At 34.7% G+C, this 285132-nt stretch overlaps 1 protein-coding gene and 1 long non-coding RNA gene across 2 annotated transcripts; one reads left to right on the top strand and one right to left on the bottom strand.

Annotated features, from left to right (window-relative positions):
• Positions 1–104909: 104909 nt before the first annotated feature.
• LOC131077903 (probable LRR receptor-like serine/threonine-protein kinase At1g56140) lies at positions 104910–232612 on the top strand. Its single transcript, XM_058015496.2, has 19 exons — positions 104910–105563; positions 105650–105809; positions 107530–107601; positions 107856–107927; positions 108122–108193; positions 128761–128832; positions 146291–146362; positions 146476–146547; positions 147539–147610; positions 147746–147817; positions 147910–147981; positions 181511–181582; positions 181735–181800; positions 229005–229070; positions 229333–229377; positions 229667–229731; positions 231042–231418; positions 231704–231899; positions 232109–232612. The coding sequence occupies exons 1-19, from the start codon at positions 105452–105454 to the stop codon at positions 232330–232332; spliced, it is 2031 nt and encodes a 676-aa protein (XP_057871479.2). The 5' UTR covers positions 104910–105451; the 3' UTR covers positions 232333–232612.
• On the bottom strand, positions 187916–232201 carry LOC131077904 (uncharacterized). The gene is made up of 3 exons (XR_009113671.2): positions 232073–232201; positions 230173–230292; positions 187916–188163 (listed from the first exon to the last, which is right to left on the bottom strand). It is a non-coding gene; the product is annotated as an uncharacterized LOC131077904 (long non-coding RNA).
• Positions 232613–285132: the final 52520 nt, after the last annotated feature.

Raw genomic sequence — 285132 nt, 5'->3', positions numbered from 1 at the left:
TAGTACCAAACCGGTACTGAGAGGGGGGGGTGAATCAGTACAAACAAAAACACAGTCCTAAACTAGTTTGACAATAGACACTTCAAATGACTGGCAAATAGTGATACCGGTTTGAAATAGAGTGCAACCAATAAAGCTAAGAATGACTGAGACAAGCACTAACCGGTTACTCACTTAGCTATCCACTTGACTCAGTACTACACTTCCATTTCACCCTTATGCATGAACAGGTAATCTATCATCAAAACATAATAGCAGCTAGTTCATCATGATTTATTGACAGATATAAGACACTGAATCATCATATGCTTGATAGAAAATAACAAAGCATCACAAGAAAGAAGCATCACACATGACACACATATTTTTCATGTGGAAACCCAACTGGGAAAAACCACGGTGGGGATGAATACCCACAAGCTATTTTTGAACTCTTTAGAAGTCCGCTCTATTAGGAGCCTTGTCCGGTTAGAGACATTACAATAGGTTCTGCTAGGAACTGATCCTGTTATAGATCACCTGGTTAGGGGATGGATAGAATACCCAATTAAGGGTTAAACCAGGTTAAAGGTTGCCTTGTTAAAGGATTTCAAGAACTCAATAGCTAAAGGATTTCAATAACTCAATAGCTTTGAGTTACCATGTTAAAGGATTTACAGCAAGCTGGTTAAGGCTACCCTATTAAGGGATTTCACAACTGTTGAAGTGGTTAAACATCAACAGGTATAACAATGATATGATGATAGCACTCAATGCCAATGCAAATCTACTTTAGCTCCTCTTCACCCTCTGCACTTACACTCTGCAGATATCACTTCTGTCCTCTAGTTTGGCATGAATAACGTATCACTTTACTTGGATACATACACACAACTTTTTCCAACAACTTCAGATAGAAACACAACATCGACCTTATAGGAAACAGATAGGTCGGTAGCATAAACCCTAAACCCTAAACTTGTTAGGTTAAGCAATTCAAACAGTTCAATCCTGACCATTGAGCACATTGCATTAAATGCAATGGTCTCGATCTGATCTCAAGACATCCTCCATCATTCATTTTCCACCAATTTCATGGCATCTGATAACCCATCACGCGTTATCACCATTTATAGACTTTGCACATTCCCGAGGTAGATAGGGACAATCCTTCATGCAAGATCCTTCACGCGCACAAGGTTGACATGGCAACACGATTTGTTCTTCGTTACACTGCTAACTCATCACACAAAGTCACCGATTGAGTCACACAGGCTTGAGGTACTCCAACCGAAAACCCTGAGACTACCAACTGGTAGTCATACAAAGGTTCCATGTACCGGTTCCCATATTAACATGTCGGTTCACCTTGAACAAACATGTCACTTCACTTTGGCACATATACCGGTTCTCACATCTACCGGTTCATACATATACCAGTTCTCTCTTCTCACATATTGATATCAATGACAACATACAATGTCATTATGTCCTCATTCTGGTTCACATAATGCCAACATTGACCTTATAGGAGCAGTTAGCAGACAAGGTATATGGAAGAGTAGGAAAATAGAGTAGTGTAGTAGAATAGAGTAGCAAAATAAAGTAGTGTAGTAGAATAGAGATAATCGAGTATTTTGAGCTTAACCAAAATTGAATTTGGCATTTGTAGATGCTATTCATCAATTTAGATATTTCAATTCCTCTATGCAATCATTTGTAGGACAATGTATCCTCCAGGGTTGTATCCCTTTTCTTTTGTAATTGAGATGTAAGATCTAGGCAGTGTGCTTGAATGCATGTCCATTCCTTATGTAACATTACTATACTTCTAATCAAAGAATATTATTATTGTGAATCTTAAATACCACTATGGTTTTTCCCTTTCTGGGTTTCCACATAAAAATCCTAGTGTTATGGTGTTGTTGTTATTTGCTTTGTGTTTCTACACTTCATTATTGTTGATTTGCATTAAGTGGTTCAAAGGATAGTTAAAGGAAATTAAAAATTGAAAAATGCTAATTCAATCCCCCCTCTTAGTGCTCCTTGATTCCAACAGACATGTTCCCCAATGACATACAAGGGTAGGTAGGATAAATAATTGATGTAGAAGCACCAAAGTAGTTCATCTAGTTGGAGCAGTTAATAGTGGAATTGTTTGGAGATTGTTGTGTTTCTTCATGGTTGAGAATTTAAAGTTACATATCATTGAGAGAAGTTGTTTTGGGGCCGACCAATGTCTTGGAGGTTCGCATGAATTCCTAAGCATTATTGGAGATATTGTTGGTGATTTGGGACACCATATTATTATTTGCATATTTCATCATATACCCGTTGATCTTTGGTCGACTTGATTTAGTTGTTGAGGCTTACATATGGTATAAAGGGAAAGTTTGGAGAATCATTTAGGGAGACAGAGGTCAAAGGAAGAATAGATCCAAAGAAGATGTAATTTTCAAAGAGATTTTGGTCTGGGGGGACTGAAGTCTTGAAGGATTGACGTCTGGATCATTGCAGAATAATGCAGATTGTTACCGGAGACTGAATTGTTGAACAGATGGTCTACGGATCATAGTTTTGAGTTGTGAGGATTGTTTTGAAATCTTGGGCTGCAGTCTAGCATGTGTAATGCCTGAGGACATATATAATTCATTAAACTAATATAAGGATATCTCTTTCTATTTTCCTGGTTAAATCTTGTGTTGTGTGATCTAGTTATCGATATCTTGCATGTTGTTTTTTGTTATAAGATGCAAGTTGGGGATGTCCTGCATTGGATCTCCCTACCTTGACTACATCAAGTGGTATCAAAGCTAGTTATGAACTTTTCTTGTTAAGGGATGAAGGGCTAGTTGCAAATGAGTTGGTTGAAAAGAACTTGAGGCAATTTGAAGACTTGTTTAGATCACCGAGCATTGAGGCAGTACACGGATTGCTAGAAGACCGCCAAACCTGGGAGATTGAGCTTGAGGAAGTTGGAAAGTGGAGACTTGAACAAATTACCAAACTGAGATAGGTGGTAGGGTGGTCTAGTAGATTTGCTAAGGAGAGGAAATCAAAACCTATAGTCAGACCGTCGAACCCCTGAGGAAGTTGAAAGTATCTACTGACAGATCATTGATTCAGATCAAGTGATGGGACTCACTTTTCAATTAACCCCAAGAGTCTAATGCATGAGCACCCTGAGTATTTCATCCGGTTGGAGTAGTTAATAGTGGAATTGCTTCAAGTTTGTTTTGTTTCTTCATGTTTGAGAATTTAGAGTTGCAGATTTAGAATTAGCACCTGGAGATCATTGTCTTAAACATATTCGAGATTCATGGCATTTGGATTTGGTTCTATGTCCTGCATTGGATCTCCCTACCTTGACTGCATCAAGTGGTATCAAAGCTGGTTATGAACTTTTCTTCTTAAGGGATGGAGGGCTAGTTGTGAACGAGTTGGTTGAAAAGAACTTGAGGCAACTTGAAGACTTGTTTAGATCGTCGAGCATTGAGGCAGTACACGGATTGCTAGAAGACCGCCAAACCTGGGAGATTGAGCTTGAGGAAGTTGGAAAGTGGAGACTTGAACAAATCACCAAACTAAGACAGGTGGTAGGGTGGTCTGGTAGATTCGCTAAGGAGAGGAAATCAAAACCTATAGTCAGACCGTCGAACCCCTAAGGAAGTTGAAAGTATCTACTGACAGATCACTGATTCAGATCAAGTGATGGGACTCATCTGGTTGGAGTAGTTAATAGTGGAATTGCTTCAAGTTTGTTTTGTTTCTTCATGTTTGAGAATTTAGAGTTGTAGATTTAGAATTAGCACCTGGAGATCATTGTCTTAAACATATTCAAGATTCATGGCATTTGGATTTGGTTCTGTTGAGATATCAATTCTGGTATTGGTCTGGTGTTGGTGTGTTCTTATTGGTTGGTCTTACAATGTGTGCAACGAAGCTTAATTGGGTTACAGATGGTTTCCGTAACTTGTGGATCATTAAGAGATGTTTGGTCCTAACCGATGTTCTTGGAGGTCTGCACAAAGTCCTAAGCATTATTGGAGATGTTCTTGGTGATTTGGGCCGACATATTATTGTTGCATGTTTCATCATGAACTGGCTGATCTTTGGCTGACTTGATTTAGTTGTTGAGGCTTGCAGATGGTATAAAGGGAAAGTTTGGAGAATCATTTAGGGAGATAGAGGTTGGAGGAATAAGAGATCTAGAGAAAATGTAGTTTCCAGAGGGATTCTAGTTTGGGGGGATTGGAGTCTAACAGGACAGAGGTCTAGATCAGTGTAGACTATTACCAGAGGTTGAATTGCTGAGAAAATGATCTATGGATCATATTTTTGAGTTGTGATGATTATTTTACAATCTTGGGCCATGGTCCAACATGTGTAACACCTAAGGGAATATGTAATTCATTAAACAAATATAAGGATTTCTCTTTCTATTTTCTCGGTTAAATCTTGTGTTGTGTGAACTGGTTACTAGTACCTTGCATTGTGTTTTGTGTTATAGGCTATAAGGCAGGATGTCCTTTATTGGATCTACCTACCTTTACTACATCAATAATAAAGTTTTCCACAATAGGTGGATCATCCACCGAAGGTGGAATGTAACAATAAGATAAGACCACAAAAGGTGTAATTATTCGTATAAGCAAGTTACCTATGTGCACACTTCCTTATGTGTCTGATATCAAAACTACTATGAAATACATCACCCTAAGTCAACTTAAGTAAAGTGTAATTATGAGACATAATTTACACCAACAACCTCCCTTAAGTGAAACTTAGGGGAATGTAGACTTAAGATAAAAATCCAAGATGGGTCTCGTTTATGAGGCCATGTTAGGTTCCCTTGTACAAATGTAATGCAATCTATCACAAATGGGGTAAGGAAGAAAACCACATGGGAAATAATCCCTCCCAAAAAGAGAGATAAAAATACAAAAGAACTCTCAAAGAAGGACAAAACCCTATGTGAGGAAAAAGTCCCCCCATAAGAGAGACCAAGTAGCCCTTGCTCAATGTAAAATATATACCAATGGTATAATCTTGAAACTAAATGAATAAACTACTCCATGATCATCGAACAATGTTCCTCACATTAAGAAGAAATGAAACCAAAGGTGTATCCATGAAGCCTCTTTGATCATGAAGGGAAGATGTAGGGAAAAAAACTCAAGATGTATGGAGTCTTTGAAAGGTGCTCAAGTGTCCCCATGTCGATGCTAAAAGTTTCCCATTCCAAATTAGGTATGCTAGTCCACAATTCTAAAAAGGACAATCAAATATCTACTTAAGATGAATGTAGAACATGATCCAAAGACTCAAATGTCAACTCTAAGGATAAGGAGACCTCCACCAAGTGTTGTACTTAAGAATCCACATGTCAACCTTGAAAGAATGATCATTTAGAGAATGAAAAAGAGGCTTAGAGTGTTCCCTCACAAAAACTAAAGAATAATAATCTTCATAAAAGAAAAAATGAATATCAGAAATGATGTCTCCCAAATCTACAATGTAGGACTTTACAAACAAACCTGTAATGTCTGTCATGTAGTCATTCCAAGGAAATGCATCTATAAGACAAGGAATATCCTATTGTATTGACTCACAAGAAGCCAAAACTATAGAAACATCTATATCATTAAGTAAAATAGTAGATCTGATATCAAGAGAAGGAGATAAAATGCAAGGCTCAAGAACCGGGTCACATGTGATAACACCCAAGTTCAAGTAGCCAAATTTCTCCTTGATATTTGAATTCACACAAGAAGTATGATCATCAACCCTTTTAGTAGGACCAACATGTGTAAAGGAGTACAATCAAGATGCATGATCCACCACCCCAGTTGCAATGATAGCTCTACTCTCCAAGTCTCTAATGATAATTGAATCAGGTGTGAACTCCACAATATTCCTTGTTTCCCCATGAGTGATTTGATAGATGGAAAGAATATTATTTGTCAAATGAGGTACATGCTATACATCATTGAAGGAGTTATCACCAATGGCAATAGATCATTTCCCAATCACATTCATACATGTATGATCGCCCATGAAAATCACTAGCATGCTACAAGGCTTAAATTAATAGAACATAGACTATGAATATTCCATATGATTGGAAGATCCTAAATCTAGATTACATCTCCCTGAATCATGACCTATAGTATAGCACAAAGAGATTGTCCTTTACTTCTCCCAAAAGTGTGATCTTTCCCTTTATCCTTTTCTTTGGAAGAAGAAGCTAAAGTAGACATTCTAGAAGGAAAACTAATTCTATTCTTCTCAAGAATATGTTTTAATTTATCAATATCATTCTAGTAACAATGGTTTTCATCTTGTTCTAACTTCTTGCAATATGCACAAAAAATATTCTCCTCATATGATTTCCCCTTAGGTGAGGATGTAAAATCACCTTGTTTTAGAGAGGTTGATTGTCCTTTATCTTGTTGAGGATTTGGCTTAGACTGCTAGTGGTTCTTGTCCTTAATTTCTTTAATTTACTTTATTAGCCACCAAAGCCTGTGAATTTGAATACTTGAGAATCCCCATCTTGTTCAATTTTGATTGCTCATGTATCAACATCTTTGTGAATGCACCAAATGATGGTCGAGTGTACGAGGCACGTTGAGTCAACCGATGGGTGTGAAAACTAGAAATAAAGGTTGCATACTCTGATTGAGGCTTGTCCAACAAATTGTAAACCAATTTGTGCATCCTTCTTGTCAAAGCCACAATCCTTAATCTTTTCTCTTAGCTCATTTTCTTCCCTAACATAATCCTGGATTTATCAAAATCCTTGGGATTCAACAATCTGAGTTCATTGCCAAGATTGTAGCCCTTAATCTCATCAAATTAACCATAATTTTGGCATAGGTATCCCAAGCATCTTTGACTGCAGTACATTTCATGATGTGAAAAATGAGTTCACCTATTCAAACTTTCTCAAAGTTCCAAATACCATATAATTTTTACCAAGTCATTCCAATTGAGCAATAAGATTAGCTTTAGGATCAACTGGTATTGTCATTGTTCCATTTAAGTAACGAATGAGTCATTTTTTTATTATGTGGAGTTAGAAGTGGAAATTTAGGAGAAAACATGAATAAAATGAAAGAGCATGGGATAGAGAGAGTAACAATCACTCAAGATACCCCCAAATTCACTCAATCAAAGAACCCCCCTAAATAAGAAAAAAGTAACGATCTGGCACTTTATACTTAGTGTTATATAATGGGCCACTTACAAACAAGGGAAAAGTCGACTTTTGATTCCAAAATACACCTGCATCAAATAGGCTATACAAGACTCAAACCAATACTAAAAGATAGATCCAAGGAAATTACAAGTAACAAATGGGCCAAAAAAGGCAAAATCCTAAAATTACATTTCTACTCAAAATGGTGAAAATCTAATAGAACCATGTGAAAGTAATCAAAAAGTATACACTTAAAAAAAATAGCACCTAAAAAAAAGGTCATATGATCCTAAACGGTACCTGAGAAATTGTAGACTTTAGGATTTGATAGGTACAGTCGTGAGAAACTAAAAAAATTGAAAAATATGTCAAACAAAATTAAAAAAAACCAGCACCATTGCATAGAACACAAAAATTAGCTAAAACAAAAAAAATTGCACTCAAAAAGGCCTCAAAATGACCAAGTTATGAGCCTATGAAGTTGGACTGCAGATCAAAAAGCTCATTAGAGACCAAGGTTAATTTTTTTTCAAAAAATGGCCTAACATAGTGTTGATCTCAATATTTTATTAGATCAAATATGACACCCATCTAGCCATTATGGCTAAAAAACCCCTGCTACATGGTTGTCTCTACTAAACAAATGAATGACATGACCCAATGATGATGCAACACATGATGTATGGATGACTATATGACACCGTACATATTTGATGTGGTGCTGACATGACAAGCTAATTGTGTATGTATTCTACATAGTGATGTGACAGCCAAGTAGGCGTTTGGATTTTATGTGTCAGGTACAGATGGTTGATGTGTCAAATGTAGATGGACGATGTGTCAACCTACATGGTAGGTGATTGTGTGGCTAATTGGACATATGGATGCCTATGTGGCCAGTGACATGGTATAAATCTATTCAATGTTTGTCTTCCATCTGTCGGTACTTGTAAAAAATCTACCTCATGTTGTTGGCCCAAGGAAATAAAAAAATATCTCATGGTGGCATTGGTGGGGTTCTCAGTCATAGATAGAGGTGAACGGGCAACGCAAGGGCCAGGATAGTGGCAAACAAAAAATGGCAGTAGTGTAGGATGGCCATAAGGGTAGGGTTGAATAGAAGCCCCAGACAGTGAGTGGGGAACATATAAAAGTTACTAGGAAGAAGAATGGATGCACACAGACCAAAAGGAAAATGGAGAGCTTTGGTAGTCTTGAATAGGGTGATGCAAGGTACCAATGGGGAGTAGAAGGATCCAGTGGAGGACGAAGTAGGTGGCCAAGGAGGTGGTTGTGGTTGGTACGATGGTAGGGCCAATACAGTATAGGGACTTACAAAAAAATGAATGTTGTAGAGTACAGTGTTGGGGGTGTAAACCCCCAACTAAAAATAATTATTTTTTTAATAAATAAAACTTTTACAATGAATAAAAAAATACTAATATATATATATATATATTTATTTTTTTAAATATAGAAATTTGTTGGTGTAAATAACTATTCATCTTGGATATTATTACACCTTACTTAAGTTTACTTAGGAAATGCATTTCATAGTATTTTGGGTATGAGACACTTGGGTGTTTGTGCCACATTGGGATAGTGTGTGTAGGAGAATTTCCAGCTTTTATGTTGTGATCTTGTTGTTACACTCCACATTTAGTGGGTGATCTACCTCATGTAGACTATTATATTGTTTCTCCTACCTACCCACACCTATTTCATACGTACCCTTGTTTATTATTGAGCCATATGTCATGTTTGTGTGCTCACATATCCATATAGCCTTGCCTATATAAGCAGACTCATATTCATTATATGTGATGCTTGATGATCTAGTTGATAAGTATTTTCATCTTGATAGGATATAGTTTATTCCTATCATCTATTTTGTTCTCTCTTATTTGTGCTTTCCATTGCCTCTAGATCTTGGAAAAATCTCACATGGTATCAGAGCCATTAGAGTGTCATTGGTTTGTCAATTGAGAGGAATTTGATGCTATTTGAGATTGTGTATTTTGGAGCTTTCTATTGCAGGTTATTATTGAAGATTGATGGGTCAAACCTGAGGTCACCATTGGATTGAGGAGGTCCCAGAAAGTTAGTTTTGCCTTTTGTTTCATCCAAATCAGACTTTGGAGGTCAAATCTAGACACATTTGAAGTTTGAAGCTATGGCGGAAATTTTCCAGAAATTATAATTTTGCAGGCAATTTTCAAATAGCGATATCTCATTCATCCAGACTCGCTTTTTCGAGCAATGTTTTTTGTTTTGGGGTAGAATTTCGTGATCTGTACAGTGGTGCAGGATTTTTCTGATTTTCGGATATAGGTTTTTCAGAAATCGTGAAATCCTAATTTTTACAACCTTGGAGGCTTCATTTGGGCTCATATGGACTCCTTTTCAAGTGCCATTTTTTTTTAAGTGCATATTTTTTCATCTACTTTCATAATCTTCCATTTGTTTGCAGTGATTTTGAGTAGAAAATATACTTTCAGTATTTGGCCATTCTTGGCATATTTGGTACTTACATTTTGCTTGGATCTTAGTTTAGATCACTCGCAGTATTTGTTGAAGTCTCTTAGATCTCATTTTGAGAAGTTGTAAATTAAAATCAGAAGTCCACTTTGCCTTGTTTTGCAAGTGGCCCATTGTATATGCATTCAGTATAAAGTGCCAAATCACCTTTTTGGAGGGGGTTTCTTGATTGAGTATTTTGGGGGGGTCTCTTGTGTGATTGTGGCTCTCTCTATCTTGTGCTTTTTCATTTTGGTGATATGGGTTCTCCTAAATTTCCACTTTTAACTCCTCATAATTATGCATCATGGAAGAATAAGGCATGGAGTAAACTAATGGAAAAAGGACTCATTCATTATGTAAATGAAACTATTACAACACCACCTAATCCTAAGGCTGATCCTAATGCTCAAATTGAATTGATTGCAAAAATGATATGGAAATTGGAACTCTTAGAAAGTATGTATCAGATGACCTCATTTTTCACATTGATAAGTGTACTACAATAAAAGAGGCTTGGGATATTTTTCAGAAATTGTATGGTCAAGTTGATGAGATTAAGGGCTACAAGCTTGATAGTGAACTCACAAATTTGGATCCTAAGTATTTTGATACAATCTAAGATTATGTCACAAAAGAAAATGAGCTAAGAGAAAAGCTAAAGGATTATGGAATTGACAAAAAGGATGCTCAATTGGTTTATAACTTGTTGGACAAGCTTCCTTCATAGTATGTAGCCTTTGTATCTAGCTTTCACACCCATAGGTTAGCTCAAGGTTCCTCATACACTTCTCCCTCATTTGATTCATTCACAAAGATGTTGATACTTGAGAAATCTAAGTTGACCATGATGGGGATTCTCAAATCTTCAAAGTCACAAGCTTTGGTAGCTAACAAAGGGAATTAAAGCAATCAAGGAAAAGGCAAGAATTGAAAGCAACCTAAGTCAAAACTACATCAAGATGGAGCACAATATTCCTCTCCACAACAAGGTGATTCACCATTCTCACCTAAGAGGAAATCATATAAGCACAATTTTTTTGGTGGATATTGCAATAAGTCAGGACATGATGAACATCATTGTTATAAGAAGGATATTGATGAGTTGAAGAATCTTCTTGAGAAGAATAGAATCAACCTACCTTCTAGAATGTCTACATCAGCTTCTTCTTCCAAGGATAAAGGAAAGGATCACTCTTTTGGGATAGATAAAGGAAAGGGACAAGCTCTTTGTGCTACTACAAGTCCTGATTCAGGGAGATGGCTTCTAGATTCAGGGGCTTCTCATCATATGGCATCTTTGCAGTCTATGTTTTCTACATTTGAGCCTTGCCACATGCCGCATAATTTGATGGGAAATAATACATACATGGATGTGATTGGGAAAGGATCTATTGTCATTGGGGATAACTCCTTCAATGATGTGTTGTGTGTACCCCACTTGACAAATAATTTTCTTTCCATCTATCAAATCAAACATGGGGCAACTACGAAAATTGTGGAGTTTACACCTGATTCAGTTATCATTAGAGACTTGGAGAGTGGAGCTATCATTGTGAATGGGGTGGTTGATCATTCATCTTGGTTGTACTCTTTTTCAGATTTTGGTCCTATTGATGAGGTTGATTCTTCCTATGTTGATGATTCATATTTTGAGGAGAACTTTGGGCATTTGAACTTGGGGATTCTCACTTGTGATCCCATTCTTGAGCCTTGCATTTCATCTATATCACACCACCTATTGTACTTGATGATGTAGCTAATGCGACAGTTTTGCCTTCTTATGATTCAGTGCAATAGGATTTTCCATGTCTTCCAGCTTTCGTTGATTGGGATGCCTACTTGATAGACATTGCAGGTTTGTTTGTGGAGTCCTACATTGCAGATTTGGGAGACACCATTTATGCCATTCATCTTCTTTTTGATGAAGATGATCCTTCTTCGATTGTTATGACGGATCACTTTGACCCTCTTGCGCATTCTCTACATGATCAATCTTTAGAGGTTGACATGATTGTGGATACTTTTGTACAACACTTGGAGGAGGTCTCTTTATCTTTTGAGGAGACATGTGAGTCTTTGGATATCATTCTACATTCATCTCCACTAGATCTTGGAGTGCCTTTTTCAGCAGTGTGGCGTAGTTTACCACCTTTGTAAGGGGTAACTTTTAGTATCGACATGGGGACACTTGCATAGTTTTCAAAGATTCCTTTCATCATGAGTATTTTTGCTTCATCTTCCCTTCATGATTGGGAAGACTTCATGGATACACCTTTGGTTTTATTTCTTCCTAAGGGGAGGAATGTGGTTCGATGATCATGGAGAAATTTATTCATTCATCTTTGAGCTTCTATCATTGGTGCAGATTCCACATTGGGGGGGCTTCCTAGTCTCTCTTCTTCTTCTCTCATATGGGGGGGACTTTTTCCTCACATGGGGTTTTGTTCTTCACATACTTCTATGAGAGTTCTTTGTATCTAGTTTTCATCTCTCTTTTGGGGGAGGGTTTTTTCTCATTGGGTTTTTCTCTCTTTCCCCGCTTTGTGAGAGATTTCATTGCATTGGTTTGCATGCATTTTCATTTGTACATGGGTATCTAACATGGCCTCATAGCCAGGACCCATCTTGCATTGCTTAGTTGCATTGTAGACTTAAGTGTATTCCCCTAAGTTGCACTTAAAGGGGGGTTTTGGTGTAAATAGTTATTCATCTTGGATATTATTACACCTTACTTAAGTTTACTTAGGAAATGCATTTCATAGTAGTTTGGGTATGAGACACTTGGGTGTTTGTGCCACATTGGGATAGTGTGTGTAGGAGAATTTCCACCTTTTATGGTGTGATCTTGTTGTTACACTCCACATTCAGCCAGTGATCCACCTCATGTGGACTATTATATTATTTCTTCTACCTACCCACACCTATTTTCTACCTACCCTTGTTTCTTATTGAGCCACATGTCATGTTTGTGTGCTCACATATCTGTATAGCCTTCCCTATATAAGCAGGCTCATATTCATTGTATGTGACACTTGATGATCCAATTGATCAATATTTTCATCTTGATAGGATACAGTTTATTCATATCATCTATTTTGTTCTCTCTTATTTGTGCTTTCCATTGCCTCTAGATCTTGGCAAAATCTCACAAAATTGAAAAATGAATTTCACGGAAAAAATATTTATTTAAACAAAATTGTATTGTATCATTCAAATAAGGGAAATCATTTCTCCAAGGCCTCAAAATGATTTTTACCAGGCAAATTTATACTCAAAATTCATAGAAATAGCCTCTAAGACTCAATGGTGAGGTCAAACTTGATGTAGGACACCCACAGAATGTGCAACTCCTCAGATTCAAAAACAAAATGCCCCAAAATCTCTCAACAAAGACTACTCAATAAAGCCTCAATATCTTTGATACCATGTAAGAATTTGTCAAAAACAACCAAGATCAAGAGCTCAATGAATAGAACAATATGAGATATAAAATATTAATAAGAATAAATTATACTCTAATCAGGATGCAAAATATATCAACTAGATTATTAACTAATACAATGAAGACGAGCTTGCTTATAAAGGAAAGACCATATGAATATGTGAGCACACAATCATGAAATGTGGCCCAATGAGATACAAGGGTAGGTAATGGTAGGTAGGAGAAATAATAAAGTATTCCACAAGAGGTGGATCGCCCAATGAGGGTGGAATATAACAATAAGATCGACCATATAAGTTGGAATTTATCCTACAAGCAACTTCCCTATGTGCACACTTCCCTAAGTGTTTATATGAAAACTACAATGAGATGCATTATCATAAGTCAACTTAAGTATAATTATGATATAATTCACAACAACATTATGTCTAACATAATCATAATTATCATTACACATAGAGGTGACTATTGAATTAGTTCATTGATCTAGGGTTTAGTCGTTTCACCTTTAGGATTTACAAATAGGTTCAAATTCTACGTAAATAGATGGTATTGACTAATTCTGAAACCCCAATAACCTTAGTTTTTAATTTATATTGTTTTTGTCTTTTGATAATTTCATTGGTAGTTAACATTTTTAGTATAGAATAGATGGTATATCTTACGTCTAGTCCTTAATGGTCCTTATACTTAGACATATCAACAAGATTGCACCATCAAATAAATTTTTTATAACCAATCTTTGGAGATAGAATAGATGATTGATTTGAATTCTCATTTTTGAGTTTTTTTTTTGTAATGTATTTATTTCTTTTAGGCATTGACCATTGAAGTTCCCTTTTACCATCTCACTTTTTAGATGATGGAAAACTATATTATTGTTACTCATTGGGTTCTAGTTTCTATGACTTGTTTGAGTGATCAAGGTTCGCTTCAATGGTTTACTATTTTTGGTATTGATCATGTGGTCATCCCTGTAAAGAAGTTATGGTAGCAGGAAAAAATTCTTTCACTAATATTGTGTGGAGGGTAATACAAAAAAGGTTTAAAATATTTATAACAATTATAGAAAATTAATATAAATATAATTAAATAGCATGCATGCCACAACATATGACTTATATGGGAAAATCCCTTTTGGGAGAAAAACTCCACAATCCAAAAGTTTCCCATTATATTATTCATAAGTCAACTACATAACACAATATACTTGCAAAGAAAGCTTCACATAATCTAGTATCACCATCTAGAGATCCAAAGGTGACTCAATATCTATTTGTTTCATATATCAACTACATATTACAATATACCTACAAAGAAAGATTCTCATAGTCTAGTATCATCATCTAGAGATCCAAAGATAGCTCAATAGCTATAAGAATCTTACATACAACCTTTATGTCACACACCAAATATATATGAGATACAATACATGAAATCATCAAATAGCATTACAAAACCATGAGCTAAAACCACCCCAAAAAGTGGTGACTAACTTATTGCCAACCGAAGATGTGTTATGATGTGTAAAAAAACACATCAACATATTTAACTCCCTTTTATAGCTTATTTATGTATCCAAAATATTTTTTATTTCCCATGTAAGGATAGCCAATTTTTAAGGCCATAACTTTTGATCTAATAGTCAGATTGACAAATAGTTTGAAGTATTAGAAATCTTCTGAAGTTCTCTAATAAGATAAATTGATATGTCAATTACAACCACTTTTGGGCAAAAAAATGCCTCTAAGGCCTTCAAAATTATCTTTTAAACTTTTAAATAAAACTTTTAAAAATGAAAACTTAATATCTTCAAATCTAGGCATTGATGGTGTGATAAAAGAATAAGAATCCAGTCAACTACTGAGAGAGGGGGGTGAATCAGTAGATAGAAAAACTGATACAAACTTCACCAATGTCAAAATCAATCTCTCAAAGTAAACTTAGAACTATCAATGCAATATCACTTGTCAAGATAAAAACTCTTCAAATAAACTGGTTGACTATTACAACAAATTAACAGTAAACAACTTCAAACTTATAAGCATCCAAATGCTTTTACTTATGCAGTAAAACTTCATTTCACAATGTTTCCGGTTATCATGACTTATCAAAGTGAATTAAGTAGTTAAGAAAATCAATGATAAGAACATAACCACAAAACATTCACCACTTGACACAATATTTTTGACGTAGAAACCCAAATGGGAAAAACCATAGTGAGATGAAACTCACAAGATAACTATTTGAACTCTTTTGAAGTTCACCTTGTTAGGAGACAAACATGTTAAAGCTTTACAAAAGTCCTGTTAAGAATAGATCCTATTAGGGAGCACCATGTTAAGTGATTGACTATAATGCCTTGTTAGAAGCAATACCCTATGAGGAGTAACCTCGATAGAGGATTTGAAAATCCAAGCTAATAGATCACCTTGTTAGAGGATTTGAATAGCACCAAGCTTGTTAGAGCTTACCCAGTTAGGGGATTTTAATTTTGTTGTAATTGTTAAAAAACAACAGGAGTTTGTTGATCTCTTTGAATAGAACTACACTTTCTTATTCAGATCCTTTTCATTCTCCTATCTACATTTACTCAAACTGCAGTTACATCATCCAGTTCGGCAATCACACACACAACTAAAACTTTGCCAACTCTGAAACTAAAAAATTCATCGACCTTATAAACAAATCAATTAGGTCGGTAACACAACAAAAACCTAATCCTCTCATAGAGATTACAAACAAGTCGGTTCAAGTATGACCATTGGATTACATAGCAATATCTTCACATCAATCAAGAAAACCTCAACCGCTCCTTGATCACTGCTTCATCAAACTTAGTAACTCATCACGCGCTTTACATTATATGCAATATACCTACTCATTCCCTAGACAAAAATTGTTTCATCAACATGCCAAAATCACTTGAGATTCTCTTCATACAATAATCATACATGTCATAATCATTACTTCTTATCATCAGATCATAAACCAATATAACCAATTCACAAAAATTAATTGGTTAGGGTTTATCAAAAACAACAGGTAGGGTTTACTAGTTCAACTCTCCAATACATAGCAATACTGGTTCACTCCACAAACTTACCTACCGGTTACAGTTTCCTTCACTTAGCTCTTCCTACCAGTTACAAAACAATATTACAACAATATCAACAACATTACCGGTTAATTGACATCAATGACAACATAACATATCATTAATACAATCTTCATGCAAATGCCAACAAACATGATCTTGCAAAAAATAATTATCGACATTCTTATTTAGCCAATTTATAGTTTTCAAATTTTTATTTGGATCAAAGAGCTAAAATATTAAGTTACTATAAATAGTAACCTTATGTAAATGAAAGGTTGAGACACCATTTCCCTAACAATCTCTCTATCATATCTTTGACACTGTACACTATAACCTATATGTCCAGTATTAGGATATCAAAGATTTTTATAATAGTATTTCTAATTAATATAAAGAATGCAACATTATGAACACCTAATTTCTAGCATTAATACTATTCACCTTACATGATGTTGGGCCATCAAACTATTTTAAGTTTTTATACTTCTAAATAAGTGTAAGGAAATTGTTTCAGTTATTGAAACCTAGAAATTAGATTTTATGATGGGTACTAATTTGGTTACTCTTTGATACTTGGTATAAGATATGAGTGATTCCTTAAAGCCAATGAATTAAGTACTATTGAAAATGTGGCTAATTGTTAATGTTACATAATTATTACAAACATTATCTTTTCTTAGAAATTGTATGATGTTATTTGATTGTAATGTCCATATGAATTGTCTATAATTATGCAAAGAGAGCTAGCCAAGATTAAGTATGAATCCAAGGGGTACACCCCCTTTCCAAAATATTCATTTTACAGTTAGATTGGTGACACATAGTTTTGACATGTGGATGTTGTATATTTCCTACAAATATTTTATAGAGAATGAGATAGAAATAACATGACACAATGTCTAGCAATCTCTGATTGGTTGAAGGGACTACTATTCCAATCTTATTACAATCTCTTGAGTTTCTATTGACTTGTGATTAGGGAAAAAGAAATATATTCATCCCATTAGATAATTTTTTATTGGAAATTTGTTAAGAGATGATAGGAAGAATGTTTGATCTTCATGTACATGCATAATATGATCTTATAGACATGAAGAAATCCATTACCTTTTATGAAAACCAAAGTAGAATATCCATTATTTTCATCAATAATCACCTCCTCCTTGTATCCATGAAAGTTTCACATAAGATGAAAAAAGTACAATATAGGAGTTAGATTAGAGAAGATGCAAAGGATCTCATCGAATTTACCATTAGGGTTTACCCCATGTTAAAAAATTCCACCTATAGTTGTGCTATATCACTAGATAAAGATAGTGGATAAAAAGAAGATTGACTTAGGAACCATCCTTAGTGATAGTTTACATGACCAATTGATTGATGAGCTAGAAAGTTTTAAATTCTACATGACCTCACATCTAGTATATTTGTTGGCTTATAAAGAAAATTTTACAAGGTTAAGAATATTAGGCTCACTTGGATTGGGATACACACAAATTATACCATCATTATCCCCAAATATAATTGAAAGAGCTAGAAGAATTATTATTTACTCAATGGTACCTTCATTTTTTGCAATTATAAAAAGGCTTGGATGCTGAAAAGCTATTGTTGTTTCCTAGATGCTAATGTTGTTGCATATGCACTCGCAAAGAGATCTGGATTGTTTCCTTGTAAAGTTGAAAAAGAGGTCTCTCATATTTGTAAATGTCATGGGAAGAGAAGGTTCACATATTCTTGAGTTGTTAAAAAGAAATATTCCTCCTTCTCTTTGCAGCTTGTTGTTTGTTTGATATAGAAGAGATGAATATATCTCTCATTTGATGATTAGGGTGACATGGGTATGTCTACCTCATTTGATAATTAGTATGATCTTGGTGTTGCTGATTCAAATATGATATAGCCATTATAATCCAATTTAGTACATATTTGCATGGTATTTTTGTTTTATCTTGATATGCAAACAAATTCATTTATCAAAACATCCAATAAATATAGGGAAAAAAAAAGGTATAAGAAGCAATATTCTAAGAACATGTCAATTTGGAACACCAAAAGAAACCAATTGCATCAAAACTTTCATATAATCCATTTGTGTGGATGAGAATATTGTCAATGAACACACCCAAGGCCACAAAGGAGTTGATTAAGGAGACAAACCAATCACCCATCCACCCTCTTTTTAGGTGAATTATCTTTATTGCTACCAAGTGAATCCAATTCCCCATCTATCTTTGTCTTCAATCTTTATTGGGACTCGAACAGTATTACCCAAACCAAACTATATGTGAAATCATCGAGCAATTTAACCACACATTCTTTGTCCTTTGGATCAGCCTGTGCTATTACTTTCAAGGTTATAGATTCTAACTTATAACCATATTTGGTCCTGGTTATCCTTTTGCCTCTATTCCCTGTTTTCCTTTTGCATTTTATTGTTCTATAAATGGGTATTGTGTAAATGATATAGACAATATCTCTTCACTTTGGACTTATTTCTCGCTGCCCATAAACAAGAATTGGCTATGTGACAACTCCAAAAAATTTCCTACTAGAGGACCACCAAATCTTTCCATCCAACACACTATATTTTTCAGTTAGTTAAAGCAATCTTTACCATTGTAAAGTAAATAAAATTTCTTGTTTTCTAGAATTCAATATCAAATCCAAGGTGATTTGATCTAAGATTTGGTTGGTTATACATATACTTTTGAATATGATCTCCTAGATCTATACCCCTAAGCTATGCAAGTGAAAGGTTCCAAAAATAGAATGTCCATGTTCTTTTGTTGATGGATTCTATTGAATTCCCATCAATATTGTGTTCCTGAAGTTCTTTCATGCAAACAAAAGATTATGGATTCTATTGAGTTCTTGAAGTTCTTTCATGCAAACAAAAGTAATTCATAAAAGTAAGGGTGTATGGCTCAATAATATTAAAAAGGAAATTTACATATTTCATTAAACAAGATATAGGTGGAGAATGTTGGACTTCTATGACATGTAAAGATAGTTTAAACTTTATGTTAAATTATTAAATTGATTTCAAGTTGAAAGGTTGTAATGCGGGATCTTAAATGTAGCCATCCAGTCTCTATTAAATGTAGGTTGCAATGGTTGTCAAGGTAGTCATCCTATTTCTATTAGCACTTTATCACATGCTTATGTGGGTGTGTCAAGTACATGTATGCAAGTAATTTAAAATAATTTATCTAGTAGATATATGTACATTCATGAATATGTTTTCATTTGATGAATTATAATATTTGAACAAAAATATTTGTGTCTATATTAAAAATCAAGTACAAATCATTGAATAGGAAAATAATAGCATTTTTTTCCCATGTCCATATATTAGCAAGTGCCTTATAACTCGTTACATACAGAAGTTCATTTCTTGAATTTTAACTTGGACTTAAGCTCCCCTAAAAAATGCATTTGTGAGAAAAATATACACACATAATTTTTTTTTATATATGTTATATGGATAACTGGATAGATAGTGCTATTATTGTGTATCTAAATAGGCTTAAGAGAAAATGAAATAAAACATGAAAAAACATGTCCTCCTAGCCTACTAGCTAGGACCATGAAATGGTGTCCGTTGTGGTGGTCTATTTTATTTTATTTTATTTTTTGGACAAAAGAACAAAGCTTATAATATAATATATATAATATAAAACGAAGGATATATACAATAATGTAGTGACAAAAAAAGGGGAAAGAACCACCCTCAAACACAGAAAAGACATTCGCAAACCAAAATTCTACTAAAGCCATCAACCAAACCTCATATTATTATAAGCTACATACAAAAAACAAAACAAAACCATATTGACAACCCCCAAAGACATATTATTTTCACTTCAAACTTTTCTTTGAAGAAGCAAGATCAACTAGAGAAGGAAATGAGGTTGCAAAGCCATGAGAATCGACTGCATGATTCATGAGCACCAAAATTTATTCAAACCTCAGTAATGTTGATGAAAAAAAGGGCTCACCAATAATAGATTTGTATGAAAACATCCAAGAATGGAAAGGGGTAGGTGATTGAAACTTAAAACCATTTATGATGGATAAGAATACTAATCATGGGACTAAATCTACAAACACCTCATCTCTATTATTGAAGCCACTGATCCGCCTAATTCATTAGGAAAAATCATACTCCTTCAATGCCACAGATAGCTCCTCCCAATTATAAAAGGCAAGATGAACAAAAGATCCTATAAGTAGCTTGGTGGTGGCATAAGAGAAGCTCAAATCCATAACAATTGTCGTGAACCAAGAAGCAACATTTGAAGGAGATGTGGATTAACTTGCAACCAATTCTCCCAATACAATAGAAATAGCTATGTGGATACTGAAAGAAGACACTACAAAATTTGATGAGATGGAAAAATGGGAGATATTTCCCATAAATAACACATCCAAAAACTTTTCTCTAATATAGACTCTAAACACCATGGCAAGACAAAGATGTCTAGAAGCTGCTTCATAGTAACAAACTAAGTGAAATGCTTATTTATCAAATTTCCATACATACAAAATGTATTGAAAGCAATGCAATCCTGAAGGAATAAAAAACAAGTAAGGAAGCACGAGCCACTGCATATGAATCTAACATCAAAAGAGAATGGAGAATGCCAACTATCTCAAGTTTTAAGTAATAAATGTAGATGAAGGACAAAGAACAACTTTTTAATGCCTATGAATGTAGAAACACATGTAGGAAAGGTATGTAGGATGATCTCGAAGTAATTGCCATTCACGATCAGAGGCCAAGTGCAAAAGGAATCCTATCATACAATAATTAATATGATATCACCAAAAAAACACAAGCACAAAATTAGCAAAGAACATGAGCATGCCCAAGAAAGAACATAATAAAACATGTGCCACAAACCACCCATTTTTTAAAAAGATGCAAGAAAAACACACAATTGGGAAAAACATTGGTGATCAATTTATTAGTTCATCCTTTACTCTCTTCATAAGATCTTAACTCTAAAGAATATCATTTTTAGAAAGAATTACTTCCCCCTCCTACATAAGGCAGCCTTGATTTGCCAAATAATTAACCACTTGGTTAGCCTCCTTGTAGAAATGCATCACATTGAAGATTTGAATTTTATGAATGATTTCTTTGAATTCATGAATGATGTAATTTATTTTCCAATTCGGTGCTTTAAAACCTTCAAAAGCCAAAATTATAATCACAGAATCCCATTCAATGACTAGATTATCAATTTGTTCAAAAATTGCAAGCTTGATACCAAACAAAAGACCTTGAGCTTCAACAATATTGTTCAATCCATCTAGGATCCTTGGCAATTACCAAATTTAATAAAATTTCCTATATGATCTCTGATAACACATCCCATACTTGAAACTCCCATATTCCCTTTGGAAGCTCGATCAAAATTAAGCTTACAAATATTCATATAAGGTATTATCCATCTAATATCCTTTCTATTCGCTCTAATAACTATGTAATGCATGAGACTACCTTTGAAAGGAAGCTTCACAAAGTTTCATTCCTTAATAATATCATTATCCCAAGAATTAAACTGAGATTCAAGCCTCTTATGTCTAGTTGTATATGCATTCATAGCCTCAGAGATTGCAATATCAATTTTAGTGGTAACCACCTCTAAGATATTCTTCTACTTCCTAAAGATGTTCTTATTACTTTACCACGAAATATTCCAAACTATGATAGTTGGTGCAACATACGATTGGAAAGAAAGACTCTCCAAACAATCTAGGCCATGAATCAAATGCATCTCCCAATTTTGAATAGAGTGGATATTCCCAATGAAGTTTCCTTAGCAGCCACTTCTAGCAATCCTGAGAAAAACTATAGTTAAGAATTAAATGACCCATTATCTCAGCACTTCCTTCACATTTTTATGCAATTGAAAGGTTGGGCTATACCTAGATTAGACAATGTATCAATAGATGAAATTCTACTCTTCAAAGACAACCATGCAAATGTACCATCTTTTTGGAGACCTACCCCTATACAACAAAAAATAAAAACCTCTAGAATGATCATCGACAACTAAACTTGTGAGAACGTTATAACCTTGTTTGACTATGTAAGAACCAAATTTTGATGGTAATCAAATGATTTAATCTTTTCAGTCTTTGAAATAGATCATTCTCTTCTTGAGTTCTTGAGAAAGAGATTTCTTTTGATTAAGAGGTGGAGTTACAAAAGACATATATTTATACTTGAATAACCAAATACCCTCTATACAAGAAGTCTGAAAAAATCTTAAACTTTGCAGCCCCAAGAAGATTTTAGAATCACATTAGTGTTCTCTAAACCCTGTAGCTGATCTAAAGGAGGAAAACCATTCCAAGAGTCTTCCCAAAATCTGATTAAATTTCCATCATGTACTAGCCATGTTAGAATAGGCATAAAAACATTCATACATTTTAGTAAAAAAATTAACATTTGAGACCCAAAGAGGGAATCAGGGATGGTGAATATTCTTTTTAGATCCTTTGAATCAAGAAAATTTTATCTAATAGTGGATGCCCAAATAGACTTATCATTTGTATAGATAAAGGGGAAAATTGATTTAGGGTTTTCACCATAGAAAGGAGAAACTGCTAAATATCTTTACTTAAGATCATTACATTAAAAAGAGGGAAGAGAATCCACTATATTCAGTCACAAATTAGATAAGAACTACATACTAAATGAATTGGATTAATTTTTGTTCCTCTTTTGTGAGTTGAATTGCTGAATTAAGATAAAGTGCTAAAAAATTAAGGTAAAACTGAGAAAATAATGAGCTATAGATGCAAGATTTCCGCGTGCACTTGGATCTGAGTAGTATAAGTTGAGTCAAATATGATCTTCGAAAATGCTCCTAAAAGTTCAGGAGCATGATGACTGTCGCCATGGTTCTCCTACTTTTTTACACATCGAAAAGGGTTGATTCATCTCTGCAAATAAAGCATATCCCGAAGATTGCAGCTCCTTACCTATTTCCTACACACAGAAAAAAGGAGAAATAGGTTGGGAATAGGGGTTTTCCTAAGTCAAACCCTGGTTTGGAATCAACCTTGAATAAAATATTAAGAATATTGAAATTAAATGATGGAAGGATATAGCTTAGATCTGCAATGACTGATAGTGATGCTTTGCTTCTTGAATGTAATCACATATGTTGTATGAAATGGCATGAACATGGAAAGACCCTGAATAACACATGCTTGCAAATGAAATGATGTAATTTTGCTTCACAATGGATAGATGGAAAATATGTAGCCTTGAATACCTCTAGAAATGCATGATGATAAAAACATAAATATTGTATTGCTTGAATGTATGTCACCCTCTTTCACCATATTTTTTACCTATATCAAAATGGGAGGGGAAGACCTCCTTATATACTTGTCCATTAGGAAAAATATTAATTTTTTGACATAGGCCAATAGGAAGAAAGATTTCCCACTAAAATCTGAGATTGGGAAAAGGGTTTGAAAGGGTCCCCTATTTGGGAGGACCATGGCGTGTCGTAATGGTCCCAGTGAGGACCATGGTGCCATGCCCTAGTCCTACCCCATATTTGGGCCAAGGTTAAGGGTCCCAACAAGGTAAGATGTGAAAATATGGTCATTATTGCATGGTAGAGGCATAAATAGGTCCTGATCAAATAGGGATGAGAACACTAAGGCAAGGGCCCCAAATGTAGTGAAAATTGCAAAAGGTTGAATTTTAGGATGCTACATTTAGCCCCTACTTTAGGAGTATGAGCTTACACAAGTACTCATGGTAAAGTAAAAAATAAATAGGAATGAAGAATGTGAGGAATGTAGAGAAAAATCACAAGGAGTATAAGATATTGCTAATTTCAAGGAACCAAGCCCTCAATCTTAGGATCTTAACTCACTCAAACATATGCAAGGGCACACAAAACAAGACAAAAAAAAGGAAAACCAAGATAACAGGACAAACAAAGGAAAAAGACACAAAAAGACACACAACAAAAGATAAGAAACAAAAAAAAAAACTCAAGTCAACTAGTCGAAGAGACCTCAATATCAAAATGTCTTAATGGCTAATATCATTATTGAAAATTGTCATCTCATGAATACAAGCAATCATATAAAAGAGAAAACCAAGAATCATCCATGAACTATCAATAGAAAACTATGAGTTCATGAGAGGAAGAAGAGAGAGCATGAATACATGCTAGATGTTCTTATCCTGGTGATCCATGAGAAGAATGATGTAAAAGAGAACATAGATACCTCTCCCCTAGATTTTTGCATCTAGGTGATCCTGTTGGGGAGGAGAGTAGGGATAGTTTATCCTTATTCCACTAGTTCCACTCATCCTCGTGTGTGTGTGTGCAAGTGATGTGTCGTTTCAAGTATATAGCACCCCATATAAGAGTTTATTTCCTCTCATTTGAGTGTGCTTCAACCTATTTAAGACATTTAAGGTAAATGCAAATGTCAAGATGTGATCGTGTGTGCAAATGCTAAGGGGCGAATGTCTAACCTCATGAACATCTTGTGTAAGAGTTTTTTCTCTAGTTTTGAGAATGTGTAACATCCTCGATTAAAACAAATACATGTGTAGTTTCAAGGACATCCCATGTAAGAGTTTTTCTTTGGTTTTGATGATGTATAACCTTATCTAATACATATATCAAATTATACATTTGGTTTTGAGTGTGAAGAATCTCATGTAAGAGTTTGATTTCTTTGGTTTCTAGAATGAACACCTTGTTTAAGACATGCAAAAATAATATGCAAAAGTATAGTATAATATGGTACAATGGGAAAAATATGAGTGCCCCCCCCCCCCGCAAGATGTCAACATAACCCATGTTCATGTCTTAAGGAAGATTAGAGACAAGGATACCTTACCTTCAACACCATGGAGATATTCTTCAAGCAACAATATCATAAATCCAAGCTAGAGAGTGAATACTCTTCAAGTGATGATAAGATAGTTGACAAAGAGATATCTTGAAACAAGTGTAAATGAGATCCTTGGAGGAGAAGATATCTTTTCTCAAAAGACATCTACCTCCAAGGGGAGATATCTTGAACAAACATAACATGTCCTAATAAAAGAAAGGAAGGAGAATAAGAATCCATAACTATTGTTGTGTGTGTTTTTCTTTCATTGAAGATTTCTTGGACTTATGATTGGAATTTTTAGCTAAAAAAATATTTTGTTGAAATTGATTCATTGTCAGCTAATATCTTCTAGTTGTCCATATTGGATTGCATCAAAATTTCATTTATTCATCAATCTGCTTCAACTTACTTTCTCTCTATAGGACCTGAGGTAGGATTTAAAATCTATATGCAATTATCTTTCGATATTTCTTGGTTGTGTGTGTGGAAATTGTTTATTTATTGGTTTTGAATTGTAATTAAAGGTATTATGACATTCTAGTTTGATTGTTGAGTATGAACCTTATAGTACTCTCTTTTCCTATGTATGTAATGTGATTTTTGAAGGGGTTCTCAATAATTTTGCAAGGGTTTTTTTTTTTTAAGTGTTCAAATGGAAACTATGATGTATGTGAAGCTTTCCTTTGTTGTCCATAAATATTCTTTTGTTTTGATTAGGAATTTGTAGTTTCATGTTCAAAACCCCTCTCTAAATAGAATTTTAAGGGGCTAATTTTTGAATTCTAAGTCTTGTAACTTCAATTTTGAGTCTTTAGGGTCAATTATTTATTTTTTTGAAACAAAAACAAGCCCTTCTCAAATGGTTCTTGTCCTATTTTTTAGTTTCAAGTCTTGAAAATATGCCAATTTCACTCTTCTTCTGACCCCTTCCCACTTTACAAAACTAGGCTTCAACTGCACAATAGAAGACCTTAGCTACATAGTATTAAGATCCAACTACATAGATTAAGGTCTCAAGTACACATCTTGTCAAGACAACTATGCAACAATAATTTTTTACCATGTTTTGACTCAATTTGTCTTATGGGGTGTTCAAGTGGTTACCAGAGGATTGAGGTGGGTTAGTTAGATGATGTGTCTATGTTTAGGGGTTTGTTAGGCTTGAATTGAGTTGTTTTATGTAAACATGTTTTGAATCCTTGATTGGTTGTATGTACTTTCAATTGGTTCTACATTTTGAATCCCCCCATTGATGTATCATGTTGGATAAGGATAGAAAATATTGATGTAAAAATCTGATTTCATTTTTAGACCTTGATTCATGTATGATTAATCAGAGAAGTTCTTTTTATTTATACTTGTCTTATCTTGAAATTAACCTTATGGGTTAGGATGACCATATACATTTAGGGAGAGTGGCTCCCAATAGGGGTCAAGGCCCTAAAGTGGTTGTTAGGGTTACTCATTGGAGAGTTTCCTTAACAAGTGATAACTTAACTAATAAATTGGGGTAAACACATTAACAAGAAAACTTATATTTTACACCTATGGCCTTTTGTTCTTGTGTAGATAAAGGATGGGATTTGGAAGGCATGGCCACCTGGAGTGGTATTGATATGGCATGATTGACTTCCGTGTCTTCATGAAAGGAATGTTTAATTTTACATGAGTTGTCAAATGGGGGTCAGGGTCAAGAGATACTACTAGGGTAACCCATTTTAAGGCTATATGATGTCACTCTTCCCTTCTTGTGTTATAGTATCATACCTTGATAGCTTGTGAGTTAGAGTCTCTAGTGGATCATAGAGTGTTTTAGTACTTACACTTATTTGGTGTCTTGCTCTTGTTGTGGAGTTTTTTCTTGGTTGTGTTAAATCAATGAGGATCTAATTAATACTGAGAGGGGGGGTAAATCAGTACATTAACATAATTAATAACTTAAATTCAAAAACAAATTTATACTAGATATGAAATTGTTTAATCAAATAACTTAGCTTCTTTTATCAAATCTAACAATCTCTTTATCAGGTTTGCAAATACACAAATCAATCAACTTATAATTAGATATTTTACCACTTCATTATCTGATCAAAGCATCTCTTTTACCAACTTAATAATCACTAATACCAATACCGATAACCTTCAATAAATCACTAATAAAACTCTGATAAACAATTGATATTCTATTATAATCGGTAATCAGAAATAATGCATGAAATGAAATATGAATAAAAACATCACATAAAAATTATTCCACACATGAAAACCATCATTTTTGACGTGGAAACCCAAATGGGAAAAACCATGGTGGGAGTTGGTACCCATGAAGATTTGTACTCTTTTGAAGTATGCCCTTTTAGGCCTTGATAGGAGCAGACCTTGTTAGGAGTCACCTGATTAAGGGATTTACCTATCACTCCAACTAGGAGCTTACTAATCTGTTATGATCAATTTTGTGAGAATATTTACCACTCTTTTTTAGAGATTCCCTATCAGGGGACTTAAATGATTAAGGCCTGTTAGGACCTACCTGGTTAAGGGATTTAACCAGTTGTAACTATTTGACAACAACAATAAAAGAATGATCTGTTACTTGTACTTCTCCTCTTGCTAAATCAGATCCAGTTATGCTCAACACTTCTGCAACTTTCTGGTAGAACTTTCTCTTCTCTTGGATGGCTTAAAACATTCTTCTAAGACCACCGACACACTAAACATTAACTATGTCATCCTAAACAACCATCTCAACTAGGTCGGCCACTAAACCCTAATTACATCATGAAACTACAATATAGATCATATCAAATCATTATTTATATAATTACAACAATTTACAATGCAATATCAACCATTGGTTGATCCAAACTCATCACAAAAATCCGATCTGTACCAAAGTAAAAACTTCAAAACACTTTACTAAGCATTTCGTTGTTTCCCAAAAAATTCTTCCACAAATCGTGCCAAAACAACATCCAAAATTTTCATCTAGGTTGTGCCATGTTACCACCTTCATGAAGACTTTCCACCAATCACCGTCAAATCAAAAATCTTTATCAGTTTGATGATTTCTTCACCAGTCCTTAAACCCTACTAAAACCCTAGCAAAACTTCATCAAAAATTCAAAACATGCCTTCTGGTTATCATGACAAGTTGTGGTTCCAATCAGATACTCAATTCCATCATACAAGATTATGTTCCAAACCGCAAATCACCATTCATCACCGATCATCTGATTCAATCAAAACATCTTAACTTTATCAGTTAAAGTTCTATTTTATAGTCTTTTGTTCTTTGCCGATAAACTGTATCTTCGGTGGACCAAATCACTTAGATGACAAACCAAAACATCAAAAATCATCAATAAACATCATCAAGCATCATTTCACATCAATATACATTAGTTTCCATTGGTTGCCATCAATGACAACACAAATAACTGATCATGTCATCTTAACCACAAAATCTCAGTCTTCTATCTTCTATCGGTCATCATCATCACCTCATCTGCATCAGTTATGCAAAATTCCAACATTCTCCCCCTTTGGCATTGATGGCAACACCAATCAGATATACCACCAGAGCAACACCATCAGAGCTTAACAACAACTTGCTTGTCCATAACATAGCATTTGTTGGTTCTCCTCCTTATGTCTTCTCCCCCTTAACCAATTCTTTACTCAATCTGTTTTGTTTTCTTCTCTGCCAATCTGATTTTATTTCTCCCCCTTTGACAACAATGCCAAAGGTGTAAATACATCTATTGTCTTCAATTCTGTTGCTACCTCTTCCATCATCTCTACTAGAAAAAATCAGAAAATTATATTAGAGCATAAAAATCGCAATATCATATCAGACTTGCTCCCCTTATGGAGTAGCCTACACTTCATCAATCCTTAGTGAAAAATAGACATTAGAACCATAGGATTGACGCTTCTCCAGAATCTTAGTTCTTTTGGTGTATGGGTCTAACCCCTAATGTTCCTCTAAGAAACTCAAAGGTAGCCTTCAGTAAGGGTTTAGTAAAGATATCAACAATCTGATCTTTACTCTTCATATATACCATCTTCACCTATTTCTCCTGAACTATTTCCCTTAGAAAATGATATTTTAACTCAATGTACTTGGTTCTAGCATGAAGTACAAGATTCTTAGAAATATTTATTGCACTTGTATTATTACAATAGATAGTCACCGACTCAGACATATCTATCTTGAATCATTCTAGCACATGTCTCATCCATATGGCCTGTGTGCAATTCATGGATGCAGCTACATAGTCAACTTTAGTTATAGGTTGAGAAACACAAGTCTGTTTCTTGAACCCATTCTTGAGCCTTGCATTTCATCTCCTCCTATTGATATCACATCACCTATTACACCTAACGATGCAGATATTGCAACAGTTTTGCCTTCTTGTGATTGAGTACAATAGGATATTCCTTGTCTTCCAGCTTCAATTCCTTGGGATGACTACTTGATATACATTGCAAGTTTGTTTATGGAGTCCTATATTATAGATTTGGGAGACATCATTGATGGTATTCATCTTCTCTTTGATGAAGATGATCCTTCTTTGATTATTGCGAGGGAACACTCTAATCTTTTTGTTCGTTTTCTACATGATCAGTCTTTTGAGGTTGATATGATTGTGGATACTAATGTACAATTGGGAGGGGGTCTCTTTCTCCTTATAGAAAAAAATTGAGTCTTTAAATCATGTTCTACATTCATCTCCACTAGATCTTGGAGTGTATTTTTGAACAGTGTGGATTAGTAGAACTAATTTGAAGGGGGCAACTTTCAAGATTGACATGGGGACACTTGAGAAGTTTTCAGAGGCTCCATACATCATGAGTTTTTTTCGTTCATCTTCCCTTCATTATTGGGGAGACTTCATGGATACACCTTTGGTTTTGTTTCTTGCCAAGGGGAGGAATGTTTTTCGACGATCTTGGAGAAGTTTCTCCATTGAGTTTCGAGCTTCTACAATTGGTGCAAATTCTAAATTGAAGGGGGGGGGGGGGCGCTACATGGTCTCTCCTCTTCTCTCTTATGGAGGGGAATTTTTCCTCACATGGGGTTTTGTCCTTCTTAAACTTATTTGAGAGTTCTTTTGTATAGTTTTCATCTCTTTTGAGGGGGAGTTTTTTCCCATTGGGTTTTTCTCTCTTACTCCATTTGTGAGAGATTGCATTTCTTTGTGTACATTTGCAGTTGTACATTGGTACCTAACATGACATAGTATCCAGGACCCATCTTGCATTACATTGAATTAAGTCTACATTCCCCTACGTTGCACATAAGGGGGGGTATTGGTCAAAATTATCTCATAATTACACTTCACTTAAGTTGACTTAGGGTAACACATTTCATAGTAGTTTGGATATGAGGCACTTAGGGAAGTGTGAACATAGGGATAATGTATGTAGGATAAATTCCACCTTTTGTGATCTTATCTTGTTGTTACATTTCACCTCCGGTGGGTGATCCACCTCTTGTAAAATATTTTTCTATTTCTCCTACCTACCCTACCTACCCTTGTTTCTCATTGAGCCACATATCATGATTGTGTGCTCACTTATCCATATGGCCTTGCCTTTATAAGAAGGTTCATCTACATTGTATGTAATCTCTTTGGATGATCCAGTTGATCAATATTTGCATCTTGATTAGAATACAATTTATTCTTATCAAATCTATTGTCTCTCTTATTGTACTATTCATTGTGCTCTAGATCATGGCTATATTTGACAAATTCTTACACTTTTATCTATATATTTATAGATATTATTTGATAGATTACCTACATTATCATTATTGCATTAAATAAATGAAAAGACATACCATGTTAAACTAACAATCAACAATATATACAACTACTCACTATTCATTATTTTTTCTTACCATAGAAAATCTATTTTGAAAAGTATCTAAATGCATATTTATCATATGAGTTTTTTTTAATCAAATATAATGCTAATGCTATATTAAGTATCCATTGTTATAATTTGATATATTTATACTAATAAAATTAATATTCAATTGTTCTATTCCATAAAAATATAAAGTTTTATTTGAAATGGACCAAATCTACAAATATTTTAACATTATTTTAAATATTTCTTATTTTGTTTGTGATTTGTAAACTCTTAAGTTTGAATCCAAGAATCACAAAGTGATTGAACTCCTTGAAATGAAAATGTCAAAGTTTTCTTTGAAGAGAAAATTGATGCATGTAAAACATAAATTGCACTTATAACAATTAACACAATTCTTATTTCTATCCTAAAAACCTCTAATGTGGTGGAAAAACTAGTTTTGTGGTAGTGGCAATGGCTTTGCCACCTTAATGTTTATTATTTTGGGTTACATTGAATGTTCATTTATTTTTTTCTCTAATTATTGTTATTTAAATAGTATAATGAACAACAAAACTTTATAATATTTCTCATATTCTCTCAAAAATCTAGATCTGGTTTACAACCATATGCAATACCCTTTATATAGATTTATCATAGCATAGGTCTCACAAGCCTTAGATGAAGTTTTGTAAAAATAAGAAAAAATTATTATTATATTATTCACTTTACAAATTTTGAATTATTCATTATTAATAGATATATGCAATCATGGTTATCTCTACATGTGAACTTGGTCATAATCCCATCTCGATACCTTATACATAGGAAGACTAATAAACTATGGTTTCTCTCAAGAAATAAAGATTCACTAAACCTAATTCCACATATCTTTTCATTTGTTTCTTAATCTTAAGTTGAATTTATTAAAAAAAAAAGATTTTTTTATGCTTTAATCACCTCATTATATTTTATTACTTGTTCATCTTTCTTATCAAAAACTACACATCAAGTGGACTATAAGGTAGATACCCTACATTCCTCAAATTGTGACTTATTAGTATAAGATTACAAAAGATTATTATAATAATGTTGAATGTAGGGAAGTGATCAATCTTATTATTTGGCTCACTTATATTATACCCCAATTGTAATATGTATGTTGAGGTCTTATTGAGAATTTTTATCTGGTCATCTATTCATGGGTGAAAGATTATTATTGTAGGTGAAAGTCAAACGATGTTTAGAATAGACAATTGAAAAATGTTAGATTTAATTTTTTTTGCATTTGAGAGGGAAACAACAATGCATTGAGTTTATTAACAAAAGAAGATGGCACTAATAAAAAGAACCACATATTTCAGTTTAAAGTGGTTGTTTGCGTAGTAGAAATGCCAATTATTGTTGAAGACATATAATATACACAATGATGTTTTGGAACTTCAAAATAAGAATAGGTGTAAAATGTAAAAATAGAGGCTAAAAATTGAAAAATGGGTACTTGTTCTTGTGTTTATGTTACTTTTTAAAACTAGGTAACTTGGTGCATTTGATAGGGCAAGAACAATGGAATTGAGTTTATTCACGAAGGAAGATGACAATGAGAACAAGTACCACATTTTTTAGTTTTATGTGGTTGTTTGTATAGTAGAAATGTCAATTGTTGTTGAAGATTTATAATATACACAATGATGGTATGAAACTTCAAAATAAGAACATATGTAAAATGTATAAACAAAGGCTAAAAACTAAAAAATGGGTACTTGTTCTTGTGTTTGTTAAACTTTTACAAATTAGGAGATCTGGTGGGAACATAGAAGAGAACAACAACTAAAAGAAAAATCATATAGGAAAATGATATAAAGAGGAGATAAATTGCACAAGGATCAAAACTAATTAGGAATCATAAGGAAAATCAACTAGAGTATCATTATTTAAATAAACTGAATTAAGTGTAGTGTTGATGCAAGGAAATAGAAAAAAAGGGTGCCAACAATAATAAATCATGTAATTTTAAAAGCAATTAAGGAAAATTACCTTGAGGTGTAGTTACCTAGATTGTGCAAGTGCAATCATGTAGCGATAGATAAGAAAATTACAACTTTACTTCTAAACTATGCATGATTGCAATTAGAAGAGATATTACAATAGCAGTTTCAATTGTATTTTTTTTAGATGTGAAAAATTTAAGATTATTTAAGATTATTTTCTGTTGTTTACTACTTAATTTGAGAATGAAGAATGGAAAGGCATGAATAACTATGTATATATATGTGAAAGAGATCAAAAAATTTTTGTAGACAATATATACAGGAATAATATATAATTTGAAAAGATAAATATACCTAAGTGGATATCATATCGATCAGAAGTTGTTTATGTCTATTATGTCTTCCAGAGAAATAATTGAAGTAACAAATGAAGAAAGAATACAAAGAGAAATACATTAAAATTTTGATAATGAATTTAAATATTTTACCAATGCAAGCATATTTCAAAAGTGTTAGTTGACTGTTCAATCAGAGAGTATCTGCAATCTGTATTCACTTTTTTTTCTTATAGTGTTATAAGCATTGTTTCCCAATTTTGAATACCTTTCAAAAGGAAAAGGAGGTTCAATTCATAAACCTTCAAGTGATGTGGCTTTTGAAATGGCTGTAAATGTGAGTCCCTATTTTTTAGTTTTTTCCAATATCTACTGTTTCTCAATTAAAAGAGTCCTTGAGATTTGTGAACGGTGATAGCCCAAGCCATTTTCAGCGGGAGTTGTGTGCGACTTCCTCAAGTTATTGGAGCAATAAGAATATGTTTTGGATTTGGAATATCCCAAGGCAGGCTAGTGTAATTTTGAAATTCAACAACAACATATTTTGGCAAATTTGGAGGCTTTGAATTGGTTTCAAAGACAATTGTTTTGATTTGTCCTAACAAGTCATTTACAAGACCAACTTCAATCCATAAATTAGCAATTAAAATTTACTTATTCATTTATGCATAGGAGTACCTCAGATGGAAGTTGTTCATCATTATTGTACTCAACATTAGTTTGCTTTGCAATTTGACCCACACTTCTAGTAATTGATAAGTTTAATTATTTTTACTATTGTGTAGTCTACTTGATGCATTTGTTGCAAACAAATGTATTGATTTGTCAAACTCTTTATTTTGTTCAACACTTAATATTGTGCTTGATTGAGTCATAAGAGTCTCCCAATCACTTTATAATGGCAAGGCATTTCTTATGTTCTAGAAGACAACACAAAATCTTTGATGTGTTTGAGATGCACCTTGTTGGCACAAAGTTGTATCCAATGTGATGACTATTGTAAAAGAGTGCCATAGACTAAAATCCTTAGAGTGCAAAGCATATAGAGTTTGTCCATTACTGAGGGGAGCTATTCAAGATCACCAACAAGAATTACTGAGATACCTCCAAATAGTTCATATTGTTTATGAGGAAATGCTTGATGTAATATATTGTCTATTTTTAAAAGCAATTTTGGACCCAAAAAACTCATTTCATCAATTAGAATGTATTGTAAATGTTTATATTATTCTAGGAAAAAATATCAAATATTTCCATGTTAAAGGTCGCATGTCTTTAATATGAATTTGAAGGCCTACATGGATCGTAGTTGCTTGTATATTATATGCAGCAACACCAGTTGGAGCTAGCCCAAGTAATGGATTGTTGTTGTCATTTGTAGCAATGTTTTTCTTTTTCCTAATGCAATCTATTAGAAAGGATTTGTCAATGCTTGTCATTCCCTGTATAATCATTCACAAAGGCACTATGATATCACGAGCTACATGATGGTGAACAATGATGTCACGTGGAAGTTGTTGTTTGGCTACCAATTGAAATGTAGCATTTTATAAAGATGATGTTTGGCGAAGAGTAGGTTGGTATTGTAGTTTTTTTGTAGCTATGAAGTCAACAACAAGACTATCAAGTTGCTCATTTAGATCAGTGTTGTTTCAATCGTAGTAAATATCATAACCATGCCTACCCAACATTTGGAGGTCATTTTTGATAATAATAATAATAATATTATATTATTTTTTATTTATTTGATTATAATAGTATATAATAACATAAGAAAATATAAAAATTTATTATAATAGAATAATGCTAGTTTAAAATATTATATTAATAATTAAGTGATTTTTTTTTTTGGTATTTTTATATATGAAATTTATTCATTCTAAGAGAGGGTGTTAGATAGGGGACTGAAATTAAAAACCTATTTTAAGTTAATGTATTTTGATTCAAATTTTTTGTTAAATTTTTATTTTGAATACATATGATGTCACACTTTATTTAGTAAGTCAAAAAATCATTTATACTTATTTTTATTTAATTATTTTTCTTTAAATTTTAAATATAATAAAACTAGTATACCTATTTATTATTAAGATATTAGTATGTTGAAAGATATCATATTTATTTATTATTCCACTTAAAAAATAACTAGATTATTATATTGTAGTTAATATTAATTAATTATTATATTATGATATTGTAATCAATATTATATTATTATTAAGATATTAGTATATTTTTTTATATTTTATATTTCTATTAAACTCTTCACCAAAACAAAATAATCTATTAAGACTAATTATTATTATTATATTATCATATCTTTATATTATTATAATAATATTATTCTGAAGACGTTAACTATTAGTACGGATGGAGATAAATGGAATTGAGTAATAGTTAAACTCAGACTGAGTGGTAGTTGAGAGGAGAAAATGAATAAAATATTTTTTAGTTTTTTATGCATTTATTTTAATATAGAAAGTTATTTAAATTATTTTTATTTAAGTAATAGTAAAACTAATTGTAATTATGATAGGTAAGATGGGTGTCAATTTTAATCATGCCTTTCGATATAATATTAGAAACTTAAATAAAATTTATATTATATATTTATAAATCAAATATTATTAATTTTTATAAAATTTATAACTCAAATTTAATCTGAAATAATTTCGTATTAATGAATTATCGATCTATGAAGGGAAGAGCAAAAATTAGTAATGCAGAAACTAAGTTTATATTATAAGTAATATTTATAAATTGAAATAAATCCTTTACATCTTAATTTATTCTTACTTTCTAAGCTATCGATATTATAAAGTCAAGTTTAATAAAGAAAAGCATGGCTTAGAAAGTCCACGCAAATAATTATTAGTAATTTCTGAAAAAGTTAAAAGAAGAGCACTTCCTTATTTCACTTGATAGATTTGAGTCATGGATCAGCGCCACTCAAACTCCGGTTTAGCACGAGTTCACCATCCCATCGCTACATAGAACTACAGTTTGTGGTGCCCCATTTATTCTCTTTTTTACAGTCTAGGGTTCCCACCATGCCAATCCTATTTTTATAATGAACTTCCATGCACGTGATAACATCTGTGAGAAGAATGTTCTTTCAAGTTTTGGTTTTTTTGCAATACAGCGATAAATGATGATGATTTCATCTTGTGTCAAACTTATGTAATTCAACATCCTCTGGTTCCAAAGGTCACGAACAGCCATGCTAAACTGCCCTTCCCATTCTTTGCAGCCAACTGAAATTTTCATTTTCATAAACCGGTGCATGTCAATCTCACTTTGGGAAATTAAACTCGGCCAATCCTTTTGAAATGTCGTCAATTCCTCATTGTCAACAATTAACTCAGCACTTTGATCTTTGAGATACAATCTCTGTAAATTAAAATCACAGTCACAGAATTTCTCGCATAAGTTTTAATTACTCGGTGCATGGCATTCAATTCTCCAATGTTGGCATTGTAGTCATCTTTGAACACCACCAACATACGCTCAGGCCAACGGCTTTGCCTCAGCCTCATAGGCCTCGTGGGGGGATTGTTGTTCCTGAACGGAGTATGAGTTGAGTACAAGTATCTCTCTTATAAAGATATCGGTCCTTCGTTTCTTTCTCATATATCTCTACATATTTGGGAGGAAGTTCACCATTTGGCAGTGGTGATGGAGGTGGAGATGGAGGGCTTATCTTCTCCCATTCCCCCTCTTCATTTGATACAAACCTGTGCCTCCAATGAGACAGGTTCCTTGGATCGTGTGAACCACTTTGATAAGCCCAGATAGAGGTAACACTTGAGCTTCCATCTGAAAAAAAAAGAAAAAAAAGGTAAAGTTTAATCTGTTGAAACAGTCTAAAATTAGGATGCGTCTATTCTGGCTTCAAAACAGCAGTACGGATTGACTAACAAGCGATTCACAGCGACTAATGTTAGTCGTGCGTTTTACACCGTCGATTTTGCAATAAACGACTATGATTGACTAACACGTCGCTATCACATTGTACAAAAGATCCGTTTTGAAACCAGAATAACCACAACCCTAAAATTGTATTTGCAATAATAAGAATAAGCTGCGAATGGAAAATAATGTCCTTACCTTGGCTAGTGAGAGTTGAAGAACAAACCGAGCATTCCTCTGGGATTTGCATTGTGGCCACACTTTCCCAGTGAAAGCAAAGGCTTCCCCTGCACAAATCAAGTACACTCACCCAATGACGGTCATCAAAGGCAGGATCATCAAGAGAATCAAAGGTAGGAACAAGAGAATATATTCGATTGTCTGCAATAACAAATCTTAGAGATTTACGAAAATCCATCTCCATCTGTTCGAGGAGTGGTAGATTTGTAAGAACGCCGCCTTGATAAATACTGAGAGATTGTCCGACGGGACAAGCATCATATGGAAAATGGCTCAGGGTGTAAGTATGTACAAGAATTGAGTTGGGGTTGGGTAGAGGTCGAGGATTTAATCGACGACTGTAATCTGCATAAAATTTGGCTAGGGCAGGATCAGGATTCATCAGGGCCTTCTCCCAGTCTCTGTTCAATTTGGCCAGTCTAAGTTTTGTATGGATAGCCATCCGACCAATGATGGGTCGCAATGTAATATCATTTAAAATTCGTGGAATCAACTCTGGCATATAAAGTTAATTAGTGCATATTTATAACAAATACAGTCTTAGAACAACCCTGCTTCTTATATAAGAATAAGAATATGCAGATAAATGAAACTTGAAAGAGTTTGTTGGGAATAAATAATTACCTCCTGAGCAGGATGAATGAAGCAACTCTGGGTCCTCTTCATCCATTTCCACGTTGATGATTTCAATTCAGCAATTAAACCAGTTGTGAGTGGAGGAATAAATGTATTGGCATGTGAATATATATACAAACGAGTTTTGTGTTTCTAAACATAGTATAACTAAAGCTATGAGATTTTCACAATCCATTTTGCATTTCTAGTGTATTTTTTTCTGGATTTGATTGTGTGTATATTTTTCCCATCAACGCTTCGAATCACACTCCGTGATTCATCATCATGTCTTGGGAATTCTTTTCATCCTGATGATGAATCACGGAGTGTGATTCGAAACGTTGATGGGAAAAATATACACACAATCAAATCCAGAAAAAAATACACTAGAAATAGTATAACTATTCAAAAGAAAAACAAAATGGCTATGTTTAGGTTCGGTGACTGAGAGTATAGATACATTTTTTTTTAATACATTCTATTAATAATAATATAATACTATTTTATTAAAAAAATATAGAATAATATAATATTAATATTCCTTACACTGTAATAACTATAATGAAATGGGGTTGGTGGTCTAGTTTGATTGGGGAGAGCTTCAGTGTGTTTGTCACATTAAATACATGATAAATAAAAAATATTTTATTATTATTTTTAAATTTGTTTGTCACATTAAATACATGATAAATAAAAAATATTTTATTATTATTTTTAAATTTGTTTGTCACATTAAATACTTGATAAATAAAAATAATTATATCATGACTCTATTTCGTATGTTACAAAATATTATATATTTAATTATTTTTCTTTTAATTCCAAATACAATTTTATTTATATTAAATATATATTTTATTAAACTTTTATTTACCAATTTTTTTATTAAAAGCTTAAATAAAATCTATATTATATATATACTTTTAATTAAACGTTATTTTAATATAAGATTTATAAATCAAAATTAATATGAAACACTTTCATATTATAAACTATTGATTTATTAAAGGAAGAGCCAAAGTTAGTAATGAAAAAACCTAAGATTATAAAAAGACAAAAAGGTTCATATATTATAAATAATTTTTTTTTTTAATTTGAAGTATATTCTTACTTTCTAAGCTATTGATTTTGTAAGGGGAAGTTAAATAAAGGAAAGTATGTCTTACAAAGTTCATGCAAATAATTAGTAATTCCTTAAAAAACTATAAAGAAGAGCTCTTCTTTATTTCTATGTAGTGGAGACATTAAGATAGGACAAAAACATAACTCTCACATTGTCAGCTACGAAAGTAATTATGCCAAAGGCGTCTCCTATGTGAAATGGACAAGCTAATCCAAGCAATCCATGGTTGAAAATACACCTTAAAACCTGCAAGATGATTGAAGTAAGCATGGTCATGCAATTTTTTCCTTCAAAGCATGCTAAAGATGCTTGAAACACGTGTTGGAAGGCTCGGTTAAAGAAGTTTTCTTTTCTTGGTGACTTTGATAGCAAACCACCTGAAAGCTTCATTTCATCCAACTCTTAGTGGTTGGACCTTGCCCTTCCTTGTGCCCTTCGCTAACTTGTGTTCCATGACATCATGCCCCTGACCTCACGCCGACCTTGTGGAATTTTTTGAAGTCCCCAATACATGTTGCTTCTCTACACCATTTGCTTTTGGTTCAATTACACATACACCTCCATGTGGAGCTACAGTGAGGTTTTCATCTAAACTTATCTCAGGCTAGTATACTATGTTTTTTCAATGGTATACTACTCTTTTTTTAGGTCGGTACATAGTTTTCAGTTTGCACAATGTTGTCCTTTCATGCTAGTATACACTTTAAAGATTTAAGATTTGTTTTTAGCTAATATGCCACTTATTGTGTGAGGATTCAACCGAAACCTATCTCACACCTTGAAACCTCTCTCTTTTGTTCGGTAAACTACACCCCAAAACAAGATGGGAAATACGTTGCATTAAAGATGAAATCTACCATATCTTTACAACGAATGCCTATCAATATGCTTGATCTAATTCATTTCTTCTGGCTTAATAATTGTTTTTGCAGTAAATCAATTGAAATCTATACTTTGTGTTAGATTTTGACTAGGAACAAATCTCATGCTAGAAAACCAGTAAAATCTACATTTTGTTGCCGATTTTGATTGGGAACAAATCTCATGTTGGAAAACATGCCTCAAAACATCGCTAGAAAAAAAAATACATTAGAAAATAAAGATAAAATTTAAATATCTCTATTGCAGTAAATGCATATCGAAGGATAAATCCTACGACATCTTTCCTATTATAAATGCATATCAATTTACAATATCTTTGATGTAAGAAATGCAGATCAATCTACTCAATCAAATTCATTACTCACTAGTCATTTGCATTCACTGCCCTTCAACACCGCCTAGACTATCCATAAATAGATTTCAATACTCCGAGTTTCTCAACAACCAAACTCTTCTTGCTCTTTTCTGTTTTCCATCAACCATTCAGGCACATTGTCTTGCATATTCAAGATGACTATATCAAGATAGGAAGTGCTTGGGCTATTGTCGAGGTAACTTCTACTCGACCCCACGACCCTCGCAATGATGACATTCAAACAAAAGACCCACTAAACCAAATGGTATTTCCAACTATACTTGTAATGTGTTGTTTTCCTCTACAACTCATCCACAATGATTGAAATAATCCAATTTGGGCCTCCTTCATTGTGATGAAAATAATCCAATATGGGCCTCATCCGCTATGATGCAAATATTCCAATTTGTGCCAAAGAAAAACTGAGAAGCTTTGTATGGGAAAAAGCATGAAGTTGTGTTACAGTTGGGGCTAACTGGGGGTCTTGACTCAGTCTAGTCGGACTACCAACCTGCGTCATACTCTTGGCACAATTTAGGCACCTTTTGTGAGTGCTTGAGCTTAGAATATTTCAAAAAAATTCAAAATAGTTCAGCCAAACTCAGTCAATCAACACTGAAACTTGATCCGAATCAACTAGAGATACTTATCTAGAAATCCTTTTAATCTGCAACAATTGATCATCAACAAGATGACCACACCAACTCACTGAACTACACTACAACATTCGAATAGACAAAGGAATATGCTGATGGCAATGACAACACATCTCTGACAACTCTCAAGCACATATTTTCACACTATCCCAACAATCTCCCCCTTTGGTATTGGTGGAAACACATGATGTGAAAAATAATCAATGACAAAGAAATCAATCAGCTCACAACAATCTCCCCCTGAGATCATGTGCATACAACTCTATAGAATTTTTCACATGACTTCTCTCTCCTCCTTTGACATCAATGCTAAAGGCACATATTTGCAATGCATAACTCTTCTTCCTTTAGCTAGTCTGAATCATAAAAACATGCCCTCTCCCCAAATCACAACATTGACTACTCCCCCTGAGAAGCAACCACCAAACACCAATCCGAATCACAAAATATCTCTGTGAAATCCACTAGACTGATGAAAATTAATGCATCTTAGTTCTCACTAGGAGGTGCAATCACCCCTAACTTCTCTCTAAGATACTCAAAGGTATCTTTAGGAAAAGTATTTGTAAAGATGTTTGTAATCTATTCTTTTGTAGATACATACTCAAATCTGACTTCCTTCTCATTTACCTTCTCTCCAAGAAAATGAAGCTTTATTGATATATGCTTATTCTTAGAATGCAACACCAAATTCTTAGAAATATTACTATCACTTGAATTATCACAATATATAGCAGTAGGCTCATCATATACAACTTGGATACCCTTCAACGTCTGCTTCATCCATGTCACTTGAGTACAATTTCTTGCAGCAATAATGTATTCTGCCTTCATAGTAGATAAAGAAATGGCATTTTGTTTCTTACTCATCGATGAAACCAATCTTTTCCCAAGAAAAATGTACCACCACTAGTACTCTTTTTGTCATCCACATCTCCCACCCAATCAACAGTAGTAAAAACTCAAAATAAAGTCATCATCTTTAGGATACCATAGGCCAAAATCAACCATCCCTTTCAAATATCTAAAGATTATTTTAACAACAACAACATGAGATTCATTAGGATCAGCTTGAAATCTAGCAACAAGACAAACTAAATTCATGATATCTTGTCTAGTCTGAGTCAAATATAGCAATCCTCCACTCATATATCTATATCTAGTCTGATTTGTCTCTGGATAATCATCATCGTTAGTCAACTTACATCTGGTTACCATAGGAGTACCAAATGGTTTTGAATTTTCCAAACCAAACTTCTTCAATAAATCTCTCACATATTTGGACTGAGATACGAAAATGCCTTTATCTGTCTAAGTAATTTCCAATCCCAAAAATAATTTCATCTATCCAATCATAGACATCTCAAACTCAATCTACATTTCATTAGCAAACTTCTTGCACAAACTATCATTTCCACCAAAAACCATGTCATCAACAAATACTTCAACAATAAAAATGCTATCATTATTAATCTTGAAGTATAAATTACAATTAACAATACCTTTATTGAATCCTAACTTCAACAAATACTCATCCAATCTTGCATACCAAGATCTTGGGGCTTGCTTCAGTCCATACAATGCTTTCTTCAATCTGCAAACTATATCTCCTTGATCTGTCAACTGAAATCCATCTTATTGCTCAATATATACCTATTCTTCTAATTCTCCATTAACGAATGTTGACATCCATCTAATAGACTTTGTTATCTTTGTAAGCAGCATAAGAAAGAAATAATGTTACAACTTCAATTCTTGCCACAAGGGCAGAAGTCTCTTCAAAATCAATTCCTTCCATCTGAGAAAATCCCTTACAAACAATTCTTTTTTTATTCCTAACGACTTCACCTTGCTCATTCAGTTTGTTTTGGAAGACCCATTTAGTTCCATTTACATTTTTATCCTTAGGTCTGGGAAGAAGAATTCATGTATTATTATTCTCAATCTGGTTCAATTCTTCTTCCATTGATTTCACCCAATGTTCATCTTTACATGCTTCATTAACATCCTTAGGTTCAATATTTGAAATCAAGTGGTACTCTTCAACAACTCTTCTTCTAGTCTGCACACCTTTATTCTTGTCACCTATGACTTGATTTTCTAAGTGATTTAATCTTACATACCTAGGAGTCTTAGGATTTTCTTGAATTTCAAACTCTTGTGTTCTATCTTTAGCACTTGCACTAGTTCCTTCTCCTTGATTCTTTGGCTTCTCCAAATAATTTGCACTAGGTTATGGGTCTGCACTTGCTTTCCTCTATCTAAGCTATCATTCTGATCATCTAAATCATATCCTCAAGATCTGATCTGTCTCTCATTTCATCAACCTTCACATTGGCATTCTCAACTATTTTTCTCAATCTCTTATTATAACACTGATGTGTTGCTTTTAGTAGAATAGCCAAGAAAGATTCCTCCATCACATCCAGCAACAAAATTCATCCCTTTTGATATATAACAGTTAGAGCATGACCAAACCATAACTCATAAGGAGTCCTATCGGTATCACCTTTGATATGCACCTAGCAATTAAGAGTGTATACAACAATACTCAGCTTCTCTCTAGTAGACATGTAGAACATTTCCTTCTAACATCATGGTTCTAGAAGTTTCTTGAATTGTTCTACTCTTTCTCTTCACAAGTCCATTCTGCTGAGGAGTTATAAGTGTGGATAACTATCTCTTTACTCCCTGCTCGTCAAAAAATGCATTGGGGTAAGTGCACAAAGATGGTGGTAAAAAAGGGGGTATAAGTGGACACTTTTTTTTTTTTGAAATCAGGTGAACCTAAACTTGGAGGCAAAATTTAAAAGTCATCCACTTAAGATATGAAGATAATCAAAGAATAAATATTGTAGTAATCTGAATCTAGTTTCCAAACTACTAAACTTTTTCAAAATTGGATAAGATTAAGGGGGTCAAATCCTTTGTGCACGAAAAACTGAACCTGATTTGTTCTGAAAAACATAACATAGCGTCTGACGTGCGCATCAAAAAAGATATTTTTTGTACTAAAAGTGATAGTTATATTTAATTATTATAACATAGTGTCTGAACCAGAATAGCCACAACCCTAAAATTGTATTTGCAATGATAAGAGTAAGCTGTGAATGGAAAATAATGTCCTTACCTTGGCTAGTGAGAGTTGAAGAGCAAACCAAGCATTCCTCTAGGATTTACATTGTGGCCACACTTTCCCAGTGAAAGCAAAGGCTTCCCTTGCACAAATCAAGTACAGTCACCTCATGACAGTCATCAAAGGCAGGATCATCAAGAGAATCAAAGGTAGGAACAAGAGAATATATTCGATTGTCTACAACAACAAATCTTAGAGATTTATGAAAATCCATCTGAATCTGTTCGAGGAGTGGTAGATTTGTAAGAACGCCGCCTTGATAAATACTGAGAGATTGTCCGACGAGACAACCATGATATGGAAAATGGCTCAGGGTGTAAGTATGTACAAGAATTGAGTTGGGGTTGGGTAGAGGTCGAGGATTTAATCGATGATTGTAATGGGTCCCAATGTAATATCATTTAAAATTCGTGGAATCAACTCTGGCATATAAAGTTAATTAGTGCATATTTATAACAAATATAGTCTTAGAACAACCCTACTTCTTATATAAGAATAAGAATATGTAGATAAATGAAACTTGAAAGAGTTTGTTGGGAATAAATAATTACCTCCTAAGCAAGATGAATGAAGCAACTCTGGGTCCTCTTCATCCATTTCCACATTGATGATTTCAATTCAGTGATTAAACCAGTCGAGAGTGGAGGAATAAATGTATCGACATGTGAATATATATATATATATATATACACGCTCATTTGTGTTTCTAATAGATACATCTTTTTCAATACATTCTATTAATAATACAGTATTTAGGTTTGGTGACTGAGAGTATACATAGATCTTTTTTAATACATTCTATTAATAATAATATAATACTATTTTATTATAAAAATCTAGAATAATATTAAAAAATATAAAAATAATAATACACTTTTATAATATAATATTAATATTCATTATAGGGTTGGCAGTCTAGCTTATTTGTCACATTAAATATATGATAAATAAAAAATATTTAATTATTATTTTTAAATTTGTTTGTCACATTAAATATATGATAAATAAAAATAATATTATTATTATTTTTAAATTTGTTTGTCACATTAAATACCTGATAAATAAAAAATATTTTATTATTTTTTAAATTTTATATTATTTTATTACAAGATTAGTGTGTAGAAATATAAATTTATTTTAAAGTACCACATCATAATAACTTATTTACTAAAGGTTTTTAATTAATTAGCATAGTATAAATTCTTGCTTATGAATTTTTTATAAGCATAGATATTGAGATTTTACCAATTAAAAAATATGTCACATATGAGACTTATAACTTAAAGTAAATCCTCTTTTAGATTAAAGATCTTGCCATGTTTGAGAAAATCATAGTGAAGTGGAGTTTTTTTTTCTTCAGTTTTTTAGTTTTTTGAAGGCATCTCCTATATGAAATGGACAAGCTGATATGAGCAATCCACATGGAGCCAGAGTGAGGTTTTCATCTAAACTTGTCTCATGTTGGTATACTGCCTTTTTTCAATGGTATACTACCTTTTTTTTAAGTCGGTACATAGTTTTCAATTTGCACAATATTGTCCTTTCATGCTAGTATATAGTTTAAAGATTTAAGATTTGTTTCTAGTTGATATGCCACTTATTGTGTGAGAATTCAACCAAAACCTATCTCACACCTTCGAACCTCTCTCTTTTGTTCGGTAAACTACACCCACAAAGAGGATGGGAAATGCATTGCATTAAAGATGAAATCTATCATATCTTTACAATGAATGCATATCAATCTTCTTGATCTAATTTATTTCCCCGGCTTAATAATTGTTTTTGCAATAAATCAATTGAAATCTATATTTTGTATTAGATTTTGACTAGGAACAAATCTCACACTGGAAAACCTGTAAAATCTATATTTTGTTGTAGATTTTGACTAGGAACAAATCTCATGCTAGAAAACATGCCTCAAAACATCGATAGAAAAAAAAATACATTAGAAAATAAAGATAAAATTTAAATATCTCTACTGTAGTAAATGCATATGTTAGGATAAATCTTACAACATCTTTGCTACAATAAATGCATATCAATTTACAATAACTTTTCTCTAGTAAATGCAGATTAATCTACTTAATCAAACTCATTACTCACCAGTCATTTGCATAAACTGCCCTTCAACACCGCCTAGACTATCCATAAATAGATTTCAATACTCTGAGTTTCTCAACAACCAAGCTCTACTTGCACTTTTCTATTTTCCACCAACCATTCAAGCATGTTGTCTTGCATATTGAAGATGACTGTATTAAGATAGGAAGTTCTTGGGCTTGTTGTCAAGCCAGGTTATGCTCGACCCCATGACCCTCACAATGATGGCATTCAAACAACAGACACACTTAACTAAATGGGATTTCCAACTGCACTTGTAGTGTGTTGTTTTCCTCTACAACTCCTCCACTGCGATTGATTAAATAATCCAATTTGGGTATCCTTCACTGTGATGGAAATAATCCAATATGGGCTTCCTCCGCTATGATGCAAATATTCCAATCTATGCCAAGGGCAAACTAAGAATCTTTGTATTGGAAAAAGCATGAAGTTGTGTTGCACTTGGGGATAACTAGGGGTCTAGACTCAATCCAATTGGACTACCACCCTGCGTCGAACTCTTGGCACCATTTAGGAACTTTTTGTGAGTGTTTGAGCTTAGAATATTTTTAAAAAAATCAAAATAGTTCCATCATACTCAGTTTGGCTAGACTGAGTTTGTCCAGACTCACATATGTGGTAGGTGATGTGGTAGCCAAATCACCTATTTTGTCTGTATTAAAAAAAAAATCACTTTTCCTCAATTTGTCTTCAGGCATAATATTTTCTTAAAAAAAAAAAAAAATACCCTTTTGTAGAGCTTGAAGTCTCGAATCTAGACATATAATTTTTTTAGTATTTTGATTAATTTTAATATTTTTTATTAACTAAACATTGTGAGCAGGTTTTTTAAAGTTAAAAAAGAAGTTGATTAGAAATTAAAAAAATATTAAATGATATTAAAAATATTTAAAAATAGTTTTTTCACTAGATGAGAAAATCTTCTTCAAAAGGGTATAAGTTTTTTTTTTATAATCGTAAATTTAGTAGACAAAAGGTGATGTTGAATGAAAAATACCCAATTTAGCTATGTTGGACTTTAAAATATTATTACAAAAAAAATATACATCAAGATTTCATTTATTTATTTTTTAAAACTTCATATATATGTCCTTTATTTTGAAAATAAAATAAAAAAAAAATAATTTCTAGCTTGTGATTTAGACAAATGAATAGATTTTTTATTTTCAGAACTCTTTCTCTACAAACCATTTTGTGACATCTGTCACAACCCTCCTTTATCACCTTCTTGATTTAAATACAAAACTCTATTATATTTCCTTGGATAAACTATTGAATGAATATTGTAAGGGAATAAAAATAATAAACCACACACACATGGAAAATACATATATATTTTTAATTTGTTATTTAATTTCCCTCACCCAAATTAAGGCACATGTTGTAGGAGGAATAAGAAGCTTCTAGAGGCTTCTCCACCTCCTTGCATGTAACTCCTCCCACTAAGCCTAATCAATTTGCATGGAGGCCAAATTGGGAGAGAATCTCTTTTTTTTCAATTAAAAAAATTAGTTAGTGGGAATTTGAAATTTCTTTTATAAAATAGGTACAAGTTTCAAAATGAGTGTTGGCTATTCCATATGAAATTCTGCAAGTTAAATTCTCCTTTGTAGTCCATTTTTATTGGCAGCCAAGATTTTGTTGGGAGGATTTCTCTTCAATTTGGAGGATCAAGGAAGACTCTACACCATTTTGCAAGCACCCAGGTTCCTTCAAGCTTAGTTTTGTGCATCTTATTCTTGTTGTAGATTAGATTAGATTAAATTATTTTATGAAAATGAAATTCATTTGTGTTTTGATAAGAAATTAGTTTTCAGATTTTGATAAGAATTAGATTAAAATGTTTGATAAAAAGTAGATTAAATTGTTTGATTCATTGTTTAAATTCTTGATAAGAAATTAGTTTCAGATTTTGTAGAGAATGAAATTCATTGTTGATAAGAAATTAGTTTCAGATTTTGTAGAGAATGAGATTCATTGTTTAGAATGGGATTCGTTATTTAAATTCTTGATAGGAAATTAGTTTCAGATTTTGTAGAGAATGAGATTCATTGTTTAGAATGGGATTCATTATTTAAATTCTTGATAGGAAATTAGTTTCAGATTTTGTAGAGAATGAGATTCATTGTTTAGAATGGGATTCATTATTTAAATTCTTGATAGGAAATTAGTTTCAGATTTTGTAGAGAATGAGATTCATTGTTTAGAATGGGATTCATTATTTAAATTCTTGATAGGAAATTAGTTTGAGATTTTGTAGAGAATGAGATTCATTGTTTAAAATCTTAACAAGAAATTAGTTTCAGTTTTGAAAGGAGTAGATTAAATGGTTTAGGAGAATAGAGTCACTTGATGAAAATTAGATTCATTGTCTTCAGTTTATTTTTGATAAAAATTAGATCTCCCTGTGTGTACAAACAATTTTCTCTTTTCTCTGTGAACAAATCTCCCTATGTGTATAAATAAATCATCTCCCTTCTCTGTGAACAGATCTCCCTGTGTGTACAAACAAATTTACTTCTTTATCTGTGAATGAATTTCCCTGTGCAGGAAACAAAAGAAATGAAAGAAAAAGATATAAACTATTCCTTTCTCTGTGAAAGAATTTCCCTGTGTGAAAAACAAAAGGAATGAAAAAGAAATAAACTATCTCTTTATCTGTGAATGAATCTACCTGTGTAGAAAACAAAAGAAATGGAAAAATCCCTCTGGTTACTGCTTCATTTTGTCCCTGAAATTAATCTGCAACATTGTTAATTACCTATTATTACCCTGCTCTGAGAAATCTTCAATAATTTAAATTTTTTTTTATAATACTCCTGTATAAGAAAAATGATAATAATAATATTATAACATATATATATATATATATATAAATAAATAACCAAAAAGAAAGAAATCATATCGAACGTTAGAAAAATCTCCCAACACCCCCTAACGCATGGCGTTTTCGCACTAATTGGACATTGGCAAAGGTGCATGGATGGTTACGTAGTAACCGTCGCAGAGTACGAGGGGCCTGCGGGTCCCCTCACCTCTGCGGACCTGCGCATGCAGGGCCGCAGGGGTGATGGGACCCGTGGTCCCCACCCCGCACCCTATCACTACCAAGTAATATATGTATTTAATTTAAAAGTTTTCTCTTCCCTTTTTAAATTTGTAAATTGACATTTTAAATTGGAAATTTTTTTATATATGTAAATTAATATCCCTTGTTATTTAATTAAAAAATTTTTAATTTATTTTAGTTGATAGAAATGGCATTTAAGAATAATGAATTCTTTTTTTTGTGTAAGCTATAAGATATTGTATTTCGACTTAGAAAAATTGGGCTAATATGTAGCAAGCTCATAATTAAATTGCCTTAGTAAGTTTTAAAATCATAGACTATATTCTTTTAAAATTAAGTTACTCAACCCATTAAGAATCGTTGGGATACTTGATTTGGTCTTTAATACAAATGCTTAAATTTAATCGTTATTTTGGATTCATAGCATGCGAATTATTTATAGAATAATTATATCTTTCATGCAATTACTATTATGCAAGTTTCATTTGTTATGCAAATTACACTTCAAGTAGTTACTTCAATTAATTACGCTTTCATTTTGTTATTCGTAGTTAGAAAACTAAACAAAGGAAGTTGGAAAACCAAACCTAGCAGTGTTCGGTATATATGGTGCCTCTGGGTCACGCTTACGGGTAATGTCATCGTGTTGAACTACTGCACTTAACGCCTAATAAAGCTGCATTAACGACGTCTATGGCATCGTCCCTATAAATCGTCGGGGAGTAATAAGGGACATTTGGAGGTTAAAAATCCAAGGGGCGGGTAATCCCTCTTGGATCGATAATTTAATAAGATAACTTTTAAATGAATTTCACATCCGTTGAGATACACCATAGTAAACCCCCTTTTTTTAGGATGGTCAAGTTAAATACCCTCATGAAATTCACTTTCTTTATTTATTTAATCCATCTTGAAGGGATATTGGTGTTTTGCAATTGGGTGATGCTCATGATAAGTATTAGGATCTAGTTATTTTGTTTAGGCCACAAGCAATAGGCCATCTTGAGCCTTCGCTTAAGTGCTACCATCATGGGTAGCAACCACAGAGAAACTGTCTGGGACACTGACCCTAGAAAGGGTTGCGTACCCACAAATCAGTTTACATCAAACCATAGATTAGAAAATAGAACTACATACTTTACGCCTTGATCCCGTGCCGAAGCGGGTATGTAGGCAGTCTTGGGACGGAGTTGTCCCTCGTACTCAGGCGTTCGTGGGTGGGGTCTAGGTTTGGTTGAGTAAGAATCCTAAATGAAAAATAAGATAATCAATTTAATTCAATGCATACTCGGAAGGAATCCCGTATGGATTCGCTTGACTTCCCGAGGCTTTAAGCCAAATTCCGAGGTGGAATTCAAGCTTGTGTTATTTTTAAATTACTCCTAAGGATGGCGACCTTGGTACATTCTTGCTAGAAGAATGTAGTACTTAGTGAGTGGCTCAGGACCCGAATGGTCCCGATGAGTCTAAGTCTCTGGCCAGAGCATCTCCTATCCCGTTTGGATGGATGCCTACCCCGTATGGGTAGATGCCTATCCCGTATTGGATAGATGGAATTTACGTCCCGTATGGACAATTACCTAACCCGTATGGTTAGAAGCTCATCCCGAATGGATGAATGCCTAATCCTAATTGGATGGATGCCCAGAGTATGCAATTGAATAAAACATAATAAAGGAAAAAAAAAAATATACTTAATTTTTGTTGGATGAATTTTGGTGGGTTATTACATGTGGTATCAGAGCAAAGGTTGAAATCTAGGCCTTGTGCTCACTTCAATTTATTCAACTAAGGGAATGTTTTACAATAATAGAAATTAAATTTTATTCTACAAAAAAACTAACTACATAATTTAACTTTCAGGTAAAACCTAGAATGGCAAGAGGAAGAGGAAGAGGAAGAGGAAGAGGAAGAGGAAGAGGAAGGAGTAATGGAAGACGTACTAGGAGTCAAAGGGAGGTAAACCATGAAGAAAACCATGAAGAAAACCATGAAGGAAACCATGAGGAAGATCATGAAGAGGTTCGACACAACCTAGGGAATAACGGAGATGGGGTCCAAGCTACAATCGACCTTCTAACTGAACAAAGAGATAAAATCAACTTCCTGGAACAATCGCCGCAGGACCTTAGGGAAAGGCAGAATGACTATGAGAATAGAAGTGGTACTGAGAATGGAAACCCTGGTAGCAATCAAGGAAATGTGGTGGGTAATGGGAAGGAAAATAACATATTGGAACTCTCCAAGGATTTGAAGAAAATCACCCCTCCTAAGTTCGATGGGAGGCAGATTGGTGAAGGGGCTGAGAATTGGCTAAATGAAATGGAAAAATATTTTGAGCTAAGAGATTTTAGCGAAACAACCAAGGCTTTCTGGGGCTCCTATCAACTCACAGGGGAGGCGGCTAGTTGGTGGACCAACATCAAGGAACAAAATGGGTATAACAGGGATACGATCACATGGGATCAATTTGTTCACCATTTTTGAGATAGGTGGCTCCCTCAATTGTTCTTTGATGAGAAAGTGACAGAATTCCATAATCTACGTCAAGGGTCCCTATCCGTTCAACAATATTGGGATAAGTTCGCCAAGTTTCTTAAATATGTGCCTATGTACCAAAAGGATGAAGAAGGCCAAGCAAGGAAATTCATTTTGGGGCTGAATACCAACATAGGGGCAGAGGTTGATATGCATGGACCCAGAAATATGAATGAAGTACTTGAAAAGTCCCTAAGGCAAGAGAGGAAGATTCAAACACTAGCAGGACGGAACTATAATGGGAACCACTCATTTAAAAGGAAGCAAGAATTCAATGGAAACACTAATTTCAACAAGGGTCAAAGGAATAACTCTTCCGAAAGGAGACCACCGCCTAACCAATATCAGAGGAATGGAAATGATGATAACAGGGGCAATAATAACAGGGGCAATAACAACAGGGGCAATAATAACAGGGGCAATGATAACAGGGGCAATTATAACAGAAATGACTAGCAGAACAGGATAACTTATCCACCCAGGGGAAATGAAACAAGGAATGATCCCCCTAGAAATCAAGGTAGGAGAGGTCCTCCAAGCGGATGCTTTATGTGCGAGGAAAATCATTTTGCTAGAGATTGCCCCAGGATGCAAGGACAAATTAGAGCCAATCAACCCCAACAAGGGCCCCAACAGAGGATTCATGCAGCAGTTAGGAACCAAAGAAGAAGATACCAAAATGTTCCCGTGGAAACTACAAGTACACTATTTGAACAACCAATATCAATTCTAATTGACACTGGATCATCTGAATGTTTCATCTCACCTGAATTAGTGAACAAATATGCATTAAAAGTTAATCAAATGGAGTCATCATGGATGGTTCAATATGGGGATAAGGCAACTAGAGAAGTAACTAAGTGTTTACCAAGGGCAAGGGTACAATTCCCTGAGTTCGAAACAAGGGTAGATCTCTATGTGGCACCCTTAGGATTATATGATGTGATTATGGGAATGAGTTGGTTAGCAGACCATCAAGCTAATGTAGATTGTTATAGCAAGGTTGTTGAATGTTTGGATGATGGGGGGAAAAGGGTCAAAATCCAAGGAAAGTTTAAACCCATTAATATAGAAACTATCTCAGCAATGCAATTAAAGAAGGAAAGGAGAAGAGGAGGACAAATCTTTATGGTTGAAATTGATGAAGGAAAGGAGGAAAATACCCCAACATTTGAAAATACCCCTTTCTTAAAGGAGTTTAAGGATGTTTTTCCAGAAGAACTACCCGGTTTACCCCCTAAGAGAAAGTTTGAATTTTCTATCGAAGTACTCCCAGGAGCTGAACCAGTATCAAAGGCACCTTACCGGATGAACACAACCGAATTACAAGAGCTCAAAATGCAATTAGAGGAACTCTTAGCTAAGGGATTAATAAGGCCAAGTGTATCACCATGGGGAGCGCCAGTTTTATTTGTTAAGAAGAAGGATGGAACCTTAAGGCTATGCATCGACTATAGGATGTTGAACAAAGTCACCATAAAGAATAGGTATCCCTTACCTCACATAGAGGACCTTTTTGACCAAATGAAAGGAGCGGCAGTTTTCTCAAAGATAGATCTTCGGTCAGGGTATCATCAACTCAGAATTAAGGAAGAAGACATTCCGAAGACAGCTTTTAGGACGAGATATGGACATTATGAATTCACAGTAGTTCCTTTTGGAGTAACTAATGCCCCAGCTGCATTCATGAACCTGATGAATAGTGTATTCCATGACTACTTGGATAAGTTTGTTTTGGTATTTTTGGATGACATATTGATTTATTCTAGAAATGAAGAGGAACATTTAGCGCACCTACAAATTGTTTTGCAAAGATTGAGAGAACATAAGTTATATGGAAAATTTTCCAAATGTGCCTTCTTCGAGGAAAAGATTCACTATCTTGGGCATATAATATCAAAGGAAGGAATAGCAGTCGACCCAAATAAAATAAAGGCGATAGTAGAATGGCCAATCCCTAAGAATGTTTCAGAGGTAAGAAGCTTTATGGGGCTAGCAGGTTACTATAGGAGGTTTGTGGAAGGATTCTCTAAGATAGCAAACCCCATCACCTCGTTGCAAAGGAAGGGAAAAAGGTTTGTATGGACCGAGCAAAGTGATAAGGCATTTCAAATCTTGAAGGGAAAACTAACTTCAGCACCCATCCTAAAGGTACCAGACCCAAATGGACACTTCACAGTTGTAACAGATGCTTCTATTGAAGGGTTAGGAGGAGTACTTGTCCAAGATGAAGGGGTAGTGGCTTACAAATCTAGGAAGCTAAAGACTCATGAAGTCAATTATGCACCCCACGACTTAGAGTTGGCAGCAATTGTGCATGCCCTGCAAAAGTGGAGACACTTCTTACTAGGGAAGCCCTTTGAGCTTAAGTCGGACAACCAAGGACTAAAATACATCTTTACTCAGCCTCACTTAAATGCCAGACAAAGAAGGTGGTTAGAGTTTCTAAGTGAATATGACTTTGAGATTGAATATATTAAGGGAAAAGAAAATAGGGTGGCAGATGCCTTAAGTAGGAGGAGACACTTGATGACTATAGCAACCTTCAAAACCTCTTTCAAAAGGCAAGTAATGGATGAACAAGGACATGACCCATGGTATGAGCAAGTCAGATTAACTATAAGACACAACCCGACCGACCCTAAGGTCGAAGGGTATACATTTGATGAAGATGGGTTGCTTAGATATAATAATAGAATCTATATTCCTAATTCAGGGAATTTAAGGGAAGTAGTCCTTTCGGAGGCTCATGATGCCCCTTATTCAGGCCACCCAGGAGTTAACAAACTTTATGCAGATCTAAAGAAGCTATACTTTTGGCAAGGGTTGGAAAGCGATATTGTCAAGTATGTAGCTAAATGTTTGGAGTGTCAAAGAGTAAAGGCAGAACATAGACACCCAGCTGGATTGTTACAATTGCACGATGTACCTCAACACAAGTGGCAAGTTATTAGCATGGATTTTGTACAAGGGTTACCCATGTCACCTTCTAGGCATGATGCAATAATGGTGGTAATTGACAAACTCACTAAGGTGGCACACTTTATACCAGGAAATCTGACGGATGATGCACCCACCTTGGCTAGACGCTTCGTTAAGGAGATAGTTAGGTTGCATGGAATACCAGAGAAAATCATATCAGACAGAGATGCAAGATTCACTTCCAGGTTTTGGACCACTCTTCAATCAGCTCTAGGAACTCAACTAAATTTTAGCACCGCATACCATCCGGAAACCGACGGTCAGACAGAAAGGACAAATCAGATTATGGAAGACCTGCTTCGCATGTACTGCATGGACCAACAGAGGAAATGGGAAGAGTACCTACCTTTGGTAGAGTTTGCCTACAATAATACATATCAAACATCTTTGGGAATGGCACCTTTTGAAGCTTTGTATGGTAGACCGTGTCGAACACCTTTGAGTTGGGATAGTCTTGAAGATAGAGTGATTATTGGGCTAGATATGTTGAAAGAAATGGAAAGGAAAAATAAGGAAATTAGGCAAAGATTGAAGGAAGCCTCAGATAGGCAGAAAAGTTATGCAGATAAAAACAGAACACCAAGGGAGTTTGAGGTAGGAGAGAAAGTCTTCCTAAGGGTTAGGCCACACAAGAGTTCCATAAGATTTGGGAGAAAGACTAAGCTTGTGCCTCGTTATGTCGGACCTTTTGAAATATTGGGAAGAATTAATCCAGTTGCTTATCGGTTGGCCTTACCTCCCCAATTGAGCCGAATCCATGATATCTTCCATGTATCTCTTCTTAAGAAGTATGTACCTGATGAGAAACACATTTTGAATTGGGATGCTTTGCAGGTCCAAGAAATGGGGGGAATAATGATAGAGCCATTCAGAATCTTGGAGAGGCGCCAGTGCCAGTTGCGCAACAGAGAGGATGATCAGTGCAAAGTGCAATGGGACCAGTATGACGAAAAGAATGCCACATGGGAGGATACTAAGGAGATGCAGCAGCTGTTTCCTTTTTTGTTTTGAACATGAACTATAAACTCTTTTGAATGCATTTAATAAGTGCATCGGGACGATGCACAGATTTAGGGGGGGAGGATGTCACAACCCTCCTTTATCACCTTCTTGATTTAAATACAAAACTCTATTATATTTCCTTGGATAAACTATTGAATGAATATTCTAAGGGAATAAAAATAATAAACCACACACACATGGAAAATACATATATATTTTTAATTTGTTATTTAATTTCCCTCACCCAAATTAAGGCACATGTTGTAGGAGGAATAAGAAGCTTCTAGAGGCTTCTCCACCTCCTTGCATGTAACTCTTCCCACTAAGCCTAATCAATTTGCATGGAGGCCAAATTGGGAGAGAATCTCTTTTTTTTCAATTAAAAAATTAGTTAGTGGGAATTTGAAATTTCTTTTATAAAATAGGTACAAGTTTCAAAATGAGTGTTGGCTATTCCATAAGAAATTCTGCAAGTTAAATTCTCCTTTGTAGTCCATTTTTATTGGCAGCCAAGATTTTGTTGGGAGGATTTCTCTTCAATTTGGAGGATCAAGGAAGACTCTACACCATTTTGCAAGCACCCAGGTTCCTTCAAGCTTAGTTTTGTGCATCTTATTCTTGTTGTAGATTAGATTAGATTAAATTATTTTATGAAAATGAAATTCATTTGTGTTTTGATAAGAAATTAGTTTTCAGATTTTGATAAGAATTAGATTAAAATGTTTGATAAAAAGTAGATTAAATTGTTTGATTCATTGTTTAAATTCTTGATAAGAAATTAGTTTCAGATTTTGTAGAGAATGAAATTCATTGTTGATAAGAAATTAGTTTCAGATTTTGTAGAGAATGAGATTCATTGTTTAGAATGGGATTCGTTATTTAAATTCTTGATAGGAAATTAGTTTCAGATTTTGTAGAGAATGAGATTCATTGTTTAGAATGGGATTCATTATTTAAATTCTTGATAGGAAATTAGTTTCAGATTTTGTAGAGAATGAGATTCATTGTTTAGAATGGGATTCATTATTTAAATTCTTGATAGGAAATTAGTTTCAGATTTTGTAGAGAATGAGATTCATTGTTTAAAATCTTAACAAGAAATTAGTTTCAGTTTTGAAAGGAGTAGATTAAATGGTTTAGGAGAATAGAGTCACTTGATGAAAATTAGATTCATTGTCTTCAGTTTATTTTTGATAAAAATTAGATCTCCCTGTGTGTACAAACAATTTTCTCTTTTCTCTGTGAACAAATCTCCCTGTGTGTATAAATAAATCATCTCCCTTCTCTGTGAATAGATCTCCCTGTGTGTACAAACAAATTTACTTCTTTATCTGTGAATGAATTTCCCTGTGCAGGAAACAAAAGAAATGAAAGAAAAAGATATAAACTATTCCTTTCTCTGTGAAAGAATTTCCCTGTGTGAAAAACAAAAGGAATGAAAAAGAAATAAACTATCTCTTTATCTGTGAATGAATCTCCCTATGTAGAAAACAAAAGAAATGGAAAAATCCCTCTGGTTACTGCTTCATTTTGTCCTTGAAATTAATCTGCAACATTGTTAATTACCTATTATTACCCTGCTCTGAGAAATCTTCAATAATTTAAAAAAAAATTTATAATACTCCTGTATAAGAAAAATGATAATAATAATATTATAACATATATATATATATATTTATATATATATATATATATATAAATAAATAACCAAAAAGAAAGAAATCATATCGAATGTTAGAAAAATCTCCCAACACCCCCTAACGCATGGCGTTTTCGCACTAATTGGACATTGGCAAAGGTGCATGGATGGTTACGTAGTAACCGTCGCAGAGTACGGGGGGCCCGCGGGTCCCCTCACCTCTGCGGACCTGCGCATGCAGGGCCGCAGGGGTGATGGGACCCGTGGTCCCCACCCCGCACCCTATCACTACCAAGTAATATATGTATTTAATTTAAAAGTTTTCTCTTCCCTTTTTAAATTTGTAAATTGACATTTTAAATTGGAAATTTTTTTATATATGTAAATTAATATCCCTTGTTATTTAATTAAAATTTTTTTAATTTATTTTAGTTGATAGAAATGGCATTTAAGAATAATGAATTCTTTTTTTTGTGTAAGCTATAAGATATTGTATTTCGACTTAGAAAAATTGGGCTAATATGTAGCAAGCTCATAATTAAATTGCCTTAGTAAGTTTTAAAATCATAGACTATATTCTTTTAAAATTAAGTTACTCAACCCATTAAGAATCGTTGGGATACTTGATTTGGTCTTTAATACAAATGCTTAAATTTAATCGTTATTTTGGATTCATAGCATGTGAATTATTTATAGAATAATTATATCTTTCATGCAATTACTATTATGCAAGTTTCATTTGTTATGCAAATTACACTTCAACTAGTTACTTCAATTAATTACGCTTTCATTTTGTTATTCGTAGTTAGAAAACTAAACAAAGGAAGTTGGAAAACCAAACCTAGCAGCGTTCGGTATATATGGTGCCTCTGGGTCACGCTTACGGGTAATGCCGTCATGTTGAACTACTGCACTTAACGCCTAATAAAGCTGCATTAACGACGTTTGTGGCATCGTCCCTATAAATCGTCGGGGAGTAATAAGGGACATTTGGAGGTTAAAAATCCAAGGGGCGGGTAATCCCTCTTGGATCGATAATTTAATAAGATAACTTTTAAATGAATTTCACATCCGTTGAGATACACCATAGTAAACCCCCTTTTTTTAGGATGGTCAAGTTAAATACCCTCATGAAATTCACTTTCTTTATTTATTTAATCCATCTCGAAGGGATATTGGCATTTTACAATTGGGTGACGCTCATGATAAGTATTAGGATCTAGTTATTTTGTTTAGGCCACAAGCAATAGGCCATCTTGAGCCTTCGCTTAAGTGCTACCATCATGGGTAGCAACCGCAGAGAAACTGTCTGGGACACTGACCCTAGAAAGGGTTGCGTACCCACAAATCAGTTTACATCAAACCATAGATTAGAAAATAGAACTACATACTTTACGCCTTGATCCCGTGCCGAAGCGGGTATGTAGGCAGTCTTGGGACCGAGTTGTCCCTCGTACTCAGGCATTCGTGGGTGGGGTCTAGGTTTGGTTGAGTAAGAATCCTAAATGAAAAATAAGATAATCAATTTAATTCAATGCATACTCGGAAGGAATCCCGTATGGATTCGCTTGACTTCCCGAGGCTTTAAGCCAAATTCCGAGGTGGAATTCAAGCTTGTGTTATTTTTAAATTACTCCTAAGGACGGCGACCTCGGTACATTCTTGCTAGAAGAATGTAGTACTTAGTGAGTGGCTCAGGACCCGAATGGTCCCAATGAGTGTAAGTCTCTGGCCAGAGCATCTCCTATCCCATTTGGATGGATGCCTACCCCGTATGGGTAGATGCCTATCCCGTATTGGATAGATGGAATTTACGTCCCATATGGACAATTGCCTAACCCGTATGGTTAGAAGCTCATCCCGAATGGATGAATGCCTAATCCTAATTGGATGGATGCCCAGAGTATGCAATTGAATAAAACATAATAAAGGAAAAAAAAAAATATACTCAATTTTTGTTGGATGAATTTTGGTGGGTTATTACAACATCGAAATGGAAATTGGCCACAATGATGGAACAATAGTAGAAAAATGAGATAATTTCAAATATAATCAATGGCACTTACAGAGAATAAATGATTCAAAAAATATCAAAGAGGACACAAATTCAGAATCTAAAGATACCAATAGTGCCCAAGGTAGTACTATAGAGAACAAAGGGGAAATTATATCAGCACTTCATCATCAACAAATATTGCATGTATCAGAAATAGACATGTTGTGTCGAAGAGATATTGTTCGATAGACAAATTGGTCTTCTAAATTCCAAGGTGAATAATTCACAAATATAGCATCAAGATTCATTAAGAGGATGAAAGAATGTGGTAGATGGATGTATGATGACATACTAGAAAATGTCAACTATGGAAACCTTAGTGACAAACAAAGAAAGGCAGTAAACATCATAATGACGCACTATCAAAGTTCTCAAAGTGCACCATCACTACATATGATAATCCAAGGCACAACAGAAAAAAGTAAGTCATATTTAATTGGTGACATCAAACAATCCTTGGAAAATGCATCCTCTCCAAAACACTCAACCCTACTTCTACTTGCACCAAGTGGTGTTGCTGTATTCAACATGGGAGCATCGACAATTCATTATAAGCTACAATTACCAATAAAGGATTTCATAGAGCTACAAGACACAGGACATGAATTTCTAAGAAGAAATGTCTCATATTAAATACATATTAATAAACAAAATGAGTTGATTGGGCTAGAAGTTACTTGAAAATATAGACTCTAGACTTTGGCAAGCATTTCCTAAGAAAAACCATAAAAAATTTTGGAGGTAATTTACATATTTAAAATGCACTACTCTTAATATGAAATCTACCTTGTAATAGACTCATTATATTACAAGAGAAATTTAACAATACACTTAGTTCACTAAATTCATTAAAATATTTATTCAGGTATTTCTATGATATTGGTTGTAGATTTGACACAATTACCTCCAATAAATGACAAACTAGCATATGCAGATGGAAGACGTGCAAAAATATTGTGGCAAGAATTTGAAACAATAGTTACATTAGAGCGTGTTTTTAGACAAGATAGACACATTATTGAGCAAGAAATATTTCATCTTCTCCTATCAAATATACGAGATGCAAATTCAACAAGAGATGACTAAATGTTATGCATGTCAAGGACAAATACCAAATTGACTATTGAAATAAATGAAGAGTTCGAAAATAGTGTTCAATTATTCTAAAAAATGAGAATGTCCACAACCATAACAAGAAAAAACTCCATTCATTATCAAATCCTATTGCACAAAGCATTGCAATGAAAACAACGCCAAGCTCAATAAAAGGGTATGAAAATGATGAGTTCAATATGGAATTACTATTGAGAAACAATGCAAGGGTAATGTTAACTTCAAACCTATGGATCGAAGTAGGTCTTGTCAATGGAGCACTTGTTTATGTTCAAAGTATTGTATACAAACCTGGGGCGATGCCACTATAACAAAACCATTACCATTAAAATTGGCTTGGGTTTTAACAATACACAAGTCACAAGGTCTCACACTTCAAAAAGAAACAATTGACATAGGTCCCATCGAAAGAAGTGGTCTTACATTTGTTGGTATCTCACGTGTCAAATCCTTGGGAGGGATACAAATAATTCCACCCTTCCAATATGACAGATACGGAAAAATGAAAAAGGGAAAGCAAGTAGTGAGAGGGAAAACAGAAGACAACAGCCTAAATTCTTTAGAAATCATTTGACATAATAAATGTTGTTACATCACTATTCCAATTTTTATTCCAAAGTTGTCTTTTTATATTGATGTATTGCATTTAATGTATTAATATATTCATTTTTATGTATTAAATATACATTTCAGGATTATTGAGGACATAATTTCCTATCATAAATATACATGATCTTTGTTTAGAAAAATATTTCAAAAATTATGACACATTTTATCCATTAATTAATTCAAAAATAAATTTCTATTTCTTTTTAAAATGACGCTTATTTATATTGATATATTTCACTTCATGTATTAATATATTCATTTTCATGTATAGAGCATGGATTTCAAATTTTTTGAACATAATTTCAATATAATACATGTTGAAAGTAAAGATATATATATTGATATTGATGTTTAATACCTTCAATAAAAAAATTGGGGTCACACTAATATATATATATATATATATATATATATATATATATATATATATATATATCGAGGCATTTAATTTTATATTCAACTCTACTATGAATATTAATTTGAAATATTAAATAAAGATATAGTGTATAGATATTAAACTAACATACATATCTTTAATAACTATATCATTATTGTGACTTTTATTTTATTTTCTCACTATTCTACTTAAATAATATATACACAAATTAAATAAAGATGTGTCTCCACATAATTTATATATATTTATTTAATACATATATTAATTTCTATAAATTAATTCTCAGATATATTATTAAATGTAATTCCAAATCTTAAGATTTTATATTTTTAATTAAATAATTTAACCTCAAATATTTTATGAGAAATGTTATTTTCCTTGTCGTATCGCTCCCTTTGTTAATGAATCAATTGAACTTATTAAATAGTAATTATTATTGAATAGTCAGCAATCCTTCAAACAATGAAGACATGAACTAAAAATATAAGAATTCAGTCCATATATTAATGTCAAAGATTAATGTCTTAGCTTCATCAGTTTGGTTTCTCTGTAATGTTTATAGCATTGGATTTTTGTTACAGCCAGCTCAAGTAACAGCAGACACAGATCCTATTGAAGGCAAGTTCAGTTTATGCAAAATTTTGTTTTGTTTTGTTTGGTAGCATGTTGTGAAATTGAATATCCCATGTTTTATAGGGATCATTCATGGACCTAGTTATCTAAGTAAAATATGGATTCATTCATTCGGAATATTGTGATGTTTATTTGATTCATTAATATGGTCTATGCTATTGGAATATTGTGATGTTTATTTGTTGAACATATGATTATTGTTATACTTTAAATTTTGATGTATATATTGATGTTAGTAATGGTTTATTATGACTTAAATTATATATTGATGATTCATGATGATTCTTATGAAATGTTAGTCTATGATCAGATGTTGTTATTTAGATTTGGTGATATTGATGCTTATGTATTTATTTGCGTAGAATAGATCTTTATCTAGGGTTAGGGTGAAAGGAATGATTTCGTGCAAGCTCCAAACGACATCAAGATTTCCTTTATATATATAGATATAGATATATACCTAGCCCTAGCCATTGTCCTAAATTGGGGACAATTATTTGATCTTTACATTTTATCCCATGCTCATGTGGACAATATTTGATTACCTAAATGTTAGTGACAAGTCATTATTGATGATGATATTATTTTATGATTTATTTAAGTATGTAGATTTTATGTTATTTAAATGGTTGATATTCATTACTATTTGATTATTATAAATTAATTAATTTAATTATTGTTATGTGGCTTTAATTGTAATTCTCATTTATTGAATATGTTTTATTAGATATTAATTAGCCAATAGGCTTTTGTTATAAGTGGACTTGCCACACTACTTTTTCCTGGAAAAGTAGTGTCATGTGTCATGCCTGAAAGAAACAAATAGATAGCCGATAGAAAATTAAAGGTAAAATTTAAATGTATTCTAATATTAAATTAGATGAAGTAATATATTGCAAATATTAAAAAAACATAAATGTATATTAAGTGAATTATTATATGACAATTTTCGACCATACAAAACAGTTATATAAAATAATTATAAGAATAAAAGACTGGGAAATAAAAAATATGACTATAAAAATTAATAGTAAAATGATCATAATATACAATATTATAAACTAATACTACACACAATTATATTTCTCAAAATTAAATTATTTTATCTTAGGGTGGAAATCTTAATTGTAACCTTAATCGTAACCCTAACTTCAATTTAAAAAGTTTATAATATTTAAGTTTTATATGTTATTTTAATATTTACATTAGATTGACTATGGTAATTCAATTCATAATGATAAATATTGAAATAAAATAATTTTATAAATTTTCTAGTGAATTTTTATTATAAAATAATTTAGATTTTCAAAAAATTGAAAAATCTTCAATTTTTTTTTAATTGTATGATATGATTAAATATAACAAATAAATATGTAATAATTATTAAAAAAATAAATAAGTAATTAAAAATAAGTGTTCCTTAACCCTTATACAAAACTAGCAATCGCACCTTAGTGTGCAATGGGTATGCCGAGGATATCTTTGATATTGTATTTAAGTTAGTTTTGGACCTTGAACAATATATGCAATTAACACAGTAATGTTCCTTTTTTTGTACAAATTATTTTTGCAAACTCTTTTGAATTGGAAGTAACTAATAATACAATGGTGTTACGAATAGGGAAATTATCGTATTGTAAAATTTGTACCTATAGAGTATGAAAACGAGATATAATTAGAAAGTCAAAAATTGTACAACTTTTGTTACATGCTTAATTGTTTAATATTGATTATTGGATATTTGTAGATTTAGTAATTAATATGTTTTTAAAGGAACTATTTGTTGAATTGTTTGTAAGTTGAAAAAGTCTAGATTTAATGTATACATTATAAAGATACAAAAACAAGTGATTTATTGAACAAACTTGGAGATCTTTTCACTTGTAGTAATAAAATAGTATTATGAATAAGTGTTCAATTATCCTTTTGTAGAATTTGTACCTATAGAGTATGGAAAAGAGATAATTAGAATTTGAATATTGTCGAACTTTTGTTACATGCTTGTTTGTTTAACATTGATTATCAAATATTTGTAGATTTAGTAATTCAAACAAAATTAAAGGAAGTATTTGTTGAATAGTTTGGAAGTTTAAAAAGTATGGTTTTAATGTATACATTTTAAAGTTACAAAAACAAGTGCTTGAGTGAACAAACCTGGAGATCTTTTACCTTGTGTTTGTAGAACTAGTATTTGATAATGCTAGAAATCTCTCCTCCTCTTCTTTTCGACGAGCAACATATGGGTTGGTTTGCATGTGTGAATATCTTTCGAATGTGAAGGTGGGGTGTATGCGGAGACTTGTGAGTTCACGAACTCTTGAGATAGTTGTGAATGTCAATCCTTGACGATCAATGTTGTTGATGTCAATTGTTGCTCATTGGAGTGTGAGCCCCTATGATTTGTGTATAGTTAATGCTCATGCCATTTTTAGTGGTATTTGATGGCGAACACCACAACTCACAGGGGTTACAGGAACATTTTTTGGTTTATTGTGACCCCACATTGGTCTTTTGTAATTTTTGAAGTGAAAAACAACAAATAATGGAAGTTGAGGTGGTCTTTCTCCATCTCTATATACAATTGCTTTGACTTTTCCAAGTGCACCATTTACAAGCCATGTTTCCACCCACAAATTTGAACATAGCACAACCTTTTAGAAAATACATAGGAGTATGTTAGATTCAAGTTCTTCTTCTTCTGGATTTGAGCATGTTGATCCCCTAAGTTGCTCTGCTATGGATAATGCTACTGGCATTGTTGAAGATAACAACATACGTTTATTATTTGAAGACACCATTTCATTCATTGCAAATAGATGTATGGAGGATGAGCAATGAGATTGCTCTTCAGTTGTGAGTGATGAGCTTGATCGTGACATTGGAAGTTTCCAATCTGCAATTGTAGGCTCTACATTTCGTAAATTTGAGAGGACACGAAAACTAAATTGTGTTGGATCATCTCCAATTTGACGAAATATTTTGTTCAAAGCTATAACTGTTGTGAAAGAACCCCACAATATTCCCTCATAAGAAGTTGAAGCATACATAGGGATATCTTTGACTGGTGGTAGCTTCCCTAAGTCATCAAATATCATGATTGATCATCCTCCAAATGGGATATGATTTTGGCTTGGGAATGCTTCATGCAATCTGTTGTCAATTTGTTATATTAGCTTTGGGCCAATGAAACTCATTTCATCTATTAGAATGTATCGAATGAAGTACATGCTCTCTTGGAATGTTGCTAGCGTTTGTCCTTGTAAGGGGGCCATTTCTTTTATTGGTATTCTCAAGGCAAAATAAATTGTTGGTGCTTGTATGTTGAATGTTGTGAAACCTATTGGTGCATATATGACTGTAGTTCGACATGTACTGATTTAAATGCAATCAAGATAAAGCAACTTAACAGTTGTAATAATGATGCTTTGTGTTTCGTGCCCACCAAATGGGATCATTTTGATTTTGAGATCAAGTAGAAACTGACAATTGATTACATTGTCTAAGGTTTGTTTAGCACCATCAGGCTCTACTAGTAGAAGTTGAAAATCTTTTGCGCCAACACCCAACAAAGTATTTGTTGGTCCTTTAAATGCAATAACTTTAATGAGTTCACCTGTTTCATCTTTCAAGTCGATTTTTAGCATATAGCTAAAATCACATTCAGAGAGATCAATAGAACACTTCGGGCATCAGAATGTATTCGGTGAAGTTTGGATTACTTTTTTCTTGCTTTTTTTATTGTCCACAATATGAGGACAAGAAAGGTAGTAAAAGTTATCCCCATAGAGTTTTGAGATAGTGGCCTTTACACACATTCTCCTCCTCAGAAATGCTTCTATTTTTCATAGAGGAAATAGCTTGTAGATTATTAAAGTTGTGGGAATAAAGGTGGCTCTTTGACAATGAAAGGGAAGGATGGTCAATGAGGAAAAAAGAATGTTGAGTGACGAGGAAAATAGGTTTAATTAAAATTTGTGAATTCAATATCCATCCACTAGTAAAACTTTTATTTATTTATTTATTTATTTTTAAATTCTCTCACAAAATTATAATATTATTTTAAAAATGGATACTCTGCTTTGCTTAAAAAAAATCTTTCTCAATCCCAACTAGCCAATGAGGAAAAAATAATGTTGAGTGACAAGGATAATAGGAATAATTAAAATTTGTGAATTATGGTCATGGCATGTTTAATCTTGTTTTATAAAATGATAAATTGTGAGGGAAAAAAAATGGAATGAAAGCAGTCAAAATCGAATTATTATAATTTACTATGATTTATTTCTATTTTTCACTTAAACCTCTATCCACTACTAAAACTTTAATTTATTTATTTATTTATTTTTGATAAAATACTCTCACAAAATTATAATAATAACTGGACAATGAGGAAAAAAGAATGTTGAGTGATGAAGAAAATAAGAATAATTAAAATTTGTGAATTCAATATCTATCCACTACTAAAACTTTTATTTATTTATTTCATAAAATACTCTCACAAAATTATAATATTATTTTAAGAATGGATACTCTACTTTGCTTACAACAAAATCTTTCTCAATCCCAACTAGCCAATGAGGAAAAACTTTTATTTATTTATTTATTTATTTATTTTTATTTTCATAAAATAATCTCACAAAATTATAATATTATTTTAAGAATGGATACTCTACTTTGCTTACAAGAAAAATCTTTCTCAATCCCAACTGGTCAATGAGGAAAAAAGAATGTAATTTGTGAATTCAATATCGATCAAGTAGTAAAACTTTTATTTATTTATTTATTTATTTATTTATTTATTTATTGATAAAATACTCTCACAAAATTATAATATTATTTAAAAAATGGATACTCTGCTTTGCTTACAAAATAAATCTTTCTCAATCCCAACTAGCTAATGAGGGAAAAAGACTCTACTTTGCTTACAAATAAAATCTTTCTCAATCCTAACTAGCCAATGAGGAAAAAAGAATGTTGAGGGACGAGGAAAATAAGATTAATTTAAATTTGTGAATTCAATATCGATGGTCATGACAAGTTCAGTCGTCTTGCATCAATTTTTATAAGATGTAAACCGTTGATCTTCAAAGTTAACTCAATTACTTGAAATAGGGTACACCTTCGGCGTAATAAAATGCCAAGAAAATAACAAATTTCACTTTAAATGAATATTAAACAAATATAGGGGAATTATGCTTGCTCTGATGGTGGTCATTTGCTAGGCTCTAAAATAGTAAAATTTGTTTGACCAAAAGTCCCACTCAGGAGCTACTTGAATTTTTGAATATAGTAGGCACGTAAATTGATTAACCATCTATTCTTGTGGGTCATCCAATCTTTTACTCATTTGTATGGGAGTGCATCAAATGTGGCTTTCGTTTCGCTAACTTCTGAATTTGTCGACTGGGAGAGAACCATTTGTGTGGGAAGGACAAGAAGATGGGAGGGCCGTTTTTTTTACCATCATAAATCAAATGGGAAAAAATAATAAAATAAAATAATGAATAAAAAATAAAATCAAAATTTTAAACATATAATTTATTATTTATACATTATATTTATTATCTGTTATGTTATAATATTTATGAAAATTTTAAAAATTAAAAATAATATTTAAATTTTTAAATAAATAAAAAAAATTCATTAAAGTTCAAAATATAAAAATTATTAAGATTTTAATTACAGATATACTAATATGGACTTATTGGGCACGTGGTGATAATTTGCAAAATATTTTTTTTAAATAAAATTATTGATAGGAGTAGTGTGGCAAGTCCACTTATAACAAAAGCCTATTGGCTAATGATTATTAGGGGGATTGAAATGTTTCTTGAATTGTGTTTAATGTCTGAATTTTGTTCCTAATTCCTAATTTGAAAGAATTATGTTTTGCTTGAAATTGGGTATGGGAATTTGATGTTTTTGTTTACCTATTTATCTGCATTCTTGTTTGTGAACCCTAAATGAACCCTTGCATGTGAGTTTTTTGAATTTTTGAAATGTTATCAAACACTTCTCAAATGGGTTTTTAGCATAATTTGATTTTAAGTTATTTGTTTGCCTTTTCTTTGTTTCTAACCACCCACGCAACTCTAGGCACGACCACGCGACTTCCATGACCAACTGCATGACATCCATGACCATCTTACCAGCTTTTTTTTGGTTTTATCAGTTTTCAAATTTGACTTAATTTGACTTTCCAGAGGCTTAGATTGGCCCTATACTCTGTCAATTTTGAAAATTTATACTCAATTTGGCTCAATTTGATCAAATTGGTGTTCATATGCCCTTTTCTAATTTGTCTTGTGAGGACAAATAGTTTTTTGTGATTGTGATTCAATTTTTAGGACTCGACCTTGTACTTGGTCTACGTTTTAAAGTCCTATTTGTAGGAAGTGCATTTCTAAAGTGTGTAAGTGGATTCTTGTTATTCCTATTGATGATTATATGAACCGTAGGAAATAGGATGTCTAGATGCATTAAGGTGAGGTGGCTCTCTATAGGGGTTGGGACCCAAAGTGGTCGACAGGCTATCCCATAGGTGAGTTGTTTAATTAAGATAAGATTAATAAAACTTTGGGTTTGGGTTTCATACACACACACTAATAAGATAATGTTTTGTGCCCCATTCATGGCCTCACATGCTCGTATATATATATTATGAGACTAGGAAGTCCTTTCCACCTCTAGAGGTGTCAATTTGGTTGCATGTCCACTTGTGGAGGTGTTGAGTTGGTAGCTTGTCTATCCTTAGTGATGTTGTTCTAGGCCTATCCATCTAGAGAGGCGTTGAGCTAGCATCTATCCATCCTGAGAGATGTTGATTTGGCATAATCATGCAATACCTTATCTCCACAAAAGGCTTGCATTGTTTTGCATGACTCTAGAGACTATGTGATGACACTCTCTCCTTCATGTGTTTTAGTACATCTATCATGTCTCTTTTGTATGGAAGCCTCTGGGAATATTTTGATTTTCATATAATTGAGTATTTTTGGATTGGTATATTTTGCATTATAATTATCTTATTTATCCCTAGCCCTTGTTTGTTGTTGCTTGGGACCTTGTGTCTATCTCCAGCACGAGGGGTGGACCTTCAGGATCCACATGGTCAGGAGGTAGTGTTTTACCATCCATTAGGTTTTCTTTGGAGTCCTTATATGTGACTGGCTTGATGGATTTTACATTGTACTCAGATACATATTATTCTACCTATAATTTATTGTTGTGTATTTTCTATAGTGAAGTAAACATGTATTTGTATCATGGTATTTGTACTGTTAAAAGGATATTTGTATTGGATATTCCTAGTGAAAATATTGTAATAGAACTTGATGATAGCTTGTATGTAAGTTAATGGATCTATCCTTTAATGATTATTATTATATGGTTGTATGGATGCTTCTTATTCTTGTTGAGGTTATCATAGGAATCTTTCCTTTGGTGTTTTAATAAGAACTTAGATTATATTTTTGTGTGATGCATTTAGTGATCCATGATTAGGATTAATTGGTTAAGTTTTAATGTATTATATGTATGATGTTCAAGAGCTTCGTCATAAGGTTATGGATTTAATTTGAGTTTAATACATGCTTTGTGAGTGTTTCTTATGTAGCAACGTTAGGGAACCCTAGAGTAGAGTTACAGTGATTAAGCTATTTGTTTAATTAGGTTATGATTCATTCATGTTTTGTATGTGTTCTTTAAGTGTTGCATTGAGCTATGAGATGAATGATGTTTCCTTGTTTTAAAAAATATATTTTCTACGTGTTTGGCTCATTTGTTTTTGTACTCTTGGGTTCCCTAGCGAAGTGTTACAACTTGATATCAGAGCCCATGTTCATACAATGGGTACTCTGGTTTCAATATGGAGTCGTTATGTTGTGTTGTAGATTTGTGCCTAGATTGTGTTATTGGGATTCAACATCTCTTTGTTCTTTTGCATAGTTGATTTCTTGAACCTTGCCTTATGCGCATGTCATGTTGATTGTTAAGGAAGATGCATGCTCAAGGTAGAGGTCAAGGGTGACATAACCATCATAGTGCTCAATTAAACCCTCATCGTGAAGAATCTCCCAAGGTGCATTAGAAGCAGCAACATGACCATAAAAATGACCACAAAGATGAGAATCAACAAGAGAATTAGCAGGGTCGACAAGGGGGTCCTTAGTTGGTCAATATGTTACAAAATCTTCTTGCTCATTTGGAACCTTATCCAGAGAATCCACAATAAGCGAACTCTCACCAGTCCTAGCATCAGGAGAGGGAGAGGCCACACACTCCTCCCTAAAATATAGTTGTAGGAGATTGGGATGCTATTTGGGTTAGACACATGAGGGACCTTCTTAGATCTCAACCATTGACTTTTGATGGCAAAGGGAAAGGATTGGAGGTGGAGACTTGGCTTATTGATTTGGATAGGTATTTCCCACCAAGGCCAAATGCACTATTATGAACATTAGAGGTTTTTCATCTACATGGTGGCATATAGAGGAATAAAAGCTTCCTCTTGATCTTGTTTCAGTATTTTGGGAGTATATTTTTGGAGAGGTTTTGAGCTTGTTTCCTATTTGACCATTGGAGACAAAGGAGAGAAGATGAGTTCCATAATTTGTGGTAGATGTCTATGACTGTGGAGAAATATGAGTGTCACTTTAATGAGCTTAAGCAGTATGCAAACATTCCAGATGATGAGGCTATGTTAGTACAACATTTTATTTGAGGCCTCAATTTCCGCATTAGTGGTGGAGTATGTATTTTTGAACTTAAGACTATGGAGGTTGTGGTAGAGAAGGCACAGCTGACAAAGGAGAAATTTGCCTTCACTCTTGGAGGTCAATTAGGTGTTTAGGGAGGCAACACCCTGCCATTGGGGTTAGGTGCAAGAGGTAACCAGTCTTAGGCATCAGGATCTAATAGAAGTTTCTCAACACCTTCAAAGGGAGGACAATTTCAAAAGAATCAAAGGAACGATAAATACATTCAACATTTTTGTGGCAGAGGCTTTCACTCATTGAAGGATCTAAATGAAAATTGCAACAAACATAGTCAGTCCAATCAACCTAAACACCCTATTCAAAGTGCACCATAGTTCTCTAATAGAGGTAGTGCCCAGTAGTTTAGTGCACCTCCTAGGTGTAGAGGTTTTGGTAGAGGATGAGGATGTTATTCATGTGGTCAAAAAGGGTACATTGCAGTGTATTGTCCATAGAAGCACACTTTGGTACCTAGTTAGAGACTAGCCATTTTTGACCCCACAGTTAGGGATGCTACTAAATCTCATTTTGAGTATTTGCAATGGTTGATAACCTCCAAGCTAAGAATTAAGGGACAATAATTAATACATCAAATACATGTTCTATGGGGGTAAGTGCACAAATATGGTGGTCAAAAAGGGGGGTATAAGTGGACACTTTTTTTCTGAAATCAGGTGAACCTGAGCTTGGAGGCAAAATTTGAAAGTCATCCACTCAAGATATGAAGATAATAAAATAAAAAATATTGTATTACTCTAAATCTAGTTTCCAAAATACTAAACTTTTTCAAAATTGGATAAGACTAAGGGGATCAAATCCTTCACGCACAAAAAATAGACCCTGATTTTTTCTGAAAAACATAACATAGTGTCTCACATGCGCATCAAACAAGTCATAGTTAGATTTAGTATTTTGACAAATCCTTTGGTAGAAAGATATTTACAAGTCGGTACTAGAAGATGTGTATTTTTTGTAATTTTTTGTTGAGTATTTTTTTTTTAATGATTTTTCCAATCGAGCACATCTTGAAAATTAGGTACCTGTTCATGTGCGAAGCATAACTTGCACTTAAAAAATCAAAAAATACAATTTATCTTCTTAAATTGTAAAGAATCAAGTTCACTACACTAATATATAAAAAATTTTAAATTTGGATCAATAGATCAAAAGTTATTTAAAAAATGGTACACGTATATCTGTGAGAACTATGGAGACACTGGTAAAAGGAATTCAATAATAATATGTTATTGTTGTTCAAATTTTAAAAAAATTATATGGTTACAAATCTCAGAAGATGGGTGAAAATATGGTGGCAATTTTAGAAATACCCACTTGATGAAGTGTAAACCTGATGATGAAAAAGTCGAGAAACCAAGTTGATAAAATAAAACACATCAAAAAGGAGGGAAGTGGAGGGAAATCAAACTTCAACCCGTAGCTTTGTCATCCAGGCCTATTTCCAAGCCTAAATAGTCAAAAGCACGTACAGGGTACCTATGGTATAAGAAGCGCGTATGAGGTACCTATGGTGTACGAAGTGTGTATGCTCTATCTTTACTATAAACAAGGCATACATGCTACTTTTTTTAAAAATTTGGGAGTCTGTATAATATGATATATTATATATAATATATAAATATATAATTTATATATAATATATAATATATATATGTATATATTAATATATAATATATTAAGTATATATATACACACATATGCATGTATGTATGTGTATTGTCTCCCTCTCTCCCTCTCTCTCCTTCTCCCTTCCTCCATACCCCATCTCTCTCTCTCTCTCTCTCTCTCTCTCTCTCTCTCTCTCTCTCTCTCTCTCTCTCTCTCTCTCTCTCTCTCTCTCTCTCTCTCTCTCTCTCCCTCCCTTTTCTTTCACATTTTATTTACTATAAATAGCGCATACGGGGTACTAAGCCTATTAGTTCGCTGCCCTATCATAACATTTTAAAGGCGTAGGAACGTGTACACGCTAATTATGAGTTATAAGCATGTATAGGGTGAAAAAAAATAGCTTTGGGCTTGCCAACATTTTAGGGACTAATAGCGCGCACACGGTTATTAATATATCACGTGCGTGGTACTTAGACATAGTTTTATTTGCCCAAGAGCCTCAACGGCCTCAAAATTTTTTTTTGAGGTCTTTAAGGCCCCACTGCAACTATGTCTACACTTCTATCACTGTTTTATACATAGAAGTAAGTGAATTTTTTATTTTTACATGATTTCAAATGATTGAATTATTGTTCTTATTAATTTTGTCAATATTATTGTGATTGTTTAATAGTTTTGATTCAAAAAAATAATAATAAGATGCATATTTATGGTTATTTGTTTGTTTATGAACTTTTGTTTACATATATATGTAATATGGTTCTATTTAGGACAATCGATATCAACCATGGGAAAGAACAAGTAAGGAACGATGGAACAACGAGATGCTGAAAAGGAAAGACAAAGGCAACATATGAAGAAATTATGTGACATAAGAACAATTGGAGAAGAATTTATGTCATCCTCAATATCTCAATTCGATTTACCAAATGAACATAATGCACCTAATGCAATTGAAGAAGAGACATTTGATTTACCGTATGAACCTAATGCAATTGAAGAAGATACCATATTGAATAATCAATTAAATGATCAACATACACCTGCTCTATTTGATGAATTGATTGTGCACAATGCACCGATGTTAACACCTCCTAGAATCATTCATAGGAAACCAAAGTATCTAATTGACATTGATGAGAATATATTGAAGCTAATGCCCGATAAAATGAATGAATGAGCTTGTAAGAGAATGGTTAAAACAATACAGCAAAACTATTTTGAAAACTTAAATCAAACCACAAGATGTCAATTAATTGTTCAAATGATTAAAAATTTGAATTTTAGAGAGATAATGAAAATCCTAATCTGAAAGTAACAACAAATGAACTATTGTGAGAAATCTATTTGATGCATATCAAGGTATTGGTTCAAAATCACGTACTAAAGATTCTAATGCTACTTGACGTGTCATTACATCAACCATAATGAGCAAGAAAATTAAAAAAGATTGTTTGATAAGCAAAACAAGTAAGTCATTAAACGTTAGTAGAACAACATTAAGTAAAGCATTACAAAGGCAAGAAAAAATAGAGGAACCTAACAATAATTCTTTTGGGGCATTCTCGGGTAGACTACCACGCAAAGACAAGGTTGTTGTTGATGCACTAAGAACATTAATTGAAAATTTTTGGCATGACAACACAAGAGTTTCGCCCAACCAAAGAGATGTTGTTAGAAGGCGAATCGGTTCTACAAATCGTGAGCCACATGCCAAACACTATTTGGATATAACTCAAATAAAATTTTATGAAAGATTCCTTAAAAAGTTTCCTCCAATAAGAATTTCTCAAAGATTTTTTGAAATGTCAAAACCTTTTTATATTAAGATTAATCATGTACGTACGACATGTTGTTGTAGGACACATATTGAATTTTCCATGCACTATGATATTTTTCATCATATTTGTTCTACTTTGCACACTAACGATGTTTTGCAGGAATGTAATATACAAGCACCTCCTAAGTCGGTAAGAGAATTTATTTCAAGTGTGTTATGTAATGGACATGATGGTTACATTTATTATAAGAGGCCTTGTATGGAAGGTTCATGTTCTATATGTGGTGGTTTGCAACATTTACCAAGATGTGTACATTTGGAGAGCACACATGAAATTGGTAGGAAACTAATTTCTTTTGGAAAATACAAGACAGTCGCATATGGAGTTTCTTTTGGAAAATACAAGAAAGCATGCCTAGCGTAAACCTTCCCACTTAGACGTTCTCATGACATCGGTTTGTGTAGACGACGAACCGAATCAATTCTAGCCTATCTTGAAACTTTGCATTGCATGCAACTGATGATTTTTGCAATAGGAAAAAAAATGCTACCAATTGAAAATGGCTTCGAGTCGTAAAAAACTGAGATAGGCCATTATAGAGGAGCCTCATGTGACCCCACAGGTTTAAATAGATCTATCATATGTGTCTTGGATTGGAAGAAATAGCTCGTCAAAGTTTGACAATTTTTTGGACTCGGGGCACTTCAGAGATTGTGTCGGTAGGGTATGATTCTCGACGTTCTGACACTTTGGGATGCACGAGAGGAGCATGCCTAGTGTAAACCTTCCCACCCAGACATGCTCGTGATGTCGTTTTGTTTACACGAGAACCAAAATTTGACCATTGCGAGCATGAGGGTGCTCTTGCACCACACACATATTGTCGATTGCATAGGCAAATAATCATTTAAATTTATAAAAGGGCAGCCACCAAATACAACGAATACACAATAATGAACTGAATACAAGGAGTTTTGTAGGGTTAATTCGACATTTTAGAAATTTAATCAAATCATATTCCACGATTGTAATGTTTTATGTCATAGATTTTTGTTGTTTATATTCATATTGTTGATTACATTATAGGCAAATGATCAATTAACTTTATAAAAGGACATCCACGAAATACAAAAAATACACAATAATGAACTCAGTACACATTTATTGGATTGAATACCAATATTTATATATATATCAAAAAAGGCATGTCTGCCAAGTCAATACAGGTATTACAAAAATGTGGCATATGCCATGTCCAAATCGATATACAATAAAAATGTAGAATATATCTACATGTATTGGTCATTCTGTGACCATAACTAACACTATATGATCCTAAAATTGTGGTGGATCATCAAAATCGAGCCTCTTTGATGCAGTATGTAGCTCTGTAGATGGCTGCAAAACCACAATTCAAAAGCCAAGTTAGAATTCTTTTGTAGAAAATAGTTCACAATTAACAACATAACTATGCATTTAACTATAATTCCTTTGCAATTGAAATATATATTACCTCATCGACTCATCTCGGAGCTAATGTCTTCGCTCTCCTCTCCTTGTCACTCTTAGGAGTTTTCTTGAAGACAAACTTAAAAGGATCCACATTATGGCCGAACCGTGAAGGGGGATTTTGTAGATTAAATGTACAATTAATATAATGTACTAACATAAATACATCAAAAACACTTAAAAGCTATAATATAGAGAACAATGACATATCAGTACCTAAGATGCTTCTCCAATCAACTAAGGATGGCTCACCATCGATGGATAAACTATCGCTATTACCTATACAAAAAATGATCAAAGATTAAATACAATTGATGTAATGATAAGTATTGTAGATTAAAAATAATTAATGTAATATATCAAACAAAAGTGTATCGGATCTTGAGATGTTTCTCCAGTGCACGAAGGAGGCCTCATCATTGATGAAGTAGCTATGGATATTTCCTGTATGAAAAAATTATAAGATTATAATTTATCACAAGTTCACATGTACACGTGCATTTAATCATGAAATCAAGAAAAGAAAGTAGAGATACATACCTCTTCCCTCTCTCAATCCACAAGTGAATCAAGTGCATTCAACAAATTTGCATAGCTCAATGGTCGTTGTACATGTAAAATAGACAAAAAAACACTAATCAATCTACAAACCCCAACTAAGACTTGATTTCAACATTTTGAAACAATTGTACAACTAAAAATGTGTTAATTACCTTCTTCCCACATTTTTGTGTCTTCGAGGAATTGTTTTGCTTAGGACGAGGCCTAGATGTGTAGGGGGTACCCTAAAAAAACAAAATTAACATGAGATATTAGTACAGATAATATATTAAACATAATTTTAAAAATATAAAATGAAATGACTTGCATATTCCATCAAAACAATACATAAAAAAGGTTACACAAAATATGATACTGTATAGCCTTGTAGGCCAAAATCGATCTCTGAGAATGTGATGTCATGAATCTAGGACATTTGGTCCCCTGTCAACACCTACAAACCAAAAATTGGACCAAGCATTAAATATAGTTAGTATATATTTTAATTTTTTTGAATTCAAAGTGTACTATTCTATTTTAACATGTTACAAAATTTATACCTTAGGCATCAAAGTTGCAGCTGTAGTAACTATGGGAGTATGGGATACCACTACTGCATCCTGAAATGCATATTATTTGTATCAATTTAAATTGATGTATAAATAAAAATTCATTTATGTAATCACAAATTTAAAGTGGCTGATAAATAAAATGCTATGAATTCAAATCAACATACTTATGTCGATCGTTGATGGGGAAACAACATCTGCAACAACTCCTTTGTCAGAGTCACATCCTTAGTCATGTGGGCCTAACATCTACTCCCACAAATCATGCATGAATAAGATGTGAATCCATCTACAACAACCTCGTCATCCATACCTGAGCATATCCTCAAGCAATTGACACACACATGCTAAATGGGCTCTCTGTCACCACCTAGAGCAACTAATGGCTCATCATCTAGTACAAGAGGGTGTGCTAACTGTGTCCCATGCTGGATGATGGCATGAGTCAATGTTGTGGCCTCCTAAAGATTCTATAGCTCCATCTACTATTTCATCTCTACTAGGACAACCAAATGCACCTTGGGTTTGGGTGCTAGGGGGCGACGACTCTCCGGGGCTACTTACCTATGGGCTCCAGGTCTATTTTGGGCAAAGCCACCACCTCTTCCATGGAACTCTCTCATGTCAAAATATTTTGGCCACACATTGAGGACAAAATCACAATATACTTTACTCAAAAAATACAATGGCACCTCATAATTATTACAAGGTGGATCATCAAAGACCATCCACCACCTCTGCCAAAAAAGATTCTTCATTTGCACATTGGTACACCAATGTATGAGAAACCTCTTTGCATTAAGAGGTAATGACCAAGCAGTTTTAGGATCAACAAAAAGGGCACATATTTGTTGTTTACTAATATTTTTATTTTTCACTCCCTCGTATGATAACCCACCAGCATAGTATTGACAACACATATCCCTAAAGTTTCCCCATTTTGTAATTTGTGTGGAAACGACTGTGGCACCACTAGATAATGTTTCTAGGCTAGTGGTGAGGGATTTATGATGCTCAAACTCAGATGTTTTCAATTTATTAATCAGTCTATTTATTTTAGATGTGTTTTTCCCTAACTGATTAATCAATTGCTCCTATGTTTCAGGTGTACATTCAAAAAGAGGAACTAGAGGTGTATCTTGTGGGTTTTGTTCGAGGTTTTCAGGAGGAAAAAGTAAAAAAACCTAATCAAAATAAACAAAATTAAATTCAAAATGTAAATCAAATTGAATAAACGAGAAAGAAAGACAAAAATTAAGAAAAACTAACCTTGATCCATAGCATTTGGTGGAGAAATGAGGTAGACCATTCATAGTTTCGTGGAGGAAATGGAGGAAAAAATGTCGTGGTCATGGGAAAATAAGACCCAGTTCTTTTTTAAAAAATGTTTTTTGACAGGTACCGCGTACGCGGTTCTTTAGGGCTTATGAGCGCATACATGCTCACTTTCCTAAAGAAAGCGCGTATGCGATATCTTTTTTAGGCTTGAGAACAATGAACCTAAGTGCATATGGGGGGGTGATTTTAAATTTTAGAACCACATACATGCTGCTTGTTTTTCATGTTTTTTTTGGTGGTGTCCACTTTTATGACCACCATCTTTATGCACATACACATGGTATTCCCATTTCTATCTTGTTTAATTTTGGTGCTTATGATTCTTCTATTTACCCTTCCCTAGTTGAGAGATGTGGGTTAGAGGCATCAAGGCAAGAGGATAAGTGGCAAGTAGAATTGGCTATTGGGTTGAAGGTGGTTGTAGATCCCTTTGTTTGTGCATTGACTACTAGTAGTTGAAAAAGGTGATGGTAAAGAACTGATATCCTTTGCCAAGGATAGATGATCTTTTTTATCAGATCAAGGGAGCTAAGGTGTTCTCAAAGATTGACCTTAAGTTGGAATATTATTAGCTACGCATTCATGATGATGATATTCATCGTACAACATTTCATATCTGATATGGACACTATGAGTTCACATTTGTTCCATTTGGTCTGACCAATGCTCCATTAGTTTTCATGAGTTTTATGAACAAGGTATTCCACAAATACCCTAATCACTTTGTTCTAGTGTTCCTTGATGATATTATGATCTATTCAAAAAGTATGGAGGAACATGAGGAGCACTTGTGGAAAGTGTTGTAGTGTCTTTGAGAAAATCAATTGTATGGAAATTTGGCTAAGTGTGAATTTTTCTAGGCATAAGTGAATTATCTAGGTCATGTTATCTTTGGTGAGGGCATTGCAATGAATCCCTCTAAGATTCAAGTTGTTGTGGAGTGGCCAACACCATCTAATGTGTTAGAGGTTCGTAGTTTCATGGGATTGGGTGGACATTATAGGTATCTTGTGAAAGATTTTTTAAGGATAGATCATCCTATTACTTCTCTTCGGAGAAAAGGGAAGAAGTTTGAGTGGATAGAGAAGTGTGAGAAGGCATTCTATACTCTCAAGGAACATCTGACCAGTGCACCTATTTTGGTAGTTCTATACCCAGCAAGTGATTTTGTGGTTTGCACTGATGCTTCCTTGGATGGTATAGGAGTAGTTCTTATGTAGGATGGATATGTAATAGTCTATGAGTCTTGCAAGATTAAGGATCATGAGTTTAATTACCCTACCCATGATTTGGAGTTAGTAACAGTCATCCATTCTCTTATGCATTGCAAACATTTTCTTCTAGGCCATAAGTTTGAGTTGCACACCAATCATCATAGTTTGCAGTACATCTTTACTCGACCAAACCTAAATGCTAGGTAGTGACGTTGCGTGAAGTTCTTGTATGAGTATGATTGTGATGTTCATTATATCCATGGAAAGGATAATGTGGTAGTGGATTCCTTGAGTAGAAGGAGACATGATAAATCTATTTTCACTCTTGGTGTTCATTTGAGGAGTAAGATTCTTGAAGCACTTCCTTTGGATCCTTGGTATCGGGAAGTGAAAGTAGAGGCAGATTTAGAGAAACCTTTAGAGGGAAGATATGTAGGCTATTCATTTGAGGTAAATGATCTTATGCGACATCTAGGACATATTTATGTCCCGCCCATAGAGGGCCTTCGCACTTTGATCATGATGGAGACTCATCATGCACCCTATTCTACACACCCTAGTGTGAAGAAGATGCATACAGATCTCAAACAGTTGTACCATTGGTCTAGTATCAAGTGAGATATTATTTATTTTGTAGGTATATTTTTGGAGTGTCAAAGGGTGAAAGTGGAGCATTAGCATCCTGTAAAACTTTTGCAGTCGAATATTGTTCTAGATTGGAAATGAGATATTATATCCATGTATTTCATTGTTGGATTACCGATCTCTTCATGTAGACATGATGCCATTATGGCCGCAATGGATGGGTTGACTAAGGTGGCACATTTTTCTCCTATGGGATCATCTTATACAACAACTTTTGTAGCACAAGTGTTCATGAGAGACATTGTGCAATTGCATGGGATTTCATGCAAGATCATTTCAAATCGAGATCTAATGTTTACCTCGGTATTGTAGACATATTTAGAAAGCCTTGGGAGCTCAGTTGAATTTCAGTTCGACATACCACCCTAAGACTGATAGATAGACAAAGCAAGTGAATCAAGTGTTAGAAGATATACTTCAGATGTATGTGATGGATAAGCAGTCTTGTTGGGAGGACTATCTTTATCTTGTGAAATTTGCATATAACAATGGGTATCCTATTTTGATTAGTATGTCTCCCTTTCAAGCCTTGTATGGTTGTCTATGTTGTACACTACTGAGTTGGGATTGTTTAGAGGATCTAGTTGTTCTATGCCCCAAGTCACTTAAGGACATGGATTATCAGGTAAACCGTATTTGAGAGAATTTGATAGAAGCTTAGAATTGTTAGAAGAAGTATGAAGATGCTTGTAGTTTGATCCATTATGGAAAGGCTTCTAAGTTGGCACCTCATTTTGTAGGCCTTTTGAGATTCTTTAGAGGATTGTTCTTGTTGCCTACTACCTAGTTTTTTTGTCAATCTTATCCCACATTCATGATGTGTTTCATGTTTTAGTGCTTAGACAATATGTTCCAGATGTGACACATGTTCTTGATTGTAATACCTTGTTGGTAGAGGATGGGTAACTTTATTTGGAGCCTATGAGAATTCTTCAACACCAAAGGTTGACCCTGAGGGGTTAGGACATAGAGTAAGGGTCTAATGGGACCCGAATGAGGATACTTCAGCTACCTAGGAGGATGTAGAGAAAATGAGAGACTTGTATCCCTTCTTGTTTGTAGGCTTCTAGGAACTTAAGCCCAGTTCTAGTGGGGACGATGTAGTACCCCTCTATGCTTTACATCAGATATTTGAGACTTTGATTATATTTGACTTATTTATATGTGTGGTTTATTTTTGTTTCTATATGTGCATACATTCACATGGTCTATGTTGCTGGAATATTGTGATGCTTATTTGAACATGAGATGATTACTATTATACTTTAATTTCGATGGATATATTGATGTTAGTAATGATTTATTATGAATTGAAATATATATTGATGATTCATGATGATTCTTATGGAATGTTAGTCTATGATCAAGTTTTATTATTTAGATTTGATGATATTGATGCTCATGGATTTCTTTGTGTATAGTAGATCTTTATTGTTTTGTTTGTCTAGGGTTAGGGTGAAAGGAATGATTTTGTATTACTCATTGTGAGCTCCATATGACATCATGATTTCCTTTCACTAGATGGGAGTATATATATGTATGTATGTACATATATATACATATATATGCATAGATATATGCATATTATATCCATATATCTATATATACATATTATATACATATACATATACATATACATCTACATATATATATATATATATATATATATATATATATATTTGTGTGCATGCATGCATGTATGTATGTATGTATGTATATAGCAACTAGGGAAATTACTTGGAGCTTCATATCATTCAACCCCAGACCTCCTATCCTCTTGTCCAAATATCACAAACTCCACTTAACATAATGTCTTTTCTTGTTCCCTCTACCATCCGACCACATTAAATTCCTAATGGCTTTCTAAATTTCATTAATTTGATAATTGTTGAACATTCAAATTGAAGCATAATACAAACTATAGGAAGAGAGGATCTTCTGGAAAACCTATACTCTACTGGCAAGAGACAAATATTATTTGTCCCATTTCTTAATCTTGGAGTCCAATTTGTCCTTGATCCAAAGCCACATCTCCTTCAGACAAGGATAGACAGAAAAGGGAATGCCCAAGTATCAAACTTTTTTGGAGGACCCTCCCCATTGGTAGTCACATTTAAGTAACCAATTTGGAGGGTCATCAAACCATCCCAATGGTTTAGACTTAGAAGAGGAGATTTTGGCTCCAGAGGCTTCGTAAAATAAATTGAGCTTAAACATAAGAGAATCCATATTATCCTTGTTTAGTTCAAGAAATAAGGCCATATCATTTGCTAATTGTATATTAATTAGATCAATCTTATTTGGGAGAGAAATACCTCTGATTTTAGGAGAAAGAGATAAGTCTCTCAAAAGATAGTAAATTTCTTTTGGGGCAATAACAAATAGGGTGGTTGCTAGGGGACATCACTATCTATAGACCTTTCCAATTTGAAAGTTTGAGTCTAAGACCCATTTATCTCCACCTAGGCAAAGGCATCCTTAAGTAGAACCTTGACCATTTGACATAATTCTATGAGGGACCTGAATGCTTCCAGCACCATAATGAGAAAACCCCATTCCACACAATCATATGCTTTCTCAAAGTAAAGAAGAAACGTGGCCACATTTTAATTTATATATTTTTGCCCAACTCATGTCTTCCCACCTTGTTATAAGATTCTCAAGGATATAACTTCCTTTAATGAATCCATTCTGAGTAGAACTAATGAGGTTAGGTAGAATTCCCACAAGTTTGAGGTCCATAATCTTGGTAAGAATTTTGTAGGAGACATTTAAAAGAGTAAATGGTCTCCAATTTCTTATCAAGGACTTATCACCCTCCTTGGGGAGAAGTTTAATAACCCCTTGTTTGTATCAGGGCCAAGAGAACCCTTGGTAACTGCTTCCTCATAAACTTGTAAGAGATATTTACTAATCCAATCAATATTAGCCTTATAAACTCAAAAGGTAGACCATTTGGGCTTGGGGCCTTATAATTATTCAATGTGTTAATAGCTTTTCTAACCTGCTCAAGGGAAATGGGCTTCTTGAGGGAGGTTGACTCTTCAACAAAAATCTTATTCGGAATCAGCTCTTTACATATTTCCTTGGCTAAGACATGGGAACTTGAGCTGTCCTCAGAAGAAAAAAGTTTTTGATAATAATGTAAAAAGGAAGATTTAAATTCTTCATCATCAACAAGGTCTTTTCCATCATCCCAAACTCTATCAATAGTTTCCTTAAATTCCTTCTGCTTCAACATGTTGAAGAAAAATCTATTAGCTTTATCCCCTTGTTGTAGCCAATTTAATCTAGCCCCAATCTTAGCTCCTTGAACCTTGTTCTGTTGAATATTCCTCAGAAGGTTCTTAGCGTGTGCCATAGATTGAGAACATCTTAGGTTGGAAGGGTCCTTTTGCACCTAGGGCTCCAACTCCTCTAGATTATCAACCAAATCTTTTTCAAGCTTTCTGCCATTTTTGGCTTTCTTTTTCCCCATTGTTTGTAGCAACAACTTCCAACTATCCACATTTTGACTCCATTTATCAATGCCAGAGATGGTATGGTTGTTCCACTTATTGAACTATCTAATTATATATATGGCAGTTAAAACATCTTGTTCCTCAAGTAGTTTAGAATTTAAACTAAATTTCTCCTCTCTAACTATATTAATCATGGCATTGTTTCTCAGGTAAATTTGAGAAAGCATCAGGTGGTGGTTAGATAATGTAAATGGGCACACTTTGACAGAGACTCCCATATCATCTTGCAAGAAGAAAAAGGCATCCTTATTAGTATAGAATCTATCAAGCCTACAATATATCCTCTTGAAGCCTTGTTGAAAGTTACACCAAGTGAACCATATACCCCTATATTCTATTTTCAATCCTTCCAAGGGGTCAAAAAGTCTCAATTTGTTTTTCATCCTAACCTAGTGCAAATTTTCCCCACCCTTCCATTCCATGTTAATGCCCCCCATCTTATCTTCAAAATGTTCCACCATATTAAAGTCCCCTCCAAGGATCCAGGGGATGTTGGGGAGAGAGAAAATCTACCTCCATAACTCTGTTATTTTCTTATAATCATTGGAAGCATAGATTGAATATATCCCAATCCTTGTGTTGTTCATATTGATAATAGCCCAAACAACCCTATTACATGGAGAGGTTCCTCTATCCACCACTAACTATTTCTACTTACCACTAATCAATAGGACAACACCACCTTTCCCTTTTTCTTGATTGGTGGAGAATTGTAAGGAATCCTTCCAAATAAAATTCAGGTTAACCTCTAAGGTAAACTAAACTTCTTTTACTTCTTGAAGCATCACTATATTTGCATGTTCATGCTGGTTAAGAAACCTTTTAACTACAATTTCTTGTCAAGGGATTCAAGGCCCTAAATATTCCAAGAGATGAATTTCATCGTCATGAACTACACTTAGGTTTTGGTGTTATTGGCAACCATAAAGTTGCTAAAGCACTTGGGAAGTTCCTTCTTAGCATATAGCTTCTTGGGAAAGGGAAACTATTTTCCTAGAGGTCTACCTCTTTTCCTCCTAACCTTGATGAATTTTCCATTACCATCAACCACAAGAATTTAAACATTATCTAGATTACACTACATAGCACTATCCTAAACAATATTTTTCTCCCCATTAATGATCGAGTCACTAGAAAATGATCCTTCATCCATATTCAATTCTAGCTCTTGGACATCAAGGACATCCTCCCTGGTGTTCATGTTTTTACCATCATAAGGAACTATGGAAAGGATATTAGTATTATTGGGGGATGTATCTCTATTAGCAGGATCAACAGTAATGATGTCAAAGAAGGCACTATCACTGTGGGGTTTTGGATTCAAGGATAGAGCAACAACCTGAGGGGTCAAAGACTCCTGATCCTTCACACAGAGAGGTAGATCCTTCATAGCATTAACAATATTAGGCCTCTCAAAGTGGGAATCTGAGAGGATATAAAATTTAGTAGATAAATTCAGAGGGTTTGATCTCTATATGGGGGAGATCCTACCATCTAAACAAGTCACGCTCTTACTAGCCTGCTCTTTCTCCTCAAAACTCTTAATGATAGACTTGACAAAAGAATTTCTACAAGTGATCAATCATCCTAGTCTCAGGTGGGGTGGCACAAATATAATCCTCCATAGGAACAAACATAGTGCTATTAATAAGGGTTTCTTGACAGGTAATGCACAAATCCTTACTAGAGGCCACAACAACTATAATCTTATCTAGACCCAATTGTTGGGCATTATTCCTCCTATTCTTATGCAACTTGGGAAGCACAAATTTCTCACATTAACCTGTATGTGAATCACCAATTTGAGAAAGGGTCACAGTAACAGCCGAGTGAGGTCCACGGTTATCTATTGTGAAGGCCCCAAACTTGGAATCGGGATTAAAAATTGGTAGGTAGACCTCTAGGACCGCAACTACATCCTTAATAGCCTTGTTGAGAGAATCAATTTTCTACATCACAAGGACTTAAGAGGTTTCAATATTCAGAGAGGGAGGTTGTGTGGCATCCCCATTACCTTTTAAAGAATGAAAATTAACAAATTTCTTAGAATAATCAAGAGGCTTGAGGGTGGTTAAGATAGGGAAATTCTTTTGAATATGCCCTTCCCTCTTGCATAAAAAACAAGCATTTATACCGCCTAGGGTTTCAATCAATCAATTCATATTAGAATCATCAATAGTATTTCTTCAAAGAATCTGAGTATATCTTGGCCTAGACTAACTAAGACAAGAACTCGAGCATCAAAATGGGGAATTAGTGATTGAGAATTATCAACCCTAATAACCCTCCCAATAGGTTCAAGCAATTGCGGATTAAAATTCCATAAAATCAGAGGTAGACTCTTAATAACTATCCATCTAAGGAAAGATAGAGGAAGGATTTCATCATTAACTGCACCATGAGACCAATTAAGAGCCCTAAATGTACAATTTCCTATGGACTATTTTTGGATAACCGCCACCTAAGATTTGGCATCCTTGAAAAAAATAACAAATACAACTTTTTGAATCATTCTACAAAATGAGAAATGAAACCCTAATTTTTTTACCCAAATATTTTTAAACCATTCGATTAAAAAAATTTCGAGTCAGGCACTTCTAAGTATCCACGACAACCAAAAAAATTATGCACAATATCCCTTAACCTAGCCTTTTCATTATCTATTGCCTTCATCATTAGGAACACTTGATAAAGTAGGTAGGGGAAGGTTAGAACACTCACCTCTTCTTCCTCTGTTGCCATTATCTTTAGACCCAGAGGAGCCCAGAATCTTGAATTTTGCTTCATAGGGAATTGAGAATAGGGATTCAACAAGTGCTACCTTAAAAGATTTTTCTTTGTTTGTAGTGGTTGCATTAAGGAAAGATGTGAGCCCTCACCATTAAGAGCCTTGTCAGCTGAAGAGCCAACCATCAACATGCATTAACTCTTCACACACGAACCTGGATAGAATACAAACCACAAAGACACAAGCATTAATTATTGAGAAATAACAAGGCAAGATTAAGTGTTACCCTTGTGGAGGAGTTCATAATGCCTCCCCCACAACCTAGATCGACCCCTCCCCGCACGCACACATCCACAGTTGCAAAGCCCTTTTCCTATGTCATTATTATTTGATTATTATAAATTAATAAATTAATTATTATTATGTGGCTTTAATTGTAATTCTGATTTATTGAATATATTTTATTAGATATTAATCAATAAATGATTTTTTGCATGTGTTGTTTTATTTAGCGTGGAACTAATTGTGTTATCTTGGTGGAACTAGTTGTCCTATTTTTATTCACAATTATATTTATTTGGAATTAGTTATTCATTGTGAGAAAAAAAAATTAATTGTGGAAATGAATTATTATTATTTTTTATTTTTTAAATAATTCATTATTTGTGGTTATTATTTTTGAATGCTTTATTATTTATTTATTTCTTATAATTTTAATATCTAGTGAAGTGGGTGTAACCACTAGTTCTATTTTTAGTTGATTGTTATATTTTAATTGGAATTAATTATTTATTATTTCTTGGTTGTCAAGAAAGAGATATTTATTTTTAGGGGATTTGTAATAGGTGATTTAATATTTTATTATTATTTATATATTTGTTTAATTACTTTTATGGGGATTTTATTATCAATTTTTGTTATTGATTTATTAATTTAATATTATTGATATTTTTAGTATTAGGGTTTTTTATTTTAATGAGAGATTAATTAGGAGATTGATTATTATTTATGAGTTTTATGAGAATTGATTTAGAGTTCTTTTTCGTTTATGAAGTTTGGAGAGAAAATTTTGTTGCAATTTTGTGAAGAAGGTTTGGAGAGTGAATTTGATGACATGATTTAAAGATTTCAATTGTTTTCAAGTTGCTTCAAAGTAAGATTTCAATTTCTCAAGCTTGTTTGGGTGCTATTTCGAAGGTCTTTTGTGTTAAAAAATTGTCATCAACTCTCTCTCTCTCTCTCTCTCTCTCTCTCTCTCTCTCTCTCTCTCTCTCACACACACACACACACACACACACACACACACACACACACACACACACACATGGTTTCAAGTAGGTATTCAATTCCCTTGTTTTCTTCCAATTAAATTTGGTAAATGGGTCAGTGCAAGAAGGTGAGTCCACTTTTTGGCCAAAAAGTGGAAGTGTTTTCCCTAATTTTTTAGGTTTTGTCTCATTTGAGCTTAAATTTGGAAACACTTGGAGATTGAATCTTGGAAAAATTCAGTAATATAAAAGATAGCCCTCTGAGTCTACTTTCCAAATATGTAATTTATTTTAATACCCACATAATAAAAAATAATTTTTTGAATGGAGTTATAAAAACTATGTTTGTAAAAATGGTTGTTTCGGGACCATACCATGCATGTGTACGACCCACACTTTTTGACACAATTAAAATTAGTTTCTCAAACCATTTTGGGAAATGATTTGTAACACACTGAAGATTGATGAGCATATTTTTTTGTATTTTTTTTAAATATTTCTTTTTTAATTAATTATTTAATGACCGTAATTATCTTTTGAAACATTTGACGTGTACAACCCACATAATTTGACGTAAACTTAACATTTTTTATTTTTATTTTTTAAATAGAAAAGAATTTTGTGTAGATTGATGACATATAATTTTTTTTTCAAAATTCATTAAAATAAAAAAATTATTAAATTAACAAAATTAGTTAATATTTCAAGTTTATGGACCCGATTTAGTATAAATTAAATGAAAAATAGTTAAAATAATCAATTTTTAAAAAAAATTATATATTTAGAATATAGGAAGTATAATTTGAAATGGGTTTTAATTTCGTATAAAAATTCTCTAATTAGAGGCACATAAACTATTTCAACAGTTCATATTTGTGCTTTCGCTCATGGAGATTTGAATTTGCAGGTCCATGTCTCAGGTGTGCCTATCCTGGACCTAATCCCAAGGCAAGTGGCGGGTTGTGGAATCAACTTCCACAAAATGGGGGCCCATTCCTAAAATTACCATTATTGTCCAAAAATGACAAAATGCGACTGAAAAAATTGGGTAAACAAGGATTTAAAAACAGGGGCCCATTTTTTAAAAATGGGGGCCCATTCCTAAAATTACCATTATTGTCCAAAAATGACAAAATGCGGCTGAAAAAATTGGGTAAACAAGGATTTAAAAACAGGGGCCCATTTTTTAAAAATGGGATCCCGTTTCATTTTCAAGTGGGCCCCTGTTTGAGAATAAAATGGGGGCCCATTTAGTTTCACCTCGGGCCCCCGTTTCTTTTTGCCTCGGGGGCCCAAAGCAAAAACGAGCCCCCGTTTCTAAGAGCACATTTTCCAACGCATGGACTTTCACCAATTTGTGACCCATTACCTTGCACTTACCCAAATATAAATAAATATGATTATTACAGGGATTGGGATGTTTATGTTTTACTCGAAATCGGGTATGGGAATTTGATGTTTTAGTTTACCTATTTATCTGCATTTTTGTTTGTGAACCCTAAATGAACTCTTTCATGTGATTATTCTGAGTTTTTGAAATTTTATTAGACCCTTCTCAAATGGGTTTTTGTCAGAATTTGTTTTTTAGTTGTTTAGTATGCCTTTTCTTTGTTTTTGACCACATGCACAGCTTTGGGCACCACCTATGCAACTTTAGGCACCACTTGCGTAGCTTCCATGACCACCTGTTTGACTTCCATGATCACCTGCATGACTTCCATGACCACCTACACAACTTCCTTGACCACCTACCCAACTTTTTCTAGATTTGATCAGTTTTAAAATTTGACCAAATTTTAACCTAATTTGACTTTCTAGAGGCTTAGATTGAACTTGTAATCTGTCAATTTTGGAAATTTGTTCTTAGTTTGGCTCAATTTGATTGGATTGGTGTTCATATGCCCTTTCCTAATTTGTCTTGTGAATACAAGCACTATTTTGTGATTGTGATTTAGTTTTCAAGACTTAGCCTTGTGCTTGGTCTATGTTTTGAAGTCCTATTTGCAGGAAGTGCATTTATTTTGTGTAAGTGTATTCTTGTTATCCCTATTGATAATTATATGAGCCCTAGGAGATATAATTTCTAGATGCATTAATGGGGAGTGACTCTCTATGGGGGCCGAGACCCAAAGTGGTCACCAAGTTAGCCCATAGGTGAGTTGTTTAATTAAGATAAGATTACTAAAAATTTGGGTTTGGGTTTCATTCACATACACATACTAACAAGATAGTTTTTTGGGCCTCATTCATGGCCTCATATTCTCGTATAGGTAGAGGATGAGATTGGGAAGGCATGTCCACCTATAGAGGTGTTGATATGGTTGCTTGTCCACCTATGGAGGTGTTGACCTTGCAACTTGTTTGTCCTTAGTGATGTTGATTTGGGCCCATCCGTTTAGAGAGGCATTGAGCTAGCATATGTCTATCCTAAGAGATGTTGATCTGGCATAATCATGTGCAATACCTTGTATCCATGAAATAATTGCATGGTTCTACATGAGTCTGGAGACAATGTGATGACACTCTCTCCTTCATGTGTTTGAGTACATCTATCATGTCTCTTTTGTACAAAAGCCTCTAATAATATTTTGATTGTCATGTGATTGAGTATTTGTAGATTGGTATATTTTGTGTTATGATTATCTTTATCCCTAGACCTTGTTTTTCGTTGTTTGGGACCTTGTATCTATCTCCAACATGGGGCTTGGACCTTCGAGATCCACATGGTCAGGCAGTAGTGTTTTTACCATCCACTGGGTTTTCTTTGGAGTGCTTGTACGTGAGAAGCTAGATAAATTTCACATCGTACTCAGATGAAAAATATTCTACTTGTAATGTATTATTGTGTATTTTCTACAATGATGCAAAGAACATGTATTTGTATCATGGTACTTGTATTGTAAAAACGATATTTGTATTGGACATTCCTAGTGGAAAGATTGTAATAGGTTTTGATGATATCTTGTATATAAGTTAATGGATATCCTATAATGACTTTGATTATATGGTTTTATGGATGCTTCTTATTCTTTTTGAGGTTATCATAGGAATCTTTCCTTTGGTGTTTTTTAGTAAGAACTTAGATTATATTTTTTTGTGATGCATTTAGTGATCCATGATTAAGATTAACTGGTTAAGTTAATTTATTATGTGTATGATGCTCATGAGATTTGTTATAAGGTTATGGATTTAAGTTGAGTTTAATACATGCTTTGTGACTGTTGCCTATTTAGGGACATTCGAGAACCCTAGAGTAGAGTTATAGTAATTAAGATATTTGTTTAATTTTATGTTATGATTCATTCATTTTTTGTATGTGTTCTTTAAGTGTCACATTGAGTTAGGAGATGAATTATGTTTCCTTTAAAAACAAAATATTTGTTGTGTTTGGTGTATATGTTTCTGTACTCTCAGCTTCCCTGATGGGGTGTTACACTAAACTTAAGTGCATACTAATCGTAATTGAACTCTTCCATGTTCAATTACATTTAAGGTTCAACTAGGATTAATTATAAGGTTCAATAATGGTTTCCCTATGATTTGAGTAGGGTTCAAGTTCAATTAGAATTACTCTTAGAGCTACAATTTAATTAAGGTTAGGATTAGGATTCAAGGATAAAAATTGGACTTAGGATTAGGGTTGAATTATATTTAGGGTGATGGTTGAGATTAAGGTTCATTTAAGGTTCAATTGGGATGATGGTTAGGGTTAGGATTACAACTAGAGTTTATTTAGAGTTAAGGTTAGGGTTGGGGATAAACTAGGGTCTAATTATGGTAATGGTGTAATTAGGGTTATAATTATGATTCACTTAGAGTTATAATTCAATTAGAGTAGAGTTCAATTATGATTAGGGTTCAACTAAGGTTAATGCAAGGGTTCAATTATAATTCACCTACAATTCAATTGGGGTTAGAATTTAAGTACGATTATTATTGTTATAATTTAGTTAGGATTACACTTAGGGTTTTGGAATAAATTCAAAGTTGAATATTGAATTGGAGTTAATACAAGCAATAAAATTATGGTTTATCTAAACCCTAATTAAACATAATCCTTAATTAAACCATAACCCTATATCTATTCCTATGTGAAACCCAATTGAATCCTAACCCTATTTGAACTAGAATTGTAACTCTCACCCCTAATAAAAATATAATCCTATTTGAATCCTAACCCTAATACTATCCATAGCCCAACCCTATACCTAAATCTAAACCTAACTCTAACCCTCTTTCTAAAATTGGTATTAAGAGTAATTATAACCCTAACCCTAAAATCAAACAATAAACACAATACATCGTACGCTTCCGTGGAAAAAAAAAATGGCTCTGTGAATTCTTGATAGAGCGAATGTCCAAAATAGAGACAACAAAGCATGCGATAGTGCAGTTCCATCGACTTCTGGAAGGGCTCCCCCTTTGTAGGATCAACCATGGCGAGTGGTTCGAAGCAGGAGAACCATTAATGCAAAAAGAAGAATGGATAGGGCCACACTGAACATAGCCCATATTTGGGCAGTCCCCATTACCACACAAATCCCCTCCTTCGCTACCAAAGCAAACAGGGTTCCATTAGGCTCAAAGGGAGAATATGATTGGTCCCAACTCAGACCTCGAAGATGCCAGGCAGAGGGTTCACTAAAACGGTCCAAAATCGGAGAACCCGCACCTCATAGCAACATCAACACTCATGCAATGCAAAAAGCATGGAAGGGGCTGAAAAACCCTATTAAAAAATAGATATCCACAAAACCCAAAAACCCTAGGCTAGAGCCCATCAAAATCTTGGCTCCAGATGCCACTACGGAGTTAAGAAATTATTGTACTAAGCACGAACTATTTGCAAAATGGGAAGGCAGTGGGCAATCCTCTTCCGAAATAGCCAATTGGTGGAGAGAAATGTTTCGTGGCCAGGTAAGTATAATATCCTTAACCAATCAATTCATCTTTGTTGAATGCTTTAAGGAATCGTTAAAATCTAGATTGCTAGAGGGAGAACACGTATTTTACAAAGGAACAAATTTTAAATTTCTAGATTGGAAACCTAAATTCGACTCGAATAGACATGAATTTAACACAGAATCTAGATGGATAATCATTCATAACCTCCCTGTAGAGCTAATGCATGTCAAGATTCTTATTGACATTGGCAACAGTTTAGGTAAATTTGTCGCCCTAGAAAAAAACTAGTCGGACAAATCTGACATTAAAATACTAATAGATGTAGAAAGAAGCACTAAAAATTTAAGAAATATATCCATTAACATGATGGATGGGAATTATAATTTAATTCCTGAATGGTTTAATGGTGAGATTTCGGAGGAAATATACGGTCTAAACCCTAATGTTAGAAAAGCCCAAGATAAAAAAAATAAGGAAACTGAGGAAACTTGATAACAAGGTTAACATCCAATTCAACAATGACATTGGCGGTTTTATCATTACGGAATCACAGATTGGGGATAAACAGGGGACACCATCTAATACCCAATTTAGAAATAATCCAATCAAACCTGCCAACAACAACGAGGCGCCTGCAACGCCTGATGAGGACAAAATTCAAAAAGAATTGAGAGATGTCATTGACAACCTAATGGGAAAATTTGCAAAAGAAATAGTTGACGAAGCCATGATAGCAAAAAATAATATCCCCTCGGAAGATTATGATCACATCCCAGACATTTCTTAGGAAATAAATAATATGAATGAACGAGAAGAAGTGGTTCCTAAAACTCAGAATATGGATAACCCTTCTCCTATGGTCAATGGGATGAATGAAGAAGACAAAAGAAACTTCATAATCAAAGAATTAATTAACATACAGGAAGAGGAAAGGAACTGGGAATCAAATGTTAATCTCGAGGACTCACCCAAAATGGGTATAATGTTGATAGAAGGAAACAAAGAGAACCCAAACTATGGCAAAACCGGTAACAATAAGAGAGGTCGAAATTCTTTTTTAGACAAAATGAAATTGAATGGGCAGGCAGAGGGGCAAACCAAAATAACAACCCTATTTGGTCCAAGAAAGAGCCCGCCAGCCCCCAGGCTGGTATAAAAATATTGACTTGGAATGTAAGGGGACTAGGCGCCCCTAGTAAGCAGCACTTGATTAAGCGTAGCTTAAAAAGATCTGATATGGATATAGTCATGTTACAAGAAACTAAATTAAACAAGGAAGATATGTCCAAATTCTGTAGGAACCTCTACCAATGGCAGATGGAGGCAACAAAATCCATTGGTGCATCAGGAGGACTGGCATTATTGTGGAAGAAAAACAAAATAACATTTTCAGGATATGTCAAGATGCAACATTGAATGGCAGGAAAAATAAAAGCACCTGATAGAGATACATAATTTATCATCATAAATGTCTATGGCCCGATAACTACGAAGAAGAAAAGGTCAGTATGGCTAGAAATTGATCATTTTTTAACAAATCAAAAGGCACCACACTACATTATAGGTGGAGACTTCAACACCATTCTCCACCAATTTGAGAAACGTGGAGGATCAAAAATCATGAGGCAACCTCAAAAAGATTTTTTTGGAATGGATAAATAATAACTACCTTTTAGAAATAAAAACTGACAGGGGATCACACACATGGAATAATAGGAGATCCAATTTCTCCAACATCTCCGAAATACTGGACAGGTTCTTCTTTAAAGGGGATCTAACTTCCTTCCAAACTGAGATGAAAGCCTCTGTGCTGCCATGGTCAAGATCCGATCACTTTCCAGTGATGCTAGAACTAATGGGAGAACTGAAAACCTTTGGGAGACCATTTAAGTTCGAATTCATGTGGTTTAAGCATGAGGATTTTTTTCCTAACATACAAAAATGGTGGACAAAAAGTAATTTTCAAGGTTCCAAAATGTTTCATTTAACTTTGAAATTAAAAGATATTAAACATGAATTACTAGATTAGAACAAAGAAAGATTTAAGAACATCTTTGAAGAAAAATTAAGAATTGAAAAAGAACTAGAGAGTGTAAATACAGAAGTAATTTGATATGGAATGGATCAATTCTTATACAAAATAGAGAAAAGAGTCCTGGGTGAATATGAAGACATTTTAGCCAAGGAAGAAATTTTCTGGAAACAAAAATCGAGAGAAGTATGGTTGAGTGATGGAGATAAAAATACTAAATTTTTTCATAATAGTGTCAAGTTGAGGAGAGCTAAGAATAGAATCTCACAGATTACTAATGAGGAAAACCTGATTATCATAGATCAAAAGATGATTGCGGAGGATGCAATCCAATACTTTAGAAACATGTTGAATAATTGGGAATACTCAGACCTCTCACACAATCGAGATTTAATTAAAAACATTCCTAAACTACTATCAAAAGAGGACAATAAGATGCTAAATGCCAAAATCACTAAGGAAGAAGTAAAATAGGCTCTGTCACAATTTTCAGGGGACAAGGCCCCTAGGCCAGATGGATACCCTGCTGGCTTCTACCAGAAATGTTGGCATATTATAGGTGATGAAGTGTCAAATGCCTTAGAAGTTGCTAGAAACACAGGCAATTTTCCGAAGGAGATAAACAACACATTCTTAGCACTTCTACCTAAAAAAGAAAAACCTTCAAAATGGGAAGAATTTAGACCCATATCTTTATGTAACATGACATATAAATTGCTAACTAAAGTCATGGCCAATAGATTAAAAAAGCTCCTACCAATTATCATTTCTAAAGAACAAATAGGGTTTGTTCCTAACAGATCAATCTTGGATGGGATAATTATTGTCCAAGAGGCTATTCATTCCATACAAAATCAAAGACAACCAAATATGCTAATAAAACTTGATATCAAGAAAGCATATGATAAAGTAGATTGGTACTTCCTATGTAGCTACATGAAAGCCTTTGGCTTTAATAGTCAATGGATTAATTGGGTATATAGATGTATCTCAAGTCCTAGTTACTCAGTATTTATAAACAAAAAACTAGAAGGATATTTCGAAGCAACAAGGGGATCCGCTCTCCCCCTTCTTATTTATTATAATGTCTGAAGCCTTAGGAAGAGCTTTTAATGCCTCAAGATTAGGAGGTAGGCTGCAAGGTATACAGATAACCACAGGGGTAGAACCCTGTACACATTAGCAATTTGCAGATGATACAATGATATTAGGGAAGGGCAGACTCAACAAGGCCAAGGAAATCAAGAGAATCCTACTCGCATATGGAAAAGCGTCGGGTGAACTAGTAAATAATCAAAAATTGGAATTTTTTTGCTTTAATATGTCCATACAAGAGGAAACTAAAATAGCTAGCTGGCTCGGGTATAGAATTGGACAATTACCATGCACATATTTAGGAATACCAATAGACAAAGGAACAAGATCCAGCAAGCTTTGGGACCATCTCATTGAACGTATCAAGAAAAGACTCTCGTCTTGGAAAGGCCTTTGGTTGACAGGGGCAGGCCGATTAACATTGATTAAATCAGTCTTATTGGCAATACCCATTTACCTTCTATCTTGCATCCCTATATCAATAGGAGTACATAAGAACATATCCCAAATTATCATAAATTTTTATTGGTAGGGCACAGAAGACAAAAACAAAATAAAATTGATATCCTAGGATAAAATTTGCAGAGTCAAAAGTGATGGGGGCACGGATATAAGGAACCTAATATGGTAGAACAAGGCCTTAGGGGCAAAATTAATCTAGAGGACATATGTCTCATTCGATGCCAAATGGGCTAGAATCCTAAGAAATAAGTATCTAGCAAACAACCATAAGGAGACAATATTTAGGGAAAAACACTTGCAGAAGGGTTCCAGAATCTGGAATTTTATAAAAGATTGTCGCCCCATCATAATAAACCATCTGGCTTGGGACATCCACAATGGCAAATCGGCATTGTTTTGGGAAGATTCTTGGGGGACCAACCTCCAATAGATGTATTGATGGATACATCCAACATCAAGCATCAAATAAAGAACCTTTGGGGGAATTATGTAAAGGATTACATAATTCCTAAACCAAAATTAGTATTTGGATGGAAATGGAAAAACATGCATCCATTTATGCCTGAAATCAAATTCCAAGAATTGCAAAAGATACTTAATCACAGACTGATTTCCTTTAGAGAAGGGGATGATAATTTAGTATGGTCAAAATCCAAGGATGGGCAATATAATTGCAGAGATGGATTCAGGAGCATATATAATAAGGCAAAAGTTAGCAAAGATCACATCCCTATCAAACTCTGCTGGAATAAATTGTGTCTTCCAAAGGCAGGCTTCTTTGCTTGGGCGGCAATTCAAAGGAAAGTACTTACAACCAATCACTTCAGGCGTAGGGGATATGAAGGACCATCAATCTATCTATTATGTAGGGAAGATGAGGAAACAAGTGACCATATTTTCATGACATGCAAACACACCCAGAAATGCTGGTATTGGTTAATGGCACAACTAGGATGGTTGGGAGCTATTAGCTCCTCCTTGATAGAATGGTGTTCATACTGGCTAATTATCATGAAAAATAGTCTATTTCATAATTTATGGATCTGCAACCCATCCATAGTAATATGGGAGATATGGAAAGAAAGAAATAGGAGAATATTTCAAGAAAAGGAAATGCAAATAGAAAAACTCATAATAAAGACAGAAGTGACTATAACTGAAACCTCCAATAATAGGAATATGAACATTCCATTATATGGAAAGTCATTCACAGAATGGGACAACTTTATTAGAAAGCAATGGAGTGGAATAAAAATCCCTCCTTTTACTGGAAAAATGGGAACAAACAAAGAAGAGATAAGAAGAACATGCAAATGGCAACCTCCAAAGCCTGGATGGTTTAAATTAAATTTTGATGGAGCATCCAGAGGAAACCCTGGAATTGCAGGGGCAAGATGCATTATCCATTCAGATAAGGGAAAGTGTATTGGATCTAAATCCATTCATTTAGGACAGACCACCAACAATACCGCTGAACTACTAAGCCTCATAGAAGGACTAAATATGTGTAGAGAACTAAGGATACATAAATTAGAAATTGAAGGTGACTCAGCAATAATAATCAATGCAATCAGGACCAAAGGAATGTCTAATTGGAAATTTACAGGTATTCTTGATGAAGCATTGGAATTACTCAATAATTTCATAGATTTCACCATCAACCACATATACAGAGAGGCAAACTCGGTAGCTAATGCTCTAGCCAATTTAGGGGCAGATGGGATAACTAAGACAACGGTTAATATTTCAGACTCCACTGATAAGAAGCAGGTTGGATAAACAAATATTTGAAAATATATCTATAAGCTTATGGATAAGGCATAGACATATATGCATATAGATATGTTTCCATATTTACTCAGACTTATTCAATCTATAGATATACAGAGATACCCATGGATATATATATAAATGCATATATATATGAATATATTTTTATATAAATTGGACAGATATTGATATATAGTTACAGATACGCACACACACACACACACACACACACACACACACACACACACACACACACACACACACACACACACACATATACAAATTTATACATATATGTATATATTTATAGATATATACATATGTACTTATATATATCCAAATATATATATATATATAGACAAATTTATATATATACATATAGATATTTATATCCTATCTATATATATATATATATATTCATAGATACACATATGTAATATATATATATATATATATATATATATATATATATATATATATATATATATATATATATATATATATATATATATATATATATATATATCTTTGTCTTCTTATATATCATTATATATAATCATATATATCTAGATATATATATATTTGTATATACCTATATATACACACAAATATATATATATATATATATATATATATAGAGAGAGAGAGAGAGAGAGAGAGAGAGAGAGAGATTTATATACATATGGAATACATATATTGATATATACTTGCATATCCATATATATGCATTTATATATATACGGTCTTATGCCCTTATAACCTAGCTCACTCTCTTGTAGAATTTATTAATTCTGAAGCATTGATCTTATTATTTACAATTTCCATTAAAGGAGAAAACGACATCAAGTGACTTTTTCAAATATGAATTAGATCTTAATAATTAACAAAAAAGCCAACTTGGATTATCAATAATTAAATGACACGAGATACATGGTGTCATTTCGAATAATGATTGGGATCGGGATTTAGCCTGTCTTGCATTTATATTAAAACTCAGACTGGAAATAAATGTCCAGAGGCTTATATGTCCTTAAAGCTTAAAATAGTGGCCGATCACTAACTTACCGGGTGGTGGTGCTCATATCTAAAACAAAGCAATTATAGATTAATAAACCTACAGATAGAAGCACTTCATCATAGCTGGCATGATCCCCACGAAATCCTGATAATTATGATATGTCAGGGCTTTGGTGTGAGGCGTACTCCCTTGATCATCTGCCAAAATCAATTACGGCTCCTCAACATAATTTTAACACTGATGGCGCATCATTCAAGGTCATGCGCCATTTTGTATCCAATAAGACCCATCCAAAGTGGGTTAAGGCAGGCATGTTTTTTAGAAAGAATAAACAAATTTAGCTCTTTCACATCATTAACTCAATGGGATATTAATTAAGCTCTAGAATTAATAGAAGAAGTTCTATAATTATTCATCGCTCTGGAATTGAGGATAAATAGAGGATGGATACCCCGATTAAACTTTGCAGCACTAAAAGGCAAATGGCCTTTGAAGGGACCATCGCCAGAGAACGCCTCAAGTGCATCATTCGACTTCCCCACACCTTAGTGATTGATGCAGTTGAGAATATCCTGGGTCCGAATTTTCTCTCAAACTCAGATAGAACCAGGGCTAACACGGATGTGGCTGCCATGTTTCTTGCTGTGGCTATTAGCTCTACCAAAAATCGTGAAGATACAAGTGCTCTGTGTAGAGAGGTCTTCATGGCCTCTATCTTGGGTGATCTAGAGTGGGTCTTAGTCAATATTGACAATGAATGGACTATACCTCGGCCGCGGAATTATGATATTCTCATTCGAAATAACAGATCGGTTCCTCATTTCCCTATCATATCCACAAATGGTGTGCCTTTCTCCGAAGATAGGCTTGAGGTAATAAACAAAAATGTCAACTTTCTGCTCTACTTATTTCAGGTGCGACACCCTCCAAAACCCACTTGGTTTGAGGACTTCCTCAAAGTAGAGGGCCTGGTTCTGGAAGATGAGAATGCCTCCTCCTCGTCCTCTGGGTCAGAATGATTTAGCTCGGTTCTCTGGGTGTGCTTGTGAGCTTTTTTGAAAAGTAAATTAGAAAGAATTTTTGCATGTGATAATGTTGTAACTAAAAACTTGGTAAAAATTGGAACATAGTAGATAACTATCTCTAAGTAGAACTAGGTTAATCTTTAGTTTACAGAAACCAGAGTATAGATAGCCAAGTATTATGAATCTTAAAAGACATACAGGACACTAAATTAGTTGGATATTAATCGTAAAAAGCACTACGACCTAATGAGTATGAAGGAATATCTATTTATATAGAAATATACTAGCATTTTGGTTTGAATACCTAGCAATCCGAATAGATACTCTAGATATTTGCAGACATCCGGATGCATGCATTTATTGGTATTCATTCATACTGGTGGTGATCATTTCATAATGGGTAATTTTGATTTATTAAGAATAATAGATAATGGTTGTGGCACTCTTGTGCCATTTGTTGAAATTTTTCTATATTGGGACATCCCCCTGTCATGTCTTGAGACGGAGGACTTTATGTGGCTAACATGCAAATTTGAATAACCATTCATTTAGCCATCCTCTCTGCTATAAATTTACAAGAAATGGGGAGGCTGGTATGGCTGGATCTCATCTACTTACTCTTGTTATTGTAGCCTGGATCTTATCCGTTATTAAGGACAACATCCAGGAGCATAAACAAGAGTTGGTAAATTGGAGATGCTTTGGTCATTAGACAATCATGCTCGGTCTAAACATAATTGGACATTAGATACTCAATTTTGTTGTTTAAATGATAAGTTTCACAGGAAATGGTATTGTGATAATTGTCTAGCTTTATAGATAAATTTTTACTTGCTATAATAGATTGGATGATACTAACAAATCTACCAAGTGTTTGAGAGATTAACAATGCAGGCCAAATGGGCACATCTCGGGCAATTTAGGGGACACTATTGACAACCAAAAATCATCTTCAGCACCAAATTGCTAGAAGTTGTGGAAAGTAATTATCTGATTATTAAAATCTGTACTTTTTGGGCTTGTAAGGGTAGGGAAAATAAAAACACCCTCCCAACTGACCACCCTGGCCCAGGGTGATGAAGTATTAAATCTGAAATTGTTATTTGCTGGACTATGGTCCCGGGCAAGGCCGGAGGTTTTCTTGCCTCCACTCTTTCCTACCGGCGCTCGCACGAGTGGAGAATTGTAAATTTCAAATTGATTAATAAAATTTCTTGGCCTCAGCCTTTTATCAAAAATAAAAATAAAAATTATAACCCTAACCCTAACCTTAACTAACACTAACAATGACAAGAAGGTATGGAATGTAATTTCATCGATGTGTCAACAAAAACTCTTCCTTTTTAACTTAAATTTGATATCTATTTACACTCAAAATTATTAATATTTAATAATAAACATAATATTTCCAACTAAGCAACACCATCATTAATAATATCCATGGAAAATCAAACTTTTTTTTTTATATATTAAATGAAGAGAATAATGTACAGAATGATTTGTATTTAAAAATAATTAATAATATAATAATAATAAAAAATTAAGAAAATATTTTGATTTGTTATTTGATGTTGCCAACAAGGTTCAAATAAAAAATCCCCAATTCACCAATAAAAACCCACAAATTAAGAAGAAACACAAATAGAATATAATGTATAGATAAATGTATAAATAATATTTATTATTTAAAAATTAAATAATTAATTAATTAAAATAATATTTAAAAAAAAATAATGTACAATTTCATAATTCAAATTTGTTAACAAATATATATATATATATATATATATATATATATATATATATATATATATATATATATATATATATATATATATATATATATATATATATATATATATATATAAATTATTAGTAAAAATTAAGAAAATCAATCCCCTTTAAAATATGCATTTAATAATTTTTTTATTTTTCAAAAATTTAAAAGTGTAAAGAAAAAATTAGATGTAAGTAAATTATTTTTTAAATGTAGAATTATGAAAAAAATAAATAAAGTAAATAATCTAGATACAATTTAATATTTTTGGTGTCACGTAGTAAATAAAATAATTCTATATGTATGTGTGTGTGTGTGTGTGCATGTGCATGTGCGTGTGCATGTGTGTGTGTGTGTGCGTGTGCATGTGCATGTGCATGTGCGTGTGTGTGTGCGTGTGCATGTGCACATGTGTGTGGTATCAGTAATGTATGATTTTATTATTATTTTTGAAAATAAAGGATTACATAGAACTGCAAAATGTATGTATATTTGTCTAGCATCTCCTAAGACTATATTAGAGACCCCACAATATACCCATCCACTTCCTAACCCCTTATACCATATACCTTGTTCAAAACAGTGACAAATTGTAAACTACTACTCCTAGTGGCCGAGGCCATGAAATAAAATGGCCACTAGCTATAATACACTGACAGAAAACTACTATCAAATGCTCAAATATAAAATTTATAACAAATTTACAAACATACAAAATTTGAGCGAAGGACAAACAAAACACGACTCCATCCTACACTAGCGTTGATCACCTAGATCATTGTTGTCATGGATTCCCTTGGCCATTTTTTTTTGTAATCTTCGGTCTCATAGCACAACCCTTGGCCACCTTGCTTCTTATACTCCTCCTGGAGCCTTTGCCTCTTTATCTCCTTCTCTCACACAAAATCCTTAAGCCCTTCTCACCTAATTAATGCTTCCACTTGGGCTAGTCCATTAATGAAGGGCCCGAACTCTCTAGTCTCTTCTTTGGTGCAAATGCCCTTGCTCAGACTCCTTCACAATCCCTTCCTAGGGATCGCCCTTGCCAATAGAGACTTCAACCTAAAAAGGCATCCCTCTGAAACACATGCACACACCCACTCTATTTCTTCCTTGGAACCCAAGTTCAAACCCCAAGCAGCTAGTGTTATAGACACCACATCCACATTGGTGCGAAATTTAAATTTTGAATTCATATAATCTTCATCAAGTAATAAGTCTAGGATTTGAATGAAAACGTGCTCCTGGAATTTGAAAATACAACCCAAACATTTCTTTAAAACCTCACCCAGGAAGGTGAGCTATTGTTTTGTCAACTAGAGAGTGAGATTCACCTTCACGATCTCATGCTTGCACCGGTTCTCCAACTTCTCAATTCCCTCACTTTCACTCTTTACCACCTTGCTTAAAAACAACACACAATGTCCTCTTCTTTGGACAATGTGTGCACTACATAATTAATGATGCCTCTTCTTTGGACAATGTGTGCACTAAATAATTACCTTCTTGCAAGGTATGGGAAATTTGAAAACATTCAAATTCATTTAATAATAATTTAATAAAATTATCCAACCTCCATGGGGGCGCCTCTCCTTTGATAATGGCACTAACAATAATCAATGAATCTCCTTCAATGTGCAATTTAGAAACATCCAATCTCTTTACCATCCTTACACCCCACAATACCGCTAGGGCCTCTACTTCATTGTTTGTTGCTTTCAAAAGCCATCTCACCCCAAGGGCAAGAATATCACCCTTCCAATCTCAAACAACATATCCAACTCTTAAGGGCCCGAGTTACCCTTCAATGCTCCATCAAAATTGATTTTTCCATCCTTGATCTGATTTCTTCCATTCTACTTTAGACCTATGTTGACGTTTCAAATCAACTCGAGAAGGCTCATTAATGGGCAAAAAATATATATTTTTAATTAAATAAAAAAAATTCAAATTATTGTCTCTTGACAATTTAAAATGGACTTTATTCAAAAAATCTATATTAATAATTTACTTATTTATATTTTTAGAATTGAAAAATAATTATCATTATTTTATTTTTTTATAAATTAATTAATCTAAAAATATGTTTTGAATATTAATTATAAAATTATAATTTTAAGAAGAAAGAGGTGGCAAAGAAGCACGACCTTTTCTAATGTACATAGATTAAACTAGCGAGATATCTTTATTAAATATATATCAGTTATTGATGTGACATCTATTTAATTTTCTTACTCGTCCACTTAAATAACATATATGTATATTATATAGATATACACATACACACATGCTCACGATGCACACACACACACATAACTAGCATACATGTCTTCAATAAATATATAAATTATTATTGTGATGTCTATTTAATTTTCTAACTAATTCACTTAAATAATATATATACAAATTAACTCATATATATACAAACGTAAACACACAAATTAAATAAAGATATAATGTATAAAATTAGACTAACATACATATCTTTAATAAATATATATAAATCATTATTGTGACTTTTATTTAATTTTCTCACTATTCTACTTAAATAATATATACACAAATTAAATAAAGATGTCTCTCCACATAATATATATATATATATATATATATATATATATATATATATATATATATATTATATATTAATTTCTATAAATTAATTTTTAGATTTATTATTAAACGTAATTCTAAATCTTAAGATTCTATATTTTTAGTTAAATAATTTAACCTCAAATATTATATGAGAAATGTTATTTTCCTTGTCGTATCGCTCCCTTTATTAATGAATCAATTGAACTTATTAAATAATAATTATTATTGAATAGTCAGCAATCCTTTAAACAATGAAGACATGAACTAAAATTATAAGAATTAATGGAACCTTCACACTAAATGATAAATGCAGAATTCCAAATTAGCCGCCGGTAAGAGAAGACCAATTCCCACCATTTCATGGAAAAGATGCCATGAGCGCAAGTGTTTGATCAGATAACGCAGCACAGTCCTCACGACATGTGAACTTGTCATGGTCCCAGAAACATAACCAATTCAATAAAACTATGTTTTTTGAAAGAGTTGTTGAATAAAAGAAATATTACAGACCAATAACCAAAAATGTAAGCAGAATGGGAGTAAGTTTCTCAGTCAATGGAGTGGGTCAAGCTTAAAAAAACAAGAAGAAGATTATAATTTGGACTAGTTTTCATTCTGTCTCCATCCCGAATTTTCTTCCTCAGAAGTCAATTTTTTAAAGAGGATAGATTTGGAGTTACTTTTCCATCAAATTTTGTCACAAACTGAAGCATCAAACTATGTGATAAACCATGCTTACAAATCTGAATTATTTTTTTATCTCAATAGGGTGCATTAGATTCCCTTCATGAATTCAGTCCATATAATTCAAGTACCGGGGAGTTCATACAAGCTCTGATATCTTGGGAAGCACTAAAATCCAAGCTTAATTTTGCCGCCACCATGTCAAAGATTAATGTCTCAGCTGCATCAGTTTGGTTTCTCTGTATTTTTTATAGCATGGGATGTTTGTTACAGGCAGCTCAAGTAATAGCAGACACAGATCCTGTTGAAGGCAAGTTCACTTTATGCAAAATTTTGTTTTGTTTAGTAGCATGTTGTGAATTGACTATTCCATGTTGTGTTGTTTGAATTTAACAGTTTCTGCAATAAGGTCACTTTCTGAGAGGTGGAATATTCGTTCATCTGCAACATGGAACCTCACAGATCCATGCTCTGGCCAGGCCAGTTCTACTGCAGAGATAGGAAATCCTGGCATCAAGTGTGCCTGCTCAGGAACTGTCTGCCATGTTACACAAATGTAATGCCTACAGTAACCTTGTTGCTCAATGGATTGTGTTATTAATTATGTACTTGGATATTTTCTGTGAACCAATTAAAACTTAAAATTAGGACCTCCTGTTAGTAAGATGAGGCCCTATTGCTCCCTTTGCAGTCCCAACTGTGGATTGCTTTTCCAACAAAGAAAGTGTCTTCCCAACTTTTGAAGCAACATAGATCATATGAATCTAATATTTTATTTGGGATATCGTAGTTAAGGTTGTCAAAAGAACAGGTGAAGACGAGCTTTTAGGTGGCACTCGCTGCCAATATTTTGATTCGGTGTCTGAGGCTTCCTTTGTGGATTTAAAAAAAATGTTTTCCATGTTTTATAAGTTATTCAAGTTTTATACCCATGTTTCTAACTTCATGACTAGTCCCAGTTATACTTGAAATTAATATTTTACTAGTTTCTTAACAATTCGTCCAACAAAATTTTGATAAACTTGAACTTGGCAATCCACTTACATTGTCCGGAGTGAATTTCAATGAACAACCCAAATACAGTGTGACAGGAGGCTCAGGTCTCATTTTGAAAGTTACACGAGAATCTCACAACATGGTTACAACTTAAAAGGAGGTTAGGGGACTGAAGTCAAGTAAAGCTCTTAAGAAAACTCCTGATGCAGAGCCCTTTCCTGTCTCCAATATTATACTTACAAACTAATGCAACCAACATACGAAAACAGAATAAATTGACCATTTTTCTCGATTAACATTTATTCCCAAGTATGGTTTTCTAGTTATTTAACTTAAGATCAAAAGCAAAAAGGGCAGTTAATATTTTAACTGTTGACTGAATTAGTTTGTAAATTTAAGATTGGAGAGCTTTGGAGTTTTCTCAAAGAATCAGAATAGTTTAATCTATCTGGGAATTTCTGGATATCATCTCAATGATGGATCTTGAAAGAGAACAGAAACATCAATTTTATTTTTTCATACACGGTTATCTACAAAGGATCTTTTTCTGAACATGATGGACTGTGGAAGCTTAAAATCTTTTTAACTATTTATCTAGCTAGAAGGCGTAGGGCTGTGTAAAAGAAGCCTAGGGCAATATTTCAGTGTCAGTCCGTCATATAAACCGAGTTACATTTAGTTAGTGTTTGACATTTTTATTGCACCTTGAACTGCAATATCCTAACAATTTTGTGAAAACTTGACTAAATCCTGCTACATCGGTATTATAAAAAATTAACTTTCAAGTCTCCAAACAGATGTTGATGGTAAGCAATTAGATTTTTTTGTATCTAACAAGAATTAAGTTAATCTTCGGTTAGCTGATACATTTAAGTAAGAAGATTTAAATATCTTCCCACACTATAAAGCATGGTAAGTTATCTCAATTCTCCTAGATTGAATCCTGAGACAGATTAAGAACTGGTGAAATATCTGTTCAACTTGATCAACATCCTCTTACATCAGCTCGGTTGTGTTGAATTTATTTCAATCTTGAAAATTCCTCAAATTTCAATCCAGTTTTGTTGTATTAATTCGACTTGATATTTTTTTTGATTTGTTGAATTTACTTACACTTGAAAATTTTTATCAACATTATGCAGTTAAAAGATGAAGATAAATGTTTAGTTAGTACTTATTTGCCCTGATTTTCTAGAGTGAGATTGAGAACATTTTCACAAAGTGAAATAATTTTTTTTGTGTGCTCAATACTAAGCCATCGGGGACCTTTCTTCTTTTAGGAAGGTCTATGCGTTGGACAAAACAGGAGAGCTTCCAGAAGAACTGGCTAATCTGACTTACCTCTTCGATCTGTAAGTTTACAGCTAGTTTGTTAGTAATTTCATCTTCCATTTGTTTGGATAATAAAAATAATATCTCCCATGTGGAAATATTTACTGAAGTACACTGAAATCCCATATCAGAAAAAATAAGTTACATAAATTGGTTATATTGTCTTAGAAAGATTACCTTGTTTCCTTCTATGCCTCTTCGAAGAGTAATAGTTTGATAGATTTTGTATTCTCTCTCTTATCCTGTGAGATTAATCTGTGGATTTTGTTTGTAGGAACCTGAACCAGAATTATTTTAATGGTCGCATTCCTGCTTTCTTGGGGAACCTCACCAAGATGAAATACTTGTGAGGCTCTTCCTCTTCCTCCAGTGTTATACTTGTGTTAGTTTAATTCATGAAATCATAACCAAAACAATCTTGATTAGTTAATTTCTTTGGTTCAAACATGTCATATGGGTCAGCCCATTCAAATTTATTTACTAGAATCGCATCTCAAGATATCTTGCACCATGCAATGTTAAATAAAATTCATTTTTCAGGGCCTTTGGCATTAATAACTTTTCTGGTCCTGTACCAAAGGAGCTTGGAAATCTTCAGAATCTGATAGTATTGTAAGCCCCTCTGTCTTTCTGTGTCTCTATATAATATATATCATACTGCATATTAACTTGAGGAGATTGCAAGATGCTCTGTAATCATACAAAATAGAATACCAAGCAGGAAAAGTATAGCAATTTTTTAACCATTCTTTTCATTCATACCTTTGTATATTATAGATAATTGGTCCAGTTAGACTAATGTCTGATTCCTTTACACAAATCTTAGTCTAATATGTAATTATGTGCATATTTTAGTGCTAAGATTTTTCATAAATTTCCATAGTGGCCATATGCATGAATTACATTAACTGAAAAATGGACTAGTAAACATGAAAAAGAATTTGTACAACACACATATAAGAGTAACAACACAAGATTTACGCTGGAGAAACCAATTGTGGGAAAAATTTAGGAAGTGGGATTACCCATCAAATTCACTATCACAAGTGAATGCAAGGTTACAAGCTTACAAGACTGACTTACAATCAACAACATATCTTTCTTGTTTTGCATTCTTCAATGCCCTTATTACTATATGCTCTGCAATACTGAACTCAAACCTTAAATGACTACTCAGTTTTCCTCTAAAATTCTTTCTAGCCAAAGCATATTGAAAACTAACACAGGACTATTATCATGTTGTGTTCTCACTAATAAATCGTCTTTTTGTAGCTGACTTGGTTTGTTGTAAATAAATTGTCAGCTTGACTAGTGTAATTCAAATTGTAGTTATGAGGGATTGTGTCTTAACCAACAAGTGTTGGTCCTATTAACAGCATGTCCAATGTCAAGGTAGGTTTTCTATTGTGACAAGTCCTTGTATCAAATAGAGGCATTGTATTGAACATAGTTCATGCAACGGAGCCATTGTTTCCTTATCCTTTTATACTCTATTCATTGGTTAGGTTATGTAAATGTGATTTTGTTCTATAAGAAATATTCTTGGTACAATTTACAGCAAGAAAAATCCTCCAAACAAAATATCAAACCACTAGATGACATACAAGTCAGTCTATCTTCCCAGCTGGAGGAACCCCTTGCTAGTGTCCTCATGATGAGTTTGGTACTACATATACTCTTTCATGGGCACAAATTTTCTAGGTGTGGTTCTGGTATGACCAAATCCATCATGTGTTAATCACGAAAGGTATGGTCTATCTCAATCGCATTTTTGAGGCTTTCTTATGAAAAAAAGTTCTGAAAGCTTTCTTAGGCCTCCCCACTCCTTTCTAGGTACTTTGCATCCCATTTCAGCACATTCCATATACGTGCAATTCTGCCTTAGTATGTTATATGCCTTGGAGTGGTCAAATTACATAAGAATAGTTCTTTAAAGTTTAGACAATACTACAAGTTCTTACAACAAGTTCTTACAACAACATAGATGTATCATGTAACAATGTGATACAAGCTACATTACAAGTGGATTTGGATCACACCTAAATTAAGAGGCTTACGATATCCAAAGTTCAATTTCATATGAGATGAGGTTAAAAATACATGATTCCTTTCTTTGAGTACCATTTGGCATTTCTCGTCAGCTAAGCCTTATGTTCACTCTACCAATATTCCTACTCTTATATCCTTGTCTTCTTCACCTTCTTTTGCAGCACCATATCATCTCGCAACTCTTTGTATGCACATGATGTCAATTCTTCAATTTTAGGTGGCAAATGGATGCAAGTCTAATATGAAAGAATTTTCACTCACTTGTGAGTCTCAAAGAACATACCATAACATGTTAAGCTTTCTTACTTGTCCTTGGAGTTTATCTTTACTCAAACACAACCATAGCTTGTCCGCACCTTGTGTAATGCCCTACCCCGTTTTCTATAATTGTTTTTTTCTCTCTTCCTTCACTTTGGGTGTTCAAGCTTTATGTCAGATACTTTGATTGTATGCTGAACACTGAGTTTTCTGTTTAGTTTTAATTTGCAGATTGTTTTCAAAATGTATTTGCAAGTGTTTATTTTTGCTAAGTTTCATAGAACATTCTTATTCACGCATGAACTGAGATACTAACAAGAACTCATAAGGAACATTAAATATCAGAAATAAACTCCCAATCCTAACCTTAATTGCAACAATACTCAGTCCGAAATGAACAGCAATCTGAAAATATGTTATAGCAGTCCACAATATTCTTAAAATTCTGCTACTTGAAGGTGCTGAACAGCAGAGATAAGGATATTATGCCACAGAGCAGAAGCAGCTATCTAAAAATAAGAAGTATGCTAATTGGAGCACAACAAATGTGAAAGAAATATATTTCAAAAGACACACAGAAAATAGAGTTGAAAAGAAATCTGCAGACTGTTTCAAAGAAAACAAAATATGTTCATAGCTGAACAGATTAATCAGAATTCTAAGGATATATCAATATTGAAAAACTCAGCCATTACAATAATCATCTCATGGTTTTATATAGAGAGCTGAAGATCTACAACGATGAGAATAAAACAAAAGACAAGCCTAAAAACAAATAAAACAAACTAAAACAAGATAACTGAATGCTTGCCTTACTGCGTAGTCAGCAGTTTTAAAAAGCATAAAACTAAAAAACAGTTTTAACAAGACTTAACACTTTAGAAAACTAAATAAATCTACCGTAGTAGTTCGGATCCTTCTAAAGCACAAAAGCAAAACAAAAAAACTGACAGTTGGATTCAATGCCATGTCATCGATCATATCTTCAATCTCCCCCAGAATGATGAATGGAGGTGAGCCCCAACTGATTTCTAAAAGTAACAAAAGTCGATACTGGAAGAGCTTTGGTGAAGATATCAGCAACTTGTTCAGATGAAGGACAAAATTGCAACTCCACTAGTCCATCTTGAACCAAATCACGAATGTAATGATGACAGATCTCTATGTGCTTCGTTCTAGTATGAAACACTGGATTTTTGGTCATGGTAATAGTACTATTGTTATCACAATAGATGGTGGTTGGATGCTCCGGAACCAAATATAGATCTGTCAATATCCTTCTTATCCATACCACTTGAGAACTTGCCGATGAAGCTGCCATGTATTCTGCTTCTGCTGAAGAAAGAGCTACTGTCGCCTGTTTCTTACTACTCCAGGATACAACTCCAGAGCCAAATGAAAAAACATAACCAGATGTAGATTTCCTATCATCCATTGAACCGGCCCAATCTGAATCTATGTAACCAACTAGTTCAAACTTGTCAGTGGGAGAATACTGAATGCCAAAATTTTGTGTACCACTCACATACCTCAAAATTCTTTTAGCAGCCCGCCAATGTGACTCATGTGGATCCTGCATGAACCGAGAGATGAGGCTCACAGCATACATAATATCAGGCCTACTAGTTGTGAGGTACATGAGGCTACCAACCAAACTCCTATACCGAGTTGCATCAACCTTGGGACTAGCATCTTCCTTGGTTAGTTTTTCACCAAGGGCTACAGGGGTTGCAAATGCTTTGTATGCCACCATGTTAAACTTCTTCAATAAACCAGCTAAATACTTGGATTGAGAAATAAATTACCTTCTAATGTTTGTTGTACTTCCACACCAAGAAAATAGTGCATAAGTCCCAGATCTAACATTTCAAATTTTTGTTTCATTTCTGCTTGAAACTTCTCCATGAGAGCTTTGCTATTACCTGTATAAATCAAATCATCAACATAGAGGCAAACTATAAGAATATCATTACCAATACGTTGGACATACAAGGTAGGCTCTGAGTGGCTTCTATTGAATCCTTTCTTCATGAAATAACTGTCAATTCTAGCATACCAGGCATGAGGAGCTTGCTTCAACCCATAAAGGGCTTTCTTCAACTTTTAGACTAAGTGTTCTTTTTCTGGAACTTCATAACCCATAGGTTGTTCTACATAAACTTCCTCATTTATGTAACCATTAAGGAATGCTGATTTCACATCCATCTGAAATATTGGCCACTTGTATTGTGCTGCAATAGCCAATATAATCTTGACTGTATCAAGACGAGCCACTGGAGCAAAAGTTTCTTCATAATCCACTCCAGGAGTTTGTGCAAACCCCTTGGCAATTAGTCTTGCTTTATGGCTTTCTACTGAACCATCTGCATGATATTTGACTTTGAAAATCCATTTCACACCAATCACCTGCTTACCTTTGGGAAGTGGAACTAATTCCCAAGTATTATTCTTATGAATGGAATTCATTTCATCATTCATAGCATTAACCCACACGGGTTCTTTCACTGCTTCTTCATACACAGAGGGTTCAACTTTAATTGTACTAAACAAAGCAAAATTAGCAACTGGATTTATATTGGTACTCCTCTCATAAACATCAACTAAACTTTGTACCTTTCGAGGAACGGACATTGGAGGTGATGGTGGAGGTGAATCTTCACCTGAGTTTGTGCTACTTGAAGAACTAGGTGAGCTTGGAGGACTAGAACTGGAGCTAGAACTTCCACTTGAGCTTGTGGGGAGAGGAGGAGGAACATTGCTATCTTCCATGTTTAAGGTTATTGATGAATTTTTCTGCACATCATCTTTCCATTCCCATACTCCCCCTTCATCAAAAATCACATCCCGGCTAACTATCCATTGCTTTGTCTTGGGATTATAGAATTTGTAGCCTTTAGTTGCAGTACAGTAGTCCACAAAGATACAAAGTTGAGATTTGGCATCCAACTTCTTCCGCTTTTGAACTGGAATATGCACATATGCTAAGCATCCAAAGATGCAAAGATGAGCCACTGAAGACTTGTGACCACTCCAAGCTTCCTTCGGAGTCAGATTTTGAACTGCTTTTGTGAGACTATGGTTGAGAATATACACTGTAGTGGCAACTGCTTCTCCCCAAAAACTATTTGGAAGATTTTTTGTCTGCAACATGCTTCGTGCCATTTCCATAATGGTACGGTTCTTTCTTTCAGCAATACCATTTTGTTGAGGTGTATATGTGGCAGTAAGTTGTCTCCGGATGCCATTCTTAGCACAAAAATCAGCAAACTCATTAGAAGTAAACTCTCCCCCTCTATCTGTTCTGAGTATCTTGTCAGGATACCCGCTTTGTTTTTCAGCTAGTGCTTTAAAATTCTTGAAGCATGCAAAGGCTTCAGATTTTTGCTTCAAAAAATAAACCCAAGTGTGGTGAGAGTAATCATCAATGAATGTCAAAAAATAAAAGTTCTTACCCAATGATGGCTCTTGCATATCACCACAGATGTCAACATGCACAAGCTCTAGAGGAGATTTGGCTCTCCAAGATTTTCCCACCGGAAAATTGTCTCAGTGATGCTTGCCAAGTGCACACCATGACCAAACTTCTTCTTTTGCCTTGATTGGAGGAAGACCTCGCACCATATTCTTCTTATTCAACAATGTTAGCCCTTGAAAATTCAGATGACCATATCGTTGATGCCATAACCATGAATCATCTATGGTTGATTTTAGTGCATGCAACTTACTAGAAAGAAATTTGAGAGGAAACAATCTATTCTCTGTCATATAAGTCTTTGCTACAAGATGATGGTTATTAGATTTATCAAAAATTTTGCAGCAGCTATCTTCAAATACAACTTTATAGTTCTTTTCTAGAAGTTGTCCTATACTCAAAAGACTATGCTGTAATTCTGGCACAAAGAAAGTATTATGGATATTTGTAGTGTCTCCTTGATTAGTCTTGACTACAAGGGTACCTTTTCCCATTACATCAACTTCCTTATCATCTCCAAATTTAACTTTACTCCTCATTGAATCATCTAATTTGACAAAGAAATCACATTTACCTGTCATGTGATTTGAACAACCACTGTCCAAGAACCAGACATCCTCTTGGGGTTCTTTTGCCAAATTGCATGCAAAGAATGTAGAATTCTTTGCATCAGAAGAGTCTTCTGCATAACTAGCTCTTGACTTATTCAAGTCAGATTTCTTCTTCCTGCACTCAGATTCATAGTGCCCATATCTTCCACAATATCTGCACTGAATACTCCTATCAACAGAACTTCGTCCTCTTCCTCTATTATTTCCTCTTCCTCTTCCTCTTCCTCTTTCTTTATTATTTCCAGAAGATTCACCTTGAAATTTAGCAGTATGAGAGGGAGGAGATTTGAATTTTTCCTCAATATTCATAGAAGATTGGAAAGCTTGCACAAAACTTTCCATAGAATGCTGCATGCGCTCTTCATGAGACTGCAAAGAACCAATTAATTCTGCAACTTTGAAAGTAGTTAGATCTTTACTTTCTTCAATAGCAATTACTACTGGATCAAATTTAAGAGGAAGAGACCTCAAAAATTTTTCTACAATTTTCTGATCTGATATAGTTTCACCTTGAATCCTAAGCTGATTTACAATACCTTGAGTCCTAGTAATAAATTCATGAATAGACTCAGATTCTTTCATCCTCAAATTTTCAAATTCTCTTCGAAAAGTTTGAAGTCTTACCAATTTGATTTTATCTGTACCTTGGTATGCAGTTTGTAGAGTCTCCCATGCATCCTTTGATTTTGTCAGACTGGCAATTCGAGGAAAAATTGAGACATCCAAGGCAGATTGAATGGTGAAAAGAGCTTTGTTATCCTTCTTTCTATCTTCTTTCAACTGATTTTTCTGTTGTGGTGTCCATGTAATGAATGTATTTTGATCAACAGGTTTTGTGTATCCACCTTCCACAAATTCCCAGAGATCTTGGGATAAAAGTAGGGTCTTCATCTTGATACTGTAGTACCCCTACCGTAATCTACTTCTAACCTTGGTTTAATCTGGATTAGTTAATCGTAATGTTATGTTATAGTCGGATGTTGATTTTACGCATAGCTATCGATGTGGTTCTCACACTAGTTGTATGTAGGTTATTCAGTGTACCTATTTCATGATTTTAGTATTGGACTAACGCTTTCAGTAAATTTTATAAATGTATGCATGTATGATCTTTTGTTGCAGGAGATTTCAGGTACGAAGTCGCATGAGTGTGAGGTTCGTCGTCACCTGGTTTTGCAGGTTTGAGTGTACCCCTTTTAACCCCTAGAGTCGGATCAGGTGGTCGTAAGACCTTAGTCGGCCTTAGTCGTGCTCAAGTGAGCATCGCCAGTCGTCGTCGGTAATCCCTTCTTGTTTGGGTTTGCGAGTCGTCTATTTGGTTGACTTTCTCGATTTGCGTGCTTGGTTAATTGGGTTAATTAGTCCTTAGTAATTATCTTGTTTATTTATGCGTTTGTGCATTGAAGATTAATGGATTAGATTAATCAGGTATTCGTTATGCGATCTTCGTTGTTAATGAATTGCCTATTTAGATTGGAAGTAAATTTGAATTTAATGGCTGATTTCGATTATTAAATGCATTATCTATATATGCCGTTGAAAAGGAAGTTTTATATGTTATCGCCATAGAGTTAATTGTATTTCGTTAGATTATTAATTTGAAAGGTTAAATTGATCTGATATGAGAAATCGATTTTTAAATTGATTAAGCAAGTTATTTTGTTGATAGTTAAAAAAGAAATAATTTTTGAGAGTTATTTTGTAAATAAAAGATTTTATTCCAAAATAGAAATGGGGAGTCAACTCTTCCATATAACCCAATTTGGGAAAAATGGAGGAGGGACAAAGATGGAAAAAAAATTTGGAGAAGATTTGGTTGGGAAGAAAATTTTGGAGGTTTTGGGAAGGAATGATGCTGGATCTGGGCTCTCCTTCAGCTACTCCAGGAATGCGTATGAAGGTAGGCGTTACCGCATTTGTTCTTCCTCGTTCTTATGAAGATGGTTGCTTGTTGCAAAAATCCAATCTTTTGATTGTTTTCAAGTTTTAATTTTCGGATATGAATCGAAAAATGGCTGTTCTTGATGAATTTTTGGTGAAAATCTCCCTTGGGTGCTTTCGATTTGAAACTCTTTTTGGGCGTTTTTGTTTTGACGTTCGAACTGTGTTTCCCTTTTAATCATAGCGCTGTGTTTTCTAAGGAAAAAGAGAATATATTATTTTTATGTTCGAACTATATTATTGTTTGTTCGAACTGTGTGCGTGTGTGTTGTGAAACCGTGCGTTTTGGTTGTTTGAACCATCGGTTGGGGGTTTGGAGGCGGGGAGCGGAGCTCCACCCGCTCCTCCCCCCTTTTTCTTTCCCCCCCCGCGCACGCGTCTTCTGTTTGCTTCCCCGCACACTCCCTTCCCCTTCGCTTGCAAACCCCATGGCCGCGGCTCACGGTGGTGGCCGAGGGGCCACGGTGGCACCTGCGGGCACCACCGTGGCGCCGCCCACGAAGTGCCTCCCAGGCGCGGCGGCTAGGGCACGGCCCGCCCCCGCCTGTGTGTGTCTAAACATGTTCTTTTTGTTTTTAAAAAAAAAAATAAGATCATAGTTTATGTTAATGCGTTTTTGTTTGTTTAAAACAAAGTTATTAAATGCGTTGTTTGTAAAAAAGAACATAGTTTTGTTAAATGCATTTTGTATAACGTAGATTATTGAATCGTTTTTCTTTATTAATGTATTTTGTTTGGTAGTCAAAAAAAAAAAAAAAAAAAAGGAAAACTTATGATACTTTATATCATTTTAGTGAAAGTTATTTAATGATTAGCGTTATTTAAATTTTTAATTATGAATGAGGTAGCATTAACCTGATAAGAGTGGATTGGATATTGATTAACCTTATAAGGGAGTTTTAGGCTAATTGTTACTTAACGTCATTTTGTGACGTATGCCCTCTTTCTAATTAAGTTTTACAACTGTTATTTCGCAATTGAATATTGTGTTTTTATTCTTATCATTTGAGTAATTGAAAAGTGGTGAAACCTTTATCGTGGGTGTTTGAATTGAACGATGTGCCTTTGGGAATGATTAGCTTCTTTAGTTTCTCCTTCTACATTTTTATTTCCGTTATTCGCATAATGCATCTGGAAGTGAAATTATGAATCTGTAGAGATTGATTTTTAGTCCAGTATGTTTATGACGTTTTGGGATGGAGATTAAATATCTTATTTTAATCGTTTAAACGGTTGTCTGAATTTTAATAATATGAATTGGTTAAAACTCTTCATGGCTTAAATTGCCTGTTCGATGCTTGAACCTTAGGAGTTAGAAAACCAAGAACAAATTATGCCTTGATGAGGTAGATAACTGTAACCTGTTTTTAGATCTTGTAGAAAACTTGATCGTCTGTAATGATTAAATCAATTTAAGGAATATTGTCTTTTCTGATTATTGCCTTGCGAGTTTAATTACTGTATTCGCTTTAATTATGAAATGGCATGTTTTGCTTTGTTTAAATAGGACCCTGTCGTATGGATGATTTGGTGTTCCTGTATCAGCCCTCGAATTTTGAGTTGACTTTGGATTGTGATGTTGACTTAGTTGGTTATACCCTCTTTGTGTGAGTCGAATGATGATTCATGGTTGACCTTAGTTGTCAAGTCTCTAGTTAGAGCACCGTCAGTAAGTGATTACCCTTGAGTCGTGTTTGACCTGATGATTGTATCTTCTTGAACTCCGTTCATCTGACCATGTGTATTCCATGGTTTGAGTTCGTCTGAGTTAGTCTAGTGTCGTATGGGAAAGTGGCTTTCGATTGGGGGCCGCGCCCAAAGTGGCTGCTGGATAACCCGTCGAAAGTGAGTCTAATAAGTGATAACCTAAGTAGATTAGAAAATAAAGTATATAATAAGATAATGTGCCTCACACATGGGACGAATGCTATCATAGATTCGGCATGCTGTGAGAAGGCCTGAAATGGCAAACTACCTTTCTTGTCTTCACGAGAGGATGTGTGGGTCCACATGAGGCTTGGATGGGCCGGAAGTTCGGATTAGGTTGCCAGGGTTACCAGTGTATGGGCCGGGACCTATGAAGACTTGCCATGGTATCCATACCAGGTTGTGTGATGACACTTGTCCCTACGTTCGCTAGTGTGTTGTCGTTTTGTCCTGTTTCGAGTACCCTTGGGAGTCGTCCTTTGTCGCTGCCCTTGTGAGTGTTGGTTTCATGTTAGACCTTGGGTGGTGATGGTTCAGTTTTATGGATGCTCTCATGGACTCTTATGTTATTAGCTTTGATTATGTTTAGCTGGATCCTGTTCCTTGTAAGGATCGTTTATGTATTTATTGACCGGTGTGGTCGCTTGTATATTATTTATGTATCGCCTTGATGGCTGGATTGTATGGTGTAACCTTTTGTACTCTTAACCTTATTATTTATCTGAGGGGGTCTTGCAGTTGAGCAGACCCGGAGATGTAGCCCATTAGGGGTGAACTCCGAGATCATTATGGTGTTATGTGGTGTATTCTCTTATGTTCCTTTATTCAGCTTTATCATGTATGTTTAGTTATGTTGGAATGGTTAAGTGGATAATGGAATTAACTATAAATGCTTTTACTCAGTTCTTTCTTGAATGCCATGTGGATCGAACGCATAATTGGTTGAGATGCGATTTATCGTAATACATGTGTGAAATCGTCCTTTTAATGCAATGAATTGGATTATGGAATAATGTAACTTAGAGTAACGAATCTTACTCAGTTGTTGTTAAGGAATTTAAATATGCTTGGAAAGATCTCTTATGTTTATGGTGAAAATCCTAGTGTGTTAGAACGTTAAATGTATGGGTTGTAATTTTAAATGAAAAGATTGAATGAAGTTTATGAATGGATCTTAAATGATGAATCTTGCTTGTGATTTATATTTCCATCCTTTGAAAGAAATTATCCTGATTGTGAATTATCTCGTTATTAAGATATTCAGCTTTTGGATTAATTGTGTGTGTAAAGTGTATTGTGAAAATTTAAGTAATCTCGTTGGGAAACTCTTTAGGAGTTAGTTGAAGTCTTCCGCTTTGTAATCTGAATCTTTGGTATCATGTTGCATCTTATGTGTTGTATCTTTTAAAAAAAAAAAATTTGCACTCTATTCTTGTTATTTTAGCTTATCCCTTCGGGGTTTCCTGGCGGGGCATTACAGATACTCCAATAATCATAGTTTTCTCCAGTAAATAATGGAAGCTGAAATGCTAAATCCTTTCCATTAGCCATCTAGAGACTACTTGCACAATCAAAAGATTTTGCAACCTGCTCTGATAGCAAATGAAAGAAATATATTTCAAAAGACACACAGAAAATAGAGTTGAAAAGAAATCTGTAGACTGTTTCAAAGAAAACAAAATATGTTCATAGCTGAACAGATTAATCAGAATTCTAAGGATATATCAATATTGAAAAACTCAGCCATTACAATAATCATCTCATGGTTTTATATAGAGAGCTGAAGATCTACAACGATGAGAATAAAACAAAAGACAAGCCTAAAAACAAATTAAACAAACTAAAACAAGATAACTGAATGCTTGCCTTACTGAGTAGTCAGCAGTTTTAAAAAGCATAAAACTAAAAAATAGTTTTAACAAGACTTAAAACTTTAGAAAACTAAATAAATCTACCGTAGTAGTTTGGATCCTTCTAAAGAACAAAAGCAAAACAAAAAAACTGACAATTGGATTCAATGCCATGTCATCGATCATATCTTCAAAATGCTCACGTCCAACCCACTTGACTTCAACAACTCTCCTCCAAGCACTATAAACTTCTGAAAATTACACTAGGTCGATGAAAAGGAATGGGATAACAAGGAGCCCCTTGATATATGAATATGTTTCAGTCTTGAAGCAGAAAGATGGCCAACATCAATAGCAACAGAAAAAGGTATTCAATCAATTATTACTCCAAGTAGTGCCCTCATGCCAAGAAGATACCAAGCAACCAGCTCTAAATCATTATCTAAACCTCACGCCAAGAAAGAGAATGAAGCACCCACCAAAGCCAAAGAAAAGGGTTTCCATAACCCTCAAAATCTAACATCATAAGAGAATCATAAACCTTCAATATATTCAACGCCAAGAAAGATTGTTTGAAACTTGCACTCCATTCATTGAAAGAAACTACCAAAATATCTCAACTAAATGCACATGTTAAATACTCGTAAGATATTTCCACCAATCAGCTAGAGTAGATCTTCCACTACCCAACCTTTTTTTAAAAGGGATTTCGTCTTGCCGAAGGCTGAGTTGAACCAACTTCAGAAATGTAAAATCTGTTATATTTTTAGTATTTACATTCTATTTGAAGAGGATCTAAACTATTTGTTCATTAACCAATATTCATAATAATTATTAAATAGATATTGATTTGCATTTTATAACCACAATCAATAATTATTGTTAACTAACATTCACAAAATTATTAAATTAATACTGATTTGTATTTATAATTACAATCAATAATTATTAATGGCCACAATAAATATTAACTTATATTAATTTCAATAATATTTACTGTTAAATAATATATACAACTATAATATTAATAGTGATCGGACTTTCTCTTCATGGGCTGAATCAACATGCTCAGCCGATTCATGGAGAAACTTACATAATGAGCAACTATAACAGTAGTACATAATGAGCAAATATAATAGTAGTATTGACCATGATGGAATGGCTGTGAGAAGACAACAAATATTAAATAAATAAATAATAAGAGGACAAACCCATTAATATGGAAGATCATTCATGTGATGCGATTAAAAGACAAAATGAAAAACAAATTAATAATAGTTAGCAAAGGACGTGTCCCTGTTAATGAACAATAGCACTGGAAAGGATGTGTCTCTTAATAATAATCTTTCAATGGATATAAGGAGAGAAAGGATGATTTTAGGATAGGGGAGGGAAGGATAGGAAAAGGAGAATACGAAGGGAAAAAGAGACTAAGAGGAGTATATGGGAAGAAAGAAGAGAAATCAGCAGCACCTTGTCTGGTAATCATTATGGCTATGAGGAATATTGCTATGATATAGCATGCTGCTATTAATATAGTTTAATGCCACTAATCCAACCATTAATTTGGATACAATTTAATACAATCAAAACTAATGATACAATTTAATATTATTAATGATAATCTTGCTAGGCGACATAACTTCAAACATGTCTGGATTGAGGGTGATTCCAAAAACATTATACATTATCTCAAAGGTATTTCTAGGCCATCTTGGAATGTGGAGGTACGGATAAACAAAGCTAGGGAAATCATTAATTCTTTTGAAAATTGTATTATTTCTCATATTTATAGGGAGTCCAATGTTGTTACCAACTACATTTCTAACAAAGGGTCAGTAGCGCTAGTCAAGTGATGTGGACCAATGAAGACACGGTGGATACCGAGCTCTACATGCTTATAATTCATGACATAATTTGAGGCAGTAAGGACAATGAGTAATATTGCTTTTATTATTAGTGGTGATTCTAGAAAGATCACCCTCTTTCTCCTTTTGGCATGTGTTGGTTGCAGGCAATGTAATTATTGTGCCATTATTTCGCACGCTTTGTGGGTTGATATCTATTTTGCTTGGACCTCTCTTCTCAGAGTAATTGTTGTGATTTCTCTGAGCATTATGGGGGGAGATAGGAAGCGGGTTGAGCCTCCGCGTTGTGAGCAGTTGAAGAATAACCATAAAATCTAGAGGCTTCTCATGAAAGGAGGTGTTAATCCCTTCATTGAGAAAATGCAGGGGGTTAACAAGGATGTTACTACTTATTTTGATAAGAATTGGAAGGATGAAACCATTACTCTACATGGGTGCAAGGTTACGATGGATGAGAATTTGATAGCTGAAGTTACGGGTCTTTCCTCTAACGGCATGAAATACTACAGAGATAGGAATTACACGGAGGCTGCGGTGCAAAATTTTCCGAAATCTGATAAGGAAAGGGGAAAGTTGGTGAAGAAGACTGTCAGTTACTATGACATTAGTGTTCTCAAGAACATTTGGGCCCAACTCCTTAAGGTACTAATGGATTACTTTACTCTTGATGGGAATTTTACCAGGGTTTATGGCCACCATTTTGTTCTGTTAAACCATTTCCACCATAATGTTAGGGTTTCTTTTCCTTTTTTCTTGATGTCCTCGCTTCGGGCTAGCTTTAGAGCTCATAGGAAGAATTCGGCCAAGCACCCTATCCTTCATGAAGGGTTGCTTGTGTTAATTGATTATCATTTTCGGGCCCTTCCTGCCCCTTCTTCTTATATCCCCACTTCTTCGGATGATGATACTAGTATTGGGGAGTCTGGGCATATGGAATCTATTTCGGATTCAGAGGATGAGACTTTTTCTCCTCCTAAAAAGATAAAATTGAGAATACTCCTAACACCAAACCTAATCTGGGCAAGGGTAAGAAGGGTTCGAAGCAAGTTGTTATCTCCTCCTCTTCTACCTCTGCTGGTAATGAGGCCTCTGCTTCCAGTGGCCATAGGGGGAATTCTAAGGACAATGTGGTCAATAAGAGAGTAAGCTCGGAGCCTAGGAATCAGAATTATGAGATACCCCCTTCGTCTCTTCATCAGGAGACTAATAAAACTATTGGGGTTGCAGTTCAGAAGGACCTTCTTGCCAAGAGTGCTGAGCTCAATGATAAAAGGGACGACTATGTGGACATCTTGGGTATGGCAAGAGACCATGCCATTGATACTTTCAGTGTTTTTAAAAGGCTCTTCCATGAAATCAAAGAGGTTAAACTTAACCAAAGGGCTATGAGTAGTAAATTGGAAGCTATGCCCACTTCTACTTGTCAAGATAGACAAAATGGTGACGGTTAGTGGACTGAGGATGAGAAAAAATCTGTTGTGGATTGTATCAATAGAGCTATTGAAGGTATTGATCATATGAAGAAAGGTTTTGAAGATAGATTCACCCATGTTGAGGAGAATTACAAGAAGATTCAGGCCACCCTCATTACCATTATTTTCAACAGTCATAGAATTTTCAAGAAGACGACTGATGCTATGAATATTATGGTGAATAATCTTGACAATGTTCAACAGGACAAGATGCTGATCAATTTGGATGATGATAAAGACAAAACTTGAGGGGATTTTGGCCCTTCCAAGCGGACTAGGGCGAATTTTAAAAAGAAAGATGCTACCCAAAGTGTGGACGACAAGGAGCTGAGGTCTGTTGCTGATAAAATGAGTCTCCTAGAGGCTGAGGTCATTGAGACCCTTAAGAGCCTTATGTAGTTTTTGTTCTCTATTTCTCTGGTGTTGTCTTTTTCTTATTGCTAGTCAGAGGGTCATTGCTTTTTTTTTGTTGCTCATCTGGACTTTTGCTGGTTCTTTGGCTACTATATGTATTGTTCTTTCTCCTACAGCCTATTTTGTTTTGGGTTTTGTTTTGATGTTTTGATTCTAAACCTTGTAGAATCTTCTTTGTAAAGGGTTTCAAGGCCCCTTCAAAACCTGTTTTTGCCTTAATCCAAAACATTCATAAATTCATATAAGAGAGACAAGAATATAAAACAAATTTGGACGTACTACTTAATTAAGGAAACATAAAGGGGAAATTAATATGAATTTAATATTAGACAAAGTTGTAAACATTTAAGCACTGTCAATATTGATATTACTCATAATGTTGTTAAGGAATAAAATAATGTTAAAACATTGCCTAATGCAATTAACAATGATTCATTAATATTATAGCAAACGTGAATATTTATTGCATTTCTAAACTTGGTGAAGGGAAGTGTGAGAGTATTGTGAGAGGGGTATGGTGTATGGACACTCTTCTAGACAGGCCACCTCAAAGTGGGACAAGATGAGCCCATAGAGACCAAAGGAGTACAAAAGGTATGGTCTTTGGGTCTCGGAAGAGATGGTTTCTGGGGCACTCTCTGCAATCTCTCCCCTCTTCTCCACCATGGTTCATAAGTACAAGAAGTGAAATCATTAAGATATTAGGATGATGACTGGATGAGGGTCAAAGGCACCTTATTGTAGCTTCCCTACTATCTCCACATGAATCAATTGTTCAAGTGAATCAATCATAAGAGGTGAGAGGTTGATATGATGGAGGGGAATGGTGTAAAGCTCTCACTAGGTATGTCACCTCATGATGATGGTTAAGACCATCGGTTAAGGACCACATGAGGCCACAAAGGATAAGGTCTTGTTGTTGGGCCTAGGGTAGAGGATACTTGGGGCACCTCATCATGTCTTCCAACTCAACTCTCATTATGGTTGAGTTTCCATGTAACTGTTGATCCTAGCCTAACCAAAAACCTCAAAAATTTGTAGGGTTCTACTAGGAAAGGACATAACAATGGTATCAAAGAAATGACATTGCTAGACTAACATTTAAATGTAGCCTAGTGAAAGATAAATTAGATTTAATCAAAGAGAAAGGAGAAATTTGCAATATCATGGTTAAAGAAATAGAAGTAGAAATGTAGGAACAAAGTAAGAAGGATTTGATAGATGAAGAGAAGATATAGATCCAATATAATGCCATTGTTAGTATGAACCAAGGCCAGCATCAAATGACAAATCCCATGGCATAGTTATTATATAGACAATGAAAAATCCAAATATTCCAAGGCTAGTTCAAACCCCTACAAGAGAAGGAAGTGTTACTACAAATAATAGAATTGTGATTGGTTCGTATCTAGGCCTTTCTAGCCTAATTTATTACAAATAGAATAAAAGCAACTCAAGGAAGAAGGAAAAAACTAGGATGGAGATAAATTTCCAACCTATTTTGATGAGTAGAGAGCTCTTGGACTTGAATTACATGCAAAGATGTCTCTCACCAATTTCTGTAATTTAAAGATGAAAAGTAGAAAAAAACTAAGAGTAGGCAAAATATAAATCAACCTTGAAGAGATATGAACACAAATTGGGTAAGCTAACCATTCAATGATTCAAAAAAAATTATAGCTCATGCTTGGGTTCAAAAGTTAGATATATATTTTTTATTAAACCCTATGCATGAAAATGAGGCTATAAAATTTGCTACCCTTTATTTAGAAGATGTAGCACATGAGTAGTAGTACCATGGATTGGTCACCTAATGACAGTCTCATTGGCACCTCCAATGAATTCAACTAGAGATTAATGGAAAATTTAGGTGGGAAAGACCCTAACACCCTAAGTTCCATCTTGACTTTGGTGCAATCTAATTAAATTCTCCTAGAAGAATTCTTTTTTTCATTCAACTTATAATTTGTTCTTCCCTTTTCCTCCTTATTTTTTATCTTCCTCTAGCTCTAGTGCTTGTCATTTATTTTGCCTACTTCAATATATCAGCTCTCTTTCACTAGGGTGCATTTATAACATTAGTTACCCTACAGGTTGGCAAGATCATAGCTTTAAAATCACTATAATAGCTCTTAACAAAATGTTTATATAAAACCACTTAGATATAATATCGAGTTTCAACCAAAATGATACAATTTGAAAGACCCACAACAAACATTCATATAGAATTGCTATTATAAAATAATTGGAAACCTGGAATACAGATTTCATTCAATGATTAAAAAGATTTTCTACTTAGTTCTTTGTTGATAAAAAAGCTTACAATGATCACAAATACATTTAGAAAAATATTTAGAATGCTAAAATGCCCAAACACTAAAATCCACTAATCTTGAAGTGCATATGCAACCTCTATGTGAAGTTTCCATTAGGAATCTAAAGGGCTTTTGTCCTCTAGGATCTAGGAAACCAATGAGGTTTCATCACATAATCTCCAATTTAACATAAGTGTTTTCATCCTTAGGTCCAAGGTGAACGCAAGTGATTGACTTTTTTATTTTGTTGATATAATGTCAAAGGTTGATTCAAATGGATGAAATTGCTCACCTAATGTAGAGGTTGAAGGCCTAGTGTGGGCTCACTTGTTTTGAGATTTGTTTGAAAGCTTCCTTCCATTTGACATTTAAAGTTGGGCCCATTAATAGTGTCCCTAGTTGGTCTTGATGAATGGAGAATTCTTTTGTTTGAATGGTGGGTTTCATGAAAGAGGATGCCAGAAGGTAGGTATTGGAGGAAGTTTGTACTAAAAATATGCAATGGCTGGATAGAGAGCGAATCAAGGGTTGATGATATCGGGTGCACATGGAAGTAAAAAAATTGTTTTTCTTCAACAACAAGAGAGATGGAGGTTAGGGATTGAGGTTTTGGGAAATCTGATATCAATGGGGAAGCTATGATTTGAAAAAAGTATGGAAGCATGAGAAAGTCTGAAATCCTACCCAAGGCTAGAAAGAGATGCAAAAATCTTGATACTTAGGATAAGGGGCATTACAATTTCTGGACTTTGATGTTGCCACTTTGCAAACTTTTGGAAGCAAACAGGCCTATGTCACAACACTTGTATTGTCTTATTATGCAACAACAATAGACTATATTGGCTTTGTTCAAGTAAATAAAAAATAGATGGCCTTTTTGAACATCATTGAATGATCCAAACCAAAAAAAATTTACTGTAATTTGGAGTTCTCATAGGATATAAACATTTTCAATGCTCCTATTTATAAACTCAAATCAATGGACAACCTCCAGCTTCCTCTAAAATCCCAAGAAAAGATGGCTTTTCATTTAGAGGACAACATGCAATTGATTTACCCTTTGGAAATTATTAAAAATCACTATGAAATTAATTTTCTCCTCTATTACCCTTTTAAAATGTTGATCACAAAATATGTGAGTTACACCATGATAGACAAAAATGATACTATGAAAATATATTATGCAATTGGAATGATATCACTTTAATTAAAATGGGCTCAAAAAAAGCCTTGAATATAGCAATGCCAACCAACTTATGGGAAACTTCCTACACAAAACTATCATTACTTATTAACTTACTGATAAATTATTACTAACATAAAGGACACATTAATTTTTGTTTAGACACTTAACACTCCTAGCCTCATTCACTAACCTATACTTTAATACCTATGATGTAATATTTCTAACTGCATTCCTCTTATAAAAATAGGGGTTTCTAAATAGTAAACCACAAGCATCAAGAGGGATAACATTTTCTATGAATTGATCAATAGAAGCTCATTGATTCCAAACTTTATGTTGCACTGTTTGGTGATATGAATCTCCATTCCTTGCTTCACCCATCTCAAACAACTTCAATGAGTGTGATCATATGTGTGTAATCCAAGCTTCTCTTCCAACTCTTGGGAGATCAAATTTTCTTGAGAACATGATTCAAAGAGTACAATTACGTTTACCCATTGTACGTGGATTTTGATATGAAATATCCTGATCAATTCATCCTTGTGTTGTGTGCTGCTATGTAAACTTACCTCCCCTTTTAACTGAACTGTGAGACACATCCCTTTACAACTTCAATGATCTCTTTTCTTCATTTTCTAATGTTTGGACTGTAGAGTATGTTTCTTTCTTGAGCCATGTCTCCTCTGATTTGATAGTTCTTATTAGGGAAATTATACTGCTGAAATTATGGTAGCTCAGCAATGTGGTGAGTGATGCAACCTATAACATCATAATCTGTCCTATAACAACCACATGCGAAGCTCTGATAACGATATGGTTTGTGTTAGACTGGTTAAACCAATGTTTAAATCATTAACATGAATATTAGACTTATGATTGAATTGTGTGCTTACATGCAAATTTTAGTAATATACCCATGCATATCAATTCATTTAGCAACCATGTTGCATGAATGACATGAAATTCTGAGAGCTAAACATGTAAACATGGAAAATAAATAGGAAAAACATACCCCTAAGAGTTAAAACCTAAGATTTACCCTAGAGAAAGCTAGTGTAGGAAAACATTAGCAAGTGGGTATCTCCAATAAATTATCATCGGCTTGTGCAAGTTTATAATCTCACAAGGCTGTAGTGTACAATAATCAACCTATCTTCCTTGGTTATAATATTTTTTATATGCTTCTTTATATCCACTTTATAATACCAAACTTGAATTCTAGATGATTATTCAGTTCCTCTCCAATGCGCTCTTTTACTTAAAGCACACTGAAAGATTGAAATGGAAATCTCCAAACAGCATACCAACCCAATACATAACATACAAATTGGTCTACCTTCCAATATGGATGATTGTTTTAGTTCCTGTTTTATACAGGACAGTTTGGATCCTGAACAAACCCATTGCTAGTTTTCCGGTGGCAAAATTAGTTCTGCACTAACCCATTCTTGTGTTTTGCTGTTTCTGCGACAGATTCACTCATCATTGAATCCATCATTTTTTTATTTGAATGAGTTGATTCCAGTATAAAACCATATCTAAGACCTGTGTTTTCAGATAAAAATCCAAAATATAACTTGCAAAAAAATTGTTGGACTTCTATAGTACTCCCTGGATACCTTGCACCTGTTTCAACAAATTATAAATACCTTTATGATTCTTCCTTAGTCTAATATAAGTTAGGAGCAATCAAATGACATAAGGACTATTTTCTAAGGACCGTAAAAGCCTCTTAGAGTTCCTACCACAATACAGATGCAATAATGCTGAAGTAAATCACATGACAAATGGATCCAATATGGATCATTTATTCCAACAAATTTTTATGTGAATTTCATAAATTATATCCCTGTTCTTTTTGGAAGAGATTTCATAAACTTCTAAGGTGTAGTCTATAAAATTTGAATAATTTATTTAAATCTATGCATGCTTATCCTTTTCATGCCATAAGCAATTAGCTTTACAATTGTTCAAAGTAGTATCCAAATGGGGAAGACTCCAAGTATTTATCATCACTGTTTTTGTTCTCAATTCAGGAGCTTTTCGTCAAACAATTTAAATGGAACACTGCCGCTAGAGCTTGGTAACTTGACCCAGTTGGAACAACTGTAAGTTTTATGCATTGTGCCTAGAAACTGCTACTTTTGAAATATAACAATGAACAAACATAGGTTTCATAAAATTTGTGTATGTAGGATCATTATTATATTGATATTTTGCTCTCTTTATTTTTGTGTTTGGTTTTATTTGCGAATACTAAAATCTATATATTTTCTAGCACATTAGAATGCAACAATTTGTTTGAATATAATCGATTTGTATCCTTCCTTTGAGAAGGAATTCTATCACCTAAGTTAGTCGAGTGTTGGAGATTTGAAATTTTCTAATGTATATAATATCACAATTGATTTTCCTTTCTACAAATCTTCAACTTTATAATATGGTTTTGAAAATAGATATCATTCTTAACATTCTTTTGAACATGAATATTTGAGAAAAGAACATGAGAGGAACGCAATTCAACCATTTCATTATTCATCATCCATGCAATTCAGCAAATAAGAAGCAAACCACCATAAGTAAATTAAAATACAATAATTATGTGAAGAACAACTTATCTCCATTAGTATCTCATTTTCAAAAGTTTACATTATCCAATGCCATTGTTCACCAAGGTGAGCAAAGTACTGAAACGAGTACCCAAATAGCTGATAATTTCACTTGGTTTTATGTCTTTCTATGTTTGTTTTTTTCACATAGATGGTTCGTTTTTCCCATTGAGCAAGACCTCTGTTTTTATTCAGTCATAATGGTTAAAACAATTTGAGCAAAATTATTTAAACATATCATTGTACTTTAAAGTGATCTCTAGCTAAGATTGTGATTTAAAGCCAAGCCATTAGAAAAGTGTACGATGAGGAGGTGACTATAACTTGGCAAATGAAAACATCTTTGCCTCTAAGTTTTGGCTGTCTCCAATAAATATTGAAGAGAATCAATGCAAATAACATAGATTTAGAGAGCTAATGGACATCCTTATTTAATGAAACTTTGTAACTAATTAGGATCTTTGGGAATAGCATTCAAGTCAACTCTTGCAAAAGAAAGCAAAAAAAGCTCCAACTGTTTTGTGCAAGGACTCAAATCCTAGCTAGTACAACATATTTAAAATGAAATCCATTCTATTTGCCATCAGATGATAAACCGTATCAAATAAAAAAATTCTTTTGATCAGATCCTCTTGCCCATTGTACCCCTTCCCATGTCGTGAAGCTTTACAATATGAATCTACCTTGATAAACTATTTTCCTCCTATTGAACAATTTGTGCTTCCATCAACTTGATCTTTCTAGAAATGATTTTCGCTAAAACACTAAGGAAACATTTAGGAGAGTAATAGAGTGACAACTGCCTATCCACTGTTGTTTGCAGTCCTCTAGAAGAAATCTGATCAATTGTGCATTGACTGACTTGTGCATACCTCCCATTTCGATCGATTCACAAGACATCTTTGATTAGCTAGTCGAACATCAAAGAACATCTTTTTACAAAAATTCATAGGGCGATTATCAAGGCTTAAAGATTTGTTAGATGTCATTCTTCATTTCCTTTGAAGATACTTCCAACGGTTCAAACTATAGCTCTTTAGATAGAAAACACATATCATATCATTCCCACCTTATGAGGAAATCACTTGATGACATCCATGACAGCGTTGCATAAAAGATTAGTATTCATTTGAAAATAGCCTTGAAAAATCTCTAGAAACGAAACTCGTCCTTTTCAGAGATAACCATTAGAATCTTAAAGGCAAGGATTCATTAGGACTTATGCTTTTTCTTTAAATGTTGGAAGTAAAGTTTGGAGGCTATAAGTTATAACACATTATGCAATGGAACATCCTTATTCAAGCTCCTCTTGCCTTATATTCAAATTTTCCAAAGTTAAGATTCAAGTCACCAATTTATCCTTTCTTTTTAGAAAGGATCTGACTTTCTTTGATTTTTGAAGCTGAAATTGAAGTTATTGTTCTCTATTTTTGTGCCCCAAAAGTCATTCAATCCTAGCCTCAAAGAAACTTGGTAGTGTTGATGTGGCTAAAATCGCATCGCTACAACTTTCTTCGGCCAACGCAGAATAGAATGTTCTCGCTGAGTATCCTATCCTCTCTTGAATAAGGAATCCCTAATGTTGTTTTAGTTGATCAATGGGGACAACCTCAAGGTTCCAAATGTCAGTTCATGACTGTGGGATAACTCAGTGGTTTGATGTGTTTTTTTGGGAGCACAAGGGGCCTTACGTTTACAACAAGCTAGTCTGCATCTGATTCTCGGACTGGGAAATAAAAGCAAAAGGGAAGGGTTTAGGGATCCTAAGGACAGCGATAAGAATGAATAGTGTAGCGGGTAGACATATTTCCATAAACAGATTCTTGTTTCGCCAAAGACACCCTCACAACTAGACAAGAACAGTGCAATCTCCAAGGGATGAAGGACTTTCAGACCGGAGACACTCATGTAGGCACCCAATTCTGGTGCAGCCTAAGATGAACACCTGCAGTTGAACTAAGCACAGTTTGGGTTCAGACTAACCATGCACGGTGACCTACATCAGCAAGCCCCCAATGGTACGAACTTGAAATGCATCAAATACCCTCCACATTTTGTGATTGAAATCATTGAACTCTAATTCTAACTAGCTGAAAGAAACCATGCAAACAGAATAAAACCAAGATGATAAACACCAAATCAATGTCCACATATTGATTTTAGTTGCTATTACAACAATTTATGTAGCATTTTTGTGCTACTCCTAATTTGAAAACTGTTAAAACCTATCTAACTTCTAATTCCTAGAAATCCAATTATCTAAAAAAACTTCTAACTATCTAACCCTTTACAAGAGAAAGGTCCCTTCCTTTTATAGATTTTACAATTTGAATCGAAGGCCAGGATTGACTGCATCCAAAGGCCCTGATCTACCTTCTAGGACTTGGTAGCTTTCACCCATGCTCAATAACTACTCAATTATACCCCCAACCACTATCTCAACTACCTACAACTGTTTGGCATCAATTCGGGTCGATTCCGTAGTTGGACATAACTGTCTTGTGTTCCTTTGTTTTAAAATATCTTGAACTAGGCCCATAGGCAGTTCTTTAATTTGAACAATTCAATTTTGCAAACTAACTTTCTGGAATTAAATCCAGTTGTGTGATTTTGAGTTTGCACATTTTGTAGCACTCTTTCATCTTTGGTCTTGAGGATGGACTTCAACTTTGTGGTCCGTGGTGGCATGCTTCCCCATGCTTGGTTTTGATCCTTTGCAATGCGCTCTTGCATTGGAAGCGCTTGGCTTTGTCGTTTTGATCTCGTGCTCCTCGTTCCCAGCTTTAATCACAATCGGGTCTTCAATCTGCATTTAGGTTTTCGCCACCATAGCCCTTCCCGACGTCATCCTGCAAACAATGAATTCCACTTTTAATAATCATTTCGAAAAAATAAAATAAATTAATTTAACAATCATATTAAATTTTATCCTTAAGTGCCCCTCTTCTCCAATATGAAATTCGGTCCTTGCTCTTGATTCGTTCTCTTAGACGAAATTCAGGCCTTAAGGTGAAAATACAAACACCTTTCAAACATTCGACTTATTAAGCCAAAATGCAAGAATTTTAAATGCCTATGTCATTTGACGTGAAATTGGCTAAATTGGAAGGTTTGTGTGAATTTTACTTGTGTCTTGCAAAACGTGAGGAGAGGCCGAATTTAGGCTTTTAAATGCCAAAGTTGATTTAGCAAAACTTGACACTTTCTCACGAAATGTGCGAATTTTGGCTTTGTATTCTCTTTAGTCCTAACTCATCAAAACATTGGGCCTCTTTAGTCATCTGTGCAATTTTGAAATGCCTTAAAATGCCCTTCATTTGAAATTCAGACTATTTGGGAGGTTTGTGCGATTTTGAAATTTTCGGCTATATTGCACGAATTTGGAACCTTTAGTTTTTTGGCTTAATGAAGTGTTTTGTGCGACTTAGACCAATCTCTCCCCTTTTGGCTTATAAGGGGATTTTGTGAACTTGGCGCTCTTTGATTTTTGGCATTTTAAGATGGTTTGGCGCGATATAGATTTCTAACTTTTCGGCTCATGAACCGAAATTGTGAACTTGGACCTCCTTCTCACTCTTCGGCTTCTATGGCACGATTTAAACTTATTGTTTGTTTCGGCTCTTGAGAGGACTTTGCAAGGTTTTAACCTTTGTTATTTTCAGCTAAAATGGGTGAATTGCAAACTTAGCTTGTCTCTTTCCCTTTTTCAGCCTTTAGATCATTTTGTGCGAATTCGAACTTCTCTTTACATTTCGGCCTTATGAGCCGATTTTGTAAGATTTTGAACTTCGTTTCGGCCTAAGAGGCTCTTTTTGAGATTTGAACTTTGGGGTTTTCTGTTTGGAAGCTTGGCCATTCAAAGGAAAAAGTGTGATTTACATCTGGAAGTAAAAGTTTGAATCTTGCTTTGTCCCTTTACATAGAACACCTCTCGGCATACTTTGGCGCCTAGACTCGAGGTTATCATGAGATTACACAGAAACCAAAAGACTCAAGAAAGATCCGAACTTTCCTACGGCCCTCCCTCTCTCATTCGGTTAGACAAAAGACGAGGGTTCCCTGAAACAGGGGCATGTGTGCAATGAGCACAAAAGATAGCATTCTAAATAACCTCCTCACAAAAAAATCTCTAGGCACCTAAGACTAAATCCTAGCAAGAGATCTTGGTGAGTCTTGATTCTAAGAGGGTTACATTTAACTCTTGAGACATATATTTTTCTACCTCATTGTCATCATGAATTAGCAATTAGGTGGAAGAAGGAAAAGAGTTAGAAATAAACATTGAAAGTCTATGAGAATTGATTTCTTTTGACAAGATGAAAAAGTCACACCTTAAGGGCTTTCAAGGATCTGTGTATCTTGGCTTTTTTTTTTTATATTTCCTTGCTTGGTGAGGAGACCAATAATAATAAACATCTTAATTTTGGACTCTTTCACCCCCAATTAACATAGAAAATAGCAATTATTCTTTTACAATGGTTCCCAAATTATCATTATTCATGCCAAAGGCTAGTTTCATGTCGTCCAACCTTGTCACCATCGCACTTCACCATATTAAAATACTACCTATGAACCATTTAGAAATGAAGATTGTGTGGGCATCCATCGTGATAGTAGAATTCTATCAATTTAGTCATTGGGAAAATACAAAGAGGTTTTTTTATTAATTGTGTTTGTAGTCTATGTTATTGGGTATTGCTAATAAAGCTTGGGTCTTTGTACAGATACATTTTGGGTATGGCCCAGGTTATGGCTTGGGTTCTCTCTAGGTGCTTGGGCTCATTATGGGTCCTTTTGTGAAGGACCCACAACAAACCCAAGCACCCAGGAAGTACCAAGGGCCATAACCAAGCATAGTTTTATACACTAAAACCTCATAGCTTCACTCTTCATAACTTTGTGACAAAATCTTATATCAGAATATGCCAGCAAGCAAGCAATTAAATATCATTTCAGTTGCATTTTGTGAGCTATACCTGTGAACACAGGGTTAGTGAACTTTATATATCAGCATTAATGAGATTGATTTCAATTGATTTACATTTATGTAGGAGTTGTTTGTTTATGTTTTGTGAAATCACTTTCCTTGTGTTGTTAATGATTTGACATTTTGTCAAATGTTTGAAAAATGAAATTGAACCAGCTTCTGCACTTGGCAAAGCTAGTGGGAGTGGCTATCCAATTGATTGCGGTTCAAATGAAATTGAGCCAAATGTTGATACTGACTTTGATGCTTCTAATGAAGAAGAATATGAATATTAAATATCAATTATAATTTGAATTTTCAGTGTAATGACATTTTTGAAACTTGAGTATTTTCATTTTTGCAAATTATGAATATGAGATATCTAAATATTCTTTTTTGGGGGCAATTCTGAGTATCACTGTTCTTATAATTTATATTTTTGAACATAATATATGAATTTTCATTGTATAATGACATTTTTAAATTATTAGCATAATCAATTCATATGTCCTCATCTGCCATACACTCCATGATGTAATGTCATTCTATTTCCACTAATCCTGTTGTGCAAAGATGACAAACCCTATCATCCCACTCCTCTTTTGATTTTTCTCACTTCCCTATTTCATACCTAAGATGGTGTGTACTAGTTCTTAGCTGGGCTATTATTCTTTTTTACATCCACTTCTATATAGTGCTTTTGCTCATAGTCACATGCAAGATTGAATTGCTTGACATAATATTCTCTTTTTCACTAAGTTGTTTTTTCCACAACAATACTTTGAATTTCTCCATACCTTTTGATTTTTGCATTTGCATTTTGGAACTCTTGCATGCTAATTCCCCATTTACTCATCCACTTGGCATTTTTCTTCATCCACATGCTCTTTCTTCTATTTAGCTTTTCCACCATTGCAACTTTGGGCTAGTAGTGCCCTTCCATGTTCAATATTCTTTTCAAATAACCTAGCAATCAAATCATCGTTGCTGCTTCAGTTCGAAATTCTTTGGCCTCAGCTAAGATGATCATGTATGGGACTAGGAATGCACTTGGTTTAATGATTCAATATTATTCGATATAATTAAATAATGCCTATCTTGCTTCTAGATTGTTGTTAATATGTTTCATTCTATATTTCTTTTGAGTTGAATATTTCTTAATCTATACCAAACAATTCGTATTGCAATTGGTGTTAAGTTGATTGTTGTATCTTTTAATGCAACTGTCATGTTTATCTTATAACATGTTGAGGCAAATTAAATTGAATTTAGCAAGTTTGAAATATTTATATTATAGGTTTAATTGAAGCTAGAGAATATAGTTTTGTACATGATTCATTAATTCAATTTACCGAAGTTTCCATCTCTATGTTTAATCCTATTCAATCCTTGTGTTTCACTCACATCTTTTCAATATATACTTGTAGTGAAAAAAAGTGAGTGTCTAATAGCTATTTATTTTGTTTACTCAAAAAACATAAAAAGCTCTCACCTTCAGCAACTGTGCTAAGTTACTTTGTGTCCTAGCCTGAAAACCAAAATGATAGCTACGGTTTTTTGTTCCATACCTAAAGACACACCTTTTGTTTTTTTCACTACGCATGAAACACCTTAGAAAACATGATGGTTGTACAAATTATAAATAGTAAGACATTATGTTTAGAGTAGGGTTTTAGGTAAGTTTTTGTTTATAAGGAGTATTTATTTCTAATTCAAAGAATGGCTCTATTGTACACACTATTCTATTTTGCGTCACATTGAAAGGAGCAAATTAAAATGCTAGCATAACTAGATAATCCATAGTCAAAGGAGGAGATGTGATTAAATGAGGAAGAGGCTTTAGATGTGTGTTTGCAAATGAGAACTCCATCCATGACTATGAATAAAACCTCCTCGCCAATGAACAAGGATCTATTGAAGAATCTCTCTCCTCAAGGGACAACTATATGTTTTTGTTGTTGTTTTTGATATTTCTTGCGTAAGTTACAGCTACTTTGTTGCCAGGTTAGTTAGTGGATCTCCCCATATGGATGTACCTTCACTATTTCAGTTGGTTGTGATTACTTCATCCTTATAATTTCAAGTGCTTGTTTAGTTTACCTACTAAATTGGCAATGGCACACTCATGTTCTTTGCTAAAATAAAATTTCTTTTATTATTCCTTTTTGTGCATATTTTCCAACAATAACTATGATGGCTCATTCAAGTTTAACCTCTCTAACTATCCTTCAAGACACTTTTTGGGAGGATTTTTAGAATTTTTGAAGGAAAGAATGAAGACATAAAGTTGAGATAGATGTATAGGAAGCAATAGGAACTGTTCATATTTGAATCTCACGTTGATCTAGAATCATAGGCCTATCATAATACATGGAACATGTGTTTATTGGGAGCATGTGGGTGATGATGATCTAGATGTCTGATATGGGCACACGGAGGGTGAGGACAAAGATGGGGTGGTGAGTGGATCCATGAGGCAAGAGGTAGAGGGCAAGGAGTTAGAGGATGCTTATTACCCTCATATTTATATTGCTCGTGGTATTAGGCACTACCCACATAATACGTTGAATGATTTTTCTCAATAATAACACATGGCTGTGCTTTACTTGAGAAAATAAGTAAATGGAATATGTTAACATGAGAGGAAGCAGAAAACAATCAGGCTGAAGGAATATATGAGCATGCATTGCCTACTTGCCATAAAAAAAAAGAGCTAATTTCCATAGCCTATTTGGCAAAGCAAACTAGGAAGTCATACTTCATCCTATTCTTGGAATCTTTGGCTCCCCTTACCTCATTGACAAACGTGTTCATCCATACATCGGCTGCACTACCTTAACATGGATAGCATAGGTTTGTTTGTACAACCTTGAAATGTTGAAGAGATATTTGCATAGTATCATACTCGCTTGAATTTGATGTGTGGATTTTACTCTCACAAAATTTGAGTGCATGGCGAGAGGGTTAGTGGTGTTGGTTGAAAATTTTGTACACCTAGAAAGATGTGCAAAATTGTAGTTTCAGCCATAGTGTGTGAGTATAAAACTCTCCTAATTTAGGGAAGGTTCCGCCTTTGCTTTCTACTTCAACAATTCAAAAATAAACTCTAACTCTAAATCTATTCTAAATCTAGGTGAAACTCTGTCTTGTTCTCTTTTTTTAAAGAAGATTCTTATTCTTTTCTCTTCTTTCATAAAAGAATCACAGCTGAAAGCACAAATGATTAATAATGTAAACTAAATAAAGAAGCAAAGTTTCCCTTAAAGGCACAAAGTCCTCCATTGCTTTTCCAGGACGGGAAAATGGAAAGAAAGCTCAAAGTATTCAACTATCTACTCTCCTATCAACCTTTTTAGATGATTTTTTGGTAATTAAGCACAGTATGTAGCAGCTCAAAGTCTAACTACATGATGCACCTCTTATGCACAAACATAGAAAATAAAAGCAGCACAAAGTCTACAAGTTACCCCTTTGCTTGAGTGTCATACAATAGTTTCAAATGTGACAAGCAGCTCAAAGTCTGTAGTATCAAATCTAAAAACCAATCTAAAACTCCAAACACAATAAGCAGCTCAAAGTCTGCAAAATTGAGCTCGAATCCCTCTTGTATAACACCTCAAAACTCACAATCAATCTCCAGAAAATGTCGTCACATAACACCTTGAATCAACACAAAATTTGAAAGCAATTTGCCTCTTTTAATTGATTGCAATCTGATTTACAACTAAGCTCAAAGTCTGTGTACATACAAACTGATAGAGTTTTGTTGCATTGCCAAAAGATATGGATTACAATAGACCCCCTCAAGTATTTATAGGAGAGGAGCCTTGAGAAAAAGGTGGGAGGATCCTAACTAACTTGAGAATTTCTCTCAACCACCATGACTTATTTCAACTACAGTCCTAATCTAACTCAACTTGTAGTTGCCTTACATGTAATTACATTTTACAAAAGTCCAAGTGAAAGTGACACTTGCAATTACAAAACTTGTTTTTACATGTAACTTGTCAAAACAAATTACAAATACACAATTGAAACTATTCTATGTGTACGAAGACATGACTCTAATTACATCATCCTCTGTTTTGAAAATCTTCATACTGTTTTAGGATGCTAGAACTTGAAGTATTCAAGATTGGTGAAGACATCTCAAACCGAAATGGGAATTTGCATCTTTAATGATCTTTGTGTCCATGACCAACGAACTCCAATCTTATCTTCTTGCTTGGGGTAGTACTGGCTTTTTAGGAGGGAAGTTCTTTGCAAAGCTGAAGTAAAAAGCCTATATCTGTCTTGAAAGCATTCTATGCTCTCAATCATTCATATCACTTATCTATCTCCTTGTGTGGCCCCTTCATGTTGTTGTTCTTTCTCCAATCTTGGAATCTACTTGCGAAATAAGGCCCATGCCTTAATTTATTGATTTGGTAGGTCGTGTGTGCAAACAAGACTGACATGGGAAGGGATAAATTCATGTAGAAATGGGTTCACAAGTGAATTTCGGGTTCTAGAAGTCTGACTACATTATATGTGTGGAAAAACAAGAGCATTAACTTGCAATTGTGGAGAACAAACATGCAACTTCATATGTGTAATGGGTAACTACAAGTTTGCACTTGTAATTGGACCTTTAAGACTCATTTTCAAGTGTTTTTTAGTGCATTTTGCACCAATTTCGGGTTCTGGAAGGCTGATTGCAAGTAAGAGAACATTACAACTTGCACTTATAATCGGGTTTCAAAATCCCAATTACAAGTAAAATGCAAATTTACTTGAAGGGAAGAACACAAGCTTGTCTTATTGGGAATGCACATAGACATCTCTGATAGACCATGATTGGTATGAGAGACAAATTTAACTTGAAATACAATGGGAAAAACATTGCAAATTCACAAGTTGTATTCAAAGAGAAAAACTGTAATGCCCCGCCAGGAAACCCCGAAGGGATTAAGCCATAACACAAGAATAGAGTGCAAAATTTTTATTTTTTTTAAAGTTACAACACATAAGATGCAACAAGATATCAAAGATTCAGATTACATAGTGGAAGACATCAACTAACTCCTAGAGAGTTTCCCAACGAGATTACTTAAATTTCACAATCCATTTAACTCACACGATTAATCCAATAAGCTAATTATCTTAACAACGAGATAATTCATAATCAGGATAATTTCTTTCAAAAGACGGAAATATAAATCACAAGCAAGGATTCATCATTAAGATCCATTCATAATCCTCATTCAATCTTTTCATTTAAAATTAACAAGTCATACATCTAACATTCTAATACACTAGGATTTCATCATAACAAAAGAGATCTTTCCAAGCATATTTAAATTCCTTAACAACAACTGAGTATTTCCATTACTCTAAGATACATTCTTTCATAATCCAACTTATTGCATTTTAAAGGACGATTACCTACATGCATCTACGGCACATCTCATCTAAACCACTTATGCATTCAATCAACATGGCATTCACGAAGAGCTGAATATAAGCATTTAAGTTAATTCCATTTATCCACTTAACCATTTTAACATAAGCTAAACATACATGATAAAGCTGAATAAAGGAAACATAAGAGAATACATCACATAACACCATAATGATCTCGGAGTTCACCCCTAAAGGGCTACATCTCCGGGTCTGCGCAACTGCAAGACCCCTCTGATAAATAATAAAGGTTAAGAATACAAGAGGTTACACCATATAATCCAGCCATCAAGGCAAAACATAAACAATATACAAGCGACCACATCGGTCAATTAATACATAACCGATCCCTGAAGAGAACAGGATCCAGCTGAACATAATCAAAGCTAAAACAAGAGGTCCATGAGAGCATCCATCAAACTGAGCCATCACCACCCAAGGTCTAACATGAAACCGACACTCACAAGGGCAGAGACGAAAGGACGACTCACAAAAGTACTCCTAACAGGACAAACAACAACACACTAGCGAACGTAGGGACAAGTGTCATCACACGACCTGGTATGGATACCATGGCAAGTCTTCATAGGTTCCGGCCCCATACACTGGGTCACCCTGGCAACCTAATCCGAACTTCCGGCCCATCCAAGCCTCATGTGGACCCACACATCCTCTCGTGAAGACAAGGAAGATGGTTTGCCATTTCAGGCCTTCTCACAGCATGTCGAATCTATGATAGCACTCGTCTCATGTGTGAGGCACATTATCTTATTTAGAGATTATTTTCTAATCTACTTAGGTTATCACTTATTAGACTCACTTTCGACGGGTTACCCAGCAGCCACTTTGGGCGCGGCCTCCAATCGAAAGCCACTTTCCCATACGACACTAGACTATACTCAGACGAACTCAAACCAAGGAATACACATGGGCAGACGAACGGAGTTCAAGAAGGGAGAGACAATCATCTGGTCAAACACGACTCAAAGATGAACACTTACTGACGGTACTCTAACTAGAGACCTGACAAATTAAGGTCAACCATGAATCATCATTCGACTCACACAAAGAGGATATGATCAAAACGACACTACCACAATACAACAGTCAACTCGGAATCGAGGACTGAAACAGGAACACCAAATCATCCATACGACAGGGTCCTACTGATCAAAGCAAAACATGCCATTTCATAATTAAAGGCGAATACAGAAATTAAACTCGCAAGGCAATAATCAGAAAAGACAATATTCCTCAAATTGATTTAATCATTACAAGTCGATCAAGTTTTCTACAAGATCTAAATCAGCTTACAGTTATCTACCTCATCAAGGGATAAGTTGTTCTTGGTTTTATAACTCTCTAAGTTTCAAAGCATAGAACAGACATATAAAGTCATAACGAGTTTTTTTTTTTTTTTTTAAACCAATTCATATTAATAGAATTCAGACAACCATTAATCAATTAAACAAGGTATTTAATCTCCAATCAAAACGTCATAGACATACTGATTCAAAATCAATCTCTACAGATTCATATTTTCAATTCCAGTTACATAATACGGATTACAGAATAAAAATGTAGAAAGAGAATCTAAATGGAGATAGTCATTCCCAATGCATATCGTTAAATTTCTAATGCCCAACGATAAATACTTCACTACTTTACAATTACTCAAATGATCTGTTCTACGATAAAATTTAACATCATCAAGCAGTAATTACATCGTATTTCAACGATCAAGATCTAGATTCATTAATCCAAGATCGATCAGAATATAAGCAACAATATTCAATTGCGAAACTCAACAGTTTTAAAACTTAATTAGGGAAGTGCATAATCCACAAAATGAATTTGAATAGTAATTAACTTATAAATTCCATTATAGAATTAATTAATATCCAAATTAACATATATCAAGGTATTGCCTTCTTAATCAAAATTAAGATCTAATTAAGACTAAGCATTAAAATAATATTTAAATAACATATGCATTTTTTTATTTTTTTTATAAAAAAAATACATAAAAAAAAACGTTTAACAACGATGTTTTTAAACAAAACACGCATTTAACAAAAATGAACAAGGCGAGGGCTGGGCCGTGCCCTAGCCGCAGTGCCGAAAAAGCACCACGGGCGGCGCTCACGGTGGTGCCCGCAGGTGCCGCGGCGCCCTGCGGCCACCGCCGTGAGCCGCAGGCCACGCGGTTGCAAGCAAAAGGGAAGGGCGTGCGGGGGAGCAAGCTGGGGGAAACGCGCGGGGGAAGGGGGGAGGAGCGGGTGGAGCTCCGCTCCCCACCCTCCGACCCCATACCCACAGTTAGAACACATAAAAACGCCCAGTCTGAAATAAATAAAAAAAAACGCCCAGTCCGAAAATTGCTAACTTGGTTTAAAACGCACAGACCGGGTTTGAACAAAAAGCCCAGTTAGATATAATCCATAATATTTTAAACACACAGTTCTCTTTTTTTTTTTTTTTTTTTAAACACATAAAACGTTAAACAAAGAAACCCTTCGAATTAATATTTCGATATGCATAAATTCCGGTTCCAAAGAAATTTGTTTTGGTATCCCATTTTTTTTGGTGATTAACATTCTCTCCAAACACAAAGGGGTTTTCCCAACACCCAACAGCAATGAGGAAAATACACATTTCCATTTCAAACCAAAAACTAACATTGAGAGTTTGATCCTACCTGATCTCGCATTCCTGGCAAGATCGGCTGAAGAATCCCAATCTCCAGCTGCCCAAATCCTTCCTTCTCCATCCAAAAATCCTCCAATTTCATCTCCCAAAATCTTTTCCAACCAAAATCCTCCAAAAATGTCCATGTCTTTCAATTTTCCCCCAAATTGGGTTATATGGAAGAGTTGACCACAAAAATTCCATTTTTGGGAATAAAAATTTTTATTTAAAAATAATACTCAAATTTAATCCATTTCTAACTTTAGCAACTAATTAACTTGCTATTCCAAATCCAAAAATCGATTTCTTTCATTTAATCAAATATAATCTTTCTAATCTCAAAAGCCAACAGGATACAGTTAAGTTTATCGCAATAAAATACAAAGCTTTCCTTTTTAACAGCATATATAAATGCATTTAATATTCAAAATCAGTTATTTGATCGAATTCACTCCCAATTTAAAACGAGCAACCCAATATCAACGAAAATCACATAACGGAAACCAGATTAATTTAATCCATTAATCATCAATGCACAAACGCATATTTAATCAAGATAATTACTAAGGACTAATTAATCAATTTAACCAAACACACCAAGCACGCAAAACGAGAAAGTCAACCAAACAGACGACTCGCAACCCAAACAAGAAGGGGATTACCGACGACGACCGGCGATGCTCACTGGAGCACGACTAAGGTCGACTAGGGTCTTATGACCACCTAATCCAACTCTAAGGATTAACAGAGGTACATTCAAACCTGCACATCCAGGTGAAGGCGAACCTCGCACTCATGCGACTTCGTACCTGAAATCTCCTGCAACCAAAGATCATACATGCATACATATATAGAATTTAATGAAAGCGTCAGCTCGATGTAATACCACGAAATAAAAACACTAAACAACTAGCATAAAACTAGTGTGAGAACCACATCAATAGCTATGCGTAAAATCAACATCTGACTATAACATAATATTACGATAAACTAATCAAGATAAAACCAAGGTTAGAGATCGATTACGATAGGGGTACTACAAAAACAACTTGGGAAGATCATATAGAAACCCCAAATCTTGCTTATATCAAATGCCCTAGACAAGAATAAACGAGCTTGGGATGAATCGAAATGCTCTATAAATAGATGAAGAAGCCACCACGTTGATTTTCCTTGCAGCAAGTAAAACGGTTTTGCATTCAACTTGGAACACAAAAAAAAGGCTTGGAAGAAGAGTCACATTTGATGCCAAACACTCTTCACATTGAAGGTTGGATGCAAAACGTATCACACAAAGGCAAAATATGTGGTCAAAGCACTAGAAATATGGAGCCAAAACAACGCAAATAGGAGAAGAAAATCCCTACGTTTGGCATGTATTCAAGGCGCCACTCCCATAGGAATCGGATTCAAGTTGCAAAGCACCACAAGATTCAAGCTACAAACCAACGCAAATCGATGCCCTTGAAGGAAAAAAAAGCGTTGTCTGGTTTCTTGAATTAGATCACAGGCAATGGGCACAATAAATTGGAGCAAAAAGAGATGCAATTGGGTTATCAAAACCCTATTACAAGTTTTATTAAAAATCACTTTCCTTAAATCTTCCAAAATTGGGTTTTAAAGAAGCAAGAGCACATAAAACACAAAAAACACTTAAACACTTGAAATTGGGTTTTAAAATTTCGATTACAAGTTTAAAAAAAAGAAAGTGAGAACTTTTTAAAGAACTTACAAGTTCACATAAACTTGTATTTTTAAATTTACTTGTAGTTTAACCAAAAAGGTCCTACAAAAAAACTTAAAAGAAAAAAGGGGAAAATGGAAAAGAAAAAGAAAATTACAAGTTACACATATTTTATAAACTTTCACTTGTAATTGTTTGAAAAAACCCCTACAACTTAAAAACACAAAGGTCTCTTAACTTGCAAAAGAAGGAAAATTTCCCACTCGTAGTCTAGAGGAAAATGAAGGCCAAAACTTACCAAAACCTGGACAACGAAGGCAAAGACACCCCATGATGATTTGACACTAACAAATGTGAGTTTTGCACCTTGTAAAAGGTGCATTGGAGACAAAAACGACACATTTTAAACAAAAAATTGTAGGGGTTGTCACATTTTTGAAAATCCAAAAATGAGGACAACAAGTGGCTCCTTGTAGTGATAAAAATAGAAAGAAAGAGAAAGAGGTATTATTGAATGAGTGACAATGGTTAGGGTCTATGGTCTAAAAGGCGAAAATAAAGAATGCTGAAGACTATGCCTTGTTAGAGGCAACTAGAAAATCTTGAGAAACAACAGAAAGAGTGTGAACTCCAAGAGTTAATAGTTGTGGAGCGAGATTGAATTGGCACAACACCAAAGAATCAAGAGGATTATAAGAGCCATTATGAGTAAATGCAGCAGGGATACATAAGGAAGAAGACTTGAAACACAAGTGAAGTGAGGTGGAGAGTCTGCAAGCAAAGCTCAAGAGACTAAAGGCTTTGGTGGAGGGTTTTGCTAGGTCCTACGTAGAATCAGAAATTTACACTAAATGATTGGACTAGATGGAGCACCTCGATACTTGCAAGTCACTTAAAGAGTTCCGTAAAGGTATTTTTCCTTCTCACCTGCAAGTATCTTCTTGAATGTAAACGTTATTTTTATTGGGAATCCTATTTTTGTACTTAGGCAGCAATCTTGTAGCGAAGTGACAATAACTATCAAGTCAGATATAGTCATCTATAAACTGGTGTTAGGAAAACAAAAATTTGTTTGTGTTTGGAAAATATTTTTTCTTCCTAAGTTAGGTTTTATGTCAAGCAATGGTTGGTCTACTATTAATTCCTATTTAAGTTGATTGAGTTGTTGGCAATGGTTAGTTCAGCTGTCATAGCCATGCAACTCACGTATATTTATGATCAAGAGTTGAAAAGATACAGGGAACTTCACATACATTCTATATGAATTTCTAATTGTTATCTATTACACATTGCTTTCGTGTGCATCTCCATGGATTTCAGACTGTCATCTATTCTAAATTGTTTTCATATGAATAGAATTTTCATTCCAATTATTATGTTATTGCTTATTTATTAAGCTACATTATTCTGTAATTATTGTTCATTCTAGCTAAGAAACCTACGATATACATGGAGGCTGTTGTTCAGTTTGTAGTTCAAGATCACATCTTTCATCTGGCAATTATAAAAATATATAGCGCCACCTAGCCACATGAGTAATAAATAACTTATACAGTGTTCTAATATTGTTTCTCAGGAAGTGATTGGTAGAAAGAAAAATTATTTCAATGCAATGCTGTTTCTTCTCTAATATCTTCTCAAGCTCTTTATTTAGTAATTTTTTCTATCCAATCAAATTAAATAATAACATTTGTTATTCTCGATAAGCTTTGTCTAACATTTCAGTTCAAAAAATACTATGGAGATGGAGGACGATGATACAAAGGGCAGGCAGTTTTTGTTTGGTTCACATATATTTTTGAAATCCATATAGTTATATATATTCATGTCCAAGTGGAAGGTTGGAAACAATGCTGGATGTCAAATGTTTTTACTATAAAAAAATGTGTATTTTTTACTATTGAGGTATAGTGCACACATATGGAGGAAATTAATTTTTGACTATTGAGATACAGTGCACAGTTATGCAGGAAGTCCCTAAGTTTTCCATTTTAAATGTGTGCTCAATATTGAATGCTGATTGATGACAAGATTTACTTGCTCACATCTTATAAGGAAAATTTCATTTTATCATTAATTACTAGTACATTTTTCCTATCATATTCTAGCAGGAATTTCTCGATCAAATGGCAGATGTTGCTCAATTACAAGAGTAATCAATATTCTTATTGACTTGACAGGTATATTGATAGTTCCGGTGTAAGTGGAGAGATTCCAAGCACATTCGGAAATCTACGAAAATTGAAGAAAGTGTGAGTTTCTGCTATGATTCACATCTTGTATTCTTCATCTTAGATTTACAGACTTCATTATATGTTCCACCTGTTGGGAGTGTAGACAATCTTATTGTTTTTTTGGCTTGCAGATGGGCATCTGATAATCTATTCACAGGTGCAATACCCGATTTCATTGGAAACTGGGTTGATCTAATTGAATTGTAAGATGCTTTTTCTGCACAATTTAGAATTTATGGTTTTAAGTTGATTTGAAGTCTACTATACACTCATTGGTAGATACCTTCATTTAATAGATGTGTGTGCTTGCATGTGTGTGTGTGTTTATAGTACTTTGGTTTTAATTACAATATCACATCAAATTGATCTTAACCTCTATTGCAAGAGGACAAAAGCTATAGCCCAAATCTTGCAAGAGAAATTGCCATTGTATGATACATATATAAAATGATACATAAGAAGAGAAAGGTGTAAATATATATTTGTTTGTGTATGATTGTGGATGCTAGTTCTTTGATGTGAAAAATTATAAGCATTTGTTAGAGATAGTTCTGGTGTACACTCTAATTAAGCAATTCCTGTAATGTAAAACTGGCAGAGGGTGCAAAAACATTAAAATACCATTTCTTTGTTTTACTTGTGAATATGCCACAATCTGAACCCCTATTATTCTTAATATGACTTATCCTTGTGCAAGCATACCCTATGACTGCTTGAAGACAAGGTTTCTTGATGACGATTCTTGAATCTAACCCAAGGGACTTTAAAGTTATCTACTTCTTACATTGATTAGAAACAAATTGGTACAGAAGTACTGGTAATTCAAAATGGTGACTTGTTAGTACACCCAACATTTTATCTGCATCTTGTGACGGCCTAGCTAAAATTTCTATTACCCATATAACTTAGAAACTTTAGTTTATGGGAGAACTAGATTGTAGATTGATTTCCTGTTTCTGAGGTAGTAATATAATGAATGAGAAATTTGCATGCTTCATTACATTGAGGACTGCATTTTGAAATTAAGTTTTCATACAAGAGGACATAAAAGAAACTATTCACCTTCATTTGTGAATTTCTAACCAGGGTATACTATTGGTCTTGAAATTTTCTCTCCTCTTGCGTACTATTTAATGTTCAATATTTTTCTATTCTATAGATTTGGGTATATATGTTGACCAATTAGTTATGCAGGAGACTTCAAGGAACAGCTCTTAAGGGTCCAATTCCTTCAAGCTTCTCCAAGTTAACCTCTTTGACAACTCTGTATGTGTCGATTCATTTAATTTTTGGTGTTTGTGATCATCTTGTCTTTCTTTAATTGATATTCAAATGCAAAGAAGTAAATGTGGAGTCATAACTCCAGTTTTTGAGCCATTTTGTGCATTTTTGTTCTAGCAGAAGAATAAGTGACTTAACTTCAGGCATCACATCGTTGACATTCTTACAAGGCTTGAAGAAATTAACTGAACTGTAAGTAAAATAACTTTCACCTAAATGGAACATTGTTTGTTTTGTTATTTGTATATTATATAGAATATTATAATATAATATGTGTTTTGCAGAGTTCTGAGAAACAACGAGATTTCTGGCGAAATCCCTTCATATGTTGCAGAATTGAGTGAATTGCAGTACTTGTAAGCTAATGTTTCATTATGCCAATTGTTTTATTTTTTCTTTCATTTTATCCTTTATTTATCATGACCAATTTTGCTTACTGATAAATCAGCTAGTGTAGTTACAGTCCCTGTAGATTCATTACATTCACAAGAACAAATAGACTGATTTCTTAAAGTAAACCTGATGTAGGGAGAAAATTATCACACATGATCAGCTAAATCACTGAGACAAACCGCATTATACTATACGAAACCAACATCTTTCAGTGTTTCTACCTACAGGGTTAAGAGAGTAGAAGTATCTATATTTTTATGGTTTACAAAGGAACTTATGGTTTACAAAGGAACTTATGGTTTACAATAACAACATAAAAATCAATATTGCAGCAATGGAAAGACATATGGTTCTTTTCAGGTTCATGTTGGATGCCAAATAAAGAGAAAAGAAGTCACACTTTGATAGCCTAATTAGATCAACTTGCAATAGAATAATAAGGCAAAAAAAGAAAGGATAATATGATAAAAAATGTCTTTTTCCAACAGCTGGGTAAGGACAAGTGTACTCGGCATAAAATGCCTATTTTATGTTTGATAATATTTGTTATTTGCCAATGTATTAATTGTTTGTATTAAGTAGGTTGTCACTCAAGGGTAGTTCATGTGTAGGTTGGTTGACAGTTGTGTACCTCTCGGCAATTGTCGGGTCCTTTATGTTAAATTTAGTGATCAGATTAGATAAGCAATAATTCAAGCACAATAACACAGGATGTACCTTGGGAAACCCTTCCTCCTGAAGGTGTAAAAAACCAGCAACAAATGTCTTGTAATGTATTAACAAAATGTCTTTACAAATGCTTCACACTTTGAAGCTATACAACAAGAAGGTTCACTCTAGAATCAAGCAATAAATATAGGTTCGATCTGCCTTATATCAGAATCACAATTAGCTGTAGGAGATATCAAACTGCTGGAGATAGAACCCAATCTTGAAGAAGATGATATCTGTACAATCTTCCTGAATGTGAAGGAGAGATGTCGATCTACTGTAGAAGAATACAAACTGTAGAAGCGATACGATCTGCTTGTGTGTTAATTTTATGCCTTGAAGGAGAGAAGGAATGATTCTATATACCCATACACAAGGTGGTGCCAACCAACACGTCTTCTTGGAAAGTCGGCTCTCTATCAACACGTCTTTATTAAGAACCGATTAATGCTAAGAGACACTTCTTAATCATTGGTTAAGTTATGATTAACCCGACCTTTCACTAAGCATGGCGGGGTTGCAGTTAGTTATAATATTAAATATAAAATTGGCAAGAGAGAATTAAATCGATCTCTTGAAATGTCTAAGGTCGAAAGGCCAATTAGACATTTAGTTTTTGCACTGTCGGTTTAGAGAAGAATGCTAACCGATGCTATAAACGTCAACACTTTAAATATGTTGTGTACCGCCAAGGAAGGTAGTGTTGATGCGGGAAATTGTACTGCTAGATTACTGAGATAATCCCATTCTCTCTTGCATAAGGAAGTTTCTAGTGCTACTAGGGACGATCATGAGAAAACAGCCTCAAGGTTTAAATTGTCAGGTCTTGACTGCAGGACAACTCAGTAGTAATGTGTTTTGTTGGTAACTCCAAGGGGACTTATACCTGTGGCTAGGATAGGCTTCAAAGGTTCTACAAGTCACTCTTAAAACTTAACAATCCTTATATTCATCAAAGTTACATTAGACATGATGCTATTTTAGGGTATCGACTTCAAATTTATGAAATAAATAGAAAAAGAGCAAGGGAAAGAAACTAAGCTACTTTAACTAAAACAACATATTTGGGCAAACAGACATAAATTTCAAATTACCATGCTCTACTTCGCTAGATAAACACAACTAAACAAAACCAGTGCAATCTTCAAGGGATCACTTGATTTTCAAACTACTACATACATATGCTGAATTCAAAACATTCATCCAACTAAGCATTAAGTAGCCAAACTAAGCTCTTTAAAATGTTCAGACTAACCATACAGGGGGATTAACAATCAACTAATCCTTAATGGTATGAATAGAAAATCCCCATCAAATATCAACCCAAATAAACCATTTGTAAATGAAATGCATAACAGAATTTAAGTTTTTGAAGAAGGGGAACCATGCACTCACAAGAAAATAGACACAAATTTGCTTTCCATCAATTCTATATAAATCTTGGCAGAGTTTTAGCAACAATTCTTTAACTTATTACAAAAATAGGAGGGACCTAGTCTCCTTTATATAGACTTTCAAAATTTGGATGAATGGCCAAGATTTAACTAAACAAGTGGCCCAGATTCATCCATACAATATGTGCACCCATGCCTAGTAAATATCAAAATTACCCTCCCAACTAACTTAACAACCACCAGCCCTAAAGCTGTCCCAAAAAGGTACACAACACAGAGCTCAAAAACTGAAAATGTACTTTGGTAGTTGAGAGGAATAACTAACTTTGGGGACTGCACTTTTTTTCATCCCAAAGTAGATAGTTTCCCCTTCTACAATAAAAATTCATTTTCACCATCCCAATAACGTTTCCAGATATCTCGGCCTACAGTTTGCTTTGTCTGAACATATTCTTGAAACTTTATGCAGACAACCATTAACTCCAAAAGAGGAGGCAAGAGAGAGAGATTCATCCAGAAACTAGTGTCCATACAGTGATCATCTATCTCTCTTACCTGCTGAAGCCAGGCAATTTTGTTGGTCTGATAGTCCTCCATAGCTACATTGAACTTGCTAGCTCATGTTATATCATCCTTAGTATATACTTTAGACCATCCAATGGCTGCCATCTCTCAGCTCTTTATATATATTGTAATTGTTGTAAGGTTTGTTTACTTCAGACTCATAGGATAAGCTATTCATTAATTGCTTGTTTCTTATCCTTTAGTCGCTATCCTTGTAAATCATCACTGTTCCTTTGGTGGAACACTACATAGTCTACCACCTTAAGAGGATTATTAAACATAGAGTCGACCACCAAATCAAGTTGGCTATCTTGTCTCATAAAGTCAGCTATGTTGATATTCATCAACATTATAGATCGTTGCTTCTCTCCTGAATTTCTTTCTTTATTATTTATTAAGTCTTCAATGTAATCCAAGTCTTTGACATTAAAAACATAGAATAGTCATTGCATCTCTTCCTTAGATCGTTGTCTTTGTTTTCTAGTGACTTTTTCTACGATTTAGTGGCCTTTGGCCTTTATGCTTCCTTGTTAAGCGATGGGGTTATTGCATATTCTCTTGTAGGTGTTTGATACTCTAGTTTGAAGTCTAAATCTTTGCATATTTTTTTGATAAACAATATCTTGGAGTTCTTATAGACATTGGAATTTTTTTTGAGCATTACTTATCTATTTATGTTATTTTTCCATTTTTGGCTTTAACCTGTGATACCGGTTCTTGCCAAAACTGGCTAGGTCCTCGTCCTGGTCCGTGCCCAGTCTTGGTCCGAGCCAGGACCCACAGGGAACCCAGCTGCCTGGGTAGGACTCGGGTGGGACCCAAGTCGAACCAGGAGGACCCGGGTGAACCCAAGGCCGTGGGTTCCCAAAAACGGGGCCCACGGGTTAGAAAGCAATTAAAAACAATTAAAAAACAATTTTTTTAATCTTATTTTTACATCTAAACCCTAATCTGCCCCTCTATGATGCATTTCATGCATCAAAACATGCATTCAACCTATTCTACTTGCATTTTTGAAGATTTTTTCTCTACAATCGGGCTTCTTAGTTTTTGTATTTTTATTCAAAGGTGACGACTACGAAGGTGTGAGACATGCATCAAAGGCATAGGAATCACTGGAGAAGAAAGATTTAGCCATTAAAGGTAAGTGAATCTGAATTTTTTTCAAGTTTTCAAGAATTTTTCCAAGTTTTTTTCAAATTTTAAAATTTTTTTAAAAAGTTTTTTAAAGTTTTTTAAATTTTTTTAAAGAAGTCTTGTATATTTTTTTACACTTTGTATGCATAGTATGGGGTTATAATACCGAAATTTTAATAATTTTTTTCAATAATGTTGTGCGTTCTCTTTTCATTTTAGGTGCATTATTCATATAATCATACATAATGGCTGGAACTGGAAGTGCAAGTGCAAGCTCTAGTTCAATTGCAAATGTCCGAACTGAAAATACCCCCTTTAAAATTGATCAAGATTCACCACTTTGGCATTATACAACAATGATCAAGCCAGTGTCTGGTGGTGGGGGTTTTGTTTGGCAATGCAACCATTGTGGCACTGAGTATACCAGCTCATACTTTTGAGTGAAAGGCCACCTTTGTTTCATCCTTGGGCGTGGAATAAAATTTTGTAAGGGATCAGATGGCAAGGGGCTGTCAAAAGCTCTAGTTTTGGGATATATTAGAGAACAAGAGGAAGATGATAGGAGAAGTAGCAAAACAAAGACCGATCATCCTCTTGTCCATCCAAGCTCAATGTCTAAGAGGCCTTTTAGTAGCATTGGCTCCACAAGACTAGCTGGTTCACATCCTTTCATGCAAAACCCGCCAGTTGATGCAGTAGAGAATCAGAATGTTGTGGCTTCACGGAAAAGAGGCCCATTGGATTTTGCCTTCAAAAATGAACTGAGAGAGATTGCAGATTCCAAAATTGGACGTTGCCTTTATGGCAATGGGCTTCCTTTCAACCTTGTTAGATCACCTTACTTTTGGGACATGGTGCATACTCTTTGCAATACACCTTCTGATTATGTTTGTCTAGGGTATGAAAAGGTGAGAACCACCTTATTGGCAAAGGAGAAAGCATCCATAGAGTCACAATTGAAGGTCATCAAAGATACATGGCAGGAAATAGGTGTGACCATTGTTTCTGATGGATGGAAAGATTGTGAAAATAGGCCATTGATCAATGTTATAGCAGTGTGTCCTAAAGGGGCAATGTTTTTGAAAGCAGTGGATTGTGAGGGGCAAGTGAAAGATGCAAGTTTCATTGCCAATATCTTGATAGAATGCATTGACATGGTGGGGCCTCAAAATGTTGTCCAAGTTGTAACTGACAATGCTAAAAATTGTAGGGCAGTAGGGACTATAGTGGAGGCTACATATGGTCACATCTTTTGGACACCATGCGCAGTACACTCACTCATTTTAATCATGCAAAAGCTTGGCACACAAATTGATTGGGTGAAAAAATTGTATGTGCAGGGCAAGGAGATTCAAATGTTTGTGACTAATCATCATATGTCACAAGCCATTTTCAGGACCTTCTCCAAGTTGGAGTTGTTGAAGGTAATTTATAATTACTAATTTTAAATTTAATTTTTTAATTTTTTAGTTTTAAATTTGTATTTTTTATAGACTTGCATTTGATATATGTTGTGTATTTTGTTATGTCATGTTAGGTTGCTGAAACACAATTTGCATCTCACACGCTCGTCTTAAGACGACTTTTGAAGGTGCGAGACACCTTGAGTTCTATGGTCATCAACAGCTTGTGGAGTGTATGGAAGCAGTCCCACACAGAAAGAGCTCTAAAAGTAAGAGCATTGATCCTTAGTGAGAAATGGTGGGATGATACGGAATATGTTTTGAATTTCACTGAGCCCATCATGAGCATGATCAGGTATGCTGATACTGATCGCCCATGTTTGGGCTTTATGATGGCATGGATTGCATGGTTGAAAAAAAAAAAGAAGTAATAAATAGAAAAGAAAATGACCCAATGGAAACATTTTTCAAAGTTGTGCAGAAAATTGTTGTTGACCGTTGGAACAAGATGACCACCCCCTTACATCTCTTAGCATTTGCTTTGAGGCCAAAATTTTAGAGTGCAGAAATGCTTGCAACACCAAGGAGGGTGCCACCATATAGAGATGCAGAGGTTGCTTCTGGCTATAGGGCTGCCTTTAAAAAGATATATCAAGATGAGGAGACAAGAAATATTGTCATGAGGGAGTTTGGCCAATTTGTATCTGCAAAAAATCATGATGTTGTAGCTCTTAATGCTAGATATGGGATGGATGCTGATGAGTGGTGGTATGTACATGGTCAAGGCTCTGTTTACTTGCAGCCTCTTGCAGTTAAACTTAACTCCCAATTATGTATCTTTTAATTTTTTATTTTTATAGTTTTCCAATTCCATTTGATGCTATCATAGGGTCAGTGCAAGAAGATGAGTCCACTTTTTGGCCAAAAAGTGGAAGTGTTTTCCCTGATTTTCAGATTTTGTCTCATTTGAGCTTAAATTTTGAAACATTTAGAGATTGAATCTTGGAAAAAGTCAGTAATATAAAAGATAGCCCTCTGAGTGTACTTTCCAAATATGTAATTTATTTTAATACCCACATAATAAAAAATAACTTTTTGAATGGAGTTCTGAAAACTATGTTTTAAAAATGTTTGTTTCAGGACCATACCATGCATATGTATGACCCACACTTTTTGACACAATTAAAATTATTTTCTCAAACCGTTTTTGGAAATGGTTTGTAACACACTGAAGATTGATGAGCATATTTTTTTGTATTTTTTTTTCTAATATTTTTTTTTAAATTAATTTTTTAATGGCCGTAATTATCTTTTTAAAAATTTGATGTGTACGACCCACATAATTTGATGTAAACTTTAACATTTTTTATTTTTTATTTTTTAAATACAAAAGAATTTTGTGTAGATTGATGACATATAATTTTTTTTCCAAAATTCTTTAAAATAAAAAAGTTATTAAATTAACAAAGTTAGTTAATATTTCAAATTTATGGACCCGATTTAGTATAAATTAAATGAAAAATAGTTAAAATAATCAATTTTTAAATAAATTTACATATTTAGAATCTAGACAGTATAATTTGAAATGGGTTTTAATTTCGTATAAAAATTCTCTGATTAGAGGCGCGTAAACTATTTTTGAAGTTCATATTTGTGCTTTCATTCATGGAGATTTGAATTTGTAGGTCCATGTCTCAGGTGTGGCCATCCCAGGCCCATCTCAGGCCTAATCCCGAGCCAAGTGACGGGTTGTGGAATTAACTTCCACAAAACGGGCCCCCGTTTTCAAACAAGGGCGGCTTGCGGAAAAAAAAGGAAAAATGCCATTTAGAAATGGGGGCCCATTTTGTTTAAAAGCGGGCCCCCGTTTTGTTTAAAAGCGGGCCCCCGTTTTGTTTAAAAGCGGGCCCCCGTTTTAGAACAAAACGAGGGCCCATTTTTTTTTGCTTCGGACCCCCGTTACCTTTCGGCTCGAGAGCCTGAAGCATAAATGGGCCCCCATTTTTTGAAAACGGGCCCCCGTTTATAAGAGCACGTTTTCCAACGCGCGGACTTCCGTGAATTTGTGACTCATTACCTTGCACTTGCCCCATATTTTTATTTTATAATTTTAATTTATAAATTTTTAATTATGTTTTAACTTTTAACAGGTTGCAAGTTCTTCTTCAGCTGAGCAGAATTGGAGTACATACTCCTTCATCCACTCAGTCAAACGTAATCGTTTGGGTGCAAAGAAAGTTGAGGATTTGGTCTACGTACACTCCAACCTTCGTTTGTTGTCACATAAGGACCCTGAATATAGTGAGGGTGTAACAAGGAATTGGTATCTAGCCCCTGAGTGTGCTGATTTAGATGCTACAGTTGCACAACTTTGCCAAGTCTCTATAGACGAGGCGGTTATGGAATTTGAGAGAGACATAGCTAGTGGGAGTGGCATTCTATTTGATATTGGTTCAATTGATGTTGAATTTGAACCACTTGATGACCGTGGGCTTGGGTTGGATGCTTCAGATGAAGATGAATATGGAATTTAAATCCCATAGATGGCTTGTAATTTGAATGTTTAACTTTATACTTTATTGTGTCATGACATTTTCATATTTTGAAACTTGAAACTTGAATATTATCTTTTTTGCAAATTATGAATATGATATTACATTTATGATTTATGATATATCAATATCAGAATATTTATTGGCATTGGCAATTATGGATTTATGATTTATGATTTATCTGTTATCATTTATGTATCATTGTATGGGAAAGTTACATTGTATGTTTCATATTTGTATGTTTGAACTGTGAACATATATAATTTTGATGTTTGAAGTTTGAACATATATATATATAAAAAAAAATTAAAAAATATATATATATGTATGGACGAACCCGTACCCGTACCCAAATTTTTTCTTTTTTTTGCCGAATCTGCGAATCTGTACCCAAATCCAAACCTAAATCCGAACCGGAACCGGTAACTTAGCTATTTGAATTTCAGTTTCAAGTAATTTTGACTGCTTTAGCTCATTTCTTGGAGAATTGTTGAAATTGGTGGTTGATTTGTGCTTGAGAAGTTTCAACTTTAGTGATGAATTCATATTGGGGAGCTTATAATTTTTGTTGAGTATTTTATGTTTATGTCTATGTAAATAATATTTACTCGTGGGGTTCACTTACAATATATCATGCAAATACTTAGAAATCATTGCATTCTTGTACAAGTTTCGTAAACTACCCTACAAAAGACTAACTCCCAAATAACATAAAACTAACTAAAAATTGTAATTACTCACACTAAATCACTAAGGTGACTTTATTAGAAATGTAAATCTTATTTTCCAACTCCCATCTTAAATTTTCCATTGCAAAAAATACAACAAAAACATGCTGACCAAATGTGACCACATATTATTCAAAAGCTTCACTTTGAAAACATATTTTAGACCAAATAGAACTCCATCAAGCTACCACATAAGACTCATTAAGGTGTAGATCCCAAGTTGAATTCTTAAGTTCTTAGATTACCATCCTTTCAAACTCCCAAACTATTGATCTCACAAATTATTTGACAACAGTCCATGTCAACCTATATCTCCATCAAGTTATCTCGTGACCCTCTTAAGGGTATGATTCCCAAAATCCTTAGACTCAAATTATTTGGGCAACAATCCAAGCTGATTTATATTTGCATTAGATTGCTTCCTATTTACAATAAATAGGCTTCTTAATATGCAAATTTCTCATCACTTTCAACATCTAGAGAAAAGAATACATAAGCAAAAAAAAAGTTGATGCAGTCACACAAGGCACCATATTTGAGTGAGAAGCTAGCTCAAGATAAAGAAATTCCTCCAATTAGTGTTTGCCAATCTTCTCTTTGACTTGTTACACTATACCCATTTGATGTTTCTTTAGACTCTTCCATAACACAAGTATGTGCCTTTGAAACTTATTGTTTTCCATGACTACACAAATAATGATCAAACAACTTCTATGTAATGGACACCCTAGAATGCCCAAAAACTAAACCAACTGCTGATAGGAATTTAGTCAGACAGTTTGCATCCAACTCCTTATTTCTCCGTTTAATGTTTAAACCTCCTTATGGCTTCGGAAATGAAATGTTTGTTTGTTTTTAAGTCTTTGCATAGATTTGAAATCACATAACATGAACTAGAAGGAAATTATAATAACATGCAACATGAAGATTGAACTACTACTGATATGATATTATTTCCAGAATTAATAAAATCAAATACATAGCAGATTTTTTCAACTCACTAAATATTCCAGCATTTTTGACATAATGTTCCAACAATGACTTCCCATTTTGCTGCTACAGTAACATGAATAGTGTCATGCTACATTGGCATGAATAGTGGCATGCTACAGTGGCATGAATAGTGTCATACTACAGTAACGTGAATAGTGCTGCGCTACAATGCTGCTACAGCATTGATTAGTCTTCAATCAGTCCAATATCTTCATAAAATCATCCCTTCAGAATGACATAAGCATTGGACAGGAAGTGAAGAAGGTATGAGCAAAAACACCAAATCTGCCTGTAGCTGGAGATGCACCCAATCTGCCTGCTAATGAAGCTGATAGCAATGGATTCCAAAGGCCAAACCCCAAAGGAATGACGTCTAGAATGTCACAAGAGAGGATAGACGTCCCCTAATGCCAAGAATGGATCTGCAACTCACACATCAATTTCTTCTCATATTCAACATGCCGAGTGAAGCCACAAAAGCTTCCTTTTAATTTTTCTCCAAGGGTCGACCCAACTCACTTGAACAATGTGGGATAAAAGATGTGCAATATAAAACATATTAAAATATTCACTTATGTCTCCCTTGGGTGCCCCTTTGATTTGCACACATCCCCATAAAATAAATATTAAAGTAACACTTTAATATTTTACAATTAAATTAAATGTTACTTTAATAACACTTCAGGCATTAAAATATATTAGCAATCGGACTCCGAATAGCATGAGTGATAGCTCGTCGGAAAGCTATCGCCGAGGAGTATCAAATCCAATTACCAAAGCTAGCCTCCGTTGTGTCTTGCTAACTTACTAAAAATAGTGAGCATGCCTGAAACTAAGTAAATCAACTCCGTTTTAGCCCAAACTCGAAATGACTAGGCCAAAACACTCTAGGATCCCCTTAAACCCTTCGTTAGCCCTCGGGACCATGTAGAGCTAGGCTAACGCACATACACTTGGTCAACTGCTAAAGTGGGGACATTACAGTCCGCCCCCCTTGAAATTGCTTGTCTTCAAGCAATCTCAGTCCAGCCTATTGTATCACTTACTCATTCTCCCATGTAGCATCTTCCTTCGGCAGGTCTCTCCATCTGACCAAATACTCCTTCACTATCCTATTTCTGAGTTTCCTCTCTCTAGTGTCCAGAATAGCCTCAGGTACTAACACAAGCTTCCCCTCCTCATCCAAAGGGGGTAAATCTGCAAAAGGTACTACACTCTAACCAATGGCTTTCTTAAGCCTAGACACATGAAATACATTGTGTACTCGACTGCCCTCTGGAAGCTCAAGCTCATAGGCGACTTCGCCCACCCTGCGAATCATCCTGTAGGGACCATAAAATCTAGGCTTCAGCTTCTTTGCTCCGCTCCTCTTGAGCGATGACTACCTATATGGCTGTAGCCTCAAATACACCATGTCCCCCACCTTGAAATTGCGCTTTACCCTATGTTGGTCAGCATACAACTTTTGTTGATTTTGAGCCTATTGTATATTCTCCTTGAGCGCTCTCAAGATATCCTAACTATCTTGCAACATATCCTTGGCTTTGGGCACTCTGTTGTCCCCCAAAGCCAAATCCATGAAGCTTGGTGCTTCATACCCATACAATGCCATAAATGGAGTCATCCTGACGGTCATGTGATATGTGGTATTGTAACAATACTCCCCCATGTGTAACCACCTAACCCAAGCTCTCTACTGCACAGTCACATAGTTCTGTAAATAACCTTCCACCCATTTATTTACTATCTCCGTCTGTCCATCTGTCTGAGGATGGTAGCTCGTACTAGGTGTAAGATCTGTACCACACAGCCTAAACAACTCCTGCCAAAAGGCGCTCATGAACTTGCTATCCCTATCACTAACAATAAATCTTGGTAGCCCATGCAACCTAAAAATCTCTCTGAAGAACAAATCTGCCACTTGAGCTATTGTGTAAGTAGAAGAAATAGCAAAGAAGTGAGCAAAATTCATCAATCTATCTACCACCACATAAATGTCATCTCTTCCCTACACTCATGGTAAACCAGTGATGAAGTCCATAGAAATGCTTTCCCATTTCCTGTCCGGAATGGGCAAGGGCTATAGTAAACCTGTAGGAAATGTGTGCTCTCCCTTATTCTGCTGACAAACTGCACACTCCCTGACATACCTCTGAACATCATCCTTGAGCCCTCTCCATGAGAACCGCTCTCGGATCTGCATGTAGGTCTTGAAGACCCTCGGATGCCCAGCTGTAGGCACATCATAAAATGCCCTTAGTATCGCCTCTATCAACTGTGATGACGGAATCAAATAAACCCTGTCCTGAAATCTGATCAATCCATCTATCATCTCATAGCGATCATCTTGTATAGTACCTGAAATCAAACCAGAAGCCCAAGTGTCTCCAACATATTCTGCTATAATCTTATCCCTCTGATCTCCTGTAATCTCTGCAAGAGCACAAATATGAGGTCTTCTGGATAAGGCATCAGCTACTAGATTCTTCTTCCCTTTGACAAACTCAATGTCAAAGTCATAAGCCTACAATTTAGTAACCCACTTCGGCTGCCTATCATTCAAGTCTCGCTGGCTCATGAAATACTTTATGCTATTGTGATCCGTCTTGATCACAAACTTACCTCCAACCAAGTAGGATCGGAATTTGGCCAAGGCATGCATGATGGCCAACATCTCGCGATCATAAATAGAATTGATCCTCTCCACACCTCGGAGCTTCCTACTCTCAAAAGCGATGGGGAGCTTCTCCTACATCAATACTGCTCCAACCCCATCACTCGATGCATCACAATGAAGCTCAAAAGGCTTCGTGAAGTCTGGTAGAGCTAGGACTAGACATGAAGACATCACCTGCTTGAAATGCTCAAAACACCTCTGTCTGCCCCTATCCACATGAAGGCCCCCTTCTTAGTAAGATCTGTGAAGGGAGAAGCTGTCTGAGAAAAACCCTTAACAAACCTCCTATAAAAACCACATAAACCAAAGAACCCCTTACGATGAGTAAGGTTCGTAGGCGTGGGCCAATCAACAATAGCTCTAATCTTTTCAAGATCCACCCGAACTCGCTTTGCACTGATAATATGACCAAGGTACAAAAACTCTATCATCCCGAACTCACACTTAGACTCCTTGGCATACAGTGACTCTCTCTCCAAAATAGATAGCACCTCCTCAAGATGCTGCAAATGTTCCTCCCATGTCTTGCTAAAGACCAAAATATCGTCAAATAAAATCAAAACGAATCTCCTCAATTGCCCCCTGAACACCTGATTCATGTAACTCTGAAAAGTAGTAGGAGCATTGGTTAGCCCAAATGGCATAACCAGAAACTCGAAATGACCATAGTGACACCGAAAATTTGTCTTCTCAATGTCCTCTGCCCTTATATTGATTTGATGATACCCTGATCTCAAATCTATCTTTGTGAAGAAGCATGCCCCATGTAGCTCATCTATTAGCTCATCTATCCTTGGAATGGGGTACCTGTTCTTAATGGTTTTCTTGTTCAAGGCCCTGTAGTCAATGCACATGCGCATTGTTCCATCCTTCTTCTTAACCAAAACACCTGCTGAAGCAAAAGGGCTTTTGCTTGGCCTAATGTGCCCCATCTCCAATAACTCCTTGATGGTTGTCTCTATCTCATCCTTGTGTTTCTTTGGATGATGAGAGGGTGTGATCATAATGGGCTTAGTCCCCTCTTCTAACTCAATGACGTGATCTATCCCCCTATCTGGAGGAATGCCATGTGGAATACTGCCAAATAACTTGGCATGTCTATCAAGGATGTCCTGCATATCAAGCGGATGACTCTTAACCTATGGCTCTAGTGATGCTGGCATAATCAAGCACTCCGCTGCCCACTCAAAATCATCATGTTTGAACAACCTCTCCATCCTTCTCAAAGAAACTACCCTACAACTACCATCTGATAATCCTCTGAGTACCACGGTCCTGCCCTCATGCTGGAAACTCATCTCTACTCTCTCCATGTTGAGAGTAAACTCTCTCAACGATGCCATCCAAGTCATCCCTAAGATAACGTCATAATCACCCATGTCCACAACATAGAACTCATCCTGGAGCTCATAACCATCTCCCAATCTGATGCGAAGATTTGTAATCTTCTGTGTGCATAGTAACTTGTGACCACTAGCTACCATGACTCGAAATCCTAAATGTTCTTCAGTTTGCCACCATCTCCTAGCCACTAACTGTGAATCTATGAAATTATGTGTGGCCCCAGTGTCCAACAAAGCAACCACCTTTTGTCCCTGTATGGTGCCACGCACCTTAAAAGTAATTGCCTTTTGAGCACCTGTCAATCTAGCTAGGGACTTCTCATTCCCTGAACCCTCCTTAGTGGCACTACTCTCACCATCAGACTCTGACTGCTGCTCCTCATCCTCTAACTGTGACTCCTCAGTAGAGAAGTACTCCATCTGGTTGGCCTTAGCCTTCAGAGGACACTTGTGAGATAAATCCCACGGTTCCCTACACTGAAAACATAGTTTTTTCCACCTCAACTCGTTCAGTGTCTCATCGTCTAACCTCTTTGATTCTTTTTTCTGAGGCTGAGAATCCTTATGTAGAGGTTTCTTATCCTTATCTTTCTTGAAGTGTGGATCCTTAGGAGTGAACTTACTCCTAGAAGTGGAAGGTGCAAGATCTCTTGCCTTCCGAATGGCATCCTGCAATGTGAGGGGATCGTGTCCCTTCACCCAACCACGAAGAGGCTCTGACAATCCATCCACAAACAGTACAATCAACCTGCTCTCCGAAATGTCTGTAACCAACACTGATAGACTCTGGAAATCTGAGATGTAACTATCGATAGGACCCCACTGTCTCAACTGGGCTAACTCCTTGAAATGGAGTTTTGGATCCTTCATATCAAACTTGTCAATCAACCTCTCAGTGAACTCTGTGTATGTGTCTATTTGGTTATGGCCCAATGTGACCATACCATGGTACCACCACTCGTGTGCACTCCCATCCAAGTGCAATGCAGCATATTTAATCGGATCCTCCTCAAGCATGGGATTAAGTTGGAAATAAGTATCTAATTTCTGGACCCATGTCCATGCTGAAGCCTTCCCTGTATCATCATAGTATGGAATAGACAACTTTCCCAACTTCTTCCTCATCTCATAATTCTATTGTCGGTTTCCTCTCATGGGCATATTCTTGAGTCTAACATCCATATATTCCCTGAATGTCATCTCAGCCTGTAACTTAGGGCTAGAGTTCCTCCAATCATCCATAATCATATCTTGAATCTCTTGTTGTGTAGGACTGGCATTATTCTGGTCATTCTATCTCGGAGGAAACTGTGGCATGAGTGGTCTCGTAGTAGAAGAACCTGCTCTAGCATATGTCCCGGTTCCCCTGTTGACCGATGCGTCTCCATTACCTCCATTACCCTGATTGGTATTATTACCTTGGTTGCCATTATTACCTTGGTTGGCATTATTGCCTTGATCTGCTCTCGTCAAATGTTGGGTAATGGCTATAGCCATCTACTGCAATGTAGCCTGGAGCTCCCTCTGACCCCTAGCAAGATCATTGAGCATCTCCCTAGTCCTAGGTTCTCCCCTTTCCCCATCTCTTTCACCCATGGCTGATGCTGAAAAAGGGTCACCCTCCTCTTCAATCTCTGGTGAATTTTGTAAGTTTGGGTTTGACCTGTTTCTCCTCAAGTAATACTGATGTGCTGGACGCATGAAACCCTCACAGGATGGCAAGAAAAACAAGCTCTGATACCACTATAATGGACACCCTAGAATGCCCAAAAACTAAACCAACTGCTGATAGGAATTTAGCCAAATAGTTTGCATCCAACTCCTTATTTCTCTGTTTAATGTTTAAACCCCCTTATGGCTTCGGAAATGAAATGTTTGTTTATTTTTAAGTCTTTGCATAGATTTGAAATCACATAAAATGAACTAGAAGGAAATTACAATAATATGCAACATGAAGATTGAATTACTGCTAATATGATATTATTTCCAGAATTAATAAAATCAAATACATAGCAAATTTTTTCAACTCACTAAATACTCCAACATTTTTGACACAATGTGATGCAGAGTGCACAACCAGAAGTGTGCCAATGGGCTCACCATCTCTAGAACTCACAAGGTGACTTTCCCAACTTAGTCAACCTTACCCACACTTCACAAAAGGTATGAAAGCTCACCTTCACTCAATCCTTAGACCTACTCAAAGGCCAAACCCAAATCCTATGGGTTACTCAACTTAGACACAAAAGTTGCTTTAGAGACTCAATCCCCTAGTGAGACTCAAATAGGAAAAATAACTCAAATCTGCTCTTTGATGCAAAACAGTAGTAGGGACACCTTTAAGGACCCTAAACAACCAAGAATCAACTACTAGTTTGATTCCCCAAGCCCCACAATACCAACTTCACCATTTGGACCTACTAGGCTACTAGGTCTCACAAATAGAAATCGGGTAACACAAGACAAATTAAACAAAGTATTTGGTACTGTTTTTGTTGATTTAGAACCTCCAACAGATGTTTGGACAAACCCCAAGAGATCAGATCCTCACCCCACTCCTGCACTATCAAACCCTTACTTGGTTCATAGGCCTAAGTGGCCAATTTAGGCTTGGAAGACAAGCAAACACTTGATGATGGGTACACAAGGTTAGGACAGAGTCTTGAGAGGTATATTCAATCTGATTTCATGTTTTCAACAGCTTTCACCAACCCCTTGGTCCTTCCACCAATCTGCACTCTTCATTCATCCACTTGCCGGCTAAATACATGAGGATATTTAGCCTAAGGCTTGCACAAACACCAAGAAAACTCAATCACCAAATCCTGAGCATTTGGGATATTATAGTACATCCTTAGACCTTGCAAATTCCAAAGGGGCATGAATTATTACCTCTAGAATTGCAAGATATTGTCCATATAGCAGCAAATTCCTCAAAACCCTATGGGTTTGGGGCTGATTTTAGAAAAAATGCAATATCTTCCACAAAACAACTCCAAATTCAGTCAAACCAGATTCATATGAAAGGTATTTCACGTGCCTATGCAACCATGGACCTGTATTAGACTTTTCCAATCCGTACAAATTCGTACAAACATGTTTTTGCTTAGAAAACTGGTTTTTTTCCAAAATTTTTATCACTTTTTACATCAATTCGACTCCCAACCTTTTGGGAATTGTTTTGAAGGCCTAAATAGGCTTCCCCAAACTGTTACAACCGAACCAAGGTGGTTAGAAACCATGAGAACCATTTTTCAACTAATTTTCAAAAAATTGTCAAAGTTGCAAAGCAACTTTTACAATTTTTGCATTTTTTGCATTTTTGCCTTCTAGGACTCCAATCAACTTATAAATGGTTATAACATGTCCATAATGATCACAAAACATAAAAATCTATCTCCTAATGTCAAAACTCAACAATACTAGAAAATGCCATACTAGACCTAATAGGATCCTAGTGGACTAAGGGTAACTCTAGGCTTATAGCATGACCTAAGAGTCCCTTGACCACACAAAAGGATCAACAATTCCATGGATGGTCATCACACATCCTTATTACAATGCCAAACAAGAAAAAAAACAAAATTCCATAAAAGACATGTGAAGGTGCCCTGCACCATGCTCCACAGGTTCAAAAGAACTCAAGTCCCTTGAGTTGGAATGCTCTCAAACTGAAACCCTGCCTTTTCAATGGCCTCCTTAGTCATCCATGTGGCTTCCTCCAGGGGTTGATGTTTCCATTTGACCAAATACTCATAATACACTTTCCTCCTTGTTTGTTTGATCACCCTCTTGTCAAGGATACTCTCAATCTCTAGAGTAGAGGGCTGGGATATCTCCTTGAGTGACTCATCATGCTGGACATCTGATGCACCTGCAACAAAAACATCATCTACAGATCCTTTATAAGGATACAAGTCAGCAACATTAAAAATAGGTGATAAACCAATAGAAGAAGGTAAATCCACTTTGTAGGCATTGTTGCCACACTTCTTGAGGATCTTGCAAGGACCAAGCTTTTTCATCAGCAACTTGGTGTACTTCTCCTTTGGCAATCTCTCCTTTTTCAGATGTACCATCACCAAATCACCCACCTTGAATTGCAAATCTCTTCTCTTCTTATCTGCTGCTGCCTTATATTTTTCAGTGGTATGTTGCAACCGGTTCTTGACTTGTTCATGCACATCCTTCATTACCTCTACAAAATCTTCAGCCAAAGCACTCTTCTTCTCCATATGACTGACATCTCTGAGTTCCATTATCCCTCTAGGGTGCACACCATACACAATTTGAAAAGGAGTCATACCTATACTTCTATTAATGGAATCATTATAAGAAAACTCAGCTTGTGCCAATATAGAATCCCAACTTGAACCATATTCTTGTGTTAGACATCTCAAGAGGTTTCCAAGTGACCTATTGATGACCTCGGTCTGTCCATCTGATTGAGGATGTTATGCTGAAGATAAAGCAACATTAGTTCCAAGTTTTTTCCATAAGGTCCTCCAAAAGTGACCTATAAATTTAGGATCCCTATCGGATATGATTGACATAGGGAATCCATGAAGTCTGACTACTTCTTTAAAGAATAAACTAGCAACATGTGAAGCATCATGAGTGGTTTTGCAAGGAATAAAATGAGCCATTTTGGAAAATCTGTCCACAACTACATACACACTATCATAACCAGATTTAGTTCTTGGAAGGCCAAGCATAAAGTCCATACTTACTGAATCCCATGGCTTTGAAGGGATAGGCAATGGTGTATAAAGTCCTGCATTAGATGTTTGGCCCTTGGCTCTTTGACAAACATAACAAGTCTCAACAAACTTTCTTACATCAGTCTGAAGTTTAGGCCAAAAATAAAATCTTCTCACCAATTCCAAGGTCTTATCTACTCCAAAGTGACCTGCCAAGCTTCCACAATGCTTTTCCTTGATTATATTTTCCCTTATTGACCCCTTAGGCACACAAAGTAAACTACCTTTGAACAAAATTCCATCTTGTATCAGAAACTCAAAAAAATCAGTATGATACCTTGCTGTCATATCCATGCATACCTTGTAGGCTTCCTTGAAATCTTCATCCGTAGCATACATATCCTTGATTGCATTGATACCTGCACTTTCCAATTGAATTTCTTTGATGGCTAAACTCCTCCTACTCAAAGCATCAGCAACCTTATTAGCAACTCCTTTTTTATGTTTTATGGTAAAAGTATAAGATTGCAAGAATTCCATCCATTTAACATGTCTATGATGAAGTTTCTCCTGCCTATTTAGAAAACTCAAAGCATGATTGTCTGTGTATACAATGAATTCCTTAGGGAGTAGGTAGTGCCTCCATTTCCTCAAGGCTTGAACCATAGCATAGAGTTCAAGGTCATAAGTGGAATACTTTTGTTTAGCCTCATTCAATTTTTCACTAAAGAATGCTACTGGTCTCCCATCTTGACTTAGGACTCCTCCAATAGCTCTATTACTAGCATCACATTCTACCACAAAAACCTTATGAAAATCAGGAAGTACAAGCATAGGAAGTTCTGCAATCTTCTTTTTCAACATCTCAAATGACCTACTTGCTTCATGAGTCCACACAAATACACATTTCCTTCCACCTTTGATAGTATCTATGAGTGGAGCACAAATTCCACTAAAGTTTCTAATGAACTTTCTATAGAAACTACATAAGCCATGAAAACTCTTTACCTCAGTGGCATTTGTAGGTGCTGGCCAATTAAGAATGGCTTCAACCTTGGCTGGATCCATTTTCAGATTTCCTTGTGAGATAACAAATCCAAGGAAAACCAACTCTTCTTGCATGAATGAACACTTCTCAAGGTTGATTTTTAGTTGCTCTTCATGAAGCTTTTTTAAAACCATATCTATGTGTTTTAGATGCTCTTCCTTGTTGCTGCTAAACACCAAAATATCATCCATATACACTACAACAAACTTGTTAATGAAAGGTGTTAAGACTTCATTCATCAAGCGCATGAAAGTACTAGGAGCATTTGACAAACCAAAAGGCATTACAACCCACTCAAACAAACCTTCATTGGTCTTGAAAGCTGTTTTCCATTCATCTCCTTGTCTGATCCTAATCTGATGGTATCCACTCTTGAGGTCAATTTTTGAGTAGTACTTAGCCCCTCCTAGACAATCCATGAGATCTTCTAATCTTGGCATAGGAAACCGATATCTGATGGTTATCTTGTTGATTGCTCTAGAGTCAATGCATAATCTCCAAGTTCCCTCTTTCTTAGGTGCAAGGACTATTGGTACAGCACATGGACTAACACTTTTCCTTATGAAACCCTTCTCTAACAATTCTTGAATCTGCCTTGCTACTTTTGCATTTTGTTCAGGGGTAAGTTTATAAGCTGCCTTATTGGGTAAAGTGGCTCCTGGAATCAGATCTATACAATGACTTATCATCCTTTCAGGGGGCAAAGTATCATTGGTATCATCTGCAACAATTCCTTTATACTGATCCAACAAATCAAAAACCTCCTTGGGACCTACATTCTTCAACAAGTTCTGATTTTTCTCCTTCTTAGGTATGTTGTCCTTAGGCTTCACTACAACAGCAAAACATGGTGTTTTGTCCTCCTTCAAGCCTTTCAAAAATTCTTTTTCTCCAACCAGCATCACACTACTAGTTAATACCATATCCTTGGGTTCATCCTGCAAGGGTGTCATTGTAAAGTTTTCACCATTCTTCTTGATGTGATACACATTCCTCTTCCCATCATGTTGGGCACTAGTATCATATTGCCAAGGTCTTCCTAAAAGAAGATGGCAAGCATCCATATTCACTACTTCACACAAAACTTTATCCTCATATTCACCTATTGAAAAACTTACCCAACATTGCTCATTAACTAGTGTTTGTTGCTCCTTATTCAACCATGAAACCTTATATGGGTTAGGATGAGGCATTTTCTTTAATCCTAACTTCTCAATCATTTCAATAGAAGCCAAATTCTCAGTAGAACCAGAATCTACAATTACCTTACATGGTTTACCATTCACCAAGCATTTAGTTCGGAACAAGGACTTCCTTTGTGGTGGCTCCTCCTTGATTGGTGTCAAGAGTGTTCTATTGAACATGATGCATTCTCCATTCACTGGATCAGCAAGCTTAGATGAGGCAGTCTGATATGAAGTGGTACTTTGGTGGTCATCCTCGTGCTAGGTGCACTCTCCTTTCTCCTTGCTGGCCTGAACTACTGCTAGCTTTCTCAGGGCATCTAAAAGATTGGTGACCAACCTGATTGCATGAGAAACATCTCCCAGTGAAGACATTAGATCCTCTACCTCCAAATCTACCTCTTCCATTTCCTCTTCCACCTCTAGGAGTACCTCTATGATTAGAATCTTTATCAGCATCTTGCTGGCTGCTCTCACTTTGCTGCCTTTGGAATGAACCTCTAACATGAAATCTGCCCCTTCCTCTAAAGTTTTGATTACCTCTTCCACCTCTATTGTTTTGTTCACCTCTCTTCCTTTGTTTTTCTTCTATTTTCAAAGCCATTTGATGACATTTATGGACTGATTCAGGGTTAAACAAACTCAACTCATCCTGAATGCTATATTTCAGTCCATTTACATATCTAGCCAACTTCTGATTTTCAGTTTCAGATATCTTAGTCTTCAAAGAAAGTTTATAAAACTCCTCTGTATAGGTACTTACATCCATATCTTTTTGTTTCAGATTATGTAGCTTCTTGTGGAGGGTTACTTCATAGTCTTCAGGAACAAATTGTTTTTTTATCTCAGCCAACATCTTCTTCCATGTGGTAATAGGTGCTTTGTTGTTCTCCACCCTCTCATTCTGCAAGAAGTTCCACCAACTCAATGCTGGTCCTTTCATCTTTGATTTGGCTATCTTCACCTTTGAACTCTCAAGTGTATCATCACATTCAAAGTAGTTTTCAAGGGCTTCCACCCAATCCATACATTCTTCAGCATTCATCTTTCCTGTGAACATTGGAACATCAGGTTTGCTATCCTTCCTTCCTACCTTTTCAAGGGCTTCTAGGAAGTGTCTTTGATCAGCAGGTATATTTAATCCATCAAACTGAGACCTAGGGGCCTCTTCTTCTTCTTCTTCCTCACATTCCTCTTCATCTCTTCTTGTCTCTTGTTTATGCTTGAGTTTTTCTAACTCCATCTCCATTTTCTTACTCCTTGCTAGGTGTTCTTTGAACATTTTTGCCAACTCCTTGTTGGTGATGTTTTGAGGAAATCCATCCCCATCATTTCATTCAATTTCTGACATCTTCTCACTACCAAAGATCTTAGTGGTGCTCTGATACCACTTGATGCAGAGTGCACAACCAGAAGTGTGCCAATGGGCTCACCGTCTCTAAACCTCACAAGGTGACTTTCCCAACTTAGTCAACCTTACCCACACTTCACAAAAGGTATGAAGGCTCACCTTCACTCAATCCTTAGACCTACTCAAAGGCCAAACCCAAATCCTATGGGTTACTCAACTTAGACACAAAAGTTGCTTTAGAGACTCAATCCCCTAGTGAGACTCAAATAGGAAAAATAACTCAAATCTGCTCTCTGATGAAAAACAGCAGTAGGGACACCTTTAAGGACCCTAAACAACCAAGAATCAACTACTGGTTTGATTCCCCAAGCCCCACAATACCAACTTCACCATTTGGACCTACTAGGCTACTAGGTCTCACAAATAGAAATCGGGTAACACAAGACAAATTAAACAAAGTATTTGGTACTGTTTTTGTTGATTTAGAACCTCCAACAGATGTTTGGACAAACCCCAAGAGATCAGATCCTCACCCCACTCCTGCACTATCAAACCCTTACTTGGTTCATAGGCCTAAGTGGCCAATTTAGGCTTGGAACACAAGCAAACACTTGATGATGGGTACACAAGGTTAGGACAGAGTCTTGAGAGGTATATTCAATCTGATTTCATGCTTTTCAACAGCTTTCACCAACCCCTTGGTCCTTCCACCGATCTGCACTCTTCATTCATCCACTTGCCGGCTAAATACATGAGGATATTTAGCCTAAGGCTTGCACAAACACCAAGAAAACTCAATCACCAGATCCTGAGCATTTGGGATATTATAGTACATCCTTAGACCTTGTAAATTCCAAAGGGGAATGAATTATTACCTCTGGAATTGCAAGATATTGTCCATATAGCAGCAAATTCCTCAAAACCCTATGGGTTTGGGGCTGATTTTAGAAAAAATGCAATAACTTCCACAAAACAACTCCAAATTCAGTCAAACCAGATTCATATGAAAGGTATTTCATGTGCCTATGCAACCATGGACCTGTATCAGACTTTTCCAATCCGTACAAATTCGTACAAACACGTTTTTGCTCAGAAAACTGGTTTTTTTCCAGAATTTTTATCACTTTTTACATCAATTCGACTCCCCACCTTTTGGGAATTGTTTTGAAGGCCTAAATAGGCTTCCCCAAACTGTTACAACTGAACCAAGGTGGTGAGAAACCATGAGAACCATTTTTCAACTAATTTTCAAAAAATTGTCAAAGTTGCAAAGCAACTTTTACAATTTTTGCATTTTTTGCATTTTTGCCTTCTAGGACTCCAATCAACTTATAAATGGTTCTAACATGTCCATAATGATCACAAAACATAAAAATATATCTCCTAATGTCAAAACTCAACAATACTAGAAAATGCCATACTAGACCTAATAGGATCCTAGTGGACTAAGGGTAACTCTAGGCTTATAGCATGACCTAAGAGTCCCTTGACCACACAAAAGGATCAACAATTCCATGGATGGTCATCACACATCCTTATTACAATGCCAAACAAGAAAAAAAACAAAATTCCATAAAAGACATGTGAAGGTGCCCTGCACCATAATGTTCCAACAATGACTTCCCATCTTGCTGCTACAGTAACATGAATAGTGTCATGCTACAGTAATGTGAATAGTGTCATGCTATAGTGGCGTGAATAGTGTCATGCTACGGTAACATGAATAGTGCTACGCTACAATGCTGCTACAGTATTAATTAGTCTTCAATCAGTCCAATATCTTCATAAAATCATCCCTTCAGAATGGCATAAGCATTGGACAAGAAGTGAAGAAGGTATGAACAAAAACACCAAATTTGCCTATAGCTGGAGATGCACCCAATTTGCCTGCTAATGAAGCTGATAGCAATGGATTTCAAAGGCCAAACCCCAAAGGAATGATGTTTAGAATGTCACAAGAGAGGATAGACGTTCCCTAATGCCAAGAACGGATCTGCAACTCACACATCAATTTCTTCTCATATTCAACATGCCGAGTGAAGCCACAAAAGCTTCCTTTTATTCTTTCTCCAAGGGTTGACCCAACTCACTTGAGCAATGTGGGATAAAAGATGTGCAATATAAAAAATATTAAAATATTCACTTATGTCTCCCTTGGGTGCCCCTTTGATTTGCACACATCCCCATAAAATAAATATTAAAGTAACACTTTAATATTTTACAATTAAATTAAATGTTACTTTAATAACACTTCAGGCATTAAAATATATTAGCAATCGGACTCTGAATAGCGCGAGTGATAGCTTGTCGAAAAGCTCTCGTCGAGGAGTATCGAACCCAATCATCGAAGCTAGCCTTCGTTGTGTCCTGCTGACTTACTAAAAATAGTAAGCATGCCTAAAACTAAGTAAATCAATTCTGTTTTAGCCCAAACTGGAAATAACTAGGCCAAAACACTCCAGGATCCCCTTAAACCTTTCGTTAGCCCTCGGGACCATGTAGAGCTAGGCTAACGCACATACACTTGGTCAATTGCTAAAGTGGGGACATTACATTCTATTCTTACAAAAGACAAAAGAAGTTTTAATACCTTGAACAAAGATATTTGGATACTTAACCATAACACAATTTTATATTTATCACCATTGTATATATATAGCTCTAACCTATTATTGCCAAACCTCGAAATCACAAAATACTATTCATACAAATCACACGTTGGAAATCTACCACCCATAGTCTTCATGATAGGACAATAGTAGCATTAACAAAACCACCCTCTATATTCATGTAGATCAATGGTTTCCTTTACCTCTAATATCAGCCTATGTTGTGGCATGATCAAGACCTTTGTATTCATTCCTTGACCAGTATTCTAGCAATTGATCAAATCTCCTCCACTTCTCTACCAAAAGTGTAACACATAGAACAATGTCACAGGAGATGTAGAGTGAACATTTAGAGACAAACAAACCTAGGGCAACTCTGGCAATATGTTTCTACTCGTATGAAGCAAAATATTTCTCCTTGCCTTAAGGATCTCCCATGAGCTTTGATACAATGTTGAAATTTGTAGGAAAAAATTGTAAAATAAAACTAAATCATACTGCTCTCAAGGATAATAACAAAATATGTAAAATGATATTATTATCCATCCAAGGTTTTCTTACAATGTATTATGCAAATGCCTATAAAGCATGCATTCTCATGTAATTTCCCCAAACTAACCAATGGAAAACTAATTCCAACCAACACAAAACTAACTAAACATTTTAATTACTAACACTAAATCACTAAGGTGCCTTTATTACAAAATGTAAACCTTATTTACCAACAATGGGGATGGATATTAGAATTTAAATAACTTCAACAAGCTAAAATAAATGCATTCCATTGAATTTGCATTGACAATCCTCCCCCTTTTAGCATTTTAGACTTTTTAGTATTTTTCCTAAAAGATCACCTTTTTCTATTTTTATGTACCTGTTGTGCTCATTGCACACACTCCCCATTGTCAACAGGGTCCCCCCTTTTTGTATTTACCTCGTTGAGGCCCTGAGTAGGAGTTTTTGTGAGTAGGTAGAGTGGATAACAACAATGAGAAATCTGAGCTTGAAGAAGATGATTCGACTTGAAATTGAGCTATCCTGAGTCCTAAGTCCTAAAGATTTCGCACCTCAAAAATAGGGATTTGACGAGCAGCTTGGATGCATTGAAATGTTACTTGCAATTCATTTTGCAAGGGAAAATTGAACAAAGAAGAATCTAAGGCAAAGATTCAAATGTTGACACAAAAAGAAAACAAGTCAAAATCTCGCAAAAATGCCAAAATGGCTGAAGTTTGTCAAAATCTCACAAAAATACCAAAATGGTTGAAGTTTGTCAAAATCTCGCAAAAATGCCAAAATGGCCAAAGTTTGTCAAAATCTTGCCAAAATGCCCAATTTTTGCAAAGGCATTATAACTTAGAAAGAAAATCACTCATTTAATCCAAATTGGCCGAATTTCACTAAGGAGTAAGGCATTAAAGTGTAAAGCCAAAAATTGCCTAAAAGGGTTAAATAGGCCAAAATACACATTTTGCAAAAAAGTTGTTGGTTGAAAATTTTGTACACTTGGGGAAATATACAAAATTGTGGTTTCAACCACAGCGTGTGAGTAAAACTCTCCTAATTAAGGGAAGGCTCCCCCTATCTAACTACAACTTTGAAAATAAAATAGGATGGGACAACAATCTTTCTTCTTCTTTCAAGAAAGACAATATCTTTTTCTCTTCACAGAAAAGTGATAGCGATTTGATATAAAATAGCAGTAACAACTTTCGAAATGAAATGAGAGAAAAGAAATGAAGTTTCCTGAAAGCTCAAAGACTTCCGTTACTTCCTTCGAGACAGGATAGCAATATCAAGCTCAAAGACTTGATTACATGAAGTCCTATCTACCCTTTTCTATACTAATTCTATCAAGAACAAATTATAACAGTGCAAAGATTGGAATATCTTATTCTTTTCTACTTAAAACAATGGGAAGTAGTATAAGCTCAAAGACTCACAGCTATTTCTCACAAAATCTACTCCTAAATTCTCCTAAGAACAAGTGAAAGCACAAAGACTTACAACTTCTCTCAACAAAATATTTATTTTAATCTATATTAACCTCAACTACTTGCAGCACAAAGACTGCAAATCAAATGTGATTAATCTCTTTAAGAAACACTTGGAAGAAAGATAATATAGAACACAAACTCAAGTATGTAGCACAAAGACTCAAAGCTTGAGCAATTTCCTTCTATTCCTTTCAATTCTTGAATTTACACATGAAAGCTCAAAGACTTCTTTGCTGTAAATTTGGCAGAGTTTTTGCTTGCTTTCCAAAAGATGAAGATTACAATAGACCCCTCAAGTATTTATAGAAGAGTAGCTTTGAGAAAAAGGTGGGAGGATCCTAACTAACTTGAGAGATTCTCTCAACCACCAAGACTTATTCAATAACTAACTAAGACTTATTCCAACTACAGTCCTAATTGAACACAACTTGTAGTTGCTTTACATGTAATTACAAAAGTGCAAGTAATAAGTTACCTTGCAATTACAAAGTTAAATTACAAATGCATAACTAAAACTATTCCATGTGTCTAAAGACACGACTCTAACAGCATCATCCTTTGTCTGTGATGATCTTCATGTCGCTTCAGGATGCTAGAACTTGAAGTATTCTAGATTGGTAAAGACATCTTGAACCAGAACGGGAACTTGCATCCTTATCTTCTTGCTTGGGGTAGTACTAGCTTTTCAAGAGGGAAAGGGCTGCCTTCCTCTTTTCACGTCATGACCATCTTTGTCTTGAAAGCATTCTATGCTCTCAACCATGAATTGTTGTTGTATCTCTTCTTTGTATCATCCTTCATTCTTGAAATCTTCTTGCAAAATAAGGCCCATGCCTTAATCCATTGATTTGGTAGATCGTGTGTGCAAACCGAACTGACAAGGGAAGAGATAAATTGATGCGAAAATGGGCTCACAAGTGAATTTCGGGTTCCGGAAGCTGCATTACATGTGTGGGGAAAACAAGAGCATTAACTTGCAATTGTGGAGAACAAACATGCAACTTCATATGTGTAATGGGTAACTACAAGTTTGCACTTGTAATTGGACCTTTAAAACTCATTTTCAAGTATTTTTTGAGTGCATTTTGGACCAATTTCGGGTTCTGGATGGCTGACCATAGGTAGACTTTAAATGGAAAAAATGGATGAAGGTGTGAAATGAGTGGATGAAATAGTATGTACGGATGATGGAAATGAATGAGTGAAAACGAAAAGATTTTGGGAAGATCGTCTTCAAGAAAATGGGAAGAACTTTCAACATGTAATCCGGTTCTAAAAACCCGATTTTGAAAGAATGGGTATTTTTCATCTTTGCAACTTGGAATTTCAACCAAAAGTGGTTAAATTCTTTTAACTGTAAGGGAAGAACAATTATTTTCATCCAACTTGCAATCGGGATTTAAAATCCCGAATACAAGTAAAGAGGGAAAATGGGGAAGAACAATGCAATCCACAAATTGCCTTGCAAGGGGAAAATCTCTCACAAAACCGATTTTTGGGGCAAAATAATCATATACAAATTTACAACCAGAAAGGAAAAACAAGAAGACAAGAAAACAAGAAAATGAAACAAAGAAAGAAAAGAAATCAAACCTTGCTTCAAACTGAAAATGCCTCTTCAAAAAGATGATCAATCTCTGAAAGAAGGAAGGAGAACTCTTGAAAAGAAATTTACCGCATTCCAAAACCCTAGCCACGTTTTTGGAAAAAACGTCAAATGTATCAAAATGCCCATTAAAAGCATGAAGAATCGGTTAAGTAAAGCACCCAACCTCCACGCCTAGGCAAGACAAGCCAAAACGATTTAGGAAAGATAAGATTTGTGGCAATTGAATGAGGCAAATCATGGCATTTTTCAAAAACGTTTTTGCTGTTAAAACCCAATAAAACTAGCGATAATGTCTTCCAAATGGCATGAAGAGAGTTGGAAAATGCATGAAAATAGCAAGGAATTCAAAACGCCTTCCTCCTTGAATTTATCCACAAAAATCGTTGGAAATCTTCAACAAAATCCTCCAATATTGCTGGTTGGGTTTTTGGGAAAGAACAAGTTTAAAATTGCATGCAATAAGGAAAATCGGGTTTTTTAGAGAAAACAACAAGTTTAAAATGTTACTTTTCTCTCAACAAGGCAAAATCGGGTTTTAAAAATCCAACTACAAGTTTAAAATTTCACTTTTTCCATCAACAAGGAAAAATCGGGTTTTAAAAATTCAATTGCAAGTTTAAAATTCCCCAATTTGCACTTTATGGAGAAAATCGGGATTTTTGGGCAAAATAGAAAGTTTAAAATGTAACTTTATTTCAATTCTAGGCAAAATCGGGTTTTGGAGAGAGATGTGTAAGTTACAAATTACTTGTAAAGGGAAAATAAAATCCCTACAAGTAGTTTTAATAACTTGCACATATGTAATAGAGCTTAAAAATCCCTATTACAAGCAAAAGACATTAAAGTAGGGGTTTTTCAAAAGAATTACAAGTAAACTTGTAACTTAACCAAAAAATCCCTATTTTAACTTAAATAACCAAAAAGCAACAAAGGGGAAATAAAAAGCAAATTACAAGTTATTATTTTTCAATAAAGTGCACTTGTAATTAGCCTAAAATTTTCCTACAAAGACCAAAACAAAGGAAATCATTAAAACTTGCAATTCAAGGAAAATTTCCCACCTGCAGTCAGGGAGAAAAAACCCAAAATTGAAGGAATGACATAGCAAACGAACCCAAAATGTGATGGAATTTGAAACGTGGTTCGAGGATGGACTGAGGATTAATTCAATCCAAGGATTAGTCAAAATTTTGCCTCGAGAAGCGTGCCATAGAGTAAAATTTTCATTTTTTTCACAAAAATTTCATGTAATGGTCCTTCATTTTTGAAAACAAAAATGAAAGACAACAAAAGAAAAATTCCTAAGGCAAACAAAATTTGATGCAAGACAAGGAGGGAGGATTGGTCAAATTGGTGTTGAACCCTAGTTACCCTACCTAACCAAGTCACTCTGTGAAAAACTGCTATAACTTCTTCCTCACAACGAGTCTAAAACTCAAATCACCGACAAATGGAAGGTAATTCAATGCTTTATAAATACATATGACTGTCCAATCAATTTGAATCCATACAACACCATGCATGTGCAAAAAAAGGAGTAATTGCAGAAAATGAGCTTCCAATTGGTTGCCAATGATTTCAAATTAGTTTTCAAAAATTCAAATTTTTAGAATTCACATCATATCCTTTGTTTCCAATCATTGCTTATACAATTTATACCAAATTCTGCACTTTCCCACAGTCCCAAGAGACCTTTGGGCTGCATGACTGTTGGACTCCCAAATTTTGAAAAATCAAATGTAGACACTGACATCGGAATAACAATCCTGAAATGACAAATCAATGTTGGACACCGATGTCGAAATAACAATCCCGAACCGAGGTCTTGATCACCCATTGGAATAACTGATACAGGCGAAGTAACCATTATGTGCAATTTCGATAGAGTAAACTTACCCCGATGTCCCTATTTTGGCATAGCTATACCGAACAAGGCATCGGATGCCTATTGGAATAGCCCATCAAAGTCGGCTGAACAAGATTTTCCAATCCAAAAAGAGTAAACTATCTCGATGACACTTTATCGGGTTAACTATCCTGACGACAACTTTGACAACTTTTTACAACAATGACACTTTATCGAGTTAACTATCCCAATGACAACATTGACAACTTTTACAAACTTGCAAATTATGACTCCAAATTTGACATACCCACCTAAAAACATGAAATGACATTACAAATGGTCTCAATAGACCTTATTGAGTCAAAATGACATGACCCCTAACTCCTAAGAGTCAAACATCTAATTGACATGTTAACTAGACTCTAGGTGCTCCTGCACCAAAATCGCACTTCTTGATTGATTTGGCTGAATTTAGCAAATTGTGAAAAAGGGACTTTCTTGCATTTTGGTGAAAAAGCCCGAAAAATGAAGAAAAGGGAACTTTAAGTGATAAAGTGAAAAGGGACTTTCTTACATTTTGCTTCAAAAAGCCTAACTTTTCCCTTTAAGTGGCACAATTTTAAATCAAAAAGTGAAATGAAGTAAAGGGGATTCAAATTGTTTTAAAAAGTAAACATCTTTCATTTTCCCCTTTTATTCGCCGAAACGGAGCCCAACGTTGCCTTGATGACATTTAATATTTGTTGAATTTATTAAATCTTGCGAGGTGATTAAATCAAGTCAAAATCGCTTGTTTGCAGATCAACAACATCGAGAAGACGAGATCACGATCGAGGTTGGGAAGCAAAAATGCAAGAGCGTAGGATCAAAACGATAGTCCCAAACATTGCCAATGAAGAATGCACAGTAGAGTGCATAAAACAAAGTACGAAGAAGCGTGCCATCAACTGAACCAGCAAGATTGAAGACAAAAGAATACTCAGAATGCTACAAGTCTATGCATTCTCAAAAATACACAGCTGGAATTAATTCTAGAAAGATGGTTTGTAAAAACTGAAATTGTTTAATGTACATGACTACCTGTGGGCCTCGTCTAATGAATTTAAAGTGAAGGGACACAGGTCATTTATTTCCAACTACTGAATTGAGCTAAATTAATGCCAAACAGTTGTAGGTAGTTGAGAATATGGTTGGGAGGATAACTGAGGATTAACTAGGCATGGATTAAAGTTGCCAAGTTTCTAGAAGGCAGATCAGGGCCCTTGGATGCAATCAATCCTGGCCTTTGATTCAATTTGTAAAATCTATGAAAGGCAGGATGCCTCTCATTGTAAAGGATTAGATCAGGTTAGATTTTTAGACTCTTAGAGGTTAGAATTAGTTAGATTATTAGGAGTAGCATAGAACTGCTGCAGAAATTGTTGTAATGGCAACTGAAGAAAATATATGAACATTGAAACATGGTGTTTGTTGTCTTTGTTTTCTTCTGTTTGCATGGTATGCTTTCAATTGGTTTGTTAGAGTTCAATGGTTTTAATGGCAAAATGTGGGGGGTATTTGATGCATTTCAGATTCATACCATTTGCGATCTGTTGATTGTAGGTCATCATGCATGGTTAGTTTGAACCCAAAACTGTGCTTAGTTCAACTGTAGGTGTTTGTTTTGGGTTGCACCAGAATTGGGTGCCTAGATGAATCCCCACAGTTTGAAAATCCATTTATCCTTTGGAGCTTGCATCGTTCTTGTCAAGTTGTGAGGATGTCTCTGGCAAAACAAGAACTGGTTTATGGAAATCTATCTACCCACAGCACTAGTCATTCCTATCATTGCACTTAGGATCCCTAAACCCTTCCCTTTTGATCTTATTTCGTAGTTTGAGAATCAACATCACTGGATGGAGACCAACTTGTTGTAAACGTAAGGCCCCTTGTGTTACCAGCAAAAACACATCAAACCGCTGAGTTATCCTGCAGTCATGACCTGACATTTGGAACCTTGAGGTTGTCCCCTTTGATCAACTAAATCAGCATTAGGGATTCCTTACACAAGAGAGGATAGGATACTCACCAAGAACATTCTATTCTGCGTTGATCGGAGAGAGTTGTAGCAATGCAATTTTAGCCACGTCAACAATACCACATAGAGCAGGTTTTCTAGTCCTAGAAAAGGATACTTCCCTCCAAATTCCCAACTTCCCAAAATGTTAAGGATGTTGCCTACATCCCTAGTCATGTATCCCCATAAACACTGATTTTAGTTTGTAGAAGCTAGAAAATTCTTAATTCTAGTAATTGATTGATAACTCTTGTACCAATCATCATCTTGCATTTTCAATATGAGGTAATACAAGCTAGTGGACTAAGAGAGAGTTTGAATGATGAAAAAGGTCTTAGACATAAAACAAAAAAAATCAAATATCAACGTGAAGGTAGAATCTAATTTCTTCCATTCAAGATATTATAGCAATCAAAGAAGTAAGAATGCTGCCTAATAAAATTGAAAGTTTGGTATGTTTCCATGTGTGTTGGTGCTGAATAAATCTTGGAATGCTTCATTTATGTTGTAAGAAAAACTTTGACTTCAGTGTCCTATCAAAGACCAATTGACACATGAGTCATAGGTCATATGATTAAAACTATATATTATGAAAATAAAATGCTTTGTTTATGTAGTTTAGAAAACTTCAAGCTCAATTTCCTAATCAAATAAGTAAAAAATGACCAAACAGAAAAAATAACAATTGGTATTTTTCATTCCCAATGGAACACAAAATCATTTTGAATGTGTTGTTTATGTTGGCAAGAAAACCTCAAGCTCACTTTTTCATTGAAGGCTATTTGACACATGTTACAGGTCATCTCATTAAATTCAAGCTGTATCATAAAAAGAAGATTTACATATGATGCTAGCTAGATAACTTCCATCCATTCATATCAATATATTATTGGCATTCATCCCCGGTGTCTTTAAAAAATCATATAGCATCAACTTACTTTTTATTAGTCTAGCATTCATATCTTAGTTTTTCTCATTCCCTAGCCGGCTAGCCCTTATATTGTTAAGAGTAATTGAATACTGGCTTGGAAGACAATTATCTACAGCAAACTAATCTGAGCTTGTTACACTATACATACCATATAAGCCTCTCTAATGCTGATTTGTATTTCCACATTAATTATATAGAGTCATAGAAAACATACATAGATAGCTTGACATTTCACAAAACTTGAATTGCTTTTGGTCAGTTATATAAGATTATGATATCTAACTCCTAATTAGTAAACAAGTTCCATTTTGTTCTTTTTTATTAACAAGTGCTCTTTTTAGGTATCTACTTAGTTATAATTTAAAAAGTTCTTATGAACCACTAATCATGTATATGGGCCAATGAGATTGACTCAAAAAAATACAAACTTAAATCTTAATAAAACATCACTCAATTGACTGAAATTTCACAAGGCCGTCATAGCAATAACTATAGGGACTGAGTGTATGGTATTCAATAAGTGATAGTGTTTTTATGAAAAGCTTCAAGAGCTAGAAATTTGAAAAATATACAGATTTTAGTTTATGATTCAAATTTGACGTGTTCCATGAATGATTTTATTTTTCTATATCTACTTATTTTGAACTATTTGTTGTCAGGGACTTGAGTTTTAATAATTTTACAGGAGAGTTTCCTGCTTCACTTCAAAATTTGAGATCTTTGATATTCCTGTAAGTCACTTGCCTAAAAAACTATATTTGTTTGAACTTTGAATCATAGGTATATCTAAAAGTATATGCATTCAAAAATATCTTATTAATCTCATTATGGGAGTTGATAATGTGGACCTATCTGAACACAATTCATGTTGCAACAATCGCAGCTTTCTTGGAAATAATAATCTATTTGGGAAGCTTCCTTCACAGATGAGTTCATCACTTATGTACATGTAAGATCTCTCTCTCTCTCTCTCTCTCTCTCTCTCTCTCTCTCTCACACACACACACACACACACACACACAATTCACAAAGATATGTCATACTTGTAAATTAGTTCATATAATATGCATGCATGTTCTCAATGACTGACTAAAGTACATGTCTCAAGATACTTGCACATAAATAATTTAACAGGGAAAAGAAGGTTGGTCTTATCATTGGTTGCTACTTAAATTCCAATTGAAGGATACGATGTGTGCACTAAAAGAAATAAGATCCAACAACGTGGCAAAGTATAACAAAGAAACTTAAACTAAACGCTAACATAGTTTAGTTCAAACTACTCATTTATAGTGTCCCGTTACTCACCATGGGAGAAATCTCCTCCAAACCACCATCCTTTGAAGACCATTCACTTTTGTTTTGCAAGGTGTAAATGTTACGTGCATGAAAACATAATAAAAAGGCAGTTTGGTACAAGAAATTCTAGACAATGATATAAACTAATATTGTGAACGGCTAGGATTTTTTCTAAAACCAGAAAAAAATAAGGTTGATAATTAAAAAACCGAAGCATAGAAATTACATTTTGCTCCAAAAAGAGCCATACGTGCTTACAAAAAACAAACATTCTGAGAACAAGATTTTAATATGGAAGGTAGAAAATGGTGCAGGTGAAAATCTTCATTCTGCATTGCCCTTCATCTCCAATTCTTTGTTAATGCTGAATTGTATCTTGTTGTAAACACCAGCAGACATATTTTCAGTGATTGAACAATGAGGGTTTTTGGCATATTATATAGGTGAAGTAGATGTCTAGCTTCAGTACCACATATTTTTTTTCCTTCATAGATTACCTTCAATGTAAAATTTGTTTAAGCATGATGCATTTATGTATAGAAGCTCAATCAATACTGTTTAATTGTAGTAGGGAATCTTAGATCGAAACTATTGAATTACCTGTGAATTTCTCCAACAAATCTAGGAACCTTTGCTGGAGGAAATTAAGCCTCGTATTGATATATATCACAGCTTTGAAAAGTCATTGTTTACATGGACTTTTACTTCAAGCTACACTTCTTCCAACCTTCCAACACCCGGGAGTTGTCAGACTCTATATGTTATTTTATCACTTGGTCTAATTCTATGTTTTTAATAAACAGTTACTAGCCTTGGTATGTCACTTTCTCCAAAAGTTATGGTGTCATTTTACTGATTTTCTTCAACATGGTTTTACTTCATTGGACAAACAGATTCACAACTCTTACAACCTATATGACCTCCTTTTCTTGGAGTAAAAGCAATTTACTCGGCATGACATTCTCAAGTATCATTTCTATTGCACATGTTAGACACACTTCAACACACTAGGTAAAACCAATACATGTGCCATTGAAAGATTCGCTTTGTGTTGGTGTTCTTCCCTCTACCTTTAGTCACTTTTTCTTTTGAGCCTTCTCTCTTGTCATCACATGACTCACCAGAAACTTGGACCAAGGGAACATTGAAATCAAATTATAGGATGTAAATTCCTTCTTCCTCAGTTTTCTGCAGCACCACATCTATTGTCCTCAAACTGACACAAATTGGCATGCATCCATAATGAGACTGATCTGACCCAGATTGGTACCTCACAGTCAGCCCTTATTCCAATTGAGAACCTCCATTGCATAGGTCTTGGTGGTCAAAATTCATGTTTTCTATTGGGAAGTCATATATGGACAAGTTATTACTGTATATGTACTAAATTTTAATTTAGTGGATCCATACTTACGTGGAATGTGGAGAATAGGGGATCTTGTTATTGTGTATGCTTAAAAATTTTCATAATTGCATACTAATCAATGGAACCACCTATGTGTAGATTAAGGAATCCAATATCCACAAATGAATATGATTTATAACTTGCTACAAATTGATGGCAGAAAAGTGGTACAGACATGTGGGGATCTTCATTTAACTGTAGTGTAAAAACATACTACTTTTTACTATTTAAAATAGCTTTTGTAAAGTGAGTTGCCTTCCTTAGTCAACATATGAAAGTGAACCATAGATATTGATCTCATTTAAGGTGTTAGCTACTCTCAACTTCCTTGATTGCCTTCCAATCTATAATGTCCACCTGTTGGTTGAAAATTTTGTACACCTGGGAAGATGTGCAAAATTGTGGTTTCAACCATAGCGTGTGAGTATAAAACTCTCCTAATTTAAGGGAAGGCTCCCCCTTTTATATTATTACTAACTAAACACTAATCTAACTTGGGTGGTACAACATCCTTTTCTCTTTTTTCAAAAAAGATGATATTATTTTCTCTTCCTAGAAAAGAAATAGCAGTTTTGAAAACAAATACAGTAGCTTAAAGAAATAACAAGAATGCTTAAAACAAAAAGGAAGTGAAGTTTCCATGAAATCTCAAAGTCTTCCGTCACTTCCCTCGGGACGAGAAAATAGAAACAAAGCACAAATTCACCTTTTCAAAATGATTAAAACTAGAATAATATACAGCATATAACAACACAAAGTCTACGAATATGATGTACCTCTCAACTACTTAAAATGGGAACAACCACAAGCACAAAGTCTTGCAACTCTTCTCATCTTTGAACACTTAACTACAATAATTTAACCCTTAATACTTATGGCACAAAGTCTACAAGAAATCAGATCAAAGCTACTTTCAACAATCTCGTTATAATCTCAAGCAAGTTCAGAAAAGTATACCACTATGATACAAGAACACAATGGATATAAGGGCAAGACTTCAACCCAAAGTTTGAAACTTAAAAACCTTTTTGATATTACTTAAGAAAACAATTTACAAGTATGAAGCACAAAGTCTTTATGATTGTAAATTTCTACAAAGTTTTCTTGCTTGCTGAAAAAGAAAAAAATTATATAGAGCACCCTCCAATATATATGGGAGGGGCTAAGAGAAAAAAGTGGGAGAAGTCCAACTAACTAAGACTTCTTCCACAACTAACTATGACTTATTACAAATTACAGTGTTTTTGAACTTATTGCAAGTTAAAAGAATGCAAGTAACTATGACTTATTACAAGCTACAAGAATGCAAGTAATGTGACTACTTGCAATTACAATTTTTGTCATTACATGTAATTTGTCAAAGGGAAATTACAAATGCATAATTGAAACTAATCTATGTGTCCAAGACACGACTCTATTTACATCATCCTCTATCTAAGAGGTCTTCATGTTGCTACAAGATGTTGGAACTTGAAGTATTTGACATCGGTGAAGATATTTATCTAGGAGCAACAACTTGTATCATTTGAACATGAATGGTAATGACAATAACCTGATGAGGATCAACCACTAAACTTGAAGATAATGAACATTCTTCATTGGCTACTGTGATAGTGAAAGTCACTACTTTTTACCACCTAGCGCTGCTACAATGCATTCCTCTACTGTATTACTCTGTATGAACCATGTTGGTTCTAACTTCTCTGAAATGCTATTACTGATTTGTTTTTGTGTTTTTCAAGGGTTTTAGATAATTAAAACAAAAACAACACTTTTGTCAGGCAAGAAATGCACATAAAACTAAATTAGAATGGAATTGGGAGCAACTGCAACTATATTATGAATGAGATAACTACTACAATGAATTCTACTACTAATTGCATACCCGTAAATCCTCAGCTTATTTTAAATAAAAAATTCTGACAGTTGCCAGCCAAAACTATGAATCTGACCAAAATGGACGTACAAGTCCAGAATGCACTTTCTCCATCTTTGAAAGGCTAAGATACCGGTTCTTCCCCTTTTGACCTGGGTCTGGGTCCTAGTTCTTACCCGGTCCTGGTTCTCCTCGGGTTCTCCCTGGGTTCCTCATGGGTCCTTCCCAGGTGGTCGGGTTCCCTGTGGGTCCTATGACGCAAGACCCACAAGGAACTCGGCCACCTGGGAAAGACCCGGATGGAACCCAGGTCGAACCCAGGAGGACTCACGTGAACCCAGGCCCGTGGGTTCCCAAAAACAGGGCCCACGGGTCAAAAAAACAATAAAAAAAGACTTTTTAAAATAATTTTTCTATAATAAAACTCTAATTCGCCCCTTTATGACTTTTTAAAAAAATATTTGAAATTTGAATATTATCTTTTTTTGCAAATTATGAATATGATATGAAAGATCCCTGATAGATCTTTGCTGTTAACCTACTGTAATTTTTTTATTTTTAATTTTGTTTTCCTGTTTATTTAAGTTTTTCTTACAGAACTAGACAGAAGTGCAGAAAGGGTTGTTTGTTTTTGTGTTTTTGATTGTTTAATAGCATAGGAAGGAATAGATAACAGCAAATATGAAGCAATACTGAAATAAATGAGGTATACAGCAAAAGTCAGAATTATTGCAAATCGTACCAAGCAGATTTGTCTGAATTACAAAGCCAAACAATGAATCCAATGTATTTCCCAAGCTCTCATACAAATTCAAAGTCAAACTGGAAGATGAAGAATGTTCTCCAACCCCACATACACTAGAAGTGAATACAAGCAATACCCTATACACCACGTGGTGTATTTGCTGCAAATGGCATTCCTCCAGCTGCAATGAACCACGTCTCCACTGGAAAGATGGTAGGCCACGCTGAAACCCTACTGAGAATTGATGCCTCTGTCCTTAATCACCACACACAATGCCTTATAAGTCCGGTGCCAAAGATTGCTGAGGGCTACGTCCCAGCCAATCCTAATCCTGGGGTTTGCGTCCCAGTCTAGAAATCGCTCTCCAGAGCAAATTCATACAAGTTGTCAAATATGCAAAAGATGATGATAGAATGAAGCTCCTATCCCCTTATAACCCCTCTCAATTGCAAATCGAACCCTAATTGTCTCCAAGTGGCATGGTCTAGTGGAAATGTTATAATTTCTTATTTTAAAGTGGTCATGTTACTAGAAAATGACCTTTTTCCTCATAGACAGAAATCCGCTCACTGAATTGCCCTGAGACCAAAGAGAAAGATTTAAAGAATTTCAAGATCTTTCCAACGAGCTATCACACAATAGGGTGCGCATCCAGATGAGGCCAAAAATCCCCTTATTACTCCAAAATGGCTAACAACTTAGCCTTATTTAATTATTAAACGCTAACTTAGGAAATATTAAAAATATAACCCAAATAGCCATAAAATGCCCAACTGACATTACAAACCCTAAAATCATCCTGTCACCTGTCTGTGACTGAAGTCAGAAATCAAGGATTCACTGGTAGTCTCATCCCTAAAATCTAGGGATGCTCCTAAAATTTAGGAAACAAGCCCAATCTCTCTGAAACTGAACCCAAAGAGGCATCTCATGGAGACCCAACCTTGGGCATGATCAAACCTCCTAAAAAGTAGGAACTGCCTCCTAAAAACAAGGAATGTCTCCCAACTGATCAATAACTGCTAGAATACCAAGTCTCCAACACTGAATAACCATACCGGGTCTCTGTCCAACCCTGTCAGCCTACAAGACCCCATAATAAGCTGACTCACATGTCTCTGCTAGACTGAGCTAGAGTGGGGACATGACATGATATTAGACTTTAGTTATTAGTTTACTGATTACATTTGCGATATATGAATATTTATTGGCATTGGCAATTATGGATTTATCATTTATCATTTATGTATGGAAAGTCACATTGTATATTTTATTTTTGTATGAATTGTATATATTGAACATATATATATAATATATGTGTATATATATATATTGTAATGTCCCTACTAGTTAGAGATCATTGTCCTGCAAAACAGATTGTTAGAACACAACAAAAATATATACATAACTAATCTAATTTGCAATTATAGCTCAATTACTTAATTAACACTAATTTCAATTCTTAAAAATAAAAAGGATACGAATGCCATACGAAGATATGTCCTTAGGCAGTTGTGAAGCTCGCCTTCTTGGAACCCATCTTGGTTCCAAGCCATCCAGGGAATTGTTACCTATTTTTCGCTTCTAGCTGAAAAATAGGTTAAGAGATGCTAGTTTTTACAAAAAGAAACAAGTATGTACTAATTCTCTATTTTTGTGTTTCCAACTGCACTAAGGAGTGAGCTAAAGATGGTATTTTTAAATACTTCTAGTTTGTAACAACAAAAGAGAGAGACATCTCATCAAAAGGAGAAGTATTTTATTCATATTCAAACATGCGTCCCACACAAAGAGCCGTGAGACTAGCTACATGCATCAAGTGCAGAAAGGAAATATACAGATATGTATACATAAGTACAAAAAGTGAAGAAGGCATGTTGAGAATGGAACCAGTCATTGCCTGAATGACTGGAACAGTTGAAGTAGATTCAATGTTGCCTTTGTCTTGCTACTTAACCCTGGTCCGTATCTGCTTTCTTTCTGGTATCTACAAAAGAGTTAAAATATGCAATGCGTTAAAACATTTTGTTCTAAGCAATGGCTGACTACATTCCTAACATGTGTACTAATGCACGCATATATATATATATATGATCCCTACATGCATCAGATGCATATAACTCGCATCACAAAGGGATCTCGAAAGGCTATCAGATCAAAGGAAAATCACCATACATATGCATATTTTTGCTAACATGTTTGTTTCATGTGCAGGATTAGGAAAAAGGACAGCTTGCTGGTCATAAAATTCACAAAAATGAGTGGAGATGAATGAGGCTCCCACAAGGGTTGAGCCCAGCTCATGTGAAACGATAGCAAGGTCTCATACAATGAAATTATATCAGAGCTGGTGATAGAAAAAGAGTAACAAAATGCGAGTATGCGATCGCATGATCAGCCAATAAGCATGATAAGACTCTCCTTTTAAAAGACGTGGACAAGGTATTTATGCATGCTAATGAGATATGCAGTGCATACATAAAGCTATACACTAAGTATAGAAAATGCAACATTCAGTTTTTCAGACTCAGTGAGCAGCAAATAGTAAGGAATACAATGCATTTTCAGAATCATGACGAAGACATTTTCTAACACAATGCAAGATATCATTAAACACAATTACGAAGGGGATGCATATAATCAAAGATACAATCACAGTGATCAATTCACAAAGGCATGTAGTCATATTTCAGAAAGTGATACAAACAAGATATAAAGTCAGTATGGGCAGCAATCATTCACGCCACAGGCTACATATCTTCCATGACAGCAGGTGCACGAATCTTCAAACAACATTAATACGCTTTTCCAAAAGGTATAAGAAAAAAATGCATGCGAGGAGCATGAACAAGGCGTGCAAATATTTACAAATGATCATTAAGAGGACATTTTATGCATCGAGCCTGAAAATTTTTATGATAAATTGGAAGAGGCATGATTGATCAGATATTTCAAACAATTCCAAGATAGCTACATCCTTGCAAATGATATTCAGATTCAAGAGTATTTTGTGCAACAAAAGGTACCAAATATCTCAGTTATCTATGAACACATAGCTTATCCAGGCAAAAGTGGTCATACCAGCTCGGCTTCAAAGGCCAATTGAAGGATCTACATATGACATCTGGGCAATCCTCTGTTCAGTGGGTGAAAAGAGTGGCTGTTCCTCAGAGACAGCCACTAACATGGTACAAGGCTGCATTTTATGCACCAGATGGTCAAGATTTGACTTGTCTCTAAGCTTTAAGGAAGCAGTTTTTGGAGTTGTGAAGGAATTTGATATATTTTTCTGGAAGACTTGTGGAAGTTGCATAGGGAATGGGGAAAAGTCTGGTGCAAGCAGTCGTAAATGTCAAGATTGCAGAGGCAAAGGCCATGTGAAGAAAACACAGAGGATGTCGTTCGGGGTTGTTTCACAGGTGTCTACTTGCTCAAAATGTAAAGGTGAAGGTAAGGTGATTACTGATCCATGCCGTAAATGCGGTGGGGATGGGAGAGTTCAGTCCAAGAAGACTGTAAAACTTGAAATTCCACCAGGTGTAAGTGATGACAATACCATACAACTTTCTGGAGATGGAGACTCTAAAAAAAAAAAAAGGGGGGGCCCAGCTGGTGACCTGTATGTGTTTCTTAATATACAGGAAATGCAAGGAATTGAAAGAGATGGCGTCAACCTTCGTTCTAAAGTTACTATCAACTACACAGAGGCAATACTGGGAACAATATTAAAGGTGGAGACTGTGGAGGGATTCAAAAGTCTTGAAATTCCTGCAGGAACGCAACCAGGTGATGTGTTAGTAATGCATAATATGGGCATTCCAAAGCTTGAAAAGCCATCAAGGAGGGGCAATCACCTATTTGTAGTGAATGTTGCCATTCCCAAAAAAAAAAAAAAAATCAGTGCTGTGGAACACAAACTAGTTGAGGAATTGGCACATCTGCATGGTACCAGCAAGTCTTTCTCAATTTTTTCAAAAGCTGGAGATCAATCAGGTAAAGGAAAGCAGAGACAGAAAAATGAGTACATAACGTGAAGCTGCTGCAGAGGAGAATAAAAGTAGATCATTTTGGGACTCAATCAAGAATATGGCAAGGTCGAAGGGCTCAAGAAGCAAATTCAGTTCCATGAGTTTACAAGCAATGGTGTCACAAGAATATCTTTTAGTTGCTATTTGTAACCCACCTCGTACCTCCCATTTGTTTTCTCCTCCATCATATATTTTTCTATTTATCTGTTTCTTCTACGTGTTTAGAGATATTCAAGTTAAATTGAAAAGCCATGCAATGATTTGAAAAAAATACAAATATTCCTTCCAGACTTAGTGAAAGATAGCGAACCTGTAAGCAGAGAGAAAAGCCAAGAAAAAATCGTGCCCAGCAGTAGAGATAAGTGTCGAATGCCAAGGAGATGCTAAGAAATTCGCAGTTTTTAAGCTACCAGAATCATCAAATACACAGAAAGGAGATCAGGCTGTAAACGCCCCATAGGCCCAACACTCATAGCGGCGCCCAGCACCAGAAAATTTTTCTCCTTTCGTGCCCAGTTCAAACCCTAGCGGCGCCCAGCAGAGCTTCCAAGTGAAGTTTCCAGAAAGTTGAATGCAAAAAGAGGAGCGAAATGAGAGTTTTAGAATGGGTGGCTTGACTTTTTGGCTCAAGTACATTCCTTTTCAGACATGTTTGGGGCCAAAAAGGTGGGTTTTTTGAGTTTGCTCGACCTAAAATGAGGAGGTGGAGCCTTTTTGACTGCCTTGGAAAAAAGCTTATATACTAGAAGCCTTCATTTTGGTTAGTTTTCTTCTTCATTCATCCTTTAGCAGACTGTAATTTCTGAGTTCTCTCTGCAGGAAGGAATGTTTTTGTAACACATTTTTAGGAATTATAAAGCTTGGTGATACCTTTTTGGCAGGGATAATAGCTTGGCATACATCTCTACTTCTCATCTTTTCTATTATTGTGTCTTTAGTGTTAGTCAGTTCTTTGTGGTTGGCTTTTTGCCCCCCTTAAAATTGCACTTTCTGTTGATGCCTTATACAGAAATACATATGTTCTTGCAGGTCATAAGCTGTGTTTTTTAGTAATTATCAGTCTTAGGTTGTGAAAGGAGTTTTCCCTCTTAGGACTGTGATTATCCAGCCTTCTTATGAAGCATTAATGCAAAGATCATGGGTTGTTGGTTAGTGTAAAAGAGCTTCATTATCATTATTATACTGTGTATCTTTTACTTAGTTGGATTTCAACATATCATCTAGTGCAATCACCTTAGATTTAGTTTTCAATTTTACATGTTCTCCTCCTTACTCTTTTCCCTGAAGAAACCGTTAGTTTAGGTGCAGAATTTGAAAAGAACCAGCTTACTCTGGAGGTTCACTCCAATTTTTAGGCAACCCGTAGGCCTAGGAGGGTTCCCATGTGTCACAAGCCTGCTGAGTTGATAGCTTAGCAAACAGGGGTGCAAGTTCAAGTGATAACAGGAATCAAAGGTGAATTCGATTCCTGTCTTGGATGTAATTTCTTACACCCAAGCCATCCAGGAAATCAAAGGTTAATTTGATTCCTTTCTTGGATGTAACTTCTTACACCCAAGCCATCCAGGAAATCGAAGGTTAATTTGATTCATGTCTTGGATGTAACTTCTTACACCCAAGCCATCCAAGAAATCGAAGGTTAATTCGATTCCTGTCTTGGGTGTAATTTCTTATACCCAAGCCATCCAAGGAAGACCATATGTCAATTTCTTGCCTTGGATGATGCATCTCATCATCCAATTCCATCAGAGGGGACCAGCCAGATCCGTCTCTTCTTGGATGAACTTAGTCAACCAAGCCATATATATCCATATAGATATTCAGTATATACTGCCTACCAGGGATTATCATAATCCCTCCATTAGGCTAAGGGAATTTCTTCCCTATAGCCTCCATTCCCTATAGCCTCCATCATATAATCACATTAATATTACATTTTATAATTCATTACTATTTTCCATTCCATAATTTACGTCTTCATTTACATATTCTTTAATCTTTCTAATGGTCCTAAATATACATACATATTCTACATAGATTTCTATCTTTATTGCTACATTCATATAAGTAATCATTAGAGATATATGTATTCATAAAAATGCATTAATATATGTGTGTGTGTGTGGCACACACGTCCACACACATATATACCTTAAGACTTCTTAACCCCTCTTACCTGTACGTAGATTGTAGCCTGCAGTTGGAGTTCGCAGTATAGATTTCACCTGCAGATTGGGAGGCATACCACAAAGAACACAAATGTTACTTCCTGTAACTTGATAACAATTCTGATCTGATCTTATCAATGGTGATGTCACTAGATGCTTTTGATTCCTTCCCTTTATATCTCTCAATTTGAGGGAGAGGTCACACCTCTTCATCATGTATACCCTTTGGCAAGAGACATACCCTTTCACCATTAGCACCCTTTGAAAGAGTGCAACTCTTCATTATTTCTACCATTTGAAAGGGACACAACCTTTCATAAACAGATCTACACTTATTATTTAAATCAGATCTGCACTTCTCATTACCAAATTATCCCCTCTCTCAAATGAGGTTTTCTTCTCCCTTTTATATATCATTGTTGAGGGAGTCACAACTTTTCCTTTCATGTCGTTTGACTTTTCATTACCTTAATTAATTTTTAATTAATCATATTTAATTATATCATTTTATATTTTAATTTTATTATTATCATTTATTATTAAATTCTATTTCAAAGTGGGGATATTATCATCATTTATTATTAAATTATATTTCAAAGTGGGGATATTACATATATGTATGGACGAACCCGTACCCGTACCCAAGAAATTTTTTTTTTGTCAAATCCACGAATCCGTACCCGAATCCGAACCCAAATCTGAACCCGAACCGGTAACTTAGTTGAAAGGTGATGAAATAGCCTGAATAGTTTGGACGTTGGAGATGTAGTAGACAAACTACAAGAAAAGAAGGTGTTTCAACCCTCCAACCAAAAGTCTTATTTCTGGTCCACACATGCCAATAAAAAAATTGTACGGCCAACAAATAGAAATGGTACGGCTTCTTATTGAATGTAAATTGCTGCTAAAGATGGGCGTCTAAACCTAAATAAATGCCCTTCCTTTATTTTGTAATCTGCAAATAACTGAATGAAATAACCTCTGGTGAAGCACATAAAGACTCCTGAATGAAGCCCTCTCAATTTGCAAAAATTCAGTTGATCTTTCACAGCCTCAGAATCTTAGATCCATGAAGAATTTTCATTCTTCAATAGCAAACCCTTGTCTCAAAAAATCCATAGAGCAAATACAAGCAATTTCAAATAATCAAACATAATGGGTTTGAATTTCTCATTCTTCTTGTAACTCCAAAAAGCACAACTCCCAAAAAGCCACACCCAATCATTATTAAATACATTTAAATGTATTTAATTCATCTCCATAGTTTAAATTCACTTTTGGGCATCCAATTTATTTAAGTGACTTTTTTAAAAGTTACTTTATAAAATTTAAGTGACATTTAAACTAATAAAGTCACCTTATAATATTTAAGTGGCATTTAAATTAATAAAGTCACTTTATGACTATAATATAAGCATATAAGTTAAATAAATAACTTAACCACTAAAATATTAATATCTCCCTCTAAAAAAGTCACTTTATAAAATTTAAGTGACATTTAAACTAATAAAGTCACCTTATAATATTTAAGTGGCATTTAAATTAATAAAGTCACTTTATGACTTTATAATATAAGCATATAAGTTAAATAAATAACTTAACCACTAAAATATTAATATCTCCGTCAATATTCAGCCGTTTGATGAATCGTCAAAAGCAGGGGTCAACATTGAATAACCCCCATGTGTTCAAGAGCCTTGACTAAAAATATCACAACTACCAGATTGACTTACTATACACTGACTGCAAAGGTCCTGGAACTGAAATCAAGATTGAACTGAAGAAGTGAAACTGCCACTAAGACTCTCTATCCACTACGTTAGTGTACGAGAGTCCAAAATAATAGGCTAACCCATCAGTCATTGAGACTGACTAGAGTGGGGACATTAAATACTCCATTTGTCAAGTCCTCTCTGATTCATGGTTCATGATATTTTGACCCTCTATGTCCATATGACAACATACTTTTGCTTATTGTCTTTACATGTATTAAGACCTCTTGCAATCGGGTCAGGTCTCTAGGACCTGATTGCAAGTAAAGGAAACTTGCAATTTGAAGACAAAGGGTTACATGCTTGCAATCGAGTTTTAGAACCCCCATTGCAAGTTGCAAGAGACTTACTTGCAATCAGATCTTGGAACCCCCATTGCAAGTTGCCAGAAACTCACCTGCAATGGGATCTTGGAACCCCCATTGCAAGTTGCAAGAGACTTGCAATCGGGTCTTGGAACCCCCATTGCAAGTTACAAGAGACTTACTTGCAATCAGGTCTTGGAATCCCCATTGCAAGTTGCAAGAAACTTACTTGCAATGACACCAAAAAGTTCTTACTTGCAATGACAACAAAAAGTTCCTACTTGTAGTGACTAACTTGAAACCCGAAATTGCACAGAAAGCTGGAAAATGAAGGCAGAAACCAACCAAAACTTGCACAACGATGGCAAACACACCCCTTGATGATTTTACATTAACAAATGAGTTTTGAACCTCGTAAAATGTTACTTAGAGAAGAAAACTATGAATTTTAAAGAAAAATTCATAGGAGTTGTCAGTTTTTTGAAATTTCAAAAATTGAGACAACACCACCTTTGATTTTTTTTAATTTTTAATTTTTTGCAAGTTTGTTTCCCAATGAAGTAGTTTGTTGTTTGTTTGCTTCAGATTTTATTAATAATAAGGGACAAGCTTATAACACGGTACTTTGAAACATAGCATAGAATAACAAGAGCAGATTACAACTAGAATTCAATCAAACTTCATAGAGCATTGTAAAACATTTAAAATCAGATATCAATGAATAGCATTCTGAAAATTAGAATTAATATTTAATTTGTAGACCTGATATAATCCAAATAATGCAATTTTCAGACCTCCAGGTGAGTAGCAAACACATTCAAAGTCCTCAGAAACGTCTTAGTGCTAGTAAAAATCAACTCCCAAACTGATCTTCTTATTAACAAGTCAAATTACAATGCAAGGGTCCCTCCAATAGAAGATTGCAGAGCAGTAATAAATGCAGATTGAAACTCAGTCAGAAAACAAAGGGTAATGAGAAAGGTACGGCCTCTTGGAAGGGGCGATTTGGCCTCTAAATTCAGTGCTTCATCAAATAACCCAAATGAATAGTCAAAAAGGGTCACCAGCTTTGGAGAACACTCAGAAATAATACCCAGATCGATAGCAGCCAACTTCCCAGAGACATGAGCAGAAATGTGATGACCAGTACCTCTAGAAATGCACTACAAAACTCATAAAATTCACTCCAGCACTCTGAAAATGCTTCTAAACTTCTTCAAACTCAATCCACACAAAAATAGCACACACCACACCAATATCCATTAACTCACATCAAAAAACTGAATATATCTTCATTTTAATCAACCATATGATCACCCAACAAGACAAAATCATTGAAAGATCTGGAAATTTGAACACCAACCAGCTAGGGGTGGGTCTTTCACCACCGAAACCAGCTATCTAGCAGAGGGATTTCATCCTCCAACCAGCAAAGATTAACTCTGGAAGCATTCCAACAACATAACCTTAAGTTGTCAAAGCAAGCATAACCAAATGAGAGCCCAAAATGAGAATATATAAAGAGAGGGAAAATTAGGGCAACCTTTCATTCAATTTGAGTGATTTCCCTCCAAAACTGCTTTTTTTTAAAACAATATAAAATTTCCCTTTGAAGTTCAACTCCTTTTCATAAGATTCAAATAAAAACATGTAACTTTATTTCTCCATTCTTGGATCAAGAAGGCAATAACTTAATCTTTTAAAACACTAAAATATCCCCCATACTTTGGCATCCCCTTGAAGAAGTCTATTCTCGCCTTTAAAAACAACTTAAAGGCACCAATTTACTAGGCAATTAACAAGAGGGTCTCTCATGAACCCATTGCCCTCACTAAAGTCATAAAGTAACTTTACAATAGACTTAAGTGAAAAAAATCAAATCTCTCTCTAAAAACATTAGAACTCACCAAGGTCAAAATTGGAAAGTATTGCACTATGCTGAGAGAGGATGGAAGCTAAGACCAAGTGTTTAAAATAGAACTTACTAAAAATAGCCATAATTATTCAAAGCCTAAAACTAACAATACTGCATGTTGAAGTTGGGAGGAGACTAAAGCTAAGGACTAGCTGCCAAAAATAGTGGTTACTATAAATGATAACTACTAAAAATAGAAATTTCTAAAAATAGTAAGTTAGCCAAAACTCCCAACTAATCAAACGGTGTCCAAACTAACACTAACTAAAAATCGTAAATCCAAAACAAGTCCGAAATCACTCCAGAAAGTGTCATTCATATCCACTAATCCATTTGAACACACTGGCGACATCGAAATACTCCTTTGACCCTACTGACACCAACCCGGAAAGCCAACACCAGTTGCACTACAAGAGAACCTGAAAATGGGGACATTACACAATCAAGTTGATCATCATGACAATCAATGAAGTCAAAAGCCTACTTTGTAACTTTGACCTTGTATTAATAAATCCCTGTGAAAAAGAATGTCTTTTTTCCTATTAAAATGGGAGCAAATAATATGAGAGCACAAACCTTGCCTTAGGTTTTGATCTTCATCTAATAAGGTATGGAAACTCTATTGTATATGATTTGGTGAGTAGTGGAAACTCTAATTGCTTTCAATTGTGTCCTAAGATTTTTGGATATGTTGTAGCATTTGTAGACTGCATAATTGTCACATCCTCTTTTTTGGATTAACATAATTAATAATATTGTTTATGTTACATCTAGCAACTTCTAATTTTAAGGGTTACTTAATTATGTTATTATAATTAAAAGAAGAGGTGTTTTTAAATACTAGTACTAAAAGAAAAGATAAAAAACACTTTTTAAATATTAATATTAAAATAAAAAGCAATTTTAAATGCTAAATGAAAATAATAAAAGTTATTTTAAATACTTCAGAAAATTTGGTTTCTAAGGCCCATTTTTTAGCTCTATTGAAGGAGGTTCCTATCTTCATTTGAGATTCATTCATTCAAGTTATCCAATTTTCAGATTTGAGCAGTTTGTTCAATCTAGGACGTCCAAGGGAAAAAACCCTTGGATTGTTTGAGGTTTGAGAAGAAGAAAATCCTCTTGAATCCCATTTTAGGATCAAGAACAAAAAACCTTGTTTCCAATCATGGGTGATTCCATCCAAAAATCACAATTGCGCTGATTTGTGGAAGATTTGGATTCGACTACAATGCTCCTATAGTGTTTTTGCAAAAAAATATCATTTCATCACTAAAGTATATTTGAGGAATTATTTATTGATTTTTAGATTTTTGGTGAAATTTTGAGAATCATATAGAGTTCGATATGAGTTGTTTCAGTCAAACCTAGCTGAGCACCACATTGTGAGGGAGGAATCCAGTCATTTTGGATATTAGATCAGTTATAGCAGCTGCTGTTTACATCATTTCAGTCATCATTCATCAGCACAATGGCCTAAAAATCATATTTTGACATGTTGTCAATGTTTCCAAGCTAAATCTGATTTTCACCAGCATATTTTGACAGTTTTGCAAGGGTTTCAAGGGCAGATGAGACTTCACCAGCCAGTCATACATCTCCAGCAAGCCACTGTATCATCTAAGGTTTCAAGAAAATTCATAAAATATTATTTGTGGTAGTTTCCAACAGCAAATAAGGGTTTCTAGCAATTTTTGACACTTTGCAACAGTCTGTACCTCTATCCCAGGCTGTATAGCAGTTGTGAGTGAAAGAAATCCATAAAAAACATTTTGCTGTTGTTTATCATTTATGTACTTTCTGATCAGCATTGCAATAAAATACAATAAATTTTGAAGGGTCTATTATTGCTAGAACTGGGCATATTATCCACCTAGGGTTTATGGTTTGTTGACATCACCAAAATAAGGGTTTGAAAGATTTAATCAGTTTGTCTACTTGTAGGTTGGATTTATTTGTTGCATAGAATTAGTAAAACATAATAAAATATTGCATATGTCTAATTGGAGACTTACAATGGTATTAGAGCCTTTATCTTGTTTTACCCAAATCAAAGATTCTTAATCCTTTTTCTTAGTGAGGTCACCAAGTTTAGGAACAAATGTAATGTCCCCTCATTTATTGTACTTTAGATTAACCTAAATTTTCCCAAATCTAAAAGATAGGTAATTAAATTTTATGGGTATAACTTTGTATACTGGTTTCTTGCAACAAAGATTAGAGAACACATGAAATAATACTTGTAAAACTGAAACATATACCAATGAAATTATATTAATGATATCAATTCTACTATATTAGTTACTGTTTAGAATTACAATTTGTTGGGTATAATCAGTTTATTATATAAAGTCAGATTGAAAGTCAATTACCAGTCAATTTCCTTAGCCCATTAGGGTAGGCTAGTTGGATAGGGTGTCCAAGAAACCAATCCTCCTAGACCCAAGGGCAGATACCATATCCCCCTTGGATCCATATGGTAGGTGTTAGGCATCCATCATGGAGTGGCGTACCCAGCGAGGTGTTCTATCGTCGTTCCCCCTCATCACAACCACCTTCTCTCTTAAGCTCAAGAGCAGATGCTTCATCCCTCTTGGCTCCAAGTGGCAGGTGTTAAGCATCCACTATGGAGTGGAGTACTTAAAAGAGAGTCCCTCTTTACAATGAACCATTTATTATATTTATTCAATCCATCACATTATGATAATCAATTACATCTGACATACTTTTCATTTTATATTACATTTCAATAGTGTTGTGTATTGGATTGTCATTAAAGTTTCCTGTTAGTGTTACTTTGTATCAGCATTAACCACTTATTGTCATTTCATTATATTTAGTTTGTTATTCCTTATAAGAATTTGCAGTATTACCATAATTTGCATAACCTGAATCTGATTGTATTATGTATTCCTAAGATTATGTGCAGATATATATATTTATATGTTATGTCTGGCAGTACCGTTTGTTGGCTTGATGATGATTGTAATAAATTCATCACTTGTTGTCATTGATGAAACACTCTCACACACATGAGTATATTGACTACCAGTGTAACTTCAATTGTTTACACTATTAACCGGTATGTTAGAGGTTTATCTTTAACCGGTACTTTGTGTCAACCGGTATGTGCATAAGAGACAACCTATGGTTATACTAAGTCGGCATCAAGATGAAGATCCAGATGGAGATCAAGCGAAGATTCATGGACAATGGTTCATATGTTTTATTCAAACCGGTATTGATTGTTCCAACCGGTATTTGGTTATTTTTGTGATGAGTTACTTGCACCGACTACTTGGCAATTTGATCTGTTCTGAGTAGCACAATACTTGCTTGATTAGATCCTTCTAAGTACATTCAACACTGCTCTTCAACACACTCTTCATCTTAACACTTATCGCTCTTCAACAAAAAAATTCTTGTTGTTTTCTAACCATTACAACATAATCAAATCCCTTAACCGGGTAAGCTCTAACAAGCTTCAATGCACAAATCCTCTAACAAGGTGATCCATTAGTCTGGATTCTTAAATCCTCCAGCAAGGTTACTCCTAACAGGGTATAAGCTTCTAATCAAGCTTTGGGATCTCTAACAAGATTCGCTCCTAGCAAAGCACTTTGTAGACCTTAACCAGTCAGTTATCTATTACTGCAGATAGTTAACTTGCGAGTTCCATCTCACCGTGGTTTTTACCTATTTGGGTTTTCCACGTATAAACACTTGTGTTATAGTGGATGCTTTACTTTTTGTGGATGTTGTTATATCATTTTGGATTGCATGCATTGTGTTTAAAAGCTTTGTTAAGTTCATCTACCGGTTAGTGTTTGAAGTAGTGTTTTATTTGGTGGCACTGATTCATCCCCCCTCTCAGTGCTTTTCAAGTCCATCACTGTTATGTTATTTTAATGCTGTTGGATAAATAGATAAAATTTACCTTCTTAACTTAATATCATATTAACTATCATTGACTTGATTAAGAACATCTTAATTTATATTCAATGATGCACAAATCTGAATTTAAATATGTATATCATACTGGTTGATATATACTCTAATGCTAACTCGGGAAATTCATGCTTATACGTACCTGACACTGAACTTACCCATGTCTTTATCCCTGCTAGTAGACTTTACCATTCCTTGCTTGCTTATCCCTCCAAATTGGCACGGGGGTGAAGGTATTTATCCTAACACCCCATCATGATGGAAAGCCACGATGCTTCCTATTTGGTAGCACCCCTTTTTCAAGGGTCGCTACCCTCACACCTAACGGGATCCTCCATTTAATCAAGCCATCATTTTAGAGGAATGGCTATCAGAGACTAGTCAACAAATATGATATATATTTTAATAAAATGGCATCATTCCATATTGTTAATGTATATTATTAATATAATAACATTATTCAAAATATAAATGTAAATTAATGTACACTATTAACATAATACATTATTAAGGGAATCAAGGATTGCAGAATGAGGGCCAAGAGAATCAAAGGGGAAATCCGAGTGACTGTCATGGGGATAATGATAGTATTAAGGGATTTTGTGATACTATCAGTAAAATTGTGAAAGATATCAGCAACCTGAAGAATGATATTAATGTTATAAAAAATGCAACGATAGGTGAGAAGCCTCTTTCTAAAAATGTTAAAGAATTAGTGGTTGCAATCAACAATGTTGAAGCTATTGAAGCCATGGTGGGTAAAATTATTGATACTGAAAAGAAGGTTAAGGAAATGGAAGGGAATAGAGAGGCGAATGGGTTGGAAACTACCATGAAAAACCTAGTCAATAGAGTCGACAAGATGGAATTAACTGCGAAGAGGATTGCTGAACAAAATTTCCAAATTCTTAAGGCCTCTGTGGACAACATGAATATTTTGATTAACAGATTTGATAACATCAAAGACAAAGAGGGCGACAAGGACCATATGGAGAAAAAAGGTCATGAGAAGAGAACTAGGGCCAACACTAGGAATCAGGGTGATATCAAGGGATGTGAGTTGGATGATTTGAAGACCTCTGCGGACAACATGAAGCAGATGGTGGTTCATGTAGAAGATATCATGAAAAATATTTAGCTGTCTCGGTCTCTGTCTTTGTCTTTGTGTTGTCCTTTTGCTATCCTTTTGCTGTCTTTTTGTGGCTCTATGTGTTTTGGGTTCCCTTTTTGGTTGGGATGGGAACTGTTTTTTATTAGGCTGATCAGACACAGTTCTATTTTGCTTTAATGCTTTATCTATTTCCTGTTATGTAAAAGGTTCAGGTTCCTTTCAAAAACCTATTTTTACTTAATCAAAACATAATACATTATTAACTAGCCATGTTGCCAACAACGAAGGCCTAAAACGCTTCTTCCGCAATCGTGAGGACCCTGTCAAACTCCAAGGTGGGTTTGCTCGGGAAGAGCTTAAACACCCGTGGAATATGATCTGCCTTATGATCATGAAATACTTCACTCTTGAGGGAACGTACAAGTTATTTTACTACTATCATTTTCCCCTTCTAAATCATTTTCGCAATAATGATTTTCTCTGTCTACCCTTTTATTTATTGCATTCCATTGAAAGCTCTGTTAAAGACACCATGGACCCCAAGCATGGGGATAAGCCGCCCTACCTCCTTCACCAGGGCCTCATTTACAGGTTGTACAAATTTCATGAGGCTCTTTTCCCCCCTCGGAACCTCTCGCTTTCTCAGCCCCCTATGCCATCTCCTCAGCAGCTTGCCACCCTTTCTATGGCCTTCCCCAGATTTTTCCTATTTCCGCATGAAGGCTTTTCTACGGCCAACTTCTCCATGTCTGTCTGCTTATGCCTCTGTTGTTTCTTTATCTGCGGTCTCTCCCAGCTTGACTTTGTCTGCCTCTCCCAACGTTTCCCACTCCCTATCCAAGGGTAAAGGCAAAACCCCTATTAAACGCAAACGTATTGTCTTTCAAGACAATTCGTCTTCTGAGGATGTTGAGAATGACAACCCTTCCCCTGATTCTGAGGTTAAAAGGAGATCCTCCAGATTGGCTTCCAAAAGCTTGCATAAAAAGAAGACCCTTGTGATTGAAACTATTGACTCAAAGGAGGACCCCATTAAGGACAAGGAGGGAGTGGACCCTAAAACCACTATGGGAACCCCCGGTGAGGATACCGCTGAAGCGGATTTGACTAGGGACCCCATGGATTTGGGCATTGTTGGTGTCGCTGACAAGGGCAATTCTGAGATGCAAGCCCAGGACTTTGTTGATGTTAAGGATAGGGCCCCTATGAAAATGGGCACTGTGGGTGTCATGGGTGAGGAAAATTCTGATACTAAATCCCTGGACTCTGGTGACTTGGACTCAGATTTAAAGATGGTGGAACAGGTGATGAACACTATTCCTCTGATGGGCCTGGGCAATAATCTCGACTGTTCCCCTGTTGAAGATGTGACCAAGGCGATGGATAAGACCATGGATGACAAGGCTACTATGAACCCCCAGGGTGTCCCTACTCTGGAGCAAATGGAAATGTTGTGCACGGACGTGTTGGACATCATGCAAAGGATTGAGAACCTAGGCATTGTGCTTGAATTGCAGGCTATCATGGATGATGTGAGTCGGCTCAAGAGCAAGGTGGAGGCCAAGGACATCCAAATTGCGGGCCTTAACAAATTTCATATGTAGATCTTACATAGCTCGGCGCTCACCCTCTCTCTGCTGAGGGAACGTACTGCGAACACGGAGGAGGAGAATCAGGAGGCTAAGGACATGTATAAGTTCCTGTTTACTGAATGGAACAGTGTCATTGATGCCACTGGGGTGCGAAAGGTGACCCTGTAGTTTGTTTTTTGTGTTTTCTACTTGTTGTTTCTTATTTTCAAAGACTTGGTCTCCTTATTGCTGTTAGTTTTGTTTTTGTTAATGTTGTTATAGTGTTGTTTTTTGCACTGTGGTCTCGTTAATAGTTCTGCTATGTAAAGGGTCCGTGCCCTCGTTCTCACTGCTTTTTTAATAAAAAACATAATAACATCATTCAATGTAAATTGATAATATGATATCTTTTTTTATATCAATGTAATATAGTATAATATAATTTTAACATGATTTAACATATTATATGGCAAAATTTATATTAATTATTTCTGCTATAAATGGGGGACATGACAACAAATCTCTTTGTGGCGGTCATAGATCTACTTGATTGATTACTTCCTTCTTTTAACCCACCACGAATGTTGGAGGCATTGTATGCCCTTTGGATGCTATTGATTCACATATGAATAGGAACAGATCATTGAGACATTGCTCATCCTTACAATCTACTATGGCTAAAGCTCCTCACACCTTGATTCTCACTCTAAAGGTTGTGGATCTATCTCTTCTTGATGTCAAGTACCCTCACATTCCTCTTCCATGGCACAAATATCGAGGGAAAACTCGCATAACCATTTTTTTCCCAACTATTGTTGTGACCTATTTCACACCGCCCCATTGCAAATGGGACCCCCTATTTTTTTTTTTGGGGGGGGGTTTCCTTTGGCATTGCAACTGCTAATCACCAATCCTTTTGCAAATGAGGAGTTAGAGTTTTGGGGTCATCTCGAGCCGAGTTGAGAAATCATGTTCAGAGTCATGTATGAATGTTGTCAAAGTGCTTAGAAGGTATGAAGGACGAGGATCGCAATTTCTTTGGGTCATTTCTGACAACTTGCTATTTTTAGAAATTTCTACTTTTTTGCTTTTTTTCTATGTTTTTTAAAGTGGCATATGGGTTTTGTTCCTCAAGTCATTTCATCTCTTCCCATGTTCTCAAAATTTGAAAATCTTGTCTCTAGGTATAAAAAGCAAGGCTTAGAAATTTTTGTTTTTTTCTGAGATTAAGGTTTTGTTCTTTTAGCCATATTATCAGTGCCCATGTCTTAAGATTCGAAAATTTTTGCCTCTAAGGGTAAAAAGAAAGATGGAAACCCTAATAGGGTTTTGTTCCAAAAAAGCATTCCTCAAGTCATATGATCAGTACCCATGTCCTCAAAATTGAAAAATCATGTCTTCAAATCAAAAAGAAAGAACCTAGGGTTTTGTTCCAGACGAATCAAGTTCAGCTGTGGCAGATCATATATGGACATAGCAGCCCAAATAAATGAAAACTGAAATCAAGAGCAAAATTCGCCCATGGCTGTCCAAGGAAACATGTCCAAGCTTTGTCAAATTCGCCCATGGCAAGAGACCTCTTAAGTCCGCCCAAGCCAAGGAAGGAGGCATGAACATGGCACAAACAACATGAAGTCTGCCTTGGCTGATCAACACTCAAGTCCGCCCATGTCAAGGCACCCTCAAGTCCGCCTAGGCATATTGGAAGGTGGCAAAGAATGCTTGAAGTCCGCCCATGCACAAACAAGGTTGGCAAGTGCATATCAAACTCCTACCTTAGGTCAACTAACCCATGGCAAGAGTTAACTAAACTCCGACCTACAGTGAGCATGATGAACAGAAGCTAAGACAAAGTTAGCACATGGTCTTCCAAGTCCGTACCTCCTAAAGAAAGACAAACTTGTCCAAGACCCTTCCAGCTCCACCCTAGACATGGCACATGAAGTGTAAAGTCCACCCTTGGTAGATTGGAAAGAGGTTGGCAAAGTCCGCCTAAGGCACAAGCAAAGATGTCCAAGCCTACTCCAAGTCCGCCTTGGCTAATGAAGAAAATGTCCAAAGGCCTTGAAAGTCCGCCCAAGACATAAAGCAAGGATGGAGAGATTCCTTCCAACCCTGCCCTAGCAAGATAAGTTGGCATAAGATTGTCAAAATCCGCCAAGACAAGGGGAAGGACAACTTAGGAGGAAGATTAACACACAAGAAAAGCAGTGTCAACACATGATCAAAGTCTGCCCTAGCAAGCTATCCTTCAAGTTCGCTGAGACATGGAAGATAAAGATTAAAAAAAGGTTGTCAAGACACCTTCCAACTCCTCCTTCATCAAGTTGGCATAAAGCATGCCGAGTTTGCCAAGAAGAACTTGTCCAATGATTTTCAAAGTCAGCCCAAGGTTGGAAAGATGTTATAGTTGGAGGTTGGGCTTAGACATAAAGAAAACAATGTTGGCTAAGACTCTTCCAAGTCCGCCAAGGAGAAGGAATAAAACAAGCATATCAAAATTTGCCAAAGAGAATTGTTTGGAAAGAAAAATGAAAAGAATTGTCCAAGCAACTCCAAAGTCCGCCATCTAGCAGAGCAAACAAGTCGGCATGCTGTCTTCCAAATCCACCCCAAGGAGATGTCCACACTTGAGCAAAGTCTGCCAAGGAAGAAGTAGATAAATGGCAAAGCATCTTCAAACTCTGCCCTGTCCAAGCATGTGCCAAGTCCGCCTTGGCAAGGAAACCATCAAGAAAAGCAAGTTGTCCATCAAGCCCGCCTTAGCATGCCTAAAGATCTACAAACTCCGCCCAACTAGAAAAAGTGTACGAAGGAAAACATGGAAAAGAAAGTTAGCAAAGGTTTGGAAGATGAAATCAAGTAAAGCAAAAGCCTTGTCCAAAGAACAAAACACATTAAAACAAGGTGGCAAGACTTCTTCCAAATCCACCAAAGAACATGGCAAAGAGCTTCCAAAGTCCGCTCATGATGGGAGGAGGTTGGCAAAGATAAATTTGAAAAGAAGATTGTCCAAACAAAGACAAAGTCCGCCTAGTCAAGGAAAGGTGGGGGTTTGGCATGATAAAAGACAGTAAAATTTTGCCAAGGTAAATTGATCAAACACAAGTTGTCCAAGATGAATTGCACGAGGTTTGCCAAGCAAAATAAGACATTAGAATGTTCCAGTTTGTCTAGGCATAAATGGAATATGTGAAGATGCCTGAGCCAGGCATGAAAATTCTCCCAAAATTTGAAGATCAAACATAAAGATCAACTTGCCATGGTGAAAGATAAAAAATGGCTAGAGAAAAAATAATTTTGACAAAAATTGCACATGAAATCAAGGGTCAAACAAATGAACGGGTTGGAAAATAAAAGTTTGACACATGAGAAATGGCTAAGTGTGGAATTTTCCATAACCAAAAGAATCAAATTTTGACTTAGTGTTGGAGAGGAACCGGGAAGAAAGAAGAAGGACAAAGGGGAAAATTAAGAAGAAAATAAATAAAATTCGTGTTCAATGGCGGTGTTTGTTCTACTCAGCACAAGCTAGATTTAAAATTGAAGGCAAATCAACAGGAAAATTGTGTCTGAGCATATAAATGGTCAAAATCTTGGCTAGGAACTGGAGGATCCACATGAAGGTATCACAAAATTAAATTGACTAGCCAAAATTTGGCTAAGTATAGGAAATACTTCACTGAAAAAGTTCCAATTTCCTTCATTGTGGCGTAGGCACAGTGGCATTCTTCTCCAAATTCAAGACACTTAAAAGAGTTTCCAGGCATCAAGAAAGAAAAATCTTTAGACTTGGCGAAAAAATACAAAGAAATTCCAGACTTCTTGAAGGATTTCATCTCCCAATCAGAATCAGATGGTGGCAAGAAGACTATTCCAAACAAATTTCCATCCTTGTGCAATTTTTCGGCACAAATTGGAGAATTCAAGGAGGACATTCAATTGTTCCAAGCCAGCATATCCAGGTTCATTGAACATTTTGCCTCTCAACAGCAGAAGGGGGTTGCAATCCTAAAAAAGAGCACCTTGTGCCATTTGTCTTGGATGCACAGAATATTGATTTATTTTAGGAAACTCTAGGTTGTCTTAATCTCGATCGTTGATTGAAAATCAATCCTGACCATTGAATTGTAATTGGGGAGCCTATAAATTGAGCTCACCCCCTCATTTGTAAATCATGGGAGCATGTTGAAAAACATGTTGAGATAAGTACTTGTTGTGTATGATTGTCAAAGTAATAAGTAATACATTGTTCGAATTGATGGTGATTAATTCTTTTATTTTGGAATTTGCATGGTTCTTATCCCTCATCATAGTTTAGATTTCATTTCATGTATGTTAGAAGAATGCAAGATTTGATGAGTATTGATTTATGGTGAATTTTTGCTCATACTTTTGACGAATAGATGATTTTTGTTCATTGTGTAAAGTTAGTCTAGGCTTATTTTGTGGAGGTTTAACTTCTACTTTGAGTAATATTGTTCAATTGTTGGTATTATTCATAAGTATGAAAATCATAAGCACATCCCTTAAAGATCGCACTCACTTTGTGTAGTTGTCCTAAGCATGGTGAAGCAAAGTGTTGTTATTGAAGTCACCTAGTCAATGTCGTCTCTTGAATTCTTAGGAAAAGGTTAGAATTTATGAACCTTCATCTCCTTTTCAGTTTTCTTGAAGTCCATGATCCAAGTCCCACATGATAGAGCTTCATTGTCTAAACCTCCATTGTGAATTGAACATGCCAAGCATAAGTCCCTTTGTGTATTACTAGCATATCACAACGCCCATTGAGCTTATCCGCATGTCAAGGCCTGACAAAAGAAACCTTGGAATCGCCATATGATATTAGCATAAGCGGTTATTTTTCAAGAGAGGATAGAGTGTCTTTGGATATTTTATTCTAATATTTGGTAGATGATAAAACAGACACCAACAACTACCAATAGTTCTTTCACTTATTAATGTTAGGAGAGGTCCTTTGCAGAAATAGTTGCCATCTAAGACTATCCAGTCCAATCCCCCTAACCCTAAACTTCCTGTGATGAATATTCTCAAATTTGGCATATGTACTCCTACAATGATAGAGATAACATCACGGGTTCCTTCAATAGGTCACTCAACACTGACACTTGAGGGCATTCTAGTCCCTTTGTATATTTTTGGTCATTCGTGGACATAATAATATTTATAATTTCTATTGAATAATGTAGCATATTGATGCTCCATTTCTATTTGTGAAACTTAGTCATCTATATTTTCAAATAAATTATTTAAAAACTAACAAATTGATTTGATTAGAGTTCCAAGTTGGTGAGCTCAAATCCTAAGGGGATGGAACTATGAAATTCAAGGGACATGTTTCTATGAAATAGGTTTCTTTCTTGTTAGTTTAATTTTGTACTAATATTGCCAAATCTAGTGGGAGGCAATGCTATACTTCTCCCAAAGTAATACACATCTATGGTTTCTTTCTTGTCTCCCCAAATCTAGTCGGAGACAATGCTACACTTCTCCAAGTAACACATATCTATGGTTCTTTTGTTGACTCCATTGTGTATTTACAAGAATGCAGTCAGTAGTTATCTTGATATTGAAATTTGGTTGATATGGAGCCTAATTGCATTTATTCTGTTGTTGGTAGTGATCATGATAAGTTTCTTTCTTGTTTGTTGAATTTTGTAACAGTCTTCCCAAACCCGGTGGGAGACAATGCAATGCTTCTCCAAAGTAACACACATTTATGGCTTCGCTTGTTGACTCCATTGTGTGTTTATGGAAATAAAAAATGAAGATTGAAGATTAGTCTCTTGATTATTTTTGCATTATATATATTGCCTTCACTAATTTATGTTGATGTTTTATAGCTTTGGTTGGAGAAGTCTCATATGTATAAGTAATGCAAATTATCGTTGATATGAATATATACATATTAATATATGTAATAATAATAAGTGTTCTTATTATTATTATATATATGAATATCTATATATACATAATTTATATTTATCATTGTTTATAAAAATTAGAATATGAGCACCATATCCATAAGTATCGATTATATTGATCAAATGAAATGATCAATATAAATTGATTCTCCACATTAAAGAGTTCGATATATATTTATTGCCGTGTATATCGACTTTACTCAATCTCCCTTCAAAGACGATTATGAAAATCGTTACTTGCACGTAACAGTAATAACTAATGATTAGAAGAATCGTTAACTGCTAACAAAGGATTAAGAGGAATTGCTATTTGATTGTCAACTGAATAACAAACGATTAGAGAATCGTCGTCTTGCATAACCTTCGGTATAGAGACATCTCAATGAAGAGACATGTCTCCGCGTACGTGGAGGCGTGTCTATTCATCGACATGTGATGCAAGTGGTCAGCGGAAGTGTGGATTAACCCTGTATTTTCCCTTTCAATCCTTCCAGAAACTAACCAGGAATCTGGAAGATGAGGGCCTCTGTTCTAGTGTTCCCTGTACTCTTTCAGACTGTAATGTCCCTACTAGGTTTAGGACTGTTCATACAATCCTTCATGAATCTGCAAAAATCTTTGTACACTCCTCTTCATTGGATCTGCAGTTCCGATCCCCTTTATTAATGCATTATTGTTCTTAATGAATGGTTCACTGCCTTTCATTAAGAATAATTGCTCTGTATTAATTATTACTGTTATTAATTAAAACATTTTCTATTAATCACTGCACTTAATATATGTGCATGGGCCCTTATTATGTTCGTAATTGCTATCTTCTTTTTATGAGATGTCCCTCCAATGCTGTCTGGATTAGTCTCTTAAAATCATGCATCTATCACATAAAAGTTTGTGGCTTAACAGATTGCTTTTCTGTCTCTCTGTGGTTAGCCCCCCCAATTCTTCACACTACATCATTCCTTTTATATTCCCATCCCAAAATGAAGCAATGCATCTCTTTGAATAGACATGACCCTTGTTATGAAATGATTACTAACTTCATTAATGTTAGTCAATGCCTTTATTAACAATAACATTTCCACTTTTTTCATAACTTAATTACTACACTGTTTATTTATAAACCAGAGCGCTACATATTATACTCCAATCTCTTTATATAAAGTGGGCGCTTGATAATATTATTCCCTAATACACGTGATAAGCTTTATAGGGAGTCCATTGCCTCTTCTTAATGAATCACATATAGTCCTAGTTTGTTGTTTGACAATCATTTTCTTAATCGCTATTGTTTATTGGTCATTGTTAACACGACTCTTAATTCCTACCGTATACCTTGTCCGTAATCGATATTCTGAAGTCGGCATCTGTGATTGATCTTCACAGATCTTCCTCGGTGATAATATTATTTGGTTTGGTCCCGTAACTGGTTCGTCCTCACTTTGGCTTGTATCGCTTCCAATTCCAAAGCTTCCATGACACATACTTAATTCAAATCTTTTGATATTAATATTTTATATCAACCATCGCTAATGTATTGTGGTATATATATATATATATATCTTCGATATCCTTGTTATCCTAGCTACTAGCAATACTCTGTAGTCTCAATTGAACAATCAATGATACTAATTGATAGAAACTCGGTGGTTCTTATGGGTGCAGTGGCAATCTCCAAATGTGTTTCCTTCAATAATAATTCGCACCATGAGTTGTGCCTGATAATTATATAACAATGTATCCAAATTTCACAGCGATAAAGTTATATTATTATCACCAAATATCATTGCCTCTCTTTTATATATATATATGCGCAAGCAAGTTTTATTAACAGTATTAAATTATATTAATAGTATCAATATTAAATTGCATTAGTAATATTAATTGTATTAACAATATTAAATTCTATTAATAATAAAATGTGATTCATATATTACTAAATAATTTTTGTATAATAATTTTCAATATTAATTTGTGAATAATAATAATAATATTTAATAATTAAATATTAATAATATTTAATAATTAAATATTAATAATTTCAAATAATCATTTGTTGATTATATTAGTTTATAATAATAATTGTTTCATTTAGATTATAACTAACGATCAAGGAGGGGACATGACAGTCCGCCCTTCCCGAATTTGCTTGTCCTCAAGCAAATGTTTATTTTAATTTCCTCAACTAAGTCATCTACCAACATGAGTTTAAACAACACAAAGCATATACATGGGAAACACGAAGCATACACGTGGAAGGCACAGAGCATACACATGGAAAACACGAAGCATACATATATGCAAACACGGAGTATACATGTGAATACACACATTGTGAAATTTCTTTCTTGTTATGAGTAGAAACACAAATCAACACTTGCCTAATGCAAAAATATAAACATCCAATCTAGTTTGTGATGTCCCCAACTCCGCAATCTAGAGAAAACATATAAACGATGAATTTCAACAATTGATTTTTGGGTATGAATAATTTATCTAGAGTATAATTAGCCGAATTCACTTGTAATGTCCCAACTTCGCAAATCTAAGAAAACACATAAACAATGAATTTTAATGATTGATTAATTCATTTAGGGTGTAATTTGTCTAAATTCATTTGAGTTTATTTGTTATCAATAAGTCAATTCCATATTTAATTCCTAGTGGGATAAAAGGGATAAGCTACCTTAGGATGCCCGTAGCGCTTATCAGGCCCAAGGACGGTACACACCCCCTTGGCCCTCCTGCCAGAAGCCCTTTGTCAACTGCAGTGGGTGGCCTACCTCATAGAGGCCTAGTTCCTGCTATCCCTATTCCCTAATTCCTCATTTATCTCACTGGGTTTGGATATGCAATTGCTTTATTAATTATCTTGGTAGTATCTTATATCATTCACCAATTGTAACCTCAGGTAGAGTATCTAAGAATTTCAATTGGAGTAAATATAATGAGTCTGATTAGCCATATTGACAAAGAGGATAGATACCACAATGTTTGGATGTTTTCCTCGAATATTAATTAAATGGACTATGCTTAATTCCCTATTCGCCATTAATGAAAGAGAAAAGATTTAGACACAACGAGACGCCCGTAGAGCTTATCAGGCCCAAGAGCGGTACACTCCCCCTTGGCCCAACTGATGGCAGACTTTCAGTCATCCACAGCGGGTTGCCTACCTGACAGAGGCCTAGTTTTTGCTGACCTCATTGTTCTATCTCTCTCTCACACTAGTGGTGAATGTGAAGTCTACATCTATTATTAGTCAATTTCTTTAAGATTATACTGTTATCAATGAGATAATTCCACTATTTTAATTTGAATTACTCTGAAGTCATACCCATTCAATATCTATTTGGCTGATAATAATATATTTTAAATTCATCTTATGAGATAGAACCTTCGTTGCTTATCGGTCATGGTACTTGCCTCTGTTCATTGACTAGAATAATTCGTTGATTCAATCTTACCCTTCAGGATGGCAGGATCATAGCTCTGATACCATTTGTAATGTCCCTACTAGGTTTAGGACTGTTCATACAATCCTTCATGAATCTGCAAAAATCTTTGTACACTCCTCTTCATTGGATCTGCAGTTCCGATCCCCTTTATTAATGCATTATTGTTCTTAATGAATGGTTCACTGCCTTTCATTAAGAATAATTGCTCTGTATTAATTATTACTGTTATTAATTACAACATTTTCTATTAATCACTGCACTTAATATATGTGCATGGGCCCTTATTATGTTCGTAATTGCTATCTTCTTTTTATGAGATGTCCCTCCAATGCTGTCTGGATTAGTCTCTTAAAATCATGCATCTATCACATAAAAGTTTGTGGCTTAACAGATTGCTTTTCTGTCTCTCTGTGGTTAGCCCCCCCAATTCTTCACACTACATCATTCCTTTTATATTCCCATCCCAAAATGAAGCAATGCATCTCTTTGAATAGACATGACCCTTGTTATGAAATGATTACTAACTTCATTAATGTTAGTCAATGCCTTTATTAACAATAACATTCCAACTTTTTTCATAACTTAATTACTATGCTATTTATTTATAAACCAGAGCGCTACATATTATACTCCGATCTCTTAATATAAAGTGGGCGCTTGATAATATTATTCCCTAATACACGCGATAAGCTTTATAGGGAGTCCATCGCCTCTTCTTAATGAATCACATATAGTCCTAGTTTGTTGTTTGACAATCATTTTCTTAATCGCTATTGTTTATTGGTCATTGTTAACACGACTCTTAATTCTTACCGTATACCTTGTCCGTAATCGATATTCTGAAGTCAGCATCTGTGATTGATCTTCACAGATCTTCCTCGGTGATAATATTATTTGGTTTGGTCCCGTAACTGGTTCGTCCTCACTTTGGCTTGTATCGCTTCCAATTCCAAAGCTTCCATGACACATACTTAATTCAAATCTTTTGATATTAATATTTTATATCAACCATCGCTAATGTATTGTGGTATATATATATATATATATCTTCGATATCCTTGTTATCCTAGCTACTAGCAATACTCTGTAGTCTCAATTGAACAATCAATGATACTAATTGATAGAAACTCGGTGGTTCTTATGGGTGCAGTGGCAATCTCCAAATGTGTTTCCTTCAATAATAATTCGCACCATGAGTTGTGCCTGATAATTATATAACAATGTATCCAAATTTCACAGCGATAAAGTTATATTATTATCACCAAATATCATTGCCTCTCTTTTATATATATATATGCGCAAGCAAGTTGTATTAACAGTATTAAATTATATTAATAGTATCAATATTAAATTGCATTAGTAATATTAATTGTATTAACAATATTAAATTCTATTAATAATAAAATGTGATTCATATATTGCTAAATAATTTTTGTATAATAATTTTCAATATTAATTTGTGAATAAATAATAATAATATTTAATAATGAAATATTAATAATTTCAAATAATCATTTGTTGATTATATTAGTTTATAATAATAATTGTTTCATTTAGATTATAACTAACGATCAAGGAGGGGACATGACACAGACTTGCTGCCAAGGACTCCTTGTAGGCTATCACAGCCGTCCAAAATGGTGCTCAATCACTGAACCCCAATTAAGCCAACAGTTAACCAATCACTGGTCAACAACAAGTACAGGGACGGACTCACAAGTCGTTAACTTGTTACAAAGGAACCACAATGGACAGGGTGCCCTATAAGGGTTTGGTGTACTATGCAGATCTGATCGCAATAGACAAAAAAAATGGGTTCACCAAGATGACAATGAAAAGACCGGGACTAAATGAAACAGCCCTCTGCTAGGGACTCTTCGCAACATTACTTGCAGTCGAAATCAGAAAAAATTTCTATTGAGATTGCCACTGGATATTAGTTTGTCCTTGAAGGAGTAAAAGGTCACATTACCCTTCTCGGGTTCTTAAGAAACACCATGCAATGGTTGATACATTCAACAGTCCACCATAAGACTCAGGCTTAAGGCCTTCCAAACGCAATATGAATTAAAATGCCGACAACCCAAAGTTGTTGTATCGAGTTGTATAGACCATTTCCTTATCAGGCCTCGGCGGGACGACAGGGGTTGCCAAATTGGGATTCAAGGCACTTTTGTGTGACCTTTCGGTCAAACCCGTGTGGCATTTCCGTAAACATTTGACATGTATCTCGATTCACAACCCACGCCTCCAAACAGTTGTGCTACCATCATCGACGCCTTAGTTAATTCAGAGTGCAGAGATGTGAACTCGGGATTCATTTGTGGGAAGCGGCTGTCATCAAGCCGTCTTCATTCACTACGGATGAAAAAGGCTAGCACGGTTTCAACACTACCAACTCTTTATCATGACCCCCGTCTATCAGTCACTTTGCACCAGGTAGAGGAATGCGTGAAGTTTGCAATCTTGAGTCGTTCGTGGCATAATAAGTCTGCGATTTCAAAAGAGGAAGTGGACTGTTATCGGCGAGTCTGGGTGCACAACTGGTTATGTGCACTTAATGCATCAATAAACGCCTTGTTCCTTGCAAAACCCGATTCCAAACTTGCATAACAAAGACATGAAAGATAAAATCTCCACCAGGGGATATCAGATTCCCATGATGGAGTTCGGGACAGTCCTCAATCTTCAATGTGAACCAATTTAGGGCATCCAACTAGCGAACCAGATTCCACACGCAGCCCTTCCTCAATCAGCTACTTCAATTCACACAACGACCACTGGTTTGGGGCAGATGCAAATCAAATGACACTGCTACGAGGTTGTTTCCAAACCACCAAATACATCTATAGGAGACGAATGTTCAGAAAGAGATAACAGGAAACAGAGTTTTTTATTTTATTGATTTCAAAAGAAAAGATTACAACTTTTTTTTTTTCTCCCCCTTTCTACTTCCCGCCTGTGGGTTAAGTAGATGCATTCCCAGCGGTTACAATATAGTTGAAAACCAACTAGCCGCTTGGGAATGAGTTTAAAGTTTTTCCCAAACTAAATAACCAGCTTGGTCTTAAACCAATTTTGAGTGATCCAACATGGATCTTATTAACAAGAACATAAAATCTAAATGACTGTCCTAATGTTAAGGTTCAGGATAACCCATTAACCATTAGCTACCCAAGGGCTTATAAACGCCAATCCCGGGGCTAGGTCTTACAGATGGTATCCAAATAGAACCTTTATTACATTTAGATACTTAGCCTAACTGGGGTGCTCCTGCACCATACTCCCCAGGAGATTTTGAACTCAAGTTCCCACTTGAGAGTAACTGATCAATGGTGGTGCCATGCTGTTTGATCTGGTCCTCAGTCATCCAAGTAGCATCGATTGGGGGGAGTCCTTTCCACTGCACTAGGTACTGCATGTACTTGTGCTTCCTTGTTTGTTTCAGCAGTTTGGATTCCAGAATTCTATCCAACTCCATCGGTTTGCTTTGTGGGAGGTCAGTGACATAGTCTCCATCTGCTTCATGTTGCTGGCCCTGCACATTATCAACATCCGCAACACACTTGTAGGGGGTGAGATCGGAAACATTAAATATAGGAGAAATCAATAGGGTAGGGGGAAGAGAGATTTCGTAGGCATTTTCACCCATCTTGTTGAGGATAGTGCATGGTCCCACTTTCTTCATGTGCAATTTTGAGTATTTTCCTTTTGGTAATCTCTTCTTCCATAGATATGCCCAAACTTTGTCTCCTATCTTGAAGTGAACTTCTCTTCTTCGTTTGTCAGCCTGCTCTTTATACTTCATGGTGGACTGCTGTAATGCTTGCTTGACCTCTGTTTGTACCTTGGCAATAAGTTATGCCAGCTCTTGCCCTTGTGCACTGGCTCTAAAGTCATGGGGCAGATCTACCAAATCCAAAGGACCTTTAGGATGAAGTCCATAGACTGCTTGGAATGGTGTTTTTCTCGTGGATCTATTCAATGAATCATTGAATGCAAATTCTGCTTGGGGAAGTATCATATCCCAATTTTGTTTATACTATTTTGTTAAGCATCTTAAGAGGTTTCCAAGTGACCTATTGACCACCTCTGACTGTCCATCTGTTTGGGGGTGGTATGCTGAACTGTAGGTCAAGTTTGTGCCTAGTTTCTTGTGCAATGTTCTCCAAAAATGACCCTGAAACTTCACATCTCTGTCTGATACAATAGTCTTTGGAAGACCATGAATTCTTACTACTTCTTTAAAGAAGAGATGAGCAATATGAGAGGCATCATTTGTGCTTTTGCAAGGTACAAAATGTACCATCTTGCTGAATCTGTCCACAATGACAAAGACGTTGTCATAACCTTGTTTTGTTCTTGGCAAACCCATCACAAAGTCCATTGAGATTGATTCCCAAGGTCTCGTGGGTATTGGCAGGGGCTGGTACAGTCCTTGATTAGTAGATACTCCTTTTGCTTGCTGACAAATGGTACAAGACTGCACAAACTTCTTGATTTCATTTCCCATCCTTGGCCAAAAGTAACTTCTTTTTACTGACTCTGTGGTTTTATCTATGCCAAAGTGACCTCCTAAGCCACCACAGTGTTTCTCCTTAATAATGTTTGTCCTCATGGAGCATTTAGGAATGCACAATTGGGCTCCCTTAAATAAGAGTCCGTTCTGAATCAAAAAATCAGAAAAATCAGTATGGTATTTGCCTACCATTTTGGTGCATACTTCAAAAATATCCCCAAAATCTGGATCATCAGCATATAGGTGTTTTAGGGAGTCAATCCCCATGCTCTGAAGTTGTACTTCTTCAACCAATCCAACTCTCCTACTAAGGGCATCAGCCACCTTGTTTGCTATCCCCTTTTTGTGTTTGATATTGAATGTATATGCCTGCAATTGTTCCATCCATTTGATGTGTTTGGCTCCAAGTTTTTCCTGATTGTTTAAGAAACTTAAGGCATGGTTATCCGTGTAAACAATGAATTCTTTCGGAAGTAGGTAATGCCTCCATTTTTTTAAAGCTTGTACCATTGCATACAATTCTAAATCATATGTAGAATATCTTTTCTTTGCATCATTTAGCTTCTCGGAAAAGAAAGCTACAGCCTTGCCTTCTTGGCTTAAAACAGCGCCTATGGCCAAGTTGCTTGCATCCGTCTCCACCACAAAAACTTTATTGAAATCCGGAAGAGTTAAGATTGGGTATTGAGATACTCTATTTTTAAGGTATTGGAAAGCATCATTTGCTTCTTTAGTCCATACAAATTTAGTCTTTTTATCACCCTTGATATTATCCAGCATGGGAGCACATACATGACTGAAATTTTTAATAAACTTTCTATAAAAAGTTGCAAGGCCATGAAAACTTCTAACATCACCTTGATTCTTTGGTGTCGGCCAATTGACGATTGCTACAACCTTCTCCGGATCCATTTTTAGAGTGCCTTGTGAGATGACAAATCCTAGGAAGGTGAGCTCCTTCTTCATGAACATGCATTTTTCCAAGTTAATCACTAACTTGTGCTGATGGAGTCTCCTCAAGACCTGTTCAACATGATCAAGGTGTTCTTCTTTGCTATGACTGTAAATCAGAATATCATCTAGATATATGACTACAAATTTACCAATAAAATCAATGAAAATTTCATTCATAAGTCTCATAAATGTGCTTGGAGCGTTGCTCAAGCCAAATGGCATGACAAGCCATTCAAACAAACCTTCCGTTGTCTTAAACGCTGTCTTCCATTCATCTCCCGGTTTAATTCTGATTTGGTGATAGCCTGATTTTAAATCCATTTTAGAGAAATAGCCAGCAGTGCCAAGTTGGTCTAGCAAATCCTCCATTCTCGGGATAGGAAACCGGTATCTTATGGTAATTTTGTTCAAGGCCCTGCTGTCCGTGCACAACCTCCATTTGCCATCCTTTTTAGGGGCTAGGACTGATGGGACAGCACATGGACTAAGGCTTTTCTGAATTAGTCCCTTTTCCAACAGTTCAGCAACTTGCCTTGCAATCTCTGCATTCTAAGGTGGTGTCATTTTGTATGGGGCCTTGTTGGGTAAAGATGATCCTGGGATTAAGTCGATCTGGTGACTAATTTCTCTTAAGGGAGGGAGGCTTGTGGGCAGGTCACTAGCAGTGACAGCACTGTATTTTCCTAGAAGATTCTTGATTTCCTTTGGTATAGGGTCCTTATCATTGGATCTTATGTTGTCCTTGGGTTTGGAAATTAGAACATAGGACTCGGTATCAGATTCCTTCAATGTTTTCAGCATTTCCTTCTCACCCATAATGATAACAGTAGGTTCCTTTTCACCTTTATTATCAGGCAGGGGTTTCATGGTGAAGGTTTTCCCATCTTTGGTGATGGAGTAGGTATTCTTCCTACAGTGGTGTGTGGCATCCACGTCAAATTGCCAAGGCCTGCCTAAAAGGATGTGGGAAGCATCCATTTCAACAATGTCACAAAGGACTTTATCCTTGAAATCTGAGATTGAAAAATCTACCCATGCTTGTTCAGTTACTAGTGTTTGCTGACCTTTGGTGAGCCAAGAGACATGGTAGGGAAAAGGATGTGGCTGCCTAGGAAGATTTAGTTTTTAGACCATTTCATTAGAATCTAAATTTTCAGTTGAACCAGAATCTATGAGCAAATTGCATACCTTCCCGTGGCACTTGATCTTTGTTCTGAAGAGGTTCTTCCTTTGTGGAGGTTCTTGATTTTGTGGCACTTGTAGAAAGATTTGTCTCATCATTAAGCATACTCCTTCCTCCGGTTCTAAGTCCCTTGCACCAACATTGTTCTCTTGTTTGTCGTCTTGAACGAGTTGCGCTCTTCTTTCACCCTGATTGTTATTGTTCCTCTTCTCTGGGCATCTTCCTGCATGATGTCCCAACTAATTGCAGTAGTAACATCTTATGGATCCATTTCCATTTCCTATTCCCATGTTTGATCTCCCCCTATTGAAGGGTCTCCTTCCTCTATAGTTCCCTCTAAAATTAGAGTCATGGTTTTCTTTGTCAACTTGGTCATTGGTCCTACTGCTGCCGCCTTTGTTCCAAGAGTTTCCTCTTCCTCTATAACTTTTCCCACTGTCATTGTTCTTCCCCTTATTTGATTCTTGTTTCCTTTTCCACTTCTCCTCTACCTTGAGTGCCATTTGATAGCACTTGTTCACTGTGGTAGGGCAGTGTAGGCTAAGTTCCTCTTGAATGGACAGCTTGAGACAATTCATATACCTTGCTAGCTTCTCTTCTTCATCTTCTGCCACGTTTGTTTTCATGCATAGTTTTAAGAACTCCTCGGTGTAAGAGCCTACGTCCATATCCTTCTGCTTTAGGCTTTGCTTCCTTCTATGAAGTTGTACCCCATAGTCTTCCGGTACATATGTTTCCTTGACTAGGGCTATCATCTTGTTCCACGAATTTATCATACTTTTCCCATTCACCCTCTCTATCTGGATGAAGTTCCACCAAGTTAAGGCTGCACCCTTCAACTTGGATTTCGCCATCTTCACTCTCTGCTTCTCCGGAATGTCTTCACACTAGAAGAAACTTGTCAAGGCCTCTATCCAATCTAAGGCCAAATTTGCATTCATCTTACCACTGAAAACTGGTAAGTCTGTCTTTTCATCCATGGTTCTTCTCCCCATGGTCTTGAGGGCATTGATGAAAGGTCTCTGATCTGCTGGAATGTCCTGGTCAGGGTCATCTGCCTCCTCTTCACTCCTTTCTTCATCACCGGACTCACTCACCTTATCCTTATCGACCTTCTTCTCCAACTCTTGGAGTCTCTTGGTAAGTGCTGCATTCGCTGCTTTTTGTTCTCTCACTATCCGTGCTAGTTCCATGTTGGTGACTCTGGTAGGAAAATCCTCATTCGCATTCACGTTCTCAGGAGCAGACATGGCTCTGATACCACTTGATGCAAGTGGTCAACGGAAGTGTGGATTAACCCTGTATTTTCCCTTTCAATCCTTACAGAAACTAACCAGGAATCTGGAAGATGAGGGCCTCTGTTCTGGTGTTCCCTGTACTCTTTTAGACTTGCTGCCAAGGACTCCTTGTAGGCTATCACAGCCGTCCAAAATGGTGCTCAATCACTGAACCCCAATTAAGCCAACAGTTAACCAATCACTGGTCAACAACAGGTACAGGGACGGACTCACAAGTCGTTAACTTGTTACAAAGGAACCACAATGGACAGGGTGCCCTATAAGGGTTTGGTGTACTACGCAGATCTGATCGCAATAGACAAAAAAATGGGTTCACCAAGATGACAATGAAAAGACCGGGACTAAATGAAACAACCCTCTGCTAGGGACTCTTCGCAACATTACTTGCAGTCGAAATCAGAAAACATTTCTATTGAGATTGCCACTGGATATTAGTTTGTCCTTGAAGGAGTAAAAGGTCGCATTACCCTTCTCGGGTTCTTAAGAAACACTGTGCAATGGTTGATACATTCAACAGTCCACCATAAGACTCAGGCTTAAGGCCTTCCAAACACAATATGAATTAAAATGCCAACAACCCAAAGTTGCTGTATCGAGTTGTATAGACCATTTCCTTATCAGGCCTCGACGGGAAGACAAGGGTCGCCAAATTGGGATTCAAGGCACTTTTGTGTGACCTTTCGGTCAAACCCGTGTGGAATTTCCGTAAACATTTGACATGTATCTCGATTCACAACCCACGCCTCCAAACAATTGTGCTACCATCATCGACGCCTTAGTTAATTCAGAGTGCAGAGATGTGAACTCGGGATTCATTTGTGGGAAGCGGCTATCATCAAGCCGTCTTCATTCACTACGGATGAAAAAGGCTGGCATGGTTTCAACACTACCAACTCTTTATCATGACCCCCATCTATCAGTCACTTTGCACCAGGTAGAGGAATGCGTGAAGTTTGCAATCCTGAGTCGTTCGCGGCATAATAAGTCTGCGATTTCAAAAGAGGAAGTGGACTGTTATCGGCGAGTCTGGGTGCACAACTGGTTATGTGCACTTAATGCATCAATAAACGCCTTGTTCCCTGCAAAACCCGATTCCAAACTTGCATAACAAAGACATGAAAGATAAAATCTCCACCAGGGGATATCAGATTCCCATGATGGAGTTCGGGACAGTCCTCAATCTTCAATGTGAACCGATTTAGGGCATCCAACTAGCGAACCAGATTCCACACGCAGCCCTTCCTCAATCGGCTACTTCAATTCACACAACGACCACTGGTTTGGGGTAGATGCAAATCAAATGACACTGCTACGAGGTTGTTTCCAAACCACCAAATACATCTATAGGAGACGAATGTTCAGAAAGAGATAACAGGAAACAGAGTTTTTTATTTTATTGATTTCAAAAGAAAAGATTACAACTTTTTTTTTTTCTCCCCCTTTCTACTTCCCGCCTGTGGGTTAAGTAGATGCATTCCCAGTGGTTACAATATAGTTGAAAACCAATTAGCCGCTTGGGAATGAGTTTAAAGTTTTTCCTAAACTAAATAACCAGCTTGGTCTTAAACCAATTTTGAGTGATCCAACATGGATCTTATTAACAAGAACATAAAATCTAAATGACTGCCCTAATGTTAAGGTTCAGGATAACCCATTAACCATTAGCTACCCAAGGGCTTATAAACGCCAATCCCGGGGCTAGGTCTTACAGATGGTATCCAAATAGAACCTTTATTACATTTAGATACTTAGCCTAAATGGGGTGCTCCTGCACCAACATGTCTCCATGTACGTAGAGGCATGTCTGTGCATTGACATGCCTATACCGTAAGGTATATGTCATGGTGTAGTTCGCGTTTAATAGGCAAGTACAGTAATCATAAGTGCAAGCCTTTTAGATATCGATCTTCTTCATTCAGCAGACTCTCAAATACATTATGCATTAAGTTGTGTTCCCTTCACATGTGCAACAACCTGCACTCAAGAGTTCATTGTCATATAGTTTAGTGAGAACCAAGTATTAAAAAAAACAAAAACTATTCAAATATCTAATCTGATCCAAACTTTAACATGGTATCAAAGCTAGTTTGAAGAAAAGATCCAATCAGATTTATAAAAGGGAAACAACCAAACTCCATTAAAAGTTCTAGAATTCTATATTCGTCAAAATGGTGAATGGAGTTAGGCCTGAGGACCGACTTGAAGGAGCTGCAAATTTTGTATCTTGGAAGTTTAGAATGATGCTCGCATTAAAGGAACATGAATTAAACACTCTAGTGGAAAAGGTCTTACCCATGCCCGATGAAGAAGGTGAAGAAACCTCGTATGGACAAGAAATAATAATAAATCTATGAAACTATTGGTGGATGGAATAAAAGATCACATTGTTCCTATTATCTCAAAATTAGATACTGCTTATCTAACGTTTTCAACACTAGAGAACATGTTTGAGATAAATAACACTAGCAGGGTTCTTGCTCTAAAACAACTACACCACATCAAAATGAACCAAAGTGAAACTATCACTTCATATTTCATGAGGATAACAGAGCTAAGAAACAAATTATCTACTATTGATCACACATTCGATAGCAAGGAGTTGACTATGCTGACACTCAACGGACTTCCCACTTCTTGGGAATCGTTTATTCAAGGAATTAGTGCTCGATCCAAGCTTCCCAAATTTGATTGATTAAAGACTGATTGTATACAAGAAGAATCCAGATTGATCACAAGAGGGACTGGAATTAACTCCCAAAATGAAGAAATGCAAGCCCTAAACTCTCAGTCTCACAAAAGAGGAAAGAGGAATAACTTCAAGAAGAGGAGAGGTAAGGACTCAACTAGGAAGCAATCTTTCAAAAGAAAGAGGGACCTATCTAAATTACAATGCTTTAGATGTGATAAATATGGTCACATTGTTGTAAAGTGTCCTGACAGACCTAAGCCTCAAGCCTCGATTGTTGAAGTCAGTGAGCCCAACATAGACTCGGAAAGACTTGTATTCTACTCCGCTCTATCCAGTCAAGTATCAACTAGCCTTAACACTTGGGTAATAGACAGTGGGGCATCTTGGCATATAACAGGGTTCAAAGAGCACTTAGACACTATGATAGAAAAATTTGATGAGGAAGTAACAATTGGGGATGATTCAAACTACCCAGTGAATGGGATTGGAACTTGTACCATTCAACTAAAATCAGGCATTGCCCTTTAATTAACAGGTGTACTATTTGTGCCAGGCATCAAATGCAACCTAATCTCAATATCACCTCTTGAAGACAAAGGATATAGAATCACCTTCATGGATGGAAAAGTATTAGCCTGGCCTAAGAACTCAAACATCAAGAAGGCTCACACCATTGGAGTTCGACATGGGTCTCTATACAAAATTTGTATCTCTCCTTCACAAGAACTTATTCATGAATCTTCTAACACTTGTGAATTATGGCATAGAAGATTAGGGCATCTTCATTTTCATGCTCTACCCTCTATAGAGAAAATGGTGACAGGGATACCTAAGCTGACTCAAGAACATGAAGGAATCTGCAAAGGGTGTGTCTTAGGGAAAAATACCAAGGGCACATTTCATAATAGTGAAAGTAAATCCAAAAATGTATTAGAAATTGTTCATTCTGATTTAGGTGGACCTATGTCAGTACCCTCCTTAGGAGGATTTTCGTATTATGTTATTTTTGTAGATGATTATTCTAGGAAGACATGGATATATTTTCTAAAGTGTAAAGAGTCTGATGAAGTCCTTAAAAGGTTTAAGGAATTCAAGGCTTTAGTAGAAAATATATCAAGTAAAAGTATAAAGACTCTTAGATCAGATAATGGGGGGGAATACATATCTGAAAACTTTAAATTTTTTTGTAATAATATTGGGATTAAGAGGGAGTTCACTGTTCCTTACAACCCTCAACAAAATGGGGTAGTAGAAAGGAAAAACAGAACTATAGTAGAAGCAGCCAAAGCCATGATGCATGACCAAAACCTTCATACCTCATTTTGGGTTGAAGACTCTAGTGCTGCTGTGTATATCCAAAATAGATGTTCACATTCCTTTCTTGATAACAAAACTCTTGAAGAAGCATTCACAGGGATCAAACTAGACATAGGTCACTTAAGAATTTTTGGCTGTCCTGTTTACATTCACATCCCTAAAGAGAAAAGATCTAAATTAGAATCCTCTGGGAAAAAGGGAATCTTTGTTGGGTATAGTGAAACTTCTAAAGCCTATAGGGTCTATATTCCAAGTCAAAAACAAATTGAACTAAGCAGGGATGTAATATTTGAAGAGGATGTTGCATTCAAAAGATCTAAGGATGTTAATGAAACAGAAGATGAATCCCCTCAATACAGTGAAAAGGATCACTCCTCTGAGATTCATAATGAGACTCACGAATCAATTGAAGGCAACAATCACATTGAACCTATGGACTATATGGTTGAACCTAGGGACACTAATGTGATTAAGAAAAGACCACTATGGGCCAAGAAGATGATTGAGGAGGCTGAAAATTATGCAGCTCCGAAAGGAACTTTCAGGGAAAGTAAAAGACCTAATAGATTTTCTAGCTACATTGCTCTAATGAGTGAAATCATAAATTCAGAACCTTCTACTGTTGAGGAAGCCTTTCAACATCAAGCCATGACAGAAGAGTATAAGTCAATTCTCAAGAATGATGTCTGGGACAATGTGCCTAGGCCTAAGAACAAATCTGTAGTGTCTTCTAAATGGCTTTTCAAAATCAAACATGTTGCAGATGGAAGTATTGAAAAATACAAAGAAAGGTTTGTCGCCAGAGGTTTCTCTCAGAAAGAGGGAATTGATTATGAAGAAACATTTGTTCCTATTGCTCAATACACTTCTGTCAGAGCTGTGATTGCTATTGCTGCATCTAAAGGATGGAAAATCCATCAAATGGATGTAAAAATTGCATTTCTTAACGGTGTAATAGAGAGGAAGTCTATATGGAGCAACCCGAAGGATTTGTAGTGCATGAACAACATTCTCATATTCACAAATTGAAGAAAGCCTTATATGGGCTCAAACAAGCTCCTCGGGCTTGGTATGAAAGGATAGATCACTGTCTATCAAGACTTGGCTTCTCAAAGAATGATGCAGATCCGAACCTTTACTTCAAGGTAATAAATAAAGATATGTTAATTCTTATCCTTTATGTTGATGACTTGTTAATAACAGGCGAAGAGCATCTCATCATCAAATGTAAACAAGAACTTGCAACTGAATTTGATATGAAGGACTTAGGGCTTCTACACTATTTTCTTGGTCTAGAAGTATGGCAGAAAACTGATGAGATCATTCTAAATCAAGGGAAATACACTATTGACATTCTAAAAAGATGGATTGTAAGTCTATGTCCACTCCCATGGAAACAAACTTACACAAGTTAAGAGAGGCAACTGCAAGTTCTGAATCAGCAGATTCCACCCTCTACCGGCAGATGATTGGATCATTGATGTACTTGGTCAATATTAGACCAGATATTTGTTATGCTGTGAATGCACTCAGTCAGTTCATGTGTGAACCAAAGCAGTTACATATGGTTGCAGCAAAACACATCTTGAGATATCTTCATGGAACAATTGGATATGGCTTAAAATATAAAAATATAGATCTAAACCTATACGGATATAGAGACTCAGATTAGGCTGGAAGTGTGGTAGATCGTAAAAGTACATCAGGGTGTTGCTTCAATTTAGGATCAGCTATGATATCCTAGTTTAGCATAAAGCAATCTTCAGTTGCTCAGAGCTCCACAGAAGCAGAGTACATTGCGGAATCTATGGGAGCACGAGAAGCAGTATGGTTGAAAATACTCCTTGTAAGATTGTTTGGACAATACTTAGATCCTACTATCATCCACTGTGATAACTAGAGTTGTATAAAGCTTTCAGTAAACCCAGTATTTCATGATAGAACCAAACAAATTGAAATACCTTATCACTATGTTAGAGACATGGTGGAGAGAAAAGTAATTCAATTGAGATATATTAGTATTGAAGATCAAATAGCAGACATTCTCACCAAGCCTCTCACCAAAACAAAGGTAGAACACTTCAGAGGTAAGCTTGGTATGGTTGAAATGTAAATTCTGAGTTTTGAGTCTCAACATTATTATTGTACTAATATATTCTAAAGATGTTTAATATAACCTCTTTTTGTCATTATGGGCACCTGTGTACATCATTAAGAAGTGACGACTTCTGAATGATAATCACTTGTATTTCTAGTAGTTATTGAAAGGTGACGACTTTACAATAACTCTACAATCTATCATGATAGATATCATATGGTTGATATTTGTGAATATGTCATGATAGTGCATATCTCTTAAAACAATATTTTATCATAAAGTTGATATCCTAAAATTGTTGAGATACATCATGGTGGATATTAAGTGCTTAATATCTGTGAGTATGCCATGATTTTCATATATCCCTATGGTAGGCATCATATGGTTGATGCTAGTGCACATACCATATTGGATATGTTGGGTTCTGGTAAGTATCATAAGTGTTGATACTTGTAGACCATTGCTCCTAATATCATATAATGATATCTACTACACTATGTGTAGTTCTTCTATGAATACCTTGTAATCCTCCTCCCTAGCTAAGAGGGAGTGTTGATGTTTTATAGCTTCGGTCAGAGAAGTCTCATATGTATAAGTAATGCAAATTATCGTTGATATGAATATATACATATTAATATATGCAATAATAATAAGTGTTCTTATTATTATTATATATATGAATATCTATATATACATAATTTATATTTATCATTGTTTATACAAATTAGAATATGAGCACCATATCTATAAGTATCGATTATATTGATCAAATGAAATGATCAATATAAATCGATTCTCCACATTAAATAGTTCGATATATATTTATTGCCGTGTATATCGACTTTACTCAATCTCCCTTCAAAGACGATTATGAAAATCGTTACTTGCATGTAACAGTAATAACTAACGATTAGAAGAATCATTAACTGCTAACAAACGATTAAGAGGAATCGCTGTTTGATTGTCAACCGAATAACAAACGATTAGAGAATCGTTGTCTTGCATAACCTTTGGTATAGAAACATCTCAATGAAGAGACATGTCTCCACGCACGTGGAGGCATGTCTATTCATCGACATGTCTCCACGTATGTAGAGGCATGTCTGTCCATTGACATGCCTATACCGTAAGGTATATATCATGGTGCAGTTCGAGTTTAATAGGCAAGTAGAGTAATCATAAGTGCAAGCCTTTTAGATATCGATCTTCTTCATTCAGCAGACTCTCAAATACATTATGCATTAAGTTGTGTTCCCTTCACATGTGCGGCAACCTGCACTCAAGAGTTCATTGTCATATAGTTTAGTGAGAACCAAGTATTAAAAAGAAAAAACTATTCACATATCCAATCTGATCCAAACTTTAACAGTTTAATCAAAAAGTAGTTGGATGTCTCTCTCGTAATGCTATACAATTGTTGAACCACGGTGATTAGCATCAAACTTGTTCTGAGTTCATTGTCATATAGTTTAGTGAGAACCAAGTATTAAAAAGAAAAAACTATTCACATATCCAATCTGATCCAAACTTTAACAGTTTAATCAAAAAGTAGTTGGATGTCTCTCTCGTAATGCTATACAATTGTTGAACCACGGTGATTAGCATCAAACTTAGAACAAGTCAGTAAGGTGTGGTGTCCAATAAATACTAAATAACTGAGAAACTTGAAAACAATAGAAAGCTTGGAGAGGTTATGAAAGATGGAAATTAGTACTGAGCCTTGTAGAATCAATGTATATATAATTGAGATATAAAGTACATATAACTTTATTGGAAGAATGCCTTTTCTATGTCCTTGACTATTTCTTATATAGTGAGGCATTATTTTAGAGAATTGTTTGAGGTGTTAACTAGAGCTTGTGAAAGCCCCTGCCGTTGCTGCATTTAACTACATCTTTATTTTTCAACTGCCACCTTTTCTAGTTATGGGAAATTCTCTTTGCTCGAGCTAATTTAAATTGTACTAGTATCTGTATTCAAATCAACATTTAAACTTCCAATAGAGGTAACTTGTTTTTTTATAAAAATTACCATAAATCATTTCAAGTTATATAGAACTTTAAGTGAAAGTAACTTGTCTTTGTATCAAAATTATCATAAATCATTTTTACAATATATAGCTCGCATAAGATGAATTAAACAATTTCATTAATATACGGGTTAGTAACTAATATTGGTATGAATCTATCTAAGTCCTTTGATAGAAATTGTTTCCTTTGATGAAAGCATTTTATCTTGCATGAATAGATCTTCCTCACATTTCAATAGATTAAGATCAGTTAAACACCCTTTCTTTCATATTTTACACTTTCATAGAAGATGTGTGCTGATTTTTCTCTATTCCTATTTGCAATTGTTCCTTTTTTTGTTTCGAAATTGAGTCATTGTGTTAAATTGTTAATATCAATGTACTGACATTTTATTTTCTATCTTTAGAGAAATTGAGCTTGTTGTAGCAGAAATATCAAAATATCTGAGTTTCTTTAGTTTGTGAAATCTATTGAGCTTGTTGTAATTTGGACTTACTTTGGTATTGATGTACTATGTCCCAGAGATGTATCTTACAATCAATTTTCAGGAAATCTTCCAACATGGTCCAACAACCCAGCTTTGAAATCGTAAGTTAAGAGGGATTGAATAGCTTTATTGAAACCAAGTCGTCAGTTAGACTTTTCAAGCTCTTTAAAAATGATTTGATAAAACTTTATTATTCTGCCTCTTTTCCCCTGTTTACACCTTTTTTCCAATTTTTGTCTTCTCATAATACTTGCAGCTTCTCGTGTTGAGTAAATGTGCCTATTGTTGGACACTATATTCAACAAGGTTCTTTCTTTCCGTTTCTTTATACGACATATGAAATTTAATCTTCTCTATGTGCAGAAATCTGGTAGGAAATCACTTTGAAATAAGTGAGACAAATAATGGGTAAGAATATTCCCCCTTTATTGCCATATTTTATTAAAGAGTAAGAGATGAGGTAAACATTGAGCAAACATTACCATCACACTAGGTCACATTCTACCACATAAAAGGAAAACTACTACATTATTCTTCATTAATCTGATAGGTTAGGTTATATTGTGTATGAATACAAAATTGTTGCAGTTAAATCTTAAAAATGCATCAATTTAGTATATTCCTAGATATAACTGTTCCTTCAAACTAGCAAAGAAGCAACATGTGTTCAAGCCAATGGCAATGTTGTTGTCTGCAGACTTGCTTTGAGTAGATTGGCTTGCCTCCAACGGACTTTTCCTTGTAATAGGGGAGCTCCACGCTGTAAGTTATTCAAGTTATTTTTATTTTAAGTATAGCCAACTGCATTTAGAGGTAAACAGGACCTTTCATCTTCCTTCACACCCTTTCTTCCTATATTCTTTTGCTTCCTTTTTTCATTTGGTTTGATTTTTCCATAGGGTCGATCGGGCTAGCATAATAATTAATTAAGTAATTTAATGCTTTCATTTTGACGGAAAATAATATTTATTGTATAATGCTTTCTCTTTTTATATTTATTTATAAATTTAATATTAATCATTATCTAAAGCTGACCAGGAACCAAATTGGGGTGATTGTCAGTGTTACAATATGTTCGAAAGTGAATGATGACTTAAATTTGAATAAGGGAACAAGTTCCTGATGCCAAAATTTGGGATTTAAACAAAATATGTAGACTCAATCTATTGATGAATGTATCAATTTAAATATTATAATGCATACCAAGTATTGCTTTAGGCAGCTTATGGTTAGCCAAGATCTTTGACAATAAGTTGGCCTAAGGATATTTTTATCTTTTTCTCCATAGAACCATATAATCCACTTCACCTTACATTCTAGTACCTGCAATCAGACAACATTCAGATGCTAATTTGGATTAGTCAGAAACATAATCAATACATTTAGTTTAACATGTATCACAAACTAATATCCATATTTATTAATAATTATTCTTAATGATTCATAAACATACTAAAAGAAGAAAAATTGTTCCCACCCTTAGTCCAAATTACAATGGGGCTAAGGGGACTCTTAAAATTGGGTTTATATGAGATGTGACAAATTCCAATTTCTCTTTACAATGCACATCTAAGTCTCATGTTAGGATTACATACTCACTAACAAGGACTTACACAAGGTATGTTAGCGTAAAGACTTCATGTTCCCCATTTTTATAGACTTCAAGAAAATACACTTGCAGGAATTGAGGACTTCAGTACTTCAGTACTTCCAAAATCTCTAGAAAATACCTCTTTCTGAATCAAAAGAAAATAAATATGCACCTTGAATCTTCATCTTTATTTCACCTGCTTATTTGATTTAAGGGATTAGATGGAGGAAGAAGAAACATAATAGGAGGAAATTGGCCAGTTCTTAGTGGGAAGCAAAATAAAAATCAGCCATTTTTGAATGACCAAAAACGATTATAAAATTGACCCAAGATGCTATCGCTTCTCATTAATGAAGCATTTAGTTTAGTTTGGTACTGTAATAAAGTTTGTCTCTCACAAGAAATTATTTTTTTCTTTTTTAAGTCTAAAGAGTCCTGGAATGTTATTGTTGATTTCACAATTTGGCTTCTAAATTTTCAGATTCTCACTTTGCAATAAACTGTGGCGGCTTACAAATGACTTCCCAGCAAGGAATTGATTATGAAAGTGACAACGAAACACTTTATCCTGCCTCATTTTACGTGAGTGACACACAAAGGTGGGGAGTCAGCAATACTGGAAATTTTATGGACAATTCCGCAGAGAGTTTTACAGAATCCAGTCAATCTCAATTTACAAATACATTAGATGGAGAACTCTACCAAACGGCACGCTTATCTCCCAGTTCACTAAGATACTATGGCTTAGGTCTTGAAAATGGACCATATACAGTAAAACTACAATTTGCTGAAATAAATATTCTAGACAAAGGAAGCTGGAAGAGTCTTGGAAAACGCATTTTTGATGTTTTTATTCAGGTATGTGTAACCCACTTCTCTAATGGATGATTTCTATTTCCTCTTGAAAAAAATGTCCATGTATTTTCTCATTTTGTACGGATAGAGGACCGGTACAGATTAATTTCTGCATTTTCCCCCTTTACTGTCCTTTCCTTTTTGAAAATGGTGTGTATGAGATCAACAACATTAATCTGAAAATCATAATGCATTCAATCAAATTTAGATTCTTTATTTTCTCATTGTGCAAATTCTAGCTCTGAATAGTACCTCAATTCTACAAGTTTTTGACCCTTGATGTTGCAGGGGAATAAGGTATTAACGAATTTCAACATCCAAAAGGAAGCGGGAGGTTCATTTATATCAGTTGATCGATCTTTTAGCGCAAATGTTACTGAAAATTTCCTTGAAATTCATTTTTTCTGGGCTGGGAAGGGAACATGCTGTATTACAAAACAAGGGACCTACGGACCTTTAATATCAGCCATAACTGTTACACCTGGTAAAGAAAATGCCGGGACTTTTATCTTACTTTATTTAATTTAAAGAAGATATGAACTGAACATATTTCTGTTAAAGATAAAGAAAAAGGAGTATTGTTTTATGCATTCTTTAACAATTCTCTGCAAATCTCTTTACATAATTTACAGACAGTAAATGCATTAGAAATGCTACATATCATTGTTGCTGAAGTATTTCTCCTGCGTGTAGATTTCACTCCTACTGTTTCGGATCGTCCACCTTCCAATTCCTCCTCGAAGAAAATCACGCATGGATTAGTGATTGGAATTATTTTCGGTGGAATGGCTGTTGTTATGGTATGTCTTGTTATTACCATTTTGTGGCTCAGGAGATTCAGAAAATCCTTGGAAGCCCGTGGTCAAGTCCACGAAGGTAATGGCCAGAGCCATTCGGAGGTGAAATTTCAGGAATGATATATCTTCCTTCTAATTGGGTTGAGTTCAATTTGGCGTAATTTGGTAATAGTATTGCTTCTGTATCAGCATTTAAAAAGAACTGGAATATTTTTATATCCAGAGGTGCTATATATATAGAGAGGCATAGAAATGTCTTTATGTCATAATTACATGTAAAAATATAACTAGCAATTGCATCTTGGTGTGTAATAGGTACACTGAAGAGTTGTTGAAGGTCAACCAAGGATTTTTTTGGTCTATTTTTTTAGATGAGGTCAATCAATAGGTCTTTTAGTAAATAATATTGTTTGTGCAAAAAGGTATGAACATAAGTTAAATCAACTATGCATCAATGTGTGTGTGTGTGAGAGAGAGAGAGTAGAAGAGAGAAATGATAAAAGATAAATATGCATGATAAAATATGCAAGGGGAATTCATGATTGGGGTCATTAATTTTCAAACTTGTGGCATGGTGTAGGCATGAATATTGGTGTTAAATTGTATGCAAGTTGCTATCTTTGTGAAGGTAGAGCACAAGATTGAGCATAAGCTTCAAGTTAGAGATATGGTCTAAGTGTATTTGGGTATAGAGAAACTATAATAGTCTTCATAGAAGATAAAATATCCATAGTATGGTTCATTTTAGATCATTGATTAGATAGGATTTTTTTTTTGTTGGGATTATCCAATTATGTGCAGATATTTTTAGCGATAAATGTTGATTGATTAATTGTGTTGAATGAATAATATGAGGATGTTATTCTTCCTTTCAAATCTAGCACATAAAACTCCAAAAAATCACAATTCTAGTAATTAAAAATTATGATAAAAACTAGGGAAACAAGTCAAAATTATCAATCAACAATTTTTTAAATCACATTTTATAGGGGGAAATTTTATTTTTTCTATTCCCCGGTTAATCCCATTTTTTACAATAAAAGGTCATCACTAATAATAGAGTAACAACTAATACAATTTCTAAAACATGGATTTCTCATGAATTACTAAACTTGTCACGTGTTGTAGATTTCCAATGTGTGGACCTAAAAAGAGAGATTGTTTACTTTTTCCCTTAAATGACCAAATAACTAAATAGATACACTTAGCTTGAAATGTGAGGAGAAGATGACTAAAACACATTTCTAGGTCCAACAAAAAGTTGTATGGAAGATTGTAACAAAAAATTGATTCAACATGGAATCAAACAATCACATTAACAACTTGAAAAGTTAGTTCAAAATAGTCCCACAAGTATTATCAATAAGTTTACTTGGGTATGAAGACCGTAGGAGCAACATAGAACAAAATTTATGACCTACTTTTGGTTGTGACAATGATGGCAATGATGATATCATTATTTTTCATTGTGAAGGTAGATCTAGATAGCTCATATGTGATTAAAGGTGCTACTTATTTCATGGGAGTGTCATATCGAGCACTTGGTTTTGCAAGATCTAACATTGCATTTTTGGCTTGTTTTTCCCACTCAATGTTGTTTTTATTACCAAGATGATTAGTCATATGGTTCTTTTGTTTTACACAACTTATCTACTTTCGATCTATGTGTGATATAATATTCATATGCATAATATTTTTATAGAACTTTTCTTAGTGATATATGCATAATATATCTTTTTATTGCTTATCCATTAAGAAAATAAGAGATCTTTGAGCAAGGGCCTAATGGATATGTAATTTGTACCATCTATCCTTTTCAAGCCTAAATTTTTTTATAACATTGCTATTTTGTATGATATATTTGGATGTTTCAAGAAGGGACAACACCTTAAATATTCAAATTATTTGCCTAAGAACTTTTGGTGCTTTTGAAATGAATCTACACATTGTATTAATGAGTTATTTGTAATGAATATTTGGGTGTTTCTAGAAAAAATCTGCATCTAACATTGTTAGGTTATTTTGTGTGTGATGTTTGGGTGTTACACAATTTTTTGGATATGAATGTATGCAATATGTTTATGGGGATTATGTTTATTTTGTTTGTGTTGACATGGTGCTTTGCAGGATTCAATAGATTAATAAGAATTGCCATGTAACAGCAATTTAAATAAGTGACTTAAATTCAATAATATTTAGAAAAATAGAGAATGGATGCCTTATAGTTTGGTACACTAAAGATTGTCACAATAAATTGATTCAACATAGAACTTAGATGACCAAATAATAGCTATTGTGTTGGCTTCTATGTAGCTACAACGAACACAATGAGATTCATTATGTACACAAAGGTTTAAAAATGGTCATTTTGAGTTGATGTCTGATACATACTCTCTATTTGCTTGTTAACAACCACAAAATTTGCACAATTGGTCCAATATGCACAAATGTACTAGTAATTGAACGCTATTGGTACCAATAAAGTTGTACAATTGGTCTAATTACCAACTTTCTTTTTTCAACTATTAGGGACATGAGTGGGTGACTATTTGCCCACTAGATGTTTTTTTAGTGAGTTTTTAATTAGCAAAATCCAATGAATGGTGACTGGAAAATGGGCGGTAACTAGGCCTTTTCCCTACATAAAATATTATTTTGGTTCATAGCATTTTTATTAAAGCCTTAATATCCTATCATCCACATAAGTTAGATCAACCACAAAAAGAAAAAACAAACACAAACATGAAAACATATTATGCCCATGTTATATTTTATAGAATGTATTTTCATTTTTCAAATGGTAATATTATCACATTATATTATATTTTACAATTGAAAATACTAACATAAATATAGATATATTACAATATAATTAATGTAAAATATTTTTGAATATATACATTTAAAAAATAAATAATATACTTATATCTAATATTATGAAGTTTCCACATCTCTACGAAGTTTTAGATAAAAAGGAAAAATGAGGGCTCCTAGAGGTGGGCGTAAGGGATAAGGGAGATAATGGGAGCATTCTGAGTAGCCCTTCGAATCCACGTCTCTGTCCAGCATCTACTTCACGCTTATGTTTAATGCTTTCTTATTGTTTGCTTATGTTTCACGTTCTGGAAGAATAGGACATTTGCAAAGAGGGCACGGTAATAATTTGTCCATTTGTCAAGGCAATCTCTATGAACTGTATGCCAACAATGGCACAATTTTTGCATTTCATCATCTTCCACAAAAGAGCCAAACAAACAACACATATATCCTGCTCGATCTCATTAAAGCTCTCTGTAAAATCATTAAATGTCAAAACAAATAAACGTTCTCTGATTGTGTGGGCAGAGGCAAATGAAGTGGGAAAAATGTTTTCACGGAAGCATTTCAATAAGAGTTGTGGATTTTGTGCCATGCAAATTTCAAGGTGGAGATATCTAAGGTGAATCATGGGATAGCAGCAGCAAAAGAACTGGTACCATTTTAGAAACTTTAAATGCGCAAGACGAAAGTCAAACACGTCACGTACGAATGCGTTCCGAAACATTACGGACAGTCCAAAGTCGAATTAAAAAACAAGTCAATCGAAAAAACACGAATGAAAAAGTACAGTTAGAAAATCAAAGGCTGAAAATTGTTCAATCGTCTTGCATTGCTCGTTGAGCATTCTCAGCTGTTGATGGCTAAAAGAAGGTCGTTCCCTTCATATAAGGAACACCTTCGGTGTAATAAATACTGTATATAATGTATCGATAGATAGAATGGTTAGGAAGCTAAAAAATTATACTGTTTATGGGATAGCTAATTGTGTGAAAAACACCTGTCATTATATTGACATACTTGTTTCTGAATCTGAATAGTACTATTAGTTTAATATATAATTGGTCTTATTTTGATTTTTTTTAAAAATATATTAAAATATTATTATTTATTTTGTTTTCTTATAATTTAATAAATTATTATGATTATTTAATTGTGTTAAGCATTTTGTGTCAACATATGACGCTTAATATGAATGAAGGTGGTGAATAAAAAAAAAAAATTGAAATACAACAAATCTATAATTTAATAGTGTAAAGTGATATTATTTGAATTAATTATTTAAATTAAATTAATTAATAATAGCTAAAATTGACATGGTCTTCTTCTAGATTTCTAGAATAATATTTAAGAAACTAATTAATATATTTTTGGTGAAAATTCATATGATTTTCAAAACAGTTAAAGATGTATTCAAATTAAAAATTAATTGTGTGTTTCATCATTGGAGAAAATTTAAAATGTTTAATTATATCTAATCATTAACCATGATTTAAAATAAAAAGATTTCACTAATAAATTATACAACAAATGTTTTAATGTAGATGCTTTAGTAGACAAATATAACTATAAAGAAGATATACTTTTTAAATGATTTTTATATAGATAATAAAATAATATTATCTTGATTTGAGGGCTTCTAATTAAACTTTAGAAACATGAAAAGTAACTTTTTATTAAAAAGAGATTTTTATTATAATCTTTTTAATTTAACAAATCATATAAGTTTTGGAGTGTTTTGCACATTGTGTTTTTCTAATATACAAGGAATTGTCTTTAGTTAGTATTAAATAAACGCTTAGAGTTGTATGACAATGAAACTCTATTGAATTTTAGAGAAAAAACAAAAATTGCTTGCACATGGGGACATATTGGAAAACAAAGGAAAAGTATAGAGAATCAAGTGGATTAGAATTGAAATATTATAATAATGAATTTAAAATTATAAGAATTATAAATTGTATTTTTAAATTATTGAGGATTTAATTTGAGTATTGAAAATTATAATTATTGATGGAAAAAACAATTGTAGGAAGACAATCTAGTGAAAAGGGTTTTCCCAAAAGATGGGGGTTTTCATGTATGAATCCATGATTATTAGAGATATTTGAATGTTATTTTCTAATTTGGTATAATGTGTTCATAGTTTGGTGTCAAGTTGAATGAAAATAAGAAATTGGAGAATTTTTTTAGAATATAGGAATCAGATAACCCCCTTTAACATGATCGAGGGCATTGTTGTGACATGTCTTTCGATACTACGTGAGTGGGGGGAAATTGGACCTTGTACCTACCCCAAGAAGCTCTTACCAATCGAGCCAAGCCTCTAACCCTAAAAAATTGTAGAAATTATAAGTTGGTGAGGAATACAAATTAAATTGGTGGTCCGAAATTCTATAATTTGTCAAACTTGTTGAACAAAAATAAGATTGAATGTAAAGAAATTAGAATATAAATTTAAATATATATTTTTTTGAGAAATTAAGTTTTCCAAATGTAGAAATTTATTTTGCTATGTAATCTATGAGTTTGTCATTTTCGTGTCTTTGAGTACATAAGAAGCAATCAAACCTTGAGAAGAGATTTAATCAATTAGTTTAAGGATAAGTTTTATCAATACTAGTAAATCCCAGGAAGATAAGACGTCCTAAGGGGACTAGGTCATTAGATATGTCATTTTAAGAGGGCTATGTTGTCTCTTGTGCATTTGGATATTGAATAATATTGTTCTTTAAGGCTTACACAAGACTGGTAAGTTTTATAAACTATATTTATGTAGTTATGAGTGACTTATTACAAAAAAAATTGTATGTGTACGTATTGAAAATTGAACAACACGTAATAGATGATACGAGCAACCACAAACTCAAAACCAGTTACAAATTCTCAATCATATCAATAAATGATTGTGAACAAATACAATTAAATGAGATAACCATGAAATTCAAACCATAATTGCATCCTTGCAAGTGGCCTCCATTTCTCTTCTCCCTTTTGTGGTGTATGGACTTTGGCTCTCAGAATCATAGCACTTAATCAATAGTGTGATAGCACAAAAGCTTGTAGGCTAGGTGTTGATGAATGAGAATCCGATTTGCTTTATAGATTTCATGGTATCGATCGACAATTCAAATTGAAATATTAGTAGAATGATCAATGGTTGAGGATTGTTGAGAAAATGTGTTTGAGTTGATTTCTCATGTGATTGGAAGTGATTGATTAGTTAACGAGCTTGATGGATCTGTTAGGAGAAATGACCAAGCTATTAAGTGAATTGATTGGGAGTGAGGTGCATTGATTGGCTCAGTTAAAAAAAGGTGATTGTAAGTGCAACACGGAGTGAGTGGTAGTTAATAGGAGGGAATAATTAGCCATTAAAATAATAAAAATTATTCAAATATGTTTAATGTCCCCATTTTCACACCTTCCATTCTTAATAGGATTAGTCTATTAATCTTAGTGCCTGTAGGCTATACAATGGTTAGGGAACCTATCCGAAGTGTGGATGACTTTGCAAGGAGTTTATTGGTGCATTCAAATGCTTGTTGGCCATACTTTCTATTTTTAGAAAGTCACAGAGGAATGCTAGTAGGGTTAGTGTATGGATTTCTATTTTTAGGTTTGCTTTACAGGCACCTAGATATTATTATTTGATGGTTAATTATAGTCCAGAGCTTTATAATTAAAATAAATAAATTTAAAGGGGACTTTATGTGGATGCCTAAATGATAATTATAATGTGACTTTATTTTGGTGCCTAGCGAGTTATAAGGTTTTAAATAATTTAATAGTGTTTTATGGAGATAGCCGCCAATATAGGAAGATATAAAGTGAATATAAAAATTAAGTCATAAAGTGACTTTATGTTAATTAAAAATTATATGAGTCACTTTATCATTATCTCTAATTAAAGTAAATATGAAAATTAAAAGAGAGGGAAAGTTAAATTGGTTTTTTGGAAGCTTCCTTGGAGAAATATAAAAGGGCTCATTTGGAGCTCATTTGCATATTCGTGACATATTTATTTTCTCTCTAAAATGCTTGAGATCTTTGGCTTTCATTTACAAGAAATCTACGTATAGAAACCCTTGGAGTTTCTCGGTGGTTTGGACGGAAACCCAAATACATCTTTGATGTGGATTCATCCAGGATTCACCATTGCGCTTCATTATTAGATTGTTGGAGGTTTCAACTAGAAATCTCTTTGGAGGATTTGACAAGCAAGTTTTATTAATTTTTTGAATTTTTATTTAAGCTATGTTTATGGGTGATCCCACAATAATGGGTTACACTTTTTGGTACATCTTGATTTTTGCTAAAATCATACATTTTTTAGAAAATATAATGATTTAAGCCTTTGAGAGATCCAATTTGAAGTAATTAATTGAAGAGAGTTAGATCAAAGCCTCTTAGATCAAAATCTCTTGGATAAGACCTCTCTACTCTTAAATCATACCTACAATGGAGTCTCCTTCACACTTACCAAAATGTTGATGAAAAACCACTTTTACATTAGCTTTGGGGGTGGCGGGGGAGGGGGGGTGTGGGCGTGGGGGGGGGTCAAATGAATTAATTGAAAAGTTTTATTTTTTAAAGTATGTAGACCTTATTATAAGCTTTCCAAATAGTATAATATTTAATATATTTATTTTTTTATTTCTTATGAGATTGTGTTTCACATGTGGAAAAATTAAAAAGGAGAGCATTTTTTTTGTAAAAAAATATTTTCCCTAGGTATTGATATCCTCATTTCAACACAAGAAGAAGAAGTTAATTCAAATGTATATCATTATGCATTGCAAAATACACCTCTATCAAAGTTAAAATTACTCCGACTTAAAAAATTCACTGAAAAAAATATATTTAACAAAAAATTATGAAAAATTATCAATCCACTAGATGTTGGTGTTGCAAATTTAAATTTACAAAAATAGAATTTCCTTCTTTCTATAAAAAAATGTTATGTACTAGAAAATAAATGTCACTTATGAAAAATGTTGATTACTGTAAATATTAAGCTATTAAAAATTACATAACAATATGGAGAATTCATTTCTAATTATTTGTTTTAAAATATATTTAGAATCTATATATGAAAAATATCACAAATGAGTAGTTTACTTCATCTTTAAATTCTTAATGTTTTAACTACTAAAAGTGTTAGAAAGTAAAGATTTGGTGCAAAATATTGATTTCATTGTCAAGTTTGGCCAAAAAGTGTAACTCAGTATTATGGAATCATCTGTATGTATACTATGAAAATTTTATAGTCCTTTGTTGATCACTATCCAAAGAAGACAAAAAATTAAAAGAAGCCAAAAATGGACCCCAAAGGGTAATCCCAGCTAGCAAAGGGAAATCAACTCATTTTGTCCATGCTAAAAGGTTCAAAGACACAAAATACAAACTCAAAAAAAAAAAATCACAAAGAGACAAACTTGGAGGGACTTAATATATGAAGAAAGGAATCACATCTAATACTTATAGAAAAGACAAACAACAAAAAATGACAAATTCAAAAAAAGCCAAATTTTAGAAGAGACATAGCTTCATCTAAGCTTAAGTTTGAATATCAAACCTAGGTTGATAATCCTTTGTGGAGGCATGAGTTTTAGTGAGGTTTTAAAAGTTATATTTTATCATTTTGCTAAGTGCTTCTTTGAGTAAAACATGGACTGAGGTGTTTGAGTTTTCTGGAAGCTGCAAAATAATTGGTGAAGAGTTGCAAATACATTACAGATTGAGAATTTGTATTAGAATTGTTGTATTGTTTATGAGTGCAACAATAGTGACTTTTAGATTGTTTAATGTACTTTGACACCAACAACTTGAAAGATTTGGGTGCTCAAATCTATATATGCTCAAACATCTTTCTTGTATTGCAACGCCTCAAGAATATTAATAACGTCAGGATTGGTTTGTTTTAAAATGTGTTTTTAAAAATTTACATGGTCTTTCTTTTTAGTGAACACATGCTATCTATGTGTAGATGAATCTACAAGCTTTGAGAATCAATGCTCAGAGCATTGATAGAAACAATATCACAATTTCACCTTCGAAGAGATTTCTCAGTGATGGCATCTTCCTTTTTGAGTAGCTCTTCCTTTTATTTCAGCCTTGTCTGAATGCCTCACAAACTTCACACCCTTGAAGTAGTAAGATCAATCTATGTGTTGCATGGTGATTTTGTGCAGTTCCTAGCTTGACTATGGACCTTAACCTTGGTAAAGGCACACCAACATGTCATGTAGTGGCCTCACATGGTTTTAGTAAAAGGTTTTTCCTTTGTATTGCTTGCAGTAGAAACTATCATGTGTGCACACCACGAGGTTCTGAGAGAAACATAGAAAAGAGGTCATTGAAAAGCCTTGTTAGCATGTTATGTGTCTTGCTTATGGGATCTCTTGAAAGGAGAAAGGAGGATCTCACTCTACAAGTGGAGTGTACCACATGTTGGCAAGGCAAAGGTCCTAGAGGATGCAAGTGGTAGATAAAAGACAAAGATCGCTATGGGCTATTTCAAAGCAGAAAAACTTCTATGTATCTTGTTCTCCTTCCAACTATAAAGGATTTATGATGGATTGTAGTAGCCCATAATGTATAGAAGTGTAGCCCATATGATAAGAATTTACACTATGTATCTCGTTCTCCTTCCAACTATAAAGGATTTGTGGTGTGTTGTGCTCAATTTTAAAAACTAGCAGTTCCTTTGGATTATATGAAAGGGGATTTAAAGTATTGCAATAGCTTTGCATCAACGCACTGCCTTAGTTTATCTAAGTTAATATTTGATCACCATCCTTTCCAAAACCCTCATAATGTCAAAGATTTGGCTTCTAAAATGTTGAAGGTTGTTTCATAGACTACAATTTGGTCTCACATCTATGAGACTTTTGAACTGTCCTCATTTATGTAGAAGCTTTGGAGGTCTACACTATGTTCCATCCCTTCTATAAATACCATTATCATTATGTAATGAAATGCTCACAAATATGAAACTTAAATGTGCAACTTGCAAATCACTTCACATTTTACACAATAATACATCAATTGTTTGATGAAATTACTCAAAGGAATGTAATGATGAAAAATTAGGGTTTCCACCATTAGATGTATGAAAACTGCTAATTTTTGCGTAAGAGCAATTACATTAGGGAAAGATAGGAATTAGATAGATTTGAACCTAAGAGATCTGAATGTTGATCTAATTCTAGGGGGTTGTTAGATGATACTCTTCTTTCCCTTGAGTTGAATTGATTTATTGAATTTGCTGAAATTAGGGTAAATATGTTGGAATCAATGTAAAAATGCATTAACAATAAGCTACAGTCATCAAATTGAGCCACAAACCTAGATCTGAGGATCGTAAGAGGATTTGGATCTATTCCTAGAAGGAGATCCTAATTTGTCGAGACCAATGTGACGGTCGCTCTAGTCCTCCAAACTTTTTGCACTCCAATAGGGAATCGATTAGTCTCTATGAATAAAGCTTATCATGAAGATCATAGCTCCATACCTGATCTCGTGCACACTAGGGAAGGGAAATAGATTGGGAATAGGGGTTTGCCTTAGTCAAATCCCATTTTTGGAATTAACCATGAAATAGAAATGAATTTTGATTAAATTGCAGCAAAGGAAACGTTCTCCTTTTGAGCAAGATGTTGAATAATGACTAAAACACAAATAAAGTGCCTCTTTATAAATTTTTGCTTATCTCCACATGGAATTAGGGTTTCATGAATTCTTCAATAATATAGAACATGAATGTCAACTACAATGCTTAAATCTTGACTCTATCTCTACTCCAATGCTTGAATAAAGGCTGATTGCTCACTTTCTTGAACTTGAATGCTTGATTGCTTGATGTCGAATTGAATTTCATGTGTGTGGATGATCAAATGAGAGGGGTAGACCTCCTTTTATACTTTCTCGACAAAAAACTATTTAATTTTCTAACATGGGCCGACACAAAGCTAGAATTCTCGCTCACAATTTATGATCATTAAGGGGCCCAAATTTGGGTCCCAATTGGGAGGACCAAGGTGTTGGGCGCTCTAGTTTTAAGGGGACCAATGTGCCATGCCCTAGTCCTTCCCAATCAAGGATCAAACTTAAGAAGCGGGATGATGTGCAAAGTGAAAATGGTGATAGATATGCATAGCAAAAGCATAATCAGGTCCTATTCAAGCCTTAGAGCATGAACACTAGAAGGTGAGGGCCCAAATGTGGTCACAACTGTAAGGCAGTACAATTTAGGACACTACAAGGGAAAAAATAAATTGTTGCTAATCTGCAGTAGGACAATGATATCAGAGCTTAAGAACCTATCATCCAATGGATTTTTTGAGTAGTATAACAAATAGGTAAAATGAATACTTTTGGTAAGTCAATTTTTGAGTTGATATAAGAACTCCCTAAACTTATGAATGGCCCAAACATCTAGGGGTACTGTAAGAAAGTGATAAAATCCACAAATAAGGGAGATTATGAAAATAGAATGTTAGAACCAAAGATAAATGAAAAAGGGTTCTTCTAGAGAAAAAATTTAGGAAGGCAACAAAAATGAGTTAAGGAAGCAAAATATTTGTTTCTCTTGCAAAAGATCCTAGGAGCCTAATCATCTGTGTGTGCAAGCGAAATGGTTAGAAGAGGGAAACATGAAGATTTCCTATCTACTTCCAAAAACCTCATGCCATAATTTCAAGAGGTTGACTAGGAAATACATGAATCTAATACAAGTTTATTGTAGCAAAATGATCAATTGTTTACGAAAGTTGACCTTGAGGAAAAAGTTAATTCTTCATGTTTCTAGGAATGCATCATGAAAGATGAGAATACTATTGAGGATCATAGGTCAGAAAAAAATGACATAGTGAGTTCTAAGGAGCAAGAATCAATTTTTATTTTAGGTAATAATTCAACGAGTTTCTTGGTAGGAAACTTTGAGGTTATGCTCGACAAAATGAGTGAAATGAAGGTTTTTCGTGGATGATGTTGTGTGCTTCTAATATTACCTCATCCTTTCTTAATAAGGAATGCATGTCATCATCAAGTGTGACATTTTAATATGAGTACAAGGAAACAATAGAGTCTATGCACGCTTTGACACAAAATGATGATGATGATGATAATTTTGTATTTGGGACTACTATTGTGCTATTTCCAGTGTCATCGAAGAAAGTCAAGTTCTTCAAGGATAATCAACCACTAAATCATATAAATTTAATTTTGTTCATATACCTATTGGCTCACATAATTTGGTGATTCAATTGAAATTCATCAAAGACAAAATTGTTTTAGCTCTAACACACCTAGCTTGATGACACCCACAAGATGACCAAAAAGAACCTTTGGAAGGTCTAATTAGAGAGGAGACAAGGAGAACTCAAAGAGGAATTTTCACACTTAAAAATGATCAAGGAAGCAATAAAGACAATAAAAATAAATTATCTACATCTTTCAGATTAAGATCATCTCCTCAATCTTGTAGAGATTTATTCAAAGGTATTGAGGAAGAAAGAAGATATAGAAAATATTACCTTCAAGATCTTAAACATTAAAGACACCCTAGAGACTCCTTGAATGGTCCTTCAAGATTAAAAAATTCAAGTTGATGAGGTTTTCTTAGAATTGAGCTTGGTACATTCTTCATCATCTCCCACAGGAATTGAGCTTTGTGTGAAGACTAGATAAAGAGATGAAGGATTTGAGGGACCCCATCATGAGGTCTTAGGGATGAAAGAGACAAACTCACATGAAGATTCTGATTAAAACCATGAGATATTTGTCTTAACAAATATGGCAAGTGAGCATGATGTTGATTGCAAAACAACCTTGGATGAGGAGGGCTCATATATCATCAACAATAATGATAGAGAAGTACTTCAAGAGATTGAACTCTTGAGAGTGTCCAAGGGAATGATTCATAGGAGAGTGCAACTTGCAATCATGAGATTAAAGCTTTGATAGGTAATGTATTTGATTTTTGGCATGTCACACCTCTTGGATCAACACTTGAGGATGTGTATTTAGCGAGTGAGAAAGTTGCACAAACCTTAGGCCATTTTGATAGCATAGATAAATCCATTGAATATATCATATAAATAGTTAATAATGAAGAGGTATGAGATGAGCCTAGTGATGGAGTCTCAACATCAAGTTTGCAAGCAATCAAATATGCACTTGAAAAATTAAAATAAGATTGCTTGCAATTGATTTCAAGTAGAAACCAAACCATCATGTTCACAAGATAGCTTTATAGAAAAATATACAAGGAATGAGGAGCAAAGAACTATTTCAAGGGTTATAAAGACTAAACAAATCAATGATGGAATTAATGATGTTGGGAGATGACATATCTAGTGGTAACAGTAGCTCCCTCATCGCTGAGATTATACATGGAGATAACACAAGGGTGGAACATGATGAGTGTGATTGAGTTGGGCTTGGTATGCAACTTGTCCATAAAGGTGTGAACTTTTCACTCAATGATCTGCATTGTGAGATCCCTGATGCAGGTAGTGAGAGATGAAATCCTAGTGCTGACTCAAGATTTCCATTGGAGCTTGAGGATGAATTCTACTATGATTACACCATGGAATATGCACATTATTTTTCATTCAAACCACCTACAGATGACTTGATGTCCTGAATGACACATAAGATTGGGATGGATGACTAGTATGAAGTGCTTCCTAAGATGGAGGAAGGGGCCAAATCCTATAGGCTTTCCAATTTGCTTCTTCAGAATGGTCTTTATTTTAGGGTATAGGATAGGATGGGAGTGTTGCGGCAATCTAGTATTCCAGTTGTAGCTAGAGTAGAGCATCAAGAGTCTTCAAATATCGGGGAAGGTGGATGGATATTTTGTTTGTGGGATCTAGGTGGAGTGCACTCACTTGAGGTTATCATATAAGGAGATTTCAGTAGCATGAAAATACTTCCTTTGGTTGATCTATTCAAGTATACCTATCTAGTCACTCTTAGGATATATGATGACTCTCACACTTGGGATCAATGTATTTGTATGATGGATGGAATGCTTCCTAGGGTGTTGCAGCATGATAGTGTGGTTGATGATAGTTATATCAAAGTGTTGTAGTGAGTTAGCAGAGCAATATCTCTAAGATTTATATGGTACCATGGTATTTAGACTGGCATACAAGTGCAAATAGCAATTGGTTTAGTATGAAAATGCAAATTGCTTGATGGCAAGTAATCTTTGGGAAGGGTGAAACACAATGCCCTCATTTTTATGCCTTCCATTCTTGATAGGATTAACCTATTCATCATGGTGCCTGTAGGCTAATATAGTGGTTAGGTAGCCTATCTAGGGTGTGGATGACATCATAGGGATTTTATTGGTGCATTCAGATATTTGTTGGTCATGATTTCTATTTTTAGAAAGTCACAAGTCGAATGCCAACAAGGTTAGTGTATGTATTTCTATTTTTAGATTTTCTCAACAGGTCCCTGGATATTATTATTTAACAGTTAATTACAACCTAGAGCTTTATAATTAAAATGACATTATTATTAAACTTAAATATAATGTATAACTTTAATGCTATTTTAATAAACTTAAAGGGGACTTTATGTGGAGGCCTAAATGAAAATCATAAAGTGACTTTATTTTGGCACCTAGGGAGTTATAAGGTTTTAAATAATTTAATAAAGTGTTTTTATGGAGATGGGCACCAATATAGGAAGATATAAGGTGAATATAAAAATTAATTCATAAAGTGAATTTATGTTAATTAAAAATTATATAAGGGGTCTCTATTATTATTCTCAATTGTAAGTAAATATAAAAAATTAAAAGAGAGGGAAAATTAAATGGGTTTTCAAGAAGCTTCCTTGGAGAATTATCAAAAGGCTCATTAGGAGCTCATTTGCACATACTTACATATTTATTTTCTCTATGAGAAGCTTGAGAGCTTTGGCTTTAATTAACAGGAAATTCAAGGATAAAAAACCTCGGTATTTCTTGGTTGTTTGGATGGAAACCCAAATACATCTTTGGTGTGGATTCATTCAGGATTCACCATTGCACTTTATTATCATATTGTTGGAGGTTTCAATTGAAAATCTCTCTAGAGGATTTGACAAGCAAATTCTTTTGATTTTGTGAAGTTTTATTTAAGTTGTGTATATGTATGCTATGCATATTTTATAGTCCTTTATTGATTGCTATAGAGAAGACAAAAATCAGAAGAAGGCAAAAATGAGCCCTGAAAGGTAATTGCAACTAGCAAAGGGAAATCAATTTGTTTTGTTCATGTTAAAAGGGTCAAAACCACAAAAGACAAACTCAGGAAAAAAACAAAAGGGACAAAGGTGGGGGACAATATATTGAGGAAAGGAATTGCAGCTAATACTTTAGAAAAGACAAATTTAGAAAAAGACAAATAACAGATTAATAGCTTTCAACTAAGCTTAAGTTCAAATATAAAACTTGTGTTGATAATACCTTATGGAGGTGTGAGTTTTACTGAGGTTTTAAAAGTTATATTTGTCATTTTTATGAGTGCTTCTTTGATTAGAATGTGGACTGATTTGTCTAAGTTTTTTGGAAGCTATTAAGTAATTGGTGAAGAGTTGCAAAGACATTGCATATTGAGAATTTGTATTAGAACTTCTATGTTGTTTATGAGTCAACAATAGTAATTTTTGGACTATTTTATGTACTTTGATGCCAACAAATTGAAATATTTGGGTGCTCAGGTCTACATTAGAATTATGCTCAGATATCTTTCTTGGATTATAGCCCCTCAATATCATTAATAATGTCAGACTTGATTTGTATTGAAATGTGTTTTTATAATTAATTCTTAGAATTTACATGGACTTTCCTTTTAGCGAATGCATTCTATCTATGTTTCATTTCTTATAAGAATATCATCATCATTATACAATGAAATGCTCACAAATTTAAAACTTAAACCTGTAACATGCAAATCACATCACATCATGCACAACAGTACATAAATTGTTTGATGAAATTACTCAAGCAAAAAAAAAATGCTACAGCTTAGGGTAGGACATTTCAACATGTGCATTGGGAGAAATAAATATAATAAATATTTTATTTAATTTTAGAGGAAATTGATTTTCAAAAAAGATGGAAAATTAAATAAAAGAATTTATTCAATTGTGAAGACATAATTAGTAAATTAAATAATTTGGAATAATTATTTAATTGTGAGAACTTGGTAGAAAGAGATTTAATTAAAGGGAAGAAGTGATTATTTAAATAATAAAATTAAATTAGAAGAAAATAAGTTAATTAAATAATTAAAAATTATTTAATTACAAAAAGAGGAAAATTTTGATTTTTGAATAGGAGAATAAAGCTAGATTAGTTAAATAACTAAAATTATTTAATTAATTTTGAGGAAAGTTAACAAAAGTGGTGTTTGTAGGCGTAAGGGCAATTTTAGGTATTTATATTTTTTCCTTGTTTGAGACAACACAATTTTGAGCATTGCTTCAAAGAAAATATTGTTAAAATTTGTCCCAATGTACCCTAGTATGCCCCAATGGTAGTCCGATGTTGTGGTGCCCTCTTAAAAAATTTGGCAAATTTTTTTCTAGTAGAGGCCAATTTGTCAATAATGTGTTTGCGAGTTTGCAAATGCATTTATGTTCAAAAGTTATGTTTTTAGGTTCAAATTATTGTGTCCTATAAGCTCATTTCAATCGCGTTTAGTACAACAAGGATGGTAGAGGGCTCCCATTAGATCAAAATTCACCTATAAATAGGTAATTTAGGGTCATTTTCCCTTTATTTGTGTAATTTGAAGTTTTGAGCTCTAGTTGATTTAAGCATTTTGAGCTAGTTACACAACAAATTAATGGTGAACATTTCAATCACATAGCACAAAGAGTATAGAGTTCGGACCTACAGGTAGTTGGCTAGCTCAGGTCACTTGGTAAGTACTTTTTTGTTTTGTGTTTTCATTTGATTTAATGCATTTATTAGGGGTGTACTCTTTAGGCCAGCAAACATGTGTAGGATAAAATTTTATTTTTGCCTTTGAATTTCAATGCAACTACACTTTAAGTGTGATAGAATTGGTTTCAATGAGTTGCAAGTGAATTTAACGAGATGCATATGCCTACATATTTCAACTCATTTGTGTTTATTGAAACACAATTAACTATATTCTTACACAATTGCTAGTGTGACTAGGAAACTTGACTAAATGTATGCAATTGCTAGAAAATGTCATGCATGCAATCTATTGAAGCACATAATTTGTAATTGAGTGCAACACAACTACTTAGGGTTTAATGTTATGTCTTGAATGTGTAAATTTGGGAAACCTAGCTTGCCTCATCAGTTTGGTTAGTTGACCTAGATTTGACTATATTTGAGTTTGTTGGTTGTAGGTCAATATATCTTTAATTTGGACGTGAGAGAGATGACCTCTATGCATGTCAATAAGACACCAGCTAAATGAGGGTGAGAGGGGAACATTACATGCTCTTGGACTCTAGTATGCGACCTTTATGCTTGAGATTAAGGCTAACCGCACACACCTAACTGCACTATGTAAGAGGCGGTACTTAGTGACCACCTCATTTTGTGATACCCCTCCATGTTTTAGACATTGATTCTGTTCAGATGGACTCATGGTGACTTCTTTGGTTTCATATATAGTTTTGATGATACTACATTATATGATTATTTATCCTTATGAGACTTTTCCATGATGTCAAAATTGACATATTTCATGATTTGTGTTTATGTTGCAGTGAATTATGAATATGTTTCTTTACGAACATATAATGTAGGTGATACATATGATTAATAATACATGCACTAGAAAATCTAGATAGACTATGACAGGTGATTGATTATGATATTTGAAGTATATGGAGATTTTATTTATGTATCATTTGTGTACTCCTAATTGTGGTGCAAGCGGATGATGTCCTATCACTCTCTTTAGAGAGACATATAATGTCATGACTTCCCTTCACCGATGTGAGTGTTTCCACCTTGGAATGGGCCTTCCTATGCAAGGTGGGGGCTCTTCCACTTGCATGGGGGAGACCACACATAGTGGCTCCTCCCACACAGTGTGGGGAGCCTTCCCACCTGCATGGGGGTGGTCACCCATGCCTCACACAATCTTTACCAGCCAACAACCTTTCTCCATCCCACCCTACCACTGTAGTATCATGCCAACCTTTGTCCAACCAGCCAACACTCTGTTTTGCACAGGCATTGATGATATTTTTCCCAACCAATAAGATCTTGTGTTTTGAATTATATTTTGTCATATTATAATGTAGAGGCTAAGATATTTTTTTAGGTTTTTAGTGGGCAAGATTTTAAATCTTATTGTAAAGTTTTGAGTTACAAATAGTTTCTTATAAATTAATAGTTTACCGATTCGAGAATTAGAAATTAGTGTTTTGGTCCTAATCATAAATATATTTATTGTGCATTGTTCTTGGCTACTCATTATTTCTTATGCCTTATAGTTTTAGATTTAAAGGATCAATCTGTGCAATTAATTATTTTTAAATGATAGTCTTTGAATATTATAATTAGACATTAGAGTTTAGTTTATTATTTATTGTTCACGTTGGGAATTATATTCGGGTGATATATCTTTATTGTCTGGATTATGCAAAGAACTAATATTCAACTATTTATTTACCCAGAAAGAATTTCTAGAATATAGCTTGGGTTAAAGTAGGATTTGAATAATTTATTTCATTTATTGTATTATTATGATTGTTATAAACTATTTATTTATTTATTTAACTATTTATTTATGTGGTTAAGTTCCTTATTATGTTTTGAATGAAAATTTAATGAAATAAAGTTTAATTAAATATATATCAAATGTTTTGTAAATGGTATTAATCAATCCAACAAAATTAAATTAATCATAATTACCTATGTATTATTTTATTTATTTGTCGATACAAGTGGCTAGGCCATTGAACATTTTATAATTACCCATGTATTATTATTTAGTAATTAATAATTTTTATTATATATTTATGTGCTTATAATTTAGTTAGGTTAATTTGAAGTTTTTCCCACTTTTCAACCAAGGTTATTGTAATGGGAGTAGGTCTGAGTTTTGTTCACTAGTCTGACCATGTCTACCCTTTTGTAGGGATATTGATATCAATGTTGGACATAGGATGCATTGTTGTTTCCAAACTTGATTGGATCATATTATGTTGTTTATTTGATTCATGCTTCATATTATGCCTTGTTTTGGGTTTGAATAGGCATAGTGTCATAAAGGAGAGTGGCTCTCCATGGGGGCCAGGATCCTAAGTGATTGCCAAGATAACCCATTGGGAGAGTTGTTTTAATAGGTGATAACCTTAATTAATGAAAATAGGAAGGGTTGGGTAGCATTTCACATTAATCAAGATAATGGTAATGCTCCACTCATGGATTGAGTGCTTGTTTAGGCTAGGGATGAGATGGGAAGGCCTGGAATGGCAAGATCAATTGCCTTGTCCTCACAAAAGGTATGTTGGGTCGACATTAGTCTTGTATGAGGGCTGAGGGTTAGGAAAGAATAAAAGGATAACCCAAGATGGGGGTTGGGGTATATAGAGACCTACTAGGATAACCCACATCAAGCTACATGATGACACACTCCCCTCATGTGCACTAATACCCTACTCTTGAGTTATAGTAGTTGTAAGCCTTTGGAGTTATCCTTGTTATGTGGTTCATCTTTGTCTACTTTTTTATATTTCCTTATCTTGTGGAGGTAGGTAGTGACATTGTAGTATTGTATCCCTTGCTTGTGTGAATGTGGGCCATATGTCTATCTCCTAGCACAGGGGTTGGGCCTTCTAGTTCCACATGGTCAGGTGGTTGTTGCCCTCTTCCATCATGTATTTTGGACTTGTTTGTTGCATTGATTAGCTTTGGTTCTCACTCAAGTTGTTTTCCTTAGATATGGTTCACTTTATGGATGAGAGATAGTTTCATGTATTCATTATATTATTGTTATGTTATATGCATATCATTTGTAATTGTAATATTGGACACACCTACAAGGCAGATGATGTAAACAATGATGTAATTATGATGTTATTTAAGCGAAATGATCTTGTAGGATTTATGATAGAAGTTGAAATGATGTTTTTGTGTAGTTTGGATTAAGCATATATTAATCATTTATCATTCTAGAGAATCATAGGAACATTTGGTTTTAGGTCCTAAAATGAACCTATTCTTAAAGGTTATGAAAGATGTCGACTGAGAATCTGACCCAATCTGAAATTTTTTTTTGCTTCCAAAGATTTGACTAGAGAATTCGTTTTATTGGTTTGAAGTGAATTTTGGATGTTTTTTTAGATTTTGGGGTTTTTTCTTAATTATGCCCATGAGAATTTGCCAAATGAATGCAATACATAAAAACAAAATTGACTGAAATAAAATTTTAGAACTCAGATTTTATTGCAGCAAATTACAAAATTGAAGAAAATGATTATTTAAGACAACTAGAGCCAAAATTGGCCTACCAAGTGTCCAATGTCCTACTTGAATGAGCTTATTTTGATGCTGGAGGTGGTACACAAAGCAATACCAGAGCCTCCAGGTGCTGCAATTATTCCAATGTGTTTTATTCTCCTTATATATAATTATCAAAAACAATTTAAGGAAGAAATAGCATATCATGTGCTTATTCCAAATTCTTGCTAGGAGAAACCTCTAGAATTGACCTTTTTTCCCCACTAAAATGTTGGTGTAGCCCAAATGTGTTAAAATTTCCTTGAAAGAACCATTGATCTATCTTTATTTGTTGCTAACAATGAATTTACACACAAATTTGTGAATCAAAACCCTCTAATTTATTTTATTGGCTTCACTAGAGAAGCAAAGAGGGTATGACTAGCCTGGGAATGGTATGGCCAACATTAAAAGCATAATAATTGCTAGAAAATGTTCCCCAATTTGTTCCAATCTGCTCAAATGTGTTGTAGATGATTTATTCTTGCCGAAAGTATGAATTTTCCTCTAGATAGTGGCTCCTAATGACCTGAAAGAGGATTCCTTCAATGCAAATGTGAATGGGTTTTCATCCACACACTGAATAAGGGTGAGAGTTTTCATTCTCAACCTGAAATTCGAATCAAGCTTGTTGTTACAGAGCTCTCCAAGGAAGAAATTGTCAAATATCCAATGAATAATGAATAAAATGTTGCCCCCAATGTCTTTTAAACATTCCTCAAACCCTAATTCAAATTTGGGGTTTGGGTTATACTTTTGGCATCAAAAAACATGTTAAAATGTTTCTTTTTATTAAAAAATAACTTCCCCTAAGCAGTTTGACCCATTGAGGATCTAATTCCTCATAAAAGTGGCCATATTATTAAGTTATACCATCTAGGGAAATGTGCCAAGGGGCCATTTTATAATTCATCATTTTTTATTAATCTCCTTTTTAATAAAGTTACTTTATACTTTTTCTAAGTATAGAAAAAGTAACTTTATAAAATTATTATAAAGTCTATGTAACTGAAGCTCACCGAGGCCAAAAAGTAACTAGGTATAGACTCCTCTTGGTAAAGCCAATCATCCCCTAGCCTCTGTAATTGCCTGCAGAGATGGATAACAGGAAAATATATACAACTGAGTGATCACATGAAAAATGGGGACATTACAGTCCTCCCTTCTTGACGATTGCTTGTCCTCAAGCAATCTGCACCTACACAATGACAACTAATTCCTGTATCCCATACCAAGATAAGAAATGTTGGTCCACCAAACCGTTGCACTACTCTAACATAAACATTTGTATACCCCAAGTGAAGCCATTCATCATGGATCCATCGAAGGAATGCACCACACCTGTCAATGTTAGGATCCCAAATCTCTATGTTGTCACATACATCCATCATGTCAATACTCATTATCCTACTATTGTAAATCTGAACATCATCTAACCAGCTAAGAACTTCATTCCAATTGAAGCCATAAGTACCACCACCCATCAATATTGATATGAACCCATCAATGATCCAATTTCCAACAAGGGAAGTGTGATGGAAACCTTCCAAAACCTCTTATCAGTAGTGGCAACTTCCCCAATTTCTCCACAAGTTTGTATGTCTTCATTGGAGGATGCCAAATAAATATTTTGTTTATCCATGCACCAAATGTAGTCTCTTACATGTTGATCTTCACAATCCACTGCCAAATATAAGAAAACTAAGTCACCAATCAATAAGTACATCGTTGCCCTATCATATGAAAGAGGTGACAAGTCCACATATGAATAGTAGATGGTTTCATTTTGCAACATAGACAAACTATTAATGGCTGGTCCACTATGAACACCACCAAATATCTCATCAACTCTACATAGGAAGGAATAAACTTCACAACTAGCCATCCCAACTTGAATGTTTTCAATGCAAGGTTTCAAATTTGACTCATTAGATGAATTGCTAATCAAACTCAGAAAATGACTTATGCTTATACCTCTTCAATGTATCTTCATTGTCCTCTTCTTCCCTTGCAAGAAATATAGATCTAATGGATGATTCATTTTGTTTCCTTGCATCATATAGCTAATTGTGATGCTCTTTGACTGTTTGGAGGTGGTTTCTTGCTTGGGCAGCTCTATTTAACCAATCTTCGTTCAACTTTTGACAATGTTTTATATCAGTTTTCCCAAAGTACACAAAATCAAACTTATGGAGAGTTGTATTATTCACATCAACATAACCCATGTTTGCACCATGTGTACCCCCAAATGTAGAATGAAAATCATTATTCTCTTCATGACCAAAGGCTGCCATATCTTGAGGAAGAATAGTTATGTCACTATTGTTATGAAATTCAGAATTATGGTCATATCTTGGTGAGAAATCTTCAAATTCATGTAAATGAGGAAATTAACCTCTATTATCCAAATTCAGAACTTGGGACTTTTCTCCCCTACTATCTTTGGATTCACTACACACCATTAAATTTCAATTTTCCTCATGGTCTTCCCAATTGAGAAGAGGAGGTAGTGTGACAAATGAATCCAAACTTTCATTGTCCATATCAAACTCATAACTGGAATATGCCTGTTTATCAAATTCTTCATATGGATTTTTGCAAACCTCAATTGTAGCCTTCATATCTTCTACACTCCCAATGTTTTCCTTGCTTTCTTTTGATTTTTCTTTCAACTGATATGAACTTGTGGATACCAAATCATTCTGATCATCTGGTATACCCATAAATTGTGTGAATAAGAGCATGTCTTGTATCTCCTTAGGAAGAGAATGATACATATTGTAGCTTCTCATAACTGCATCATTCAATGCATTGGCATGAGGCCTCTTACTTTTACTTGTTGATGGAGATGAAACCTTAGTTTTCCTTGAATGTGCAATATCTAAACGCTACAATTCACAACTAGGTACATTTTCCTTCATTGGTGAAGCGGGAAGGAAGGTAGGTAATAATCTTCCAACTTTAATTTTGGCCATTGACGTAATTGGCAACAAAAGCACTGATTTCTACCCTCAAGCTGGAAGAATCATGCTTTGATACCACTGAAAGATGTCAATTTAGAATATGACGCAATTTGAATTCTTTTGTTTGCTTTCAAAACTTTGACCAACGAATTTATTTTATTGGTTTGAAGTGAATTTTGGATGTTTTTCAGATTTTGGGGATTTTGCCAATGAGAATTTCCTAAATGAATGCAATACATAAAAGAAAAATTGAATGAAATGAAATTTCAGAACTCTAATTATAGTGCAATAAATTACAAAATTCAAGAAAATGAATATATAAGACAACTAGAGCCAAAATTGGCCTACTAGGTGTTGAACACCCTACCTATATGAGCTTATTTTGATGTTGGGGGTGGTGCACAAAGAAATATAGGAGCCTCTAGGTGCTGCAAATTGTTCCAATGTGTTTTATTCCCCTTATATATAATTTTATCAAAAGTAATTTCAGGAAGAAATATAAGACCAAGTGCTTATTCCAAATTCTTGCCAGGAGAAACCTCCATAATTGACCCCTTTTCCCCACTAAAATATTGATGTATCCCAACTGTGTTAATTTCCCTAAAAGAACCACTGATTTATTTTTATTTTCTACCAACAATGAATTTACACACAAATTTTTGAATCAAAACCCTCTAATTTATTTTATTGGCTTCACTAGAGAAGCAAAGAGGGTACAACTAGCCTAGGAATGGTATGGCCAGCATTAAAAGCACAATGACTACTAGAAAATGTTCCCCGATCTATTCCAATCTACTCAAATATGTTGTAGATGATTAATTCTTACTGAAAGTATGAATTTTCCTCCAAATATTGGCCCCAAATGACCTGAAAGAGGATTCCTTCAATGCAAAGGTGAATGGCTTTTCATCCACACACTGAATAAGGGTGAGAGTTTTCATTATCAACCTGAAAAATCCAATCAATCTTGTTGTTACAGAGCTCTCCGGGGAATAAATTGTCAAATATACAATGAATAATGAATAAAATGCTACCCCCAATATCTTTTAAACATTCCTCAAACCCTAATTTGAATTTGGGGTTATGGTTGTACTTTTGGCATCAAAAAACATGTTAAAGTGTTTCTTTTTATTAAAAAATAACTTCCCCTAAGTGATTTGACCCGTTGAGGGTCTAATTCCTCATTAAAAGTGGCCATATTATTAAGTTATAACCTTTGAGTTATACCTTCTAGGGAAATGTGCCAAGGGGTCATTTTATAATTCATCATTAAGTTTTATTAATCTCCTTTTTAACAAAGTTACTTTAAACTTTTTCTAATTATATAAAAAGTAACTTTATAATGAATTATTATAAAGTCTATGTAACTTAAGCCCACCAAGGCCAAAAAGTGACTAAGTATAGACTTCTCTTTGTAAAGCCAATCATCCTCTAGCCTCTGTAATTTCTTGCAGAGATGGCTAATAGGCAAAACTATGCAACTGAGTGATCATAGGAAAAATGGGGACATTATAAGTTAAATGAATACAATTAGTATCTCATTATAGTGAAAATTCAATGGAAATTAATCTTCTAGTTTATGCTAGCTTTCTCAATAATGCTCATTTCTTAATGAATGATTAAATTGGCAACTATGATGAGATATGGATTCTTGCATGTTTTGTGAGTAGTTTAGTAACATTGTTAAGGAACCTTAGATGACAGTTTAGTATTATTTCTTCTGCATGTGCATTTGAGTTTATAAGTTAACTCTTATCAGATATTGTGCATTAGGTTATACATCAAGATTTCATTTTTTTTAAAAATATTTCTTTTCTTAATTGTGTTAGTTAGGTTAGATCCTCTAGGGTTCCTTGGTTAGGGGTTACACATTTCATCCACTAACTGCAGATACATCAATTACTCTAGAGGATGTCCAAATGATTCTTTGCATCTAAATCATGATCATTTGACCATATACAACAAAGGTTTAGGTGTTTTTGCTTTGACTCAATTGTTTGGTGTAGATCAAATTGATTTAGGGATCAATGGCTATGAGATCTATTAAGATACCCTAGCAAATCAATATGGTCGCTTGATCGTCATTGTGTGTACCACTATATTTGGCATCATGGTTCCTGATAGATGTACACATCATGTTTGTGCTCCTAATTTAGTGTGTCCTATCTCCATCCCCTCTTTAGGTCTAGTTTGACCCTCTTATCCAGCTTTGATGTCATGAACAACACTTAGTGGGTCTTATCTTAGAGGTCCTTCCCCTATTTCTCTTTATAGTGGTCATGTTTGGTGGAGGACTAGGATACCCCAAAATGCCCTAGTCCCCCTCAAACAGGCCCCAATTTGGAATAGGACCAGTCCTTTATCTCCCAGATGACATTTGACCCTTTTGGCTATACATGATCATTGGAGGTTGGCATAAATGGTAATTTATCTTGGGAACCCTATATACATACATCTTATTAGAATATTTTAGATATAGGACTCCATTTGTATTATTCATGCATCTATGAAGAATTCATCATCAAGAATCTTTTAGAGATTCAAGGCTACATATTCATCATTCAAGCATTGTGGAGAAAAGTTACATCGATCTTCATGCAAGCATGTGTGTGTGATTAGGGATTTTCATGTCCATTTGTTTATCATGCTATTACATTCAATATTTGTGACTACATTCAAAAGAGCATTGCATCATCATAAATAATTGTAGATTTGAGGTATATCTCCTTGATAGTTATTTCAGTATTTGCATTATTCCATTCAAGGTATTCCTGAACCGGGGTTTGACTTAGGCAAACCCATATCCACAAATCTTTCCCTTTCTTTATATGCATAGGAAATAGGTGTAGGAGTTGTGCTCAGGAATTTCAATAGTGTCAACAGTGACGAATAGTTTCATCTTTTGATGATGAGAGATTTAGAGGACTAAGGTGGATCTAAGCTATCTGGTCCCAAAAAATCAAACGAAACTTCTAGGAATAGGTTCTAAATCTATTATTTTTCCCAGATCCTAGTTTGTGGCACCATGGGAATCCCTATCATTTAACATTCATCAAGTTACTTCAAATGTCTCTCATTTTGCCCTAGTTTAATAACTACATTCTAAATTCAACTAAGAAAGAGGATAATGATCAATATTGAATCCAATCAGAATCTCAAACCTTTCCCCATTGGGATTGAGCCTAGATATATTGGTTTCAACCCTCTTTCAATGTATGTGGTGTTAATTGGGTTATTTAGTGGATTTACTTGGTGAAACCCTAATTCCTAATTTTTATACCTTATAGTTTGGTTAGTTGACCTGGATTTGACTATATTTGAGTTTGTTGTTGTAGGTCAATCTATCTTTAATTTGGATGTGAGAGACCTGACCTCTATGCATGTCAACGAGACACCAACTAAAGGAGGGTGAGAGGTAAACATTACATGCTCTTGGACTCTATTATGTGACCTTGATGCTCGAGATTAGGGATAATCACATGCTCCAGACCACATTATGTGAGAAATGGTACTCAAAGACCATGTCGTTTCATCTTCCGACTGGAGACATTTGTTACTCTAGATGACATCCAAAGGATTCTTTGCATCCCAATCCATGATCAAAGGGTTGTATACCACATAGGTTCAAGTGTTGTTGCTTTGAATCAATTATTTGGTGTATATTAGATAGATTTATGGATCAAGAGATATGAGATCCATTGAGATACTCTAGCAAATCGATATGATCACTTGATCACCATTATGTGTGCCACTATAGCTAGTGTCATGGTTCCTGATAGATATAGCTTTGGATTTCCTATTGGGTGGTGCCAAGTATTGGAGAGAATGATGACTAAAGGTATTGTGTATGCATGGGGCCCTTGTATATTAGCCATGCTCTATTTCCAACTACATGATGTGGTGTACCAAGGAGCATATTCAATTGGCTGTGGGGTTACCCTTCTACTAGTGTAGGCTTACAAGCATGTTGTTGTGTGTTGCCTTGTGATATAAATACAATCAAATCTATATCTCCCATGTATATTTACAAGTACGGTGTGGTGACTGAGAGTGTTGACCACCTCAGATATTAGAGACATCAGCTTGACATATTGGTCGAGTTCACTTGGAGAACCTATAGACAATATCTTAGGTGGGATGATGATGCAAAACACCTCCCCTAGTGCCACCAAATGAGATATCTTATTGGGAGGACTATGCAAAGTTATCACATCATAGAGATACAATTATTGGAGTGTATATTTTATCAATTTGGGGAGAGGCAGGGAGTTCTTAATGGAGACAGTACATACTTTTTCTCACTTGATTCAAGAGGTTCCACTTTGGGGACCTCTTATTTTCCCATGGGTTGAATTTACTGAGTTTGATTGCCTATTACTTGTTGTCCTATTTTTTGAATTTTTAAAAATTGACAACCCCTACAAATTTTTCCTTAAAATTCATAGTTTTCATCTCTAAGGCATGTTTTACGAGGTTAAAAACTTGTATTTGTTTGTGTGTAATTGCTAGTGAGTGTTTTTGTCATCATTGCCTAAGTCCTGATTGATTTTGGTTGCCTTTTTCTTCATTTTTGTGCAAATTCAGGTTTTAAGTAGCTAATTGCAAGTAATAGGAAGTTTTGGATGGAATTGCAAGTAAATACATTTACTTGTGATTGGGTAAGACTTGATTACAAGTTGATTCATTTTTTGTTTTTAATGTCATCATCGGGGGTTTAGGGCTCAATTACAAGTATTTGTTATGTCTTAAGCAATGTAAAGTGTTGCATTTGCTTGTCTCAAGTTCTTCAAGACCTGATTCACTTTTTTTCCATGTCTCCTTTGTTTTGAGATTTGGGAACCTCTTTAAGTTTTTGTTGTTTTATAATAGGAGTGTTCTTCCTATTTGCCTATTAGAGCTCTTTCTTGGAGAGTTTATGAACCATTCTTTCTTATTCTTTGGTGCTGCATAAGAGTCTGATCAATTTCTTCTTCTATCCTTTAGGGTTTTTTAGGTAAGTTTTGTTCTTTCCTTCTTTTTTTCCCCTTCATGATAAAATAGGGAACAAGCTTTTATTATTATTTTTCTCCCTATGTCATGTGATTTTGCTTCTAATCACTCACATAAATTTTTTATTGAAAGAGTAGTATGGATGCAATTTTTAGATGGAAAATATTGGCTTTCTTTTGCATAACATTACAAGTGCAAGTCTTTTGGCTAAGTTAGTTATTTTCTTTGCAAACTCTTCCTTCTTTGAGCATTGCATATGTACTTGTAATCAGTCTTCAAACTCTCTATCATTAATTCTACCCTTATTACTTGCAATCTTTTTGACTTGCAATTGAGTCCCTAAGGCCTAATTGCAAGCTTGTTTTCCTTCTACTTCTTCATTTTTCAAGTATGTATGCTTGCAATTGGGTCTTCAAGACCCGATTGCAAGCTCAATTTTGTCTTTCCTTTGCTATTTCACTTACTTGCATTCAAGTCCTCAAGACCCAATTGCAACTTATGTTAATCATTCAAAACACACCTATACTTGCAATTGGGTCCTTAAGGTTCGATTGCATATCATTTTCACAAACTTGTATACTTGCATTTGGGTCTCCAAGACTTGATTGCAAGTAAAAGTTTCAAAATTATTCTCCAAGTTCGCGCTCTTCCACTTCCATATTCTAAGCTCACTCCACTTGTAGTTTGCCCCTTAAGATCGGAAATTATTCTCTTGTCACTATCACAATGCATCTTTAAAGTTTGTCCATTCTTTTCCACTTTCTTCAAGATAAATATTGTTCACCTCACTGATAGGAACAATAACTAGAGCTAAAGTCTCAAACCAAAGATTGGACATTCACTCTATGAAGTTATTATCTCTACAACTGAAGTTTATTTATTTGTCAACCCAAGGACGCATTACTTGAAGTGGGTTTGCACTATATATGCACTAAGTTACTGCGATAGCTATTTTGCATTACTGCATCAACTAAATCTATTTGAAATAAACAAGCAAGGATCATAACAACTGAATGGCTACATGAAAGCTTAGCATTGACATAAAATTATAATTAAAGAACTGTTAACTAAGTTTAAATTTGACAAATAGGAATTACTCTATCTTCTTTGGCTGCAGGAACAATCATAGGATCTGGTTCCAGTGGCTGCAAGAACAATCAATCGCTAGAACATATACTATAGCAAAAAGGAAAATTGAATCTAACATGCATAGGAATACTCACCAAGTGGGGCCCTTGGATGAGTGTATCCAAACTTCAAAGATAATTCTATATACTCAAAATAGCATCATTTTTATTCATTGTTTTTCAAAGGTTGATACAACACATAGAATGAAAGAAAATGCTTTTAATTCTAAAAATACTATGCAACTCTGTTTCTAATCCCCCTATCTCTAACCTTTGAGAAGAGGCACAGACTCTTATTTATAAGAAAACTATAACAACTTCCTACTATTTAGGTCACGCTAATGAAATGAGGTGGAAAACATTTATGACAAAAAATATAAGGAGTTAATCCATAGGAAACATGGATCTTTGCTAAATTGCATCCAAGAATATAGCATGGCAGTGTTACAAGATTGATGTTTGCTGAAGATAAACATAAATGAGTATGGCGCGCCTTACTATTCCTTTGTCACTTCTTACACATACTATTCTCTTTGTTGTTTTGAATATTTAACCACTCCTTGAATATATCCAACTGCCTTTATGACGTGACACAATAACCGCTTCCGCGACATCTCATTTATTCCTACAATTAAAAAGATAGAACATACAAGCACACACACACACACACACACACACACACACACACACACACACACACACACACACACACACATATATATATCTATTTTAATTAATCATAACACTTATACATTCGCACATGATATCACCTATGATAATCCGCATGGCAACAAGAATAATTTGCATGGCAACAAGAATAATTGGTCAAAACAAAACAAGATTTAAAGGGTTTAGTTATCATCTAGAATGCACATAGTCAAACTTTAATACATCATATGACTCAAACACTATCCTGTTATACAAATTAAAACATGGAAAAAACTTATCAGTTATATGAATAAAAGAGATAATATCTCAGCTCATCAAATACCTTGATAGTTCTAATATGGATATTGTTTTTCTAGGCTCTTTCATTTAAGGAAGATATCGAGGTTTCTTCAATAGCCCGTGAATATCTTTTAACTCTTTGGAGTTTTCATCTCAGCCTTATATATTCTTGCTCGATGATAGAGGAACTAGCATCTCCTTCAAACATGAAGATGAAATACAAATATGACAAGTACTAGAATGAGATTTCTCCTTCTCAAATAATCTCTCTTGTTGATGAAATCAAAGATATAGATATTGGGCATGTTGATATGCTCGAGTTCCTTGAGAGAGCACAAGGATCACCAAGTCATAGCATGAAGTTTCTCTTGACTAGTCATATTCATTTGGTTTCTACTTTGCCAACTTGGCTTCCTTAGAACCAGAAGTTGTTCTTGTCTGTGCTGCTCATTTTGACAGAGGGTCTAGGATGATCAAATATGATTATGGGAATACTATTATTAAATTATATGTAGAAACCATTGAGAAAATATTCAAGGTTCCTATCACTCTTGTGTATGCAAATATCTCCATGAAGAGTTCTCTTGATCACTATAGCCAATGAAGATCGGATTATATAAGGCACATCAATTCAAAATGGCTAAAGACTCCTAGAACTTATTTCTCTTGATGGCCTAAGTTGTATCAATCTAATTTCATTGAAGAAATCAGTGATATGATCACACTTCTGTGTAGGATAATGGGGTTGAAACAATCCAATGTATTTGAGATCTGGATGTACAAATATATTGTGGTCATGAGAAAAGCTTAGTCTCATATCTTTTGGGGCAAAGTGATCAATGACAACCTATGTGAACAGATCTCACAAGTTCCAATCACTCTCACTTTCTACATGAATTCCTACATGGTATACAAAAAAACTATTATAACTTGTAACCTCCTATACATGAAAATCAGAGTTGTTCATTTATGTCTTGTAATCAGATTCTTTTGAAAATCAATGAAGAATTTGTTGCTCTTCCTACTCATTGCTTGTCATTTATATTGTATTGTGCAAAGCATTCACTGTGATTTATCATTGAATCTTTTGTTGTTTTATGCATCTATATAGTGTTTTAGCAAGAACCTTTTGATTTGATCAGGTTATATATTGTGTCAAATATTGTGTTTTAGCTTGTAAGATTGTATGGTTTATCTCATCTTTCAAACAAACAGAAAAGAATGGTCTCTATATGAAGTGCTTATGGTCATCATAGGGATCAAATTAATTTTGAATCATAATAGTTTTTTCATTGAATCAATTGTAATCAGTCAGTTTTTTTAAAAATAAAAAAGCAAAACATTTGGTGCATCACCACAAGTTAGCAATAGGATTTTATTTTAAAAATATTTTTTGTCCCTTTTCCTTGTAAAAAATCGCTAGTTTTAGGAGATTTCAAAGGGAACCAACCCTCTTTGGAGGTCTACTTCTATTATAGGGTACCCACAATCTAGAAGTAGTCCCATTTGTCACATATTAGTTGAGTTTATGCTTAGCTAGGGTGCAAACCTTAGTGATAACAACAACGTCACTTAGACAATTTCTAGGTCTTTCTACCAAAGGTGATAGGTTGTTGGTACTAGTATGTAAATATTATGATTAGCTCACCTTATGACCTAGCATAATTCACTGCAGGAGGGTGCATGATGCTTTCTTTGGTCACTTCATGTGTTTGTTTGACAAAACACTTAATAACAAGAGAGTGTTTGAGGTAGCCTAGAAGAAGGTGAATAATTATAGATGCCTATTCCTTCAATTCCCAACTTTCACTTACATGAGGGTTGGATTCTTTGAAGGTCATCCATATATGCCTCCAAGATATCCTACTGACAAGATCATCTTGATGGAGTTGGCTAGATAGTTGATGACAATTCATGCAGTCTACTTAGCTCAACATAATTTAGGCATCAAAATATCCTCACATAATCCATTGCAAATTGGTCGATATTCTTTGACAACCTCAGCAAGATCCAAAGCCATGGAGAGTGAACTTCAATAAATTAAGTTGAAGAAGTTCAAGGCAAGAAAGGATTTTGATTATTGAGGAATGAAGGATAAAATCAAGAGAGCCTTTACTCATGTTAATTGCCTTCAGGATATCTGGGTTGATCATTCTATTAGACAACTCAAATAACTAGAGGACAACTGAGAGGGGGGGTTAATAACTTGTCACCGGATTACAGAACTTTAAGATTTCAAATCTTTATTACCAAAACACATAAACTCAATACCGGAATGCATAAACCAAATACTAGAATAAATATTATAGAAATTAAACATAAACATAAATCACAGAACATTTACCATTCATTCAAAACACATGACACCAAGATTTGTATGTGGAAAACCCAGTAAAGGGAAAATCACAGTGGGAAGCCTACTCAGAGTTACATAATACTTTTGTAGTAAGTATGTGATTACAAAATGAGGGGCTTGCACATGCAGGAAGGACAACAATCTAGAGCGCACTACTCATCACAAAAGGAGCCTCATTGGCTACAAAATAAATCCAGACTACAATCCGAAATAAAGATTGAACTGCAAGTATAGCATCTCCTATGCCTGAGTATAGTTCCGGTTAAGCTCAATACCAGAGGCCTTAAACCTCTTCCAAAAAACTAATTAGATCACCAATGATTGACCAAATCCTCTGTATATGATTACAACATTATTCACACATAGATAACCATAATCCCATATGACCATATACCCATGATCTACAAAGAGATTTTACATCATATTTATACCAACTCGAGACCTAAACAATTAGGTTAGTCACCAAAAAGATAATACAATAAATTCATAACATAAAACTGTAATCCAATGATCAACCAAGTAGAATAAGACTGAAAACAATGTAAACCAATCATTAAATCCCACTGATAATGCATCAGGAACATCCTCCAACACATTACATAAACCGGTTCATAACCTAGATAACACTGGACCCAAAATAGGTCACCATAAACCAAATGCAACACCACTAATGAACTAAAACTTGAACATGATAACCATCAACATCCTAAGAACCATATAGAAGCCACACCAACACCACTTATCATGTGAATCAAAATATCTTCAACAAAGCTCTATCGGTAAAACCCTTACTGGTAACCAAAAGGCTTACTAGAAAAAATGATAGTATTTGAGTCATTAATTCCTGAACCAACTGATCATGATATGCATCTAAATAGAATGAATAACAAATCCAAATTAATTCCACAAACCAAAGCATACCACAACATACCAGATCAATATCATAATCCAACCACTCTATCGGAACCAATCGGAAACCGATAAACAACCCAAACAGTCAGTGTTGCTATCAATGACAAAACATCAATACAACACATAATTAATTCCTCCAAATTGCCAGCGATCTCCCCCTTTGGCAATGATGGCAACACTATATGTGAAAAACATCCAAGTGCCAAGAAATGCCAAACCAGTCTCCCCTTATGGAAGACAACCAACAATCTCCCACAAAATGATATAGCAATGAAGCTTTGAACTAAAATCCCCTAATGAATAAATATCTCCCTTATATTTTTCACCAGAATAACTCTCCCCCTTTGATATCAATGCCAAAGATCTGACATAAATTTCAAACAAAAGTCTTTATTCCTTTGATTCTTACAACTGACTACTCCCCCTGAGTAGTAGCACCACCACATCAACCCAAAATGAGTAATAGCTTTGATAATGCATATTGGACTGATGCCAATCAACATCACTCAGGTCTCTATCGGAGGGGCATAAACCCCCAATCTATCTCTAAAGTACTCAAATGATTCTTTAGGCAAAGGTTTAGTGGGATGTCTGCAATCTTCTCTTTAGTGCTCACATAAACTAGTTTGACTTCTTTTGCTTCCACCTTCTCCTTCAAAAAGTTATACTTGATAGATATGTGCTTTGTCTTAGAATGAAATACCAAATTCTTTGATATATCAGTAGCAGCAGAGTTATCATAGTGAATAAGTACGGGTTCATTACAATCCACCTTTATATCCTTCAACATTTGCTTCATACATAGAACTTGTGTACAGTTAGTAGCAACAACAACATACTCAGCTTCAACAGTAGATAAAGAGGTACATGACTGCTTTTTGTTGATCCATGAAACAAGTTTCTTTCCAAGAAAGAAAGCTCCACTAGATATGCTCTTTAGGTCATCAACATCTCTAGCACAATCTGCATCTGTATATAAACATAATCTAAAGTCATCATTTTTAGGATACCACAAACCATACTCATTTGTTCCCTGCAAATACCTGAAAATCCTTTTCACCAGAGTCTCATGATTTTCTCTAGGATCTCTCTGATATCTTGATACAATACAAACTGCATTCATTATATCCAGTCTAGTTTGAGTCAGATATAACAAACCTCCAATCATAGACTTGTATCTTGTAGGATTTACCGGTGCAGATGCATCTTTCTTTGTCAATTTCTCACTTGTAACCATAGGTGTAGCAACCAGTTTAGACTTTTCCATACCAAATTTCTTCAACAACTCTCTGATAGTTCTAATACTTAATATAAGTACAAATCCAATAGCCAACAAGATGAGAGGGGGGGGTGAATCATACAAACTTAATCATCCATAAAAAACATCAGATTCAACCTCGGTAACATATATCAGTCATATAATCAAAAACTGTCAAACATGCAAACTCAAAAGCATATGAACAATATAAACCTCATAACACTAGATTTAACATGGAAACCCAAATAGGGAAAAACCACTGTGGGATTTCAGATCCACTAGGAAATATACTCTTCTAGAGTATGCTCGGTTAAAAGAAAATCTTGTTAAAGATTACAAACAAATTGCTAGATCTGACCCGGTTAAGGGATTTCCCTCAGATCTGTTAGGATCTTCACTTTGTAAGAAGTGACCTTGTCAAAGGATTTCAAACACTCAATCAGAATGTCACCTTGTTAGAGGATTTACATATAAGACTGTTAAGTCCACTCGGTTAAGAGATTTCCTGTCACTTTCACAAAATAACAGTAATACAATCTATCTGCAACTTCACATCTAAAATGCTAAAGTAGATTCCTATTTGTTCAATACAATCTAGACATAGAACTAATCTTGTCTATCTGCTAGGCATCAATACTATGTTATTCTAATAGGTCTTCAAGCTTCTATGCTCAGTAATCACTATGTAGCATCCCTATGCATACACTTTCCTGCATACATTGTTTATCAACAGTTCCTTATTTATAAACAATCTTCTAACTGCTTAATCTCCTTGATCACATTTCCCATGATCAATCATAGCCATTAGATCTTCAATCTTATCTAGGTTCATTGTATCTTTTGATCTGAAAATGTTTTACCCTGCCTTGGAACTTGCATAATCACCTTGGAACTTGTGTTAGGGTAATGTGGTTCAATCTGAGCTGTAGATCTTCTTGCTGACTTTCCATTGCCTTAGATTCATTTAACAAACTTCTTTTACAGCTTGTCAATCATTGATCCGCTCTAGCTTATCAGCATCTTTCATTAAATATCACATGTAAACATTTAATGCATTCTGTTATAGCTCGGTTACAACTCGGTGAATACTAAACTTCACTCGATAGACATTCTATCTTCATTAACCGATTGCAATAACCTTAGGGTTTATCGACTAGGTTCTTTGCTTGATAACATAGTATAGTATTAACCTTTACATTTTACAACATATGTATGATGTTAAAACAATCTAAAACATCAAGATCTCATCATTGTCTGACTTGGTAGAGTTGCCCATTGAATAACTTATCCCCTTATTCATCATATTCTTTCCTGTGTCTTTACAGACTTCTTTATAATCTTCATATCATATTTCTTAAGATATGGCAACATCATACTGAATTAGAAAATCAATTTCTTGACATCAATGACAAAATAATAATATCAAGATAGTAAAACATCTTTAATCAGTTATGTCCATAATCATCAACAACCTTCTCAATATCCTTGTAATATTGCCAACACTCTCTAGCATACTTATTTTGATAGATGAAAATACCTTTATCAGTTTGAGTAATTTGCAAACCTAAGAAAAATCTCATCTCCCCAATGATAGACATCTCAAATTCATTCTTCGTACTGTTAGAGAGTTCCTTACACAACTTATCTTCACCTCCAAAAATGATATCATCAACAAACACTTCAATAATCAATATGTCATCATCAGTGATCTAATAATATAAATTACTATCAGCATTACCTTTAGTGAAATCAAGCTTCAAAATATATTTATCCAATCTTGCATACCAAGCTGTAGGGTCTTGTTTCAATCCATATAAAGCTTTCTTTAACTTGCAAACCATGTTTTTGTCATCTGAAAGTGAAAGTCAACCAGGTTTCTCAATATAAACTTCCTCTTCAAGATCTCCATTCAAAAGTGCACACTTAACATCCATCTGATAAATCTTGTAGTTCTTATGTGCAGCAAAAGCAATAAATAATCTCACAACTTCAATCCTAGCTACCGGTGCAAAAGTTTCACTAGAATCAATTCCTTCCTTTTGAGAATATCCTTTACAAACTGATCTAGCTCTATTCCTCACAACTTCTCCATATTCATTCAATTTAATCCTAAAAATCCATTTAGTTCCAATAACATTCTTATTTTTAGGCTAGGGAACTAAAGTCCATGTGTTATTCTTTTCTATCTAATCTAATTCTTCTTCCATAGATTTCATCCAACATTCATCTTTACAAGCATCTATTACTGATGTCAGTTCAAATTGAGAAATAAAATCTACCTCATCAGCTGCCAACCTTCTTCTTGTCATCATTTCTTTGTTTTTGTCTCCAATGATCCGATCTTCTGAATGATTCAGGCTTACATACCTAGGAGTCTTCTGATTTTTTGTTCCCCTATCCTAATCTTCAGTTACTATTGAATTTTATGATACTATTAGAGTAACTGGTTTAACATTTTATTTTAGTGTAGGTGCTACTGGTTCAGTTACGATCATTTCCATTGCCGATTCCTTCTCATAAGTTCTTATTTGACTTCTGTTTTGCTCATCCACCTTGACATTTGTGCTCTCTACAATTCTCTGCAATCTTTTGTTATAACATCTATATGTTTTTCTTTCATTAGAATAACCAAGAAATATTCCTTCATCACATCTAGGATCAAACTTTCCAATGGAATTATCTCTTTTGATATAGCATTTACTACCAAAGATTCTGAAATACTTAACTATTGGTGTATGACCAAACCATAACTCATAAGGTGTCTTATCGGTATCTCCTTTGATATGAACTCTATTGAATGTGTATACCATCATGCTTATAGCTTCTCTCCATTAGACATGAGGTATATTAGCTTCCATCATCATAGTTCTATCTGCATCCAAGATAGTTATGTTCTTCCTTTCCACAACTCCATTCTGTTGAGGTGTCTGGGGTGCTGACAATTGTGTCCTTATCCCATTCTTCTCACAATAGTTGTTAAATTCATCGGATGCAAATTCTCCACCCTGATCTAACCTTAAGCATTTAATCTTCAATATTGTCTCTATCTCAACTTTGTCTTTAAATATTTTAAACTTTTCAAATGCTTCAAATTTCTCCCTTAGAAAAGTAACCCACATCATTCTTAAATAGTCATCAATGATTAGCATGAAATATCTATCACCCTAAAAAATTTTGATTCTAGCAAGACCACACAAATCAGTATTAATAAGATCAAGAACATGTTTAGATTTTTCTTGTATACTCTTAAAATAATTTCTAACTAGCTTTCTCATTTGGAATTCCTTACATATCGAATTATACGGATTTACAATATTAGGTATATCTCTAACTGCCTTAGTAGAATTGATCTTCACAATACAATCAAAATTCATATGACACAACCTCTTATGCCATAGCCAAATCTCATAAATTTGTGCAATCAAACATGTCTTCTCACTAAAATTAAAATGAAAGATATTACCTCTAGTCTGTGTACTGGTTGCAATCTCCAATCCAGATCTGTTGATAATCTTGCATTTTCCATCCTTGAACTGTAATTGAAATCCCTTATCCACTAACTATCGTACACTCAAAATATTATGCCTTAAACCTTCAACATAATAAACATTATCAGTGTTATACTTGCCATCCATTGATATTGTTCATCTTTCCTTGATCATGAATGCTTTGTCATCTCCAAATCTAACCAAACCATCAAATTCATGCAAAGATAAGAACTTCCTTTTATCTCCAGTCATATGATGTGAACATCCACTGTCAATTACCCATTCATCCTTGTCTTCAATTTTAGCAGCAAGGGCCTTCTCTTCAGGCACCAGATCATCTTCCTTGATAGCCAAAAATACCCATTCCTTTCCATTGTTGGATCCACTAGCAAAATCTTGTGTCGATTCATCATTAGAATCAGTCATAGCTTCCTCATCTGCATAGTAACATGATTTGTCTATGTTCCTCCTGTACTTATGCTTGTTCTGATAATCATGGTTAGGCCTAAAATATCTTCTAGCTCTTTTTTCAAATCTTGAATTCCTTCCAGGACATCTAGATGCAAAATGACCTATCTTATTACATGCAAAACATTTAAAAGGTGATTTTCCTTCATACTTACTTCCTGTCGGTCCTTTAGGTACTCTTCTAGCAAATAAGGCTTCAAGTTGCTCAAAATTTTCATCTTCTTTCTTCATGTCCTCTAGTTCCTTTGCATATAAATCTTTCCAATCACTCTTGCTGGTAGATGATGTAGATGCATGAAAAGCAGGTTCAGATTTTACAACTCTAGAAGGTCCAAATTCCTCAAGTTCAAAAGCAGATAATTTCCCAACCAAGGTATCCCTATTAACAAAGGTGTTTTTCATAATTCTCAACTCATTAATTGCAGTAGCCTTCATCTTATAAGTCGGTAGCAAAGCTCCCAGTACTTTAGAAACTATTTCATCTTCACTCAGAGATCCACAACAATATTGAATTCTCATAACAATCTCATTAACGCTTTCCATAAAACCAATAATCCTTTCATCTTCTTCCATCTTCAGATTCTCATACCTCACCCGATAACCATCAAGTTTAGCAATTTTAATAGTAGGGTCACCCTCACTCAGAGTCTCCAATTTTTTTCATATAGCCTTTGCAATTTATTTATTAGTTAGTTCCATTATTTATCAGTTAGAATTATGAGAATTTTAAACTCACACATTGTGGCTGAAACCACAACTTTGCATGCCTCCCCAGGTGTCCAAAATTTTTAGCCAACATAGTTGAGGCCTTGGCATGTGGGTGTTGACATTGAGGATGCAAGTATGACACCTAAGTATGATGCATGGCTTTTCACACATCACCTTGTTCCACTCATTGATCTAGACATCAATATTCCCATATAGAGCAGAGGTGTATCATTTTGGGGAGGTGGACTAGGGAGAGGTGGTCAAGTTAGGGGTAGAGGCAAGGCCAAATTAGCACTATTGGCAGCTCCACCACCAATTAAAGATCGATAGATACAAGTTCCACAGGTGCTAGTATGGATCCATATATACAATTCCCATAAGTACTAGTTTAAGTACAAGATCCAATTCAAAGGAGGGTATAGGCGAAGAACATTGACCCTATTGATATTATGGAGATTGATTCTAAGGATGAGTTTGATTCCAAGTTAGAGAGAAATTATAGCTCTAGTTTTGATAAGGGATCTAATGATAGTTCAAACAACAATGATGATGATGACAACAATGATGTTCCTCTTAATAAGACAAGATTATAGGATGTAGGAATTGGTGAGGAGGCCAAGGACATACCTAATCCAAAGACACTGAGGACCTTGGTAAAAACATAGAGGAAACATATTTCTTGTCTACAAGCCAAGATTGATTCATTACATGTGTTAAGAGGAGATTTGAGAGTTTCAATGGACAATGGCATGAGATGATTAGATGGTTGAGAGGGATACACTGATTGCAGCTCAGGATACTGCTATTGGCAGGAGACCTATCAAAGATGCACTACTTTTGTACAAGATGCTAGTTTTTGAGAGATGATTTCTTCGTTGGTAGAATTTGATGAGATCACATATTAGAAGGACCTCTATGAGAGTGTTGTCCCCATAGATTAGAGAGAAACCTAGCTATAGAGCTAGTCATCTTTAGAGTTAATCACACTCTAGGATGACAACCAATAGTGGGGGATCGATGGGGCTACATAGGCCACCTAGGTAACCTTCTACAAGGTATGATGAAGTAGGCACTTACATTGGGGCTAGAAATGACATGCCTACTAGTTCAAAGGGAAAGGGTAGCATAGGTTGATATTTGCAAGATAATTTATTATGTCCGGGCCTACAAGCTCCACCCTTTCTACAAAATTATGATTTGCTCTGATGTTACTTTTGATATGTATATGATATGAATTTTTGGTAGTGTTATATGACGCTTATGAATCTTTTTTTTTTTATCAATTAAAGTTGTAGTATTTACATTAAGAATAAAGGTATACAAACATGAAATATAGAAGTAGCATTGTTGCATTACAAAAAAAATTCCATACCACCTCTATCTAGCCTTTACTAAATCTATGAACATCTCTATCAACCAACTCCAAACACCACATGGTCCTATTCTTGATATTTCTTGCCTACCAATATTAAACTAATACCGAGTAGCATAACAAAATCCTTGAATAAAAACCATGGAACACTACCCTTTCTTGTTTGAGGATTCAGGATGGGATCTGTAGCATCGGAAATAGGAATCATCAAAAACAAGTAGATCAATCAAAACACTAGACATGATAACTCAATCATGGGAGCACTCATTGTAAATGAACCTAATTCTAAGCACACTCAATAGAGATATGAAAACAAAGCATTCCAAATGAAAGATTATGCAAACCAAATGCAGAATTGAATGCTCCTTCCATGCGACTCCATTGTTGTTCTTTCCTCTTCAATGGATTTGTGGATCTCACCTACAAGTGCACACACAATTGAAAGCAAGATTGATGAAAAAGCTCAAGAGTACTAGAAGCGTAAGTTCGATAGTTTGATTAAGGATTCGGATTAGGTTTGATTGAAAATCATCCAATTTATAGAGAAATTGGAGAAATGACAAGATTGGCATGATGCAATTCAAATGGAAATTGCAAATCAATATGACAAATTATGACAAATTATGCCCTTTCCATGCACAATTTGATTGATTGATAATTGATGACAAATTATGACACATTCCATGTCAAAATTGATTGATTATCAATTATGACAATTTCATGACAAATTGAAATGTCATTCCCATAGAATTAGGAGATGAAATAGGAGGAAATTGAAATTGGATAAATTGAGAAAATTAGAAGATTGAAATTGATGAAAATTAGGAATTAGAAATTGATGGAAAAATAGGAAATTAGGAACTAGAAGAAATTAGGTAAATTAATTAATAATTTGTCATTTATTAATTAATTTACAAGAGGAAGAATAATTAGCCAATTAAATAAAGATTTAATTGTAATGAGAAAACTTAGGATTAATAAATAATTTAGTAATCCTAGAGGAAGAAATGACAAATTAGGTTAAATGAATAAATCATAAAACCCTAGAAATGTGAAAATGACAATTAGGTCTTGATTGAAGATAATTAATGTCATGATTTTGAATTGATAAATGACCAATGCGATAAACGATTTGATAAATGCGCCAATTGACGAGGAACAATGACAAATTGATCCAAATTGACACAATTGAGACAGATAACGATCAATGACAAATCGGTCGCAAGATTACAAGATTGACAAGAGGACGAGGATCGATGACAAAATAGATTGCAAGACAACAAGATTGAAAACAACCACGATTGATGACAAATCGATCGCAAAATGACAAGATCAAACAATGACAACGATCGATGACAAATTGATCGCATGATGACAAGATTGAAAAGAGGACAAAACCCTAATTAGGATTGACGATGTCGAAAATGATAAGATTGATGACAAAATTGATAAGATTGATAAAAGAGCCACGATTGATGACAAATCGATCACAAGATTGACAGGAGGACAATGATCGATGACAAATCGATCGCAAGATTGATAGGATTGATAAGAGGACAAAACCCTAATTAGGATTGACAATGTCCAAAATGACGACAAATTGGCATGCACATTGATGCAACAAGATAAGATCGATCAAAATCATGACTGGATAATGTTGTCGACAAGACCAAATTCAAGGACGAGATGATTGAAGAATGTAGAAGAATGACTCAATGTTCGCAAATGATAAAGACCAAGTGCGTGACATAGGAGAAATGTTAATGCGATGCAAAAACCTAAAATGAGGCAATGCGCAAATGTTAAAGTATGACCTCGCAAGTGTTGACCATTTTTGGGTGTCTACAGGATCTATATGAAAAAATATGTTCTCATGCTTTCCTACTTGCATCATGTCACCTTTGTCCTCTCTAAAAAACTTGCACTCCCATTTGACTCTCACTCACCAGTGTCCTCCACATTTACCTTGAATGGAATCAAATTCAAATCCTCCCACCACTCAATGTGATCAATAATATTAATATCATACCTCTAATCCAAAGACTTATTAGCAATCATGTTACCTTCTCTCAAAATGTGGGATATTCTAAAATATTGAAAGCCATGAATTTTATCCAAGATCAGCTTAATAAACTTTTTTATCTTCCAATTTTGAGCCTCTCCCAAGGAGATAACATTCACTATTATCTGAGTGTCACCTTCAAAATTAATTTTTGAAACTGAAACTTGACTCATAAGCTTAATTGCAAGAAAATATTTTTGTGCTTCTACCTTATTGTTTGTTCCATCCTTGATTCTTAGGTCTCCTATTGCTAAAATGATGCCATACTCATTTCTTGCAACACATCCCACACACGAGGTCCCAGGGTTTCATTTGCAGGCCTCAACAAAATTGATCTTAACCCATCCATGGTTAGGTTTTTCCCAAACAACCCTCCTTCAGGCACTCTAGATAGGATCAATCCTACAAGACCCCTTAATAGGCCTGAATTTGAGCAAAGACCACTAAGATTATATTAGTTTATCTACCATATTGAGAGGATATTCAAAAAAATTATGATTGAAAGTGGTAGTATTGATCATTTCAAAAATTTCTATCTCCAATTATGTGAAGAACATTTGAATAGGCTCCTCTTTATCTTGAAATATTTTTCTATTTCATTCTTTCCATACTTCCCAAATAAGAAGTGAGGGCACAATGAGCCATATACATGAATAAACAGATTTTACTCTTTCCAAATTCTTTTTGAGGAAAAGCCCCTTTAACTTAGACAATACTAAAATTTAATTGCCGAGTCTCTGCAGTAAAAAATACCAATATTCTAAAATGAATTTGTAATGTAATAGTAGCTTATCCAAGATTTCCTCCACCTCTTTGCATAGCCAACATTTAAACAATCCATGGAAACCTAATTTGCATAATCTTTCTCTAGTTCAAATTCTCCCTTTTAATGTAAGCCAAACAAATGTTCTAACCTTAGGGGGAGTATTTATTCCAAAAGAGTTTATGTGGCCAAGACTCATCTACTTGGCCCTACTCCAAGATTTGGTAGCCCACTTTTACAGAATATTTACCATTCTTTGTCACACACCAAAAGATTTTGTCACTGCCCTCAGTCAATAAAATATTTCTACTTAAAAGAAAACTCCTTAATAAATTATCTTTATGAGGTAAAATATTTAGGCCTTTTACCTCTTTCCATTTCCAATAATCTTCGTCATTCTTCAAGTATTTCTCCACATATACACATACTCTCTGATGCAGAGGCTAAGGGTTTATGACTCAACAACTTGTAAATATTTCAATGCCAAATGGGCATATCTCACATCCATGGGCTTAAAATATCTTCAACACAAGAAATCAACCTTTTTTAACACAAAATTTTTAACACTCATCATCTCAAAATGAATAGGGATCTTCCTAGGGATTGTTTCAAAACACCCTATCACCAATACACATTGCCTTAGGCTCCAAATAGAAAATAAGGGTCTTACTAATCCCAATAGTCAGTCTACTTAAAGAAAACCTTATATCCTCCCAAAAAAAACATTTCAACACCTTATCAACTTACACAAACACAAATTACTCTAACTGTGACAATTTCCACATAATCTATCCTAGTTTCTTATAGACCTGTCCAGAGACAAAACTGATCACAACTTTCCATTAACAAATCAATCCAAGAAAAAAATAAGAGTTTCAGATACTCTTTTTGGAATTACAAAACATATGTAAAATGGAGGTAAGGATTTTTTGGAACATGTGTCTCAAATAATGATTGTTAATATGCTCATGAGGGCTAATTTACAACAATAAATTAGGCTATTTTGGTATAACTTTCACTATAGGATTCATATTAGAAATATAAAATAATTTTAGATAACAATTTTGAATTTATACAACATATATGAAAATTGGAAAGGTTTTATGTGGAACATAACCTTAAAAATGGACTGTTACGTTAAAAAAACCTAGTTTCTGAACTGGATAACTGGAAAGATTCAAACATTAGACAATTTAAAAGACCTTTTATTTTGACCTGGTAAGAATGAAAAAGTTATTTAATTCAATTACTTTTTCAACCATACAATATTTAAACCCTCATTATGTTTTTACAGGATGTACTAAGAAAAAGTGTAACAAATGTCTAGAAAAATAGAGAAAAAATGAGGTTTCTTATTCATTCCATCTTCCAACCATCCTCACACCTTCCTCCAAACTTAACCACATAAAAATTATTTTCAATGGAATATTTATAACTTCCTACACCCTTTCTAACTTCTCCAACTGCCCCTTTACAACTTTGTCCCTTCAACTTCCCATTTAGTAACTTTTTAAAATTTGGTAATAACAACTTTTACAATAGTTTGCAACTTGTGCAATATTTGCAATATAACACCTACATGACCTTATTAACCTTACAAATGGTCCACAATGACCTTGTTACACACAAAATTGACTCAAAATGCCTAAACTCTAACACTAGACCCCCTTAATTGCAAAAGGTGACCTTGGTGCTCCTACACCACTCTTCTTCCCCATTTCTCCATAGTGATTTGTTTTATCAAATCCTAATATCATTTTTTTCCAAGGGGCCTATATCCTTCCCAAGATTCCATCCAAAAATATTCTCTCTCCCCACTCCCAATCTACCACGAAATATGATTTGTGATGACATGCCTATAAGAGATAAAGAAATTCCTTATAGTAAACCCCTTAGGGGGGTTTTGAATAGTGAGAATGTGATCATTTCATCCTTTATCAAGATGTTTGTTCCTAACAATTCGACTCCATTTCTGATTTGGATTAAGAAAAATTAACCATATAAGCATGACACCCATAGTTTCATTCATCAAGCTCCAATTTCTTAGGCTAGCTCTTCCTACTTCTTTAGGTTTTTCCATGCCAATAAAGGTATTTTGTCTTTCTCATTCTTAACATTCCAAAAAAAAAATCTCATCTTTTGATTGATTATTTTCATCACTTTCCGTGGGATATTAAAACAAATCATAGAGAATTGGGATAGTTGATACCACTAATTTAAGCATCTAGATCCTATCGACCGTAGACAACAATTTGCCTTTCCACCCTTCCAATTTGTTCAAACAACTATCAATTTATCTACTCCACACCTTTGACCTATTTCCATCTGAGAATAAAGGGGATCCCAAAAATTTCCCTAGTAGGGACCCTAACTTAATCCCCAATATTCTCAAATTTTCTCTTTGTTTATTAACATCTATGTTTAATTTTTTTTTTATCTCGGACTTGTGCCTATTAAATTTTTGTCTCAAAACAAGGTAGTACTTGTCCAAATCTTGTTTAATACACCTTTCTTCCTTTAAATATTCTTCTCCAAAGAGAAGTGTGTCATTCACAAATTGCTAATGGGTGATGCATTTCATATTAGGGGCAATTTTAACCCCATTCCACTTACTGTGCAGCCTCAATTTAGTTATGAATGCTCCCAAATTTTTTTCCATAATAATAAAAAGGATAGGGGATAAAGGGTCACCTTTCCTCAATCCCCTATTTGTTTGAAAGAAACCTTGAGGGCTACCAATAATTAGAATTGAGAATTTTGGAGTGATAATATAGCTTCTAACCCATGCAATGTAATCCTCCCCAAACCCGAATTTGTTCAAGACCTCTAGTAAGAAATGTTTGGCCACTCTATGATATGCTTTTCTAATGTCCAAATTTACAACCATTCTATCCACTTTAGCCCTCCTTATAGAGTGTATTTCTTCATGGACCACAATTATACCTTCTACGATTGATCTTTGAGGAACAAACCTACATTTCTCTTTTGAAATGATATTACATAGAAAAACCATTCAATATATTTTATATGGCCTTTGCAATAAACTTATAAACAATATTACATAGCAAAACATGTCAAAAAACCTCAAAGGACGCTGCCTGCTTTGTAATGCTCGCCAAAATACCCTAGAGAAAATACACTAGTTAACTTGCCATAGAGATTATTATTTTTTTTAAATTTAACTAATACAACCATTGCTATCATTTTATTCAAATGCAATAATCATTCATTAACCATATAACATCTAGCCATCAAGATAAATTTCACATAAGAGCACAATGCAAGTGGAAATAAACACAACATATCAACATCCTTTAGGGCATCTCAATGTCATCACTTAAACTAACCATAAACAATAACACAACATAACATCATAAGCACAATATGACAATTACTACCTTAATCTAATGCATACTTATTCCTAGCATGAATATTTCTTTCAATCCACACATGATCTTTCACTATTCTGTATCATGATAATATTCATTTACTAAGCATGTTATCCATTTCCTCTAAGTTCATTTTAGATTACCAATATCAAATTTTTTTACTCCCAAATTACTTATACATTTCTATCATCATGAACTAATCATGAGATATCCTAGCATATATATCCAACATAACATGAGACCAAATAAATATCCACGAATCAATTTCCATTAATGAACCAATATTACAAGTTATATTATTTATTCCCCTATCATACTATTACATGAATACATTTTTCTTTGTGACAAGGTCCATAGTTCTATTTACATTGAAATTACATCATGAATCATTACTTATATTGCCATATGAGCATTACATTAATATTCTACAAGAAACTATCCAAATCTGAGAAGACAAGATATCCACATCCACGCATTGTATCCAATGAAGAAAATCCCAATGGAAGAAGGCATCAAACCACCCAACCATGTGGAACCAAAGGTACCACCCACCATGCTAGGAGATGACACAAGATCCCACACATACTTTAGATCTAAGCTGACACCTAACAACCAAAGGAAATACCAACATAGAAAGTACGCAAAACAACATAAGCTAACCAAAAGGAAACCATCAACACAAATTTTCCAGACATAGAATCCCTACAGAGGCAACACAACCAAGCAAGACTCAAGGCACTAGGACCTACATGTAGGGAGCAAGAGTGTCATCACATGCAACACGTGGATACTTGGGCACCAGTCTTGGATGTCCCAAAGCACATGCGAAGCCATCTCAACTTCATGGAGTGAAAGAGATTAGCTTACCTGGGTTTTACCAAGGCCTTCCCAGTCCTATCCTAGTCCACAACCGTAGGGCAAGGAAAAGGGGCCAACATAGTTTTATTACCTTATTAAGATGAACTATTCTACCCAACCCAAGTATTATTAATTAAGTTATCACTTGTCTACATTGGAAAGCTCCTAGTGAGATACATAGAGATTTGGACCTTGGATGAACCTGGCAGCCCACTCCATGCGATCCTAGTTACTCACTATGAAGCCCACTCTTCCCTTGCATGCACCTAGACCTTGGGGTAACAACATAAAATACTACCACAAAACCATGGGCTCTCAACAATACAAGACCTGTCTTGCTAAGCTATCCAACCAATCCAACACCAATACAATCCTCATCAAAGGGTACAACAAATGAGCCCGACTACAAGATAGTCACATAAACAAGCCAAATAATCAAAACAACAAATAATAAATCAATGAAATAGACCTGGAACATCTCAGGTATAAAAAACAAGCCTTTGGATTTTGGAAGAACAAGAACAAAAACTGGAAAATAAAACAAATTGACAAACTTACTGGAAGGAGACAATTTAGCACATCTTCTATGCAAAATAGCGCATACCCTATAAAACAATGCATATACCATACAAAACAGTGCATACAACAGAAGAAACATCGCATATAACCTACAAAATAGTGCAAACTTAAAAACAAGGCTTTCACTCGGACACAACAACATAAACTTGCGACCAACATAGAAAATCAAAGGATAAATGATAAACCTCAAAAATACTATCATAAGAGATGCAATTACATAACAAATCGAAGGAGCTAGATAAACAACTCAAAGGAAAACAAATGATGACTCAATCAGGGAAAACACATTCACATAACCAAAATCTAATGTTGGTCATTTGTGACAATGGCAGAAAATCCAAATATTAACCCCAACCAAAGTTTAAACTTTATAATATATTTCCATATAAAATAATATCAAACTCCAACTATGTAAAACTTATAAAATATTTCCTCCCAAATAACCCGAAGAGAATCTTTCTGAAAAATACACAGAGAAAACAATCTTTTCTAGAAATTAATTTGCATAGAAGGATAATTCCTCCAAACTGGAAAAATAGAAGTAATGGAAGGAATTCGAAGAACCACAATCCACAATCCAAGCCAAGAAATCTTCAAGCAATCTTCAAAATCCAAATCCTCAGCCAAAATCCAACTTGCAAGAGAAAACCCAAAAATGCTAACTCGACAAAATACTCAAGAAGCCAAATAAATAGAAAATCAAAGTAAAACAATAGAAATTCTCATCCAATCAAAATATTACAAAATAATATATTTCTTACCAACCATATGCAAAACCTAAGGTAAGAATAACAAAATATTATTTAATTTACTTACCCAAAAAGATAACCAATAAAATAATAGGTTAGGTAAAAAGAACCTACCAAGCAACCCAAGAGAGTAAAAAGAGAATAATAATAATATAAACAACTCATAAAATCATGGGCACAAATAATTATAAAAGCCCAATAATAAATAAATAACCCAGGGCTATATTAAATTAAAGCCATAATAATATATCAAAGGTTATTTACATAATTAAATATTCTAATTAATAATAAAGTCTTTCTTACTAAATGATAATATTAATATTAATTCAACAACATTTCATTATTAAATATTATACCAACTATTTATTTAATTAATTATTATAAACTATATTAATCTTTTATTTTAATTTAGCATTATTAAACTATATAAATCAATTTAATAAAATAATTAATAATTAACCAAGCTACACAAAGCAAGTCACCATTAAATAATCCAAGAAAGCAATACACACTAACCATGACTCACGTCAAGAGTCTAAACTGACAAGGGTAGTCAACTTAAGCCTAGAGTATAGGGTGGGTTGTCATGTCAACTCTGATCAACTTGCCATTGGGATAAGACACGCTCAAACCTGTGAACCCAAGCAGAGTCGATGTCTAGTACTTGCAAATTCTGCATTCACAAAGCCACGATACAAAATATACAATGTATAATGAATAAACAAGTGATAGAGAATCGCGATGACATATTATGCTCACAATGAGTGATATGAAATCATCTCTACTCACACAGACAGTCACCCAATATAGCATCAATACATCACATAGAATCATAATCATAGAATGGGGTTAGTACATCATAAAATAACATCAAATAATCATAGAAAAAACACGATATACACATAGAAGTGAACACACAACGATCATCATAGAGTAATCCATCCTCACAATAGTCCAAGAATATCATCATCCATCCAAAATCATAATGTCAAACAAAACATAATATATCTAATATCCATAAAGAAGCATCCAAAAACATAGGTAGGTCCATAAACATGTAGTCAAAGAATCAAAAAAATAGTCTAAACTATGCCAATATAATCTATCGAAGCACAAAAGAAAGGATGAGTCAAGGAGAGAAACTACATGCTCCTTCTTTAATATTAATGGAATGAAGGTTTTATTTAGATCTCGAGCAATATAAGCTTCCTTTATAGATTCTTCAACCACCATCCATAAATATCTTGAGATATTTCTCCATAAAAATTGGTAGAAAAGAGTGGGAAAACCATCCAGCCCAGGAGCCTTGTCTCCATTTATTCAAAAAACAACATTTTTTACTTTTTCCATGGTAACCAGTTGAGATAAAGTATTTTTCTTATCAGTGATAAGTGATGGGATTATTACAAGCAATTCTGAATCAAGATTACAATTCCTAGGTTGAGCATCTAACAAGAGCTCCTTAAAGAACCTAACAACCTCCCTATTAATATCCTCTATTTTGGAGAGGGTTCTCCCTTCCTTGTTTTTTATCATGGTAATTTAGTTCTTTGTTCTCTTGGCTTTTATAGAATTATGAAAATATTTTGTATTCTTGTCACCTTCTTTTAGCCAACTTTCTTGTGACTTTTGCCTTCAAAAATATTCTTCCCTAGCTAAAATTTTCATATACTCATTGTGTAGGGATTTCTCAACTACATAGTCCTCAACTAGCATGCCCATATTAATGATTTTGTTGTGGAGGGTCTCCAAATGGACTTCCACACTCTATTTTTCTATAAATATAATCTTGAAAATATTCTTGTTCCACTCTTTCAACCTTTATTTGAAAAATTGTAACTTCTTACCAGAACCATGAGCGTGTTTTCCTTCCACTTGGGGGACCTCTTTCCACCACTAATCAACTAGAAAACTAATGTTTAAATCTTTGGTCAACATTTTCTCAAATTTTAAAAGGATGATGAATGGGGATAGAATCCCTTTAAACAATGAGGGTGACCAAATAGTGATCTAACCCCAAAAAGGGTATAATGCTAGCTTCAAACAATACCAACTTCTTTTCCCATGGGCCAACAAAAAAAAATCTATCTAATGTTTTAGCAATATGAGGCCTACCAAGTCTCCTATTGGTCCAAGTGAAAGACCCATTCTTAGGAGAAATTTCCAAGAGACCATTTTTCAACACAAAATTTTGGAATACTTTCTACACCACCCTAATACCACCTAAACCTCCCTTTTTATCCATAATTTCCAAAGGCATTAAAATTTCCCCCAATTAAAACCATTGATTTCTCATTCTACCCCAGTAGTTTTGAAACCTAATTCCAAACTTTTTTCTTGTCTCTAATCTTAGTTGGACCATATATGTTGATCAAGTCATACTCACATCCACTCAAAAGAGAGGAAATTTTAATGATTAAATATCAATTAGTTAAGTGGTTTTCACTTAGTAAATGCACTTTTTGGGGGTTCCACACTATGCCAATTCCTCCTACAACCCCATCTGTCTGCACAAAATAATATTTCCATCCCCCAACGTTTTGGACAAAACTTCTACACCATCCTTGCTTAATTTGGTTTATTGTAAGAATAATACATCTATTTTCAATTGATCGAGACATCTCTTGATCAATCATCTCTTGTAAAGGGAATTTAAGCCCGTGACATTACAAGTTAAGATTCCCATGGTGCTTCGGGAAGGGTGGTCACCTTCCTACTGAATTTTTTTTCAACCTTTGGCACAACTTGCTACCTCTAGTTTCGTTCGATTAGGTTTTCTCCCTCTAAATCTTTTTTTCCCCACTTTACAAGCCTCGATACCTAAGTTTTATTGGTTAATAGTTCCCTTTTATTCTATGACTAACTTACCTTTGAATCCCTAGACATATTTCTCCTCTAAGGACTCCCAATCTGAATCTGCATCCTTTTGCTCCTCCCTATTACTAGGTCTGAGTTTTGAATCCCCACTTTCCTCTATTTGTTTCACCAGTGACTCATAAATATCTCTAAACATAGTTGAGGCTTGGATCTCTTCAATAAAAGTGTCCTCCTTTTGAGATAGATCATCCCACATTTATTTTCTTTCTTGGTTGCCCAACACCAATATAGCCCCTTCAACTTTAGCTAAAGCCTCACCCACTAGATCTACAATTGCATTATTACATTGGAAATCACTACAAGACAAGGAATTAACCCTTTTGAGAATCCATGTCACCCATTTTAGGTCCCTCGTAGTCTCTCCCCAGAAGCATTAGGCACTCATCCTTAGAAGAAATCCTCAAATCTTGGCTTGTAAAATATTTCCTTTGGGAATCAGATTTATCCTCCTTAAATAAGCTAAGTAAATATTTTTTCACAAGATCAAGACCAAACTTTACATCTGAGATACACTCTGAATCCCCAACTCTCTCACTTGTTCCTTCCCCCTTACCTTCTGATATTCGATAACTTGAGGATGGAAAGGATCTAATTCCTTTATGAGTTTTTTGGCCAAATTTGTAGATGTACTCCATTTCCCCTTCATTCCCAAATATTCCCCTACCACATGACCCACTCCTTCACATATTGAACAATAATCAAGGATTTCCTCCACCATATTTTTCTTGTATCTA

The sequence above is a fragment of the Cryptomeria japonica genome, chromosome 11, assembly GCF_030272615.1.
Source record: "Cryptomeria japonica chromosome 11, Sugi_1.0, whole genome shotgun sequence".
Classification (NCBI taxonomy): Eukaryota; Viridiplantae; Streptophyta; class Pinopsida; order Cupressales; family Cupressaceae; genus Cryptomeria; species Cryptomeria japonica.
This window is presented reverse-complemented; position numbering and strand designations above follow the sequence as displayed.

What these genes read in the sequence shown, in the direction of transcription:
- LOC131077903 (XM_058015496.2), top strand. Translation starts at nt 105,452, where the DNA reads ATGTCAAAGATTAATGTCTCAGCTGCATCAGTTTGGTTTCTCTGTATT. An exon ending in CTGACTTACCTCTTCGATCT is followed by an intron (nt 107,602 to 107,855) that starts GTAAGTTTACAG and finishes TTTTGTTTGTAG; the next exon opens with GAACCTGAACCAGAATTATT. An exon ending in TTGAAGAAATTAACTGAACT is followed by an intron (nt 147,818 to 147,909) that starts GTAAGTAAAATA and finishes TGTGTTTTGCAG; the next exon opens with AGTTCTGAGAAACAACGAGA.